The 288,358-nt window shown below is 37.1% G+C and overlaps 1 pseudogene; it reads left to right on the top strand.

The window, feature by feature from the left end:
* The first annotated feature begins 221,186 nt into the window (after positions 1 to 221,186).
* On the top strand, positions 221,187 to 222,543 carry LOC109271402 (ornithine decarboxylase-like; annotated as a pseudogene).
* Positions 222,544 to 288,358: the final 65,815 nt, after the last annotated feature.

Here is a 288,358-nt window from a genome sequence, read left to right as displayed (position 1 = left end):
TAGAACTCCGTTAAAAAGAAATAATACGGAAGCACCTGGGTGGCTCAGTCAGTTGAGCATCCAACTCGATTTCGGCTCAGGTCATGATCCCAGGATTGTGGGATCAAGCCCCACATCAGGCTCTGTGCTGAATATTGAGCCTGCTTGAGATTCTCTCTCTCTCTCTCTCTCTCTCTCTCTAATTAAAAGAGAGAGAGAGATAATAGGAACTACATGTTTCTAGGAATGTATATATGAGTAGAGACATAGGTAAAAATATCCTGTTGCTAACCATTCCTTTTCACCTCCTTACACCAACTAGCTTTACTTCCCTTTGATGGCAAAAGGAACAGGAAAATCTGTTTACATCATCAGGGTGCTAAAGTCACTCCCAGCACAATTGAACTGTCCTCTGTGAGCAGTACTTAAAAGTGGAAAAAACAAAGAAACTTGAATCTGTTTGCAATGTTGTTTTTTTTTTTTTTTTAAACAAAATCAGACAAAATAAAAACACCAACCAGCCACCTGTAGGCAGGAAAAATAAGAGCTCTATAGAATCTCACAAGCTGTCAAATACACAAGTTTAAATTCACCTATTTATAAAAAGCAAAACTCCCTTCTTTGTATTCTAGCTGTACTACCCCCCAGTATCATCCCATCTTCCTAGTTCTACAGAGATGCCTACTTCAAGGAACAAATTCTGCTTGGCAAATGGCTTCCTTATACAGCAGAATTTATGACATGTTGAGTGGTTTGGAGTTCTGGACCACCCTTATTGCCTGAGCTGCTTTATAGTTACCTTTATTACACATGTTTGAAAACCTTCTTTTGCTTCAAAAGTGATACAAATCATCCACATATTGTTTTTCTATCTTACCTGATAGACCACTTGACATTAAAATGCCCAAGTGGGTATTCAGGCTTTGAAAATATATTGTTTGTTATTTATAGGGGGTTTTCTGTTTGTTTTTTCTTTGTTTGATTGGTTAATTCCATGATCTTTTCATTGACTAATATTCTTTTGATGTAAGTTTATTTCTTAAGATAGTTGTCCGTTCATTTGAATGTGGTCATAGTAATATATTTTTGGCATCAAATGTACTACTCATCTTTTTACTACCTAAATATAGAGACAGGCAAAAGAGAAAGAACTGGAAAGAAGAAAATCGAGAACCATTCTCATGGGAATCCCAAGCCACTTAATTATTTTTATCTAGGGATATTCACTAGCTACACATAGTTCAGATGCAGATGATAGTAGAGGCTTCTAGTCTCTGAATGAGCAAGATTTTCTTCTACTTTCATATAGAAAGAGTGTAACACACTAAGACAGTTGAAAAAACAAGAATATTTAGGATCCCTAACTTTTAATTCTAGTCAACAAATTTAATTTTTGTTACAATTTTTTTTCAGTTATTTATCTTTCTCTAATACTGAATTTTGAGTGTAAAGTATTAAGTTAATATAGGCTGGGAAATTCCTGAAACTAAGTATGGTGCATTTATAGTTCTCAGATTAACTGCATGTGAGTTAATACTAATTAAGATATGCAATACTAGACACCGGGGTCTCTGCCTTCATGCACAATTCCATAGCCATCATAGACAAAATAGTGTAGTTTAAGCGTGTAAATTAGTACATATATTTCTACTAATACTAATTCTGTCATTTACCAAATATGTGATCTCACACAAGCTATTAACTTTTTCTCAGTCCCAATTTCCTCATTTGTTGTTCAGATGATGACATGAGATAATGCATATACATATATAACCAGGGTGCCTGGCACAAGTAAGTCCCCAGTTGTTGGGGTAGCCATGAAAATGTACACCCAGATTTTCTCTCACAGGATGTGTCACTGACGGACAGTCCCAGCTGCTCCTTCCAGATCCACTGAGTATGCACCAGTGTGACACTTCCAGACAGCTGCTCCAATGACTGAACACTGCAATGATGCTAATGAAGGCCATTCTCACAAAACATGGAGTTCCTTTAATGGTTGAATTTGGCTTGAGTACTCTCCAACAGCCTAGCTAAAAATCTGGAACTGTCCTGCAATTTGAGATGCCCCCCACCTAAACCTTCTTCCTGTCCTGTCTCCTTCAGAGATGTGACCTACACTGTGATCTGAAGACCCTCCTTTCCTTCACCACTCCCTCGTCTTTATTTTTCACCGCTATTTCTTTCAGTAAATATCTTGCACCCTTTCATCCTATCTTGACAGAAGCTTACCCAAAAACCTAACTTAGCACCAGTAGCTATTGTATTCTTCTCCATGTTTATCACCTTTGATTCTATGTGCTTTCATTTCAGAAAAAAAAAATGTAATCTTTTCTAAACCAAAAAATCCAACTTCTTTCTTCTTCCCTATACAGATGAACATCAGAAAATATTGGTTTTTGTGTCAGTTGTTCCATTAACTTGTTTGATCTTGAAAGAACCATTTATTTGCTAGGACTTTCTGTCTCCTCAGCTACAGAAGGGGATCATCTGATTTCTAATATCTTTGCAGATTTAAAATTCAGTTTTTCTATGATCTGTTATGGACTAGTTGCTGAAATGATACAAAGAGTCAAGTGCTGTTCCTAGGTCCCAGAAGCTCACCATCTACCAGCGAGATGTGTCAGATACACATAAATAACTAGACCACTTTTTTATTGTGTATCTTTAAATATGAGTAAATAGTCCCCTGGAGACATGGCTGGCTCTGTGTTTATTCCACTGCCCTTTGGGGAAGCAATGAGAAGGTTTCCATAAAATAACAAATGTATGACTTCTCTAAGGAACAAATACATGAACATTTGCATCATCATAGTAATTCATTGGTTGTTTGGTGGTAAAATGATAAGAAGGGCTGTCTGAGAGTGGATGAAAAACAAGAGATAAGTTTATTGTAATATTTTAGAGAAAAGAACTCTAGAGGAACACAGAAGAACTCTGTACGTGCAGTCCTTTTCCTAAGGGATGAACTCTGCTACGAAAGTTAATGATTCTCAGCTCCTGTTTGCATAAATACAAGCATCTCAGGACAATCTGTCTCATGGGAAATTTTATAAACATTTCTTTCATCTGATTTTAAATTTTTGTATTTCAAATCAATCATTCTTTACTTCTATTTTATAAAATATCATTATTATAAAAGTAAAATAAACTAAGATGAAATTTGGAAAACAAATATATAAAGAAGAAAATAGAGATCACTATATCTTACCATTTGGTAATTGTTAAACAGTCTAGTGTATTTTACTCCCAATGTTTTATTCTATGCTCACATAATCTAAAATAGACACTACTCAGTATAGTTTTGCATATTTTTTCACTTTAAATTGATATCTGTACACACTCCCTTAATCACAATGTCATCAAAATATGCCCATAGTTGCATGTTATCATTTGTGTGTGTAGTATATGTGCCAATTCCCCTATTTTTGAATAGCTAAATTGTTCCCCATTTGGGCCTTTACCAATGATACTGTGTCTTGGATGAAAATTTGCTTTCCTCCAAGTGCAGGCACACTCAGCAATCCATTCGTCAGAAACCAACCACTGTGGCCCTTTCCGGAAACACCTGTTTGCAGCAGTACTGGGAACCAGACACAAGAGCAACCACTCTACAGACTGAACAGCAGTCAGTGAGGTGTCTGGAAGAAGCTCATTCATTTTATTTATTTATTTATTTATTTATTTATTTATTTATGAAGGTATAATAAAGGCATGCAAAGAGGTCAGAGTCTCCTTGTAAAGGCAGAAACCAAAATATAAAGAGAAAGTAACTAAACTGAATCTAGGAACAGCAGTCATGAGGTAGTGAGAGAATAAAGATTCAGACAAGAGTCAGAAGCATCAATAAACAGCAACTTAACTGAGGTGACAATTTCTTAAAGGACAGTGCAATAGGCACATGCTACTTAGGATGGGGCAAGATGAAATTCCTGGGGATATTTCAACATGTCCTAAATGACTCCCTCCCCCTGCCCTTTATTCCAAATTTCATGCCACTCACACTTAGACCTGGCTGAACAAGTTTTTCTGTTTCCCTTATTTACCCTTGTAGCTTTACAACAAACCCATAACACCTGGAGCTCAACTTGCATCTGTTCATTATGAAGTAAAAGAGCCTAAGTTATATACACCACTACAATAAAACTCGAGTATATACTCTTGTCACATGTGTGATTATATCCTTAGGATGATTCTGGAAATAGAATATATTGGTCAAAGTACAATAATATTTTTAAGGATTTTGCATAATATCAAACTGCTCTCCCGAAATAATTTACTAATGTGCACTGCATGAAGAGAGGATCCCAGCTTCCCCCATCATCACTGTATATAATTTTTAAAACATTTGTCAATTTAAAAATCTAAAATAGTGTCTCAGAATATTACTGTAAATTCCTTTGATCATCAGAGAGGCTAAACCTTTTAAATGTTTATTGGCTATTTGCATTTCTTTTGTTGTGAAATATTATTTGCTATGGGTCCAGACTCAATTATTACTTATTCTTAACTAGTGATAAGATTCTTTCCCCGTGACAGAATCAACCAGATCATATTTGAAACTTCAAGTGTTTGTTCTTGAAGATTGTCATATATATGATAGATTTATTTCCCCCTCCCTTTGCTTTTATCTGAATAGTTTTGGGGATAGAGAAAAGCATGAATAAGACTGTTATCATGGATTTGATCCCCAAGTGAACTAATTAGTGTCTTTATGTTCTATGGCCACTTAATGCACTTATTTTCAGGTCAGTTCATTATAATGGTACCAGGGGAGGGAGTGAGGATGGTTTAATGCAAATCCTCCTTCACAGATAAAAGAGAAGAAGCAAAGCACTCCTAGTTGGTGTAAAGGTAAGAGTCTTAGAGCCCTGCTTGGTCTCCCCTACCTTTCCTTCCATATTTTACTCCATGGTGCCTCTGTAAAATCCTAGGTTTCCATGAAGCACAATATGAAAATCAATGGAGTTATAATATTAATGAAAGATATAATAATTTTATATATGAGTATTTGAGGCTCAGAAATATAAAGTAATCATTTCTTGGCCTTTTGGCTAAGATCAAGTGTAGAAGTATAAAGCAAGGTAGTAATGACCGCTGAATTCCCAGTATGTTATTGCTGCTTTGATCACATAGAATAGCATAGAAGAAAGTTTTTCTAAATTAAAAGGGGGAACCACATATATAAAGGATACTTAGATCACAAAAGGTAAAATTAATTTTCATAATGATCCCCTCATTCTGGTGTAGTCTGCGTAAGAAGAGAAAAGGCAGTGATAATCCACAGCCATTATTTAAACAGCCTAGTATAAAATATGAAATACAGCCACTTTCACATTTGACTACGTTCACTTATTCTGTGCTCCTTTACATCGTCGGAAAGAAGATCAAGCATTCTCAAAAGAATAGCAATTTTCCTCTGTCATTAAAATGCACCTTTATTGACTAAGTAATTTATTTAGACTGATAGAATAGCTATATACCTATGCCCAACAAACAAAATGACTCCCAAACTTAAGAGATCACGGGTTTAGAATAGGATGTGATCAAGGACTCTTTTTTAGTAAGCAGGCCAGCCCTAGGCAAAATAACAGTGTTGTCTATTCAACAACTCCCTATTCCCTTCTGTTTCTATCTCTTCTCTCCTCAAGCCCCTTTCCTCTTGAGTTTTTGAGCCCCTGCTGTGGTATACAGACAGGCTCACCATCAAGGGGCCAGGCCTAAAGACATAGTCCTTTCCTAACTTCCCACTCATGTCTAAAACATATTTTTTTCTGTGACTCCTTCTCTTGGGAATATAGGAAACAGTATTTAGTTAGCTAAACTCAACAACTGAATCCATTTCTAATAAAGACCTTGATAAAAATTATTGTATCTTCTCATCAAGATATTATTCCTTCCTTCAATCATTCATTCAATCAGCATTTGTTGATTGCCTTTCATGTTCTAGATGACACTAATGTGATGATTGCCAAAACAATAGTCTCTGCCCTCCCAGATTATACAGTCAAACAGAGGATGCAGGCAAGTAAACAGGTGGTTTTAAGATGGAATGATAAGATTAAATTTGGAAAAGTTTAGGTGTTATAGAAACATATCTACAAAACTAACATAGCACAAAACTTAAGGATTAGCAAAATCATTCTAGAATAAGTATACCTAGGAGGGATGCCTGGGTAGCTCAGTCAGTTAAGCATCCGACTCTCAGTTTCAGCTCAGGTCATGATCTCATGGTTTCATGGGTTCGAACCCTACGTTGGGCTCTGCACTGACAGTGCGGAGCCTGCTTGAAATTCTCTCTCTCCCTCTCTCTACCCCTCCCCTGCTCACACTGTTTCTGTTTCTCTCAAAATAAATAAATAAAACTTAAAAAAATATTTTAGAATAAGTATACCTAGAAAAGAAAGTTCAGAGTTGTGGTTAGGAATTCAATGTTGTTGTTGTTGTTGTTTTTAAATGTTTATTTATTTATGAGAGAGAGAGAGCATGAATGAGTCAGTTGCAGAGAGAGGGACACAGAGGATCCGAATCAGATAGATGCAGGGCTTGAACTCACAAACTGTGAGATCATGACCTGAGCCAAAGTCAGACACTTGACCAACTAAGCCACCCAGGCACCCTGATGAGTTCAAACAAAGTCTTAAAGCCAGGCCTCCCGAGTTCAAATCCAAGCCTGTCACCTATGAGTCATGTGATCTCCAACAAGGGAGTCCATGTCTTTGAGCCTCATTACCTCTCTATAAAATGAAGATAATTGTAGCCGCACTAAATTCACTGTCGCAAAGATAAAAACAAGAATACACACCACTGCTTAGAAGAAAGTGAAATGAAACAGTACACACAACTGGCATATGACATATGCAGCAGTATAAATTACTGTTATTACATTAAGGCCATAAAGATGAGGGGCACCCGGGTGGCTCGGTTGGTTAAGCGTCCAACTCTTAATCTCAGCTCAGGTCTTGATTTGGGGTTGTTACCTCAAGCCCTGCACTGAGCTCCACAATGGGAGTGGAGCCTACTTAAAAAAAGAAAAAAAAAAAAAAACCATAAAAATGAGTAGGATTTAGGTGAGCTAAGGAAAATGAGATAAGAGAGATAGACAAAGGGAAGAGCACATGTCAACCTTAGCAACAGAAAGCAGGATTTGCTGACAAATTAAAGTAGGTTAGGGTGGTAATTTCTGCTTCTAGCTGAGATGGAATAAAGAGGATTTACCTTCCCATTTTAAACAATTAAATACTGGAAAATAGATGAAACATTTTCTAGTCATTAGACAGTAGGCAGCACTGGACACTGACCCAGAGAAAGGAAAACAAGTAAGATGCAAGTCCCCACCTCACTGCTTTGAGAGACTTTCCAGATCACAATATCTGATAAGGCAAGCCAAATGGATCACGGCAGACTCCCTGAGTTGCAGAGGCAAAATATGGAATTCTGGGAGGCCAAGGTGGCTACAATTTCAGAGCAAAGTACTGTAGAACAGAAAACTACACAGACAAAACTCTGTAGACCTTCATTGTGTCCCCTGATTACTTAACTGCACATAAAAACGAGGAAACTACTGAGACTGGAGAAAGAATCATAAGATGGAAACAGATGAAACCATCACTGGAGTTCATACAGGGTAAGAAAGAGTTTCTGTCCCCAGCAGCCAGAGTGGTTAGCCCTCCTCACACACACTGTGCAGAATCCAGGAGGGTGTTGCCTCATTAGTGGGGCTAAAGGAGCCCTGGACTCCAAGCTGTCTTATCCTTCCTAGCAAAGCTCACAAACAAGTCTCAATAGGATCAACCTTAGCTGCATCCCAGAACAAAACCCGAACTATTAAAAGAATTGAAGAAATAATCCAGCAAGCAACAATATAAGACTCCGGATGTCTGGCAACCAATCAGAAATTAACAGGCAGATGAAAAGGAGCAGGAAAATATTACTCGTAAACAGGAGACAACCACTTAATAGAAACACACAAGAATTAATACATTATAAAATTAAACAGAGTTTAAAAGAGCTATCATAAACGTATGCCATACATTCCAGAACGTAGAGGACAGTGTCAGCCTAACAAGGCAAGAAATGAAAGATATTTTTTTAAAAAAAACGAATGCCTAGAGATGAAAAATACAATACTTAGAAAAAATATCAATGGATGAAAATAACAGCAGATTAGACACTACAGGAAAAAGAAAACAATGATCTTTAAAACTTAGCAATAGATATTATCCAGAATGAAACACACAGAGGAAAAGAGATGGAAGTTGCTAAGTGTAGCTTTGGCAGAGACATCAAGGGAAAGAGCAACGGAGGAGAGCTGGACAAGGAATAGAAGCCAACTCATAGAGGAAAGAATAAGCCCCATTAATGAGCTTACAGTTAAGGTGTGAGCCAAAGGGAATGTTTCACTAAGGAATTTCAGCATGGAGGGTTCTGAGCAAAGGTGTATTTGGGCAGAGGGGTTCCTCTGTGGCCCTTTACAAGTTACCATTTCAAAAAACATTCCCTAAACATTCATCAAGAGTTGCAAGAATAAGTACATTGTGGCATATTCACATAATGGAATACAGTAGGAAAAATGAAAATTCTGTAACTAAATACGGCAAAATGAGTGAATGTATCAACATAATGTTCAGCAAAAGAAGCCAGTTTCAAAAGAGCACAAATTGTGTATATACCGACCCCAAACAGGCAGATTCTGAAGTGTTTCACTTCAGAATGGGCGTACCCTTGGAGGCAGTGATAGGAAGGGTGCTCAGGGGGGCAGTTTCTGGGGTCCTGGTAATGTTACATTGCTCAACCTAACTCACCGTTATGTGGAGGAAATTGTTCATGAAAACTCATTGGCCGACACTTCTCTGATACAGGACTCTTCTGTGTGCATATTTCTCCGCATGAACCTGTTTTTGAAGGGTATCACTAAGGTTGGCTGTGAGTTGAGTCTGACGAGGAGCAGCTAGGAGTGGCAGAGGTGCAAATGGATAATTCAAAGATCAGAAAGTATTTAGACTAACGTGGCAGTACTGATGGCAGTGGTAGTGGTGCTTTGTTTTGCTTTATTTTGTTTTTCCCAGTCAGAATCTACAGCCTCCAGAAACCTGAGCTGTAGGATTTGCACTTAGGGCTCCCTCAGTCAAGTCCCTAATGCCACAGGTCAGGCAGTTCCCCGAGGCATTCTCACAGGGGCTCTGGTGGGTTCTGTTTTTATTCACTCTGTTGATAAAATTCTCAGAGCCCAGGACACAAAGAAGCTTCAAGTGCATGATAACTTCGGCAAATGCTTCATCTTATTCCTTCTCTTCCCGTTTTGCTTACAGTCGGGCATATCCTAAAGGTATGTGAACTTTCTTTTACAGAGCGTTTATTGTGTGTCATAGAGCACAGTCCCTTGATATGAGAAGAGAATAACTAACTTATTTATTAGCATTTGAAGGAAAGTTTTGACAGTTATTTGAAACTTGATTGTAAATGCTATTGAATTATGACTATTTTTCTTTCTCTTTCGAATATCAGGCTTCATCCTACATATATATATATATATATATATATATATATATATATATATATATTAGTTAAATAGTAGCAATGCAACAACTGAAATATCTCTTCTATTAGCAAGGATACACTTCTTTCCCTACATTCTGTCTCCTCACTGTACTATCCTCCTAGGATGCACTTATAATTTTTAAAATCACCAAATATGACTAATAGCCAAAAACATAAACGTGGGGGCACCTTGGTGGCTCAGTCAGCAACCGACTTTGGCTCAGGTCATGATCTCATAGTTCATGAGTTCAAGCCCCGCATCGGGCTCTATGCTGACAGCTCAGAGCCTGGAGCCCACATCAAGTTCTGTATCTCCCTCTCTCTCTGCCCCTCCTCTGCTCGTGCTCTGTCTTCATCTCTCTCTCAAAAATAAATAAACATTAAAAAACCCCAAAACATAAACATGTATATAGATATTAGACATAGATGCAAAGATGATTAAGATGGTTAAGTAGTTAGTAGATGATATAGATAGGTGTCTATATATATATGATAGATATATATCTATGATGATATAGATATATCTAGATAACATAGATAGGTATCTCTCTCTCTCTCTCTCTCTCTCTCTATATATATATATATATATATGTGATAGCATAGTCTATATATATATATATACACACATATATATACATACATATATATATACACATATATATACATACATATATATCTATACATATATATACATATATATATATATATATATATATATATATATATATATGATAGCCTAGCAAAGAATGGTATACCTATTTTTCTTCAGAAGAGTTACTCCAGAAGTCTTTTAACATAAATCTTGTGGGGCACCTGGGTGGCTCACTCGGTTAAGCATCCAACTTTGGCTCAGGTCATGATCTCATGGTTCATGAGTTTGAGCCCCCGGTAGGGCTCTGTGCTGACAGTTCAGAGCCTGGAGGCTGCTTTGGACTCTGTGTCTCCCTCTCTCTCTGCCCCTCCCCTGCTCATGCTCTCTCTCTCTGTCTCTCAAACCTAATAAACATTAACAAATATTAAAATAAAGTAAAATAAATCTTGTAACCAAATGCTCATTTTCTTTAAAATGTTTAGACTTGGGGCACCTGGGTGGCTTAGTCGGTTAAGCATCTGACTTCAGCTCAGGTCATGATCTCGCAGTTTGTGAGTTCGAGCCCCGCATCAGGCTCTGTGCTGACAGCTTAGAGCCTGGAGCCTGCTTCGGATTCTGTGTCTCCCCCCCCCCCCCCCCTCTGCCCCATCCCTGCTCATGCTCTGTATCTCTCTGTCTCCCAATAGTAAATAAATGTTTAATAAAAAATATTTAGACTTTACCCAAGTTTGCACAAACATCTCCAGTAAAAGCCTGATGCTGTGTATACATGCCAATACCAAAGTCCACAAATGAAACAAAGTTGCCAGAACTTGATCACTGGCATCCCTATATAGTTTGGAAGGTTCAAGCGCTCAAATACCTTGTTGCTAATAAATATATGTATATATGAATATACACATTATATATAAAATATGTTATATATATGGCATACACTTATATATTATATATTATATTATAATTATATATATAATATATATAATGTTTGGATTTATACCTCTTAAAAGTAATAGTAAAGGGCACAGTGTTACTTTGTTGTATGGCTGACTTGCAAAGGACAAGCACACAGGGATCACACAAGGACACACCCCTTTGCAGATGCCTATTGGCACAGGCTGTGTGAGCCATCAAAGCTTTGTCAAAAATCTGTTCTCCAGTCCTCCTTAAGAAGACTTTTTCCTAGACTGTGCATGGGAGGTAGCTTCTAGACTCACAGCTCATCTCCTATTGTATGCCACACCCATCATTCAAGGCCCAGCTGGTTTCCCTTTTCCTCTGGCTCTCAGAAGCATTCCTCAGTTTATAGATCTAAGCCCACAAATATTACTCTTTCCTTTGAATCCATAATCCCTTCAACTTTTAGAACCAGAAGAAATTAAGGTGATTTGAACCTAATAAAATGCCTAATGTAGGATAGGTATTCAATTTATGGTTAGCAAATGATTATTAAGGAAATTATCTCATTCAGTCTTTTCATGCTTTAACTGAGAACCAACTGTATTTTAATTGACTTGCTGAAGCTCACTGTGGTAAAAAAAAAAAAAAAAAAAAAAAAAAAAAAAAAGTCTTAAAAATCAGATCACTGGATTCTTAAGCCAGGGTTGTTTTAGCCTGATCATGAATCATTTCTGCCCCTAATGAGGTTTTGCCTTCCCCATTGCTTTGGTTACTTAGCATAAGTCCTAAAAGAATGTCATCAGATTTCATAATCTCATTTAATATCCCTAACAGGCTACAATTTTCCAAAGGGTGAAAGTATATCTACATATCTGTGTTATAATCAGAAAATTCATGGTTACCTTCGGGGTGTGTGTGTGTGTGTGTGTGTGTGTACACACATGTATAGTCACCATGGACAAAACTGAATTTATAGTAGGGAACACATGAACCTTCTCCCAGACAAAGACCCTTGTTTAGTTGGAGCCCAGAAAAATCTTCCTCAGGAGCCAGGAAGTTTAATGATTTTTACTCCCTCTCAAGAGGACTAGCAATAAGCAGAAGATTACCAAAGCTGATATAAAATATAAAAATGACGAATGTGCATTTACAAAGTTTGCATGACCCAAAAGTGCAAAGTTACTTTATGTGAGCCATGTTATAGGACTGGTAAGGAAAACTTGAACAAGGTACATTTAGCTTGGTCACAAAAATATATAACATCTTATAATATGTTTATGCTACATTATTAGGTGTGGTAATACCTGATTGGACATCTGGGTCTTTCCTCAATGTCTGCTATATTTTATCATATATGTTCCCTTTTTAATAGCATAGGTGTTGTGAGAAGCTTCCCTGCTACTATACCTAAATATTTATTTGCTTGGCCCAAAACACTGCCCTGCAAAGAAATATAGCCAACAGCTCCAGAATCATCAATTTTCTGGACTACTAGTATGCCATTTGCATAAGAAAAGATCATAATAAGGATGCTGTGAGGCCTAATCTCCTCACCTGCAGGTTTAGACTTCTCAGACTCTGGTAATATGGGAGACAAGAAAACAGTCTGCAACAGCACTCCGCTTGCTTCTTCTTTCTTTCTCAGAAATCAAAACAATAACAAGCCAAAATGTTATTAAAAATCCAAATCTTGGAAGGTAGTGTGAAGTTAAAAAGAGCATTTTTGCTTTGCCCCTGGGCAAGTAGAATGTGTTCCTGCTGTTACAGGGCTACCTTCGAGACTTTCCACCTGGGAATATTTGACAATCTGAGCACAATTAGAGGCCAAGAATCCATTCTTGTCCCCAGGAAGAGGGATGTTCAGCTTCTAGCTGTATTTTTAAGCATTGCACAGATCTGGAATGACAAAAGTGTACACTTGAAGAGCCTTGATCATCAAGGTGGCCCACCCTGTAAGATATCCGCCAAACTGTAAACCTGTGCATGGTATAATACTAAAAAACTGAAATAAAAGTCTCTTAACAGCAGGAAGAAATTCCCAGAAAATCTCTGTTGAGAGCCCTTGACAACTACATCCTAGGAACAAGAATGAACAATTAGCCACATCTCACTAACGTACAATTCTCAAGCCTTAACCCAGGCAGCCCATAGTTGGATAAAAGTGATCAGATTCCCATTCTAACTGCCTGGTAAAAGAAAGGGAAAATCCTCTCTGATGGACGATAACGTTATCTGGAGCTTTTTTAACACAGTAAAGGTGCAATAAAACCTCGAGGCATACAGGACTATCTGGCAGATAACCAAGATAATAATAGATAATAAAACAGATACAGTTATTGGAATTAGCAAAGAACTTTTAAAATATGATTAATTTGTTCATGAAAATAGGAAAAATGATGGGCAAAATCAGACTAAAGTTATAAAATTTCAGTTAGAATTATAACCTATAAAAAATCAAATGGACCTGTTAGAATAAAAAAAAAATAGAATATCTGACCTGAATGAAAATCCAGAACAGAAGATCGTTTGCAACAGAATTAGCAAACTAAAAGAATGATCCATAGAAAACACTTGTACTAAAACAGAACAGAATATATTAGACTTGTAGGACACATACAAATAGTATAACATGTGCTTAAAGAGTGTAATGGGAAGAAAAGAGAAAAAAACAATATTTAAAAAGTAATGGTTAAGTATTTTACAATACTGATAAAAAATCAATTTCCAGGTCCAAGAAGTTCTACAAATTCGAAAACTCAAAGAAAACCAAACCTAAACATATCACAAACCATTGAAAACTAAGTAACATCTTAAAAGCATCTAGAGTAAAGATACATTATCTTCAAAGGAACAGCAAGACTAACAGGTGTCTTCTCAACAAACACAAGGAAATCTAGAGGGTCATTAAGTAACTTCTTTAAAAATGCTGAAAGGAAATAATATGATGGTCTTTTGGGGTGAAGAGTTATTAATAACATGTTTTACTCATAAATAATATTCGAAAATGAGATGTACAACAAATATTTTGGAAAAGACATAGAAAACTTATTAGTCGGGTTCTTAGCTCCTAGCAGAGGTATGTGGAATAGACATGGGTATAATAAATACTTGTCTAAATGCAGAGTCCAAAACCTTAGGGAAGCTTGAGAGCAAAAATTAGAAAACTTAAAAAGAGGTATAGTAATGAGATGCCAAACTCATCTCAGCCCTAGAGAGGAAGCTGCAAGTATAGATGTTTCTTTTCCAAGATGAGGCAGATGTGGTCTCTCTATAAATGAATCAGGTGTTCATAAATGGTACAGTTCTCTGACTCATGTGCCAGGTCAAGTGAGCCTCTGCAGGGCATAAGTATATATGTGGTGTGTGTGTGTGCATGCGTGTGTGTGTGTGTGTGTGTGTATACATATACATAAATTCCTTTATCCTTCAGCTCCAAACTTTTCTTTTTTGCACTCTCCTGCATGATGCTAGGGCTGGGATTTTGTAAACTACACTTGGCTTTTGCCAGCTGGCTTTCTGTTAAGGTCTTCTCATGGAGATTGCAAGGCTGGCGGAGGAAGAGGAGACTCTCCATTTCTGTTTTGGTTGCTATTACTGCCAGCATTGCCTCAGCAACAGGGCTCTACTCCAGCAGTGACAGTGCTTTCCAGCTTCCAGCTCCTTCCAGCTCTCCGGAAAAAGGCTTCCTGTGCCCTCAGCAGGGGGTAGCACACCCTCCTTAAAGGTCTGAGTATCAGCTCTTCAGAGCCACTTCTTCAGGCTTCTAGGTGCCAATATGCCCAACCTCTTCACATACACACACTACAAATACACAGATGCACACAAGGGAAAGCGCCCCTTACTTAATTCACAAAAACATTTTGGTGACAATAATTTTTCGAAGTGCCTATCTGGTCACAGTAAGGCAGAACGATACTTCAGTTTCATGTGTTTTTAAATCTTTTTTTTTCAAAGTTTTTAAATGTTTATTTCTGGCAGAGAGACGGACAGAGCACAAGCAGGGGAAGAACGGAGAGATTGAGAGACACAATCCGAAGCAGGCTCCAGGCTCTGAGCTGTCAGCACAGAGCCCGACACAGAGCTAGAACCCACAAACCATGAGATCACGACCAGAGCCAAAGTCGGACGCCCAACCAACTGAGCCACCCAGGCATACCCAGCTTCATGTGTTTTTAAAACAAACAACAGTGATCTACCTACATGGTTTTGTTTTATTTTTTAATGCTTAATCATAAACAATAACTCCTCAAATAGAAAAGTAAAGGAAGTATACAAAATACCTGTTAAGGAAAAAAAATGCAAGATACAAATGTTAAGAGTTGGTCGTCATCTTTGGAAGACGGAACTATAGATAACCTTTTCTTCGTGTATTTTAAATTTTTAAAAGCCCACAATTATGAAAACAATGCCCATTTTAAACTACTTTAATTGTGTTGCTAATGTGATAGCAATCAATATTTGGGCAGCTTTAACGTCTCATGAATTCCCTACCTAGATGCACTCACTATTTTTACTGCCTTTTTCCTGATTTGTTTTTTTAGGAAACAAATGTACCTTGAGTACCAGACAGAAGCCTGATAAAAAGAGCTGCATTTGCTACTGTGCACCTGTATGTCCATACTGCTGGTTTACAGCTTGTGTCCGTCTGGTTGGTTCAATATTTTTAAGGTCATTACTTCTCAGCAGTTTGAGCCTTTGTTCCTCTCATTTCCCTGATTGGTAAAAAGCACAGATGTGATTGTCAGAAGCTTTTTGCCTAATCCCTATTAAGATGGGATGTTAGGCTTTGCTAGTAAAATATCTCCTTTATCAACTGCGATTATAAATTACTATCAGTAATAATTATCAACATTTCTATCACCTTACTAACAGAGCATTAATCATAATAAAAACTTGGAGTACTGATAAAGCATCCTCAAGGGGGTAAAAGAGAACAGTAAAATCTTGATTAATTTGGTCAGTGGCCTTTTGTTCTTTCCCCCATACCAATTTTTACCCCTCAACCCATTCAATGTACTTTTAGAAAAAGATCCGATAGGGGGCGCCAGAGTGGCTCAATTGGTTAAGCTTCAGACTCTTGCTTTGGGCTCAGGTCATGATCTCACACTTTGTGAGATCGAGCCCTGTGTCGGGCTCTGTGCTGACAGCATGGAACCTGCTTGGGATTCTCTCTCTCTCCCTCTCCCTCTCTCTCCCATGCTCGTGCTCTCTCTCTCTCAAAACGAATATATCAACTTAAAAAAAAAAAAGAAAAAGAAAAAGATCTGATAGAATCACTCACATTAAGATATGTATCACTGCTGTGACCTAAATCTTTCTCTTTTTTTCCAACAGGGTTACAAATTTCCCAACAATTAGATTTGCTAGAAATTTTGGAATTTGTGTGTATGTTGCTTTTACTGATATTTTATCATACCCTAGTTTTCAAAAGTCTCATACAATTTATGATTATTAACTAATTTATGATTAAATAAAGATATTTAGACATCATTCAGACTTCTGAGATTTTTTTGCATCTTCAGTGTCCTATCTCCACCATGATGTTCTCTGGTCCTTCTCCACCATGAGGTCTCTGTATAGGAAGAATAAATTGTATGACCTCATGGCATTGGGGGAAAGGAGGTGGTTACCTCATGTATAAAACCTGGTGACCTTCGAGGGATAACTGGTCTGATCTCTGGGCATCTTCCAGAGTGGGCTGCCATTATTGACAGATAATAGTATGTACAGTCTTGTCTCTCACTGAGCTCTCCATTTTCCACTGCTGAAGATTCCCGCCTTGTAGGCCATCTTGCCTTCTGTCCTAAAATAGCCTACCTCAGCCTCTGCTTTGGCATTATCTCCCTTTCACCACAGCTTTCCCCATGGCAAACACTCCTTACCCACATGAGAATTAGCAGAAATCTTGGAATTTTAAACTTGAACTCTCCATAGCAAGGCAATTCCAACTTCTTATCTAAGGTGAACTGTCCATTGTTGATGCTGTACAACTCCGAACAGTCACCTTCCTTCAGAGCTCCAAAGTGGGGGAAGGCTACAGCTTCTCATGTCCATAGCACATGTCACTCCTGGTCTGAATCTGCTACACGTTTGACCATCTAACGTCTTCTTCTGCCTCTTCTCTTAATCCCTCCACCCTCTGTGTGCAAGGGTTGAACTTCTTTCAATTATTTTCTCTTTCTCTTTTTTCCTAAATTCTACCTCAGGTAATATGTGAAAAAATTTGCTGTCTAGAATTCAAGTTGGCTTTTAATGTGTTGAAGAAGATAGTATAGCAAATTGTACATTGAATGTCAGAAAATGAAAATTAAATCTTTCTCTTTTCAGGGGCACCTGGGTGGCTCAGTTGATTAAGTGATTGGCTTTTGATTTCATCTCAGGTCATAATCCCAAGGTTGTGGGATCTAGACCCAGGATGAGCCCCACATTGGGCTCCATGCTAAGTGTGGTGCCTGCTTAAGATTCTCTCTTTCTCTCCCTCTACCCCTCTCCCCTGCTAGTGTTCCCTGTCTCTAAAAAATAAAAAGATAAAAACTTAAAACCTTTCTCTTTCCATTTCTGTTGTAATACCCCAAATCTAATTTCTGAAATAGAGGGCTGTCTTGACCTGACTATACATATGCTATGTGCAACAATGCAAAAGAGAAAAGCACATCAATATTTTATCAAAGTATTTCACATACACACCTAACACTTACATCTCCTTTTCTGATGACTGTAAAGATAAGGTTGGAAGGAGCACCTGGGTGGCTCAGTCGGTTAAGCATCCTACTTCAGCTCAGGTCATGATTTCGTGGTTTGTGGGTTTGAGCCCCGTGTCAGGCTCTGGAGCCTGGAGCCTGCTTTGGAATCTGTGTCTCCCTCTCTCTCTGCCCCTCCTCTACTCATGCTCTGTCTCTGTCTCTCCCTCTCAAAGATAAATAAACATTTAAAAAAAATTTTTTTTAAAAAGGTTGGATAAAGTTCCCATTTGGAAGGGAAGGTGTGAACCATTTCCTATATTTCCTAAAGTTATCTTCCAAAAGATGAATAGCACTTTCAAGGTATAGAAATATGACAGTCATGTTATATTAGGTAATCTTAAATCATGTTCCTGTTTTACATTGTTCAATGGACTTTCATGAAAACTTAAATATACCTAGATTAGGAATAAATCCAATAAATAAATTCCCTTATTTTATCCAGCTATAGGTATAAAACTTACAAGTGGGCATTTCCTAAAACTTTCTTCTGTCATCCAATAAACTGAAGTTAAATTAAGCGAGAGATAATAATTATTTTGTATTATCTGATTATCTACTCCTAGAGGGTAAGAATAAGAATTATGCTATTGATTCATTAGTGAATAATCAAGCAGTTTACTTGGCTCTTTGATGAAAAATATTGATACAAATTATGTTTATAAAGAGACAGATTAGTGCAGCTAGAATTCTTTTTGCAGTTTTGACTATCTACTCTTATGGCTCCTCTTTCCTTATTCTGCCTGGTTCTTCTATTCTTTGTTCCCTCACTAGCTATCTTTCACATTCTTTCTCCTGAGAGTTTTTCTCTCAGCTTTTTAGCGACCCAATAAACTTGTGAAAATAAGAGAAAAGTATAGCAAGCTTTAGCAATGCTAAAGGACTATACTGAGAAGTTCCAGGAAAGACTCTAAACTTGCATGATATGCCACTAAATATAATGAAATCCCAGAAGCAAACAGAATGGTTATATATAAACACAGCCATAACCTCTCCTCTTACATGTAAGTTACATTTGCGGTGTTGAAGAACTCCAGGGTGAGCTGAATGTGCAACACGTGGGGTTAGCCCTGAAGACATTAGTGAATTCTCAGGTGGTGCAGAACACCTTCAGTTTGTGTGCACTGAACTGCAGGGCAAAGATGATAGCATTTGTCTGTCTGTGTTTTTCTAAGGTGGCCCCTCAAAGTGTTATTGAGGTATCCACTGCCCCTGAGCCTTCAAGGCAAACAACTGACAAGTTTCTGAAAGTCCCAGTCCTAACAAGCTCTGGGAAGGTACTTAAAACAAAATTCACACAAAAAAAGTTGCCTTAGAAGTGACTTCTGAGTGTTTTTTGGGGAAAACACACAGGGCATTGGTAGGAGAGGTCTGAGAATTGAAATGTGATGGATGTAGAGTTTTGTAATATAACTTATCTCTATAGTACATGGGTCTGATATCTACAAGTGTACGTCCCTTGAAACAGAGACAAATACACAGCCAAGTTAATCAAAATCTGATATTGAATTGGTAGCAAGTATCTAAGTTCTGCCTCTTTCCCCTCATTCATCTCATCCACGTGTGTGTTTCAAAAATGAAGCATTGAAATGCACCCTCGGTCTAACAAGGAAAGAATAAAAAGCTAATCAGTTTAGCTATTCAAAACAGCCCTTGCTTTATGTCCCTGGTCTAGAGCTGTACTCTAATAAACTGTGCTACCGTAAGTGGCAGGAGATCAGGCAGACCTGAGTTTCTGCCCCTACTCATCCATTTACTAGATGAGCACCTCCAGCTTCAACTTTCTCTTCTTGAAACTGATTAATCTATTACCTATTTCTAAAGGCCACTGAGAGTATACAAACAAATACACACACAGTGCCTAGCATATTTTTGGCCCTCAGTAACAGAGATGTTATCATAGTTTATTTTCTCCTCTATGATTAAAAAAAATAAGCCATTAAATTTATCCTGTAGATTTTTAAATAAGTATTATTCTCTCACTCTTAATCCTGAGGGCACTCAACAGAAAAACAAAGATAAAGTGTTAAAAATATATCCAATAAGTTTGCATAATAAAATTCATCTTATTGCACATAGGACTGATGTCTGCTCTACATTTCAAGAGCTCTTCCCCCAACAAAATTCAAATCAAAATTGGGTCATATCTATTCAGTGATGCTCCGTGGATATTTAGACTACATGGTTTTGCAGCCAAAGGGCTTTGGAACTGAATTCCTAGTCATGTTCCACACAGTTAATCCCAGTGGGAAATGCAACTGCAAACTTCGCTCAGTTCAACTTAGAGTTAAAATGAGATCTGCGTGGGAGGCAGTGCAGCTTGGAACATTCACGTACAATACAGGATGCATCTTTAACGCAAGGAAAGGGCTCATTGGGAGCAGAAGGCATGAAAGCTTGAAATACCAGAACTGATGTTGGGAGCAAAGCTTCCCAGTGAAAGGAGAGCTGATTGACTTTTGCAGAAAGATACCAAGGGAAGAGTACATCCCAATTTGCCCTTGAATTGGAAAGCACGTTGACTGCTTGTACACCACTGCTAACTCTTAAATTCATTACCAGTTAGATTTTGGATTACCTTCGGAAGCATCTCTGACAGATTGTAACAATTGGATCAATCATTGTTTTATTAAACCGATATTAATTAAACATTTTCACCTTTTAGTGGGGCTTTTTAGATCCTGATTAGCCATGACAGATCATTATTTTCAGCAGAACATGGTCAAGATCCAGCAATGAGCACTGAGATGTAATCAGGCACCAATGTATGCTGGAATTAATAATTATACTAAATTGGCTGTAATGAATAATTTATGGTGTAAATTCTTATGCAATTTGCTATGGTAACATACAAGAAGATATCTGCTGTATTTTAACAAAGCATAAGTTTCCAGGAATAAAATAATGAATAAAATAATAGGGAGCCCACTTCAGGAGGAAAAGGCTTAGAGATGGATAAAGTGCAAAAAAGTAAAACATGGAATGATGCCATTGTCATTGTCATCGTTAATTAACATTCATTATTCATCCAGAGGTACAGAGCCTGCAAATGAAGCCTTTCCAGGCTGTAGAGAATTAACTCCTTGCCCTTCAAATGTTGAGACAAAATAGGCAAAGTCTGTACTTATTGTATAAGGTACTGCAGAGGATGCTGCTTGCTTTGGTTTGTTGGTTGTTTCCTGGGTGAGTAAAAACACACTCAGACTTTCATTGACTCTATTCTATCTTAACAGTAAACAAAATTAAAGAGGTGCTTTACAGGAGGAAAGTGTTGCTAAAACGGGTTGTTGCCAACTATGGGTTCTTTGAAGAAACGAGGCCTTGAACCTAGTAAGTACCCAGTAACAATCACAATGCCACCAAGTACTGATTATGTTCCTGTATCTAGCACTTTATGAATATGCTCTTTCAATACTAAAATCAATCTTATGCACGTGGTAGATGAGGAAACTTAGGCTGTAAGCAGTCGGGCTTGTTCAGTCAGTTAAAAAATTAGTAAAGCCATAGTTCCAGAGTATTATAAAGTCTACAGAGTTTGTAAAATGTTTCAGTGGCTCAATATTTTGAAAAAATTGGTTGAGTTGAATCAAAACTGCTATCTCTGGTATATGACTATTTGGTTTATAGTCTTGGATTTTAAAAATCAGATTAAAATCCACCTATATTCACTTTTTCTGTTTGTTTCTTGAATTTTGACAAGATTGATGTGATCCCTCATTTAATAAAAAGGGATGCAATTACTGTACATTTGTGGTCATTGCTACTTTAAGTACACACTCAACTAGCTTATTGGGTAGATAATCTCTCATATTAGTTTTTGTATGCATTTATTTTTAAGGTTTCCTTTTGGGTTCATTGTTCCATATCTAAGCCTAACCAGAAGAAAAAGAAAGAAATATTTCATCTTAGTGAGAAGAATTCAAATCAACGGAGTCTGCAGTTTCAGATAATGGAATCATTCATTACTAACTTTACACAAAGGCATGCTATCATCTATTTCATATAAATAACAACAAATACTAGCTTGTGGCCAGACAGTGACTTGCATTTTACATGCATTATGTCATCTAATATGTACTATACTCCTGAGAATGTATTAACTATTATTGTCTCTACTTTAATGGAAACTGGCCCTTAGAAAGACTGACACATTTGCCCAGTGTTAGCACTGAAAGTAAGTGATGAGGCTGAATATAACTTCAGGTCAATCTGTCTTCAGAATTCACAATGTTACTAATTATAGTCCCTTTCCAAACTAGTGTCAGAAGGCCCTGCCTTATCTTTGGTGACTTTCTTCACACAAACCAAACCATCTTCCCACTGGATGAGTAATGTCCTCAATTCAGAACTGCATTTATTTGACAGTTTATATCTAACTAAGAGCAATTACCTTTGGGAGCTGTTATCACTCACTTTTACCTTAGTGTGAATAGGGAGGTGAAGGCAGCATTAGGACAGGAGGGCAAATGAAAATAAAAGTAAAATGCTCTTGGTTGTGTGTGTGTGGGTGGGGGGGGGAGGTGTTTATGTGTTTCTCGGGATGAAGGATACAATGTATGTCTCAAACAAAAGTCAAGTTTCCTGCTTGCTGTTGCCCACACTCCCAATTTTCACCTTGAGATCAATCTAGGTTACAGCTGAGTGTGCAAACCCCAAGTACCCTAAGCTGAGTAGCTGTCTCCAAGACCCTAACCCTCCCCCCAACTAACTATTGCAATATCTGAGTTTCAATGCAATGACCTACCCAATCCACTGGTCATTGAAGTCCAATCAGTACTGAGCTCTCCTAGGTTTACTAATACTCTACCAGAGGACAGAAAAAAGAAGGTAAAATGAGGGTGGGAATTCTCTTCTTAGAGCTTCCCTCTTTGAAGGGAAGAGTCAGGTTGTGTTTTCATATAGGGTCTCTGTTTTCAAACTTACTTCTTTTTTCTTAAAGACTGCACGTAATGACTGTGCAGTAAGTCTCATCCGCAATGGTGATGACGACAATGGTGATAATAACCGTGCGATTCCCTGGAATACGGTGTCCTAAGAAGATGAAAGCACCGGGGCAAATTTCATACGAATAGAATCCTAAAGAAGATGCCACTCCTCACTTCTTACTCAGCTACACAAGTACATGTCCTCTTTCAAAATGAAATGTTTTCTCAAGCAGCCATAAGAAATTCCACAGAAACAAACAACAGAAAATGAAACTGTTTTTCCCCTCTTCAAATATGTTTGACTTAGCAGCACTAGGACTTTCAAAGAAGATTAGTATTACCAATAAATCACTGTGCTCACAGATGCGGAGCAAGACAGAACACAGGGCTGCCGAGGCATATATTACGACAATAGATGCCTTAGCAACAGTTTTAACTGTTCTGCAACAGATTGTGCCCTAAAGCAGTAAATACCCCGCACACAGGAGGTTATTTAGCATTTGCTTTTTCTAAGTAAATAAGTAGGGAGACAGACAGACAGATACACAGAACTTCATCACCCTCATTTTTTGTTGTTCTCAGGTTTGTGAAAAATGGAATTGGTAAAGATTAGGTAACACAAAGCTCTTAAGATTGATACAAGTCCCAAAGCCGTCATGTTCCCCTACCATTTAGAGTATACTGAACAAAAGGCATTCTTACTGAAGCTCAAGCTGGGACCATGAGCACCAGTGTCAGCGCTTGCTCAATCTGCAGAGACCTGAGAACCTGGATGTTTCTTTTCTCCTCTTGAATGTGAGCTTCCATCTATCTCATATTCTGACATTTGATGAAGTCCACCTACCAGACATGCTTCTAGTATTTCTACCCAGAAACTAAGAGAAATGTAGATAAAGTGAAACACTATACAGCCCCAGGTGGAGCCATTGCAAACTGAAATGAAAAGCCCAAGAAACCATCAAGTTGCATTAGTGGCGGTGGGATCACTCACTGATGTCCTAACTAATACATTCTTGCTACATGGTTTCTCTACATCCTGAATGCAGAGGGTGAGTACCCACTTCACTTCCTCCTGCTTAGTCCACCAGGGGTGACCTGTCTGACCTAGGAGTACAACTTCAAAAGCATTTCTTTGGCCCTCTGTACTTCTCACTAACTCCCCAAATACAGCATGCAGATTAGACCCACCAAACCAGACTGAATAAACTTAGGAGGTTTGGGAGTTTGACATTAATGGTGTTGCTGTCTCTATTATGTCTACACCCCACCCCCCAACAATATAAGAAGAATATCTCTCTTTCTGTCTCTCTCTCTCTCTTTCATTGTAAGACAAGCTAAAATACACGTGCCTCAACTTTTCAATGAAAATAATAATGGGAGCCATGTTACGGTTTTGTTGTGAAAATTAACTGATAATAACTTGAAAGAGAGATACAGTTACCACTTATTCTCTCAGGATATTTTTCCGAGAAAAGAGAGTTTATTGTACCTTCTGAAATGCCTAGAAATCTCAGCACAGGCCAGAGTCATCCTCCTTTATATTGATTCTCCTGCTCTTGCCTTTGCTTCTTCCATGGGCTTAGCCCTCTACACACCATAGCTGAGGTAATTTATGAAATTTGAATGTGAGCTAAAAGCCAAAGAAGAAAACTCAGCTCTTGTCTACTATGCTCCAGATCTTAGACCTGTTTCTGACTCAGGTAGAGGAAATATTCCCCATAACCACCATGGCTCACCAGAGGACTGCTTCAAGTCCCAGCCCAAGTGCTAGGTTTTCTAGCCTTTTCTTCTCTGTATAGTTCCTTCGAGAACCTCAGCACATGACATGTGATTACAATAAGGGAAAATCCCATGTTTCGGTGACCCTGCATCTTAGCTATTGATCTAGATGTCAATCTTTTCCACCCTTAAAATCTGTCATTATTCTGGCGGGCTGAAGATGCATGCAGCGAGATTGGCTATGGGATAAGACATCGAGGGATAAAGCTCCAAATGAAGAAATAAAGGGTCTGAGATTGAGAGAGTTTGAGAAAGGGCCTCAGTGTTCAGAATTCAGACTCATGGTTTTACTAGAAATAGGATTCACTGAGGCTTATGGCGGGGGGGGGGGGGGGTGGTCTCCTGGAGACAATGGTAACCTGTCTTTGCCTTCAGGAGAGAAGACATGTTTGTCTCAAATCAGAGTGACAGAGAGCTGTCAGAGTTGTTAGAAACAAGAACAAACCAAGAAGGTGAAGGTAAAAAAGAAATGTGGCTGGACGTGGATAAAGAGAAGGTAGAGTCTATGTCACATATTTGGGAATTCCAGCAGATTTCATAGATGGGACCATTCACTCTGGGGTACTCAAAGGATGCCGATGTATTTGGGACACATCATGAATAGGTATCAGTTTAGTTCAACATAAATTAAGTTCAAGTGGCCCCAAGGGTCCATGGTGTTTCCTCCACAGGGAAGAGACCCCTGACCACACTCCTTGAATTTCAGGACTTGTTGCTTCTAATTCATTTTGATACACAAATGAGTAGATATCAACCCGCAGCTTATTTGCTATTGATGTAGGACATGTGAAATGTTTTAAGAAAGCAAAAAGGTAAAATCCAAGTTTAGCCAATTGCTGAATACTATCCCAAGTTTGTCTCACTAAAACTGAAAAACCAACAAGTTTGAGAAAGAACTTGCTAAGTATTCACAGTAAAAATCATTGCCTTCAGATGCTGCGAATTTTAATAATTGAAACTGTCATTATGTTTGACCCATAAAGAGTAACCTTGATGGTTATTTGTTATGTATTCAGTTTTGTCTGCCTTAGCTTAAGCTTAAATATTAATGGAAAAAAGAAAACCTACAAAATCCCTCAAGCTGCACTGTAGGACTCCAACGCTTTTAGCTGGTGGCAATGAATATAAACATCATTTCTGTGCTAATTTTTAAAGACAGCAACAAACACTGAAGCAAATAATTTAAAGAATGCTGGATAGAATATCTGACAATTTGCATATGCAAAACATATTGCTTAGATTCTGGGAGTCTCCTTTCTAGGATAAACATTTTTAAGAATGTGGGAGGTAATGTATAAAACACAAGGAGGGGCTTTCTTGGTTGTGTTGGAGAAGAAAAGGTGTGGTATTAATGGTGACTGTTAAGAGTTCTCATTCAGGTTACTAGAGCCTGGCTTGCCTTAAGTGGCAATATAACATAGTGATTAAGAGTACAGTCTTCATCGACAGATTTTCCAAGCTTAAATCTCAGCTCTATGAATTACTAATGGTGTGATATTGAGCAAGTTAAAATCTCTATACCTTAACTATTCAATGAGAATGAAAATGGTAGTTACATTGCAGGTTTGTTGTAACAAATAATATAAACCTTGACAAAGTACTTGGAACATGATAAATGTTCAATCTCTGTTAGCTATGATTATAGCTTAAGAAGGTCTTAAGAAGGATGGCTGAAGGGCACTCCATTAGACATCCTTGACTCCACAAATAAAGACCTATACTTCTGGAAAAAAATTAAGTTTAAAATAGAAAATCCTTTAAAAAAATTGAAGTCACTCCAAACATTTAATAGATAGTTATTAAGCAACAAATCTGAGATTATACTATGGAATCTGTGATGTTGGTAATATTAAGGAGCTTTCAAAGCATTTGAGGATATACAGTTGACCCTTCAACAATGCAGGTGTTAGGGGCACTGACTCTCTTTCTGGTTGAAATCTACATATAGCTCTTGACTCTCTGAAAACCTAACTACTAATAGCTTATTGTTGGCTGGAAGCCCTACTGATAAGACATTAACACAGATTTTATATGCTATATGTATTATATACTGTATTCTTACAATAAAGGAAGCCAGAGAAAAGAAAATGTTACTAAGAATATCATAAGGGAGGCACCTGGCTGGCTCAGTTGGTAGAGCATGCAACTCTTGATCTTGGGGTTGTGGGTTCAAGCCCCACGTTGGGTATAGAGATAACTTTAAAAAAATAAAATCTTAAAAAAAGTCATAAGAAAGAAAATTCATTTACAGTACTGTACTGTATTTATGAAAACAATCTGCATATAAGGAGACTCTTGCAGTTCAAACCCATCTTGTTCAAGGGTCAACTGTGTAATTAAGTCATCAAACGTTTATTGAGTGGCAATTAATGGAAAATGAATATCAATTGATTTGTGGGCATTTTTCATTTAGCAATTCTTCTTAATCCTTACAGCTCAGGCTCTTTAGGTAGGTCAGATCTTGGTAAATAAGTAAATTAACAGATAATTGCAATATGATATGATCAATGAAATAATGGGGCTCTATTAAAGGCACAATGGTGATAAGAAGCAAGGAGTAACAACTTATTTCATTTTGTTATATTAGGTAAGGCTTTAGAAGAAAAGCAGAATCCTTGAAATAGTTAAGGAACTACCAGATTAATCAAAAAGCAATATGTGCGAAGACGTAACATAAAACCATCATGGTGTAATGGTGTGCCTGGATGCTAGAATATGTGGGAGCCGGGAAGGGAGAGGAGGCTGGAGGATCTTTTGAATTCAGTGTATACCATGGTCTGCTCAGGTTATGGAGCAGTAGATAATCTTCTCATAACTGCATTTTAGAAAGATTACAAAGAGGAGAACATATTCCAATTAAACTCCCAGAGCTGGACACAATACTGGATTCATTTACATAATTTGAAAAATTAAAAATGTTCCTAAACTGACTTATTAAAGGTCAAAGGCCAAAAAGCGGCAGGCAATTCAGCTATTGACAGAACTGGGACTTGATCAGGAAAGGAGAAACAGAATGAAGAAACCAAGAAATAATTTTATGCAGGAACTCTGACTTATTACTAAAAGAATCATTGTATTTCTCATCATTTGTACCTCTTTTTACTGGTATTCTTCTGCACCAATTTCCCACTCTGCCTTTATATTTGGCCTGCACAAGTAAAGATTAGTGTAACAATAATAATATCCTATTTACTGCCTACTTATTATGTTCAACTACAGATAGTTTCTACTATTTCATTTAATACTCATAACAAACCTCACAATACTTTGTTATCTTGATGTTATGGAGGAGGAGACTGAAATTTACAAAGGGCTAAGTGATTTGTCTAAGCCACATTGTTAAGGAGTGGCATGATTTGTATGGGAACTCAAGTCTTTCTGATAGCATGGCACAGCTCATGAATTCCATGCTATAAACTCTCATTTAAAGATACTCCTAGGTTAAGACTTTCATCTTGGAAAATCCATTAAGCCTTGGCAGAGAGAGTCCTATGGAGAGATTAATGCCTCTGTAATCAAATTGGACAAATAAAAAAATCCATATGAACAAAGGACAAATAGAATTTGGGGCCAACGTCTCACTGTATATCCATCTGTCTCATAACCTCTAAGTTGCACCAACTGACCCATGATTCCTGAGGTCCAGAGACTCCTGGATAAGGACCAGGAAAAACAGAAACAGAATATTCATGTTGGGAAATTAATCAGAGCCAATGGAAGACGTTGAGATTATGATGGCACCATGGTCTAAACATTTTTCAGGGTTTTTTGGTTTGGTTTGGTTATTCTAATGCTTTGTAGCTCTCTTAGCAAGCCAAATAACAAAGATTTAATCATTCTTTTATGAACACAGGACTTGCAATACTTCAAAATAAGACCTTGCATAGATTTCAGCAACTTTAGAAATACTACAAAATAAATATAATTTCAGAGAAAACAGATATTTCTCTAATTCTTCTCATATTCCTCTGCTTTAATGTATCTTGGAAGAAAAGTATTCCAGACTTGAGAACAGAGCAGAATGTCAGATAATCAAGTACATAGTAGAGAAGCACTTTCAATTATGCCTCTAAAAGGAAAAATTCCTCTTTCTTTCCTCCAGATGTATCGAGCATTTTGACTTCTAGTTTTTATTGACTGTAGTTGGTTATACGGACAAAATAAAATAGACAAATATTAAATTAACATATTTTGGCTGACGATGACTAAAGTTGGGTACTCAGGACTAGTATTTCCTTCAAATTCTGATCCTATTCTATACAATGACAGGTGTAAGCACTGTCTGAATGTTCTATGACAGTCTCATATTCACTTCATAGTTAAACCTGAAGTTGTTAAGTGTCCCTTCACAAATTATTTATTCTCCTCACTTGAGAGTTGGTATTTCCATTAATGGTTCCACCATTCCTCCAGTCACCCAAACTTATAAACTTCAAAATCTTTTTGGACAAGTTTTGTTTTGTTTTTGCTTGTTTGTTTGTTTTTCCTTCTGTGTGGCTTTTTTATTATAGACCTTTATATACCTTGTTTGTTACCCATCTTTATTTCAAACAAAAGACATGGAGCATCCATAAATCTACTTTGCAGGAAGGGAGGTTAAAAGGAATAAAAATTAATACATAAAGCTTAGTTAACTGCTTAATATACTACAAGCACTTGAAAATATTTTTTTAAAAAAATAAGTGATAAATCAAAATTTTATTTTTATGCAAATATATTTTGTAAAATAATATTTGCATGAAAATATTTTCTTTGACTTGCCATTCTACCCTAGAGTCTCAAGTGCCTAGTGGAGTATTCTATTTGGGCGGGTATATTTGCTGGCAATATTCTGGAAATACCTGAAATATCTTAATGATAGAGACAAAGACATTTTTTTTATCTAAGTTACATAAATAATTGCCTCTCTTATCCCTTTTGATTTATGGAGTGTAAATGTGAATCCTAGACTCTTCCTTTTATGTCACTCTAGGATCCAGTTACATATTCAGTCCATACCCTCAATACCCAACTTTCTCTTATTAACTTTGATGGGTCATATGGTCAACTGTGGCTTTGTTTTTATATTTATTTAAAAAAAACTAGATCTGAGAATAGATAATTTAATTGATTCTTTTACTTATAGTCATCTTGCCATAGAAAGAAGTTAGGGTGATTAAATAATTTATTGAAATTTTTAAATTATTTTGTTATTATTATTATTTTTTTAATTTGAGAGAGAGAGAGCACATGCCATAGGGGGAGAGGACCTGAGGGGAGGAGAGGGAGAGGGAGAGAGAGAGAGATTATCCCAAGCAGGCTCCACACTCAGTGCAGAAACCAACACAGGGCTCAATCCCACAACCCTGGGATCATGATCAGAGTCAAAACCAAGAATCAGATGCTCAACTGACTGAGCCACCCAGGCACCCCAAGAATTCACTGCAATCAATTTTTAAATAATTTCATGATCATATTATCTAATTTGGGTGACTTTTTACACACTGACCAAGAAAAGAAGTATAAAAATATCTAAGAAAAGGAAACTAATAGTAGATTGTAGTTACAGTGGAGCTTTACAAAGATGGGGGAAAAAATCTTATCTCACAGGTAGACAAAGCCGCTAGTTCAAGGAAGGAAAAATGGAATTTGAAGATTATTGTATTTTGTTACAACTGAAAAAAGCTTCAATGATCCCCAGAAACAACCTATCTTTCTGTGAAGTGCTCTGATTTCAAGGGGAATTCTACTCAGGATTTCATTACTGTTTCTCTGGGCAATCTTACTTAAGTCACACAATTTCTTCTTCACATGTTAATTTTGTCATCCGAAGAGAAAAACTGATAATAACTCTTTCTTAGTCACCTCAGAGAACACATTAGAGTATTAATTATATGGTTTCCTTAAGTAGTTTTTTGCTCATAGAGAAAAATCCCCCACAAAGAAGAGGACTTGAAATATTGAGTATAAATACCATATAAATGCTGCAGCATTTGAAACCACTCTAACAATAATTTAAAGAAGCAATGCCATCTACATAATGGGTCAATAGTATTTGAGAAACAAACAAACAAAAAGGTGGGGAGGGCAGAATGCTTCTTAGTTCAATTCTGTTGAAAAGTTGACTCATTTCTTCCTGTCTGTCATAGGACAAAAATGTGAAAGGCTGAGAATTACATGCAAAACTGAGAAGAATTGAATCTGAGATGTCTGATTTTGATTTGGCTAGCCCATGCTGCTGTACAAAAATAGCCCTGGGCATTAATCTGTCAGGTCCATTATTATGCCTATTTCTGAGATTTATACATTGGTTTATGGTAGCAATAGACATTTATTGAGTGCTGATCACCTGCCAAGCTTGGTGCTGTACCCCTTAGTAGCAATGGTCCCAACCCAGTGGGTTTTCAATCTAATAAGACAGGCAAGGCAATTAAGACACAGACTCAGAGGAAGAAAATGACTAATGCATGCAGAGGAGTCGGAACAGCTTTCCTTTCCTTTGCTACACCTTGTGTAGCCCACCGTGGTGTCTTTGTTCAAGGAAGCTAAAGAAGTATTTTATAGACCAAGAGGGTGCGAAGATGGATGTCAGCAGCATGCTCAGATCACCTGTTCTCTTTGGATTTTTTGACATTGATGTGAGTAGTAGATTTTCAGATGTTTTACTGGTCTAATTCAATTCCTTGTGTGAGTTATTTTCCTATCCTCTTTGTTTTCTCATATCTCATTTTATTCTCCTGCGTATATAGCCATCATTACCATCTTTCTCCACCACAATTATTTAATGTCTCCCTTTGAAATGCCTTAATGGTTGATCCCCTTCCCTCATTCTGGGTGGTGGAGCATCTTCATCAAAAAACATTGTCAAGACTCTCCATACACTTGATAATGAACTCAGTAAATTAAACAGGTATGATCCCTGGTCCCCAACTCACATAAAATGTAATACAAAAATATACTGAACCATTCACAGGATGGTCATATAGTCTTGACAGTTATCATTGAACAAATGAATTCATTAAATATTATGCTTATAAAGGTTTAAGTAAGTTCAAAGGATCTGTAAGTGAAAACAGAAATATGGATATTACATATTCTTTATAGGGTGAAAATGATAGTAATTAGATCCTGTTCTTAATTATTAGGACATATTATATTATTCTACATGATTGGTACATGAGCATATAAATTCAAGCTGCTTTATATTAAAGTATAAACTTCAGTATGAAAACTTTCTTCACTGGCTGAAGATTGTTACTAATATTTCAACCAAGGTAAACCTGTCTTTCGGTTCAAAAACAAAGATAGCTTTTATAAATGCATTTCAGTAGTGTTATTTTTTTTCATAAGGCCAAATTTATGCATTGTCATTCTTTTTTAACATTAAAGTAACCTTTTTCCAAAAGACAGCCTCTTTAACAAATGGTTCTGGGAGAACTGGACAGCAACATTCAGAAGAAAGAAACTGGACCACTTTCTTACACCATACACAAAAATAAGCTCAAAATGGATGAAAGACCTAAATGTGAGACAAAAAAAAATCAAAACCCTAGAAGAGAAAACAGGCAACAACCTCTTTGACCTCAGCTGCAGCAACTTATTACTTGACACATCTCCGAAGGCAAGGGAAATAAAAGCAAAAATGAACTATTGGGACTTCATCAAGATAAAAAGCTTCTGCACTGTAAAGGAAACAATCAACAAAACTAAAAGGCAACTGATGGAATGGGAGAAGATATCTGCAAATGACATATCAGATAAAGGGTTAGTATACAAAATCTATAAAGAATTTACCAAAGTCAACACCCAAAAAACAAATAATCCAGTGAAAAATGGGCAGAAAACATGAAGAGATACTTTTCCAAAGAAGACATCCAGACGGCCAACCAACCCATGAAAAGATGCTCGATATCGCTCATCATCAGGGAAATACAAATCAAAACCACATTGAGATACCACCTCACACCAGTCAGAGTGGCTAAGATTAACAACTCAGGAAACAACAGATGTTGGCAAGGATGTGGAGAAATGGGAACCCTCTTGCACTGTTGGTGGGAACACAAACTCCTGCAGCCACTGTGGATAAAAGTATGGAGGTTCCCCCAAAAATTCAAAATAGAATTACCCTACGACCCAGCAATAGCCCTAGTAGGAATGTATCTAAAAGATACAGGAGTGCTGATTCCTAGGGGCAAATGTACCCCAATGTTTACAGCAGCGCTATCAACAATAGCCAAATTATGGAAAGAGCCCAAATGTCCATCAACAGATGAATGGATAAAGAAGATGTTACTTATATATACAATGGAATACTGCTCGGTAATGAGAAAGAATGAAATCCTGCCATTTGCAGCAACGTGGATGGAACTGAAGGGTATTATGCTAAGTGAAATAAGTCAGTCAGAGAAAGATAGATATGCTATGTTTTCACTCATATATGGAATTTGAGCCTTAACAGATGACCATGGGGGAAGGGAAGGGGAAAGTAGTTTCAAACAGAGAGGAAGGCAAACCATAAGAGACTCTTAAATACAGAGAACAAACTAAGGGTTGATGATGGGGGTGGGGGAGAGGGAGAAGTAGGTGAAAGGCACTGAGGAGGGCATTTGTTGGGATGAGCACTGGGTGTTGTATGTAAGCGATGAATCATGGAATCTACTCCTGATATCAAGAGCACCCTGTATACACTGTATGTTAGCTAACTTGGCAATAAATTATATTTAAAAATAAATAAATGAATAAAGTAACCTTTTCCAAAATAGATAGTGATTTCTAAAAAAGTTCTCACTTGGCAACATAAAGTGTTTGCCAGCCCATATTGTTCCTTCCCTTTTCTTTTTTATTTTCATTTCAGTGTAGTTAACATACAGTGTATATTAGTTTCAGGTGTACAATATAATGATTAAACAGTTCCATATATTATCCAGTGCTTATTAAGATAAGCGTACTCTTAATACCCTACATGTATTTCACTCATCTCCCCACTCACCTCCCTCTGGTAACCATCTTATTGTTCTCTAACAGTAATTTTATTTTTAAAGAGATTATAACCATCGGCCCACACAAAGAAAACACTAATATCTCAAAACATTTCAAACCAGCAGCCAGTGTAGGAAAACATAGACTCTTGGGAGAGCAACTGAATAATCCATTAAGTTCCAGACTACTAAATGAGTTCCCAGGGATTACAGGACACTTACATTCTCTGCTATATCCCAAATATAAGATACTACACTCTGCACTACTACAGAACTGTGAAGAAAAAGTTCTTTCCCTCAAAGGACTTATAGTCAAACTGGGGGGGGGGGGGGGGATAAAACTAAACATATCAAAAATAACCTGAAGTCTACATTAATGATAAATCACTGAGACCAATGTGTAAGTACCACAACAGTAAGTACCACAACAGTGAATGAGAGGTTGTGCTTTTGGTAGTCTCCAAAGCAATCCAAAACCTTGATGGGGCTTTTCCGTTTTAAATTTAATTTAATTTTAGACCTCAGGTGCATAAACAAGAATTGGTCTTGAAATACAGTCATCATTGGTCCATGCACAGGCTGCTTCTATTTAATGGATTGAGAATTAATATGTGATAGAAAAAATCAAGGGTCTTTTGCAAGCAAGTCAAAGAGGGATTTAGGGACAAGAGTGATTTATGGCCTATTAAAGCATTTTTTAATTGCATCTCTACTTAAACTATCTTTGTTCTTGAAGGCTACTATTAGACCATATTGCTCATAAGTACCCATGGCAAGTTTGCACAGACAACCAAAAGGAAGAAACATATTTGCAAGAGACTGACACAGACAGACATATGGACAGACATACACACACACACACACACACCACTAAATTTTCGGTTATTGACAAGGTAGCTAATTACAGCTCTTCATTTATATGTGATGCTAAATCTCTCTCATGGTGTCCTTGTCCTTAACTATGTAATGCAGGGTTCTAATTTTATTCTTCTTCAGCTAGAAGTTGTTGTTCTTCAACTCACTACTCAGAAAGTGATGTGGTTTTAACTTGTAAGCATTCACTCAAGGAGAAAGCATTCTATTGTGAGAGGTAAGCAACTCAGGGACTAATGTGAGATGCACGTTTTGCTGATATTAGTTCAAGGCTGCCATGGCCTCTGGAGGCCTGTCCCACGTGGTGATAATTAACTTTTAATGTAAGCCTGGAGGGCAAAACACTTAAGAGTTATCCAGTTTTCTCCAACAGAATGAATAGGTAAATGCTAACATATGTTTATCAATAGCTGATGTACTTAGCTATTATTATAAGAAAAAAAAAGCCTCACTTGCCAACATGTTTGTTCTCCTATTTCTCTCAATCCAGTATTATAGACAATTGGGTGGTTAATCTTTAGAAATGAGTAGTGAGGTCATTGAATCTTAGAGATTAGATGGATAACAGCAAGTATGAGTCATGCCTGCTGCCACTCCCATTTCTATGTTATTTTTGGCTGCAATTACTAATTCATTACAGAAATTTTTTATTGTCTCTGCTTTAGAAGCTTTCTTCTTCTTCTTCTTCTTCTTCTTCTTCTTCTTCTTCTTCTTCTTCTTCTTCTAATTCTTCTTCTTCTTCTTCCTCCTCCTCCTCCTCTTCTGATGCTTATTTACCTTGAGAGAAATAAAGTGAATGAATAGGGGGAGGGGCAGAAAGAGAGGATCCGAGGCAGCATCCGTGCTATCAGAGCAGAGCCCAATGCAGGGCTTGATCCGTGAACCAGGAGATCATGACCTGAACCAAAATCAAGAGCCTAACACTTAATTGACTGAGCCACCAGGTTCCCCTAGAAGCCTTCTTAATAAAGCATTTAGAGTAGAAACTTATGTTCAGTGCAACATATTTGTTATGCCAGTATTAGACTATAAATTCCCTAAGTACTGGAACAATGGCTTTTTTTGCATCATTTGTTGGTTTATCCAGAAATTAACTCATCTCATTGAAGATGCTCAGTAATACTTCTTAAACAAATAAAATACAGACAATTTAAATAAGCATTTTGCCTAACCCATATACATAGATGAAATCTAATAGATTGAGAGGAGAGAGAGAGAGAAAGAGAGAAAGAGATACATACATACATACATACATACATACATACATACATACACATATTATAATTCAGGAAACTAATCTTCATATACTAAATAATGTTTTTAACAAGTTAGATGGAATTTAGGAATTCAGTCTCCTATGCAATTGCTTAGATTTTTCCTTTCTAAAGTACCTTTATATCAAAGAAAATGTAAGAGTAAACTTTGTAAAATTAAATGAGGAGAGCATTTCTATTTCATTTCCTGGTGAAACTCAGAACTGTTTGAAAATTGACTATCATCTGTGTTTTTATTTTCTACATCACACATCATTAATATGACTTAACACTGCATACATGAGTGGGGATAAATATACATTATATAGTGATGAAAATCCTTAATGTTCATGATCAAACAACCTGTAGAAGGTTCTGGACATCTAATATATGACCCACCGGAGATATTTAGCCAAATAGTATTTCACACAAATTGCTAGCATGCATGAAGTAATAAATTAACATTGAATCTACTTATAAACAATTTCCATAAGATAGCACCTATGGGACATTTAAAAATGAAAAACTGCAGGGCACCTGGATGGCTCAGTCAGTTAAGTATCCAACTCTTCGTTTCTGCTCAGGTCATGATCTCACAGTTTGTGGGTTCCAGTCCCACACCGGGCTCTGTGCTGATAGTGTGGAGCCTGCTTGGGATTTTCTCTCACCCTTTCTCTCTGCCCCTCCCCTCCTCTCTCTCAAAAATAAATTAAAAAAAATTTAATGAAAAGCTGGGTGCTGAACTCCATGTCCAATTCGACTCTCAAAATGTGCCAAGTCAAGACTACATGACTGGAAAGTCTAGAAATGTAAATGACTATACAAGAATCTTCCAGCTCTACTAGGACATTCCAGAGTGGTTAACTGTCACATTCAATGCCACTCTCACAAGTTTCTGAGGGGTCTATGTTTATTCCAAAAGAGTTATAAATATACCCTCTTCCAGAAGTCAACTACCTTTCCTCTTGGGCAAGAACTCTAAGCTCTGCTTCCTTTGGTTGAAAGGGCACAGGCATGTCATTACTTCTCTGACCTTAGAAGACAGAAGAAACCCAGAAGAATAATCAACTTTCCAGCTGAAATCTTGAAATCTGTACACAGAAAACTATTATGCATGTGTTCTTGCAATAATTTGATAGATGGTTTCTAAGAAATATTGACTTTTTTATTTCGATACGGTTACATCAAGAAATACTAGCCATGTAACATAATTTACAATCATGTGGCTGAACCCCAAATGTTGATCTTTCTATAGAGAGATAAAGTCCAGTAAGTATGTTGGGGAGAAAAATGATTGGTTAGAAGTAAAACTGACAATGAAATATAATAGTCCAAGTTATATTTCAAGTTATATTTTGCAAATAAGGACACATAAAAATCATAGAAATAATACATTTGTACCAAAAACAAAACAAAAAGTGAAAAACAGACCAGTTGACATTCTACTGGCATTTATAAGATATAATGAAAAGTAACCTCAAGTTTATACAATAATTGTGATTTTAGAAGCTAATATGATTTGCACACCCTTGGGAAAAGAAAAACTAGCATTGATGTTATCACCAAGAAAGCATTATTTATTTATTTTTTTTTTTTTTAAAAAAAAAAAGAAAGCATTATTTAGAATTAAATGAGATAGTCAAAGCCCCTAAAACACTCCCTATATTACCTTGAATGTGGCAGTAAAAGGTAAGAGTCACAATGGCTGAATTTTTACATGGAATAGCCTGCTGTAGACCACTCAGAAGGAGAGGAAACAAAACAAGAGTACATTTGAGTTTCGTATAGCTAAATTCACACACATTTGTCTAGGACTTTCTGTGCAACCAGATCTGCTTAGCTTACGGAGCCTCCCTGTAAACTGAGGAACATTAGTTAACATTGCTACCTGAAGAAACAGTGGACTGGGAAGGCAGGGTCTTGCTCTCTTGGTTGTCTATTTGAGTCTGCTTTGGATTGGTCCAATCTGGGAATTCTTCTCTTAGATTGTTTTCTTAATCCTTAAGAATGCCCAAAAGACTGTGACCCACCTATAAAAGGTACATAACAGGGACTTTTTCATGCAACATTTATGAGTTTCTCCAGATCTTCATACCCCAAATTGGACCTCTTAAAATATCAAGTTACCCAAAACTGGCATCTTCTGAATAATATGTTCCATCATTTATTCTTGCAACACAAATGTTTTCAGCATGTACAGGAAAGCAGGCACTCCATTAGATGAGGGTAAAGGATGGAGTAGTTCATAATCATTGGTATGATGAAACAAAATAATAATCCTAGCTATGACTTACTAAGTACTTACTATATGCAGGCTAAATGCTTTATAAGCATTAGATAAGCAAGAGATTTGCAGTAACACTTTAGAGGAAGGTACTACTGTCCCAATTTCACAGGTAAGGAAACTGAGACAGGAAGAGCATAATTTATGACTGAGTTTGAATTTGAGGCACTGTCCTAAATCCCACAAAGCTATTAAACATCACATGGTGTACGTACCATACTGTCTTTCTAAAAGACACGCTAATCTGAATGCCAAAACACATCTGGCTGCAAGTTTTTCAAATAATGAACTTGGGACCTGTGGCACTTCTGAGAAAATCACATCTATCAGTCAGTGTTTAGACAGGGAAGCAGAGTAACTTTCAATGCAAAGGAATAGGGGAATTATTAAAATAATTAGACCTTACATAATGGTGGGTGTTGCTGGCAGAACAAAGGTCTGGAAGGTGGAGTTACTGTTTCAGGGAAAGAGGCACTACCCAGTCCTCCTAAAACTCTCTGTTCATTTTGAGAAAGAGAAGCTCACTGAGGTCTATAGGACGTGCCTCTGGGTAGATATGTTTCTGTGGGTCTAAAGGCAACCGTCAGGTTGCAGAAAGAAAATGCTGCTGGCAGCATAGAAAAAATAGACAAGCTACAAGCCACCATGTACTTCTTCATCCATCCATCTGAGAGCAAAGACCTTCTGGAAATAATGACTCATGCTCCACTTCTGACTCCTAAATCTTGAGCAAATCCTTCCTTGGTCAATTCCTACCTGAAATCCTACCGGAAGCATAATTCCCAGCTTGACCAAGCTGGCGATAGAACAACTCAGAACAACTCAGCATGAGAACTAACAGTGTGCTGTCAGTGAGGTGAGTTCTTCAAGGTCAGGGTCAGATCCTACCTTTATTTAGAATGTTAATATATATTTTTTTCATCATGGACTTCTTGCAGTAATTTTGATTTTTTTTAATATTGGGTTAAAATATTATTTATTTACATTCCTGAATTTTGTGGTGCTCCCTTAAGTTGTATGCCTGACATGGGTGCCTTATTTGTCTCACACTGGCTCTGCCCATGCCAGTTAGTCATGATTCCCTGACAGGTGGGATGACTCCAACCTTTGTTCTTGTGCCTTTAGCATTCCAGCCTGTATTGCGATATTATATTTATGCATTACCTTTTATCACAGAACATGAAAGCATTAAGAAGTGCCCTAGGGGAACATATGCAATCTATATTACTCCTATCTGCCCTTATGTGTACTAGCAACCTGATTTTTCCTTTATATGGCAATCAATCATCCCATTCAGTAGAATATTGGATCACTAGTATGAGGTCAGGTAGTAGTCTTAGCTTCCAATGTAATGGGACCATTACTATATTCTCTCTTGGAATTCAAGACAACTAAACATGAACCCAAGATTATAAGGACAGGAAGCAAAAATTTTACTAGTGGACAATTAAATGTAACAGTGAGAGAAGCCATTTCCATTTCTATCCCTGAATCTCAAAGCCATGATTCCTACCTGTGAAAGAAAGAGTATCATATCCGTTACTGATTCATTTTGAAGGACATTTTCCCAGTTCTAAAAAATGTTGCCATCTAGCTGGTGCCATAACTGAGCCTTAATAAAAGCTATTCCACTATTTCATAAAGACATCTGTTTTAAGGTATTGGGAAACATGTTACCATGACCAGTGAATGCCATGAACAGACTTAATTGATTATAAAATCAGTTCTTGGTCAAAAGCAATGCTGTACAGAAATCTATGATAATAAATAAGTCATTCTGTCTCTCCATGAATGGAGCAGAAGCCTTGTTTTGGGGGATGGCAAATCCATAATAAGATGAAAGCACTGCCCCTATCTGATGGAAGTAGGCCAAAGTACCCTAACCACCATTAAGGAGGTGCCTATCCCTTCCTTCCAGAAAATTCTGCATCTATTATATTTTCTGACTACAAAGACCTTCAAAGGGTAATGGCTGCTGCCTTATTTACATCTCTCAAAACTAATTCCTTTGGCGAATTCTAACTGGAACTTCACAGGAAAGAGACGCCCAGAAAACACAGACCCAGTTTGACCAATTCTGCAACAGAACAATCTAGCACATCAGGAAAGATTATTTGAACAATCTTAAGGATGGTTGGGATTTAGCAAGAGAGGACATGATGATAGAACCTTCATATTGGCAAAGGTATAGAAACAGAAAAACACAGGTTGTTTGGGAAATGACAAGTGTTAAGTTTAGTTAAAACTTAAGATATTTAGAGGCGGTAGGAGCAATAGCTGAAAGTGCGAGTGTTGTTTGGTAACAACCAGAGAATTCTGAATCTCAGGCTAAGGTAACTGGATTTTATTTAGCAGCTAAAGGGTGGCAGAAGAACTTTTGAGCAGAGTAATACAACAGTGAAAGTAATATTTTACAGATGAATCCTGATATGCTAGCTTTGAATGTACGGCTTGAATTGAAGAAAACCAAGTATGGAGGGGTAAACATGCTAGGTTTATGTTATAATTGTTCAGGTTAAAGTATTAAGGGTCCAAGACAGAGAGAGCAGTCTATTTTTTTTTCCCTCTTCCATTCATGGGCAAAATCATCCAACTGATGCCTCCATCTTTTTCTTCCTAGCACATATTTTCCCTGTCATTTTCATCATTAAGTAAAATTCTAATACTTTCTTCTCATCAAAAGTTATTGTCCATAAATTATCTTAAATTAATTCCTAATATATAGATGAATAACATCCTGGTGCCTTAAGCAGAAGTGCTTCTGTTTCTTAAAGGTTTTTTGAATCACAAACACCTTTAGGAATTTAGTGAAAACTAAGAGTTTTCTCTTAAAAGGAATGAATGGTTACACTGAAATATAAAATATCACCAATAATTTTAGTGAATTTGTACCTATATGGACTCCTATACATAAATCCTTAGAGAGACCATGATCTTGAGGTCAATACCCATATGTCCCCAAAAAGGTCATTCTTTTGGCATTTAAGCATCACTGTGCAAATGAGGTGTTTTTTTTTTTTGACAGAAGAGCTTTCAAGTGCCTCTGAAATCATAGTGCATAGACACCAACTTACATTTTGCCTATGAGAAATTCCACAGAACACAGAAGTAGCTGGGCATGAAGAAAATAAGAGCTTTCTGCTTTCTTCCTTCTTTGCAGATTGAAAACACACTAGCAATTTTTCAAGAGCTCTGTTGTAGTTACCATAAAAAAACTGTACACATAGGAATAAAAATGAAGATGAATTTATTCTTCACTTCTATGTAAGTCTCAATTCTAGCCAAGCCACATGGCTGTGGAAGGAGGGAGGCATGCAGAAGAGCAGGGAAATGCTTCTTCTTTGGGAGGGAGTCCAATACGACTGCCTATTGTGCTTTGTCCATGTGATCCTAATACCAGACCCAACATGAGCAAAGAGCATGCTGTGAGCTACTGTCAGGGGTGGCATGAGAGAAGCATTGATGGTCCACCATTCCCTCTTTTGACCTCAAGTACACATTTGAGCTCTGGCTGGGCAAAGTTTGAGTACAATGCTATCATGAAGCTATATTATAGTTATAAAATAAGTTATGGAATATGTATTACTATGTAGACCAAGTTGTCTTTACTAGCACGGAACACTGTTTATAGGCAGTCAGGACCCAGCAACACAACTTTTCCTGCTTTCTGGCAACCTCTCTTTACACTATGAGGACCATTTGGTGACATTCAATTGAAATGTAAAAGAGCCACTTACTTCATGAGGGCTCAGAAAGGAGAGTGTTATGAACTGAATGCCCCCTCCCTCAAAAATTCATAGCTGAAATCAAATCCCCAACATGCTAGTATTTGGAGGTAAGGTCTTTAGGAGGTAATAAATCATGAGAGTGGAAACCCTCATGAATGAGATTAGTGCCCTTAAGAGAAGAGGCCAGACAATCAGGTTTCATTTTCTTTCCGTCATGTGAGGATACAATGAGAAGTCAGAAGTCATCGACCAGGAGAAAGACCCTCCCAGAGCCAAACCTTGCTGGAAACTTGATTTGGAACTTCCAGCCACCACAACTGTGAGATACAAATTTCTGTTGCTTATAAGCCACCTGGTCTACGGTACTTTATTATAGTAGACTGAAGCCAGACAAAGAGCAAAGAAAAATTGAATAATCTTTACTAAATGCCAAATTCACGGTCATACTATTCCAAGTATAGTCCATGAACCAGCAGAATCAGCATCACTTAGGAATTTATTAGAAATGCATAATCTTGGGCCCCACCCCAGGCATACTGAACTGCAAACCACATATTAACAAGATTCCCAGGCCATGCTGAATTAGGATACACCCTAAATTAGCTGCAACAAGACTAAAAACACAATGGCTTAAACAACACAGGGATTCATGCTTCTCTCACTGAACAGTCCAAGGGAGGGAGCAGGCTAAGGCAGATAAGGAGGCGCTGCAGCACACAAAACCCAGCTTCCAGCTCTGGATCTAAGGTATTTGCAGCTGTTTTTGCCATGTTCTGTCCAGGGGGGAGGAGAAAAGCCAACAGAAATGCAGACTCATGTCTTTCTTTTCATCGTATGAATAGAAGTGCCACAATTTATGTCCAGACCTCACTAACATGGTTACACCCACCACAATGTAAACATAAGGCAGTTTTAGGCCAATTGAGGTGTACCCCTCTAACCTCAAGAGTCCCATTGTTTTAAAAAAGTAAAATCAATATCAGTAGGTAGTCAGCAGTGTCCACCACACCTTTACAAGCCAGGCCCTTCGCTATCTGACCTTGACAAGCCTATGAAGAAGACAGTGTGAATCTCACTTTTCACGGATATTATCACTATCAGAACTAAGACAAAATATAATAGGTCTGGCCTTGTATCATCCCAGAGCAGCATAAGAGGAAATAGACTAGTCTGGTTTATACAGCTGAAGACACTATGATACTATTATTGATACTATGATATGTCTTATCTCTGAGTTCTAGGATTAAGGATATCTCCTTCACAGCTTAAAATTCTACTTTTTAAAATACGACATAAAGTTAAGAAAGTCTACCTTCCCTACAGTTTCATCATCTCTCATCCCAGTAGCCACCAGTGTTTCCAGGAAGCTGTATGATTGCCAACATGGGAGTTCTTCCCTTAATGTTTGCCTGGAACTATATCTTGATGTCTCCTGGTAAGCCATTGGTTCTTAAAACACCGAGTTCAAATTCATCATACCTAGGCACTTGTTTAAATCTTCCTTTTTGCCAGACCAATCAATTGAGCAAATGAACACCAAAATCACTCTCTCCAAACTACTGTGTGCCTGGCACCCACTAGGTGCTTTAAACACTTGATGAAGGAATGAAAGCCTGGAACCTCAGATTCTCTCTGTGACAGTGATTCTCTGTCATTAGCTTGCATCAAGATCACTTGCAAGGCATATTAAAAGGCAGTTTCTGGGGTGCCTGGTGGCTCATTCAGTTAAGCCTTGGACTCTTGATTTCAGCTTAAGTCATGATCTTGTGATCCTGGGATTGAGTCCCGTGTTGGGCTCTGCCCTGACAGGGTAGAGCCTGCTTGGGATTGCCTTTGCTCCCTCTGCCCCTGGTTTTGAGAACCATTATTGTAGTATTAAATGAAGTTCATCTTATCACCAGAAGAATATGTTAATAGATGAAACACAGAGATTGACAAAGGATGATTAGCACTGCCTTATCTTAGAAAAACCAAAGTCTATATCCTTATACAGGACACCCATATTTATCTGAATATTTTGCCATATGTCTTGGATATCTATAATTAACATGGGGATCAAATATACGTAAGGTGCATGTAGCTGGATCACACAGAGTTCCCACTAAATTATACCTATCATTATTTTCACAGTTGTTTATACAAAACAATTAGCAGTATAGATCATCTGAATTATAGTCAGCAGAAACCTTATTTCAAGGTATAACTTACACATCAACCACTCTCACTAAAAGATTCATAAGTAAATATACTTTCTTTCAGAATTATGTTCTATAAGCCATAATAATTTATTTAACCCCACTATATACATATCAGTCACTATGAAGTATAGCTTCATTATTTTATTTTATTTTTTATTTTTTTAAAGTTTATTTACTTATTTTGACAAAGAGAGAGAAAGGAGAGAGAGTGCACTCACACACCTAAGCAGGGGAGGGGCAGGAGAGATGGAGAGAGAGAAAATCCCAGGCAGGCTCCACACTGTCAGCACAGAGCCCCACATGGGCCTCGATCTCATGGACCGAACCGAGAGATCATGACCTGAGCCAAAACCAAGAGTTGGCCGCTCAACTGACTGAGCCACCCAAGCTCTCCCTCATTATTTTATTTTGAATGCGATAAAATATCTGGTCATATGTTAATTGTAAGATCTTTATCACTGAATTCCTTTTAGAGCCACCATGTCAGACAATAGAAGCCTCTCTTAATTGCAATAATCTATTTTCAGACTTCGAGTTTAAACTTTAGAATTTAAAAAGTTCTAGCTATTGAAATAAATATTTAAGTAAAATTCATGAACTATGCTTAAACAGTTTTACATGTAATTCTACTTTATAGGTGCTTTATAGGTGCTTTATAATCACTTTTTATCAGAACCTCTTAAAAACAGTTCTATAAAATAGGTCAGTAATATGTTCATAATTTTGCAAATGCAGATGTTAAGAGACCTGCCTAAGGTTATACTGCACACTGGTAGTAGTTTGCAGATCAGAGTTTTCAGACCCTGACATTCTGTTCTCTAAACACCAACCCACACCATCTCACTACACTGTAAATTACTGATTTGAAACCACACTGCTACCTTAATGAGCAGAGGGTGTTATAAAACTTTATGGATTTACTGATTCTGACCTAGTTTAGATTAATAATGCTTTATATTTTTATAACACTTTATTGTGTCCAAAGACATTTTATATAATTTGCTTCTTTCAGCCGAGCACCCACACAAGGGAGTAACCATATTCCCTGAAGAGAAACTCTGCTCAAGATAAGAGACAAGACAAAAGTCCAGTTCTCATGATTCATTCTTTCCACTTCTCTACTGATGCTTCTAGTTTATTCCAAGAACACGATGTTCAGTAATACATAGAAAATTATCCAGTGTCAAGTTAAAGAAAAACGAGTGCTAACATTTCAAGTGTATTATATCACTTACCAATTGAGTGAGTTCCTTAAATTCTCTGAGCCTTAATTTGCTCATCGCTAAAACAGTGTATAATAATGCCTCTTTCATAAGGTCATTGGGAGTACGAGCAAGGTGACATATGTGAATGAATAGTGCCCAGTACATAGTAAATGTTCAGTAAATTGAAGCAATTATCACAAAAGATGAGGACGTCGATTTCATGGGTGAAAAAGTATCAAATTGTACTACATTTAGTAAAGCTGTATAACATGGTGCATGCATATTTGAGTGAATTTGATTACTGATTCTGACCCTATTATCCCATAACCTTGGGTAAGTTATTTAACACATCTTTGTATTCAATTTCCTCACCTGTAAGAATAATATGAAGTCAGAATAACTACTCCATATGGTTTTAGGAGAATAAACATTGAATAATATGTGTAAAGCAATTGAACCATGCATGATACAGCATTTGCTTATTAAATATATTGCTTTTCTTGTTCTTCTGAATTACAGGGTGGGACACTCCATCAATGGTTACCAGCAAATTTATGGCCGTTGCCTCACTTTTTTTTTTTTAACAGCTTTGAGATACAATTAAAATACCATACAACTTATCCATTTAGGTGTACAATTTGATGGGTTTTGTTTATTCACAGAGTTGTGCAACAATCAACACAATCTAAATTTAGAATATTTTCATCTCACCTAAAGAAAACTCATTAGCATTTCCCATTCTCTTCCTCACTCCCTGCTTTCCAAGTTCAACTAATGATTAATCTACTTCCTGCTTCTATATATTTGCTTGTTATAGAAATGTATATAACTATATGAAAGTAGGCACATAACATATATGGTATTTTGTTCCTGGCTCCTTTCACTTCAGTGTTTCCAAGGTTCATCCATGTGAGTACTTCTTTTTTTTATTTCTCCCCACACAAAATTCATTGTATGGAGATTCTATATTTTCTTACCCATTCATCAGTGGATACTCAAGTGATTTATACCTTTTACATATTATAAATCATTCTGCTATAATAAGTACTTATATGTTTATAATTACAATGTTTTCTAGATGAAACAACCCTTTTATCCTTATAGAATATCGCTTTTTATCTCTAGTAACAGGTTTTTTTATTATTAATTTTCTCTCACACTGCCACAGGCACTCCAACTCTTATGGTTACTATTTGCATGGTGTATCTTTTCCCATTCTTTTACTCTCAGCTTAGTTGTATGTTTAAATCTAAGGTGTGTCTCTTGTAAACAGCATAAGATTGGATCCTGATTTTTTTTAATTAACATTTATTTTGAGGGGGAGAGAGAGAGAGAGAGCACAAGCACAGAAGGGGCAGAGAGAGAAACAGACAGAGAATCCCAAGCAGGTTCTATACTGTCAGGGCAGAGCCTGACATGTGCTCTATCTCACCAACCATGAGATCATGACCTGAGCTGCAATCAAGAGACAGACGCTTAACCGATTAAGCCACCCAGATAACTCTGGATCCTGATTTCTTTTTTTTTTTTTTAATTTTTAATGTTTTTATTATTTTGAGAGAGAGAGAGAGAGACAGAATGCGAGTGGGGGAGGGGCAGAGAGAGAGGGAAACACAGAATCTAAAGCAGGCTCCAGGCTCTGAGCTGTCAGCACAGAGCCCAAGGCGGGCCTTGAACCCACAAACCATGAGGTCATGACCTGAGCTGAAGTCGGGCGCTTAACCGACTGAGCCACCCGGGTGCCCCTGGATCCTGAATTTTTTAAATCAGTCTTATAATCTCTTCTAATTGAATTGTTTAATCCATTTATAGTTAGTGTTATTATTTATATAGTTGGATTTACCACTGCCATTTTGCTTTTATTCCTATGTGTCTGATGTCTAAAAAGACATCAAAATGTTTCTGTTTTTCTTTTACTGCTTTCTTTTACATTAAGTGAATATTTGGTAGTGTAAAATTTTAGTTACTTTAATGACCATTAATGATATTTATTTTCTGAGTTATTTTCTTGATGGCTGCTCTAGTGTTTAAAATGTTCATCTACTTACACTATCTTTACACTAACTTCATTTCAGAAAGATTTAGAAATTTTAGTTTCTCTAGTTTCCTAGTTTCTCTTCCCTCTTTTGTGCTATCATTGTTATACACACTGCATCAACATCTATGAAAAATTCAAAAGTAAATTTTTATTATTATGTACTATAGTAATGCCTTTTTAAATGTTTTAAGTTTATTTATTTATTTTGAGAGAAAGAGAGAGCATGTGAGCAGGAGAGGGGCAGAGAGAGAGAGAGAGAGAGAGACAAAGAGAGACAAAGAGAATCCCAAGCATGTTCTGTGCTGCCAACGCAGAGCCAGATCTGCGGTTTGAACTCACAAAACCATGACATCATGACTTGAGCCAAAATCAAGAGTTGGATGCTTAACCAACTAAGACAACAGGTGCCCCAATAATGTATTTTTAAAAAGCTAAAAACAGGGGTGCCTGGGTGGCTCAGTCGGTTAAGCGTCCGACGTCAGCTCAGGTCATGATCTCGCAGTCCGTAGGTTTGAGCCCCGCGCCGGGCTCTGGGCTGACAGCTCAGAGCCTGGAGCCTGCTTCCGATTCTGTGTCTCCCTCTCTCTCTGCCCCTCCCCCGTTCATGCTCTGTCTCTCTCTGTCTCAAAAATAAATAAACGTTAAAAAATAAATAAATAAATAAATAAATAAATAAATAAATAAATAGACAAACAGCTAAAAACAGAAAGTAGAGCAATAACATTTATTAAATTACCAGAAATTACCATTTCTAGTTCTCTTAATTTTAATTTATGGATACTTTTAGTGTCATTTTCTTACTACAGAAAGCTTTATTTGTTGCTACCTGCCTCTTTTGTCATGTTATTCCAAAAATAATACATTCATATATATCATAAGCCCCACATTTTATTACATTGTTTTTTAAATAAATGAAAAGAAGTAATCGAATTAGTGTACCTTTTATAATTACTACAGGGGCACCTGGGTGGCTCAGTCAGTTAAGCACCTGACTTCGGCTCAGGTCATGATCTCACCGTTTGTGAGTTCGAGACCCGCATCAGGCTCTTTGCTGACAGCTCAGAGCCTGGAGCCTGCTTTGCATTCTGTGTGTGTCTCTCTCTCTGCCCCTCCCCCACTCATGCTCTGTCTCTCTCTGTCTCTCAAAAATAAATAAATGTGTAAAGAAATGTATAATTACTACATAATAACTTTTCCAGAGCTCTTCATTTTTTTTTTATGTGGATTTATTTGAAGTACTGTGTGGTCACTTGCTTTCAGCCTGAAGAGCTTTAGTATTTCTTGCAAGATAGGTCTGCTAGAAACAAATTCTCCAGAGGGAAAAGAACAGTATATACAAATGGCAGCTACAATGTATTATCTAAAATGTCCATTTTCAACAACAACAAAAATGAGATACACAGAGAAATGGGAAAATGTGACCCATTCAGAGGAAAAATAAAAATCAGGCAATAAAAATTGCCTCTGAAAGAACCAGATGTTGGACTTACCAGCCAAAGACTTCAAAGCAGCTATTATAAATATGCTCAAAGAACTAATGGAAAAAATTTATGAAGAATTATAGAAACTTTGATGACAAAATCTTATCTAAGAAAATATTAGAAAAAAAAATTTTTTAAATGGAAATTCTGGAGTTTAAGTCCAATTACTGAAATGAAAAACTCACTTAGGAGTACAAAAGTATATTTGAGCATGCAGAAGAATATGAATAGAGATCAATGGAGATCATACAATATAAAGAACATAGAGAAGAAATAACTAAGAAATATGTACAGGACCTCCAAGAAGTGTGATTCACCATAATATACCAACAAGTATGCACTGAGAATACCAGGAGAGAAGAAAGAGAAAGAAGAAAACAATTCAAAAAAATTATAGATAAAGACTTCCCAAATTTGATTAAAAGATACATTAGTCTACATATCCAAAACCTCAGTAAACTCCAATTCAATAATTCAGTCCAATTCTGGATAAACACAGAGATCCATACTCAAACCCAGCATAGAATGCTGGAACACAATGGAAAAAAGAAAATCTTGAAAAGAGAAAAAGTGATTCATCATATATGAAGAAGACTCCCAATAACAGAACAGCCGGCTTTTATTTAGAAACAATGGTGAACAAAGGAAGTGGTAAGACATATATGAGATCCTGGGGTAGGGGTGGGAAACTAGTAACCATCTTTCAACAATCTTTCAAAAATAAAGGAGAAATAATAGAGTAAAAAGATTGATTTTTACCTAGTATGCCAGGCACTGTATTTCTTTAGTCATAACTTTTATTAATTCCATTAGAAACATATTTAGAAATAGACTCTCTCTGTTGTTGCCTATTTTGTACTTTGCTGATTTGCTATTTCAATTATATTATTTAAAAACTTACTCCTTTGTCTATTTTTTTTCAATTTTATCTGCCGATATCTGAACCAAATTAAGTAATAAGGCATATGTATTTAAATCATACCACATATGAAGACAGGATTGGGCACCATGGTTAATCAGGATCTGTAAATACATGGGGTTTACAAATGGGAACTATGTATATGTATATGTATATGTATATGTATATGATTCAATTGAAGTTGAGACAAACGCTTCTTCATATAGCTTTATATACAATTAGGGAAGACATTATAACAAACTGAACCATTTACATAGTTCATGATAGTTAATTTTGGACAGATATTTTTCTTCCTTGGCCTTTACCAAACAAAATACAGGACAAATGATTAAAGATGGACATGTGAGAGAAGTTGAATTCTAGATTACCTAGAGAAAAGAGCAAGTCCAATGAGTTTTAGAAGCCACAGAAATTCGGATGGTTCATATACAGTCCTGTCTACAAGGAGGGTGATAGAGTACGGTCCTCTCCAATTTATAAGGATAAGACTTTTCCCTTTCAATTCTTTTATGGTTATGTTATTCAAAAATGATAATAAGAAGCAGTATAGCCTATATATAACCTGGAGGATATTTGTTTTATTGCAAAAGTCCTCAACATTTCATCAGATCATGAGCTCCACATGGCAGAATATATGCCATGTTATATTCTTTGAACCTGTGCCACAATTTTTGACATAATTCCAAACATGTAGTTGGTATCTAATTTACTTTTCCTGAAATGAACATATTAACTTAAAATATAGGGTGAGAGGTATGTTTTAATTTGGAAACACTCAAATCTTAGATCATGGAATTTCAAAGCCGCTTCTCCTCACAGTCCAGAATTCCTTAAGAATGTTCCATAGAACACTTTGTACCCACTCCTTTAAAAAAAATGGGGGGGGGGGGGAGACTCTACATTCAAATAAGCCATAAAATTTAAGTATCTCTCTTAGCTATTCATGGTTTTGGCCCAAAATGTCACTGAAATGGCCTCAAATGAAGAAATCAATTGAACTGTTTTCTCCAAGCCGTTCCAAAAAAATTATTTTGATGCTGGAAACTCTTTTGCAAGGAATTCCTATTAACATTTCACATAAATTCTGTAGCATCTCCTTTAAGAAAGGCTGTCAAGCATCTATTTCTGAAATACATGGCTGTACTGTTTAATCTAGCCCTATGCAGTCCAGAAGAATCTAGAAGGGCATGAAGAATTTCTGGCTAGTGATTTGCATAAGCTTATGTTGTCAAAGCTTTCTCCTTCAAGGACACCAAATGATCACATAGTCCTGGTTTGGCTGCCCAGTGGTGGAACTCACACCACAGATTTCTGTGCTGCATTAAGCCAATTCGGTCTCTCTTCTCCTACTATAGTTAAGAAGACTTGTTGGCTTTTTTCCACATTCTGCTCCCATTCACAGATGAGCATTAGAGAGAATTTGGAAATGGAAGGCCTTTATGTCTGCTGTGAACAGGGTCAATTCAGTGTGGCAGCTGTGAGCTGGTGACATAGACTTATATTGACACAACCCACTTTTTTGCTGCAGAATCACAAAGTGAAAGCACCCGGGGCTCTTCTGCCGTTTTCAATAAGATACGAATTTTTCTCTTCCTTGTATTAAGCAGAGATCTGTCATCTTGACTTGTACACTAAATGGTCCATTCTGACTGCCTTGTTTGTGTCCAATCCCAGCCAGAATCCAGAAACATGTGTTAACATTCGGCATGTTTGGGGGCTAGTTGGAAGGGCCTGAGGCAAGACTCCCTGATGCCTGCTGGAGGCTAGTCAATAATCATTAGCCCTTCAAGTGGTGGATGCCCAACATAAACTGTATTTATTTATTTAAAAAAATCTTTACTTTAAGCCACAGGGAAAGGCATTTTAGAGAAGGCAGTTTCCCAGCAGTTACTAGATTGTAATAAAGACACAGTTATGGGGGGGGGGGGGCAGAGAGGGGGCACTGTTCTCACCAGAAAGCATGGGAAGTCATCAAAATAAATTAATTACGCTGGATACAGCAATACTACTTAGAATCTTCGCAGTTATTTTTTCATAGCCAACCTTCCGAAGTTCATCACTTGCACCAAAGTAAGATCTCTTTGCAAAGGGGAATCGCCAGTATGCAAAATAGTGCATCAAGCTCTTCTATGTAAAAAGCACTCCATTGGTTAAATTAAAAATTAAATAATAGCACTGACTTAGTGCTTTCATTCTAAAAGAGTCAAACTGAGGATATTGCAATTAATAAAAGACTATATAGAAACACAGCCAACTTTTTAAATAATGGCCATATCTAAGTTAAATAAGGTATCTTTTATACAGCACAACTTTTTTCTTTATTTCAGTAGTAGAAAATGAGAATGTTTATTACACATTGGAGCTTATTGGATAAGAAATGATGTATTTATTGGTGTTTTTTACCCCTTTTAAAATCACTCTCCAAATTCTTGCTTGAACCCTATACTACACCCTCTGTAAGACAGGTAAGCCCTTCAAATGAGCTCTGGAGAACATTCACATTCATGCATGCTTTAATTAAACAAAAACTTAGTGATTCTCTATTTGAACCCAGCTCTGTACCAGGAAAATTCTTCCTAATATTTAGAGGCTGCCACTTTCAACCAATAAAGATAACTAGGAATGTAGTTATTGGAATAATTTTTCCAAAGCGTAAATAAATATTAAGAATCTCAAATCTAGGGGGACGTGGGTGGCTCAGTTAGTTAAGTGCCTGACTCTTGATTCTGACACAGGTCATGATCTCATGTTCCGTGAGATGGAGTCCCATGTCGGGCTCTGTGCAGAGCCTGCTTGACATTCTCTGTTTCTTTCTCTTTTCTCCTTTGCTCTCTCTATCTCTCTCTCTGTTCCATCCCTCTCTATCTCTCTCTCAAAATAAATAAATAAACTTTAAAAAAAGGAATCATTTCTGTGACCATTCTTTAAAAAAAAATCTAAGCCCATTAAATTGTTGACTTTTATTTATATAATTTATGCACAATATTGCATCAACTTTAAAGCCGAAATATAAATTATTATTCATTTTTTCTGGCTTATTTTTTAGGCCTTTACTCAAATAACATTTCCACTTGAAGCTTTGCCTAAAAGGCATCCCCTATAGAACTGAGTTTCTCCTTGGACTTAAATTGAGAAGAGGCCAACAAAGGAAATAAGGCAAATACAAAATAAAAAGATCCAGAGGGGAGACCACAAGTACTCAGGATGGGGGCAGAGAGTCAGAACTGTCACTGGGCTGAAGCCAGGGTAGAGCCAAGCACCATGCAAAATAAAAGAGCCTTGGAGGAGAGCCGTAATACATCCAATCGGAATCCACGTGAAGCATCAATACGGAAGGCAGAAAGATGGAAGAGAGCCACAAAACAAGGCAGAAACAAGGATTATCTGAACAAGGGAATTGGGACCTAAAGGAATGGAGTGGGAATACCACAAATGGACTCAATGGGACTTTGGTGGGAAGCTCTCAGTTCCTTCTGGTGGTATCACTAGGTTATTAAGAATGCTGAACTGATAATCAGAAATAGAGGTAAATCACAGGCACGGAAGGCATAAAACTTGGATGTGAATATTACTTCCAATTTCCACTAATTATTATTTATACTACTTTAGACAAATTGCCTAACCTCATTCCGAATCCTAGTGTTCTTTATCTAGAAAATGGTAATCCCCCTTACCTCACTCTCTGTGATAGGATTAAAAAGCAATGTATGTAAGATGCAAAACACAGTGATTAGGATATGTAAGTATGCAGTGAATGGTTAGCTGGTTTTGTTAGCATTTTTAATTTGATACTAATAATATCATAGAAGAGCTTTTATTTCCTGTAGACATCTCCGGCAAAGTCAGAAGAAAATAATAATACTAAAGCCCATCGTCAAGTCAGAGCTGAGCATAGCTTTTCATTTCATTCACTCGCATTTTCTTTTCTCTCCCGAGTTGTGAAAATACAAAATGATGCTCAGGGTCAATGTAGTATGGACACACACATATGTAGGAAAACATAGTAGGAATCATCAGAGAATACAATGTGTGGTGTATCAGGAAGCGCTGGACCTGTATCCTAAGGTCATGATGATAAAACGAGAAACTATCCAGAATCTACAAGCCCACAATATTTGGGGGTAATTTCAATGCAATCTCCACTGTATTTAAATCACTGGTGCTGGATTCATAGTTAAACCTGACATATGAAGGCAAAATGAGACATTAAAACCCTCTGTGCTCTATTTAATTCACTTCAACTCTAGCTCATCTCTGGGCAGAAACTCTACTTTTCTTGATTGGTATTACAGATCTGACATTCTAGGTCTTCTTATTTCTTTTTTTTTTTTACCAGTGTGTTTCTTTGAAAGGTATTATAATCAGTCATGAATTAGAGTTATTTGTCTTACTTCCCTTAGCAGAGTGGTTTGCATAGAATAAACCACAATTTTGATTGGATGAGTTAATAGTTTGTAGATAGCAGGATCCATCTCTTATTCTTTTTTATATCACCCTTTATACGGAGTCTGACATATAAAAAAGTGTGAAAACTATGAATTTGAATTACATGATGATTGAATTGCTGCTGGTTTTACTTTCTGGCACTTTAACTTTTATTTGATATCAAGATTCCTATAATGAAGTCCCATATTTTCATCACTACACTGAGTTCCTCCTCCAAACATATCCGGATCTAGTATGGCCTTTCTTATTTTGGTGACAAATTCCAAGTATATCAGGAAAGTATAATTAAAAACTCTTCCTTTCATAAACTGTGACATAATTTGCAAGCCAATCAGTCTTTCTAAGTTGGAGTGAACAGCTCTTCTGCGATCCTAAAAAGTAACTTTTTTTTTTTCTGTAGCTCTTTATAAACACACCACACACTGAGACACACACACAGCATACTACCTGAACTATGGAGCAAGAAGTCATAACCCTAAATCGACCTGGGCCAATTAGAGTGCTGATAATACAGATATGTTCTGTTGATCCACTCTCTCAAGGAGTTTTTTAGGAAAAACTAAATTGCAGCACATTTATAATTCAGCGTTATTTTCTCAGATTAGAATTGTTTCCCCTTATATGTCAGAATGGGATTGCTAACAGAATAGAGTAAAGCAATCAAACCTTTCTCATGGACACCACACAGAAACCCTGCTGGGGACAAACCCAGTTGAAAACTACAGCATCAGTCTGGGGGAAAACCCCTTCACAAAACTATTTCCAGAAGCCAGGATGTGGAAAGAGAGAAAACTGTTAAAGAAAAATATTTTGCAACCACGTCAAAACATAAAGCAATGGTTCCACTTAGAGGGGTCCTCTTAGTTTGTAATAGCAATTCCAGTTCCATTATGCCAAATAAATTAGAATTAAATGGGGAGTAATAAAAGTAGAGGCACAAAGTCAAGGTTAATGTTGAAGTAGTGCCCGGAGGCCCTAAAGAGTGTGAGCATGAGGAGAGATGTTGAAGGAAAGAGGCAACAAATGCTTCCAATGTAACAGCATGGGTGTCTCATGGACAAGGATTGGAGGAAGGTGTGTAGGAGTAGAATCTTTGTTCAAACCATTCAGGTCTATGAAGCTTCTGCAGGGCTTTCAATATCCACAGGTGGACCAGAACAGGTCTCCAACTCAAGCTAGGTTCACATCTTCTGACTTTTCCCCAGGGAACTATCCTTCTACTGTCTTTGTTTGCTCCTGACTTTGGTTCTTTTTCTTTCCCTGCCACTTCTTGTCTCTTCAGGTCTACATCCAATCAGTTTTTCTCAATATGACCCAGACATTCTGTCCCAGATAGGCCACCTGCTGAAATGGCCCTCTCGCTCAACCCTCTCCTCCTCTCTGTCTTATGGACCAGATTGCTAAAAAGAGGAAGGAAGAAAGAAAGAAAGAAAGAAAGAAAGAAAGAAAGAAAGAAAGAAAGAAAGAAAGAAAGGAAGGAAGGAAAGAGAAAGAATGAAGCAGAAAAGAACTGCTCCCTGGAATATTTACCATCCAGCTGCTGAGGCTTACTTTTTGGTTTTCTCATCTTAAAGTCATTTGTGGAAACCCACTTTGTGTGGATAGTTTTCAACTTTCCTTTGATATGGGTCAGAACCCCATACTAAATAGCCAAACATTCCAAATATTCCCTCTTCCAACCATGTCCACAAAACCAAAATCAAGTAATAGTACAAATTGGAATGAACAAAGGTAATGATGGTGATGCCTTTATTCTTACCTGAAGTTATCCAATCAATACATAGTCATTTCTCTCATCTTACTTAGTTGTGCTGCCCTAGTTCCTTCATCACAACATTAAAAAGGACTCTTCCTCCTGATTCTCCACAGGAAGCCAGAGGATCAACATTACAACTCACATTTTAAACTGACTTAGTATTTCCAAGAAGCTTTATATAAACAACATTTTTAGATTTTTTCTCTTTTCTCTATTTTTTTGTAAGATTGGGCAACTTTTAGAGGTTTGGTTTCAACAATTCTAAATATCAAAATGTTTATCAAAATACTTGTTTACCATTTAATTTTAAAATTCTCTGATTATAACATTTATCTCCATTCAGTGTGATACACAATGCATTATACACAATGCATAACTGTTGGGAAAATAAGGAAGAACCACAGACTTGATAGTGTGTTATAATAGTAAGAGCCTGCATTTTAGAATTGAATACTTCTTATTTATTATTTCAGCTGATAAAGCACAAAGTCCTGATTATAAAAAGTTAATTAGGCCAGAACACGGTCAGTGAAAGAATCTGGAAACAAGGGAAATAGTAAGAGCCTGAAAATCTACACAAAGTGCATGAAAGGATGGAAGTCTTATAGACCACTGATTCCTTGTCTGGAAAGCTGAAGAGAGAGACTTATCTGAAGCTATCACATGAAATAAGTGCACAAAATTTATTCTATGGATAGGGTGAGATTTTGTGTTACTTATCAATTTATCAAAGATTAAAAAAACATAAAAAATATTAATATATACAAGCTACTGGTTGAGAGATCATGGGCCCAATGGGAAAAACATAAAACAATGCTGTTTCTGTTAAAATTCTGGAAATGTCCAGCTAGGCTGTAATTGATCCCCAGAGTAAGGGCAGGCAAAGGTGATAGTTATGCCAATGGACTCCAACAGATACTGCCAGGAAGTTGATATTAGTTCAGGTAACTTCACACTTTTCACACTGTTGATAAACTTTACCTTATGAGTCACTGTCAGTTTGTCATATTAGCTTTTCAGAATCCTTCTATTCTGAAAGTTTTATATGTGAAGAAGCAGTGCATAAGCTTTTATCCAACCACCTATGAGCCATCACTGCGACTATCCGGCTTGAAACTATAATCTTGAAGGTCAATGGTTTGTTTTCCCATCTCTTGAGATGTTAAACAGAAGACACCAAAAATGTGAACTTTAACTAACATGGAAAACTTCCTTTTTATATATTATGTTTTTAATGCTGTAATATGGGGATAATATTTCTCAGCATAAGAGCAGTTACATGGGAAAATACTTTCTCTCTAGCTTTATTTCATAATGGGCTGGGATAGGAGCTGATGACATACACTAAGCATGATTTAGTATTGACAGATTTTATTCACAAGCTAAAATGACTAATGGTGGTAGTAGTGATTTAAGCAGAAAGAACCCGCTAATCACCTAAGCAGAAGGAAACAGTGGTCTAAGCAGAAGGAAACACTGAAGCAAAGAATTCCCCCTGAAATTCTGTGAAGGCAAACTGTATTCTTAATTTGATAGGGAAAAGTAAAGAAAATGTATTGAATTACAATTCTAAGCTATTGGTAGAAACATGGTTTTTACTGTAATGTTCCAATACTAAGAAATATGCTTACCACATGATGAATAGTTACTGTCTCAAGAAACAAAGTTTCCAAAGGCAATTCAAGAGTGTGCCTAAATAAATAAAATTACAAATAGATTCAAGAGAAAAATAATAAATGTAAAAAAAAAAAAGAAAAAAACCTCTTTTCACAACTTTTAATTAGAGCAGAATGAAACTTGGCGGCTTCATCTGGGACACTTCAGAAAAGGAGGTCAGTGCCCTAGGATGAACCCAGTCCCTGACTGACAGGTCAGAGTGTTTTTGCTTAATTAAACCCATGGAGGGAAGTCCTCTTTGGGTTTATGGGAAGGATATAGTAGAAGTATAAGAATGCCTTTCCTCACTGTGCTTGTGTGAAAGGCTGCATTACATCCACTGCATGTAAGACATCCCCATTTCCACACCCCCAGGCACATGCTCTTACTAGGGGCCAAATATGGAGAGAATCTGGCAGAAGGCATTGCTTGAGTCTGTTCCTGTTACCCTGATAATTTTCTTTTTTGCAATACTTGTAAAGCATCAGTTTTAGCTTTGAGAGCACACAGCCCACCCACTGAGGCAAAGTGTTCTTTTCTTGATGAAGCATATGCCTGAATCTTGGAAAGAATGTAAGAAGAGGTGAAAAAGCTCCACAGTTAACAAAATAAAGAATTATTTAACATTGTAAGACAAAATTTAGCCTTTTGAATACTGAAAGTTAAAATCTACATCTACATGACACCCAAAGAAGGATGCTCCACAGCTTTTCACTTTTTCATTGATTCTGTCCATTCATTCATTGAGACATGCATGCAAGTAATTTTACTGTCAACCTACTAAACTCTAGGCTTGTGTTGGTCTTTAGAGAGTAAGTGGAAAAGAAAGACAAAGTCCTCGTTCACATGCATCTTATATTCATGGAAGGCCTGCCATTGAAAAATCATGTCTCATGTAAGCTTCAGGTTAGGTTAGGTTAGGTCCTATGCACAGACATTCAATCTTTAGAATCTACAGTCACTTGGGTCCATTCAATGTGAGACTTAGGGTGTAAGTTTTAGACAATGTTGATGATGAGGCCATGTGGGCTGTAGAGAATAAGAGCCAGAATGAGGAGGCCCAGCCCTCCTCTGACCTGATGAAACTCTCACCCCACTGGCTGCAGAATGCATAAAATGGTCACTGCCTGATTTACCGCCTGATTTATCCTTTGCCTTGTATCATGTGATTAAATCCATTACCCATGATTACTAAACACACATGACTGTTAACGACCGTCCTTACAAATATCACATTCTTGCTGAGTCACTTGTACTGGGGCTCCTAGATACTGACATTTTACAATCAAGAAAATGTATGGGAAACAGACAAATAAAATGAGAAGATAATTATAGATCCATCAAAGTGTTAAGAGAAGAACACAAATAGGTTAATGGCAGAGAAAGCAAAGGGAAATAGTTACTTTATAGTTTTCTTTTAATGTTTTATTTATTTATTTTGAGAGAGAGTCAGAGACAGCATGTACAGGGGAGGGGCAGAGAGAATCCCAAGCAGGCTCCATGCTGCCAGCTTGGAGCCTGACTCGGGGCTCAAACTCACGAATCACGAGACCACTGCCAGAGCTAAAATCAAGAGTTGGACACTTAACCTACTAAGCTCCAACAGCTACTTTAATTAGAGTAAACAGAATGGTGTCTCAGAAAAGGTGACATTGAAACTATGAAGGATGATAATAAGCCTGACAAGAGAAAAGCCAGTGAGATCATTCCTTTTAGAGGAAACAGCCGGTAAGAACATACCTAAAGCAATAAAGAGTGCAATGGTCCTAAGAATAGAAAGCAGGCTAGAGTAGCACGGATAAATTAAGAGAAAGTGGTGTAAGAAGATGTTGAAACATTAGGCAAGGACCAAATTATTCCAAGCTTTACAGGCTGTGCTGACATCAATCAGATGATGCTTTGGGTTTATCTGCCAGGTTCTTGTTTATAGCTAATTCAGATAGAGAACAATGGGATGAAGTTCTAAAGGATCAAATAGAGCTAAGTAATGACTTAGCAAAAATTAAGATGTGTATTAAATATTTAAATGGAAGCCAAGCCACCGATAATTATTCTCCTGAGAACTGTCCTCATTATGTGAGAATCCTATGAGGTTTTTTATTGAGCAAAAAATACAGGTTCGTGTTAAGGATTTAACAATTCAATTATAAATGAGTATAATTAAATAATGTTGGTGTTCTATCAAACTTATTAGCTAGTAATAAATTCTATAATACAATAGGAACTTAGATAAAATTAAATTGTATTTCCAATCTTAGTAATAGTATAAAACAATATACTACATTTGGCTTCTGGACATTTTTCATTCTTCATGAAATTATCTTAAAATGGAGTCCATAGGCAGAAGATGGTTTCCTCTCTGAAAACCAGCCATCAAACTTGAACATTGTTCTGTTAGACTATTAAAACAAAGAGAATATTGGAGCAAAATACAGGAGTCAACATTTGTTGGAACAAAAAACAATTAAAAGGTACCTATCAGCTAAAGGCTGTCAAACAAAGTTTGCTAGACAACTGGAAGATAGATGTCAACACTTGGGACCCAAAGTAAGGCAAAGACGAAGATTGTCATCTAGTTAAAAATGAGGAAATGTTTTGGTTTGGGTTCTTCAGTGGAAACCAGGCAGATAAACATGCATTGAATTATATTTGTGAGTCATTATTATTCTGTGAGAAGAGTTCTGGTTTTATAGGATCTCAAATAGCACTCACATCATAAACATTAGATTCATGCTTGAAGATTGACCACCTTCTTGATTATCTGTAACCCACCCTTCAGCAGAGATACTTTTCTAGCTCACTCTCCTCGTAATCAGTTAGCTGATGGTCAGGCAATGAAGATTACTATTAATATTTGCCTTAGGCAAATAATCAGAAGACATTTCTCCTTTTAGAATACTAAATATCACTCAACCATTATGAAATATAAATGATTTCTGGATTATCTCAAACCAAAAAATCGTTACAGAGCTTGACCTACCATAGGATCTTCTCATCTAAAAATAGCTTCTCAAGAGGAAGTTATTTCTTTTTTCTTTCATTTTATTGGACCACTGTATCTCTGAGATACAGTTGAAGCATTCGTAATGAGAATATGCATGGTTTAAATCTAAATCCCCTCAAAGGTACTCAACAAACACATTCTTTTTTCTAGCTGTTTAATTCCAGATGGTTGTTGTTGTTTTCTGGATATACATGCACTAAGACACACTGGACTGACTAAAAATGTGTTGAGTACAATTGCCTATATACTGAGATATCAGAGACCCAGGGATGCCTGAGCAATTCAGTCAGTGAAGCATCTGACTTTGGCTCAGGTCATGATTTTGCAGTGAGTTCAAGCTTCACGTTGAGCTCTATGCTGACAACTCAGAACCTGGAGCCTGCTTCAGATTCTGTGTCTCCCGCTTTCTCTGCCCCTCCCCTGCTCATGCTCTGTCTCTCTCTGCCTCAAAAATAAATAAAAACATTTAAAAAATAAAAAAAAAGAATTCTGGGCTCTAAAACTGAAGAAAATATATAACTCCTTTCTGACTTAAATACTTTAATTTTATAAAACTGGGTGTAGAACTACCCTACGACCCAGCAACTTCACTACTAGGCATTTATCCATGGGATACAGGTGAGCTATTTCAAAGGGACACATGCACCCCCATGTTTATAGCAGCACTATCAACAATAGCCAAAGTATGGAAAGAGCCCAAATGCCCATCGATGGATGAATGAATAAAGAAGATGTGGTATATACACAATGGAGTATTACTTGGCAATCAAAAAGAATGAAATCTTGCCATTTGCACATGGATGGAACTGGAGAGTATTATGCTAAGTGAAATTAGTCAGTGAAAGACAAAAATCATATGACTTCACTCATATGAGGACTTTAAGAGACAAACAGATGAACATGAGGGAAGGGAAACAAAAATAATATAAATACAGGGAGGGGGACAAAACAGAAGAGACTCATAAATATGGAGAACATACTGAGGGTTACTGGAGGGGTTGTGGGAGGGGGGGATGGGCTAAATGGGGAAGGGGCACTAAGGAATCTACTCCTGAAATCATTGTTGCACTATAAGCTAACTAATTTGGATGTAAATTTTGAAAAATTAAAAAAAAAAATTTAAAAACTGGGTGAGATCCTTGGTCTTGCAAAACTAGTTTTCTCTTTAGAAAATGTATAAAATTAGAAACAAGCTTCCACAAGTATTATGAGGCTCCAACAAGGTAATGTCCAACAAAGGACATTACTTTAGTAACATACTTCACTCATGTTAAGTGCTCAATGAATGGTCATATAGTAAAACAAACAAATGAATAAGTAAATATTATTCAACAGGAAAACCATGTCTACCCTGTGCTTTCTAGGTCATTCCTTTGAATCTGCAATTTTCCCATCCAAAGTACTCAAAGTACTCAACTTTTTTTCAAAAGTCTTAACACATAAAAAGTTTATTTCCATACACAATAGGCAATCAGCAAATGATACACAATCAACATATAAAGGTAGTTGGATATCTAATAGAAGACAAAATGCTTTGTTTATTCGTAATTGAGGGGAAATAATCATTACCCACAATTAAGATATAAAGTCAATCCATTTGATTAACCATGGCTTTAATTTCTTGATAGCTTATGATCTGGTCTATTGCACAGGCAGACTACAAGACTTTCTAAATTATTTTATAGGACTTTTGAGTCTTTTCTTTATTCTGTCACAAGGAAGTGTGAATTCCTCACTTCTCTTTAGGTTATGCCTACAAAAATAAGGCTAAGTGACTTCCAAAAATTATTTCTTTTCATGTGACAAGTCAGTAGATGTGAGCCCACAGCTACAGTTCTGCCCCACGATGACAACTGAGTTTGGGTCTGCTTCAGGGTCATCTTCAGGCTAAAGCAACAACCCTTAAGTGTGATGTGTCCATTCTTGTGTCCAAGGGAAAGAACCAAAAGATCTGGGAGAAAACTGCAGATGCCTGTTAAATCTTCATCTCAGATATGACCATTGAGTGAAACATATCATCTTTATACCATGTGGTCAAGTACAAAGTCAGTGAGGCACAGACCTATATTCTTCCCACACATGTTACGTGACAATGGGTAGAGATCTATAATAACTTTTTATCAGAGGAGAAAGTGATGGAACAGTGCTAAATATGCTTCATAGAAAGTTTGATTCAAACAAAGTTTCCCTACTTATAAACATACTTTGAATAAAATACAAACCAAGTGCAAATCTTCAAGAAGGCAGGTAAAATATCTGAAGACATTTTTTGAATGACTGTACATAGTAAGGACTTAATGTCTCTGTCCATGTCACTTGAAAGTGTATTTGATAGAAGAATAAATCTGTAAATCTCAGTGATTTCTTAATGGAAACACATGAAGAGAGCATTAAGCACACATGAAGATGAAGCCATAGGGCATCACCGATTCATTTTGTCTTTCTGATAAGACCTTCCCTTTATAAATAAAGGGAAATAGTTTTAGAAAAGAAGATGAAAACCAATCAAACATAAAACTATATTCAAACCCAATCAAAGAGGATAATCTCCCAGGAAGGACAGTGGATTGATATGCTGGCAAGATGAATCAAACAACATCCAAAGCGGAGAACCAACCCTGAGATTTGACAATCAATGAATCACTGGACACCTAATCAGCCAGTCTCCTTAGAACATCATGAACTAAAGGCAAATCGATAGCAGTCGATCATATTATGATCTTGCTAAAATGGTGAATGACGAGTGAAGACCAGGCAGTCGAAAACTTTCTACAATATTGCTTTGGGCAATAAAATGTAAGAAATCCAAGGAGGCAATCATGAGGTTAGAAATGCAAGAAATAAGGCCAGTCTCTGACAGTTAACATGTTTAATATAAATGGGATATCTGACCTGAAGGAAAGTGCTATGAACTATAAGCCACTCGGGTGCCTGGAGACCTGGAGGTAATACCTACCAGAGATGCCCCCAAAGAGGCATTCCAGAGTTTCTTGTGTTGGAGAAATGTCTTGTAATATTTCCTTGGCAAGTCTCAACAGGCTAACAGGAAAGTCAATCTAGAGATGGTTGAGTACCTCAAGCCCCGAGTTTCCAGCAACTAATGATATGAGAGAAGGCAGTCACCATTCCACCTCATGGATGCTGGTGAGAAACAGGGCAACATGGAATCTTTTTTACTAGGCAGAACTTTTTTTTTAATTTTTTTTTAACGTTTATTTATTTTTGAGACAGAGACAGAGCATAAACGGGGGAGGGTCAGAGAGAGAGGGAGACACAGAATCCGAAACAGGCTCCAGGCTCTGAGCGGTCAGCACAGAGCCCGACGCGGGGCTCGAACTCACGGACCGCGAGATCATGACCTGAGCCGAAGTCGGCCGCTTAACCGACTGAGCCACCCAGGCGCCCCGAACTTTTTCTTTTTTAAGTTAGGTAGTAGGGCAAGAGGTGATGAATGGATAGGTAGATAAATAGATAGATAGTTAGAGTTTTGTGCACCCTTTACCTTTTCATTCTAACTCAGTAAACAGGAGCAGTTTTGCTCCCCCAGGAAATGTTTGTCAATGTCTGGAGATATTTTTTATTCTCACAGCTGCATAGATGCTACTAGCACCTGGTGGGTAAAGGCCAAGAATATTGCTAAACATCTTACAGTGAACAGTATTATTTCCCACAACAAACAATTATTTGACTCAAAATGTAAATTGGTCTGAGACTAAGAGCCCTGATCTACCTGAAGCTTGAACTCCTCTGAGGACACTACTTACTCTGTGATGCTCTCAAGTTCTGCTTCTACCAGAAGGTCTGTTTGCTGTTCCCTTTGTATACGAAATTCTTCCCTTTTTCTTCCTCATAATCTGCTTCTTCACATCCATCAGGTTGAGGGCAGATACCACCTTCTCAAGTGAAGCCTTCTCTCATATTACAGGCCCCTCCAGTGCCTGCTTTGTTTATCAATATTTGCCACATCACATGATTTATTTTGTTTCTTACCTATCTTCCCATATTAGAATATGAACTATGTCTTTCTTTTTCTCCCACTAATATACGAGTAGCATTTACAATAATGCCAGGCACATATAATAAATTCATAGATGTTTATCAGTCCATCATGTATGGATATCTTTATCCAGACTCTTTGCAAAGGTCTTAGATGGGTACCCGGAATTCTAATACAAGTGTCTAGGAAGGGGCTCTTGGGTGGCTGAGTCGGTTAAGTGTCCAACTTCGGCTCAGGCCATGATCTCACAGCTCGTAAGTTCGAACCCCGTGTCAGGCTCTGTGCTGACATCTCAGAGCTTGGAGCCCACTTCAGATTCTGTGTCTCCCTCTCTCTCTGCCCTTTTACCGCTCATGCTGTATCTCTCTCTCTCTCTTTCAAAAATAAACATTAAAAAAAAGTGTCCAGGAAGACAGAACTAGAACGTAATGGTAAATTAATAAGCCTAAATTTAATCAACTCCTTGGATTATCTTTATCACTAGCATGGAATATAAAAGATACTCAAAGAGGAAAAAATGTGATCATAAGGCTATAGTAATTCAATATTGAGAGAGGAGGGAAGGAAGAAAGAAGGGGAGGGAGAGAGAAAGAGCATTGCTGTGTACAGCAGCTATGGATATAGTCATTTGAGAGATATGTATACCCTGCTGAGGGGTATGAATGACTCACCAGACCTCATCACAGTGGGGTTGGGAATTTATGAGTTTTAACCTCATTTTGCTTGGATTCTATTTTTACTAAAGAAGTAACCTTCTGTTCAGTAACTCAGCTTTCAGTTACTCAAATATTGGAAAAGGATTGCTTTAAAGGATAGGCAAAAATGATTTGGTCCCCAAAAAAGTGACCCAGGCAGTTAGAAAGACCTAGGAAACTTGCATATTCTAACTAAGCCACAGTTCCCCCCTCCCTTCCTGTATATACTAGTATCTACTGTATGGAGAAACCATAAGATTTGGTAGCAAGTATTTTAGTGTATATTTAGTGTATATTAGTGTATTTTTGTTTGGGTTTTGTGTTTTTGTTTTTGTTTTTGGCTATCATGATGATAAAGATAATTTACCCTTCAGTCTCTTTTTACCTTAGTCAATGTGGGTGACTTTCTCTGAATTTGACTAGCAGCGGAAGTCCTGACATGAGTGAAGTTTTAAAACTTCCAGGATGATGGAGGGCACCTGGGTGGCTCACTAGGTTGAGCGTCCAACTTCAGGTCAGGTCATGATCTCACAGTTCATGAGTTCAAGCCCCACATAAGGCTGTGCACAGCCCACTTCAGATCCTCTGTCCATCTTCTCTGTCCTCCCCCCACTGTGCTCTCTCAAAAGTAAAAAGAATAATGATAAAATTAAAACACCATTTAAAAACAATTTAAATAAAACTTCAAGGATAATGGAGATGTCACCAAGGTAGTTTTGTCTTTCAAAGCTCAACCAAAGATGGCCAGTCATTTTGCTGGTCTTGTATGGTAGACATCACCAGCACACACCAACATCTGGTTTCCCTCTCCTTCTTGTTACCCAGTAAATCACTCTTCCCATCCGTCTTGAAGTTAGGTGGGGTCACGTGACTAGTCCTAGCCAATGGTAGTGAGTGGGAACTCTGATATGTGTCACTTAGAAGGTGAAACATAGAAGAGAAACTCCACCCACTCTTTCTCTTCCCACTTCAGGTGACTGCTGAGCTGCAGGTTGAACTGGCATTACTTTCATCAGTGTGTCTCTTGAACGTATGAATGGAGTAGAATCCCCCAGTAGCATATAATTGGCATGAGTAAAACATAACTCTTGGTAAGCCTCTAAGATTTGGGGATTGTTTTCACAGTATAGACATATGTTGTCTGTATAACTTGCCTTGCCCAACTATACTAAAATAAATAGAAAAATTTAGAACCAATGCCTAGTGGAGGCTGGAGCAATTGTGACCCCTCCCTGTTGGGAAAAGGAGAGCAGAGAATGTCTGTAGGGGAGGAGAGACATGCCCACATGCACACATGCATGTTTACAATATGATTAGATGGGTTGCATATGAATGGATAACCAGAGATCTAAAGTGTGGCAGGGCAGGACTTACCATGTATGCATGTGTGTGCATGCTCTAGAAAATAAAAACTCTGAATTAAATGCATCCAGCTTTTCTAGTACTTCAATAACTCTTTATTCTATAGAGTGCTATATTCCTTGAACTATGAACTTTCAGGGGATTTACTATAGCAGGCTCTTTGAGGAGTACACTGTTGGCTTCACATAGTAGGGGTGACCCATACTTCAGCACAGTACGTGCTTAACTAAATTGTCTCTAGAAAGTCAGAGAAGGCATGAAAGCAGATAGGTGGTGACTAAAAATGCAACACATATGCAATTCACTGGCTCTGAATGAGTACATGGGGTTGTTCCCTAGGACCAAACACTTGCTTAGAGGCACCCTCACCATCATACATACCACTAAAGATAGCAGTACTCGCATATCTGTGCAATGGAGTGCAGTGAATGGGATATGATTTCATCAGGGTCCATGGATAAGAACTTTTGTCTACAGATAATCAGCCTAACCAGAAATCAAATTTAATTTCTCCTTTCTCTGGGCTAATCTAAAAATAAGGAATGAATGTGAAGAGATCCAAAAGAAAATGCTACTTAATTTTGCAAGTTAGAGAAGGCAGAAAGCAGAGAGTAAGAGAGTATTATGGCAGAGTTAAAATCTTATATTCTGTATCTCTCTCTTTCTCTCTCTCTCTCCTTTTTCACCCCCATGTTAATCTAGTTTAAAACTAAGAACTAGAAACATAAGAACACAGCATATGATTTACCATGAATCATGGCCAATGCATACAATCTTCCAACTATTGTTTAGTAATTTATATTATTGTTTCTAAAATTGAATTGTGTCACTCAAAGAATAAATCCTCCCTTGGATTCCATGACATAGAGAAAATTTTGTCTACTAGGAATGATAGTTGATATGATAACACTTGTTTTTGTAACTCCTAGTATTTTGTAGGATTTTTCAAATAGAAATAAAGAAGGTGATAATTTTTGCTAAAAATTTCAGATGCAAATATAACTTGCTCCAAGTCAATAAGCATAGTCACTTAAATGATAAACATTTGTCTAAATAGAATCTACTCTTTAAAAATCTACTCTTAAAAAGTCTTAAAACTGACTATTATCTATAAATTAACATTCCCCTTTTTTCTACCTTTTCCTCATTTTACTCCATCTTCTAAACTTAACTCCAATATAATCTACTCCTATCTATATTTTGATCATGTTCAGCTGTGATTACAGAATATCAACAATAATGGATTAAAAGGTGTACATTATTTCCTTATGCAAAAGACACAGATTTTTACAAGCTTCAGACTCAAGAAATTACTCAAACCAAAAGCAGATGTTTGCCAGAATATAAATAATAATTTACCATTTTTAAATTACTCATTTACTTCAAGCCAAGGCCTTAAATTCATTAAACTCTAATCATTACAAAAACCCTACAAGGTGGCTGCTGTGACTTCTACTTTGTAAATTAGGAAAATGAGGCTAATTTGCCCATTTATTAGCCACTGAAACATTCAATTTTTCACAATTAAAAATTGCACTTTTAATTCTTCAATTTTCATTTGTCTACTGCCATTTATTTATTTATTTATTTATTTATTTTACTTGCTACATATTTAAACTCAACTTTCCTGGTCCACAGAAAAGGTTATATCTTTATAAAGAGTTATGTTTTTTAAAACAATTTTTTAAAAGACAGCTACAGGAAAAAGTGAAAGAGTTGGCTAAATGAATTATCAGTAGAATCCACTTACAAATGGGCATTTTATCTTTTGCTTTCATTTCCTCTCCCTGCTTGTATCCCACACTCCTGTATAATTTAGAATTGTTGACAGAGATCAACATCTGTGTGTCTTAATGTATCTTCTTTTTTCTGATGTCTCTAGTCTTCCCTATAAATCTACCCCATTAAACTCTGGAATCTTTTAACAAAAGGGCAATGCCTAATTCATCTTTATTTTCTCAGTGACTAACAACATGCCTAAGCACTTAGTAGATGGTCCCTAAGGTAAGATAGGTTCCTATCTTAGGTCCCTAAGGTTCACTTAGGTAAGATAATCCATCATTTTAATACTTTTTTGTGTTGGAGATAGTTTCTCCAAGAGGGTTTCAACAACTAACTCCCCTCTTTGCTACCCAAGGTCTGAATAATATGAAAGACAAAGACACCATTATTACAGACAAGGGCAAGAATGGAGAGTGACCTTTAGTGTGAAATCCCAGTGGCCTCATAAGTGAATCCCAGAATTAAGGAAGAATTGTTCATCCTAGGGCACAGGCAAGATTGGGCCCAAGCTGACTACGTATTCCCACTCCCAACTCCAGGGGAACAAAGGGAAAGAGAGAAAAGAAAGATGGAGCAGAGCCACACAAGCCCAGCTCTTGCTCCCAATACTACCAGCCCAACAATCCTCCTCATCTCTCAAGTATAAAATGAACAGTGAGTTGGAGAGAGACTTGCAGTTACAAAGCTCTCCTTTCACAGAAAAGAAACACATCAGGAATGGAGAGATGTTCCCAAATAATATGACATGGCTTTCATCAGCACCTCAAAATTGTGTGTTACCTTGAAAGTTAAATGATAAATTGCAGGATCTACTTTATTAACTAATGTTGACAGGATGGCTCCCCAGAGAAAGAGAAAGTTACGCACAGCAAAGTAGCAGTACTTAATAGAAATGGCAGCTATAAGACAGAAGTAAGGCCATTTCCCAATCTGCATTCAAGGATACACACACACACACCCCTGGAACCAAAATTGGCTGTGTGTAGGAGGTGGAGAAAAATAAAAATGATGAGGTCCTCCTCACCACCTCCCTTGGGGGGTAACTATAGGAGTTTCCTGGAGAAGGTGCCAAAACAACTGAGCGAGTCTCAGCTGGCTGTGTCAGAAGTAGTTGGGCAGACTTCTGAGAGCTTATCCAGTAGCTTTACAGCAAGCCTTAAAATCAGAGCACCACATCTGTGTGAACAGAAAAACCTGGGAGCTGACATTACCTTTACATGGTTATTTGGAGTGCATCATTAGGGAAAGACATATTTTAAAGATCACATGGAGGTATTCTTGGATTTTAAATAAGCACTGCAGTACCGTGATTTGAAATGTCTACAGATTGTTTCAGTAGCTGCTTCATAGCCTTAAAGTCTAAATAAAGAATCCATCAGAAGCTACTCTATAATAACTAGCATTTATTTATGATGACCACTAACCTGACATTGAATCTTTAAGGTACTCTTTCAAGAATTTGAAGGAACTTAGAAAACAAAAACAGACCACAAAGAGGAAGGAAGGAAGGAAGGATGGAAGGAAGGGAGGGAGAGATGGATAGAGGGAGGATAGAGGAAGGAAGGAAGGAAGGAAGGAAGGAAGGAAGGAAGGGAGGGAGGAAACACTGGAGAGTCAGAAAATCCAATAATCTGGTAGAGGGAAGGATAGAGGGAAGGAAGGAAGGAAGGAAGGAAGGAAGGAAGGAAGGAAGGAAGGAAGGGAGGGAGGAAACACTGGAGAGTCAGAAAATCCAATAATCTGGTACCGGTTGCCTCATTAATTACCTGTGTAACCCTGGCATGTTTCCATTTCTGTAGACACCATGGTAAGGAATTAAAGCAGAAAGGACTCTCAGGGATAAACTATTCACATACTCTCATCTTATAGAAGATGTCCCCGGGACCTCAGGGGAAAGTATCTGCCCGGTGACATGCAGTGAGTCAATGGCAGAGCTAGGATTGAATCCAGATATTTTTCACTCCTAGTTTGGTTCTTTTCCTCTAAATATCTCCATGGTTCCTTTTAGCTCTAAAATTCTGTGATTATAATAACTTCCTTTATGGAACTTTGCATCCCTAAAATATGGTTAGACCATATCTTCTTACTCCTCCTTACCACTCCACTTTACAGATGTGAAGGCAGAAGCTCTGAGCGTAGGAATCATTACTACATACTAAGAAGTGCAGTTTGGTCATTCTGAGAACGAAGACACACAGCTCATAATGTTCCACTTTGCACATGCCCCAAGAGAGTTAGACTTCCTCTCAGAATAACTTACAGAGTGAGCTAACCTTGAACTGAAATCTGTATGCATTTACCCAGCCTCCTATCTGTATGCTTCTTGTCAACATAGACCAAAAAGAGAATCCAGGAGACTGTCTCTCAAAGATGAATGCATGGCTGTCTTTTAAATAGAAAAGCAAAGGCTCCAAGAAAGTTTTACAAGTGTTCATATTCTCAATGTCTGACCTAGTTCCTGACAAATAAATATTAGCAAGTGCTTAAAATATTCTTCAGAATTCCAGGGGACTTATTATCCCTATTTTATAGCACCTGTATTTTAGAATTCCTTTTCAAAGTGAGGGCAATTCCAATGTGGGTTTATTCTTATTGTAACGAACTTCTGAACTGAACTGCTAATTTCCCATACAGATGGGAATTAAGCCCCATTCTAGCACCTCAAGGAGTGTTTATAACATCTGGCGGTCCTCTACACTGGAAGAAAGGAGAGTTCTCCCTGAATTAATTAAACCCTACATATCCCTGTTAGTTCATTGGTTCTAATGAACATACATCAGTACTTAAAAGCGTCTTTTTCAATAATGATGGCTAAGTACTGCAAAGATGATTTTCTTCTGAAGCCTGAGACTGGGGCTAGGAAGTGCCTGGGCACTGACACATCGCTATTTGACAATTCCATTATCCTTCTTTTGGTTTCTGTTGACCAGGACAAAGCAGCAGATGCTAGAAATGGCCCCTCCACTCTTCACCTGTGCAAGATTGCCCTGCCTCTTCTAATCTCAGATACAGACTCCAAGGTTCTCCCTCAGCATACAGCTTCTTCACACAGGATGCTGAATTATCTAGTGTGCCTTCTTGCATCCCCTGTGGGGTCAGGGTTCCCCTCTCCACTTCCAGTTCAGCAATCCTTGTCATCTTTGTAACACTTAGCAAAAGATAACAGATTAAGCCAAGTGCAGAGATAATGAAATATAAATTAGTAGGTTTTCTAGCCTTTATCCACAGCCCTGTCAGAGTGTATTATCTGATAGATGGAGTTCAGAGCAAGTCAGTTAAATTTTCCCTTATCAGAAACTGAGTGTGAAGTGTGGTAATGTTGCTAAGTGCAGAACAAAAATCTCTCTCTTTTGCATCCCATGACTGCTCCAGGCAACATTCTTGGAAACCTCTGACTAGGAAGCAAGAGAAGACCCTGAGATATATACAGTGTGACAAGCCAGGAGGCTATGCTTCTCCGGTAACCGTCCTATGAACGGCAGTCGCCTGTGGCTGTGACATTACCACACTTTGCTCAGCTTCAGAAAGGGAAATTTAACTGACGACTGCTATGAACTGAAGCCACAGCCTAAACCAGATAATACACCCTGACAATACTGTCAGGCAAAAAAGGCTGTGTTCCCATTGATTTCAGCACATTAGAGACATATTACCCTGAGCAGTGTGTGTTCGAGGGTATATTGTGCACACTGTGGGAATATCAAAGGGAATGCACACTGATTTAGGCAGAAGCAGGCCTCCAAGAGGAGAATCTCCGAGTGGCCTGCCAGAAACATGCAGCATTTGGCAAAGTGGAGAAGGCGATGCTATTGACAGTAATTAAAACTTGGTTCTCCATCTGTATCAACTGTTACCTGCTGGGTTTATTTGAGGGAGGAAACCAGTTCAAGTACACCAAGAACAGCACTGAACTCTCCTTTCTCTTTTTCTACAGAAAGGTAGCAGATACACCATAAAACATGCAGAAGATGGGCATGTGAAAATTATTCAAATCATGCCAAAGTTGACTAAGTTTTGCACTTCCTTCAGTTTGGAGATATAAAACCCTGGAGAACGTTCTCTTTTTTTTTGCGACTATCATGTATCAGCACCTTTTACAAAACAATATTGCCACATTCCATTCGAATAAATCAACATTCCTCTTTCAGCTAATGTGACAAAATATGAACACTTCACAGTATAATGTGAAGGCAAAAGGAATTGGAAGGAAGAATTTTCTAATTTATATTTGTAAATTTACAGAAATATCTCAAAAATTTTTTAAATTTAAAGTAGCTCTTAATAGTTTGTTTGTGCCTTGTATGGATCAGAAGGTCAAATAAGGAAAAAAGGCTGCAGAAAGAATATATCATTACTTCTCATAAACTCAAAAATTAAATTCTAAAGTAATCGTGAAACTCAGACTCAAAAGATTATTTTATTAACACTTTAAGTGTTAAATGATCTCAAATTCAAATTTCCGCACCTTTCTTTAATTATATATTTTTATTTTAAAATCTTCCAAAGTACTGCTCTTAGGATCATTTATCTCTATCATAACTCTAACACTCCTAACACTTTTCACTACTGAAATCTTTTATTAATTTATATACAGTCAGGGTTTTGGACTTCTGTGGCTCACTGCTGTGTTTTGTTTTGTTTGTTTGTTTGTTTTTTACTGTAGCCTACTGACATAGGTGATAATCAACATGAATATCATCCTCAATCTTAATTATACTTAGTACTACACAATAATGAATTCTTTTACACTAAATGATCTATATGGTAAATTAATGATTCACTGTTATCATTGGTTACATGTGAATATCTAGAAACACACACACACACACCGAAAAAAGCTGCTAACTCATGATCAAAGAGGGTGATTTGTAATTCAAAAGCCTCAGTTTTGAGCCATCATTTTTTTTTTAATTACAATAATGGGTTAGTAGTTTGGGAAAGGAGAAAAAGTGGTGAAAAAAGAGATTAAAATGTGCTCAAGTCCATTCAAAACTGGTTCTCCCACCATTAGAAAATGCCAGGGGTGCCTGAAAGGCTCAGTTAGTTGAGCATCCGAATGTTGATTTCGGCTCACCCGCGTTGGATTCCACAGTGAGCACAGAGCCTGCCTGAGATTTTCTCTCTCCCTCTCCCTCTGTCCCTCCCCCAATTATGTGTCTATGTATGCGCTCGCGCTCTCGTTCTCTCTCTCTCTCTCTCTTTCGCTCTCTCTCTAAAAAAAGAATGGCATCAATAACAAGATGATCACCCTCTCCTTTGTGTCTTCTTTTCAATATTTTAAGTACCAATATATTTGAACTCATCTTGACACCTTTTATTCTGTTTTTCTATTGCTTTCCCCCCACTCTTTCTCTCTATGGTTAGACTGACAAAATGTTCTTTCTTCTTAATTGGTATAGAAATTTGATCCTCCTTTACAAGTTTTGATGGTTACCACTACCTTTTGAACAAATTCATTAAAATGTTATTAACATCAAGGTAATACCTATAAACTTCCTTTCCCCCTCCAAGAATGTCCATAGCTGCTCAATTCTGGCTCAAACACCTTCCAGATATAGATCTTGGATTTTATTTTCCAGCTTTACTTTTGATTTGGGGATAAATATGTTGGCATAGGGGAAAGGCTTACTCTTGTGTGTGTGTGTGCATGTGTGTGTATAGTTATTGCGGATTAGTAAAGTATATCCTCCAGTAATCCTGATAGAAAAAATCTGAAAATGATTAAATTCTTAAATTCATCAATATCAAAAATGTCCTTTTTTTAACCCTCAAAATTGATGCAGCTTTGACTGGGTAGAGGATTCTAGGCGTAAAATATTTTTCCTGCAGAACTTTCAAAATATTGTAGCATTTACTTTTAGTACCTCAGCTGTTCATTAATGAATCTGTTGTTAATCTCACTCTCTTTTCTTGATCCTCTATACATGACTTTTTTCTTCCAGAAGGGAGTCTTTATAATTTTCCCTCCAAATTTTTACAGTTGAGTTAATAGTTTTTTGGTTACAAATTATGCTTAAAGCATTGGGTCCAATGTTAAGTATATCTTTGGAAATCATTTATAAATTCAGTAAATGTTTATATGTACATACCATTTGCCCACCACTATAGGATATAATGTCAAACACGACAAACATAGCTCCATTCTGGTTATGCTCACAGTTAACCTGGGAATGACACACATTAAATTACTGACAGACAGTAAATCTGTAAGCTTGCATATAATTACACTTTTGATAAGGGCTACAAAGGAAAGAAAAATATGTGATGAGTGTAAAACGGTATAGGCAGGACTGGGTGGGGATCGAGGTTAAGTCAGAGAAAGCTTCCCCAAAGAAATAGTAAGTAATGCTGTGCCTGAAATGTGAGAAATTGGGAAGGTAGTTAGGTATGAGGAAGAAAAAGTGAGACCTATAACATTTAACCTTGTCCAATAGTAGTGAAATGATGTAATTATATAAAAACCTAGACAAAATCATAATTCTTAAGTAAAAATCACCATTTATTCAAGCTATTATTTAAAATATGCTTCATATGCTAAAATTCCACAAATGGTTTTATACTAAGGCCTTTTCTGTAGGACACTACCAAAAAGTTGAAAAATAGATGATCTGGTGCTTTAAACCAATATAATTACTAAATCATAACACAGCACAGTGGACTTGGTGATTTGTACTGTACAAAACAACTTCTCAAGCCATAAAGGATCTTTTGTTGATCACCTTATATGACAGCCTAGGGGACATAATAGTATTAATGTTCCTTTCCTACTTGTAAGGCTCGCAAATTTAAGGCTATGACTCACTTCTCAATAGAAAAAACACTTTTTTAAAAAAAAGACTAATGAAGAAAGAGCAAGGGAAAGACTCTTAGCTGCTCTGCAGCCTAAATTTGGGGGATCAGACTAGATAATTTTGCTAGAATCTCTTTGATTCTGTAATTCAAACTCTTGGAGCTGGGAAGTTAGAATCCATTCTGTCATGAAGTTTACTAGTGTTATTTCTTCCCTGTGCTGTGAAGTCACATTCCTAGAGGTAGAACTGTACAGCGTTGGAAAACTAGGACAGTGGGGAATATAATGAGGAATATAATGAGGTGACTCTATGGGGCTGCAAATTCCAGAATTTCCCGAGCATATCCATACACTAATCAAATGTCACAGTTTAAACAAGATTCAGTGGCAAGCCAGCACAGAGCACTAGGTCAGAGAGTCAGTTATTTCCTTTACACCATCCCTGTGACTTTCTCTGTGTAGTAGAATCAAGTAGGTCACAAAGCAGGGAATTGGTGAATTTGGCTTTCTCTGCTCCTTCACTAGACATAACCAGAGGAGTCTTGAGGCAAAAACCAATAGCAAAGTGATGACAAAAACATGTAATTGTGATAGAATTAATCTGTTATTACTGTTATTCAGCCTATATGAGCAACTCTTAGAGTTTCTAGAAAGTCATATAATTTTAAAATATTAAAGAATCATAATAATTGGTGCCCCGTTGAAAACCAGTTTTCCCTTCTCCTTTTAATAAGGAGAAAAGTGGTAGGAGCAAACCCTTCAATTTGTTCCATCTGTTATATTCATGTGACTGTGTTTCTTTATTCCTTTTTTTCCACAGATCAACAAGATAAATCTAACTGCCTCGCTGTAAAAAAGGATGAAAGAGGCTCCACTGTGAACTGAAGTTTGAGTTGAGATGCCTTATACTGGCTGGTGTTCTGAAATTAGCATGAAACAGCACCAGAGGAAACAGAGGGATTCTTCAGTGTTGTACAAAGGACCCTGTGAACTTTCCAAATGCCTGAGATCTCATTACTGACAACATTTTTTTGCCCTCCAAGTTTTCACGTGGTGACCTTATGGCTTCCATAGGAGCGCAGATGCAGATTTCCTCTCCAGTGAAATGGCACGAACAGAGTGAAAAACGCAGTCTTTAAGAAGACAAGCTGTGCGCCACCGACATAATTAGGAAAGCTGCTTCCGAGGCGAGCAGTGGACATCTAATGAGCTAGCGAGGATAAGGTAGAAAATGAGAGCGTGGCTATGTAGTGGAGGCACTGTTTGAATTTTCCTTTAGGTGGGCTGAAAAACAAAATATTAAGCCTGCTAAAGCCCTTCCAGAGTTTGGGGATTCAAAGCTCTAAGGAAGCTTACGCCACTGTAGAAAGGGAAGAGAGACAAGAGAGTGTTCTGCCTGTAGTTACTGTGTCTGATTACTACTCTTTTGACCCAAATTCACTTTAAGGAAGCATCAGCGTTAGCAGGGAAGAGTCATAGAAAATGTTTTTAATGATTTCAATCTAGAACACAGGATTTTAAGCAGGCCATGTGACATACTCTGACAAAAGTCCAAGGAAGAGTTTAAATACAACTACCTGGCTTTAAGAGTAACCATTATAAAACAAAGGACTCTTAGCCATTATATTTTAGAGCCCCTATAAAAAGGAATGAACCCTGAGTAGCTGTATGACTTTAGACAAGTTGCCAAACTTCTCTGACCCTCCAGTTTCTCATCTACATAAAGGCAAAAATAGTTGTCTCTATTTCAAAGAAATTTTCCATGAGAATTAACTAAAATAATGCATGCAAAAAACTGAAGAGTACCATCCCATAAAAATGAGTATTAGCTATTTTTGTCATTGATATCAGAAATGATGAGGATCTAAACTAACACAGTGGGAGCAGCAATAGAGGGAAACATGATGACATTTGAGAAATATTTAGGTAGTAAAATCAGGAAAATCTGGAGGCTTATTGACAATGCATGTTAACAGAGAAGACGGAATCAAGGATAATTCCCAGAATTTAACATGGACAGCTGACTGGATGAAAGATCATTAATTGAAATGGAGACTACCAAAGACACTGAAAGTTGAATGGGGACCATGATGAAGACAACTGGCTGGGAAATCCTGAGGTTCCCCCCATGGATTATTCCAGGACAGGACAACAAAGTGCTTGGTCTTAGAAGACAAAGAACTCTTAAAGGAGACAAAATCGAATTGGTACCAGAATCATGTGGAAAATCTCGAGCATTTAGTGAAATGGAAACAATGGATTAAAGAGGGTCAAAGAGAGAATGATTTAACTAAAGACAGGAAAAAAAATAATTGAGAGAAAGAGAGAGAGAGAGAGAGAGAGAGAGAACAACACGTAAGAAACCCAGAGGGCAGAAGGGGGTTTAGTGGCTAAAACCAGGGCGAGATAGAGGAAGTAATATAAAATGGGACTAAAGATGAAACCAGGAAGGCCATAATATTCTGAATTTTGCTCAAAGGCAATAAGGAGACCATTGAATAATCTCAGGCAGGGGTATGGTCTAATCAAATTTGGTCATTAGGAAGACAATTTAAAAAAAAGCTGTGGATAAAAAGCTGTGGATAATAGGTTAGAAAGGAATATGCCTGGAGTCAGATTTACCATTTTGGAGGCAATGATAGCAATGGAGTAGGAGGTAAGGGAGATAAAGATAGGACAAGATTATGGCTCTGCAGTAGTTAAGTAAATAGACCCAAGACATTTAGAAGGCTAGTAATACAGAGGAGCTAAGGATGAAGTGAAAACCTGATATAAGATTAGACATCTAGGCAGACTGTAATGAGCAAAAGAGGAGAGAATAGGCTTGTTGGGAAGATAAATAGTTCCATTTTAGGTGTGCTGTGGTTTTTAATTCCTTTTAAACATCAGATAGAAGATGTTGGCAGATGTCGTCACAGATTTCTGTCTCAGGAGAGAAAACTGTATTGGAAATATAGATCTGAGAGCCAATAGCCCATAAATTGTATTTGGAGTCACAGTAGAAAACAAGGAACTATGTAGAGTGGCAAAAGAAAGTGGCCCAGGAAAGAACTTGAAGAGTGGTAATGTGAAGAGCACAAGAGGAGGCTCCTGAAAGTAGGCTATGAAGGAATGACCATCAATGTAGGAAGAATGCCTCAATAGGTCACATCATGATGACACCAAGAAAGGAACACTTCTGGAAGAAAGTGACTGGGTGATTAGCAGGATAAAATAACTCAAAGAAGTCAAGCAATTTGAGGAATACCATGGGATCTAAAAATGAAGTCACCAGGACCCTTGGAAAGAGAAAATCAATGAAGTAGTGGAAGAATTATAGCTTGGCCTGTGTTGATTTCATATCTTCAGTTGTAAATCTGGGTGACTAGGCTAGCAACAATTTCAGATAGTGACCTCTTTTCACTAATACATCCCTGCCTAGGAGAGGTAAATTATAGCATGGGTCTTCAAAGATGAGGAAGAGAGTGATCTAAAGAAACAGGAGTATAAAGTGAAAAGACACCAAGGAAAGGGAGCAAGGTGAGAAAGTCACTTCGCAAAGATTCTGAGAGGTGTATTCTTATGTTTATGTATTGTGATCTCTGTGGATACTTGTTCCTTGAACATGAATGAGCCTTTCCTCATACTTTTAGCCACCCATCTGTTTCTACTTGGAATGATCTTCCCATTTCTCTCAGCTAAACTGTCTTAGTCTTCTCAAGCTGAAATAGATGTCCTTTCAAATAATAAAAATAGTAGCTAACTCTTCTCTTTGTTTATTATGTCAGCAAGGTTCTATGTGCTTTACAGGCATTAACTCAAGGCCATATAAGGTAGATACTGTTACTAAAATAAATGTGAACACTGTGGTATAGAGAATTTAAGAATTTAAGCTTATCAAGTGGTAGATTTGGAATTAAACCCAGAGTCTCTGGCTCTAGACTGTGTTTATAACCATAACAGATATTGTCTCTCTACAGAAATCATCATAAAGATGAAGTTATTTATCAGTTAGCAATTACACTTGACATTTCTTATTAGTTATTAAAACCAACACATTAAGTTAAGTGCTTGACCATTCTGCATTAAGAAAACTCTGGCTAACCGGATTGATTCATAAGCCTGTTTGCAGACTCGCTAGGACTGGAGCAAACTGGGAAGAATTCTTGCAACTGTGCAGAAGGGACCAAGAGTGAATGAAATTAAACCCTGTGATAACACAACCCAAGATCTCTCTCATTTGTCATGCTTGCATCGCCAATTTTTGAATGTATGCCCATGAAGACACATGATTTTTTAATGTGCATGATCAAAAAGGAGGAACCTCCTTTTTTTCTATATCCAATGAGCATATGTACACTATGACATCTTTATCCTTAAATCCCTTATTCTTAAATATGCCCAACCTCAACCCTTTGGGAAGGTGGATTTGTTGCCTGCCCTCCAGTCTCTTATTTAGTTACTTCTCAGAGTAAACTCTTCCCTGCTACTTACTGATGTCTCAGTGATTGCCTTTGCTGTGTGCTGGGCATAAACCTGGGTTCAGTTACATTATTTTCACCACATATATACATTAGATATTTTGTCACTGCAACTAAATTGTGAACTTCCTTAAAGGAAAAAAATGTAGTGAATGTTTGTTAGGTTTTGATGATCCAGCATCCAATCATTTTCTTCTGGTAAAAGGACCCAAAGTTTCCCTTAGGGAAAATATTCTACCTCATTTTCCACACATTCTCTCCACACATTTCCACTCCTGCACGACCTGACCCAAATTCTTGAAACACTGGTTGGTTTAAGAGCAGATGCCACGTTAGTCCACAGTGAATTACAGAATGTGTGGGAAGAACTTCCACAGAGTCTTACCTACTGGACTTAAACCTTGAAGGATTTGAGCTTGAAGCTTTCAAAGGAGTTACATGGAGCTTAAGAACAAGACAGAGAAGAAGGATAATCTGAGAGAAATATGGGGAAAGAAAAATAATTTTCCCTCTACACTTCTAGGTTCTTAGCAATAGCCTCTATAATAAAAGACAGGAGAAAAACAGAGGTTTCATAACACATATTCCTCCCTTATACATAGGAATGACCCAGGGAAACTGAGTGACTCCCCAAAATGGCCCAATCCACCACTTTAAATACCATCTCCAGCTAAAGACAAAAGAAGATATTTGGGGGTAGGTAACCATTTATGGGAGGTTTCTAAGTAAAGCACAGTAAAAGAGGGTAAGGTTATTAATGCAGATTTAAGTCTCTGCTTTCTCCATTGATAATAGTTTCTAGAGATTTTGAGTCAAACTTCTCTTCTTGGTATAGAGAGGGACACACAAATGGGGATTGTCCTTATAAATGTAAATGTCTCTTATAAAAGGGTAACTTCTACTCCATTTTCAGAGCATTTTTTGTGTGTACTCTTTCTTAAGGTGCTTGAGTGACTCAGTTGGCTAAGCATCTGACTCAGATTTAAGCTCATATCATGATCTCACAGTTCATGAGTTTGAAGCCCTGAGTCAGGCTCCGCACCGTCAGTGCTTGGGATTCTTTCTCTTCCTCTCTTTCTGACCCTCCCTGTATCTCTCTCCCTCTACCCACGCTCTCTCTCTCCCTCTCTCAAAATAAATAAATAAATTAACTTTAAAAACTATATATAACCAACTCAATGTCAACTATACTTCAATTATTAAATAATGAAAAAATAATAATAATGACCAACTCAAGATTATCCTTATTACAAAGGGATATATTTTGGGTGGCAAATTATGCTCCCCTTCAGAAGCAAGAAATTATAAGGAAGGATGAAAAAATGGAAAAACAAGGAAGGGTGGAAAAGATGAAAAGAGAGAAGGACAAGAAAAAGGAAAGGAAAGTAAGAATTGCAAAGGGGAAGAAAATTACTTTGCATATCTACAAAAGTTCCTGTCCGTGAGCTAGTCATTTTCATATAGGTTATCCCATTTAATATCTATAAAAAACTTGCAAGGCTATAAACAAATGGAATGACTAGGGTTCAACCTTAACCCTAACTACTTTTTTTTTGCTTTATTTACTGTTTATGCAGTTCTTATAAGGTATGAAATTAATACAATATTTTTGAGCACATTTTAAATATTCAGTGTGCAAAATGAATGTGGTGGATACTGAAAATGATGATGATGTACTGATATGATATACTCGTGGACATAGTGTTGTAAAATTTTATTCTGAAGATAAAATATCTAGTTTAGTATATTAGAAATATAGTAACTAAAGTGAGCTCTAAGGAGAAACTAAATTTTTTTAAATAGTATCTTTAATTCCTAATGATTGTTACCATATTCCATTGTCATTTAGATTATCCCTAAAAACCTAGGGAATAGATTTTTTTTAATTTTTTTTATTTTTTTTAATGTTTATTTATTTTTGAGAAAGAGTGAGACAGAGCATGAATGGGGGAGGGTCAGAGAGAGAGGGAGACACAGAATCCGAAGCAGGTTCCAGGCTCCAAGCTGTCAGCACAGAGCCCGACGCGGGGCTTGAACTCACGGACTGTGAGATCATGACCTGAGCCGAAGTTGGACGCCCAACTGACTGAGCCACCCAGGCGCCCTGGGAATAGATTTTTTTATACTAGACAAAGATTAATAAATACTAATTAGATTTATTTTACCAATTGTTTAGCTTTAGGAAAGTGAAAATTGGAGACTATGAATAAAGTAGTATACGATAAAGGGATCAACAGAAAACAGATTGATACATTGATATTATAAAAGTTTTTTTATAGAGCTCAAGCCTAACAAATTCACGTTCCCATTTATTAGCACATTTATGTTTCCAGGAGGCTGGTCAGGGTACACATTATACTTTCCATTCTAATAAAATTTATAGAAATTTATATCTAATAAAATTTATGTTTCACAAAGTTTTTTCTGTCATTCAGAAAAGGTTTTACAGATGACCCAATAGAAGAGACCATGTTCCGGTTGCCTGGGTGGCTCAGTCGGTTAAGCATCTGACTTCAGCTCAGGTCATGATCTCGAGGTTTGGGAGTTCGGGCCCCATGTGGGGTCCTGCACTGACACCTCCGATCCTGGAGCCTGCTTCAGATTCTGTGTCTTTCTCTCTCTCTCTCTCTCTCTCTGCCCCTTCCCCACTTACATTCCCTCTCTCTCTCTCTCTCAAAAATAAATAAACTAAAAAAGAGAGAGAGAAACCTTTTTCACGTTCTGAAAACCCTGTATTTCAAAGGCATGTTTAATGTAGATTCTCTGGGAATATGTGTCAAGATCAGGTCTTGGAATCTCCCTGGATGTGTAATTTGGCAAATATATTGGTAATATATTGTAATGTAGCAAATATAGTAGCAAATCCAGGAGTTCAGGCTCAACTGTGGTCCCATAAGTTCCACATTCCTAGGTACTAAAAACTAAGGCTAAATAGTTGATGTATAATGTTATAAATGACCAGTATTTCACTTGCCAGGAAAAAAAATGGTATTCATTTTATACTTCAACTTCCTATAGTGGCAGAAATGACTATAGCTGTCATCTCTTGATTTTGTCTCTCCAGGACCCCTCCCCCCTACTTTGTCTAGTACTAGAGAACTTTTTGTCTGTAGAAAGCCTACTCTGCATGGTGCAGGCAAGACTGATCCTTCTCTCACTCCAGGGGCAATGATGACACACTGACCCATCAGAAAAATCCAGTTGACCAAACACAGTGAGCCAAACTAAGCCCAACAAAATCTTCTTGATATTTTTGCCAAAGATAGTGGTCATTGGCTCACTTGCAAAGAGGATTTATGCTGAAGAAAGACACAGTGTGAGTTTTGCAGACACCCTCTGAATAGCTTGATCTAGACTAAGCTGACTCCAGCTGCACCCCTGAATTTTCCAGTTACGTGAGCCAAAACTTTGCTCACTGTAACTTGCAGTCAAAAAGTGTCCTGGCCGAAACAGGCAGAACTAGTTGAATGACAGTTAATTTTCTAAGGACTGAAGAACTTTACAAATAGGGTCTTTAACGTACCATCTCAAATATCCATGTCTTATTAATTAGAAATTATGCAATAAAAATATCTCTATGACCTACAGACTTCTCTTAAAAGGCACTGGCTAGGACATTAGTTGAAGAGACATTTTAACTTGTATAGAGATTTCCGGGTTGGAGGTTGCTACAGAAAAATTATATACGTTTTAAAAAGAAACTAAGGGGGGGCGCCTGGGTGGCTCAGTCGGTTGAGTGTCCGACTTCGGTCAGGTCACGATCTCATGGTCTGTGAGTTCAAGCCCCACGTTGGGCTCTGTGCTGACAGCTCAGAGCCTGGAACCTGCTTCGGATTCTGTGTCTCCTTCTCTCTCTGCCCCTCCTCCTCTCATGCTCTGTCTCTCTCTGTCTCAGAAATAAATAAACATTAAAAAAAAAATTTTTTAATAAATAAAAAAAATAAAAAGAAACTAAGGTTTTAATTTGCATTAAAAAATTTAAGAATTTTTATTGCTTCCAAAATAATTAAGAAATATATCTACACATTGGCAAAATTTTGCAAATTCAACTTACATTGTGGGTGCATGCAACAATGTTCTTTAATTATTTATATAACTGACCTCTGGCTTCTGTCTCTCACTCCTCCCTACTTGGCTGTCAAAATGGAGAAAAATGTGTTTCCCACTTCTGCTGTGATTTGCTTGCTCCTCCTTGAGATAACCAGCAAGGACTCACTGAAGGTTTATGTGGGGGGTTTTGATTGTTGTTGTTGTTTTTTTAACTTTTCCTTCAAATTAAACATGAAGAGCATCAAGAGATCTTTTAAAACTCTCTTAGGTTACATCTCATCTTACTTTACATTATAATGAAGTCTATAGAATCCATATCAAAGTCTATAGAAGTCCATATCAAAACAATTCAAGCAATGTGGATAAGGCAAATGATTTTAGAGGTTCACTATTGCTTTCAGGAGGATTTCTAAATTCCTTAGTCTTTAAATTAGGTTTGGCCATCTAAGGTATTGGACCATTGGAAATGTTTCAATGTCAACTGAATTAAATAATCATGAACTGAGTCTTATTTATGTGCTAAAACAGAATCTAGGATTAGAAACTAATTGAAATACAGTCCCTAAATACAAAAAGTCCCAAATACAAAAAGGATCTAGTGTGGAAGGAATGTAGACACGCAAACCACAATTTACAATACAGGGTGGTAGGAATTTTAACAGGAATGTGCACAGCAGAAATCAGAAGATGGTCAACTCTCTTTACAAGAATTAGGGAAAGATAACCTTGGGTTGATCTTTAGACTGAGGAGAAATTCAGTAGGGTGAGAGCATTCCTAGCAGGGAAAGAATATGTCAGAGGCTTAAAGTCATGACCTAGCATAATTTGTTTTGAGTTGCAAACAGTTGGTATTGCCACAAAGTGATGCTCCTTGAGAACTAACTAGAGACAAGACTGGAGAGAAAGTCAGAGTCCAGGTAAGAAAGAATCCTTACATTATGTAGTATTTGGGGACTTTATTCTTAGGAAATGGAGAAATGAGACTAATAGTCAAGGTTAAATAAACATGGAAGGCTGTTTTTTTCTTTCCAGCATGGATTGTTCTATTGAAATTTAGAAACATACTACTTATTCCCAATGATAACATTGATTCAAGCTTATAGTTCATCTGTACAATAACATGCTATAGGCAAAATTACAACTCATTATATAAATCAAACTCACAAATGTGTACATGATAATATGATGAGTTAAAAGAGAAAGTTTTAACACATTTTGCATTGAATCCTAGTTCTGTTCCAGTGTTCCTTTAGGTGGTAATATTTTTGAGGTGATACTGAAAGGATTTTTTTTTACTTTTTTCTCCAATTTCTTAACTTAAAAACATGAGCAGGCACTATTCTTCATAGAGCAAAGAATTTTCATTTTTGCAAAACATTTAGAAGCTAGATTCTGCCCTCAAATACTTTGATCAGTGGTGTAGAAAGATAGCTATCACAGCCATTAAAAGGTACACTACAAAATATTAAGTGATTCATGAGTGGTATACAAAATAGGCTAATTTGGTGTCACCACTAGTATGTCGAGAAAAGCCAGAAATCTGGGAGTTATTTTCAACTCTTTCTCTCCATCTCTCTCCCTTCCACATTCAAACATCTACTAAGTCCAGCCAGTTACATCTACAAAATGTTTATCGTTTAGTCATCTGTTCTCTTTATCACCATGACTGCCATCTAGCTTAAGTATTCACTACCTCATCACAGAAATAACACCTTCTGCTCCCCTTCCAACAGTCTTGTCCTGATCAAAGTCATCCTTCACATACTTGACAAAATGAATGGCATACAACACAAGACTGACCACTGCACTCCCCTGTTTAAAGTCCTGTGTGGTCACACTATCCACAGCATAGAGTCTGAACTGTTAGCACCAGAAACAAGACAGTTCATGCCTTGGTCTCTGAATTCTTCTCTAGATTCATGTTCACCAATCTCTGCTGATACCACATGTGTCAGTAGACCCTTTCTGCTGGTAACTTCCAATCACACCAGGTTATTTCTTACCTCTGTGTCTTTGATCCCATTATCACCTATGCCCAGCCTAACTCAAGCTGGGCTTTGTGCCTCTCCTTGTTTTTTATTAAAATATCCTGTCTCCGGCTCTACTGCTATAGCAATAGGCGCATTTCAGCACCTAGCACAAAACCTGGCTCCCAGTAAGTTCTCAAAGTATTCAAAAAATAAATGAATAGATGGAATTAACACACTGGATTAGCTTATATAAGTATGGGCAGATAGTAAACCCTTCACTCATACAGTGAGACTTCAGTTGTTGCTAAAGATTGGTGAAAAGACAGACAGGCAAAGAAAGATAATTCCAAATAAGATGGGTGAGATGTAGTTTTTACTAAAGCCTCCAGGTTGAAAGGCACAGACATGTTCAGAGGAGTCTCCCTATAACTGGAGTTGAAGAATTTATTCAGATGGAAAATTTGGGTTGGAGCCCTATAGAGTTAACACTAAAGAGTAACACACTAAATTAATTTTGAGTCCCTAATGGGATGTGGCCAAAATAAAATAAAATAATAAAAGCTACTATATCTTGATAGTTCCAAAATAGAGAGCAGTGGAAATACAATGAGCAAAATGTTTATATACCTTTTCAGAAAAAGCTTAGACTGGAGTTGAAATAACGAAAATAGGAAGAAAATGTTATAGATGACATTAAGAAATAATTTGTAGAATTTGCTGGCTAATTAAATACAAGGAGCTCAGGAGAAGAAGCATAGAGGATGATTTGAAAAGTTTAAAACTGGGAAAGAAAATGCTACTATTTTTATTTTTTTTTTAATTTTTTTTTCAACGTTTTTTATTTATTTTTGGGACAGAGAGAGACAGAGCATGAACGGGGGAGGGGCAGAGAGAGAGGGAGACACAGAATCAGAAACAGGCTCCAGGCTCCAAGCCATCAGCCCAGAGCCTGACGCGGGGCTCGAACTCACAGACCGCGAGATCGTGACCTGGCTGAAGTCGGACGCTTAACCGACTGTGCCACCCAGGCGCCCCGATGCTACTATTTTTAAAGAAGAGGGACCTCTAAACGTAAACCAATATTAGGGAGTCAATAGAGAGGTTTAGTTTTTTCCCATGTTAAAATTAAGGTGACTGTGAAATATCCAAGTGGAAATAGTAGTAAGCTGCTAGAAATATGTACCTAGACCTTTAAGAGCAGGCCAGGATTGATGGTACTAAGTTAAAAAAATTACATACATAAAAGCAAAATAAGATACTTCACACCCATGGGGATGACTACAGTAAAAGAGAGAAAAACTATATATTGGTGAAGATGTGTTCAAACTGGATCTCTACTGAACTGCTGTGGGAATGTAAAATGGAGCAGCCACTTGGAAAACAGTTGGGAGTTTTCTTCAAAAGCAAAACAAAAACTTACCATTCCACATGTAGAAAGCTATCCAAGAAAAATGAAAACATATTCCCACACAAAGATTTGAATGCTCATAGCTGAATTATTCACAGTAAGCCAAAACTGGAAAACCCAAAATGTCCATCGACTGGCTAGTAGATAAACAAATGGGACACCTGTATAATGAAATACTACTCAATAAGAGAAAGAAACAAACAATCCGTACATGGATGAACCTCAAAAACATTATTCAAAGTGAATGAAGCAAACACAAAGGGCTCCCTGATTGCCTGATCCCATTTATACAAAATGCCCAAAACAGGTAAGTTTATACAAATACAAAGCAGGTCAGTTTTTGCCTTGAACTGTGGGTAGGAGCAGGAATTAACCACAGATGGGCAAGAGAGCACTTTTTGGGGTGATGGAAATGTACTAAAACTTGATTGTGGCAATGATTGCACAATTCTATAAATTTACTAAAAATCACTGAATTGTACATTTACAATGAATGAATGTTAGGGTGTATAAATTATATTTCAATAAAGTTGTTAAAGGTCATATTCTTGAAAATGGTGCCTGAAGTCCAAGAGCTTGCTGTCATCTCAAGAGTAGAGGGAAGAGTTCAGAACCAAGAGCTACATTTGGGGGGATTTTCATTTGAAAAATAGGAAGAAGATGACCTAATGATGAAAATGAAAAGTAGACTGAGAAGTAAGGAGAGAAAAAGGACTATGGAGTTTAAAAATCTATGGGAGAAAGTTATTTTAAGAAGAAAGTTCTGTCCAAAAACATTAAATACTACAGAGAGATCAAGTAGCATGGGAACTAAGGAAAACACATTGGATTTGGCAGTTAAAATCTAATTGGTGAAGTTTGATTCAAGAAGCTAGAAAAATAAAGATAAAAGCAAAAAAACTTAATTAGGAAAAGAAAAATGTACAGTGATAAATAAATTCAAGAGCTTGTTCTTAGAAAAGACCAACAACATAAATTGATTTTAAAGTAAAAGATCCAAGTTCATAAACAAAAGAAGAAAAAGAATATTCAACAAACCCAGAGAAACAACTGAAAATTCTCTGGTTGTTCCAATAAAATATAAAACTAACATGCTAAATGAAATTTAAAATATCAAAACCACAGTTAAATTTCCAGAAAAAATACAAATTTTCAAAGCTGACTTAACATATAATTTCAAAATCATGAATACACAATTATTATGTAAGACAAGAAAGCCATTTTTCAACTGCCTCCAGAAACAAAATGGGCCAAGACCATTTCTCCAGAATATTCCACCAATTCCAGAATTCAGATATTGTGTGACCTTGAGACATTTACTTAACTTCTCCAAGCATCAGTTGATATAACTTAGTAATGAATTACTGACAGAAATTAAAGTTCATCTCAAGCCATCTTTAAGAGACTTGTGTTGAAATTTGCAATTGGCTGGCTTCATTTGTGGGGAGATGAAGACTAACAATAAACTAGGCTTTGTTTTTTTATAAAATATACTCTATCAAAAAGATGCTTTCTGAAAATTACAGTTCCAGTATTTACTAGTTGTATAACTATATGCAAGTTACTTAATTTCTTTGAGGTACAGTTTCTTTAAATGCAAAATGAGAATAATAAGACCTTCCTTAAGACATTGTTGTTAGACACATTGTTGATACATACACACAAACACACACAAACACCTTGTAGAGTGCCTAGCTTATAGCAGGCATTCAAGAAATGGTATTAAATCACATTTTGTACCTTCTAAATTTATCCACATAGTTATTATGCAAATATTGTTAGCTGTGTTTGCTTATTTAGAATAAAATAGACATAAAATACACTTGTACTTCACAATAGAAATGTCCCTGACAGCCTATTTACAAAATAATTGTTTACAAACTTCGTTTATCAATTTGTCATGTATGTTAAATAACCTTGCCATTCATATGAATAAATCTGAGCAAAAGTTACATCCTAATGAGTAAAGAGACACTCTGTCTGCAAATTATTCTTACATATTTCAGGGATAAAAGTGTGTGTGTGTATGTTTGCATTTGGGGAACCTCAGTAAAGTATATTTAGGAATTCTTTGCAATTTTTCTGCGACTCTAAAAATATCTTTTAAAAACTTAGTCCCTATATACCTATTACATAAAAACTAAATGTTTCCTATCTTGGTATTCCTTAAAGAAAAATGGTACATGTCTTCTAAGCATCAAAGGAGTCAGGTACAGAAATATTTGAATTTAGGGTAAGAAGGTCCAACATTGACTAAACTATTGGTTTTGTGGCCAGTAACCAGAGGTTCCTTAAGGTACTGGGGAAATTAACCTTCCGCCTCTCTATGAGAGTCCTTGCAGAAATTCTACAGCTCACCTGTCTTGTGGGTCAGATGTACTGTGGGTCAAATTCCCTATGGTGGAATAGAGGTTTCTGAGAATACACCAAAGGAAACCTTTGTGTGTGTGTGTGTGTGTCTTCATATATCCTAAAATGCCCACTTATACATTTACCCTTAGATCTTGAATGGGAAATGCAAAACACTGCTGGAAATTAAATCTGGTGAGAAAGCCCTCTACCTTGATTCTTTTTCTTTCCTCTCCCTTCATCTCTTGCTCTCTTTAGGTTATTTGCGTGCAGTCTAGATCCTACCATCCCATTGTATTACTCTTTATGCCATTTTCACGGTTTTTAGTGAGCCAGTTGGTTTCTGTTTCTCTTTCCACAGAAGCAAACTAAGTTTGAAAATCAAATCAGAATTAATAAGGATTAGAAGTCAACGTTATCAAATACAAAATGAAAGAGAGGGAAAAGTAGATGAAATTTAACAGTATTTATAAATAGGAAGGAGTGGGAAAATAGCAGAGAAATGAGAAAGACAGATAAATTATGTCTGTCTCACCACATCCATCCCTCTTCCATATGTTGTATATCACCTCCAGCAATTCACCACACTCCAGTTCCAAGACAGCGGGAGGCAAAGGATTTCCTTAGAGACCACGGCTCAGCACTGCTTCTCACCTCTTTTTCGCAGGCCCACACTCAGAAAAACAAAAACACTCAACAATAACCAAAAGTTCACATTGGACTTCTTGTTTCTCCTCCAAGCCTGGTTTCTAGGCAGATTTTTTTGTAGCCTATGGAAATGTTTTAGCGTTAATTTGGCCATGGTTTCTTTCACACTTCCTTACTAAAGTACTAAAAAAGGGAATTCACAGAAATTCATGGAGTGCCATCAGCGATATTTTCACACGTGTTAAAGAAATGAATATGATAATAGATTTCAGACTAAGTTCTTCAACTTATTTAGTTCACGAGGTGTGATAAATTAGTCATAGTCCAAGTGTGTATAGCAAACAAAAAAAAATTGAATTTTTACCATGTAGGTCTCAAATTTGAATCATATAATTGACCCTGTAGCCATGTAAACCTCCCTATTTTTTCCATATGCAATTCTATCTTCAACTTCCAGCTCCAACACCTATTTTATTGTGGCTACTTAAGATATGCATATGTTCAATTTCATGGCATTAGAATCTGAAGCAGGCCCAGGCTCTGAGCTGTCAGCACAGAGCCCGGAGCTGGGCTTGAACCCACGAGCCGTAAGATCATAACCTGAGCTGAAGTCAGATGCCTAACAGACTGAGCCACCCAGGCGCCCTGAGAACATATACTTTCAAAGGACACAGGTCAAACCAAATAATTTGATCTAAATGTGCAGGTCTAATATGTACTGGAAAACACATTTATGCTATTTATAGTTAATAAAACTTATATTCTGTGTCTCCCTCTCTCTCTGCCCCTCCCCCACTCACACTGTCTCTCTCTCTCTCTCTCTCTCTCAAACATTAAAAAAATTATATAGATATAGATGATATAGATATAGATACATATACAGACACATACATGTATATGTATATGTGTGTATATGCATATATATATGTGTGTGTGTGTATATATATATATACACATACATATATATATGTGTGTGTGTGTATATATATATATATATATATATATATATATATATATGTGTGTGTGTATATATATATATATATTCTCCTCTCTGGAGTATAAGTCTGAGGGCAAGCCTGCCATAGAATTAGTCTTCTGAGCGGGTCAATCTCAAAAGGACATTATGTGCCAAGAACAACTGAAATTATATTTAAATAAAAAGAACAGGGGTGCCTGGGTGGCTCAGTAAGTTAAGCATCCAACTCTTGAATTCGGCTCTTGTCATGATCTCATGGTTCATAAGTTTGAGTCCTGCATCAGGCTCCACGCTGTCAGTCTGCTTAGGGTTCCCTCTCTCCCTCTCTTTCTGTCCCTCCCCTGCTTACTCTCTCTTTCTCGCAAAATAAATAAACTTAAAAAAAAATCATAATAAAATAAAAACTATTTTAATAAAATAATAATAAATATAAATTAAATAAATAAATAAATAATAAAATAAAATAAACTGAACTTATTGAATGTAATCAGAGGCTTTCAAAAAATAAATACATTTCTTTAAAGATCAAGGAATCCTACTCATGCAAGATGGACATATTTATCACCTCAAAGTGCCATGCAAGATAAATACCACAGATTGGGTGGCTAGAGCAACAGAAATTCATTTTCTCAGAGTTCTGGAAGCTGGAAGTCCAAGATCAGGGTGCCAACACAGACGGGTTCTGGTGAGCATTGTCTTTCTAGCTTTCAGATAGCACTTCTCACTGTGTCCTCACATATGAGCAGAAAGAAAGAGCAAGCATTCTGATATCTCTTCTTATAAGGGCACTAGTCCTACCACAAGAGCCCACTCTCATGACCTCATCTAAACCTAATTTCCCAAAGGTCACATCTACAAATATCATTACAATGGAGGTTAGGGTCTCAACGTATAAATTTGGGGGGACACAACTCAGCCCATAACAATAAGCAGAATTAACCATGCCTTGGCAGCCCCATTATAATCCCGACACATCCTGTACTCAGTGGAATGTGGAAACCCATGTCTCTTTTACACTTTGCTGCTGCTGGGCCCCTTACTCTCATCCACTATTTTGGCAGTGAACTAGAGTTAATAGTATAGACCATTATAATAATCGGTATTCATTGTTTTGTATCTGATCCATTACTCCAGGATTTTCATACCATTGGGGTTAGGGGGCCTTCCTAGATTTGTGTTATCTTCCCACCTAATAAACTTGCTTTACACGTGGCCATCTGATTAAATAACTAAAATGATAAATACAAAAGGGAAGAGAGGAGAATGTTAGGGTATGGCCATGAAACTTGCCTTATGTGTTATATAAACCCATCATCCATATCATTTGGTTCTGTCATTTAATAAGTCCGCCTAGTTGTAATCATGTACATTTTATGTTTTATCTAATCTATAAGAAAATTGTTAGGTATTTTGTAAAATACTTTCAAAATACCAAGTACACTATGTTGACATCATTTTTTGGACTCCTCATTCCAGTAACCCTGATAAAATTGTGACATGAGATAGACGGGCACATTTTGCTCTTAGTAAATTAATGTTGATTCCATTGTTCAGTATTCCTTCTAACTGTGTGAATTTTTCCTCAGTTAACTCTAGTCTGCACTGGCATGTAGTTCACCTTGACTTTCTACAACATTTAGGCTTCAGTGAAGGATTCTATACTGGAAATGTAGTTCATATTTTCTTTTTCTGTATTTAGATTTAACTCATTGTGTTTATTTCCATGATATGTTTTTACAGGTAACTTCTGCATTGCTTGAAACTAGGTTTAGCACATAAGAAGCTCTTCCAAAAGTGCTTATTATATGAATGACTGAGGGGCGCCTGGGTGGCTCAGTCAGTTAAGCATCTGACTCTTGATCTCAGCTCAGGTCATGATCCCAAGGTCATAGGACTGAGCCCTGCAGTGGGGTCTATGCCGAATGTGGAGCCTGCTTAATATTCTCCCTCGTTCTCTCCCTCTGCCCCCTCCCCCACTCATACTCTCTCTCTCTCTCTCTCTCAAAAAATAAAATAAAGTTAGAGTCATTTCATTTAAAAAAAATGAATGACTAAATAGCATTCCCTCATGGGGCAGCTATGGGAAGTTAGTCGTTATGGGAAAAGCAAATGGCAAAGGCATTTTGAGTAAGTTATAGGAATTCAGAAAGCAGAGTAAAATGAGAATTGGGGACACAGCACAGACAAACTAAAAAACATATAGGAAGAAACAAGGGGAATATTCAGAAGAGCATAGAGGAAGACAGATGACACTGGTTCAGTTATAATTTGGGAATCATTAAAGGGTTGGTGGAAAGTGGCCAAGGGCAGCTTGACCCAACATGGGCCACTATGGCATGAACATTATTTTTAGTTAAAAGTAATCAAAACTCATCAGATGCAAGAAAAGCTCTCTTCCTGGTCCTCAACTGCCTAAACTTGGAAAGGAGAGCCTATACCAGGAAGAGAACCATTAACAGACTCCCCTTTACCTAAGAAACTTAACTTCACAATAGGGTGAAACCTTTGTTTTTCAAAACATTTCCTTTCACCCTCTACTAATGGCCTTCCTCTTCTTTGTATCCTTAGACCCTACTCCTCTTCTCACCTCTCATAAGCTTCATGTTAGCTCATTGTCTTTAAAATTTCATCATGTCTGTGTGGATTCTCCATATGTACACTATTAAATTTGATTTTCTCCTGTTAATCTGTCTCATGTCAATCTGATTCTAAGTCTAGCTAGAAGGACCTTGAAGGGCAGAGGAAGGTCTTCCTCCCCTACAGAAGCAAAAAAGACCAAGGGTACAAATTAAATAGGGTATAGAAAGTCTGTTAAGGGAAAGACAAACAAGTGGCAAAATAATTTTTTAACATTCCAGAAAGCAAATACAAAAGAGATATAATATCATGGTGAATTATGTCAGTAGTTGTCTGATAATGGGGCACTTGGGTGGTTCAGTCAATTAAGCATCTGAGTCTTGGTTTCAGCTCGGGTCATGATCTCATGGTTTGTGGGATAAAGCCCCACATGGGGTTCTGTGGTGACAGTCCAGAGTCTGCTTGAGATTCTCTCTCCCTCTCTCTCTCTGCCCCTCCCCCACACGTGTGCACGTGCTCCCTTTCTCTCTCATTGTCTCTCAAATAAATAAACTTAAGAAAAAAAAAGCACTGTCTGATGAGGTTATTATTCTGAGCAAATTTAAAACCATAGGATGACAAGGGTCAAGGGTGACAAGGGTGATGTAATTTCACCCATAACTTGACACCTACCCTTTACTTCAGCTACAGTATTTCTATTTGCTTGTCTTTTTAAACTTATTTTTTTCCCATTTAAGGTTTTGTGAGAAAACAAATTCTGCAAACAGAAATGTCTGTAAGCCATTGATTTATGTAAGTGCATAACCCAATTACATTCTATTCAAAAGTGATACCATAAACAAAAATTCAGGATTTTAAATTTTAAAAGTAAAGAAATTATGCTTAAAGCACATATGCTATATAGAACAAACTACAAATCCAAGTGGATAATATCTTTCCTCTGTCTAGGCTTCACTGGATGTTACTATTATGAATGCCATGGAATTCACTCATTACATGAAACATTTTTAAGGATTTGTTCATGTGAGACAACAGGCTTCCATAGAGTTACCCCAAACTGAAAGTTATCCCACTGTCTGGGCTTAACTTGTCATTTAACCTTTCAGTAAAAAGACTTTAACCCAACTAGCTAATGTCTAAGGACTTTCTCGATTTCCTGGTTTTTTCTAGTTACCACTGGTTTCTTTTTCCTGTGTCATTCAAAAGTTTAGTTTCACTTTATCTTGTTCCTCTTCTGCATTACTTCAAATCACAGACAACGTTCTCCTGGTTTCTCTCATTTCTCCAAAATATGCCTAATACAAGACTGTACCTGTACAGCCTAATTTACTGAAGGTTTTTGGCAACAAGTGCGATAATTACATAAGCAATATTTTAAAAATCTTAAAATTGGTTATCAGACACCATTCTACATTCTACTGGGCATTTCCTCCCATGAGTAATTTCTCATTAATCATGGCCAACTTTGAATATAACTTTCTACATCCTGCTCCTATCTCTACCAGACAGCCTCCAACTTAACTGTTCTGGTTCATTTCTTGTGCAGAGCAATTCAGCTCTCCATTCCACCACCCCAAATAATGTTTCACTCACATTTGCATACTCAGAAATTCATGAAGATGATTTGCTAAACAAAAGGTTGTTGACTTTACATTTCTACCATTTAACAGTAAAGCACCTGAGGGCTCTTTGAAATTGTTTTTCAAATTCTTGGGAAATTTCCCACCAGCAAGATTTTACATGTCCTGAGTTTTATATTATTTTTCCAGCAAATCAACTATGACAACCACAGACACATGCGAAACACAAAAACAAACAACAAAAACAAACCCCCGATATCACAGTTGTTCCCTAATCACCAAAAACCCATTTTACTAATAAGCTTTATTAATGGTTCAGCCATATCATCAATCTGATGAGAATACATAAAGCACAGTTTCAAAAATAACTCTTCTATTACCTGATAGAGTTCACTTTTGATCACTTTCCTGAAGGTAGGGGTTTGGGGAACCCACCTTTGGAAGTGGGGGAAATCCACCAGCTTAATTTCTAGTCACCAAAGAAACATGATTCACTCTTCCCTCTGTGGGCTTTGTTGCCACTTGGATTTATGGTGAAAATATTTCCTGGGTCTCTAGATTTCTGCCTGAGACTGAAGTTGCACAGACGGCCATTTACATTTCTTTAGAAGACTTTTTAAATCTGTAGCTCTAACAACTGCTTTTGAGCAAAGGGAAATTAGGTAACTTTGAAGATCAAAGTCTTGCATTTTGTGTTTCTTCCTTACCATTGCTATACTATGTGTGACTGACACAGCCTGAAGATACAGCATGATATGCCATATGTGTTTAGGGGTGGGGAACAAATCAACCTGAAGGAACTGAGAGTCACCTTCAATATACCAATTTGTGTACAACTATTGATTTTCTTTCTCCTTTTCTTCAAGAGCCAGAAGGTGGCATCTGACTACTTATTTTAATATTTGAGTTTATTTCATTAAAATATATTATGCTTAAATAAAGGACTTAAACTTAGTTTTATTATTAACTATAAGATTAACTACAGCAAATTAACTCTCTGGGGGAAAAAATAAATAAACCAAAGCAAAAAATATGGAAAGGCAATAAGGCCATCTATAATCACATCCAAAGAGTAGATCAGAATTGTCTTCAAATGATTGTGGCCTAAATATTTTATACAGATTTTAACAGTGATTTTTGAACTGTTTAAACAGTGGTAAAACTATTAAAATGAGAGGTTTAAACAGATATACATTATCTTCCAAATTACTTTAACTTAGGTTTAAATTTCAGAGATCTAGTTAGACTTTAGATCTAGAAATGGAGAGAAAAGCAAGAAAATGACTCTTCAACCTGGAAGACCCAGTATCTTTTCTTTCCCTCTTCACCTATGATTTTGTTCACTGAGACTTATTGGTTACAATATTAGTAAAACTGAGGAATGAAGAACAAAATATAAAGCACAGATAAATGTTATTAAAGATAGCGTTCCTCTCTTTATAACTTCATTGCACGTCTATATATTTTTTCATTCACTGAAAAAATAATTTTTGTTACTATTCTGTACAAACTCTGTGTTAAGCATGTTGGATATAAAGAAGAACAAGCCTTGGTTCCTGTCCTCAAGTCACCCACAACATAGCCTGGAAGCTGGCACAAAGAGATCATCAAAATGCAGTATGGTGAGGGCGATGACAGACGAATGCAAAACTGTGACAAAAGCTCAGAGTGAGGCATTTTCTGAGGATCACTGTAAGAGCAAGTAGAAGAGTCCAGTAAGACTTCCTAAAGAAGGGTGCCTGAATGGACTCTCCTAACATTAGCAGGAATTCTGCAAAGGCAGTTTGGTTAAGAGAGTGTAATGGCATTCTAGACAAGGGACAATAGGGGAAAGAGTGGGGGTGAAGATGGCAGGTGCCAAATTACAGGGTTGCTTATATGCTACATTAAAGAGTTTGATATTTACCTGTCAGAGTTAGTTCTCCACTGAAGGATTATACACCAATAGGTGGCATGGTCAAATGTGAGTTTTTAAGAGATCACTCTGGTGGCAGGATGAAGAATGAATCACAGCAGGATACGCCTGGAGAGTGGCAGATGAGGTAAAAATCTACTGCATGAGAGGATGAGGGTTAACCCAAAGAGCATTATAAGGACAAAGAGAACAGAACCTATCCCAGAGCTGTTTAGGTGGGGAAATTGGCAAGATTCCATGTAAGAAGGGTGGTATGGCATCCAAGAAGGGTGGGGTCAGTAGCAACTTCCTGATTTCTTGTGTGGCTGCTGGATAGAAAGTAATACTATCAAATAAGATAGAGAGTATAGGAGGAAGGAAAAGTTATAAGAGGAAACAATTTAGAAATACTGAGATTGAAGTGCCCATAAGGCATCCAGGTAGAGGTATCTAGTTTGTAAATGAATAGGAAACCGTAGAAGTTCAGATTAGCACCATCAATTTGGCAGTCTTTAGTCAAGTTTATGGATGTGAGAATGGCCAATATCTCTCAGACAGATCATGACCAGGAAATCTAGGGCTGTAGGAAAACCCACGGCAAATTCCAAACTTTAGGATGAGGGCAGAAGGAGTTCCCAGGACAGAAACCAAGAAGCCAAAGTCCATTTTTCAAAATGATCCATATGACTGAAATAGCATGTTTACTGATAACCCTAATAGCCTGCATTTTCCTCTAAAAATGGCACTGCGGATGGCAGATATTTAAGTGCTGAGGGTGTAGACACCACAAATTGGAACTTTTAGTTCTCTTGGAATATTTCTCTGCCTGAATTTTTATTTCTAAATGTAAATTCTAACGAAGGGTTGCTGATAGTCTTCTTTCAGATAAAGGTTTCCTCTTCAAACATTTACATATTTTTCTCGTTTGAAACACTTAGTAAAAAGAATTTCTTGAAGAGTGGCAGTGAAGAATTGGAAGGAGAACTTTGAGAGCTTGACTGCAATAGAGCAAAATAAGACAACAGGTTTATTACCAGATGAAGAAAAATAATAAACAAGTTGCTCCCTGCTTTATTAGTCAGGGGTTAGCTATGTATAAAAGACCATATTGCAAAATTCTACACACAAAGACAAGCTGAACAGTTTTCCTTTGGAAAATCAATTATATGTTTCTAGTACTTTTTCCCCCCACAGTTAAATCTCTGTTCCTGTCCTTGTCATTTCACATTTGATATTCCAAAACCCATTCCTCACCACCTGTCTTAGCTCTCTTTTCAATCTGTCCAAAATCTTCTAGTTCAATCATGTTTAAAATCTCTTCTTTAACCAGAGTACTTTCTTCCATAAGATTACTTTTCAATGTAATCATTATGTCTAAATCAACATTTCCTGTGAGCCCTTGGGGGACATTCTAGTAATATCTTCTTAGCCTCAAAATAAGTACCTGTACCTAAGAACATATATTTTTAATTGTAACAAATGGCAATATATTATGCTATGCACAATTAAAAGAAACAAAAAGAGTAACACCTTTTATGTCCATGGTTGCTAAAATTTTAAGGCCTTTTATCTTGTTTATTTTATTACCTTCTATCCTTTGATAGATGTTATTTTCCTTTTAAGATGGAAGAAACAAAGACCCAGAGAGTTTAGACATCTTATACAAACTTACTCAAGGTCAAAATGAACACCTGAACTCGGTTTTCCCAACCACTTTCCCCATGCTTTCACTACTAAAGTAAAATAATATGCTTAATACTCCCTAGTATTAATGCCAGTAAAAAAAGGAGGGGGGCAATATTACTGGTGCCTACCATACATCTGTCAGGTAACTAAGTTACACAATTATCCCTCTTACCCTTCTCAACAACTCATCTTTTCTTTGTAACGAGGACACAGACAGTATAAGAGCCAGTAATATTACTTATTATGTAAGTAATAAAGTAGTATAAATTATTACACAAGGAATAGATAAATCATTTGAAACGATGTTTCTGACCCCAAAGTCTGTGCTTTTTCCACTTAAGTGCACTATCTCACACGTAAAAAGCTTCCAGTCCATCTCTATCTCTTACATCTCCACAGTAGACTTTCGTTGAGTGGCTGTTATGCTACCTATATATTCCAGGCAAGGTGACAGTGTTACTGAAAGAAGAAAAGTGCCAGCAGCCCTGACGTTGAGAAGCTCCCAGTCTGGGAGGGAACACAGACAAGCGAACACAGCAAAAAAGTAGAGATTTTTCCTTTGTGACAAGGAGGGAGGGGAGGGAATGAAAGCAGTTTTGTCCAGAAGAATGTAAGATAAAACAAAAATGTAAAAAGCTGGTAATTGTTCAGGAACAAAACTCTGAAGCCAGTGATTCCCAAATTTCATTTTGTGATATTTGAGGATATTTTACTATAAACATGGGTAACCTATACTTCTCAAAGAAAATAAGGACAAATTTTAATCTACGTAACAAACCATCAGTGGCAGAGGGATATTAAGCATAAAAGTAAATAAATAGTAATAATATCTCTTCCTTAATATGGTCAGGAAGCATTGTACTTCAAGGGATGAAACACAGCATGGTGAAAATTCTGAATGCACACCTGATAAGATCTATCTGCCTGTTTAGAAAATGTTCATTGATGATAGCAGCAAAAAGAAAGTTTTGTGTGCTTGGAAATGAACACTGAAATGTTAAATAAACTGCAAACAGAAAGCAGAATTGTGTTGTGTTTAAAATATCTACTAGCCCTCATTTTAACCAGCATAAAAAATTACACAGCTTATATATCATTTTCCCCTACTATTGACCCTCCTGCTGCTAAATTATTTCCGTCTATCTAAGGGGCAAGAGTTTTACATAAACAGAATTCCATGAAAGTTATCCTATTATTCTTACCGAATTCAATTATCAATAACTGTTTATTAAGGACCTACTATGAGCCAGGCACTTAATAGAAGTTTCCTTGAAAAATGGGCAAGATCTTGGAAACAACGACATCCCTGAACACAGAAACTATGTCCCATTCATTGTGCATTACTTTATTACACATTAAATAAAGTCACATTTGTAATAGGTTTCAGTGAGTATTTATCAAGTGTGGATTTAGGGAGTCTTTTTCTTGGTAAATTCAAAATCCATTTGAAACATATGGGTTCATTATTTCAATCCAAATTCATCTTTTTCAAGTTTAAATGAATTGGTTTTGAAACATGAATTTAGAAAGGCAAAAAGACTAATCAAAGAGGCTCCTAAGACTTCTCGCCCCTGGAGAAACATATGGATGTTATTTAAAATCAATTCGGAAAAAAGACAGGTTGAAATTTCTTATTTAAATCAAAGCTTGTCTTTGCAGCATTACATCCTGCATGATTATTAGAAGATGAGTATCAGACAGAGTTCACTTTAGCAATCAACACAAACTGACTCTGGCTAATGTAAGCAAGTAAAAGGATTTTTAAAAAGGTGTTGGGGAGCTCCCAGATTTGAATTACAGTAATCTCCCCTTATGCATGGGGGATATGTTCTGAGATCCCCCCACCAATGGATGCCTGAGACTGAAGATAGAACCGAACTCTGTATGTACTACCTTTTTCCTATACATACAAACCTACAATAAAGTTTAACTTAAACATTAGACACAGTAAGAGATAATGACAATAATGAATAATAAAAATAGAACAGTTGTAACATATACTCAATAAAAGTTATGTGAATATAGTCTCTCTCTCTCTGAAAATGTCTTATTGTCCTGTACTCACCCTGCTTCTTGTAATGATGTGAGGTAATAAAATACCTACGCAATGAGATGAAGTACAGGATGCAGGCATTGCGACACAGCGTTAGGCTCCTATTGACCTTCTGACAATACTTCAGAAGGAAGACCAACTGCCCAGACTGCCTGGACCGTAGGTAACTGAAGCCATGCAAACCCAAACTGCAGATAAGGAAGACTGGAGAAGACCGAGAACCAAGCAGCAGCAACACAGCCAGAACTGTTAACCTTAACAATAAAACTGCCAGGCATGTTACCAGCAAAAATGGATTTATTTGGGAAGACCAAACGACTGCAATACAGGAAATGCAAGTAAAGGCAAAACAATAGGCAAGTTCAGGAACAAATGAAAGGGAGGCTTCCTTTAAAAAGAAGGAATCCGAGTGGCTGCTTTAAACAGGACTAAACAGGGAGTCCAAAGTATAGTGGTTTTTCGATGGCTGAGTTGTGATAGGCTCTTATTGGTTGGGCTGTTGTCATGGGAAGAGAAAAACTTTCTTCTTCCTGCTGGGATGGTAAAGTAGTAGCTAAAGTATCTAAAGTAAAGTAAGTAAAGTAAAGTAGCTAAAGTAAAGTTTCTGTGGTCTTTAATTGACAAGTGGTGGGGTGAGAGAGCTCCCCCTGCTGGCCTCCTGGCTGCATTTTAAATGAGGTTTCCTTTGGTTAATTTTCACAAAACTACAACCAAAATCCAACCAGAGAACGTCTGCAAAGAGGAACCCTGTTGCTATCACCACTAATTTCTCAACCCTACATCTCACTGTCCCACATTGTTGACAGTGGATACTGTGTGTCACCACTTTCCCCTGGCACATCCAAGGACTTTCTACTGCTCTCCCTCCCTGGCATCATTTGCTTTTGATTTAAGTTCCAGAGTGAGTGGTCTGATTACTGAGTGGTCTAATTGATCTAGTAGCCAAGATCACAACATATTACACTCAAAAAATGGAAGAAGACTCAGATGCTGTACAGAAAGTTTTAAAGATAAATATCAGCAACAAGATGATTTTAACATTTGACGCTGAGAAAATTGCCCTACATTCTTCACTGCTTATTCTGATTTTGTCCAATTTTTCCGTTTATATTTTCTTTCATAAGTCTATAAGGTGCCTTCTCTTACAGAATTTAAAGTCACATCCCCATCCCTTAAGACTTGAATATATCTGTATTAGATATGATCAGATTCATCTGCATTAGATAGAAAGCCTTTAAAACAGCACTGGATTAAACAAAATAGATTTTCTATCCCTCAAAAAATGATTTTGGAAATCAACTACCCAGAATTGTTATGATGGCGTATTAATTATAATGAGATCAAGATCTTCTTCTTCCATTACACCATCAAGGTCACCTCCTAGTCCAAAATAGCTGCCAGAACTCCAACCATCACATCTGTGTTATAAGCCAAAAAAGTGAAAAAGTAGATGGGTGAAAATGATATTTGCCTCTTCCCCAGTAAGGAACTCTCTTAGAAGTCACACACAAAACTTTTGCTTACATCTCATTGCCCATAACTTAGTCACTGGTTTATACCTAGCTGCTAGAAAACTTGAGGAGCAATGTCCTCAGACTAAAACTTGAGATTGTGATACTACTGAAGATGGGATGAGTAACTGATGCGGAGAGAGGGTGTATATACAATTGTCTCAAGCAATTCATTTTTACTGTACTCCCAATATCCCATATGTGGTGCTTTTGGGATGCACACAATTATTTAAAAGTAGGCCTTTCTGGGGAGCCTGGGTGGCTCAGGTGGTTAAGTGTTCGACTTCGGCTCAGGTCATGATCTCGCACTTCGTTAGTTTGAGCCCCGCATCAGAGTCTGTGCTGACAGCTCAGAGCCTGGAGCCTCCTTCGGTTTCTGTCTGTCTCTGCCCCTCTCCCCACTTGTACTCAATCTCTCTCTCTCTCTCTCTCTCTCAAAAATAAATAAAATGTTTAAAAAATATTTGAAGGTAGGCCTTTCTACTACATATTCATTGTTTGCCTCCCCAGGTGCTATTTCCTACTCTTTGAAAACAACTAGATTGTTTTAGGGAATTTTTGTTCCTTCAGTCGCAGCCATATGGTTAACTGTACTCGACCCTCCATTCCAGTGCTCAGCGTAGCCCATCACCTGGTCCTAATATTTCAGCCCATAACTGATATCTTATCGGTACTAATTTCACTGAATAAAAAACAAGAAGTTTGGTGGTAGAGGTTTCTGGAAGAAAAATCAGCCAGGTGATAAGTAATTTGTGTTTATGTACAATATGCCAACTATCATTCTAGGCACTTCGAATATAGCAGGGCGTGGATTCAGGTGCAGACAACAGAAACTATTCTAGACAGTTTAAGCAGAAAGGCATTACATAGAGGGTGCTTACAAAATCATTGGAGGAGCTGAAGAAGCCAAACCAAGTCTCAGTCTTTAGAAATGATTCTCAGAAAATTCACCAGAAAAGAACCGGCCTAACATAGTTACTTACCTTGTTACCAGAAAGCTGGGTAAGCAGAAAGCTACTCGTTCAATTGCTAACTCCAGTATCATTTCCAGGCTGTTGGCCCCAAGATCACATCACCTCAACTAAAATTCAAACCCCATTTCCTGTTTCTTGACACTCCTGAGACAAAAACTGAATTCTGGAAACTCTAACAACATTGATGAAGAAAGAGCAAACAAACAAAATCTCCACAATTGTGCTTACCTACAGAACTAGATGAAGCAAAAAGTGGAGACTGGCTTCTTCCTACCTTGCAAATCTTACATCAGTGGCTCTGTTGGCAGAAATGTATCATCTGAAATGGGGTCTAGAAACTGTCTTAAACTTCCCAGTCTCAAAAACAAAGGAAAGTATATTACACACGAATGGGAATGGAGTTTTTGCATCCAGTATGCTAGAGCTGTCACACACAGCCAACAAGATAGATGGAATCTCTATCTTGCACAATAGTTGAGTAAGTGAAGAGCTTATGCCCTCATAAGGAGCCTCCCCTCTCCTTTGAGTGTTAAATGAACAAACAAGACGGCCATTAGACTGAGGTGGCCCTAATACCCTAGGAGCCTATGTAAAAAAACTAAAATCTAAAGCCATAAATTTCAAGGCTATGAAATTGAAACTCTAAGGACAACCAATCATAAATAACCAACTAGGCATTAAGCTATAGCCAATCAATAACTTCCTTATTTCACTCCCACCTTTTCTTTATAAAAGTGTCTCCCTGGGCTCTCACCTGTTCAGCACTCCTGACCACTTCTGGTTTGGTGCTGCCTAATGCAAATTAATTTTTCCTCAAATAAACTCTTAAAATTTTTAATACGTGTCAGTTCATGCTTTTAACAGGCAGTCGCAACCAGCATGGGTCTAAATTCTGGATAGCGTCGTGAGTATAGGGGAGGATCTAACTTCTCTTAGCCATTTAACTATCTTAACACTGGATGGAAGACAACCTAAAAATGTCACTGATCAATGAAGAAGAGTAGAGCCAAGGAACTCATTGAGAAATACATAACTGAAGCTCTAATGATATCAGGAACCTCTAGATTAAGCAACAGCTTTTGTTTTCCTTGAACTTCTCTGTGAGCTAACAGAATCCTCAGCTCTTTGTTTTTGGATAAGCCATTTTGATTTGTATTTTCCACCTTTTGGAAATGATTCTTAATCATATAGAGTTGAGAACCAGGAATGGGGTATCAAAAGAGAATTTTAACAGACAGCATTGGCTAAATTGAAGTAGGGAAAAAAAGTAATGAAGATCCTGTTACCTAGAGCTAAGAAACTGGCACCCTTTGCTATATGAAAACTGGCAGCTGTTGGAGCTTTATGCTCAGACCATGTATCTACTGAGGCTGAAGCACTGAAGGATTCAGTAGGAAATATTCAAGATACGAGTGTGTTGGCTGCTTATGACCTTTTTTTTTTTTTTGCCATCATATATTAACAATTTACTATGCACCAGGCATTTTTCTAACAGTTTACTTCTATTAGCTCATTTAACACTCATAAAAACTGAAGACACTGTAACCAGATTCAAGGAGTTTTCCTCTTGGGGTGCATTAAATAGAACGCAACCTAAGAAACTACTGAAAGCAACAAACTTTCATTACTTGTTACAAGTAAGGAGACAGGGAGATCGCTCTCAAAACACTGTCTCCCCTTGGAGTTGGTAAAGAAGGCTTTTATTCAGCGTATTGGTGTTGGGGACCAGGAACTTGCATACACATTAAGGAACTTATACACATTCTATTACTTTGGTAATAGATACTTTGGTTCAATTGTGCATGCCTAGCATGTCAACATGCTAGGGCATATACCGTATATTCAAAAAAAATCATGGAAAACCCTGACTTTAGTATTATAATGAGCTAAAGGTAACTTCGGATGAACTTGGGGGGCTTGTATGCAGATCCTCAGCTCTGAACCAGCTCAAACTGGCTCAAAAAAAGGGGCTACCAAGTGAAACACCTAGCCAGGGGTATCAGGTGAAACACCTAGAAGGCTTTAGGGTGGGAATTTTTGGTTGTGCAAAACAAAACATAGACTTTCCCTGTCCCTTCCCCTTCTTACCTTCTGCTGATAGCTTTTAGCCCTCTGATATGAGCAACTTCCCGTTACATCCTACTAACAACACAGCTACAATTATTATCTCCATTTTATTGATGAAAAGACCAAAGCACTCTTCTGTAAGTATCTATAGAAAAGACAATAATGTGGTCCAGAAAAAAAAAAAAAAAAGATTCACAGATCTCTCAGTGGTTGTTTTGGTCTGCTCGAAGCAATCAAAATTGACTGGAAGTTTACTTTGCAACTGGTAGAAAAAACTGAATTATCAGCCCAAGCTAAAATCAGTTGCAATAAAAATCATAGGGAAGAGATATTAGCATGTGATAAGATTGGGGCCTTAAACAAATCCTAATGCCTAGGCACCTCCCAAGAAAACTCTTGTTCATTTCTAAATACAAAAGGGACCATCCCCTTTCATTGCAAAGATGCAGATAAATGACCGCCCCCCCACCCCCCAACTATCAACCTATTGCTCTGAATTGCTCCCAAAAAGAGAACAGGGAAAGGGCATTAAACCAACACCTATTTCTGGTGAATAAACTGATGCCAGGTTATATGCTCAAAGACCATTATCTAATAACATTTCTGGTTTTGTTCACTATCCTTTGATGTTTAATAAAAGGAGTTTAAAGTCTGCTTAAAATTCAATTAAAGTATTAAGGAAATAGTTTGAAGACAAACCTGCAACCAATTAGTGAGAAATTAAGGATGTTGATGGCTGTACCCCCAAGGGGTGCTGTGTGAAGCTCTAAAGGTAAATACCACTCAAACGCCTACACAAGAGGTGATCACAGTGACAATGGATGAGAGAGATTCTTCCGGGGAGGAGCCAAGATGGCAGAACAGCATGCAAGTTTTCTGTGTGTCTCAAGTCCATGAAATACAGCCAGACCAACACTAAACCATCCTGCACACCTAGAAAACTGATCTGAGGATTAACACAACAATCTGCACAACCTGAACCACAGAATTCAGCAGGTACGTGGCATGGAGAGGTAAACTTGGGGAGACACAAGCCGCGGAGGGCAGGGAGCCGCTTTTGTGTGCAGAGAGAGGACAGAGACGGGGAGAATACGGGAAAAGCATCCCTCCCCAAAAGCAGCTGGAGAGAAAGTGGAAAATTGGAAACAGCCACAGGAACTGAACTAAGGAGAAAGGAGAAAGGAGAGGGTTTAAATTCCATTAAGACTGTAAACAAGGGGAGCACATAGTCTGAAAGTCTGCAGCTCAATACCTGGCAGTGCTCTGGTGGGAAGGGTGAATCCCCAGGAGCAGAGTGGGGTCTGGGAGGTTCTTGGGGCACATGGGAGAAGCCGTTCCACTGCTGGAAGGGCATTTTGTAGAGACTGTGAGGCCACCTGGGCCTAGCAGACCCCAGAGAACAGCCACATTCACTGGTGCTGGAACAAGGTCATTGGGAGTGAAGCCTGGTGCCAGATGTGTGGTGTGATTTTCCATAATCCCTGAAACGCTGCTGCTACACTGTCTCGCAAACTTTTTCTGGGGCGGGCTGGCACCGGCTGCAGTCTAGGGGCACCGGCAGCAGCAGGGCCCAGCAAGCGTCCCTGGGTGCAGCCGACATTCGGCCCATCGCTCGGTGAGACCCTCCACAGAGGGGCGGAACAGATCAAAGCCGCAGTCCCTCAGAAGTAAGGAGCCAGGGAACGCAGCTGCATCTGAAACAAAACTCGGGAGGGAAGTGCTGCGGGGGGGCTTGGTCACAGACAGTAGAAGCGGGGAGCGGATGGAAGCCAAAGACGAAGGATGGGTGTGTGATTGCTGATTGGGAAGAACAGAGTTCTGATACTAGAGACTGGGTACCTGGGTAACGCCATTTTCACCACTCCCACGCATGCACATACACACCAACAAGCACCAAAACAATCCACCCCAGTAGGCTAGCAGCACCATCTAGTGGAGAACAGAGCCATTACACTAAGCCCCACCCAACTGGGCCAACCTTGCTCTTCAAGAACACAAGTCTCACTGCCAGCTTAGTTTATGGACTATAAAGTGCTTCATAGTTTGACTTCTAGGGGAAAAGGAAGTAATTTCAGTCATATTTCAGTGTGTTAGCCGGTATATCTATTCAATTTTCTTTCTTTCTTCCTTTTTTTTCTTTTTTGTTTCTTTTATTTTTTTTTTTTAATACAGAAAGGGAAAAAATTCACTTTTATTTTCTATATGAAATAAAATATTTTTAAATTTTTTCTACTATATTTTTTACTTTTGTGTAATTTTTTTCAAACTCTATTTTACTTCCATCATTTCATTTTGGCTTACTTTAGTATATTCATTTTCTCAAATTTTCAAACAATTTCCTTCTTTTTTCCCCCTTTTTTTCTATAATCTATCAAGCCACTTTAACATCCAGACCAAAACACACCTAGGATCTAGCATCATTTATTCGATTTTGTGTGTGTGTGTGTTTATTTTTTTAATTTTAATATTTTTTATTTTTAATTTTTTTATTTTAATTTTTTCTACCTCAATAATTCCTTTTCTCCCTTCGAAATGATGAAACAAAGGAATTCACCCAAAAGAAAGAGCAGGAAGAAACAACAGCCAGGGACTTCACCAACACAGATACAAGCAAGATGTCTGAACCAGAGTTGAGAATCATGATAATAAGAAGACTAGCTGGAGTCTAAAATAAATTACAATCCCTTTCTGTGGAGATACAAGAAGTAAAAGCTAGTCAGGATGAAATAAAAAATGCTATAACTGAGCTGCAATCTCAAATAGATGCCATGGTGGCAAGGATGGATGAGGCAGAACAGAGAATCAGCAATATAGAGGACAAACTTATGGAGAATACTGAAGCAGAAAAAAGGAGAGAGATTAAGGCAAAAAAGCACAATTTAAGAATTAGAGAAATCAGTGACTCATTAAAAAGGAACAATATCAGAATCATATGGGTCCCAGAAGAGGAAGAGAGAGAAATAGGGATAGAAGGGTTATGTGAGCAAATTATAGCAGAAAACTTTCCTAACCTCGGGAAAGATGCAGACATCAAAATCCAGGAAGCACAGAGGACTCACATTAGATTCAACAAAAACCACCATCAGCAAGGCGTATCATAGTCAAATTCACAAAATACTCATTCAAGGAGAGAATCATGAAAGCAGCAAGAGAAAAAAAGTCCTTAACCTACAAGGGAAGACACATCAGGTTTGCAGCAGACCTATCCACAGAAACTTGGCAGGCCAAAAAGTAGTAGCAGGATTTATTCAATGTGCTGAATCAGAAAAATATGCAGCCAAGAATTCTTTATCCAGCAAGGCTGTCATTCAAAATAGAAGGACAAATAAATGTTTCCCAGGCAAACAAAAATTAAAGTAATTTGTGACCTCTAAACAAGCCCTTCAAGAAATATTAAGGGGGACTCTCTGAGGGGAGAAAAGATGAAAAAATACATACATACATACATACCAAAAGCAACAAAGATTAGAAAGGACAAGAGAACACCACCAGAAACCCCAACTCTACAAGCAACATAATGGCAATAAATTCATATCTTTCAGAACTCACTCTAAACATCAATGGACTCAATGCTCCTATCAAAACACATAAGATAACTGAATGGATAGGAAACCAAGATCCATCTATATGCTGTTTACAAGAGATCCACTTTAGACCTAAAGACACCTTCAGATTGGAAGTAAGGGGATGGAGAACCAGGTATCATGCTAATAGTCAACAAAAGAAAGCCAGAGTAGTCATACTTATATCAGACAATTTAGACTTTAAAATAAAGACTGTATCAAGAGATGAGCAAGGGCATTATATCATAATTAAGAGGTCTACCCACCAAAAAGACCTAACAATTTTAAACATTTATGTGCCAAATGTGGCAGCACCCAAATATATAAATCACTTGATCACAAATATAAAGAAACTCATTGATAGTAATACCATAATAGTAGGTAACTTCAACCCCCCACTCACAGCAATGGACAGATCAACTAATCAAAAAATCAACAAGGAAACAATGGCTTTGAATGATACACAGGACCAGATGGATTTAACAGATATATTCAGAACATTTTATCCTAAAGCAGCAGAATATACACTCTTCCCCAGCGCACATGAAACGTTCTCCAGAATAGACCATATACTGGGACACAAATCTACCCTCAGCAAGTACAAAAACATTGGAATCATACCGTGCATATTTTCAGACCACAATGCTATGAAACTCAAAATCAACCACAAGAAAAAATTTGGAAAGGTAACAAATACTTGGAGACTAAAGAACATCCTACTAAAGAATGAATGGGCCAAATAAGAAGTGAAAGAGGAAACTAAAAAGTATATGGAAGCCAATGAAAATGATAATACCACAACCCAAAACCTCTGGGATGCAGCAAAGGTGGTCATAAGAGGAAAGTATATAGCAATTCAGGCCTTCCTAAAGAAGGAAGAAAGATCTCAGATACACAACCTAACCTTACACCTTAAAGAGCTGGAAAAAGAGCAGCAAATAAAACCCAAAACCAGCAGAAGACCAGAAATAAAGATTAGAGCAGAAATCAATGCTATCAAAACCAAAAAACCAGTAGAACAGATCAATGAAACCAGAAGCTGGTTCTTTGAAAACATTAACAAAATTGATAAACCACTAACCAGTTTGATCAAAAAGAAAAACGAAAGGACCCAAATAAATAAAATCAAGAATGAAAGAGGAGAGATCACAACCAACACAGCAGAAATAAAAACAATAATAAGAGAATATTACGAGCAATTATATGCAATAAAATGGGCAATCTGGAAAAAAATAGACAAATTCCTAGAAACATATACAGTACCAAAACTGAAACAGGAAGAAATAGAAAATTTGAACAGACCCATTACCAGTAAAGAAATTGAATTAGTAATCAGAAATCTCCCAAAAAACAAGAGTCTAGGGCCAGATGGCTTTCCAGGCGAATTCTACCAAACATTTAAGGTAGAGTTGACACCTATTCTCTTGAAGCTGTTCCAAAAACTAGAAATAGAATGAAAACTTCCATACTCTTTCTGTGAAGCCAGCATTACCTTGATTCCAAAACCAGACATAGACCCCACTAAAAAGGAGAACTATAGACCAATTTCCCTGATGAATACGGATGCAAAAATCCTCAACAAGATATCACCCAGCCGTATCCAATAATACATTTAAAAAAATTATTCACCATGACCAAGTGGGATTTATACCTGGGATGCAGGGCTGGTTCATATCTGTAAAACAATCAACGTGATTCATCACATCAATAAAAGAAAGGACAAGAACCACGTGATCTTCTCAATAGATGCAGAAAAGCATTTGACAAAATACAGCATCCTTTCTTGATAAAAAACCTCAAGAAAGTAGGGATGGAAGGACCAGACCTCAAGATCATAAAAGCCATACATGAAAGACACAACACAAATATCATCCTCAATGGGGAAAAACTGAGAGCTTTCCTCCTAAGGTCAGGAACAAGACAGGGATGTCCCCTCTCATCACTGTTATTCAACATAGTATTGTAAGTCTTAACCTCAGCAATCAGACAACACAAAGAAATAAAAGGCATCCAAATTGGCCAGGAGGAAGTCAAACCTTCACTCATTGCAGGTGACATGATACTCTATAGGGAAAACCCAAAAGAGTCCACCAAAAAACTGCTAGAACTGACCCATGAATTCAGCAAAGTCACAGGATATAAAATCAATGCACAGAAATCGGTTGCATTTCTATACACCAACAATGAAGCAACAGAAAGAGAAATCAAGGAATCAATCCCATTTATAATTGCACCAAAAGCCATAAAATACTTAGGAATAAATCTAACCAAAGAGGTGAAAAACCTATACACTGAAAACTATAGAACGCTTATGAAAGAAATTGAAGAAGACACAAAAAAAATGGAAAGATCCCATGCTCCTGGATAGGAAGAACAAATATTGTTAAAATGTCAATACTCCCCAAATCAATCTACATATTCAGTACAATCCCTATCAAAATAACACCAGGATTCTTCACAGAGCTAGAACAAACAATCCTAAAATTTGTATGGAACCAGAAAGACCCCGAATAGCCAAAGCAATCTTGAAAAAAAATCAAGGGCCGCCTGGGTGGCTCAGTCGGTTGAGCGACAGACTTCGGCTCAGGTCATGGTCTCATGGTTTGTGAGTTCAAGCCCCGTGTCTGGCTCTGTGCTGACAGCTCAAAGCCTGGAGCCTGCTTCTGATTCTGTGTCTCCCTCTCTGTCTTCCCCTCCCCCACTCATGCTCTGTCTCTCTCTGTCTCAGAAATAAATAAACATTTAAAAAAAATTAAGAAATCAAAGCAGTAGGCAGTACAATCCCGGATTTCAAGCTGTATTACAAAGCTGTAATCATCAAGACAGTATGGTACTGGCACAAAAACAGACATTCAGATCAATAGAACAGAATAGAGAACCCAGAAATGGACCCACAAACTCATAGTCAACTAATCTTTGACAAAGCAGGAAAGAATATCCAAAGGAATAAAGACAGTCCCTTCAGCAAATGGTGTTGGGAAAACTGGACAGCAACATGCAGGAAAATGAACCTAGACCATTTCCTTACACCATACACAAAAATAAACTCAAAATGGATGAAAGGCCTAAACATAAGACAGGAAGCCATCAAAATCCTTTAGGAGAAAGCAGGCGAAAACCTCTTTGACCTCGGTTGCAACAACTTCTTACTCAACACGTCTCCAGAGGCAAGGGAAACAAAAGCAAAAATGAACTATTGGGACCTCATCAAAATAAAAAGCTTCTGCAAAGCGAAGGAAACCATCAACAAAACTAAAAGGCAACTGACAGAATGGGAGAAGATATTTGCAAACGACATATCAGATAAAGGGTTAGTATCCAAAATCTATAAAGAACTTCTCAAACTCAACACCCAAAAAACAAATAATCCAGTGAAGAAATGGTCAAAAGACATGAATAGATACCTCTCCAAAGAAGACATCCAGATGGCCAACAGACACATGGAAAAAATGCTCAACATCACTCATCATCAGGCAAATACAAATAAAAGCCACAATGAGATACCACCTCACACCTGCCAGAAGGGCTAACATTAACAATTCAGGCAACAACAGATGTTGGCGAGGATTCGGAGAAAGAGGATCTCTTTAGCACTGCTGGTGGGAATGCAAACTGGTGCAGCCACTCTGGGAACCAGTATGGAAGTTCCTCAAAAACTAAAAATAGAACTACCCTATGACCCAGCAATTGCACTACTAGGTACTTATCCAAGGATACAGGTGTGCTGTTTCAAAGGGACATATGCATGCCCATGTTTATAGCAGCACTATCAACAATAGCCAAAGAATGGAAAGAGCCCAAATGCCCATCCATGGGCGAATGGGTAAAGAAGATGTGGTATATATATATATACAATGCAGTATTACTTGGCAATCAAAAAGAAGGAAATCTTGCCATTTGCAACCACATGGATGGAACTGGAGGGTATTATGCTAAGCAAAATTAGTCAGTCAGAGAAAGACAAATATCCTATGACTTCACTCATATGAGGACTTTAAGGGACAAAAGAGATTAACATAAGGGAAGGAAAGCAAAAATAATATAAAAACAGGGAGGGAGAAAAAACATAAGAGACTCTTAAATATGGAGAACAAACAGAGGGTTGCTGGTTGCACTATATGCTAACTAATTTGGATGTAAATTTAAAAATATATAAAATTAAAAAGAGAGAGAGAGAGAGATACTTCTTGGCGGGTTTAGAAGCACCAGAGAGCTCATTGAGAATTTACTCCCAGGTCAAGGAGTTTATGCTGTGCAGGCCTAGCAAGAAACATGCATGTTACGGACCATGATTAATATACATATTTTTATGCATTATCCTCCATTTTATATTGATTGCATTGTAAGAAGTTAAGCTTCCAAGCTAAATTTGGTCAGATCATCACACTACAGAAAGTTAGATTTGAACAAAGTCGAGAATATGGCCCACTACTAGAGTAGCAGTCAAGAAACTACAGTGTGTGTACCAGATCTGCCCACACCTTCTCCCACTGCTTGCATTATAAATAAAATTGTACTGAAACAGCCACACTCATTTGTTTATGAATTATCTACAGCTGCACTACAACAGCTCACACAGCTAGGTAATTGTCACAGTGTTATTACCTGCAAATGTATTTAAGATCTGGCATAAATTTATATATACATGTTTGCCTACCACTAACCTAGAGAACCCTAGTTTTGGATCTGGATGGTAAGACGTGACTTTTTTGGAAGTAGTACAACCACACACACCTTTAATGATTCCCTAGAAGGACTCACAAAACCCAGAACTAATGTTTATTACAGTAAAAGGAAACAAAGCAAGATCAGCAAAGGAGACAAGACCTTTGAATGGAGCCTGTCAGGAGCTAGGTACAGGTTTCTTTTTTTCTTTTTTTCTTCCTTTTTTAAGTTTATTTATTTATTTATTTTTGAGAAAGAGAGAGAGAGAAAGAGTGTGCGGGCACAAGTGGGGGAGGGGCAGAGAAAGAAATTATCCCAAGCAGGCTGCACGCTGTCAGCTCAGAGCTCCATATGGAGCTTGATCTCATGAACTGTGAGGTCATGACCTGAGCTGAAATCAAGAGTCGGACGCTTAACCAGATGGAGCCACCCATGCACCCCTACACACAGGTTTCCAAAGCCCTCCTTCAAGGAATCACACAGGGTACACTGTTCCTCCAAGAAAGAATGTGGCACAAGCCAAGTATTTCTGACCAAGGAGGCCCTCTTGACTAAGAGAACAGGACTTTTATCGGGACTGGGTATGTAGGCTCACTTCCCTGCCATGATTTCTGAAACGAAGAGCCCTAGAAGGAAACCAGTATCCACCAGATGTCTGCACACGCTGTCTTAACAAGTTGCTAAAGCATGGCTGGGTGCCCCAGATGTACAAAACGGCCTCACTCATTAGTAACAGAGGGAGAACCCCCGAGGGTGGTCCCCAGGAGTTGGCCGAGAGCCAGGCACACAGCAGGCCCTCCAGAAGACAGGCTAGTGCTGAACCACCAAGCCCACTCAGGGATGCAGGTCTGGATGGTCTCCCTGGAGGGCAGGTGGATCAAGCACATCTGACATAGGCCTCGGCATCCCTTCACGGGAAGAGGAATGTATATGGATGTGGGGTAGTCAACTGACAACCAGCAGATGCCAGCCTCCCCAGCATTTTTCCTCTAAACCAAACCTGAATTTCTTTCAGAGAACCACTTCTCAGCCAGAATTTACCTGTGGGATAGACCGACCTTCAGTTTCTGGGTCAGACCCTAATAGTGTATCCCACTCATGTGGCCATTCAAAGGCTGTCATGTGATCACATTTATTGCAAGAAGAGCCTTTTATAGGAAAGTTCTAGTTGGGTTTCTACTCTTCTGTGGGAATTATTTTTTCAAATACCCTCTTTTCTGTGTTGTTTAGTCTGGGATTGTATAACTTGGATGCTTTTCAGTCACTTTTGCTGCTGTTAATACAATTTGTATGATATCCAAATTCAAAAGAAGATAACAGCAAAACTGAGTAATGCAGAGAAAGAGAGCTGGAAACTACCCCTACCCCTTATGACCCTAAATCAAGCAGCTCCTCTGATGCTGGTATGCCTCTGGGTTTTCTATTAGCTTTGCCAAAAAACAAAAACAAAACCTGTATTTCTGTTTAAGCTGATCTGAGCTCTGTCACTGACAATAAACACTTTTGACTGATACAGTATTATCATTCTGGTTGTACAAGTAGGAAAGTTATTCATAGAAAAGCCAAATAATTGGTCTACAGTAGTAGCTAGAAGAAATGGCAGAGCCAAGATTCAAGAACAGTTCTCCTTGTGACCAATATCGATACATTTTCCTCCCAGTTCATGTAGCCGTCTGACTAGAAGTTTCTTGGTGAACTCATCCCGCATCCTCCCACCAGCATGCACATGAGCTGTACCACACATTCACGTACTACATGGGATTTGTTGTGGCATCTCTGGGTTTGTGGCTGTCGATCCCCACAAACTGGGAATATACGAGCCTTTATGTGAAAACAGAGTAGGGACCAAACTGGCCAGTCCTTTCGTTTTGTGTTCTCCTCCTCCTTAACCACTTCATACACTATATTCCATTTTTCGTAAATCATATATGGAGGGAAACAGTTATCTTTATTATTCCGAGATTCCTGAGGAACTCCAGATCTTAGGTTCAAAAGTTACATCCAAATAGAAAGAGTTGCCTTTAGCTTCTAGTAGAAACCATCTCAAATGATTTTACTAGGCTTGTCTATAATTGTATTTATCAAATATTCATGCTTATGTATAATCTCAATTACATTCATACAGCAAAAAAACCACTACGTATGTCCCCAGAAAGAAAAAGGTGAAGTATAACTGTGGGGGAAAAATCTTTTCAAATATTCTCTCATTGTGAGCCTATTACAAGTGCAAAAAGATTAAAGATACAGTATAAAGGTGTATATCTAAATGACTACAAATAACTGTTTAACTGGAGCTGCCTAGGGTACATCAGTAGCCCCTAAATGATCAAAGGCTATTGCTGCAGGCAAGGTCCGAAACCACCTGCTTATATAAAGAACTTTAGATGACAGGACTGATACTATGCATGTATATTGATACTTCTTGAAACAACGATTAAAAAAAAATTATCTGTCTAAAACTGACAGAAGGCAAACAGATTGAGAGTTAAGTTTGTAATTCTGCCACCAACTCATCCTTAGCCTTGTGTAGAGATGTGACAATTTCTTAGGATATTTCAAAAATGTCCTATCCTGGTACTGTTATTTACAGGAAAAAGAAAATGCAGGTGATACTGGAACTTAAATGGGCATCCTTTCACTTACCCTGTACAACCCTAAGCAAACTTGCGAAATCGGATAGCTTTATCTTATCTCCCATGTCCGCCTTAAGTAATATCTTGTATGAAAAGGGCCATAAACTGGCTATACTATTACTGCACATTTTTTTATGCAAGGAAATTTGTATCTGTATAGAGGGAAATTTGTGTTACAGCAGACTTAATAACCCACATATATTTGTATAGATAGAAACATATAACTTTTGTTTTAATGATATATTAGTAAATATAATATACAATTATGTATTACATATATAAAAATACAAATATTATATATTTTGTATAATATATAATTGTAACAAAAGTTATATAAAACAATTCTTACTCGCACATTATGTAATGCACTGTGAACTTTTTTATTCCATTCTATCATTTTTCATCTTTTTAAAAAATGTTTATTTATTTTTGAGAGAGAGAGAGAGAGAGAGAGAGAACAAGTGGGGGAGGGGCAGAGAGAGGGAGAGAGAGTGAATCCCAAGCAGGGTCTGGGCTGTCAATTCAAAGTCCATCGCAGGGCTCGATCTCACAAACCATGAGATCATGACGCGAGCTGAAATACGGAGTTGGCCGCTTAACTGACTGAGCCACCCAGGCGCCCCTCCTTTTGCATCTTTTTCAAATGCAGGTCGCAACTTGACATTAAATTGTTTTCAAATCTGCTAATAAGTTATGACTCACAAATTAAAAAGCAATAATTTATAGTAAAGGATACATATCCATCAATGTCCCAAATTCCTAATTCTCTTATTTATATGGCAACAAACATAAGAACCCATTGAAAGGGTTGCTTAATAAAATATCAGACATCAATGAGGACACAGGAATGCTTACTTGAAAATTTGGGAGATTCTTCCACGATAGTTTTGTCTTCTTGTCAAGCTCACAGTAAGACCATCTATTGCAGCCTCCTTTACAGGTGGTATGGCCAGGATAGAAATAATATATGCCACTTCCAAACCTGCTCATAAGTCTTCTCATGCACAGTCCCTATCCTCCACCCTCTGACATGAGGCAGATAAGCAAAGTGGTCTTGAAAGACAGAAGTTGAAATGGCAAAACCACAAGATGGAAGGAGCCTGGAGACCTTAATCACTGCTCAGGAAAGACCTGTCCGTCAACCATAGACATCAGTGTTGGACTTCATATGAGACCAAGAAACTTTATTGGATTAAACCCCAAAGATCTGGGGTTTGTCTAGGGTTTGTAGAGTTCACTATACTGTTCCTGACACATACTCTATAATTTTAGAAAGTACGAAGAATAACCTTCTAATGGGACACAACAGAAGGTCTTCACCTTCAAAAGTAACTACATGCTATGAAGCATCCACAACACAAGAAGGAAGAGGCACCTGTGTCTTCATCAGAAATAATGCTGTCTATACCCAGATTTCCTCTTAAATCAACTCTTCTAAGTCTACTTTTCAGTTTTTCTTTTTTTAAAGTTTGTTCATTTATTTTGAGAGAGACCGAGAGAGACCACACATGAGCAGGGGAGGGGCAGAGAGAGAGGGAGAGAGAATCCCAAGTAGGCTCTGCATTGACACAACTCACAAACTGAAATCATGACCTGAGCTGAGATCAAGTCGGATGCTTAACTGACTGAGCCACGCAGGCAGGCGCCCCAGTTTTTCTTTTTTTTTTGGGGGTGGGGTGGGGAATGTTAGTTTATTTATTTTGAGAGAAAGAGACAGCATGAGCAGGGGAGGGGAAGAAAGAGAGGGAGAGAGAGAATCCCAAGCAGGCTTCACACTGTCAGTGCAGAGCCTGATGAGGGGCTCCATCTCAAAAATCATGAGATCATGACCTGAGCCAAAATCAAGAGTTGGACGCTTAACCAACTGAGCCACCCAGGCACCCCTAAAATAATGCAGACTATACCCAGATTCCTTCCTATATCAAGTCTTCTAAGTCTACTTTTCAGGTTTTTTTCATGGTCTTCTCATTTCCACAACTTTACTATACACTCTTATATAAACTCCTCAGATACCTTTATCCTAATCCCAGACTTTCTTCCATATTCCAAATCCAAACTCCTTAAAATACATCAGCAATGATAAACACATTTAGACACAAATGAGGTAACAAAAGTAAGTAAAAGGAGGATAGTCCACTTGCAGCATAGGTCACATATATGCCAAAATCAGATATATATTCATCTAATACATGATGGTGCTCTCTCACTCTCGCTCTCTCTCTTTCTCTCTCCCCCACTCTCTCCCTCTCATCTTCCCTTCCTTTCCAGATCTAATCTCACATACTCATTAAGCAGCCTCCTCTTTCATTTGAATTTCTTTCTTTTCTTTGTGGGAAGAGAGTATGTTTCCAAACCCATTAGTGGGTTTGGCTGTCATGAGTCAGTTTGCCCAGTGCCTGACTTTCTTGGACAAATATATCCCTGAAAACCCAAGTCTGTAGTACAGAGAGACCAGATGTGTAGGACAAGGTAACATTTTCACACCCTATACCACTCTTACACAACCAGCTGTGCAGTACATGGGAGGTTATCAAAGCCTCAATTGACAGAATGATTATCCAAATACCTCTCAAAGTCCAAGGACACATCTCACAGCTGTATTGGCCATGGGGATAATTTGTCTAATAAAGAAGTGCAGTGGAACTTTCTTTTCAAGGGTCTCTGTGCAAAGTCATAGTATTATTAAAAATAGGAAATCACTGTCATACAGAAAATCCCAAAGACTTAAAAGAAATTTTAAAAATAGCAAATGTGAGTTGGGCATTTAGACTTACAAAAAAAAATATGTTCTCTCATGTATATTTTATCTTCATCTCGTATTTCATAGGAATTTTTATTGGCAGAAGTAAATACATTGGATGAGGGCGAGACTCATATGTATCTAATCCACTCATATTTACAGCAAATTCCAACAAAAGTCTGAATCTTTAAGAAATGCAAAGCTATGGTTAATTTAACTTCTACTTAATTCCACATTAATGAGAAATTTTGTTTTGTTTGAGCACTTGTCAAAAATGTTCCTAACACAGTTCAATTTTCAATGGAAGGAAGTAAGAACAGAATAGACAGAACAGATTACTTCTCAAATGACTGAGGATTTTGCATACTCTGGACTTAAAATGTTAATATTTCGCCCTATTTGACTTGGACTTGTTATTTTTTTAGGAAATAAAACATCACAGGGTTAGTTGAAGCAGCTTTTGTCTCCTCAGATATAATTCATAGTTGGAAGAGCATGTGTCTCCTGGCAAAACATGTCTTTATATCCTATGATGTTCTTGGTAACCATAAATCATGTAACTTTTTGTGTCTTCTAAAGTTACAAAAATGATACTTGGGGTTTTTTATTTATCTGACAATCTGTTTTTAAATATGTGTTTCATCTGTTTATTTCTTATGATTTTTGATGGATTTGGATTTATACTTAACCATTTTATGCTTTCTCTTTTCTATAATTTCTTTGCCTATGTTTCTTTCCTGCCTTGTATGAGATGAAACAAATTTTTATTGCCCTTTTTTCCTTCTGTTGATTTAGAACATATATTTAATATTTCTATTCTTAATTGGTATAACTGACTTAAAGTTAACCAGCATCACTACCAAGGTCCAGTGTTCTCTATTTGTTTTCCTTCTTACAGGAATACATTTTTTTTTTAGTACTTCTTTTGCCGAGATTCAATACACAGTAAATTGTCTTTGTTCGTCTTTGATAAATATTTTACTTCTGTCCTAAATAATAGCTTTGAAGGGTAAAAATTTCCACACTATATGTTACTTTCTCTTTGTATTTTAAATATACTATTCTTTCATGTTCTGGTTATTAGCTTTGTAAGAGAGAAATGTACATTTAGCTGAAGATTTTTTTGTAGGTGAGTCATCTTTTCTATTGGCCCTTATAATTTCTGCTGTACTTGGTATTTCAGTGTTTTTCAAATTTCTAGTGATGTATGCAATGGTCTTTGAATACACTGCTTTAGACTGGATGTATTCTTTGTCCTGGGATCTGGATTCGCAGTAATTCATGGAAATTCTCAAATATTATCTCTTAGCATTGCCCCCCCCCCCCCCCATTTTCTATGTTCATCTTCTGGAAAATCTATTGGACATTTGTAGGAATTTGTTACCCTACCCACTGTTACATAATGTCTTTCTCATATATCCCATTTATTAATCTTTTTTCCCTACAATCCCAAGGACTTCCTTAAATCTGGTTTTCAGGACACTAATAGACTTCAGATTAATCTATCTATCTTGCATATTGCCTTTCTGGATTTTTTTTAATCTGCCAGTTCTTTGTTTATAGTGTTCTCTTATTTCATTGTGGCTTATGTGTGTGGCTTATATGTTCTTTATATGCCTTATCATTTTAAACACACAACATACATTTTTCTAGGGTTTCACCTTCTTAATCTTGAGAAAAATATAACTCTTGTTTAGTAAGGACACTTACTTTTTCTCCTGTGGAATATTTCCTAATGTATTTGATAATCTTTTGGTATGAGATAATCTGCAATCAAGTTTTGTTGTTGTTGTTGTTTGTTTGTTTTCTTTCATTTTTGCTGTTGTTGTCTTTGTTGGGGGTGGGAAGTACTGCTTGGTCTGATTAGGAAAAGTGTTCCCTACAGAGACATTCTGCATTTACTTTCACCAAATGTCCAGGAACACCACCAGAAGATGGCTAGTTTTTATGTTAATTTCTCAGCTTGGATTTCAATACGCCTTTGTATTATTAAGCTATACGTTCTTTCGCTGTTTTGGTTTTCCCCTTGTGGGAGATTTTTTTCCCAATCATACTCCCAAACAGGAACAAGCTTGAGAAAGGTAGAATTTTCTAGTCTCCATTTCACAGAGCATTTTCCAGTTTGTACAATTTGGTGTCATCTCATGACTTGGCACAGGCCCTGAGCCATAGCATCTACAATAGCTTCCGTGGCCCTAGCTGCAGCTATTAAAGCCAATTTCCTGCCATTACACGCATCCCTAAACTTTTACTCAGCTGTTAAGCATCAACTTGCATTTTTACTGCTATGGCTTTGAGATTTTGGTTGTTGTCTTTTCTCTTTGGTAGGTAGGAATTTTCCTTCTGTTCTTTTAAATTTGCAGGGAAATTAATGTTTTGGTCATATATATATATATATATATATATATATGACCAAAAAAATGATAATTTGGACTTAATCAAAATTTGAACCTTCTGTTCATCCAAAGACAGTATTAAGAAAATGAAAATTAAACAACAAGCTGGGAGAAAATATACTCACTGCATATCTCTAAGAGCTTATATTCAGAACATATAAAAATCTCCTGCAAAATACTAACTTTTAAAAATTACAATATAAATACATATATATATTAATGTTTATTTATTTTTGAGAGAGACAAAGAGAGAATGAGAGAGAGAGAGAGAGAGAGAGACATCATGAGTGGGGGAGGGGCAGAGAGAGAGGGAGACACATAAACTGAGGCAGGCTCCAGGCTCTGAGCTGTCAGCATGGAGCCCAACACAGGGCTAGAACCCACAAACTGCAAGACCATGACCCGAGTCAAAGTTGGACACTTAACCAACTTAGCCACTGAGGCACCCCTGTTTTGGTTATATTTTTACACAGCATTTCTATGTGCTTGTAGTTGAATGTAGCTCTATATGAATAGAGGCTATCATGATGCTAAAAGAAGTTTGTCTTCTTTTTCCAATTAGTGAAGTATCATAGAAAGTTTTCGCTAATAAAGGTTTCTGGTTTAGTGAATTACACATAATTTGGAATTTTATTCTCATAAATACATAGAGGTAAAAATAGATCTAGTAGATTGACATACTGAATTTTGTGGGCTAACTAACCATAACAGAAAAAAAAATGATAATTTGGACATAATCAAAATTTGAACCTTCTGTTCATCCAAAGACAGTATTAAGAAAATGAAAATTAAACAACAAGCTGGGAGAAAATATACTCACTGCATATCTCTAAGAGCTTATATTCAGAACATATAAAAATCTCCTGCAAAATACTTTTAAAAATTACAATATAAATGAGCAAAAGTCAAGACTACGTACTTCACAAAAGAAAATATGTGAATGGCTATTAAGCACAAAAAGGACTCAACATCATTATTCCTTAGAGAAATGAAAATATTAAATCCACAACCAAATACCACTTCATAGCTACTGGGTTGGCTAAAACTCAAAAATCGATACCATCACCAAATGTTGGTGAGAATGGAAGGTAACAGAAAGTCTCCAAAACTCTGGGTGGGAGTGTGAATGTTATAACCACTTTGGAAATGGCTCATATTTTCTCATATTAACTGTATACCTCATGACTGAGTAATCCCACTCTTAAGTATTTGACCAACAGAAATGAAAACATACCCACCAAAGGATGAATACAAGAGTGTTCCTTACAGCTTTATTTCTAATAGTAAATATATGTAAACAACTTAAATGTTCAGCAACAGGAGAATGGATAAACAAATTGGGTTATATTTATACAGTGCAATACCATTCAGCTCATAAAAATGAGTAAACTATTGATACACACAATAATGTGCATGACTGAAAATATCATGTTGAAAGAAAATGAACGCAATAGAGATGAATCATATGAAGTTAGAAAACAGGCAAAACTAATTTATAATGATTTAAAAAAACACAACAAAGGTTACCTCTACAGGTGGGATGGTAGAAACTGTGAGAGACCACTAGAGGATTTACTGGATAAGGAAAATGTTCTACACCTGACAGGAAAGTTGGGTTATGTTAGAATACATATCTGATAAACCATATTAAGTTGTTCACTTAAAATACTGTTTGTGAATTCTAGCTAAGGTAAAAAACAAACAAACAAATAAACAAAAACACTAAACCAATGGGTAATAAAATATTAAGTGCAGATATTTTAAAATATTATCAACAAGAATAAACAAAAAATGTTTTACTCTGAAATTGTTTTTCTGGTTCTACCCTGGCCGGTCTGAATGCTTTTTGGAAGCTTTATCTAGGTTGGAATTTCTGTATTGTTTATTATGTCTTCTAAAAGACAGCATAAAACTTTCTCACTATTCTCATGAATAGTTAATTAAAGAAGTAACCCTAAAAGAATTACATAACCACACAGCTATTTCACTCTTCTCAGTAAATGCCATTAAATAAAATGTTTACGTTGCTAATGCTTCGGGCTTCAACTTAGTGGCTGAAACCAAGACGTTTTCACCATCAACTATAAAGATTATGAAGGTGAACTAAGAGGCAATTCTGTTGCCGATGTGTAAGGCAGAACCAAACACAGCTTGTCCATCTGTAGCTCCCAAGTCTCTGTACCGCCGTCAGGAAGAACAGTGTGGGGTTTGTCAATAAATTCAGCACACTTGACATGGATAGTTAGGACACACAGGGAGTGGGGATTTACAGCATGCTGCCATTTTTACACAAAGAGTTTCTCGTATCCCTCCAAAGTCAATGGGAGAGTAATAGGAGCATGCTCCCTGAGGAAGTGGTTCTTTTGCACACTGTCATAGCAGATGGAGCAGGAGTTTCAACTACTTCACCTCTAAAAACTGAGTGAGGAGTCTTTGAGAGGCCTTACCGCATGCAAGAGAGAGTGATGGGTAAGGAAAAGAACCAAGAAAAGAGAAGAGAGCAGACAGGTCATAAGACTTGGTGATGTCATGATCTCCAGTTAAATCAAAGATTTTGAAAACTTTCCTTAAAAACTTGAGAACTATTGGAGTGTCTGGGTGACTCAGTTGGTTACGCATCTGACTCAGGTCATGATCTCACAGTTCAGTTCGTGAAATCGAGCCCCATGCCGGCTCAGTGCTGACAGCACAGAACCTGCTAGAGATTTCCTCTCTCTCTCTCTCTCTCTCTTTCTCTCTCTCTCTCTCCTTCCTCCCTCCCTCTCTCTCATTCTCTCTTTCCCTCTCCCTCTCTCTCTCTCTCTCAAAAATAAATAACTTTTAAAAAACCTTGGTTATTCTCTCTAATGCAAAGGAAAAGTGACCATCTTGTTTTGACTTGGTTTGATTTGTTTTTACAGCCTCCCATTACATAAAATACAAGGAAAATAAGGTAGTAATAATAGTCTACCCTCCTCTGTCCTAATAATAGAGTTTGGCAGTCTGAGTTCATTTCTAATTCAAAAGACAGAGATGCAAAATAAACATAGTTATGTGCTCGCTTTGTCTTCCTGGGGTTACATTACCTCTTTTCCTCATTTTTCCTATTGCCACCTCAGGGTAAGTGACCTTGGATTCTCACCTGAATTTCTGAAAATGCCTCCTAATTTGTCTTTCTGCTTCTACTTTTGTGCCTTTTGATACATTCACCATCCAGTTTTCAGCAGTATCTCATTAAAACACACATTAGAGGGCACCTGGGTGGCTCAGCCAGTTATGCATCTGATTTGTGGTTTTGGTCTTGTAATTCATGAGTTTGAGACCCACGTCAGGATCCATGCTGACAGTCTGGAACCTGCTTGGGATTATCTCTCTCTCCCTCTCTCCCTGCTGCTCACTCCCCTGCTCCTGCGCTCGCTCGCTCGCTCTCTCTCTCTCTCAAAATAAATAAGTAAAGTAAAACACACACACACACACACACACACACACACACACACACACATATTGTATGGTGTAACTTGCCGTAGGAACACCTCTTAGAGCTTTCTGATTGCTCCAGACCCCTTTCTAAGCCCATAACAATTTAGCAGGCACTATTCTGCATATCTCCCTTGTAAATAGAATGGTAAGTCTTGGAGGTATTAGGTTTAGATGGGTATCCCTTGATATCAGAGAGGCAATCCCTATCTAAGGTATATAGGAGTGACCAATTCTAGCCAATCAGCATAAGATGAAGTCTGCTGTCGGGCTTCCGGGAAATCTTATCCCCCCCGAATTGAAGAAGGAAGAGAAGCTGGAGGAGAAGAATGAAATGGGGTGGGGGGAGCAAAAAGGAGTCAAACAGAAAATTCTTCTCCGTGACTGTTTGCTATTTCTTGCTTCTGAAATAAACTGTTTAAATATATTGCACAGAAAGACACTGAAGCCATCCTGCAACCATGAAGTTAAAGTGAAAAGAATTGCAGAAATACACTTAATGCTCTGATACTGAGTTGCTTGGAAAAACAAAATATAAACAACAACAACAAAAACCCTTCATAATCATGATTCTTGTCTCTCTCTCCATCACATTAAATTGAATCCCGAATCATGAGGCATCTTTTATTCACCATGAATACGTGAATTTCTTTCCCATCTTTTGTCAGGGCTATTATCAGGCTGCAACATAAAATTGTACAAGGTGTATATTGAAACTATAAGAGGCTTAACTTGTTTCGCCTATTTGTCTATTTATTATAGTAATTATCTAGCAACGTCTTGAGGAAGGGACACCATTTTCTACATCACACAAAAAACCATTTGGGGTACAGCTGCCTTGGGACTTTCTATTCCCTCTGATGGAAAGAAACACTTCCCTTGAAGTATATTTGACTAGTTCTTTTTTATCCTTCAGCTTTCCATGGAGACATCAGTTCATTAGAGAGGTTGTCCCTGGGAAGTCTATGTAAAATCATACTCCATCACTCTCTAACATAGCTTAGTGATGTTTCCTCAGAACCCTTATCAATATCTGAAATTACTTTGTTTAGTAGATCTTTTTCTACTACTCGTAAAAGCTCTAAGAAAATAACTAAATCTGTCTTTTTACTGTTAGATCACAAGCACCTAGCCCAATACCTGGCATAAAAAGGGAACTCAACATTTGTTGAATGCCTGGATGGAATACAGAAGGAAAGCAGCAAGGCAGGAGGACAAGGACAGGAAGGCAGGCAGAGAGGGAGGAAAGAAGAAAGGGTTTTCCTGAACTGAGGCATGCCAGTAATTTGTAATTACCAACTGTGAATTAAAATCAAGTCAGAGAACGTCTGGGTGGCTCAGTCAAGCGTCCAACTCTTGATTTTGTCTCAGATCACGATCTCACAGGGGTTAGATCAAACACGGTGTCAGGCTCTGCACTGGGCATGGAGCCTACTTGGGATTCTCTCTCCCTCTTCCTCTGGCTCTCCCGTGCTCACACTCTCTCCCTCTCTCTCTCTCTGTCTCTCTCTCCCTCTCTCGAAATTAAATAAATAAATAAATAAATAAATAAATAAATAAATAAATAAATAATCAAGTCAGAATGAGCAGCTCTGGCTCTGGGGGCGCCTGAGTGGCTCAGTCAGTTAAGCGGCTGACTTCGGCTCAGGTCACGATCTCGCGGTCTGTGAGTTCGAGCTCCGCGTCAGGCTCTGTGCTGACAGCTCAGAGCCTGGAGCCTGCTTCCGATTCTGTGTCTCCCTCTCTCTCTGCCCCTCCCCTGCTCATGCTCTGTCTCTCTCTGTCTCAAAAATAAATAAAAACATTTAAAAAAAAACTGAAAAAAAAAAAGAATGAGCAGCTCTCTGGTGGTCATGATTAATTAATCATATCAATTATATGACTCATATATATAATTGTAACATAATTACAGTATATACATTTTATATAATTATATGTTACTATCTATAATATGTAACATTATTAAGTAATTATAATGTAAATTAATATATACATTATTCTATGTGAAGGTGAAAATGAGAGAATATATCCTGCTCAATATACCATGAGAGAACATATGAGTAGAAAGTCTGCTTATGTCTACATAAAGGGATCCTCCAACTAGTGCTCCCTAGAAAAATGCACTCTGGCAGTGTCTCACGGGGAAGAAATAATAATTTCAGGAAGGGCTCAGAGCACAGAGTTAGTTACTACCAAAAGCAAATCAGCGCAAGTTAAGTGTTGTTTAAATTTAACAAGAAAGTAAAAAGGGGAAAGATGGGTGGGACCAAATTAGCAGCAGAACAAATTAAGGGTTATATTCAAAGAGCAAATGAGCTGGATCCCATTGGACAACTGCAGCAGCCAAAATTTATTGTCCAATGATACAAATAGGCAGCGCTTACCTTATCCCAGCCTATGAACCTGAACGTTTTGTTTCTCTTTCTCATAATTTTGACCCACAGCATTCTTGATCTTGGCTTCTCACCACTGCAGGCCTCTTGACGTTGACATCTGACAAGCTTTGTCAGTGTCATCTTGTGCTCTGATGATGATAGAAAAAGACCTGATGGGGTCTGCATCTGTGAGCTTTGTGACAACCAACGAACTATGTATGTGTCATTGGTCTTGTCTCAGTTTTTCTTACTTCTAAAAGATACACATGAAGATATTCTCTCTAAATTCCATTTCTAATCTTTCCAAAGATAAGGATGTCATGTTTGGTGGGCAATTCCAACAATCAACAGATTTATTTCCCTAAAGAAAATTATGTGCCACTTATGGCAAATAGCAAGGACTGACTTGTATATGTAGTTTTTGGAATCACAAGGCAAATACTTTCCTTTAAAATTCCTTTTTGGGGTGCCTGGGTGGCTCAGTCAGTTAAGCATCCGACTTTGGCTCCGGTCATGATCTCACGGTCCGTGAGTTTGAGCCCCGCGTCAGGCTCTGTACTGACAGCTTGGAGCCTGGAGCCTGCTTCGGATTCTGTGTCTCCCTCTCTCTCTGACCCTCCCCGTTCATGCTCTGTCTCTCTCTGTCTAAAAAATAAATAAACATTAAAAAAATTTTTTTAAATTAAAAAAATAAAAAATAAAATTCCTTTTTTAATTACATAGAAAGTGGGCATGAAATATCTTTATTAGAGTTGATTTCAGTGTATGATTGAACCTAAAAATGAGGTTGCTTCAGAGAACTCAAAAGATTCAGAGATTGTCTACTCTTCTAAATTAAATTTGCTCCATAAAAATGTGCTTTTTATTCTCGCCTCTGCATCTACCCCATTAATTTATTCTGTTGATTCTATTCACAAAATATGCACAGAATCTATCACTACAGCTGCCCCCTTCCTGGTCCAGGCCGTCAGCTCTCAGCAGGTCCACGGCCACCACAGCCAACTGACCTCCTCGCTCTCACTCCTTGCTGCAGAAAATAACAGTAGCAAAAGTGAATTTGTAAGTGTGCCATCCTGTTGAGTAAAATCCTTCACAACTTCCCTCTGTCCTTCAAAGACAAATAGAATGTCTGCATGACCTTGCCCTTCACCACCTCTGCAGCCTCCTCTTCACCTCACTCATCAATTCTTTTCCCGTTCCAGAGAGGAAACACCTCCAACTCTGACCCTTTGAGGAGGACATAAGACTCAGCTCTGAGGTCTTCAAAACTCCTCCCCCATGCCATCTCCAATGACCCAATGCTTTTTCGACCCTCTACCTTTAGGACAGATTTAAGATTCAGAGGGGATTTAAGACCACCTGCATGGAGGATGTCTCAAAACTCCCTTTGATCCAGCACATATCACTTTAGTGTCTAAACTAAAACTGCCACTTCAGCATCTCATCACTAAACTTCCAGATACATCAGCTCTTTCTTTTATCAGCTGGGAATAATAGTGTCTGCCCTTTAGTATCATCATAGGTACTGAGAGAGAGACAGACAGACAGACAGAGTGCATGTGTGTGTGTGTGTGCACGCGCGGTGTATGTGCGGGTGTATATGTGCGTTTACATCAAACATAATGCCTAGCACAAAGTAAACACTCATTGATTGTGTATGTGGTCCTGGGAATATAATGATATATCATTGCCCTTGTTACATTTTTAACTACTGTCAGATCCAAGTTCAGCCCTCCTCTCCTCATCTGTGTCTGAGTGAGGCCAATCATTCAGTGTACCTAAAGGAAAGGAAAGAAAATAGGCTAAGGAAGAGATCATGAGTAAAGAAATTTTCAAAGCAGACTGTTTAAATGACTTTTCTTTTTTCTTTTTTGTTCTATTTTTTTGAAAAACAAGTTTCAAAAATATTCCTAAAATTGGTATATGCTTTATCTTTTCTTCCTGGTCTACTACTCAGCTTTAGGTTGTGGGTTTTGTTTTGTTTTGTTTTCATCAGAGTATTGGAAAAAAAGAAACCTGAAACATTGTTGCCATTTGAGAAATATTAGTTCTCTCAAAAGAGATCTGTACATCTAAGTATACACAATTATCCTCTCCAAAAAGAAAAAAAAAAAGACACCAACTATTTTGCCCAATTCTCAAAGCAATTATGAATTCACTTGAATTTATCCCTTGATCAGTCCCTTGTATGATATTGAAAATACATTCCACTCTGAATTAATTCCTTCAGCCAATATTTATTGTTTATTTGTCAGTAGACTATTTGGTCCTCAAGGGACCAACACTTTCTACCCTGTTTTCTCATCCTCACCTTCCTGATATCATGAAGCACAATAGGGAGGTCTGCCTAATGGACATTCAAAAACATTTTGATTTAACACTGCAAACAGAGATGTGAAAAAAAAGTCCAATAAAATCTACCTCTTTTTTTTTACCTGCTTTTGGTATATTTCATGACATAATACCTTCCATTTTTAGAATATTTTAATTTTTTAAATTCATATATATCAAGAAATTAAATTTACTTTTAAAAAATTGAGATACTTTCTTTTGTTAAGTGTCTAAATAATTTTTGAAATAATTCAGAGGCAAAAAGGAATAAATATAATCTTATAAGAGCATTTTTATATAAAAAATAGATGCTAGTACACATAATTAATTATAAAAGTATCTATCGCTCCATTTCCTTTTTGTATCCCACTTAAAGACTTTTTTTTTTCAAGTTTTTTTTAAATTCTGGTTAGTTAACATACAGTGTAACATTAGTTTCAGGTGTAGAATCTAGTGATACATCACTTACATAAAACACCCAGGGCTCATCATAACAAGTGCCCTTAATACCCATAAACCATTTAATCCTTCTCTCCACCCACCTCCCCTACAGTAACCCTCAGGTTTTCAATTTAAAGTCTTCTACCTAAATACATATCATGTAATAATTTAATCACTTCTCTAGAAAAAAAGAAAAATATTTCAGGCTAATGTCATCACTAATAAAACATTGCCCATCCTACAGGTGAATCTTGAGTTAATAAAGGTAAACTTCTCAGGTATTAATTTTCCCAAAGTTAATAAGGATAATTTTTTTCTAGTTTATTAAAGACCGGACCTAACACACAGGTACTACAGTCTTTTTTTTTTTTTTTAACATGTATTCATGTTTGAGAGTGAGAGACACAAAGGGTGAGCAGGAGAGGGGCAGAGAGAGAGGGAGACACAGAATCTGAAGTAGGCTCCAGGCTCTAAGCTGTCAGCACAGAGCCCGAAGTCGGGCTGGAACTCACAGACCGCAAGATCATGACCTGAGCTGAAGTTGGACGTTTAACCAACTGAGCCACCCAGGTGCCCCCACAGGTGTTACTATCTTAACATAGTCCATCCAAAATAAAATATCAAATATCATCACATTGAAGACTCCCTGACCCTATGACCAGATGTTAGTTCAAAATTCATACTATGTTGTACCTCTACTCTATTGCTTAATCCATTTCCTTGAAGTACAATTATGGAATTATCTTGCCTTCCTCTTCCCCACCTTCCACCCCTACTGTAACTCACAAGGCAGGAATTTATGTCTTCTAATTTTTATATTACCCTTCCCAAAGTCTTAAATTATGCACTTAAACCAGTAGATTCTTAGTAACTTTCATTGAATTGAAATGTATGCAAGCCATGCATTTTTCAACACACCTGCAAAACTACATATTTTTATAAAATTGGTCATGAAAATTATCTTGTGCTCAAGTAAATGGGAACATTTTTTTTAAATCTAGTATCCATTCTAAAAGTCAGGAGTTAATAGGTAGTACTGGCTACCACTGACAGTTTTTCATCCATCATTTGTGTCCCCTTTTCTTTCAAGAGGCATCTGTACCTACCACATCCCTTTGAGATGGGATGATGTGAGACAAAAGCAAATGCCTATTGTCAATACCTCAAACTCCAAACACCACCTATGGTGTTTGACTGACATGACATATGCCTTTAACAAGAGCTGTCTTACAGAGACTACAGGAAGGAGACAGGCAGGCAGACTTCAGACAGCTGCTTAAAGTGACTGGCATTCTTCTTTTGACAGTTTCATTTGACTCTAGCTCAAGTCAACTTATCTTCCTACTCCAAGTAGGTTTCTAATTTACAAGTGCCTAGCATCTTAGGAAAAGAAGGGAGAGGAAAAGAAACATTAGCAGGGCTTAGGAAAGCAGAGTAGTTGAGTGCTTCAGTTTTGTCTAGAAGCAACACTGAGAGCTTGCATTTTCACTTTGGATCCATATAGGAGAGGTGGAGTTTTTGATGCCCATGTGAGGTTGACTGCTGTTGTTTTTGTCTAAGATCCATTTCCCATTTTCTTTTAATAATAGCACCTTTGTTTTCCTTTGAATAAATGACCCTCCCCCAACCTCACCCTGTCTCTGGGAGTGAACACATAACCCTCTTGTAGCCTATCAGTTTATTCCATTCTCCACCAGTAAGGAAGCATCCATCTGAAAGTAAGGGGAAACCAACTGAAAGTGATAAATTAGAGTTAAAAAACCAATTCCAGGTTATTACAGTAGCTTCACAATTCCAACCTCGGGCTGGATGTCCTTAAGATTGTTAGCTTTTGCCTCATAGTCCTATGACTGCACCTATAAGCAATAAATGGGGGAAGAGTATATGCCAGGGTGAAATGAGAAACACAGCCTTGACTCATCTCTCCTTTTATCAGGGAGAGAACCCTTTCCCAGAAATCCCCCAGAATACCACTTCCATCTCAATAGCTACAACTGGGTCATGTGGCCATCTTTAGTTGCAATAAAGAATAGAAATTCAAATATATGGCTTATTCAGCTTTAATAGTAGGAGGGACGTGAAGAGCTCAAGAGAAACACTTTGGGGGTACCATCTGATGTTCTCTGCAATCTTCCTTCAGCCAGGGTGATTATGTCAAGGATGGATGTAGAAGCCAAGACAGGCCAATGGAACTATGATATGAGTTCTCTTAACTGATCTGTATTTAATCAACTTTCTGCTTTAACTAATACTCTTCATGCCTTCAATAAAACATAGTGAACTCACAACCATACACACCAAATGTGGTCTGTCTAGTTTAACAATTTATTATCAAGAGCCATCAATGTTTCTTCTCAAATTTATTGTAATCATAAAATGTAATCATTAAATATTGAATACACTAATGAAACATAAGGGGGGAAAAAGGTATGTGTTATTTTTATGAGAAGTTGAATGCTTTTGAAAGGAAAACTAGATCAAAGAAACTCCTATAGAATTGCAAACAGGTGAGACACCATCATCAAGTGATGGGGGAAATTATAAAAATCCATAAAGTTTCTGTGATCCAGCTGTGTCACATGTTTATGCTTCACTTTAAATATATTTACATTAAAATCATAGATGTTTCATTAAAAGATTTATGAAAAAATGAAAACATGGAGCTCTCATCAGGAACTGAAAACAAAACATACTGCATTCAATAATTATAAGCAAACAGATACCATATATTAATTTCTTATTGTTGAAAATAATTATCACAACTCAGCAACTTAAAACAACACAAATTCATTCTCTCTTGGTTCTAGAGGTTAAAAGTCTAAATCAGGGTGTGGTCTTCAGTTGGCAGGATTTTATTTCTTTTACCACCTTCAGAGGAGGAATCTGTTTCCTTGCCTTTTCAGTTTCTAGAAGTCATCTACATTCCTTGGCTTATGGCCCCTTCCTCACATCACTCAACTACTTCCTGGTTCTATTCTTTCTTCCCTCTTATAAGGACTGTTGCGATTACACTTGTTGCAATTACACTTGACCCACCTTAATAATCTAGGGTAACCCCCCATCTTAAGGTCTTTAACTTCATCACATATGCAAACTCCCTTTTACCACATATGATAACATAATTCACAAGTTCTGGGAATTGAGATATGGAAATCTTTTGGAGGGCCATTATTTAGTGTGTAACATTATCTTCTTTATTTACGCCAGTTTGGATTAATTTTCCATATATCTCAACCAAAATATTGCTGGATAATGCATATAAGCTTAAGTGGATGAATCAGGAGGCATCAAGAATAAGGACTTATGAAAATATAGTAAGGACAAGGAAAAGAAGAACAAAAGAACATATAAGACATGAATAATGGAAAGGTGTAATCTATTTAAAAAGGGTATGATCATGGAAGAAAACATAGATAAATATCACTGAGTAAAAAAGGATTCCCATCAGGAATTGGAGATAATGGGTAAAAGGAGAGAGAGAAGAGAAAAGAGTTTCAGCATACTATAAAGAAAAAAAAAGTGAAACAATAAATTAACTGTATTTAAGTCAATAAAGGTCTTATTTTAAGAAGTAAAGATGCATTTTTAGTGTAACTTTTTAAGTGTTTATTTATTTTGAGAGAGAGAGAAAGCGTGAGTGGGGGAGAAGCAGAGAAGGGAGGGGACAGAGAGAATTCCAAGCAGGCTCCACACTGTCAGCACAGAGTCTAACTCAGGGCTTGATCTCGAATAAACTGTGAGATCATGACCTGAGCCAAAATCAAGTCAGATGCTTAACTGACTGAGCCACCCAGGTGTCCCTGGAGGGACATTCTAAAGCTACAGTCATAACCAAGTGCAATATTGCAGTAAAAATGGGCCTTATTGAAGTCAGATTTTCTCTTTCCACAAACTACATATTTCTCTCCTTTGTTCTGCAAGGAGAATAATGATCCTGGTTAAGTCAAAGAAGTTTCAAACTTAGGGAGAGGTCCTTAGTTGGCAGAAAGTTCCTCACCAAATAATTGAAGACCACACAAGGAGATAAGTTCCAACTTAACTGATGGATACAAATTTCATTTATTAATTAGTAGCTATTTATCATCTAACATATGAAGACTATCAGGGGGAAGAGTTACCTTCTCCCTTCCTTCTAGGAGTTAGAGGCAATCTGAGAGCTAAAACAGCAGATCTGGAGAATTTTACTCCTCCTCCTCAGAGCAGGTAATACATTAACACACATTAGTTGAACGCACAGACAGAAGTTCTTCCATATCTCCCACGTCCGTTGTACTATGTGTTCAGAAATCACTTTGAGACAAAAAAAATGATGAGAGGAAGAATTACTTCAAAAAAAAAAAAAAACGAAAAACAATTCATGTACTAGGACTTGAGTAAGACACAGGGCACTAACCTCACTCGCATGCTGACCATTTAACTTACTAGTGCTCTTAATACAGTAAGGATGTATCTCTTGCTCATGTCACGGCTCCAGGCAGTTTTTTGGGAATGGAACTCTTTTCCATGCAATCATCCCTCCATGTCTCTGCTATCTTGCAGGATTCCAGCTTCCTCACAGGTCCTCTGCATCTGGCCAGCAGCCAGGAAAGTGTGAAGGATGGTGTCAGAAGATTTAGCAGTCTAGCCTGGCCTGGTCATGGCACACCAGCAGTTCCTCCCACATGCCAATCACCAGAACATGGTGAACCCATGGTCACCCAGACCTCAGTGCAATAGGTAAAAGAGCAGTCCACTTTCACAGTCCCTTCCTGGTTGAGAGAGACTCGTGCTGAGTCTGGATTAATCCTACACAGAAGCACCAAAGCACCACACCCTTTTCTTCTAAGTACATCCTACCTATATAACTGCCTGTGGAGCACAGAGCCTTGGTACAAAATGAGAATGGTGTTTTCATGACAGTCAAGCTCCATCTGTTCTGAAACAGAGAGACATAATTTCTTATTCCTAACCCAATGCCACTCACAAATCCTTAAATAAAGAATATAAAAGCCTATATGATGGGAGAGGCAAAATGACCTTTAAATCCTTTGGTTGATGAGATCACTCCAGGTAAAATCACTAACAGCAATGACAAAACCCAAGTTACTTTCTGTATGAACTTATGAATAACCTCTGCTTTTGTTCATTCTTTCAGGGATGCCACCCCCCAGGCATGATGCTAGGCTCTAGAATACAATGGTAAACAAGACTATTGCAGGCTCCGCAACAGAGCTTAAGGTCTAGTGTGAAAGACAGACGAAAAATGCAAAAAGTAATAATAATAAGTAATAATAGGGACAAGTTTGACAATTTCATATGCTTCCTTTTTGACCTTGGTCATCTCACTCACTCTTAAAAATTCCAATTAGCATAAGCAGTCAAGTCCACATCAATTTTCCCATATATTTCATTCCTGGTCATGGCATTGTCAATTCCATCTGCTTGCTAAATGATTAGATATGTATGTGCATATTCTGTCAATAACAGAATAACTATCAAAAATGGATCCAGTCATTTCCCCAGACAAATTGAGGATTCTCATGCCATTTCTCGCATCTCAGTTAATTACATTAACTCCCTTCTAGATCTGTATACCTATAAGTTTATGGCTGTTAACTCTCTTAAAGCTATCCCTTGATCATTTCTCAAATGTGTGTTATTCCCCATGAAGACCAAACAAAACTAAACAAAAGAAGTTAATCCCAAATTTATTCCCTGTCCTTGGAAACTAATTTGAAAATGTTTTTCTTGCTAATCAGAGAACTTGCTGCATTTTCTTTGCACATGGTGGAAAGCAAAGTAATATTAGTTTACATAGGTTTGTCGTGTTGGAACCATAATACCCCTATGTCCTTTTGCAGGGATTATTTAATACACACACACACACACACACACACACACACGTACACATGCACACATGAATATATCCCACATTTTACTCAAGTATTTATTATCCTCTTCTGTTTGGGCACCATATCTAAATCTGACCTTATATCTTAACTTTGAAGAACTGAAAAGTAAGAATACATGAAAGTCAAAGCAAGTAGTTGGCTGATATATGTTTTAAAATCCATTTTATTATTGCTTTCTTAAAGTTGTCAAAGTACAATCTTGAACTTAGCAGGCATAGTAGTTATCAGGCAAAGGAGTTGGCATATCTTCCATTCTTGTTCAGATGCTAGCTTGCTATAATTTTCTGAAATCCACAGGGGATGTTTTGGAGAGAAGCTGTGAGACAGCTAATCAGAAAAAGATATTCTAATGTTTAGTTATATTACAGTGTAGCAGAGGCTCCTGGGGGATATGGCAGAAGCCCCATTGGTTGATTCATTTTAACAGAGTTGAATAAAGCAGGGAAAACAACTATCAGAGGAAATCTCACACTGGTAATTCTTGAAATGAGCTCAAACATGTGTTTCCTAATTTCTGTGATGCTCTATATTTTTAAGAATTCACCTTTATTTTACTTTCTCTCCCTTTCTTATTTGCTTTAGTTTTATATTCCATATCCACCAGCATCTGAGACTTATTTCATTTCTACTATGAGCACTGAAACATGACAAAGGGAACAGGGACATTCAGAAGACACCAGTTAAATAATTCAAGTTAAATTCCTTAATTATCCCTATTTGCTTTCTAGGTGTAAATAAATGCCATGTATATATTGGGCATTGCTTTTGGAACATTACAAACCAGAAAGGTTGCCGTAGCAACCTCAGCTACCAATAACCTTCATGAGAAATGAATTCCCAATGGGCATGGAGTCCTTGGCAGTTTACACAGCACTTTTAAGCTATAAATGCACTTGTTATTTATTACAATGATGTAATTAAGTGGGACTGCTAATATTACCCTTATTTCCAAATGACAAAACTTTAACTAAAAGAGGTTAAAGACTTGTCCATATTCATGTTAACAGGAAAGTGGCAGGCTCAGAACTCAAAGCCATGTCTCATGATCATAAGAATCATATATTTTTCAGAGTCAGTATAATTATTGGAAATAATAACATACTATATTTACAGTAAATCATTTTTAAATTTTGGACTCTAGAATGAGCTGGCTGGACATTCTCCTATTGTTAAGGTAAATGTCAGGTGTGGAGCCCATGAGTTTGGGAGTACAAGCTCTGATTTGGAGTACAAGTGATGGCTCTGATTTGAGCAATTAGCCATGGTGATCACACTGACAGATAATCCGTTCAGATTCAGTGATCCAAGCCTTGGATCACCTTGTCAATTTACTCTAGTTCAGTCTCTGAGAAAAGGAAAAAGCAACTTCCCCTTCAATACGGAGGCATGAAATGACGAAATATTACTGGAAGAATGAATATGTAAGGGAAGATAATTGTTCCACATACAAATTAAGAATCATGGTTCACAGTATAATCAATCAATCAATACCTGTAAATCAGTGGTTCTCAACTGGGTGTTGTTTTGTCCCTCCTCCCACCCAGGGGACATTTGGCAATGTCTGGAGACATTTTTGGCTGTCACAACTGGAGGATGCTACCTGCATCAGATAAGTAGACGCCAAGGATGCTGTTAAGTATCTCACGATACACAGGACAGCTCCCACAACAAAGAATTATTTGAACTAAAATGCCTATAGTGGGGCTGTTAAGATATCTTGCCATATATAATGCAAATAGATTCTGATGCATTTATTTATCCTATAAAAATGATTCTTGGGGCACCTGGGTGGTTCAGTTAAGTGTCCAGCTCTTGATTTCAGCTCAGGTCATGATCTCACATTCATGAGATCAAGCCCCACGATGGTCTCCACACTGGGTGTAGAGCCCCGCTTAAGATTCTTTCTCTCTCGAGCCAAAGCATAAGAGACTCTTAAAAACTGAGAACAAACTGAGGGTTGATGGGGGGTGGGAGGGAGGGGAGGGTGAGTGATGGGTATTGAGGAGGGCACCTTTTGGGATGAGCACTGGGTGTTGTATGGAAACCAATCTGACAATAAATTTCATATATTGAAAAATAAAAAAAATAAAAATAAATAAAAAGATTCTTTCTCTCTCTCCCTCTGCCTCTCTCCTTTGTTTGCTCTCTCTCAAAAAAAGTGAGCCTTGCAATTGGTTTTTCTAAAATTTCTAAAATTTACGATTAAACACTTTTTTTTATTTTTTAAGATTTTACTAAGTATTACGTGGCCATGAGAGAAAAATTAGAAAATAAGAGTAAAGAAAAAAAATCAACCTTAAATCCCACATCCTAGTGGTCAATACTATTAACTTTCTGGTTTTGTCTTATAGACTTTATCTCACACAAATATTCACATATTTACTGACACTCTGGGACAAATATACAATCATGTTATACTTTCCTATAATTTACCAATATATTATGAATAATTCCCTATGTCAGGAAATCATGATTTATCTCATTATTTTTAATGACAGACTAGTATTCGATTTAGGAATGTAACAAATTATATTAACTAACTTTTATCAGATATTTAGATTAGGTCCATTTTTCTTGTTATAAACAACATTGTCATTAATATCCTTATACACAAATTTTGCTGTGTATGTCTGTTTATTTTTAGCATATGGTAGAAAATGATTTTTAGGTCAAGGTCAATCACAGATTTCTGTGATTTTATTTGAGATACTTCTCTAAAATTTATAATACAAAGGTTACACAGATTCACAAATTCATAATTAAGTCCAGTGTAAACCCACTTAATGACATGTGAAAAAATCATTCCTTCAATTTCTGTGCCAAAAAAAACAGATTTCATGATGGTCATATATATATTGATGAATGTTCTAAATTCACATTCTTCAGCCATACATAATCACCAATTTGTGGAGGTAAATAAAGAGGTTGCTAAATTGCCATAATCCTCAATTTGTGGTCAATAAAGTAAAGAAGGCTGACTTCTGTATAGGTGTCCATTTAGATACTTTTATAAAAGGAGAGACATGCGTGAAATTAGGAATTCAGTAGAACTCATAGCAGAAATTAAACAGACAGAATATAATCATCTCAAAGCCCTAGAAAATATTGAGAATTGTGCTGCATTCCCTATTGTTTATAGGATGGGGTTATGAGATTTTTTTAATTATAAAAGGGAAATATATCCCTTCCTATGCTGGAAGATAGAGGAACACCCAGACCACTGGCATCTGGATTATACATAAAAACATTTTCAAAGAGAGGAAAAGAATACAAGGAAATTATCCAGGCTCATGAGTTACTTTGTGTATTCCAAGACCAGAGGGAAAATGCCACTGTGGCAGGAAGCAAAAATGTTCTGCTATCCCCCCCCCCCCCACCACATACAATTTGATGCTTTTTTTGTTGAGTATTAGAAAAATATTTATGAAATGCAATTTAATACATTTGCTAAAAATTAACACAAAGATGGATTTTCAGCTAATTAACGTACTCTCAAAAAAAGGCAGTGGGGAAATGCTTGTTAATGTTTAAGCCATAAGATACACAAAAATGCAGGCAATATTTCATCGTGACACCCAGGAGACCCATGTGTGACACAATATAGAGTCTATGTGTATCTCACTCTCCACAGGAACTAATTCTGAAGCACCAGAATGCTGCGAATTGGCTGTAAAACAATGTTGAAGAAACTCAACATAGAACAGAAGGCACACTTTCCTTAGGAAGAATGCTGATAAAATTTTAATGAACTAACATGTTGTCATGGGGATTTGTTGCTATTCATTAATTCATTGTGCTGTTCCTCTATAGTTTTGCTGAAGTTGAGTGACAAATTGTCAAGTCGCTGTTCTGGTGGTTTACACTGCCTCATTGATACCCTAAATTCAGGGGGTAAATTCTCTCAGAGACTTACCCCATTGCACGTGGGGTAACACGTTTTTTAGCGTCATGTACACTCAACTGTATTTCAAATGAAACTCCATCTCTAGGGTGGGCCTTTGACTCTGCAGAACAGTGAAAATAATCACAGAATGACTGACAGTGCTGGTCACAGATGGAGACTACCATAGGAGCCAGGGCTAGGGAAGGCTCTACCACACAAAATCGTCAACTGGCCGCCTATGAATTAGGGTAAAAGTCTCAGAAGAAAAGAATAATTCAATCATAAAATCATAGAGAGCCAGCGTTTGGAGGCTGTTCAGTCTGTTTCATTTTGCAAATGAGAAACTGAGGAGGCCCACAGAGATAAAGCCTGGCCAAGGATGTGAATGGCAAAGCAAGGATTAGAAACTAAGTATTTTGACTTATATCAATTTTCCTATCATGCTGCCTCCCTGGGTTTCTTCTCTTGTTCTTTTCACTCCCAATAGCTTTCATATTTTCTCCTTGAAATTACTTTTAAAGGCACAATAATGTGAAATAATATCCCTGGGGTATAGGAACACAGACAGAGGTGGTCTACCATTAAGTTTTCGTACTGTTTTTTAATGCACACAAATTCTATGCTATAAATGATCCATATTTGTGTTAATAGAATTTTCTAAGTCTTTGAGTAAAGGATGTTCACAGAAGATTTGGAAAAGTTGTGCAATATTTTATACACCTCCGGGCTGCATACCTACTCTGTAATAATCAGGTGAGGATAGTAGGCCAAAAGCAGGCAGAGCAAAGATTCTGATGTGAGGAATGTCTGTGTCCTCATCATGGTCATTATTAAACAATATTGATATGATGTGATTACTGCTTCTGTGTCTTGGTGGAGGCCAGCTGAAAGAAACCACACCATTCTGTGAGGGCAGTGACATTGAGAAGCAGCCAGAGAGGAAGAAAAAACAAAACCCAGCCTGGCACCAAATATTCATTTGGTATTTGCAGACAGCCAAAGATCAGTGGATGGAGAGTTTCGGTTTTCTTTTTTTTTTTTTTTTTTAATGCTGTTCTTCTCCCCCACTGCCAATTGTTTGAGGATATTAGTTTTATGTAACTGTGTTAACTTCCCACTTTTGCAAGACACTGAGAGGACTCAAATTTATAATATGCAAGGTTTTTCTTTTGAATTTAAAAACTCACTATCAAACTTCACTAACATCATTTTTTATTCTAAATCCTTGTTACTCAATGTACCTATTGGACCATAAGCATCACCTGAGATCTGCCAGAAATACAGAATCTCAGGACCTAGCCTAGACTTACGGAATCTGCCTTTTAGTAAGATCCCCAAATGACTCATTAAAGTTGAAGCAGCTCTGGACTACGTTACATAATACCAATGTAGCATCCTTACACGTGGAGCTAATAAGACATAGAACACATAACACAAAGACACTTACTAGGATCTCTCTTCTCTGCTGCTCCCAGCAGGCAAGAATAATTGCTACTATATTACATTGTACTTTTCTAAAAAAAAAAAAAAGTTTGTATTGCTACAAAGAAAAGCTTTTTTAACCAGGTATTATGTACCTAATGAAAATATTTGCTATTCTTGACTTCCTCACAAGAAATGCAATGCTTGTTAAATCTGAATACATTTTTATTTGCTAATGGCTGTATTCCAGTAATAGCAGCAGCTGACATTCACTGGAGGCTCTCTATGTGCCAGGCACTGCATGAAGGAGATGATGCACATTTCCTAATTGAATCCTCTCCACAACTCAAAGAGGTGGGCAATCATTTGGGCAATCCTTCACTTTACAGAAGGAGAAATTAAAGCACAGAGTCTGTCTGAGAATATAGTATATTTTACATGAAGTAACAGTGGAATCTGAACCCACAAACGTGGAATCTGCCATCCACCATATTAGTTTTTGATTAAGCCACTAGCACAGAGAAATAATACCTAGATTAAAACATAAATATTTCTGAGGCGCCTGGGTGGCTCAGTGGGTTAAGCATCGCATGACTCCTGGACTTCAGCTGGGGTCATGATATGGTTTATGAGTTGGAGCTCAGCATCAGGTTCTGTGCTGACAGAGCCTACTTTGGATTCTGTCTCCCTCTCTCTCTGCCCCTCCCTCACTTGCTCTCTATCTCTCCCAAAATAAATAAAAATAAACTTTTAAAAAACATTTTTTTAATGTTTATTTATTTTTGAGAGAGAGCAAGAGAGCATGAGAAGGGGAGGGACAGACAGAAAGGAAGACACAGAATCTGAAGCAGGTTCCAGGTTCCGAGTGGTCAGCATAGAGCCCCATATGGAGCTTGAACTGATGAACCCTTAGATCATGACCTGGGCCAAAGTTTCCTGTTAACTCACTGAGCCACCCAGATGCCCCTAAATAAAAATAAACTTTAAAAAAATATAAATATTTCTTCTAATGTCCCCAATGCTATTCTTCAGCCATGACATGTTTCTGTTTTATCAGAAAACCTAACAAATAACTAATAATTACTAATCAACTACACCTGCAGTAGCCTAAAAAGAAGAAATTAACAATATATTAAGGAGCTATGGAAATTTCTAATGCTAATTATTCACTTTATTTTTTTAATTTCTTTAAAGATTATATTTTTTTGCTTGCTTATTTATTTATTTATTTATGTATTTATTTATAATATGAAATTCATTGTCAAATTGGTTTCCATACAACACCCAGCGCTCATCCCAACAGGTGCCCTCCTCATTTCATTTTTAAGTAGTCTCTCCACCCAGAAGGTGGCTCAAACTCACAATGGGAAATCAAAAGCCACATGCTCCACCCACTGAGCCAGCCAAGAGCCTCTTTCTTTTTTTTAAGAGCTAATCATTAACTTTAAATAAGATTTGAAGTCCTCCCAGATGATCAAACTTATTGATACTCCTTGACTTATAATTTTACCTGAAACAAACCCATCCTAAAATGAAAATCAGAAATAAGTCTAAACTAAATCAGAAATAAGAGTTATCCCTTGCAATCACTTTATATCATTTCCAATTTAACTAATATGAAACTCAACATTAGAGACTTACTTAAGTGAATTATGCTATATTCATATATTAAAATATAACAGTGTCAAAATTTTATTTTCAAATATTTTTTTTTATAATATGGGAACATATGCATTAAATAAAAAAAAGTTGGGTACAACTTTATCGATATAATGTGATCTTTTTTCTGATATATATATTCTAAACGAATATACATATGAATGTCTACATTATGTTTGTGTTTTTCTTTCTTCTTTATTTTTGGGAACTGTCCAAAATAAGGATGATTTTATAAGTAACTTTATAATTTTCAAACCAGGAAAAATAAGTTCTGTAGTCATTAAATCCCAAGAGCCAGTATGAATATTTATTGGAATTTCACAAAATGTATTTAAATTTCAAACTTTTTGCATTTTATGAAGCAGGAATTTTGACTCATTCAATATTTTCCTAAGTAAAGACATACAGGTAAAAAGTCTCATTTGGATACAGCAATAAAACATGTATTTGAAAATTGATCCCAGGCTCGCGTTGGTTAATCATGGTCTGCCACTTAGTTTATGTACGCATAATATTTGAATTGATATATACACAGATATTTGAACTGATACATGCATAAAACACAGACTGCAAACTAGAGCAGAATCAAAAGCCATGTAGACTTTGGCTGATGTCACTCAAGAGTTCCACCGGGCCCTATTCAAGAGCAGTTACAGATTTACAGCCTCATTATCATTTTCTCATTTTAAGATAGATACCATTGTCACTTAAAAGTCCCTTCTATTTCTTTTTTTAAACTATTAATGATCAAGAATTGTTCAAAAATACGTTTCCCTTTGAAATTCTTGGATTTGTATGCATTTTTGTGATACATAAGGCACAATTTCACACCCCATATTTATGTTCATTTCCATATTAATGGCACTCCGAGTAACTTTCAAAATTATTTCCATGAGCACACACATAATCCCCAGGCGCATATTTTTTTTCCTAAAGACCTTACAGTAAACATGAAGCAGGTGAGAAAACAAAACTCACTAACAATCAAATTAAGTTCAGGTGATCTAGCCATTTTCTATATAGAATTATGTTCCAGAACCGTATGCTAGGAAAACTTATACAAGCAGCCAAATCCTTGCTTTTTAAATTTAGACACAAAAGAATGTCCAAAGCAATGGATGACATTTCATCATGTGATTCTCATAATTAATTTGTTACGAGCTCCCACAAATAAAATAAATGTTGAATGATACAGACTTCTGTTGTCAAAAGCATCCCTCTCTCATTCCTGCCTCTCTGGCTCCTGACATTATTTCTTGGTTATTGGTTGACAGTTCAGTGCCTTGAGTGTTGCTCTCGCTGTAGGGTTAGCAGGATAATTGACAAACCATAGGGATCGGATCCCTGGATTAGGATGACCGGACTGTCAAAACAACCATGACATACTCTCACATCAGCTTCGACTGCAAGTCAAGGCTGTGAGGGAAACACTCACCCTGGCAGGGCCAGATGGGAAGTGTTTAGTTTATAACATTTCCCACTGCAAAGTATACTTCAGCAAGGAACAGGAACAATGTAATATCATTTTTAAAACAGAATTTACAAAAAGATATAATTCAACGAAAAAATCCACCAAAGTCACAGTTAATTCAAGCATTAATGTGAAATAAACATTCCAGAGGCTTATTTCACTTATATGATGTATCCTTCGGATTATATAAAATGTCTTTAGCTTTTATTAGAAGAATGACATGTATTTGGGAAAACTCTATCTGTACTGATAGAATGTATTTATGAAACATTATGTATGTATGTATTATGTATGCACAAAATCAAAGGGGAGTGTGGTGAAAATCCGGTTTTATGCTGTATGTATAATTTTGTCTAAAAACTATCTTGTAAACTTTAAATCAAACTGATGCATGCATGTAATTCATATTAATAAGTAGTACACCACAAGTTATGATATCAATTAGGGGTTATATAATGTTTCATCTTAAGGGGCACAGTTAAAAAAAATGTTTCAAAAACTCTAACTAAATTTGCCACTTTAAACATTGTCTCTAGACTTTCAGAATCCTATCATAGATCTTTGAAATGACAGCTCAAGTGACATCTATTTATAATGCAGACATATTCTCTGTATGAAAACATAGATTGCAAAACCGTTAAGGGGAAATTAAAATGCAAATACAAAAAAGGGTTATTTACTTAGTTCTGTGCCAGCTAACACATGGGACATGGACACCTAGGATTAGAAAGATCCAATTATTTTTAAAATATAAAACTTAAAGAACTTATTCATGCACCACTTGGGTCTTGGAATATGATCAAAATAGTTTTGGAATAGTTAATCAGTATTTTTCCATCAGAGTCAAATTTTTCAAAACATTAAAAAGAAAAAGCAAGAAGTATGAGTGAATATTATTTACCGACAGACACTTCAGTTTAACAAATACTGAAACGTTCAAAAACAAGGATTGGAATAAGATGACATTAAACTATCCATTTTTATCTTGTAAAACTGAGATTTTTTTTGAAAGGATCATTAACATTTGTGAATAAGGGAAAAAACATGAAATTTTATTAGTCCCAACCAAGCCGGTTTTATGCTTCCAGTACTATGCATCAAAATATCATTCTGGAACAAACTGAAGCATCCTCACATTTTTATGCATATTTCACTTGCTTAAGAAAAAGAAATGGAGCCTAGAGTTGGAAGTAATATGGCAAATAGGATGTTCTGAAGGATACAGCAAATTTTCAAAAATGTGTAACTGATAAATGCAATCTTAAAAACTACAAGCAATGCAAAGCACTGTTTCACATGGGAGAGTAACCCATAGGTTCCTGCACCTCCAAGTGATCTTGTGCAGTGTGAGTTAAAAGAGGAAATGAATGTAAATTAATCTTCATGCTGTTACCATGAATTAGGCAGGGCAGGCATTAACACCATTGTTTTGAGGCAAGGAAATGTGAGGTTAAATGACACCGGTATGTGGCAGAGCTAGGACATGAACCCAGTTTGTGTAACATACTTAGCTCCTTTTCCTAATACATAATAAAGAGGTGCCCCCCCCCAACAGAAACAGAGAAACACAATTCTTTTCTTATTGCCATTTTTCCTATGTAGGCATGGCTTTTGTTCCATATATGAACTGTATTAAGACACTTCCAATAAATTATCGAAGAGCCAAATTCTCTCTCTTCTACTTCAAAGAGAGGCATAAACCAATTTATTTGGTGACAGTAATAGTAAATTTAAAGAATATCCCAACAGTTACTTTGAGTTGTGATCTTTGTCATGTAGGTAAGAAAGCAACCAATGTACAACTTCACTGTGCCATCTACTGCTTCCTCATTTTAGAGATGAGCACTAGACGTTCACAACTTGTTCAAGATGATCCCAAGGTCACATAATTATAACAGAAAAAAGCTATGAGGAGTCTTTCTGTTAAATCAGCCTGCTTGTCCATGAAATTCACAACATTTTTATCATTATCACATTATCATTATAATATTGTCTATGATGGGGTTCCAAATGTTTAAAGTGTTGGATCAATAAAAGTCCTAAACCTTGATTAAGGTATTCTTCATCCCTAGGCAACACTAATATACATATATATATAGTTTTTAAGATTGCATTTATCAGTTACACATTTTTGAAAATTTGCTGTATCCTTCAGAACATCCTATTTGCCATATTACTTCCAACTCTAGGCTCCATTTCTTTTTCTTACATATATATATATATATATATATATATATATATATATATATATATATATAGTAAGATTTATTTATTTAGAGAGAGAGAGAAAGAGAGGGAGGGAGGGAGAGACAGTGCAACCACGGGGAAGGGCAGAGAGAGAAGAAAAGTCCCATGCAGGCTCGGTGCTGTCAGCACAAAGCCCCATGCAGGGCTCAAACTCATGAACACTGAGATCATGACTTGAGCCAAAATCAAGAGTTGGAAGTTTAATCAAATGAGCCACACAGGTGCCCCGCAACACTGTATTTTAATCACTTAAGAACAATTAAGCAGTTATTCAGCTTTTTACATTCTTCAGTACCTACCTATGGTTAAGAGTTCACACCTATGTTACTTCTAGTGCGTGCCCAACACACACATATTCAGTAGGGTTACTTTACATTCTTTCCTTTAGTTAATCATATGGCTGAGAATTTTTTTTATTACACTATGAAAATTGTCTTAATTAGTAGGATATTCCAAAATCAAAATTCAGTAGCCACCAACAAATATAAAAATTGAAGTTATTACAACAAGGTATAAAATTCATGATCATACAGTGGTTTTTTTTGCTCGGGCAAGTAACCGATTTCATTGGAAGAGGGAGTTTTGATATGTGTGGATACAGTAAATGAAATTGTTGTTCACACTGACTAAAATTCTTTCCAGTTAAGTAAAAAGAAAATGTACAAAACTAATTCAAATGAACATACCATGAATACGCACTAATACAGAAAATAAAGTAAGAATTTTGATAGCTTGAACAACAAAAAGGAAATTATTTTCCTTTGCTATTGAAAAACTCTTTTAAGGAGCACCTGGGTGGCTCAGTCAGTTAAGTATCCAACTCTTGATCTCGGCTCAGGTCATGATCTCAAAGTTCATGGGATCAAGCCCCACATTGGGCTACGCACTAACAGCATGGAGCCTGCTTGGAATTCTCTCTCTACCCCTCCCCCACTCATGCTCATGCTCTCTCTCAAAATAAATAATAAACATAAAAAAAGAAAACTCTCTTCAGCTATTTATATAGTTCTGAACTTGATCTCTGCCACAATAGTTTCAGAGGGCAAAAAGATTGGGAAGAGGAAGAAACCCGAGGAAGGAAATTATAAAGCAGTTAAGGTACCAAGATGTTGATAAAAAGAGGAAAAAACAAAAGATAAATTACATATTTAAATCTAGAAAAGTACCCTAAAGATGAAAATCAATCTCTTAATTTAAAGCAACTGTTAAATCCCTTAACAAAAAGTCCACAGAGGGGCGCCTGGGTGGCTGAGTCAGTTAAGCATCTGACTCTTGATCTCAGCTCAGTTCTTGATCTCAGGGTTGTGAGTTCAAGCCCCACATTGGGCTCTGTGCATAGCATGAAGCCTACTTTAAAAAAAAAAAAGGGGCGCCTGGGTGGCGCAGTCGGTTAAGCGTCCGACTTCAGCCAGGTCACGATCTCGCGGTCCGTGAGTTCGAGCCCCACGTCAGGCTCTGGGCTGATGGCTCGGAGCCTGGAGCCTGTTTACGATTCTGTGTCTCCCTCTCTCTCTGCCCCTCCCCCGTTCATGCTCTGTCTCTCTCTGTCCCAAAAATAAATAAACAAACGTTGAAAAAAAAAAAATTTAAAAAAAAATAAAAAAATTAAAAAAAATAAAAAAAAATAAAAAATAAAAAGTCCACAGAGATTGAAGGACTTCTATACAATGAGAATTTGTAACAATATAATTTTAAGCTGGCAAGAACCAGGTATCTAGATTCATTTCTCACCACCACCACCACTACCCCCAACCCAGAGAAGAGTAGAAAAGAGCAGTGGAAAAATACAACTCCAGCATGGTGGAAAATGTGGACTGTTCAGAAAAGATTATGAGAATGGCCCACATCCTCTCTCTCCAGCTCTTCATCCCTATTTCCTGTTCCTTCCTGTTCCTCCAGTGAAGTACTGCAGAGGGGGAAGAGTGAATGGAAGGGGCAGAGGAATGGCGGGGGGAGAAAATGGTGTCTAAGGATGGAGTCTGAACACCACAGGGACCCATTGGCTTCATGTAGTCCTAGGCAGAACCTACACACTGTAAATTTATACACTGCATACACATAAATACATACAGTTGACCTTCGAACAACACAAGGGTTAGGGGCACCAATTCCCCCACCACCAGTAGAAAAAGCTGCATATAATTTTGGACTCACACAAAACTTTACTACTAAAAGCCTAACTACTAAGTCTTACCAATAACATAAACAGTTGATTACCACATACATATTTTGTTATATACTGTATTCTTACAATAAAAATAAGCTAGAGAAAAAATACAAGAAAATCATGGGGCACCAGGATGGCTCAGTCAGTTGAGTGTCCAACTCTTGATTTTGGTTCAGGTCATGATCTCATGGGTTAGTGAGTTCAAGCCCTGCATCAGGCTCTATACTGACAGTGCAGAGCCTGCTTGGAATTCTCTCTCTCTACTTCTCTCTCTTCCCCTCCCTACTCTCTCTCTCTCAGAATAAATAAACTTTTTTTTAAAAAAGAAAATCATAAGGAAGAGAAAATATATTTACAGTACTGTATTTATAGAAAAATCTGTGTAACAGTGGACCCATGCAGTTCAAACCCATATTAATAGTTCCAGAGTCAACTATATAGATAGATAGATATCTATATCTACACATTCATGTGTATAAACATAAATGTACATACACACATATCCTTTTTAGGAACACACACACACATACACACATCCATCCCTTTTAGAGAAAATTATTTACTCAGATGCTATTATTATCATTTAAGGATATTATCCCTTGGGTGTAAAACAAATATTATGTTACCAAAGCAGGTATACATACAAAACATTTAGAATATCTCAAGTTGTTTTTTTATGTGTATTTTTAAAAGAGTCCTAGGCAAAAAATTCAAATAATCTTCAACTTTTACAGCCTGGGAACCAATATAGAGTCAGAAAGTTAGCACTAAAATGCCTGAGGGGGCAAACAGTTGTTTAATGAGGACAAATGGAATAAAATTAAAATGCAGCCTAATAAAATAACTTCTAAATGTAACGTTAGCTCAGTCATGTGGCTCAAATATTTTTGCTCAAAGGTACATAAATGTAATCTTGGTAAAATAAAAATATAAAATGAAAGAAAAGAAGAAAAACAGTAAAGAATCCCTAGCCATCAATTATAGAAATAAGGGAATAGAAAAATATAAATAAGATTATAACAAAAAGATTATTATTGTAATATCTCCCCAACCTAATGAAAGTTTGTCATGCAAAATCATGATGTTTAAGATCCCAAAGATGTCTGGGTATAAGCCTCACACGGAAAAAATACAACTCTCATTTGTGAAGTGAGCTTCAATGTAGAAATCTTTTTAATGGTTCATTGGCTTCAAGGCTGATTAGAATTCTCTAAACCAAAGCCCTACAATTATTGTTTGGTATTAATTAGTTGAGATATGCACAAAGCTAAGCCCCAGTAGTCTTTAAATGTCACTGAGTGTCCGAGAAAGCCAAGAATATCTTACCATCTTAAGATGGTAAGATTATTATTATTATTCAGTTATTATTCAGATATTATTTGGATATTCAGTTCAGTCCAAACTGGCCTCTGGAATACCAAAGAAAAGCCCAGAAAAGCCAAAGAATTCAAAAGACCCTGGTCACACACATCAATCAGCATTTAGGCATATTAGGTATTTTTTTTATTTTGTTTAATGTTTATTCATTTTTGAGAGACAGAGAGAGACAGAGTATGAGCAGGGGAGGGGCAGAGAGAGAGGGAGACACAGAACATGAAGAGGGCTCCAGGCTCCAAGCTGTCAGCACAGAGCCTGATGCAGGGCTCGAACCTACAAACAGCAAGATGATGACCTGAGCCGAAGTCGCCCAATCGACTGAACCACCCAGGTGCCCCTATTTGTATATTTTTAAATCATATTATATAACCACTCCTAAGAAAATACTTGCTAATAGTTTTGTAAAAGAGCCATTGCAATTTGGGACATTTAATTGAAGGGCTAAGCCCAGCCTCTCTGTCATAGTCAGTTGGTGAGACCGTCTAGAGGAAAGCCTATGCCTTCCCCTACTCAGTACACACATTTGCCAGGGTCTTGCAGCCTGCATTTAGAACACTTCATGAGGTCAAGAAAGATGTGCGATTGTTCTACACGCCCATGTCATAGTCCAGTGGTGGTACCATGGGTCTGACAGCACAGTCCTGGGAAAGTATCCAGATATCTCCCACACCTACCAGGCATGGCCTCTCCTTCTGCCAGCAGCTACTACTCATTAATGTCACAGCTATTTCCTGACCACAAATGGCACACTCATAGCCCATTTCTCTGAGATGTATGTGTCAACCCAGCTTTGAACAGTTTCTTATCACCCTAAACTCCAAGTGGCCACCAATCTTAATGAACTTAGAGTCTGTATATTCACATGCGTGGTTTTCAAAAAATATTTTTGACAAATAAACAAATCAAGTTGTAAAAATCCCTATAGGATAGCTACTGTACAAAAACACATAAATAAAGAAAAATTAAAAACCAAAGAAAGAGAGAGGAATGGAACCAGGGAAGGTTCACAGGAAAATTTCAAATTATAATGTTTCTTTTCTTAAAAAAAAAAAAAAAATCAAACATCTCCTTCCAGGAAGATAGAGTAGACATACACATTCCTCCTACTAAGTACAACTAAAACCTCTCTACATTACATATATTAAAATAAAAAAGAAGGGGTGCCTAGGTGGCTCCCAGTTGAGCATCTGACTTCAGCTCAGGTCATGATCTCATGGTCTGCGAGTTCAAGCCCCATGTCAGGCTCGGTGCTGACAGCTCAGAGCCTGGAGCCTGCTTCAAATTCTGTGTCTCCCTCTCTCTCTGCCCCTCCCCTAGGCACGCTCTGTCTCTCTCTCTCAAAAATAAATAAACATTAAATTTTTTTAAAAAATAAAATAAAATAAAATAAAATAAAATAAAATAAAATAAATGAAAAAGAAGACTCTGAAAGATGGGAAGATTAAGACTACTTAGGGACTTCAGAACCCCCAAAAGGACAAGGTGATGAGACCTGTTTTCTTTTTATCTCTTATATCCCAGACTTAGAGCCAAAGATGCTGATACTTGAAAATTGCCAAAGGATGCAGATCAAAAAAACAAAACAAAACAAAACAAAAGCAGTCTCTCTCTAGCCAAAGGAGCAGGAAGAAGGAAGCCTATCAGAACAGAAAACTTTTAGACATCAACCACATTAAATACCACAGGAAAAAAAAAAAAAAAAAAAAAAAAAAACAACCCTGTGGCCCCACTTACACCAAGGCGAGCAAAGGACAAGTGGAGAATGTAGACTTTTACCCTCACCAGGCTATCTGAGGTATACCAAAGCTCCCCTCAGCACACACACATACTACCCCAATAAGGTGATGTCACAGAAGACTGAGCAGGGAGCTGGGACTTCCATCCACACTGAGCCAGTAAGGAGACACCCCCCTCAATTTTAGTGGAGACCAAGTGGGCATCCCAGACTTCCACTCTCATCCAATATTAATCAGACACTCCATTCTGCATGGCTGAGTGGCGTCAGGGGCCTAGTAAAGAGTCAAGATTTTCACCACCACCCAGCAGTAATGAGCCAACCCTCTGTGATATCAGCAGGGCTGTGTGATGAGTAATATGTATAAGAGGCATTCCTATCTTTGTCAGTCAGGATGGTTATCAGTAGAGGGCCAGTAAGGCAAACAGAAACTCAGCCTACCCAGGAACACTGAGGAGCCCTCCCCTGGTCCCTCTCCCTCTGGGTCAAAGGAAGCCTAGTCGAGAAACTGAAGGTCCATTCTTAAATATCAATACCATGGCAGGACCCTCTGTCATTCCCCTGCCAGAGCAGTGTGACTGGGAGGTAGCTAAAACAAAAGGTTGAATTAAGATCCAGAGTCTTATAATATTCTAACTGTCCACGTGTCAAATAAAAGTTATTCATCATACCAAGAACCAAGAAGATCTCAACTTAAATGTAAAAAGATAATCAATAGATGCCAAAATCAAGATGAAGGAGGTATAAGATATATTTGATAAAGATTTAAAACAACCATCAAGAAAAGGCTTGGACAAGCCACTATGAACATGTGTGGAACAAAAATTACAAAGTCTCAAGTTAAAAAGAGAGAGAAGGGAAAGATAGAAGAACCAAACGGAAATATTAGAACTGAAAAATACAACAGCTGGAATTTTAGAAAACAACTCAATGGATGGACTTAATAGCAGCATTGAAGGGACAGAGAAAAGAATCAGTGATCTTGAAGATAAAACAGAAAAATAAAAAATAAACCAATCTGAACAACAAAGAAAATATACTTTAAAAAAAGCAGAGCTTCATGCACTCGTGGGAGTATAATAAAAGATCTAACATCTGTGTCATTGGAGTCCAAAGAGGGCAGGTAAAGAAGTACTCAGAGAAATAATGGCTGTAAATTTCCAAAATTTGGCAAAAGACATAAAGTTACAGATTCAACTAAGCAAACCCCAAATGGGATCAGCCCAAAGAAATCCACACCAAAACACATCACAATCAAACTTCTCAAAACTAAGGGCAAAGAAAATATCTTAAAAGCAGTGAGAGAGAAATAACACCTTAATTTGGGGGGGGGGGGGAACAATTTGAACAACAGTAGATTTTTCATCTGACATCACAGAGGCCAGAAACAAGTGTATATTTTTCAAGTACTGAAAGAAAAAACAACAACTGTGAACTCAAAATTTTATATTTAGAGAAAATATCTGTCAGGAATGAAGGTGAAACCAATACTTGAGCCCCAACATATCAACAACTATATTAAATGTAAATTGCCTGAGTATCCCCACTAAAAGACAGAGACTGGCAGAATGGACTAAAAGCATCAGCCAATTCTATGTGTACACAAAAAGGTAAGTTGAAAGTAAAAGACAGGGAAAAGATAAATTATGCAAACACTAATCAAAGCAAAACAGGAATGGCATATTACTAATGAAAGAAGTCAAGCTGAGAAAGTTATATGCTATGATTCCAACTAACATTCTGGAAAAGGCAAAACAAGGGAGACAGTGAGAACATCAGGGGTTGCCAGGGGTTTGGGAGAGGGGAGAGATGAATAGGTGGAACACAAAGGAATTGGAGGACCATGAAAGTACTCTCATACCATAATGATAGATACGTGTCCAAACCTGTTACACAGTTGACCAAACCAACAGCGAACCGTAAGGTAAACTACAGACTGGGTGCTTATGATACGTCAGTGCAGCCTCATCCGTGGTAACAAGCATACCGCTCTGGGGGGGGATGTGGATGATACGGGAGGCTCTGTGCGTGCAGAGCACAGCATATACGGGAAATCTCTGTACTTTAAGTTTTGCTGTCTGTGAATTCTAAACTGCTCTAAAAATAATTACGTTTCAAAAAGAAGGATACGGAAAGGCAAAGGAAACTTAATGGTAACAGAATTTTGAAAAAAAGAAGAATAGAGGCGCCTGGGTGGCTTGGTCGGTTAAGCGTCCAACTTCGGCTCAGGTCATGATCTCACGGTCCGTGAGTTCGAGCCCCGTGTCAGGCTCTGTGCTGACCGCTCAAAGCCTGGAAACTGTTTCAGATTCTGTGTCTCCCTCTCTCTCTGCCCCTCCCCTGTTCATGCTCTGTCTCTCTCTGTCTCAAAAATAAATAAACGTTAAAAAAAAAAAAGAAAGAAAAGAAAAAAGAAGAATAAAGAGGAATCAAACTACCTGACTTCAAGACTTCCTGTATAGCTGCTCTAATCAAAACTATGATACTGGTGAAGGGACAGGCACACTGTTCAATGGAACAGAATGGAGAATGCAGAGACAGGGCCACACAAATGCGCCCAGCTGAGGTTTGACAAAGGTGCAAAAGCAATGCAATAGGAAGAATATCTCTCTCAACAAACAGTGCTGGAGAAACTGAACATTCGGGGGGGGGGGGGGGGGGAGAAAAAGAAAAGGAGAATGTCTACCTAAATATCACATCTTACATAAAAAATAGTTTCAAATGGATCACAGACTTAAAGGTAAGATTAAAATTATTAACTTTTAGGGGCGCCTCGGTGGCTCAGTCGGTTAAGCCTCCGACTTCGGCTCAGGTCATGATCTCGTGGTTCATGAGTCCAAGCCCTGTGTCAGGCTCTGTGCTGACAGCTCAGAGACTGGAGCCTGCTTTGGATTCTGTGTCTCTGTCTCTCTCTGCTCCTCCCCCACTTGTGCTCTGTCTCTATCAAAAATAAATAAAATGCAAAAAATTATTAACTCTTAGGGGAAACTATAGAAGAAAGTCATTGACATCCACAGATAGGCAAAGATTTCTTAGACTTGATACCAAAAGCACAATCCATAAAAGAAAACTACTGATAAATAAACTGGATTTCATCAAAACTTTAAACTTTGTTCTGTGAAAGACCATTTTAAGAAGATGAAAGGACTGACACAAATCACATAGAAAAGATTTGCAAATCACATAGCCAACAAAGGACTCTATATATATAAAAATAAAAATACAATTAGAAAATGGGCAAAAGATATGAACAGACATTTCACAGAAGATCTGAAGACATTTGTTTTCATTAGCCATTAGGGAAATGCAAATTTAAAACATATGGAATATTACTACACACCCATCAGAATGTCTAAAATAAAAAATAGTGACAATACCAAATGCTGGTGAGGATAGAAATAAACCAGCTCCATAACAAATTGCTGGTGGAAGTTAAAATGATACAGCTACTCTGGAAAACACTGTGGCAGTTTCTTTCAAATATACACGTGCATGTATGTGCGACTCTATAGAACCCAGGAATTATACTCCTGGGCATTTACTCCAAAGACGTGAAAAGTTACCTTCACACAAAAAGCTGTTCACAAATGTTCAACGTAGGTTTATGACTAATAGCCAAAAAACCAGAACCAACTCAGATGTCCTTCAGTGGAGGAAATTCAAACAAACTGTGATACCTCCATCCCACGGAATACTTTTCAACAATAAAAAAGAATGAGTTATTGAAACACACAATAACTTGGATGAATAGCTAGAGAAAAAGCTAATCCCAAAGGCTGCATACTGTAGGAGTCCATCTGTAGAATATTCTTGAAATGACAAAATTGTAGCCAAAGAGATACATTAGTGGTCACCAGGGGTTAAAGACGAGGAGGGGAATTGGTGAGGGTAAAGCAGGTGTGACCATAATAAAAACCAACATGATAGATCCTCATGATAATAGAAATGTTTTGTTTCTTGACTGTAGAAATGTCAATACACTATTTGTGATATTGTACTATATAGTTTTGCAGGATATTACCATAGGGGAAAAATGGGCAAAGGGTACATGGATGTCTCTCTATTATTTCTCCCAAGTGCATGTGAATCTATAATTATCTCAGGGCGCCTGGGTGGTTCAGATGGTTAGGTGTCCAACTTCAGCTCAGGTCATGATCTCACAGTTTATGGATTTGAGCCTCTCATCGGGCTCACTGCTGTTTAGCACAGAGCCCACTTCAGATCCTCTGTCCCTCCCCAGCTCACACTCTCTTTCTTTGTCTCTCAAAAACTAATAAACATTTTTTTTAATTTAATAAAAATATATAATCATCTCAAAATGAGTTTACTTTAAAGATATGAAGCAAATTATGAGATAGTTTGACATAATTTTATTTTTTAATGTTAGATTTATGCCATTTCTCAATGATTTTCACCTTGTGTAACTCATAAAGATACATATATATTTTTCAATTGTGTATCACTCTTGTACTTTAATTAAGTGAGATAATAAACTCTCAAAAGCTTTTTGAAGCATAAAATCCCACTTAAACATGAGTCTTTCCCAAATGGCATATACTTTAGATATATCATCTCACTGTATAATCAAAAGCCAAATGATACAGTACTTCTCTTCACATCCACTGTGTAAATGAGGAAGACAGGAGTTGGAAAAATTGGTGTCATTGATAAATTCTTTATAATTAGTTAATAAACAAACTTGGAGCAGAACCCCACTTTTATAGAATCTGTATTTAGAGTTGCCATCAGCAGAGTAGAATGAGAATAGGATACTTTGCTGATGGGGATGTAAAATGGTATAGCCCCTTTGGAAACCACTTTGGCAATTTCTTAAAAACAAAAACAAAAAACTAAGGAAACTACCAAAGAACTGGAGAGTAAATGTGAAAGAGTTGACAAAGCAGATAAGAGCCATTCTGTGTCTGGTGGAGATATGAAAAAAATAGAAGAAAGCTAAGGCAAGAGGTCAGTCATGAGCATCTGTAAGGGAAATGGATGTTGGGGATGTGAAAGCATCCAAGTAGATCTAAGGAAAATCTGAAGCCGTGAATAATGTACCCTTCCTGAACATGGCATACAGAAGGCAGCAAACATCTTTGAGAAGGCAGGAAGGAGGCATGATGCTACAGTCAACATGGCAGCAGGTGGTAACTTACAAATAAGTGAGGTAGTTCCTTAGGTGGTTGCTCAGAGCCTTGCAGAATCTTGAGACTCCAGAGTGATGTAGAAGAAGTAGCCTAAAGAGGGGCATGGAGGCTCTCGGAGAATCAGAGTCCTAAAACACGTCCTGGATCAAGATGGATCACAAGCTAGCTCTCAGAAACCTTACAACCAGAGATTAAGACAGTGGCCACGTGCTTTAGTAACAAAGGTTGGAGCAATGTCCAAGAGAAGTGAGTGACATCAGCCACCTACCACTGAATACCAGTTCCAGAAGTCCAGAGACAAGACCAAACCAACCATTCCAAACTGGCAGCACCATACCTGAGGCCAAAGAAGAGAGCGAAGATGTACATAGGTGCATGCCGATGGAATGATGGTGAATTAACATTTCCCTGCACCAGACACCATTCTGGGGAGGAGGACCAGAAAGGAAGTTTCCCTTAGAGAAGAAAAACCCTCAGTATGTGTTAGCTTTGAACTGACTGAGGGGTTACTCAAATGAATCTAAATATTTACCCGAAAGATACTGTTTTAAGTAAAAAAAAAAAAAAAGTAAAGTCATTTTTGTTTGTAAAAAGTAACTTTTCATCCCCCATGAGGTGCATGGGTCTCCAAAGCAAAACAACAAATCCAAAAAACAAACCAACATTATTTCCAAAACATTTTGTGAGATACTTTGCTGAGCCAAGGATCAGCTATACATATTTGTGATACACGGTTTCTCCCCTTGTGATATGTTTCAAGTGACAACCCTGCATGACATTAAAGTTTTAGGAGGAGAATCAAAACAAGGCAAAAGCTGTTTGATGTTCTCTGAGGACGGCAAGTCCTAATTGCAAGTAGCACCATGCTACAAGTGGGAAGGGACGTAGACTTAATCTCTTCCTCACACTTGTCCGGGTAAGCCATCTTGGATTTTTTAAAAGTAAAGAAAATAACATAACCTAACAAAATAATTTTTACTATCACCTAATTTATAGATATCACTCTTTATTTTTTAAAAAAAAAAAATTTTTAATGTTTATTTATTTTTGAGACAGAGAGAGACAGAACATGAACGGGGGAGGGGCAGAGAGAGAGGGAGACACAGAATGGGAAGCAGGCTCCAGGCTCTGAGCCATCAGCCCAGAGCCCGACGTGGGGCTCGAACTCACGGACCGTGAGATCGTGTCCTGAGCTGAAGTCGGATGCTTAACCGACTGAGCCACCCAGGCACCCCTAGATATCACTCTTTAAAAGAATCCCTTCCTAGTCCTTGGAACGCTAAGGAGTTTCTCCACCTGTATGTTTGTTTACATTTTGGATACACACAAAAGCCTCAGGGGGCATATAGGAAAACCGGCCAGAGTGATCTATCTTCCCTGACTCAGATCTGACTCAGGCAAATGACTTTTTTTTTTTAAGATTATTTATTTATTTTGAGAGATAGAGAGAGCAAGCAGGGGAGGGGCAGAGAGTGTGTGTGTGTGAGAGAGAATCCCCAATGTAGGACTCAAACTCACAAACTGTGACATCATGACCTGAGCCAAAATCAAGAGCCGGCCACTTAACTCACTGAGCCACCCAGGTACCCCAAGCAAATGACATTTGACAGCAGTAATTATTGTAACCATTTCCCTTTAAGTAACACAGTTTAACAAAGCCTATTTGCCATGAACATTTGGATGCAGATACTTAGATATAAGGTATCTAAAGATGGAAATACAACTTTTTAGACCACAAATTCTGTGTCCAACAGATAATTCTGCCCCACCCCCTCATCTTCGTATACCCCTCACCCACCAATAACTCCAGAATGTATTTGCAATTCTCAAAACTTCCTTCTAAGATCTAGACTGATCTCCTTATTTGATACTTCGGCTCAGATGACTCTCAAGCATCTTAAGTTTAAAATGTTCAGAATTGAATTCTTCCCTCTTTCTCCACAAAATGACCTCCAGTGTTCTCTATCTCTGACTATCCAGGTGCTCATCCCAGAAACCCAGGAGCCATACTTGACACTTTCCTCCCCTTCGCATACTCCTATGCATTATCAAGTTACAGCCATTTCATTCTCAGATTAGATCTTAAATCTGCCCAGTTCTCTCCACTTCCACTATCACCATCCTGGTGTAGGTCACCATCAAACTGGACTCATACTACCCTCATATCAGGTCTGCCTCATACCATTCCTGTCTACCTCCAATCCATTCTCCATACTATGAAAGTAATCTCTTAAATATACTATCACTCTCCTACTCAAACTCCTAAATGGATTCTCACTGATCTAACCTCCTTTCCTTTACCTTTGAGACCTTTCATGATCTGGCCCTATTACTTCTTTACCATCTTGTTCCTCATTCACTCTCACCTACTTCACCAGACATGCTGGCCTTCTTTAAGTCCCCCAAAGGTCCTAGAGTGTTCCCTCTCAGGACCTGTGCAGAGACTTTTTTTCACCTAATTCTTTATCAACTTCCATGTTGCAGTCTAAACTCTCCTTTATAAAGAGGGTCTCCCCTGACCCTCCTTTCTAAATAAGTGGTCCATTGTACTCTCTTAATGCTAATCTTTTTTTTTCCTTTATAGCAAGAATTCCTCAGTGTGTAATTACTTGCTTCTGTGCTTATTAAAGTCTCTCCTGCTAGCTGTAAGTTCCGTAAGAGTAGGGACACTATTTTGTATACTATTGCAATTCTAGAAATCTAGCACAAAGAAGTTTCTCAGTAAATATCTAATGAATAAATGAATGAATTAATAATAAATTCAGGAGTTGTTTGTCACCTGAGAGATGAATAGCAACCTGAGTTTAAAAGGATAAATTAAATAATCAAGTAAATAGACAAAAAGTTTTCTACCTGTTGGAGATCATCAAGAGGATGTAACTGTCAGTTGGCTCAGGAACTGGATCCAGGTGTGGAGCTTCCTCACACACCTCCCTTGTCCTTAAAACGTGTGTTCCTCTTGCCTCCCCACAACCCACCTGGAGAAGCTGCCACAAGGGTAGAGCCTTGAGGTAGTAATGTTTCGTTGAGATTTTCGGGACAGTACACATGACTGAACCCAGTTAAGTTTCCTTGTTGTTGGTTCCAAACCTCCTCCAGAAGCTTCCCGAGAATAATCTCAAACTGGCCATGTTGCCCAGAAGGCAGGGAGACAAAGAAGAAAGAGAAAAGATAATTTATAAACAGAGGACAGGGAGACACAGAAGAAAGAGAAAACAGGGTGCCTGGGTGGCTCAGTCAGTTAAGTGTCCAACTGCAGCTCAGGTCATGATCTCACGGTTTGTGAGTTTGAGCCCTGTCCCCGTCTCTCTCTCAAAAATAAATTTTAAAAAAAGAAATAAACAAGAGAACTTACAAATGAGGCTTGTCTTGAGCCACCACGAGAGGAGTAGATCTCCACACCTTTCCACCAGAATCATAAATGTTTAAACAGAGGCTTTAATTTTTTTTTAGTGTTTATTTGTTTTTGAGAGAGAGAGAGAGAGAGAGAAGCAGACAGAAGGTCTGAAGCAGGCTCTGTGCTGACAGCAGAGTCCGATGTGGGGCTCAAACTAACAAATCCTGAGACCATGACCTGAGCCGAAGTCAGTTGATTACCTACTGAGCCACCCAGGTGCCCCTAAACAGAGGCTTTAACTGGGCTCAGCCACATATACCACCCAGATGTCTCAACATCACATCACGATCTCAAGACTATGTCTTGGGGCAGCTTCTGGGAGTGGGAAAGGCAAATGAAGTGCACATTCTAAGGATGGGGAGAGGTAGTAAAAGAGCCTCTGATCACTCAGGTCGAGCTCTGGGGTCATCTGGTGGTCACGTTCTCTCAATGACCTCCTCCAACACTTAACCTCTTAAAACTACCAATCTAAAGTGGTCTGCCTTTTTCTTCAGTTTCCCCCGTCCTTGTGTACAGGGGACAATTTGTGAACAAACTGCACTGAAATTAAGGAAACCAATACATATATCCAGCTCCTATAAAACCTAACTGAAACTGGGGGCACGTGGCTGGCTCAGTCGGTTAAGTACTCGACTTCGGCTTAGGTCATGATCTCACAGCTTGTGGGTTCAAGCCCCGTGTCAGACTCTGTGCTGACAGCTTGGAGCCTGGAGCCTGCTTCAGATTCTGTGTGTGTGTATCTCTCTCTCTCTTTCTCTCTCTGTCTCTCTCTCTCTCTCACTCTGCCCTCCCCTGCTAGCACTCTGTCTCTCTCTCAAGAATAAATAAATATTTTTAAAAACCTTTTTAAAAACCTAGCTGAAACTCAATCAGTGATGTTTATAAATGAATAAAAGACCAATGACCCATTTACAAGATGTCCAAATATATGCATGTTTGAGGAAACTGATTTCCATGATCAGTGCAAATTTGGTTAATCTGGTAACACATGTTAACATATTGGTAGTCAAGTATGTTATATGTCAATGTTGAGTATGTATATTGCTTTTGTTACAGCTTATAAAACATGTAAAAAATAAATTTCAAATCAGTCTTCCACAGAGTCCCTTATAGGGATCCCATAGAATAAAAGGTGAAATTCATGCTCAGATACCAACATGTTTCTCTAGAGGTAAAAATAGTTGTGATAAAACTTCCTGTCATAAATTACTGGCAGTACGCTATTGGAGAGAAGAGTTAAAACATTGGTGAGTATAATAAATCTTACGTCAACATTTATATTTCACTATGGTGGATATTGATAGTAAAGCTGTGCTAAAAAGTAAAATCATTTTTAAAACTGAACCAATTAGAAAGCAATAGATCATTTCCTTAAAAAAGAAGACTGTATTCTCATTCATAGAAATGTTTTCATTAGTAGAAAAAGAATCAACATTTTAGTGCGCAAAATGATGATAATTTTGCCCTAATCCCACTATTTAGCCAATTTAAATCTCCTCTGATTAAAGATAATTCCAGCATTTTAAAGATCAAAGCTTCTCTGCTGGTTGATTAGTTTCTAGGTCCTAATTTTACACTCTTAGTCAAACCATACAGTCTTAAAAAAAAAAAAAATCTAAATTTGAAAAAGCAGGAATATTACCTCTCCCAACAAAAAGAAAATAATTGTCCTTACATGAGATCACTCTTCCAGAAAGTGATAAATGCCAGTCAAAGTACACATCAATTATCCCCCTCCATTCTCTGTAGCTGAAACTCCCCACTTTTCTTGGCCAGGAACCCTTATATTGAACACAAAGCTATAAAAGTGATGCTATTTCCATGAAAGCCTCTCCAAACCCCAGAATATGTAATAAATATCCATCCTTCTATCACCCCACATTTCAAAATATATAATTATAATTCATGAGCTATTATTTCAAAATAGTCCTTCAAAATCCTTAATTCTTTAAATGAGAAAACAGATTACTTCCTTTAAATAACAATTATTTTTTCTTATCCTTAACTAACAGAAACTGAAGTTCAAAGAGTTTAGCAAATTGTGCAGAACTCTTTAACCTAGATTGTTATTTGGCTCTAAAAAGCCATGCTTTATTTTACTCTATTACTAGATGCCTCCTAAAATATTACCTGACCCTTCTTTTCCCAAGTACAAAGACACAGCCTCCTCTAATTGTCCATATAAAACCTATATACCTTCTTTAACTGAGTCAACTTCTTTATTACAGTCTTTACAATTCCTTTACAGAATTAGTCAAACATACAGTTAACACCTAGATATGCATAGTCTACTGAGATCGGTGGCATCTGTTCACAAAGGGCAAAATCCATGTTACTAACCTTGCACAGCATCCACGACAAAGAGATTGGTGCTTATCAAGCTCTTTTTGATGTGATTGACAATTCTAGGACCTCCTAGAAGATTTAAGAAAGACAGCATTTGGTGCTTCCACAAATTCTGACATGTGAGGGGATTCACGGACTCCAAACCAATTCTGAAACTCCATGATACCAATTCAATTTCTTACGATGTGAATATTCTCAAGTTTCCTTCTTTTTTCTTTACAGTGAAAGTTTTAGGAAGTTTATATGAATTAATAAAAATCCTGAGCTCTATGAAGCCAATCTAGCTTTGAACATGCTTTTATTGATCTTTCAGGTAAATCTACTGTGAATGTTATGAGCCAAACCCAGATCACCAACTTCAAACAGAATTGGAGTTACCTGTAGAGAGTTATGCTGGCAGACAGGCTTTTACTAAAGCCAGCAGAGCAGAGGTGAGGATAAAAAAAAAAAAAAAAAAAAAAAAAAAAAAAAAAAAAAAAAAAAAAGTTGCTTAATTAACATTTTAGATATGTTGTAGGTTGAGTGATTTAAGGCAGCTTATTAAATTCTCCCTGATGCATCCTAGAGGATATCAGTTTTCTTTCTTTTCTATATTAGAGATGTAATCAATTTGTTTCTAATATCTAAACACATTAGCATAGGGAAGGTTTTTAATAAGCTGGGATTCTTTTTAGATTCATTCTGATCAGTCAGTTATCTTGCTTGAAGATACCAATTTTACTAGGGCCAATGCAATGGGAAAATATTTTCTCAACTCTCACTTCTTGGAAATAGCATTTCTCTAACACTAAAGGAAATATTTTCATTCCCAATTTTGCATGTGGATAAAAGAAACAATAACATGATTACTCATCCCTACCATCTCCAAAATTCATACTCATATCTATTTGGTACATGTTTCCATATATCAAAATGGATTCAACTCATAAGTCTTGGGACTCTAGAGGCATAACCCTGTCATATGGCCTTTTTCTTTGGCCTACACCTAATTTTGAATCTGTACCCATCAAATAAGCCATGAAGTTCCTTGTAAGATCCATATGAAGAAAACTTTGACAACCATGCTAGGTCACAACACCCCAGTGAAAATCTCAGCCCAGCGATATACATCAGCATGGTTAAGCACAGAGCCTTAAATACAGAGTACCTGGATATGGAACCTGTCTCCACTGCAAATTGGAGTATAACTTGGGCAATTGCCTTTATCCCCCTCTGTCTGAGTTTCCTCATTCGGTAAAATGCAGATTACGATAGTAACAATTTCATAGTTGTTTTGTTTTTTCTTGAAGAAAAAGAACAGCCACATCCAGGTCCTGAAGAGAAAAACTCCTTATTAACTCTGCCGCTAACATTTGTGCCTGTCAACTCAACCAAATGAATGGCCGGGAAGATTTTTGCTATCTCATTACAAGCTAAATTCTAGCCGCTCAATATAAAAATAGACAGAGTATCAATAAAATTCATATTTTCAAAAGATTTAAACATTATCATAGCAAGCCTTGCTGCTTCTACTTTTACTCCCTCTCCATATTTTTATAGAACATATCCTACACCTTGTGCCACTTCTTCTGTAGTTACTTTCATGTTTCTCTAAAAGAGAAAAACTCTGCTCAAAATGGAAACCATATATCCACGAAAGCATGATAATACCTAAAAAAAAATGGCTTAATAACTTCAAATATCCCATGAATGCTCAAAAGTTGCATCATATTATAAATATTTTTTAATCACTTGTTGGTTTGAAGCGGGATCCAAATAAGGCCCACATATGGCAATTAAATATTAATCTATTAAGCCTCCTTTAATCTATGATTTTCTTTCTCCATCTCATTTATATTCTATTTGTTGACAAAATTAGGTACTCATTTTGTAGATTTTTCTACAATCCAGATTTTTCTGAGTGCATCCTGTGAAGCTTTTCTTGTGTTTGTTTTTAAATATGTTCCCCTGATTTCTGTATTTCTTGTGAATTTGTAGTTGAACCTAAACACTTAGATTTAGGAGTGATATCTTTGGGTATTTCCTAGTAGCTGGTATGTTGCTCCATTGGGGGCTTGTACCAACTAGTTGTCTCTCTTCTTATGATGGATGTTAACTACCATTAATGTGCAGTACACAGATCCATTAATTCATTAGGAGTTATAAAACACTGATATTTTAGTTCTATTTCTTCATTTATTAGATAATAAACTTCTATAAAGGTAATGTCCCCTTATCTACCATTTACTTGTGCAGTAGTACAGTTGTATGTATATAAAAGGCAAAATAAATGCTCTATTCTATCCTTTGTTTTATTACCTTTCAAATTAGTCCATCCTTTAATGATGACTGTTTCTTCATTAATATATACTAAAAACTCATAGATTGAAACATATTTGATGTACTTAATTCTATCGAAGTTATTACCCTTATTTATACTCAAATTGTCCCCTGTTTGGCCAGAGGAAACCTTTCAAGTTGTCTCTTGAGTCTTTTTACACAAAGCTAGTAGTCTTTGACAGTTCCCTTTGGTATCCACTGCAATAAAATATCGAGGTTCATCTTGTACATTTCTACTTCAGACCTAGAATCACCCGTATCTCTAAAGAGTTCTTGTTTCTTTCAATAGGAAAAAGTATAGCTGACAGAATACTCTACCATATTTTCTCTCCCTTTCCCTATCTGTGCTGCTATGTTTGTATATATATACATGTTTGTATGTGTATACATATGTATATATCTGTATGTGTGTGTATACATATATCTATACCATTTAAAAGCTGAAAAATTATGGATGGCACTTTATCCTTAAATATTTTAGCACACATCTCCTAAAGAACCAAAAGTCACTTTGACCTAAGAAAATTGTTATTCTCTGATAACATTTAATATTTAGTCCATATTTTAATTTCTCCAATTCTCCAAATTTTAATTTTGTAACTGTTTTCTTTTGAGCAGAACCAGGATCCAGTCTAGATTTTCACACTGCATTTTATTATATCTGTTTAGTCTCTTATAATCTACAATAGCCTCACTCTTTTTGGTTTGTTTTCATGCTTTCAAGACATAAGATAGTTCTCCTGTAGAATGTTCCACCTTTTGGATTTTGGGGTTGCTTAATCATGGCATTCCATTTCTTTCAAATATTGACTCTTCAAAAAAATTCTCACCTTGAGAAATTTCAGTTAGCCATATACCTAAAACCTTTCCTGGAGCAATATTGATTTTCTCTGTGTAGAAAGTACATTTGAATTATAGGAATGTTGTACTTTATTGATATAGTATTATTTTCTCTTTTTATCAGGTGTAAGGTGTTCTAAAATCCATGATTCCTGAATATATACTAGATTATCATAAGAAACTTCATGGGAAAAAGAATATTCTACTTGACCATTTAGATAGGAGTTTACCCTTGTGAATGTCTACCCCTTATCTATGATCAGTGACAAAATTCTTGGTAGATATTACAAAGAAGGAGGTACAGTAGAAGTCCAGCAACCAGACTCTCCTCTATTATCAAACTGTCTCTAATATTTTAACATATATAATGATTATTTTTGGTTAAATATGCCTTCCTTCCCAGGAAACTCTCCCTAGTGGGTCTCTGAGCTTCCTTCCCTCCTTATATTATGAAAAAGAGAAAGAACCTGATTTTAAGTTGCTCAGATATTTGCATTTTTTTCATGATCCCTTGAGCATGTTTTCCCAATCATTCCTGATAAGAATTACTCAAGAAGCTGCTTAAATTTACAGATTACTGGCATCCACCTCAAGGGAGGGACCCAGAAAGGAATATTTTGAACAAATTTCCTAGGTGATGCCTATAGGCAAGTCTGGGAAATATGTCCCTTGTGTGTATCTGCTAAAGAAAAAAAAAAAACCCTCTGGTATAACACAGGGGTTCTAATCCCAAGTTCTTAAATCATATCACCTGAGTTCATAGCTCAACTACACTCCTTACCAGCAGAGACAATGAATGAGTTAGCCTCTGGGCCTCTGTTCTGACTCCATATAATGATGAAAAGAATACTGCCTACCTGATAGGTGAAAATCAAGCATTATAGTCATATTAAGTACATAGTGCGACAATCTCAATAAATGTTCATCATTAATTATTATTAATAACATTGCATTATAGGTATATGAGATCTGAAAGTTAAAATTTTTATGCATGAATTTTTCATGCTTTAATAGTATATACACTAAAGAAACTTGGATTTCAGGAAAACTCTTTTTCTCCTATTTAAGATTTTAAAACAGTTTAGCCTCCTTTTTCTCTCTTAAAGGAAAACATTGAGAGGGCCGCTCTGGTTCCAGTTGCCAAACTATCTTCCTAGGAGAAGACCCGACTATAGTTTTGCTTGGGTTTAGCATTTATAACATTAGTCATAATTTGCCTCAAGAGCTGCATTCCTTTCTAAAATGGCATACCCTTTGCCCACGTGACTGGTCACATTTTGATGGTATTTTACCCCGTTAAAAATATATATCTATCCCATGATAGAGAAAATCATCTCTAAAGATATGAAGAACAAGATCTGCCACAGAAACAGTGAGGATCTACAAAAAACCCTAAGGAAAAAAGGATTGGCTCCCACGAGCCACTTCTCCAAAAGTAAGGAAACTTCAAGAACACCACAAAAGTACACAGTGAATGGAGTATGATCAACCAGAACATGGCAATATCAAAAGGTCATTTTATTCTTCTATTAGAACTGTTATAGTTCATCCTCCCCATTTAATTTGTATATTTTAGATCAGAAAGAAAGGATACTGTTATCTCTTGCCTTCATCATAATGTGACTATTACAGACTATTTCACTTATAATCAGATGAATAGAGAAATTTTTCTAAAACTTAAATTTTATTTTTCATGGATCTCTTGGAATTTAGCCTCAGAGGCCTCAAAGTACATATGTATTACCAGGGGATCTTGTTAAAATGTAAATTCTTATCTTGTTGGTCTGGAGTGGAGCCCTCTTAGGCTGCTCTGGGGATAGCACATGAAAACTGACCTTTAAAGAGTGGTTATCTTTCCATGATGGACAGACTATAGATAAACAAAACCAAGTTTGACCCTTGACAATTACTTCACTTCTACCAAGAATAGGAGTCCATCTGGGGGGAGGGAACTCAGAATGTAGCTAAGTTTATTTTGCTTTGTTTTTTAGGGGTAATCTACTGAGAATGCACAGGAAATCTCTACTCCTTGGCATAGGACTAGAGCATCTTACTGCTTATCTCAAATCATGAGTGGAAAGAGACATGAGAGATGAGCATTCAGACTTTGCCCACGAGTCTATATGGGATCTGTCTGCAATCTCATACAGTGTAGAACTTGAAACCTTGAGCTGAGACACAGAAATAAAACCCATTCAGAATTGGGCAATTGTCTTGGCAGGCAAAAGGAACTTGCATAATTACATAAATGATTCTGTACAACCAGAGCAATCTAAAAGGAACTTTAAACTGTTCAAAAAGCTAAAGGAAGGAATAAAATCCAGAAAACAGGTAATTAAGAAAAAATACTTGGGCACCTGGGTGGCTCAGTTGGTTAAGCGTCCGGCTTCGGCTCAGGTCATGATCTCATGATCTGTGAGTTCAAGCTACGTGTCAGGCTCTGTGCTGACAGCTCAGAGCCTGGAGCCTGCTTCAGATTCTGTGTCTCCCTCTCTCTCTGCCCCTCCCCCATTCATGCTCTGTCTCTCTCTCTCTCTCTCTCTCAAAAATGAATAAACATTAAAAAATATTAAAAGAAAAGAAAAAAGACTGATATTTAAGAATCAAATAACAACTCAAGAAATGAAAAAATGCAGTAGAAATGAAAAGGTAGCATTTTTGTCTTTGTAAAATGGAAGTTGCTAGAGTAGCTTTACATTTGATAGGAATGATCCAGAGACAGGAAGAGACTAGTTATGCAGCGGACAGGAAAAGCTGAGCATGCAGAACCCTGAAGTATATAAAAGCAGATGGACTGCAGAACAAAGAGGAAAGACCTATCTTTGAAAGGAAAAGCTTCCCTAATGTAAGGAACAAGAGAGAGGAATGAGGAAATGTGTGAGGACACATGAGGTTTGTGGATTCTGTGGTAGAAAATAAAGGGGTTCCCACTGAATGGCTTCCTTTTTCCCAGAAAGTATGGCACACAGTTTGTGATAAGAATGAACAGAAGAGATGTGTGATGACCAAGGAGACTAAAGAAGGAATAAAATAGTATGCGCAGCAAGTAAGAAATACAACATTCTGGATAAACAGTAGGATTACAGGAAATTGTTGAATGATCCTGTGAGGTTTCTGAAAATAAGCTAATATAAAATGAATGTTATCAGCTCAAATGTATGAGTCTCTCTAGGAATTTTCTGTTTTCTTGAGGCACGGAGAAGGTAAATGTTTGGTTCAATTCAGGTTGGAATTCACTGGTGAGCACCAACGAAGGGAAAATTAAAATTAGAGGTGAAAAAATGTTCAAGGTAGTGAATATCATGAGGGAGCAACATTTCAGCTGGACAAAGAGACAAGTGAAGAGAGGAAGGTGTGAAAAGAAGACTGGTGGAATCAGTGGGACTGGTGGATCCATGAGGTTATAGGATATTGGCAGTAGTGGACAGTAAATCAAAATGGCTGGAAGGATAAGAGGCAGAAGAAAGTAGGGGGATTGAAATCAGTATTCAGAGATGGGGTGCTGCTGGTGCCAACAAAGTCCAATCTCAGTGGCCCAGGCCAGTGGGTTGGATTGTTCATCTCTTGGATATTGAAGCCAATGAGAATGATCAGGAACTAGAAGAGGAGAGGACTGAGCCAAGAACACAAATGAAATGAATGACCAGGGAGCTAGTAGATGACACCACTGAAGAAGGCAAGGCCATTAGCAAACTATTACCAATTAAACCTCAAATTAAAAAAAAAAAGTATCAAAGGAGTAGAAATGGACAAAGAAGGAAGAAGAAACAAGTAGTGAGGATGATGTTTTTCCAAACTCTTAGCCTTCTGATGTACTTAGGATGTGAAAGAAAAACCAATCTCCATGTGAGAGGTGGCAAAGAAACAGAATCTTCAGAAGAAAGGCAAGATGAAGGGAATGTTCCAAGGAATTCATGATGAAGTGGATTTTTTTTTTTGTTTTTAAATCATATCTCAGGAAATCCAGAAGGCAAAGTGGAAAGGATTAGTAGGAATGAGTGAAATATTCATTCCATTTGGAAGATGTAAAGAGCATTTTGCGAACGAGTTAAGACATTAAGAATTACTTAAGAATAATGCTGCTCCAGGTGTGAAGCATCAGTCCATGAACTGCAGAATAGTGAGGCATAGATAGAAAGAAACAAAGGGCCAGGGTTTCTAGGGCAGTGTGGGACATTCAAGAATCTCTAAAAAACAGATATCTAGGTGAAAGGTAAGAAAGTGTTTCAATATTTTAAAAACAAACACTGTTACTGGGCACATATATTTTTACTGATTGATTTATTTTTATGAGTTTTTCCTTTTTTAAAAATTTCTGAATGAATGGAACAAAATCCAAACTATTTACAGAATTTCCTAAAATTGACACAACATTAAGGACCAATAGCATCAATGCCAGAGTTACTGTTATTAGCCAGAAAGACCAATTCTAAAAGCAAATAACAGCCCAACTCCTCATACCTCAGTAGTTAGAAGCAGATTCTTCTTGAACTAAAATGGTGGGAGGGTAAAAAATGGTAGGAGAGGATCGTTGTACAATCCAAGTCACCATGTTGAACAAACATTGATTCCTTTTATGAAGGCTGCTTCACTTCTCATTGAATGTCCCAGAGAAGCTATCTCATGTAGGTCAATGATTCTGATACTTTACAGACAGGAAAGTTCCAGAAATTTTTAAGGATAAATTCTGAAATACCTATGAGTAAATAGAGCTGAATACATTTTTTAATCTACAGTTTCACTGTCTTAGTCAAAACAGGATTTTTAAGTGATCATTTTAAATTAATTTTTTATTAGGAACTTTAACAACTTTGAAAGTGGAATAAATGCTTATTTTCTACTAATAAAAGTGAATTTTGACAAAAGAAAAAAAAGTAAGCATGCCATATATTAACTATATCATTGGGTGACATATTGTTTTGTCTTATCGTTTGTATTCTCAAATTGTCTATAATATACATGACTTACCATAAAAAAATCAAAAATTTCATTATTAAAAGGAATAGAAGATGATTCTCATTTTCCCTCTTTACAGACTTGTTTACTCCTATCTTTAAGCTCACATGCAGGGATTAAATCTATGTTCTCTTCAGTGCCTAGTAATGTTGGATCTAATTAAATTTTAGCTCATTTAAAAAACAAAAACAAAAACTGTGGTCTTTAATGATCTCTTTTCTTTGCTAGGAATGAAGTAATCAGTCTTCTATAGCTATGCATAGGTAAACACAAAAAAATGTCTCTTCAAATGTGACATTAAATTATTACAACAAAAAAATTTAAGTATAATTTTAAGCCCACTCTCATATCTCACCAAATATGTATCTCACCAAAGATACAAAATATTTATCTTCCCTTTATCTGTACTGCTCAGTAAAATCCTGTTTGCTGGTGGTATGTGTGTGCGTATGCATGTATGTGTGTGTGTGTGTGTGTGTGTGTGTGTGTGTTTTGCTCACATATTTCATGCTCATAAATGTACCAATGGATCAAAAATTTTTAAACCTCTTCAGTAGATAGAGAGCATGATTTTTGTTTTATGATACAAGGGGAAAGTCCTTAGGGGAAAATGTTAAGAGAATACTTTTGGCAAAAGATTAACATAGAACAATTCATTTTAAGCCAAGTTAGATTTGAACATCTTTCAAACTTTTAACATAGTATTTTAAATAAAACAAAGCTATTTTTACCTTTAGCAGGTTATTTAATGTTTTTTTTTACTTCAGTTTCTTCATCAATAAAATGGGAATAACAAAAATAGTCTTACCTACTATTCCAGTATTCATGAAGGAGTGTTAGGACAATAAAAGATAGATACCAAAACTCTTTGGGAAAAAAAAATAGTATTTATCATTATCATCATTTATAAAACTGGGAAGGAACTTTTCCAGTCCCCAATTTTAGATGAAAAGTCTGAGATGTTAGAAGTGAAATGACTTGCTTAACTTCAGATGACTCCCGGCAATTCTAGGTCAACTTTTAAAAGAGCTAATGGGGGTGCCTGGGTGGCTAGTCAGTTAAATGCCAGACTCTTGGTTTCTGTTCAGGTCATGATTTCACAGTTGTGGGTTCAAGCCCCATGTGAGACTCTGTGCTGATGGTGTGGAGCCTGGTGGGGATTCTCTCTTCCTCTCTCTGCCCCTCCCCTGCTCGTGCATTCTCTCTCTCTCAAAATAAATAAATAAACTTAAAAAGAATTTTTTTTAAAGAGTTAATGAAAACCAAAGCTCTTTTTAAAATAAAATCATTTGGAGCACCTGGGTGGCTCGGTCAGTTGAGTGTCTGACTCTTGAATTTGGCTCAGGTCATGATTCCAGGGTCATGGGATCAAGGCTCGTGTGGGGTTCTGTGCTGAGCCTGGAGCCTGATTAAGATTCTATCTCTCCCTCCCTCTCTCTCTCTTTCCTTCTGTCCCTCTCTCTCCCCTGCTTGTATGCTCTCTCTCTCTCTAAAAATAAAAATAAAATAAACTTAAAATTAAGTAAATAAATAAATAATAAAATTTAAATCATTCGTGAAATATACTAAGGGGATGTGCTAACATACATTCATGTGCTCACACTTGTAAACACCAAATTCAAAAGCTGTGTGATGATAACTTCATAATAATAAGGGAAAGTTATCTTTTATTAGAATTCTATAGCAGCCAATGGATCAATCAAATGTGAAAAATCAATACAGATACCTTTAATATGTAAGGACTCAGAAAATGCTTTCCATTCAACATTTCCTAATAAGGCATCTCTTAATAAGAGAAATGAGAGTATGATAAAAATGTAATGATACTCTGAAATATAATAATATATACTATTATATTCAAACACATATATTCAAATATAATAATAGAATAAAAAACTAGGCATATAGAAACTCTAAGGGAAAAAAGGCTGAATGAAAAAGAAAATATATTCATGGCACAATTTTTGCTTTTGTAGTCATCATTAAGAAACAGATAAGAATAAACATTGTTGGATTGTCAAATCAGACTCTCAAGGAACAAGGAGATCTTATCTAGTATTAAATGTAGTGTTAATTGAAAGAATATAGATAACTGTAAGACACAGAGGTGCATGGAGAAGTCTGGAACCACCAAAAAGTTTTCCCAGTTCCTTCCCAACAATGTTAGGACATGTCCTGGCCCAGATTTAACATATAAGATCTCAGAGTAATGCATCACTTACTCAAAGGGAGCCCTTTCCATCATAAAATGACTCCTTCTTATACTCTGATCATGACACATCCAACATTAACATTTTCCAATAAGTCATGAGTCATAAATCTATAAATTCTAACTTTCCCTTCAGAATGGGTTACTTCTCCCTTTCTCCCCTCTGACCCCCTCCACTTTTCCCTTCTCCATCACTGTGTCCCCAGAGTAGGAAGGATAGCATACAAACCCAATGCTAACCTATTTCCTCTGCACTAGTCATAATAATATAAACAATATCATTGATTTTTCAACTTTTAGAAACAACCTATAACAAATCATAAGATACTTAATTTTGGTTTATGAATACAATTTAACATAATCAACCTTGACATATAAGAATAAAGTAGACAAAAGTTTGGGTTAGAATGGTAGATGAAAGAGGAAGGAAATGTTTACAAGTGCTACTATCTTTACCTTCAAAGTAGAGAACCAAGGAATACTGTCTATAATTTACCAAATAAGAAATGAAGATGTAAGCATATTACTTAAAATTACAAAGACAATGAGTAAAGGAACTAAAATTTTAACATAATTATATTGAGTGAGAGGTATGCCATTACTGTTAAGTGAGTTAAGACTCAACATATGTCTAAAATTAATAATCTACAGCTCATAGACACAATAGTGTTTTGCAATATGGATATATACCTGTGGGAAGACAAAGGAATTGAAAAGGTGTCCACTTTTCCGAAGGCCACTATGGAGCAAGAACCTTATGCTTTTCCTTATAAGTTACACCCTATATGATCTTTTGTAACCATGTGTGGGAATTATTTTTGTACTACTTTGATAACTTTTTTTTAATTACTAAAATAAAGACACAAATATTCCAGTCTGGTAACATTGGGATCTACATTGGTGCTAGAGCATTAAAAAGGAGGTGTACTTGATTAAGGCTAGTTCCAAGATCACAGATTTTTGCATCACAGATTCAGTCAGGAAAATTTCCCCAAAGACAAGGTGAACATCGGGGTTAAAAGCTAAGACTCTACAGCCCCACTATCCCTTCCTACACTGTGACTCTTCCTGGATCAGAAATGACTATTGTCTATTGTCTTGCAATGTTCATTCCCCATTCCATTAAGAAGAGTGCTATTGAGTTTTATAAAGGAACATGCCCCTTAGCTACAGAGAATTCCCAACACCCCTTGCAACTAAGTGTGGCCATGTGATTTTGTTCTGTCAGGGAGATATGAACAGAATTAATGTTTGTCCCTTCCAGGTTGTACCCTTTAAAGAAATGAACTTCCTTTGTCTTCTCTATGTTCCCTGGATCCAGGGATGGAAGCCATGTTTTTAGAAGGACAATGACTCTACCAGGCTTAGACTACCTAACTCTGTTATGTGAGAGAGAAATACACTTCTAAATTGTTTAATGTAAGCTACTGTATTTTTGTATCTCCCTTATAGCAGCTTAGATTGTATGCTAACTAATGCCTTTCACCTTCACTGCAGGCCTTATATTCCATTCAGTTTGTGTAGATTTTTCTCTCCTGAGTTACTCTGTCTAGTGTCAAGTTCTACTTGCCTATTGACAGACCCACATATAATTCTATCAGTATCCACAGATATACTTGTTTCAAATACATGTATTGTTATGTAGGTTTCCAATTCAATTTTGGTCAAATACTTCCCCTGATTTCCATATTTATGTTAAAAGCATCATGCCTTTAATAAATCACTTTTATTTGAAAACTTTCAAAAACTTTAAAAGCTTAACACTTTTTCAAACTGAATTGCATGGCCCACCCATGTAATGTATAAAGTATCCCTTGTTTTTACTTGATTTTCTTTCTTTTTCCAGTTCAATAAGCTAGACAAAAAATTATAAGAGGCTTAGTTTCTTAAAAGAGTACATGGACCTCAATTTGGATTTTCCAGTAAGTGTCTAACTTGTCGCTTCCCCTTGATCTTTAATATTGGGATTCTGGCTTTTCTGAGTACACCTGTGTTGAACTACCACTTGATGTGCATTCATTCTCACCTCAGTTTCATTGGTACAGGCTTCTAATCCATTTTTGTACTGCAATTGTTGTCCTTGGTTGCAGAAATGCTGTCTATCAACTGACTTTTCCTTCATAGCTTATCTAATTTTCTTATTGATTAAATAAAACTAGAGAATTTCTGAATCGAGACTTCTCTTAAATATGCAGATCTAATGTCCTTTGTAAGTCTTGTAGCATTTGCCAAGTTATCTATTAAAATACTTTTCATTTAGGGGTGCCTGGGTGGCTCAGTCGGTTAAGCACCCAACTTCAGCTCAGGTCATGATATCACCGTTTGTGAGTTCAAGCCCTGTATTGGGCTCTGTGCTGACAGCTCAGAGCCTGGAGCCTGCTTCAGATTCTTTGTCTCCCTCTCTCTCTCTCCTGCTTGTGCAGGATTCTGTCCCTCTCCTGTTTGTGATGCTCTCACTCTCTATCTCCCTAACAGAAATAATAAATGAATAAACTTTAAAAATATATATACTAAAAAACTAAAACAAAATACTTTTCATTGAAAGGTGTGGAATACCAAAGTAAAAAATACTCATACCAATATAAGAGTGGGTATTTATTACCAACTCATATAACAAAAATATTGACAGTTTCAGGATTGATTCAGTGACTCCATATGTTATCAAGTACCCAGGATCGTCTATCCATCTGCTCTGCTACACTCAAGAAGTCAATGATCTCTCCTCTTGGTTGCAGAAAGTATGCAGCTGTTCTAAGTATTACATCCTTACACAAGGTATGTACAAAACCAATCAGGGAAGACAAAGGCTCCCATTCATATACCTTACCTTTTTCCCTTTATCGAGGAGGAATATTCTTCCAGAAAACTCCAGCATAATTTCCTTCATGCATCACAGACAAGTTCTAGCTCACGTGGTCTTTCTTAGCTGGAAGAAAATTCAGAAAGTCAGTATCTGGTATTTTCTAGCTCTCTCCCTAGTTGTTGTGTTTGGCCAGTGGGAGAAAACAGAGGAGATGGCTCTGGAGTAGGTAACCATCAGTGTAAGCTACTATATAGTAAAAAAATAAATGGTGCAAAAAGGAAATTCAGGATGGTTCCAAAAAACAAGAGCTTTCTTAGGAACTTCTTTCCAACTTGTCTCAGGACCCTTACTATATGAATTGAAGAAATGGATTTTTTTTCTCACTAATAAAGTTGTAAAACAGAACATATAGTTTCATTGTATTATTTTCTGTAACCAATTAGAGAAAATTAATAGATTAATCTGAATGCATGGCTTCAGTTTTTGATAACATTTTATTATAAATTCCATATAGATCAGGAACATGATTATTTAAGGGATGTTAAAGATAGAACTATATTATTTTGCTTTTGTTTTTGTTTTTTGCTATGCACCATAACTCCTCTCATATTGAAAATTCTATTAAAATGCAATTTGCTATATGTAGCTTTTAGAATCCCATGAGTCTCTGTTAAAGAAATTAATCACCAATTCTATGCAAATCCAAAGGCAATAAATCACAATGTTACATAAGCATAGCACTTTTTTCCTCCCTTCCTATCACACTCTAAGTTGAAACAACAGCACAAAGTTTTTTTCAGCCACTAGTATACTGAAAACAAAAAGAAAACAGCTAGTTGAAGGAGAAAACATTTGTTGATCCATCTATCTGCAAATGCCAACCCAGGATAGTGCCTAATTTCAAAAGTTCTGTTACATTTCCTTGCATTGGTACTTACTTTGTAGTTAGAAAGAGATATAAAATAAAGGGGAAAGTGACACACAAAAAAAGAATTATGAAAAGAAATTCTAGTTTATAAAGTATTATGTCCATCATCTGGAACTTAATGCTCTGAGGAAAAGCTGCTGTCAGACTCCAGCATGACCAGATTACAGGGAGGGTAAAGTTTAAGAGCGCAGGCTGAAGAAAATGCAGCCTTCTCCCTTACTGCAGTCACAGAAGCTGGAATTGCCGCTCTTGAGAACGTCATGTCCACATGAAAACGACACCAGCAAACCTTCATCCCAACAGCAGCTGGTAGGCAGCAGGGCTTGAATTCCTGATAGACCACAAAAAGCTACTGATCCTTGCGGAAAACTCTGAGACGCATTCTAATTCAACTCATCGAGCTTAAATTTTAAGCATTTTTTTTTCCCTCTGAGCAGCAGGAACAGATGAACTCTCAAGAAATAAAGATCTCATTTTCATGGAAATCATCTCCCAAGAACGAGAGAAAAAAATAAAGAAAATGTATGAGGTAGGCTTGGGATTGCTGTAAAAGACAACAGGTGTCAGGGTTTTCCATAAGGACTTAACTATTCCTCGAGGTATATTTTAATGACTTTCGAACAGTTGACATAGTTTATTTTCCCTTTGGAGTAAACGGGATTCTGGTAACCAAGTGCAATATAATCAGCTTAGAAAAACAAAGTTTAGCAACATAACTACCAAACGTGCAAGACTACTCCATGCCTAAGGTTAAAATGTCAACAGGACTTATGGACACTGGGCAAGGACAAAGCCTAACTGGTATGTGGTTCCTAGTAATGGGCCTGACTTTCTTTCTAAGTACTCTTGTGATACACCCATACTTCTGATCAGATAATAAAAATGTAATAAAACTTCAGAGGGCCTCAATCTATGACTCACCAGAAGCACTGGAGAGCTCTTCAAAATGTACACACTAGGACCCCAACCCCAGGATTATTGATTCAGAAGGTCTGAGTGCAGCCCCAGGCAACTGTATTTAAAATGCTGCAAGGGGATCTGCTGGGCACCAAAGGTTGCAAATCACTGAAATACCCACTAACTTAACACAGAGCTGCCAGAAGTATTTATATTCCGATCTCAAATATGGGATTGATAGGAAAGTTTGATATAAAACAGGAGACATTCATGAGCTTATTAAAAGCTTATTGTTCTGTCTCTTCCAGCCCCCAGCTCCATTAATCTGCAAGCTTCACAGAGACAGAGATTATGTTCACCTTTGCACTCCCAACAACAAATCTGGTTGCTGGTACATGCTAAGCATTCTGCAAATGCTTGTGGAACAAATAATGAATCTTGCATGCAATGAATTCCCATATATTCTTCTTAGCATTTTCAAGGAAATGACGGATATGTGAATTTGCGGTACCAAATATTCAACCCCTCATTTTTACTGAAAAAGGAAAGCAACAAAAATAGAAGCTTTAACACTAGAACAATGACAATGTTTCAACATTTTATGATCACAAATTTGGGGGCAGCTTAATGAAGGGGTCCCATAAAGAATGTTTCCAGGGGCGCCTGGGTGGCTCAGTCAGTTAAGCATCTGACTTTGGCTCAGGTCATGATCTCATGGTTTGTAAGTTTGAGCCCTGAGTCGGGCTCTGTGCTGATAGTGTGGAGCCTGGAGCCTACTTCAGATTCTGTGTCTCCCTCTCTCTCTGCCCCTCCCCAGCTCACATTCTCTCTCCCTCCCTCTCTCTCTCTCTCTCTCTCTCTCTCTCTCTCTGTCTCTCAAAATAATAAACACTAAAAAACAAAATTTAAAAAAAAAGAATGTTTCCAGACCAGAAAGGCCTCAGTGAACTGTTCACAAGGATAAATATGTTGCATTTCTTTCTTTCTTTCTTTCTTTTTTTCTTTCTTTCTTTCTTTCTTTCAGTTTTTTAGTTTACATCCAAGTTAGTTAGCATATAGTGCAACAATGATTTCAGTAGATTCCTTAATGCCCCTGACCCATTTAGCCCATCCCCCCCCCACAACCCATCCAAGTAACCCTCTGTTTGTTCTCCATATTTAAGAGTCTCTTATGTTTTTCCCCTTCCCTGTGTTTATATTATCTTTGCTTCCCTTCCCTTATGTTCATCTGTTTTGTATCTTAAAGTCCTCATATGAGTGGAGTCATATGATATTTATCTTTCTCCGACTAATTTCGCTTAGCATAATACCCTTTAGTTCCATCCATGTAGTTGCAAACGGCAAGATTTCATTTTTTTTTTGATTGCCGATACATATATTTAGACATACTCTATTAGGGTGCAGCATCTGTAGCTTAGAAAGGTGGATGTATTCACTTGTATCTTGTTAACAGTGATGAGCATCACTTTTGCCTTCTATAACCAGGAAGTTATGTAAGTACAGCTCTGGAGGCTTCCTAAAATCTTCTGGGCCTGTTTCTTTTCACACTCCCCTTAGCTATGTACCTCTACAGATTTGTTAGACTTCTCTGAAGAATTTGCTAGGATATATAGTAGCTTGAATATTTTTGTGCATGTCAACAAACTAGATCTATGTATATCATCAGCTACATTCACCTCCTTGAGAATCTGAGGAATTGTATAGGCTCTGTGATGGGGGAAAAATGAACTTAGAAGAAAAAGCTCCTGTCCAATTCTAGAAGTTCACTGTCATCCTGAAGTCCATCCACAAATCTTCTAAGGATGATTGAAACCATGGTGAGAAACCATGCAAATGAGTGAGTAAAACTTGGCAACCTATCTTTGACAAATGCTACATTAAACACAGACACATGTTTTAAATACATATACACAGGTCATTGCCACCCTTATTTCTAAATCATCTCTCTCTAATCATTCCAAACAAAATGCCAATTTCCACAATTAAAACTTCAGACTCTCTCCTCATCCATACTTTTTGACTTCCTTCCTTCCCACATGACCTAAAACAAGGAGAAGCTTGGCACCTCATTCACCAGGTTACCAACCCATGTACATTAATTTACTAACGCATCCTACACAACTGCCGGAAGACTCAGTCATACAGCATTAACTAATCACAGCGACCACTCTTAGGATTACACTCCACAACAAGAACACTTCCCTGCATCTGTATACAGCACTAGGTTATTCACTGCATAGACAAATTAAGAAGAAAAAGGGGGCTTCCAGGATTGCATTTCTTCCATCTCCAATTTCATTTTCAATATTTGTGTTTGTGTGATTGACAATAATTTACTTTTTTAACATCAGCACGCAATTGTTCAGGTACTGAGTGGCACCTCAGCTTTACAGGTATCCTTTCTCCTTCAGAAGGTAATTGTATCAGCCAAGCAGTCAGTGGAGCTCAGCATTGTGGAGAATCTCGTGGGGGCTGCACCTCCAATGTGCAGATAAAAGGCATTGAAAAAGCGGATACCACCATTTAAGCTCAGTGTGAGCCCATTAAACTCATCCAGTTTATGAGGTTCATTCCTGCAGTGACTAAAAAATAAAATATGCATTTTTTAGGAGGATAATAAACTTTTTCAAGTTCCCAGGGCAACATTTATTGCACTGGAACAGTCATTTTACAAAATGGCACTTTAATGACCCCAAAAGTTTCGCACACAGGAAAAAACTTTAACGTATTCTCCCTATGGTCTGGAAGATAAAACACCATATCAATGAAAATCTCTGGACAAATTCTAATGTGTGTAAATGTGACTAAAAGTTAGGGCTATATTACAGATTGCTTTATGAGACAGTTAAGTGAAGTTTAATTAGCCATTACTAACTTTACCATGATACACATAACATCATACACACACACACACACACACACACACACACACACACACACACAGATTCTCCAATATTTCTGAATACTACAAATATATTAAAAAGGTATTGTTATGTTTTTATTTTTTTTTATTTTATAATTTATTTATTTATTTTTTAACTTACATCCAAGTTAGTCAGCATATAGTACAACAATGATTTCAGCAGAAGATTCCTTAATGCCCCTTAACCATTTAGCCCACCGCCCCCTGACACAACCCCTCCAGCAACCCTCTGTTTGTTCTCTATATTTAAGAGTCTTTTCTGTTTTGTCCCCCTCCCTGTTTTTATATTATTTTTGCTTCCCTTCCCTTATGTTCATCTGTTTTGTATCTTAAAGTCCTCATATGAGTGAAGTCATATATGTGTCTTTGACTAATTTTGCTTAGCATAATACACTCTAGTTCCATCCACATAGTTGCAAATGGCAAGATTTCATTCGTAAAAAGTATATTTTTATTTTTATTTTTTTTTAATTTTTTTTAACATTTATTTATTTTTGAGACAGAGAGAGACAGAGTATGAACGGGGGAGGGTCAGAGAGAGGGAGACACAGAATCTGAAACAGGCTCCAGGCTCTGAGCTGTCAGCACAGAGCCCGATGCGGGGCTTGAACTCACTGACCGTGATATCATGACCTGAGCCGAAGTCGGCCGGTTAACCGACTGAGCCACCCAGGCACCCCTGAGTGCCCCTGTATATTTTTAAATACACAGAGCTAATGAAGAATAGAAACCAGCATTTTATTTTAAATGCTATTGATTCATTTTTAAACAAACCTGGTTCATTTTAGAACATATGGAAAAGTTACATTTTTTAATGGCTCAAACCATCCTATAATATGGGTGTGGCATAGCACATTTAACTAGTTTACTCCCACTAATAGATCAGTAGATTATTTTTAGTATTTGGCTACTGCAAAAAATATTAATGAAGTTTTCTTGATTATCCTTGAACATGCACTTTTAGACATAAGTACAGGTATACCCATAAGATAAATTCTCTGATGTGGAGCTGTTAGGTCAAGTGATTTTAATCTTGACTTTAAGGTCTATTTTGAAATTTCTCTTGAGATAGGATATAGCAATTTATACCTCCAGCAATAATGCATGAGAGTACCTATTTCTTCACTCCTTATATTCAGTATATTATCAAACATTTTGGTGTCTATCAGTAGATCAAGTGAAAACATGATATTTTGACAGAGATTTAATTAATCTTACTCTCATTAAATATGAGCTTGAGTGCCTTTTGCTTTATATATATTTTTTCATTGACTTAGAAAGATTTTATATATTAAAGCAGAGCTTTCAAATATGTTACAATATTCCTCTACTCTGCAATTTGTATTTTAACTTTTTTCATTTATTTTTTGAACAGGAAGAAGTTATGGTTTCTGTATTTTAATTTACATTCTCTTTTTTTATAAGACCTCTGGGTTTTTGGTCTTGACTAGAAAGGTATTTTCATTTGAGATGAATATTAAAACCAAAACCAAAACTAAAACACCTCTCTTGTATTTCTGAAGGTGAGGATGTCTTTATATCTATATAAACAGTGTCTCTATAGCAAAATGTTAAATTTACTTTAATCATTAGTATTCTGTGAGTACTCTTCACAGAGATGGTAGAGGTTGATAAAAACAAATGATAACTTTTTAATATAATTCTTCATAAGACTGAGTCCAAATTAAAATTTTACAATGGAATCACAGATTCATTGTCCCAAGACCCAATGACAAATATCATGTTCATTTCCCATTATTGATGGGAAGTCTTCGGAGATGTTTTAATCAAGAAATACTGATAAGAGCAGAAGTTTTACATCTAAATCCACAGAAATGAATATTCTTTCTGGAGTTTTGGTAACAAACTCTCTAATTACCAACTGAACAATAAAAGTACATTCAAGTATCTGAATTAATTCATTCAACAAAATTTTATCGAGCAGATACTGTGTACCAGGCTTCTTGCCAGGCACTTAGGATACACAAATTAATAAAAACAGCAAGATTCCTACCATCATGAGATTGGGAATACTAATGTAAATGTCTGTTCACTAACTGGAGCTCTGAAAATCACTTCCATGAAGAAACATGAAGGTAAGACCATGATACTTTCAAGTAATTCAAAACACAATTTCTCTTCTCCAAGGAGAATCTTTTATATCTCTAAACTTCTAAATTCCTCATAGATTTCTTTACAGGCCACATCTGTGATGGAACTTAGAGCGTCCATAGATTCAAAGTACATGATATATGTTGAGAAGAGTGAGTCTTTTTAGGTCTTTCCTAACTGAAGATTTTGAGAACTGTTCAGAACATTTGGAAGCTGGTAATCAGCATTTTACTCCTGTTTTTACAATATTAAAGCAACTTGCATGTGAAACAGCAATAAGAGATAAATGTGTGGTAATGCTCTTAGCACAGTGCTGGACACACAGAACTACTCTGTCCATACTAAGAGATTATTCAGTTGAGCACAGGAAATAAAGCCATATTTCCCATTCAATCTCCAGACAGAATTCTTTGATCAAATGACCCACCTCTCTAGAGAACAGCTTCTTACAGCCCTATTTGGGCCCTGGTATGGATTTGCAAATTAACTGGAAAGACCATTAGAAAACATTTCTGTTTAAAGTGCTAAATGGACTGCAACTTTCAAAACTACCCGGCCTGCCAAATTGTGATTTAAAGTGAAATTGGCATGAGCAGACATTTCCACATCAGCCTGTAGCACATCTGGTCCAGACCAAACAAACAGAAGATTTATTCTGTCAGGGAGATCATTTAGCATTCCTTTTCATGCTTCAGAAGGAGCCTGTACCTGTCACTCACCAAAGCGCTCGGCTTTTGGTGGCTAGGCTCTGTTGCTCTCCCGGACTAGCCTTGATCTAACACTTCTAAGGAGGCTCATGTGCACCGCTCCACCTGGGAGCCCAGTACCCATGCCAAGTTCATTTCCATAGTCTTATAGAAACCTCCTGGAGGATTTCAAACATCTGCTCATAAGTAAAGAAACATTGTCTTGAGCTCTAACAATAATATAAAGGGCAACTGAACCTTCTTTTGCAAATAAAGCAGAGCTGATAAATGATCTTATTTCACAGGACTGGGGGCAAGTTTCTTTGTGTCTTTCTGAATTCAAATCCTTAAAATGAATGTCGTCAATCACGGGAAAAATTTAATGTGTCCAGAGCTTTTTAACATTAACTTAAGAGGTATAGAGTCAAGACTCTATATAAACAGAACCAAAAAGCAAACAAACAAACAAACAAAACTACATTATTTGGCTGACCTTAAATGAACATATTTATAAAAGCTGTGTCATTATTCCTAAAACGTATTGTTATTCTCTCTCTGTCTCTCTGGCTGTAGCCTGGGAGCCAAGTCTAACACTCTTGCTGTGTGAGCCACATAGCCACTTTCTTCTCTGGAATGTTAATCTGCCTCTGTTGGGAATCAGCAACCCCAGGAGGATCACTTCCTGGCTTGTCTCATCAGAAATACTATTCTTTTTTTTCCCCAACCCTGGAGTACTGTGAATACTCAGAAGGGATAGATGTACCACCATTGAGATTCCCCTGATTTCCTTATGATGCTAGCTTATGTGAATATGAAAGATTTGGTTTCAACCTAAACAAAAACTGGAAAAGGAAGAGGCAAATATTTTGCTGGTGTGCACGTTCTTTCTGATTTCTAGTTAAAATGTACCTCTGTTTCCTCTTCTGAGAAATGCATAGGTTAGGCAAAATGTCTCCCAATGTTCGTCCAGTCGTGACATAATTATTATGAATTCCTTGTGGTTCTTTTGTCCCTGAGGAACTCATTTAATTCATAAACACCATTACATTGCTTTCATACTGACAAGTGATCTAGGTCTAGGCAAACATAGGGCAAGTTTATCACATAAGCACAGAAAAGGTATTTGCCTTACCTAAAAATGTAACAAAAGGAAATATTTTGAAAAATCTGGGGGCTTCCAAGGCAATTTTAAAAGTGTACATCAGACAAAACACATCATTTATACAAATATTTTCATCCTGTTGGTTTGTTACAGTACGAAGATAGTATGAAGAATGAATTACATCTATACTTGCTTCATGTCTGTCCCTCCTATCGAGGCGTTAATAAACATGACACCATAAGTACTGCATTGTTAATACTCAGCTTGGTCTATGGAGCTTAGAAAATGCTCTTCTCAAATTCACACAGAACATTCTTAAATAGGTTACATTCTAGATATTGCATTTGTCAATGAAAAATGTATTATCTATACCAAAATCCAGTTTCTTTGGAAGAAAACAACAAAATTAGTGTTCCATAACAACAAAACTAGTTTCGACCAATCTGGAAATATATTCTGTTATAGAATGCTAATAATTTCTCAGTATATCTGAACATTTTATCCACTTGGAAATTGTCAAGTGGGGGGAAAATGTATATGATATTCAGTACTTACATACTTCACTTTGGTTAGATTTATTTATATTCTTATTCTTATATTCTTACTTGAAGATATAAAATTAACATTGAGGTGTTTGTACATTTTCACCACAGTAAGTTATAGGGAACAAAGGTTTTATCCTTCCATGGAAAACCTGGAGAACTTCAAAATAAGAGATGATCTTTTTTATTAAAAATAGCTATTATCATGAATAATAAGCATCTAAAGGGACCTGGCTTATGCATAAAATGAATTAGAAAGTTACTTCCTTTTTCCAGTTTTTATTGTTTTACAGGTTGCATTTGGAGACAAAGAAAGGAAGCTCAAAGTAGACAAGAAGTAACTTCAGGTCAATAGGACAATGGGACTGGTTAATAGGTTGAAGAGAAAAAAATAAATCTACTTACAAAATATAAAAATTCAATTCATATAAAAAATCACAGGTGACTAATAAACTGTGGTTCAATGAGATCATCCAATGTCTTTTGAATGTTGGCACTGTCTAACCAGATACAACTAATCAATCAAAGAACAAAGGAAAAGTAACCAATCTTGGTCATCAAACTAATGAGCTATGTATATAGCAGAAAAAAGTAGCAAAGACAACATTGGTCAGAATATGTGATAAATTCAATTTCATTGAACAAGAACTCTCAGAATGGAGCACTTAGAAACTTGTAGGAACATACTTGAGACTTATTGTTATTATTTTGAGTTTACAGTTCTAAATTTTTAACATATTCCATTTGCATCTAATTATCACATAACTGATCATTTTTCATAGATCTCATATTTACAAATGTGCCTACTTGCTAAAATGTATTTGTAACCCCAAAATCAATCGGTTCTCACAACTGCATTCATGGTCGTTTGCAAACATGGCACAGTGACAGCAATTTTGAATCTTCTGACTCACCCAGCCTGCTTTCTTGTTTTAGCACTCAGACTGCAAACAAGTGTCCTGTTCATAGTATATTTACTGCCACATTTTTTTTTTTGCATTTTTGTGCTTGTTGGGGGGATTTCACTGTTTAAAATGGCCCTCAACCATAGCACTGAAGAGTTATCTGGTGTTCCTAAGCACAAGGAGCCTGTGATACTCCCCATGGATGAAACATATGTATTAGAGGAGCTTCATTCAGACATGAGTTATAGTACCATTGGCCACATTCCATGTCAATAAATCAACAATAGATATTACATAAAATGTCTTTAAACAGAATCACATAAAATAAAGTTAGGTATTGATTAGTTCACCAAATGTGAGCAGAGGCTCACAGGAACCTAACCCTGTTATTTCCCCTAGGAGCAATGGTTCAGTATTTGCTAATTCAGTGTTTGTAGTGACTTATAGAACATAATTACTGCTAATAATGAGAATATGTATACACACACACATATATATATGTATATTATATTTGTGGGGGGGGGGGTGTAGGTTTTGCCTTTAAAATAAAACAAGATCCAGAAGCTATCACAATTGAAAACCTCTTAAAATGTCTACTAACTGAGAAAATATTGTAGGGGAAAAGCAAAAATAACATTGGGTTTTAATTGTGTATAATATTTTTAGCCATTGAAATTTCCATAAGGAATTTTAGCACATGCAGTTAATTTGCATGAGAGGCAGCTGGAGCATATTGGCTCTTTCAAAGCCACTATGATTTATCAGCTCAATAATGCATGAGCTTAGACAAAGTTATACAACCGTCTGTATTTTTAACAAGGTGATGGAGTAAGAAATTTGCTAAAACAGCCATTCCAGACCCAGGTGACTAAAAGGAGGTTAGATCATTTACACAAACTGGAACACAATTTTATCAGTCCTGTTCTATTTTGGGTCTCAGACTTTTTTTTTCCAAACAAAATATTTTTTTTTGGAACAAGTGCCAGACTGACAGACAGACAGTCTGAGACACTGAAGTCAAGGATTCGTATAGGCTATTAGTATAATTTGGAAAGAGTCAATTAAAATCTCCACGAAAGTGAGCTCTGGAATTAGATTCATCCTGTATAGGCAGCATCTGAGGAAGAATAAACAATTTATTTCTGTTTATTCAGTAAAATGTATGACATTTATTAATTAAAACTTAAATCTCACTAGGCAAAAATAGCTTATTGGAAATGTCTCCTTTTTAGAGTCGAGTTTATGTCTCATGTTAAGGTTTGAGGCCCATGTTGCCAAATGCCACTAAGAAGCTATTGTTGTAGTAGAGGTGTTCATTAGAAAACCTCCCATAGGGACTCTGAGGTCAATGGCAGCAGTGTGGAAAATCTAGAGAAAATTACGAATTCAAACTGTAAATGAAAAATTATTCGATAGGACAACATATAATGACCATTGGTATAAAAAAGAGAGATGAACTATTTGAAGATTCCAAGTTTTTAACCTAGGCGACTAGCTGTATTTGTTTTAGAGCTGCTGTAAAACTTGGAATTTATCCGTTAGAACTCATTTTAGGCACTCACATCTAGACTATAAACTTTAGTTTATAGTGGCTCAGCCGGTTAATCATCTGACTTTGGCTCAGGTTATGATCTCACCATGTGTGAGTTTGAGCCCCACGTCAGGCTCTGTGCTGACAGCTCAGAGCCTGGAGCCTCTTTCAGATTCTGTGTCTCCAACTCTCTCTGCCCCTCACCCACTCATACTCTGTCTATCTCTCTCTCAAATATAAAATAAAGACATTAAGAAAATTATAGACTATAAACTTTAATATGTAATATGCTGATTTTATAAGACAGCAATTCTCTACTCTAGATACTCCCACCCTTTTTTCCCTGTTAATATATATATATATATATATATATATATATAGGAAAAAGGAAAATAAGAGATAAATTTTATGAGAAATACTAGCACCCAGTCATCTTATCTGCTAGAACATCTTGAGTTAGCAGGTTGAAACAAGAAATCGGTCCTACCGCCTCACCAAGTATGTTGACACAGGGCTAAGAATTACAGCAGGTCTCTCACCATAAAAGGTCACTGAAGTTTAAGAATAAATCAAGCTTCCAGTTATAAAGTTACCATGTTTCATTTAGGTTAATCTTACTTCAAATACCAAGTCAGGAGACTGAAAGGGAAACCAGATATTTATTACATTGCAGCCCTAAGACTAACTGGAGAAAACTTCCTCCTTAGGAAGGCAGCCACACTGTCAGAGCTGAGAGTTAGTAAGACATATTAACTATGACCTTGCAACGATAACCCCTCATATTATAGATGGGAAACTTCAGACCCAAAGTTGTAAACTGAATCAGGGCAGGAATGAAAATAGGAACAAGTCCTCTAAGTCACACATTCTCAAAATTGAATGACCTCTTTCAGTGATCAACCATTCTCTAGACCAGCAGCTCTCAAACTTTTCTGTGCATCAGAATTACCTGGAAGGCTTATTAAAACACAGACTGCTGGCTCCACCCCCAGAACTTCTCATCCCATAGGCCTGGGATGGGACCAGAGAACTGTTATTTTGACAAGCTCCCTGGTGATGAAGACACTGCTGGACTGGGGGACACACCCTGCTCTATAGACCTTCTAGTCTAATAAATCTTCCCACTCCAACAAATCCCCTTTCAGGGGGAAAAAGTGGACCCTCCCCTGAAATACCAGTACAATGATCCAAAAAGAGCATTTGATCTGAGATACTGGGATAGTAGGGGCCTATAATCACACAGCTAGAACAATTCTACCTATTCAGAAACTAAAGTATTCTTCACTAGACAGGTATGATATGGCTATGCTGAAATGATTGCTGAGCTGGAGATCATTTGCTTCCCATCCCAGTGTGAAAATTTCCTGGCCTTTGAGCAAAGTGGATCATTAGGATTTGTCTTAATGCAACTAAAGGTTACATTATGCAGCTTTTTCCCTCCCCAAATTGAAATAATAATATAACAATTATAGTGTGACAATATCGAGTATCTAAAGTCTAGGTACAGAATTTAGCAAACAGATATATACACAGAAAACATCATCAATAGATAATAGAGAAGAGGGAGTAAAATAGGGGGAACTGAATTCCACTGGAATAGAATACAAATACAAAAAACAACTGTACAACCACTATGTACAAAGCACTGTACAAAGAGGAAAGATGCTGAGAAAGGCCTAGCCCTACTCTCAAAAACTTTGAAGTAATTGACATTTGAAAGATATTAAATAGATGCTGAACATAATATTATGTATATTATATATATTTATGTGTATGTATACACACATTACACTGGGCAAATTTAAACAAGTCTCTCAGAATGAATATTGAAAGACTTTTTAACAAATACAACATTTCCAGAAAGAAACAACAGTGACAAATCTAATGCACTGTAATCATGATGAATTTGAATCATAGATATCACAGAGCACCAAAGGAGGATCAGTATCTCTGCATAAAACACAACAAAAATAGATTAGAAACTGTTGCAGACTTTATTGACTGTTTTGAACATTCTAGTTTTTATCTACTTATATACCTACATCATCAGAAACTTGATATTTGGTCATTAATACTTAGAACCATACAATTGTCTGTTTACAGATCCCAAACTTCACAGTTAATAATCAAATACAATCATCAACCTTTACATTTTACTTTATTTTATTTTTTTTATTAGAGAAAGTGGGAGAGAGAGAGAGCAGGGAAGAAGAGCAGAGGGAGAGAAAAAGAGAGGGAGAATCCCAAGCAAGCTCCATGCTCAGTGTGGAGCCTGACATGGGGCTTGATCCCACAACCCTGGGATCATGACCTGAGCTGAAATCAAAAGTCCAACGCTCAACTGACTGAGCCACCCAGGCGCCCCCTATGTTTTATTTTAAAACATATTTATGGAATCATATAAGAAGCATATAGAATCCAATTTTTAATCCACTCTTTAACAATTAAGTTAAAACACAATGATCCAGTTGGTTAAAATGACATCAAAGAATCTGACATCGTATGCCTTTCATTTAATGGAAGTGCACTGTGAGTGCAATGGTGTCTCCTGACATACATACGTGGATCTGTTGATAATACTATAGAAACAGACATAATTTCTTCCTGAGGTTGGAATCTGCCAGGGCCTTCTCTGCCTGTCATGTGGAAGAACTGTGATGTTGAATATATTTGTAAGAGCAAGAAAGCAATTCAGCATATACAGAAAAAAAAAATTGCAAGCCAACTGTCAAAAGGAAAAACATGCCTTATGCACCAGTCACTAAAGGACCTATCAGTGTAACAAAAACGGTATCATCTATGAATGACAACAGTTTTAAATGTAGGATAAAATGGAATTTTGTACAAATGTACTGCAAGGAATTCTCTGAGTGCCAAAAAACAAAAACAAAAAAAAGCAAATTGAAAGGAAGGAAGGGTCTATCTAATAAGGGTTGCTTGTGTCAACAGAGATCTTGGTGAATACCTCAGCACTCACTTCTCCAGAAATAATTCCCTAATCAGCATGTCTGAGCTGTCCTTTTTCCAGAGCTAGTCCTGTATCTTCAGCTGGATTTCACTGAAATTTTTACCCAGCCTCAAACTCAAAGCAAAAGTATTCCTTATGTTTCCCTTACCTAAACTGTCCATGACTTATAAGCATTAGTAATCCTGAGTCACCTGGGTTGAAACACAGTGGCAGATAAATGACAACGGATATCTCTTAACCATGTATTGTTTTCTTTTACAATAGTTTGAAAAGAGAATCCTTGATCACTGTGGTATACTAGCTGAGTTCCTTGGCATGGAATTCAGGGGCTCTTCCAATGATCTAATACCAACATACCTTCCTCCCCTCTCCTTGTATTCTACAGAAAATTTGTGCTCTGGCCAAAATATCTTTTCACTGTCTTCCTTAATTCCATGAACCTTTCCTTGTTTATGGCATGACCCCTTGCCCGTAACGTCTATCTTCACTCTATTCTGAGAATTTCCTTGTTCAATAACATAAAACCCTGCAGGTAAAACAAAAGAAATCCAAATGAAAGACTCCTAGTGACTGAAGTCATGAAGAGCTCATTGGTGACTTTTGCCAGACCCGTTTTAGTAGCATTTCAGAAGGAAGAGCTAGAAGGCAGGTTGAGAAGTGAGTGGAAGACTGGCATGTAAAGATGGCAAGTACAGCTCAGAAACATAATGAGGGACAGGAGGGAGGAAAAGGGGGTAGCAAGTAGACAAGAGCATAGGTTGCAGAAGGATATCTTTTCTTTTTCAAAATTGAAAACAATTGAGCATATTTAAAGGCTGACTCAAAAGGAGCAATATAGGAGAAACTGGAGACACAGGAATAAGGTCATAGATGGACCAAACACCTGAAAAGGTATGAACGGATTAGAGTTAGAACATTCATGAGGGGGTCAGTCTCAGGAATATACACATTTTCCATTATTTCATATGATGAAGACAAGATAAATATAGGTAAATATAACTGTCAGGGGCAGTGGGGGGGGGGCAGGTGGAAGAACGGGAGAGTCTGTTTAGGGGAATATCTAACTAGTAGATAAATATGTTCTGGAGACCTAATACACAGTATAGTGATTATAGAAAACAAAACTGTATTAAAAACATCAAACTTGCTAAGAGACTAGATCTTAACTGTTCCCAACACTAGAAGGAATGTTAATTATATGATGGTATAGAGATACTGCTAACACAACAATGGCAATCAGACTACAATATAAATGTAGCAAGTCAATATGTTGTACACCTTAAACTTACACAGTGTTGTATGTCAAATATAACTCTAAAAAATAATTAATTACTGTAAGTTGAAGACGTTAAGAAACTCCCCTACATGGTTATTTTTACTGTTGTTGATGCATTTTTTGTTAGTGGTGGTGGTGGTGTGGTTTTGTTTCTTTAGCAGTGTTGAAAGCAAAAAGAAGGCAGAGGGATCCGTGCCCTTTGGAGAACAGGGAAGATTTCAAAATTTAGCTGTGGGAAATTAGTGAGGCAGTGCTTCAAGAACCTATAGAGAACTTCTTAGGCAGTGACAAGGGCCCAACAGATATTGGAGACCATGTATTTATATTTGAAGGTTATTCTCCAGCAATACTCAGAAAACTTAGCACTCCATCCAAACAGAGAAGCTGGAGAGGTGGTCAGTAGGATCCATCTAGGAATGGATTTTTAGAATGATAAAAGAGAACGGAGTTGAGAAATTTGGTAAGCATTAGAAGCAATGATCCTAAGTCAAAAATAAAATAATACAAGACTGCAGAGAGTTGATCAAACAAACAAAAACTTAAGATATTAACCACATAAAATATAAGGTGTAATGTGACGAAAGAATTGAGACAGCTGGAAATATATGGCATGTCATCAGAGAATTGGAAGTCTATAATACGTTTTCAGAAATAAGAGTTCCAAGTCCTAAAAAGGTCCAGTCTCTGAGTTACTATTGCCAAATCTTATTCTATCCTCACTTTTTAAGAAGGACTCACTATTTGGTTGTTGTTTCTCTGAAAACTTCCTCCTAATACATCTGGGCCCCTCATAAAATATGGAATAAGATAGGTATTTACCACATTCTTTCCACTGTTGGATCCTACACAAAACCTGGATGCCTCCTTCAAAATCTGAGGGAGAATCTCATTCTTTCACAAAGCATGGGCATTACACATAGTCAGAGAAAAAACAGGTTACTGGTTTCCAGTCCTCACATACCATTAATTTTCTTTTAATGTCTCAAAACCTGCTCTCCTGAGGCTCTTCTTAAAGGACAGCACCTCCTTTGTCTCTTCACTGAGTCACTCCCCAATTTCACTGACAACTCTGATGCCAAATTTACTCTACCCTAAAATTGAATATCTGGATGATATCCTGAGTGTTTAGTGTCCATATGGATGCTTCTACCTACATATTAGGTAGATCCTCAGTTATTTCTAAGACCAACAAGTCCTGTGGATCAAACAAAGGTGAGTATATTAAACTTACTGTAGTATGGGAAAACACTACTTTGGTGGAGTCCTAAATGCTTCCAAAAAGAAGGAAGAAATTAAAGGGTGTTTGTAAAATTTGGGGATCTAGGGTCAAATGATTGAAGATGGATCTTTCAAGAGGTCTTAGCTTAGACTCGACAAAGTTCGTGACATAATAGGAAGGGTCTTGAAGCAAGTCTTGATGAGCTGATTGTTGTCCTTATAAATGTGCTCTCAGTCCAGGTAAGAAATCTAATGTCCTGTTTAGATAGCTATTTTCCCAGGTAAGCACAATGTCTACCGAGATAAATTGGTATACAGAGAATATTCTGAAGCAGAGTGAAGTTATTTATCGGTATGCAGTCTGATCTTTCTGGCTACAAATTTTTAAGTGCAAACAGTTATGTTGACACAGAGGATCTCAGTTTACAGAGATGACCAAAAGGGGAAAAGATCCTGCTTGAATGATTTCCTCAGGACAAAATTATTCCTTGTGAGGAGTAAGAAATTATAGCATCAGATCTAACACATTATTTAGATCTTGAACATGAGTTTGTAATTGGATCTCAAACTAAAGTCAGTTCTCTAGAAATTAAAGGACAACAGACTTGATATAATTCTTCTAAATGACCCAAGACCATCAGCTCTTAGTTATTCTTGCAGACAAACATCTCCCCTATGGAAGGAAACCATTTCCAAGGTGAAGTTCTCATAAAAGCTCTTCTTCCTGTCCATCACAACTCCCTGGCAACTTGGACTCTGTAGCTCTAATACAGGAAGATTTCTCAGCAAATCTGCCTTCCTTCTTTTGATTCTTTTCTTTTTTTTTTTTTTTTTTTTTTTTTTTTTTGAAAGTTGGCATGAATCTGTTCTCTAACCAGCCCTTCCCTGGAGCCATTTCTCTTACTCTTTCTTTTCTCCTTCCTCAGTTGGTATGAGATGTTTGCCTCCTCCTTTACACTCAACGGCCACATTCTAAAAGTATTTCATCCTCTTGGCTTTCATAATGGAAATGTTAAATTTTCCATGGAGGACGTGCCCTGGGGGGGAGTTTTGCTCACACCCTAGAATGGATGTCAGTTAATATTTAGACACAATTAATTAATGGTAAACCCTAAGGCAAACTTTGCTGTTAGGAAAATCAGACCATATCCCCAATTGAATGAAAGGCTGCTTTCCTGACCAAGTCAGCAGATGTTCTATTATCAACAAAGACTGACATCACAAGGTGGTGGATGGGGACATAGATTAATTAAGAATACTTAAAATGTATGGCTGAAATAGCATCAGAGTTTCTTAAGCTAAGTTGCTGAAGTTTCCCTATCTCCTGAATTTCTCTTCTGCTACATTTCTCCTCCTTTCTACCACATCCCAGGTTTCAATTCAAGAAGCTATCAGGTTTCAAGATTTCTAAAAAGCTCTTTGAGTCACAGTGAGGTCTTCTCAGACCTTTTTCATATAATTCAGCCTACATTGATTTGAAGTTTTTATTGCCACCATATACACTGAGAACTTTTTAAGATACTCATGTTCATATTTTCACCTCAGTATGTACACAAGGCTGGATATGGTTGAATATAATGATTGAAGGGCTTATCTTGACATTGTAAATATCATGAAAATATACATGATGTAGAATATACTATTCACAAGGTAGTAAATACTAGAATTTACTCAATCCAAGAATTTGTAATTCTTCTTCATTTTAGATCAAGTCCATGAAATGTGTTTGTCTTCTGATAACTTATTCAATATTTTGTGAATGCCTCTTGTGTACTAGCAACTTTGCAAGAAGAAAAAATAAATTCAGAAAGGACCCACTGGTAGGAAAATATGCAGAGTGTGTTGGGAAGGGAACACACTTCTTCCCCCTCCAGATATGGAAGGAGCCCACATCTAGCCTAATCCACACTTTTCTTTCATTCATGTCCAGCTTGAGAAGACAAACTGGACATGGATGGCTATCCCCATTCCTAGTCCCTTTACCTTATAAGTTTTGGGATCTGCTGGAAGTTCTCTCACATTGTGCCACACCTAGGAGAGTTGGCACATGGCAGGATTTGCTTTTTCTAGGGTGTTTTTTACTAAGAAGTTAATTGTCTAGTTTTTGAGTTCAGTATCAGGGGCCCCATATGCTACTGCCCATTTTGAGCTTTATCAAAATAAATACACTTTATATCCCACTCACTTTATTGTTTGATCTTAATTGGTTCATAACTCAAGGGAGAAGAGGGGTACAATTTAATTGATCAACACTTAGACCTCAATAAAGTAGGGAAGTAACTATGTAAAGATTTAAGTTTCAAAGAACTAAGAGAAATACAGAAAGGAAAGCAAATAACTCTAACTGGAACACCAGCAGTTGCAGAAAGAGAAAATCAAGGAAGATTTCTTTAGATTATAAACTCAAGGATGACAGGGGTCTTGTCTGTTTGGGCTCATACTCTCTTCCCAGAATATAGCCATAGAGAATGAATTAATGAGAAAGGTCAAGACTTCCATGATTAGGATTAGGAATATGGGATGGACAAGAAGAGAGACATGGGAATCTCTCAGCAGAGGAGGAAAAACTGATAAGTGGGCAGGGATAAGAAATATACATTTCTCTAAGACTGAATATACCAAAATGTTCTCTTAATCAAAATTTGCCATCAGAATGAAAGCATAGAGTGTCTTTAATATAGAAAATGTACTTACCTTGTTATAGTATTTTTTTTCCTCACAGCAGCCTACTAGGACATCTTTGTTATTTACACATTTAAGTAAGATAACTGATAAAGAATAAGACTATCTGTATACTGTAGAATAAGAAGTTAAAGATTTATTTATTCTGATTTTTTATAATACATTCTGAATGTGGCTGAAATCCTTAAGCAGCCTTCCTACCACTCAACCAATTGCTTTAATGAACTATGAACTTTCAGTCTACAATATTTGTATTGATGTAACCACTAAGAGGTATGATTAGAAGCAGGTTTGATGCCAAACTTTGTAGCTGTGTTATTAAAGATACAGGCATACTCCATTTTATTGCACTTTACTGCACTTCACAGATACTGGGTTGGGGGGGGGGGGTTGTTTTTTGGTTTTTTTGTTTTGTTTTGTTTTGTTTACAAATTGAAGGTTTATGGAGGCAATCCTGCCTCCAGCAAGTCTATCAACACCATTTTTCCAACAGCATTTGGTAAGTTTGTGTCTCTGTGTCACATTTCAGTAATTCTTGTAGCATTTCAAACTTCGTCATTATTATTATATGTTATAGTGATCTTTGATCAGTGATAACTCACTGAAAGCTAATATGATGACTGGCGTCTTTTAACAATATTTTTAAATTAAGGTATGTACTTTGTTTTTAAAACATAACACTATTGCACACTATTTTTTTAAGGAAGTAAAAGAAGATAGGGACTATGGGGTATTGGACTGTATTTAAATTGTTTTATGTTTATTTGTTTTTGAGAGAGAGAGACAGAGATAGAGACAGCATGAGCGGAAGAGGGGCAGAGACAGAGGGAAACAAGAATCCGACGCAGAGCTTGAACACATGAACCTTGAGATCATGACCTGAGCTGAAGTCAGACACTAAGCCACCCAGTTTCCCCAAGACATAACATTATTGCATACTTTAACAGATGACAGTAAGGTATAAACATAACTTTTGCATGCACTCAGAAACCCAAACAATGCATGTGACTCACTTCATTGTGATACTTCCTCTCCTGTGGTGGTCTGTAACCAAACCCACAGTATCTCCAGGATATGCTTGTATTGGGTATACTAAATTACAGTTCTTTCCAGAGGCACTTCCTCATCTGTCTTCATTTCAAAATGTGGTGTCTATCTCTCCTGCCCCAATTCCTCTTAATTTTACAGTCAGCAAACCACTCAGCTGAGGAACTGCCCACTGAGAATCCTACCAAGTTAGGGTACAGCATGGCACCCCTTGAGATAACAGCAAGCCCTGTTTTGTTCTATAGAGTTACAGGCAACAAGGCTTTGAAATTAGGATCAACAAAAACTTTGTTTGTTACCCTTTTTTAAAAAAAATTGTTTTCTTGTTTTGTGTGTGTGTGTATGTTTTTAAAGAATAAGAAATGAACTCTCTGAAGAACAAAGGAAGCAGCAACTCCAGATGTATTTTAAGCCTAAGGAAAGTTAGAAGCCAGAAGAGAATATGAGTGGCAGGACATATACAGTCGACCTTTAAAGGTTTGATTTCTGTTTTAAGTTCTGCAAACGCCCCCGGCTTTCCCCCACATAAAATAAAAAAACCTGACTTATGTTCAAATGTGGCCTTCGCCCTTCACCCTAACACCAAACACCACGAGGAAAAAAAATTAGGGGTGGGAAGGCAACATGTCTATAAAGATATGAATATCCATCCCCCGTACCAGCTGAATCAAAGATGAAGCTCTGAGATTTGAGCCTGGTGGAGAATCACGATGTAGTACGATGATTCTTAAGCATGGGGGTCACACTCAGAAAGTGCTTTGCAGCAGTGCTGGCGAAGAACCTGAAACCCATCTCCTCTTCTGACCATCCTTCCCGAATCACCTACCAAGAGCCTGCATTTGACCCTGGATGCAAGTCCCCGCAAGGCAAAATCACTTTGATCTGTGATCTTTGTTTCATCTGAAGTTTACATCCTGGGATCATTAACACTCTGGCTATGTCCACGCCAGCATTATTAAGCAATGCAGAATTGAAGAAGTTATCTGGCGAATCAGCCCCACTCCCCCTCCCAAAAAAAAAAAAAAAAAAAAAAAAAAAACTCCATGAGACAAATCTACTTTAGCCTAAAATATTTAGAAAATGAAGAAAAAATGACCTTGCTATTAGCTGAAAAGTATACATAATTGATTCAATTTTCTATTTTACTTTGGAATGGACTGAGTTTTATTCTCTGCTCAGTTACAATTTAGTTCATTACTATTAAAGACCATTAAGAGGATGGTTCAGAACAATTTCTGCCAAGTTCAGTATTATTTTTTTGCTAATGGTCATTGTGGTGAGAATGGTTTAAGAAAGTAGGAATGAGTGTGGATTCTCGCTTACAATTCAAAATCCTGATATAAAATATTTTGAAGCCTATTAAAATTATGAAATTCAAACAGTCCCATGGGTTTGTATGCTTAATAGTTACCTTTTTTTTAATCAAGGAGGAAGACAACACATCAGGAAAAAAATTGTAAAAGCCTGTATAGGCAATGCACAAATCAAGTAACACAAATGGCTGATAAGTGTTCAACTCACCACTGAGATTTAAAATATTAAATTAAAATGAGATACAGTAGCAAAACTTACCAGATTGGCAGAGACAAAAAATAAAGAAAAAAGAACATACCAAGGCTTCTCCACTTTCACATGCAACTCGCAATTCAAGGTGAAAACACCTACAACCTTTCTGAAAGCCAATCAGTAAGCTACAGTGGAAGTTTCAACAATGTGCACATCCTTATTCCCTACAATAGCACTTCCAAGGTTTATTCCCAATGAAGTATGAAGGATGGATACAAGCTTCCATCCTTAGCTTCAGGGAATAAACATTATATCCAAAAATAAGAATTGGTTAAGTAATTTGTGTTAAACTCACATAATAAAACACCATGCAACCCTGAAAAATAATGCCTCTATGTTTTAGGTAAAAGTAAATTTAATGATATGGAAAAAAGGTATTTATCACATAACATACTGAATACAAAGCCATTTTACAAATTAATGCATAAAAATAATCTCTGCTGTGTTTTTTGAAAAGGTATATATCGCCAAAATGTTACCAGGGGTTGCTTTGGTTGTAGAATTTTACATATTTTTAGTTTTTGATAACTAAAAGGCACATAATATAATTTCTTCTTAATTTACATTGAACAGTTCACAAGGAAGTAAAGATGCACAGGTCATCTACAGCAGCGAGCAGAGAACTAAAATCATGAGCTCCATATCACTAAGTAAACCAAGATTATTTGGTTAAAAGCTATATGAACATAACCCCAAATAACTTAAGAAAAATACAAAATGAAGGCATTCTCTGTTAGCTGCCTATTTTGGTCTTCAAGATATAATTTACAAAATTTTACACTTCTTATTGGAATGCTTTAGTCAAAATATGACTGACAGGGAGTTCAGCTTAATTGTTCAGGAACAAGAGCTCAAGTCTCCTCACATGAGTATTGGATTTCAATGCCATCCTACACTGGATAGTTCTTCAGTAATCATTTCTAAACATTAATGGAATTCCATTTACTTTCCTAAGTAAAAGATGTCATATAAATTCATAAAGATGATAATGACATGCTGTTATAAAAGAAAAACATGTTTTTATTTATAATTCTCTTTCCCAGTGGTATTTTCTGTACTCTAAACAGAAGTGGAGGTTTTGCCTGAATTATCAGGATATTGCCACACTTCCGATCTTTGTTTTGCTAGGAAATATCTGACATATGGGGCTTGCCCAAGGTTGTTTAAAAATGAAAAAAATGCCATGAGGGGAATACAGACATTCTGACTAATTCAAATGTACCTCTCATTATTTATTCATTCATTCATTCATCCACCCATGCCAACCCAGTTGAGTTTGTACAATCCATTTCTCCCCTACTGGGATCTTCTCTTCTTCTTCTGACCACATTTCACAGACCTGCTTCAATACAGATAGCTGTCTTCCACTCTCTTCCTTCCTCAAAGTTGACATGTCTTTAATTTCATAAGATCAGATCTTTAGTCTTTTAATAAACAGATTTTAAATCATACACTAACTCCCTATAGTTGACAATGCCCACCTGAAATGATTGTTAAGGATTCTGAAGAACAGAGCAAAAGGATTCTGACTGTATCCCAATTAACTTGGAAACACTCTCATGACTGATTAGTAATGTCTGCCATTCATAAAATTGAGGGGAGGGACAGAGAGAAATAGTTTTCATTTTCAAGGAGTACATTTCTAGTTTGATCCTTCACTCCCCTCTGTCTCTTCCTTACTGTTGGGGACACAGCTACCCTGCAATAGACTTGCCCCATCAGCGTCTTGGACCTGAAACATTCACCTATGTGGAAGCTTGGTGAGAGCTGTCATGGAGCCCCATATTCTTCTTCCTAATTAGGAGAAACTTTTCCTCTGTTCTGGGTACTCAACCCAGTACAACTCAGTACAATCCATTACAACCCAATACAACTCAATACACATGAATGTCCTTGTACTACATAAGCTTGTGGGCCATAAAGAACCCGGCCAGTCCAACCAGTCCATCTGCCTCCAGAGGAAGAGAACCGGGTCTTTGCCAGCAACATCAGAGTGTTATGTACAGTCCACTACCTTGAGTGGCCATCAGAGAGACCTTTTAGCCATATTACAGACACTGATCTTGCTGCATTTCTTCATTCTCTGAGTAGCCTACTCTTCTGACCAGTGCCTTGTGTGTTGAGTTCTCTGCAGGGATCTGAAGCCTACATGAGGCAGTGGGTAGAGAGGTCTGTGGGCTCCTACTGCTAACGGTTGGCTGTGTTCTGATCTTTGCTGTCTTCCAGTGGTGGGGGAGTCCTCACTTGGGGTTGGTACTTGGGTCTTCTGGCTCAGCACCTACCATAACTAATTATCAATATTTCTTTCTTTTTTTTTTTAATCTACTGTAAAGCCTGTCCTGGCATCTTTCAATATGACAAAACCACCCCTTTCTAATATTCTACCATATTTCAGTTCTCTCCTTAAGTCTTAATCCCTCCATTCCATTATATATGGAGCATTAACTAAGTGCCCAACTCAGTGGCTGGAACTCCAAGAAAAATCACTGAGACCTGAACTGGACAGTGAAGAGCCTATAGCCAACCACACGTCACTCCAACACTCATAGCAAGCCTTTACTTGGATTTATATAGAAAGTGATGCCTTTTAAGACTGCCTGGGTGGTTCAGTCAGTTAAGCATCCAACTTTGGTTCAGATCAAGATCTCACAGTTCATGAGTTTGAGCCCCACATCTGGCTCTTTGCCCACAGCTTGGAGCCTGGAGCCTGCTTCAGATTCTGAGTCTCCCTCTCTCTCTGCCCCTCTCCTGCTTGTGCTCTCTCTTTCTCTCTCTCTGCCTCTCTCTCTCTCTCTCTTTCTCAAAAATAAATAAACATTAAAAAATAAAAATAAAAAAGTGATACTCTTCAGGCTAATTGTATCTCTAGTTCATACTGAGGAAAACAATACTTCCTAAACATTTAATGGGTAATGAATGACAATGTGTCCCATGTTTTTTCTCTTCCTTTTTCTTTTTACCTTCCCCTCCCTGCCTCCCTCACTATATCTGAAATGTAGCTTAAATAATAATATCAAGCAGAAAGTCCAGCCCAGGAAGCTAACTAAACTCCTGTCCTAAAGTACTTGAATACAACTAAACACAAAACAGGAGTTAAATGCCACTGAAGACCATCAACCATATGAACGGAGTAAGATTTTAAGCAATTGCATAATATTGCCTCGAGCAACAAACCTTACCTAATCATATGAGTCCACACTACTTCAGCACAAATATAAACATTGCGAGACAAAGCCACATTCAGCCTTGAACCGAAAGCAGCAAGATGTGTGCTGAAAAATATTCATCTAATGTAAAAGGAAAGGGCTAATAGCACTAAGTTACATGAGGAAACTATCTACCCAAAGCTTTCTTTGCAAATAAAACAAAACAGAGCTAATGTGCTGCAAACAATTAATTCTATTCCCCATGAAGGAAAAAAGTCTAAATTTTGCATTTACCATTAGGGAAAAAATTTAAATATTGATTAATATGTTAGGTATAAGTGCTAATAGGCATTAGGCTCTTAGAACAATGCCTGTATATGGTGGGCACCATATGCTTTGGCTATTATTATTATTATTATTATAGTACCCCTATTATTAATTCAGAAGTCCCTATGACTCCTCCATCAACTGGACCCAAATCTATGTACGTCAGAAATAATTTTTTTGCTGTGACACTGAGCATCTCACTTTGCCTCTCCAGATCTCATTTGTACTCCTCTTTAGAATGGGAAGCCTGTGCTCCGTGACTAAGCCACCCTACATAGACTACCTGCTCCTCCTGTGGGGAGGGACAATTGAGTAAAGGCATATGAAAAGGCTACAGATGCCCATGCTTCACAAGTACACAGGATTGTAAAGTGAAGGGGAGAAGACTTCTGCCTTCATGGTAAAACAAACAAACAAAACCCCTCTCCCTAAAACAAAAATAGTCACTTTCCAATTATTTTAGTGCCAGATTTCCCATGTTGTTTATGACCGTGAGTTCTGTTCTAAAAGGTCACCGCACTAAGTCCACCAGAAATAAACACCTTATTGTAAGGGAGTCTCTAAGATAAATTTTCAGTACTCTGAAATGAGTCAAGAGAAATGGGGGGGGAGGGGTACCAACTACATACATTCTTCTAGAAAAGCCAGTTAAAGTCTGAATCGTGGGGAGATGCCTGCAATGGAGTACCCTAAACAGCCTGGAAAAGATGGGCACTGGACAGAGAGCGATGGTAGCAGTGAGGGAATTACTGCCCACCTGCAGTTTTATTTACTTAGCCATTCTATGAAACTTAACCTATCTGGTAATTTTAATTCCTGACGGAAGTCCTCAAGGATAGCATGCCCTGGTTTGGCTCAGTTAGTCTGTTTACTTGTTTTGTCTCAGTAAAATTACTAATACCCTCTTTCTCTCAAGTAACCCAGTTTGGATCATCAGTCATATGTTGATCCTGAATATGAGCAGTATTAAAAAAAAAATGTGGATGATGTCACTATTGTTCTTTCTCTTCAACTAGGAAGTATCCAATGCTCCCATTTGTAGCCTCCATCCTCCCTACCGTTTCTGATGACTTATTCCCTTACAAATATAGAAGGAAAGCAAAAATAGCTTTGTAACAAGGTAACTTCCTATAAAAGTTAGAAAAAAGAAATTCAAGATTGTTCTACATTTACTTGGACTATGATGTCATATGCCTGTAAAAATATAAAGTGAGGGGCGCCTGGGTGGCTCAGTTGGTTAAGCAATCAACTTTGGCTTAGATCATGATCTCACGGTTTGTGGGTTCGAGCCCTGCATCTGGCTCTGTGCTGACAGTTCAGAGCCTGGACCCTGCTTCAGATTCTGTGTTTCCCTGTCCCTGACCCTCCCCTACCCCCACCCCCACTCACTCTCTGGCTCTCTCACTCTCTCTCTCTCTCAAAAATAAATAAACATTAAAAAAAAAAAAACTAAAGTGAACACAAGTGAATCTGTAAGCCACTGAACCCAAAGCCAGGGCTTCCATGCACACTGTCATTCCACATTCAACAACTGAAAGAGCGACAATTTCCTCTATGTAGGACCATGTTCCTTCAGTTCCTGATAATCTCTTTCAATACATGAAAGACTTTGTCACCTACTTTGTCACACATATGCTTGAGTTCCAATTGTAATGAACTGTTTAAATTACAAAAAGGGCATTTCTACATAGAACCAAGATCCAGAGGCTTCCTATTTGTGACTGCCAAATTGATTCTGCAAATATTGTGGTTAAATGCATCATATTCATGTAAAACTTACCAATCATTGATATTTGCTTTTATGATTTTAGGACTGTAAGGATAGTGTGCATATGTCCAACATGTCAGGTTGTTAAAATTATTTAAAATTCCAGGGGCACCTCAGTGGCTCAGGTGGTTGAGTATCCAACCTCAGCTCAGGTCATGATCTCATGGTTTGTGAGTTTGAGCCCCAAGTGGGGCTTTGCACTGACAGCACCAAAGCCTCCTTCGGCTCCTCTATTTCCCTCTCTCTGTGCCCCTCTCCGGCTCATATGCTCTCTCTCTCTCTCTCAAAAATAAATAAACATATAAAAATAAAAATAAATAAAATTATGTGCCTCTTTTTTACCAAATCTTTGTTAGTATTACTAGATACTGAAATTCCTCCCAATGGACTTTGTAACAAGGAAGGAATTAGTAAACCCTTGAAGGTGCCTAGATAAAAAGGAATATGAAAGAAAATCCACATTTATTGCACTGTACTATCTACCAAGTACACTGAGTTAAATGTTTGCCTTTTGCTTATCTTGTTAATTCTTGTGAGAGTCTGGCAAGATAATCCTCCATTTTACAAATGAGGAAACTGAGCTCCAGAGAGCAAATTGTCTAGGATTCCACAAATACTGGACAGTAAATCTGAAGCTCCAACTAAAACCTGTTAGTTCAAAAGCCTGTGCCTTTCTGCTGCTCTCTGATGCTGCTCAAATTTGGGGATTTCATAAGGCATTTCCACAGAATGACTGTCCCAAGGAACAAAACTAGGATTCCAGTCTGGGACTATCTCCTGCTAGTATTTTTAAATCTTTACCTGTGTACTGTTTTCTCTTATAAAGAGGAGATAACAAATGTGATAAATTTTTGAGAATTTTTCAAAAATTATATAAATGCAGGGAATTATTTCTTTTGTTAAAGTGAAGAGGAAGTAGGTAGGCATGTCTACACTCCATTTAACCCACAGTCTGCTTCTTGCTTCATATATAAAGTCTCTGGGGGCCCAAGTAGTGGGAAAGGCTCCTGTTACCAAATTCAATAGTGAGTCTGTCTGCTTTTTTTGGCTATCCTTTCAGCTACCAATTCATCAAACTTCACAGGTTTGCATATAATCTCAATACCAAATGGACCCAAAGAATCTGGATATTTCATCATGAAAACAAATGTAGAGTGGGAGAAGAGGAGCAAGAGGAGAAACCTTTATGTAGACAGAATGAATTTGAATAGGATCTTAATAACAAGGCTAAAATAACAAAAACAATAGCAAAATGCCAATTTGAAAGGCAAGTACTTGTACAGTTAATACTTCTCTTCCCAAAACAAATGGACAGTCTTCTGGAGCACCTGGGTGGCTCAGTCGATTGAGCATCCGACTCTTGATTTCAGCTCCAGTCATGATCCCAGGGTTGTAGGATTGAGCCCCACATCAGGCTCCATGCTGAATGTGGAACCTGCTTAAGATTCTCTCTCTGTCCCTCTGAACCTCTTCCCTGCTAGCACTCTCTCTAAAATAAAATTTTAACAAACAAAAGAAACCAAATGGACACCTCAAATACTTGCATTGTGTCTTTCTCATGTTGAGAAGGACTCAACATCACTTCTTGGTATTCCTGAAAAAAATACATGATCTGAATCTAATCGTTAGGAAATACTAACAAACCCAAAATGAAAGGTAATCTCTACTCTTCCAAATTATTGAGGATTGGCCTGTAGTCTTCTAAAATATTAATGTCATAAAAGACAAGAGAGATTTGTCTTTTCTGATGAAAGACAAACTGCCTCCCCACCCCCACCTCAGCCAACAAACAAGAATATAAAGAAGCAATATGGACACTTTTGGATTCTGGGACTGAAATTTTTCTTTTGCTATAAAGACACTGTGGCATGAAATTTGAACGATCTTTATAGATCAGATATGTATAGATGTACATTAATGTTAATTTCTTGATCTATTATACTGTGGTATGTCAGAAGATATTCTTGCTTTTAGAAAATACACTAAACCATTTGGAAGTAAAAGGACACTGATTCTTCAACTTACTCACAAATTTTTCAGGCACGTGCACACACACATACACACACATAGAAAAAGATACACCTAAAAAAGAAGAAAGGAATAGAGATAAAGAACAAGCCAAAGATGGGGCACAGGTAGCTCAGTTGGTGAAGTGTGTGACTCTTGATTTTGATTCAACTCATGATACCAGGATCATGGGATTGATCCTTGCATTGGGCTCCAAGCATGGAGCCTGGTTAAGAGTCTCTGCCCCTCCCTCACTCGTTCTTTTCTCTCTCTCTCTCTCTTTCTCTCTCTCTCAAAAAAAAAAAAAAGAACAAGACAAAGAGAATGAGAAAGTAAATATGATAAAATATTAGCCATATTTAGAGACTGTAGGTGAACTATACATGGAAAGTCTTTGTACTACTTTTGCAAATTTTCTGTGTATCTGAAATTATTTCAAAATCAAAAGTTAGAGGAAAAAGTCAAAAAAATCCCTCATTCATGAGACTCATATCTCCTGACCAAGATGAAGCTTTTCCCCTCTCCCTACAGCACCCAGCCCTCGACCAGGCACATTAAGCATTCTGTATAACATACTGGCTGGCACAGAGAAGGATCTAAGTGCACATAACTTAACCCAAAATTGAAGCCTACAGATTAGATTCCACTCATAAACACGCTTCATTGTCTTCCTCCATGTTCTGACATCTGCAATTTTCAGCAGATAACAAATCTGGAGATTTCACTTGAAAAAAAAAAATCACACTTGAGGGCTTCTTCTCTTTAAAGATCAGAAAATCGAGCAACATTGGGCTCACGTGAACTGAGAGCAGCTTCCCTCTTTAGCTCATATGGATGCCATTTCTCCACAGGCCTCACCGCTTGTTAATTTCTCCCAAACTAAGATCTGGTGTGAATGGCTGTTGATCCTGCTCTTGCACAATTATCTGCCTGTCTTTGTCTAAAGTGAGCAATAGAAGAGAGGCTGATAGCACTTTGCTCTCAGGCCCCTGTGGGCATTTGAGTTTGAGACTCTTGACTTACCCCATTGTGAGGGTCCGGACTTAGTTTTAAGGCCAGCAACATACTTTGGCTCCAACTAAGCCCCCTCTCATCACTGAGAATTAGAGTTAATTCCCTGTTTGAACAAGCTTGAGGGAACCTTCAATACATCAATATCTACTAGTGATTGAGCAGATGCTGACAAGGAAGACACTACAGGAAAGAATCATTAGATAGATTTCTTTCTTATTTTCTCTGACAGAGCTAGGAGTCAAATAATAAGGTAATGGGAAACAAGGCTTGGCAAGAAGTGGAAAGGTGGAAGAGGTTTATCACCTGGAATCCATGCAAAATGCGAGTCCTAACAGTTTCCGTAATTAGCTTCTTCCTTCTGTGGGTAAAAAAGATAAGAGAAAACAAGTTTCAGAACAATCTCTCTTCCCCAATAATAGCAAACGGTGTAGCAGTTAACTGTATGCCAGATTCTATTTCTTTATACGGTACATGCAGTCTTTACAACAATGCTGTGAGGTGGGTTATTATCATCATCCCATTTTATGGACAAGAAAACTGAGAAGAACATGAATTCACCCATAGTCACACAGGTACATTATGAAGTCAGGATTCTATTCCCAGAGATGACTCTCTTAATCACTACACTTCTTTTGTAAAAATGGCTCTGATTAACTATTTGCAGTGAATTCTGTTAAGGTTCAGATCCTCATGCCCACCACTACTAATGCTTTTAATGAACTTGCATACTACCAGCTGAGGAGAAACAAAACAGTCACTTTCTATTAAGAATTGAAACCATGACCTAAATGTGTGACAGTTGGTTTTAAGTAACTCTGGGCTGAGGAGACATTTGACCATTGAGGCTCCTAGGAGTACATCTAGGATGGTGTGTCCTAACTTTGGCCTGGGGCCCTCTGTGTGGTTCTCTGAGGCCCAAACTTCCAGAGTAGCCCTCTGGCCATATTTCTGCAGGTTATAGCTAGGTCTTTCCATCTGAATCTGCTTTCAGAAATGATAAACAACAGTTGACTACGGATGCTTTGCAGAATTAGAAGCAATGACCTAGCTAGCAGCTTAGACATACAGGTGGCCTTGTAGACATTTAACAATCTTCACTCCAACAGGTACCCAGTACAGGCTCACCATGTACCATTTGCTTTGCAGGAAGCAGCTGTTCAGCAGAAAATAAATGTGTTCTTGCTTCCTTAGGAATCTCTCTCCTTTCACAGAGCAGTGCTCACAGAGCAAAAGGTCAGGAAATTAAAAGACTGCCCAGGGCCTCAGAAGCTCAACCCACTTTGCTCATCCCTCCTTCCTCTGAAACTCTACCCTCTGGATTCCCAAGGTCTGTTTTATTTCATGCCTTTTTGCCACTTTGCTGATTTTCTTCAGTGTATTGGGCCGACTTCATGGTCACCAGGTGTCCTCTGTCCTCCCATCAACGGACACTTAAATGAGCAGATGGTGCAAATGGGCTGGCAGTAATGTGATGCCTGAGCAGGTGGACTGAGAAAGGGAAAGAAAGCAGCTTCAAGGAAAAGGACAGATTGGTTTGGTGTTTGTACCGCTTAGAATCAGCTAAGTGCAGAGAGAGGTGAGAGGCAGCTCTTTTTTTAATGTGGAAGTAAGATCATTTTGTTTAAAAGGAAGAAATGGATATAAGAATACAGGGTTCTCATGCTTCTATGTGGGGGAACAATTGGCGCAACTTACAAAAGGAGCTTTCTGAGATTTTCAAGGTCTTGTTGGTCAAAATGACTTGTCTTTGAAGTTGACTGGGTAAGAACACCTTTCTCCTCATTCGTTTATTCATCCCATAATGCACTCTATGCCAAGGGCTCTATTAGGGCTTGTAGGACAGTCCCCACCATCCCTGTGCTCAAAATAATAGTGTTTCAACTAGAAGAAGCCATAAGAGCCTTAAGCCCAGGGGTTCTTAAACTGCAACATTTATAGAAATCACCTGGGAGCTATTTTGAATGTGCATTCTGATTCCCAAGGTCTACAGGGAGGCCTGAGAGTCTAAGTTCTAACCAGCTTCCAGTGACGCTAATGATGTCGGTCCATGGACCACACTTTGAGTAGGGAGGTCTAATCTACTCTGTTGTAGTACAGCTCAGCACAGGAAGCTCCAACTATTAGAGATGTGTCAAGGATCACAAAGCCAGTTAGTGACAAAGCTAGGCTTGCAAACCCAGGCTGGACCTTATTCCACAATGATACATGGCTTCAGCAGCAAGGGGGGATCCAGTGCTTTGGCTCTTCAGTGGCCTCCCTCTCATAAAAATGAGTTGATAATAACTATACTCACCATCTGTTGTCAGGGTTAGTGAGGTAAAATCATTTAGGCGATTCAAACAAAAGATTATCTTTACCAATTATCCTTTGTAGTCTGAATCCAAACCACAGAAATCCTGACAATCTTTCTATTGCCAGATGCTCAATCTATCTGCAAATTTTCATTGAAGCACAACTTGTTTGCAAAATGTAAAATTAGAAGTGACAGACAGATCTATTTTTATAAATCTTAGTCTGTCTATTTTGAGGCTTTGCATTTTAAAAGAAGAATTGAGGCCAGCTGTTGAACTTGACTGAAATATCTAATGATGCTACTCTATTTCCTTGTAGTTTATAAGATATAGCCATTTTCCCCCAGTATTAAAAATATGCACTGTGATGTAGGGCACCTATGTAATCATTTCAGTCCTACAGGGGACATGTTTTAGCCTGGTGTTTGTTAGATTAAGGCTAAGAAAGTGGCTGTGGTTGGGTAATTCGTGATTTCCTAGAAACAGAGTACCGGCTTAAATTTACTTTCCATGTGACTTTAAATAAAACACTGTACTGTCTAGACTTAAGTTTTTTCATGTGTTAAATAGAGATAAAATGGCTTATTTCCTTGTTCACCCAACTATTAAATTTGAATGTCTTGTAGTTAAAAATAATGCCTTGCACTTAAAAACAAGCATCACAACAGGAAATTTAGACTTCAAAGAGAGCCTTAACCATATATGGAACTTTACTTCAATTTGTGTAGAATCAATGTCTCAATCAACTGATATTCACTAAGCTGTTCCTACATGCGAAGTAATGCAATCAAAATAGGGGTCTTAATGTTTCATGGGCCTTGGTCTCCAACTAAAACAAGTTCCAGAACATTCTTATTTAAGATATAATTAGAATCATAACTAAATGATGAAACACTAAGACATCCAAGTCATTTATAATGCCAGTAGACATAAAATTTCCAGTGGAATTCAACAAGAAAAAGGTGGACACTGAGAGTGAAGTTCTGATAGCCACCATACATGGTCTATTAACAGAACTGGAGGGCACTCAAACAGAAATGTGCCCCATCTTCCTGGCTTTTTGTCACGGTCAGTAATCAGACATTCTTCTGAAGCTAAATGGTCTTAATTTGTATAATGGCTTCTCTTTTGTTTATTTGTTTAAACCCTGCTAATTGATTGCTTCAAACTACGTCTTCTCTTTTGATCATTGATTCCATTCTTTAGCCAATGTAGGTCTTTTTATATTTATTGGGGGTTTTTTAAGTTTATTTATTTATTTTCAGAGAGAGAACATGCAAGCAGGGGAGGGGCAGAGAGAGAGAAACCCAAGGAGGTTCCTCACTGTCAGCGCAGAGCCTGATTCAAGGCTTGAACTCAGAAACCATGAGATCATGACCTGAGCCAAAATCAAGAGTTAGATGCTTAACCAAATGAGCCACCCAGGCACCCCCAACGTAGGCCCTTTTTAATAGGAACCCACTTCATCTCCTCCTCACCTTTCCCAAAGCTCCTTGACCTGACTTCCAAATAGGTATGTAAAACTTATAGGTAAACTGCAGTTTTCCAGTCAGAAAGCCTAGTTTCCTTCCAGCCTTCCATGATAATAATAGGTAGCAAAATTGGGAGGAGACTAACAAAAAGCACATTACATGTGCATGTCAATTTAAAATGTTCAAATGTGTCTCAAGAAGAAATATGGCATATCTAATTCTTACAGTAACCCATGTGGAAGGCAATAATTCTTCCTCCCATTCTAGAGATGATGTAACATCTAATGCACAACTGGCCTGAGGTCTCATAGTCTGAACCTCAACTTTGTCTAAATTTTCTGATCTTCCTGCTATATCACATTCTAAGTCCCTCATTTTCCTCTCCTTCCTGCATTCTTCCTTATTCTCCTTCTCTTCCTTCTTATCTTCTTTATTATCTTCCTAAGATTAAGAAGAGACTTTTTGATTCACCTTACCATCTTTCCTGGCAGGTCTCAGCCCCAAGGTTTAGAGGAGGCTAAGGTTCTTTCTAGATTTAGCATCATCAATCCCTGAGACTGTCGAGAGCAAGAGATTTATTTAAAGATATTTTAGGCTTTGGGATGACCCTCAAAAATAGGTGGTCAGAGTTGATCCTGAAGAGAGAGAGGGATAGCCAACTGCGTTATTTTCTTTCCTGCATTTTTCCTATCAAATCCTACTCAAAATTCTTTTCTGTATTTGATATATTTTTAAAAACCCTCGGTCTTTTCTTGTCCACGTAAAGAACTTCAATCCAACTTTTCTCTCTTTCTTAGCTTCTTTATAGATACAGAAATACAAAGCGTATCATCTAGTGAAGACCTGAGTGGTCTTACTGATTACCATAGCAACTCCTCCCCCATCCAAAGTAGCAAAGTACCTGAATATAGTAAGTGATCACTTAATGTTGTTTAAAGAATGGATAATTATAATACAAGAAGATTAGAGTTCATATAAAATAGAGTTCAGTATCCATCTACAGTAATTCTGTACCAAATTTATCATTTGGGTGTAAAGTAGTGGTTCCTTGGGGCACCTGGGTGGCTCAGTCGGTTAAGCGGCCGACTTCGGCTCAGGTCATGATCTCACAGTCCGTGGGTTCGAGCCCCGCGTCAGGCTCTGTGCTGAAAGCTCAGAGCCTGGAGCCTGTTTCAGATTCTGTGTCTCCCTCTCTCTGACCCTCCCCCATTCATGCTCTGTCTCTCTCTGTCTCAAAAATAAATAAATGTTAAAAAAAAAATTTTAAGTAGTTGTTCCTATAACTAGGGGTGTTTTTGTACACATCCACACACACACACATCAAAGACATTTGGCAATGTCAGGAGACAAGTTAGTTTTCACAATTAAGGGAAAGTTGTTATGGGCATCCAATGAGTAGAGGCCAGAGATTCGTCTAAACATCCTAAGAACAACTCCGCTACACACACACAGAGCAAAAGACTATTCAGTGCAAAAACAAAAACAAAAAAAATCCACAACGCAATATTGAGGAACCCTAATACAAAGATATTTAAGTAAAGGGTCCCTAGAAAGACTTCAGTCATCTTGACTTCAATCCTGAAAGTGTGTGTTCTGTGCTTAGTACTCAAGCACACTGCACTGAGCCCAGAGTTACTGACTGATGCTCTCCAGACAGCACAGGTTCCCTCTTATGCCCCCAAGAATCTCACAATCACAATGTGACAGATGCAACAGATTGTGTTATGAGCCCATGAGATAAGGTACCTGCCAGACCTGCCACATCTTCTGAGGCAGTGTGGTGCATTCAGAAGAGGGCATTCTATGACAAAGCTGGGTTGGAATCCCCATGCTGCAACTTTGTTAGCTGAACGGATTTGAGTAAATCACTGAAAGTCTCTGAGCCACAGTTTTGATAAAACAGGGATAACTCCAAGATTCCAAGGTTGCTATGAGTGTACAAAAGAAAACGATAAAGTGCCTGGACACTTTATCCATATTTGAAAACAAAAATGGTGCATATTTGAAAACAAAAATAAGGCAGCTAGTAGCATTTTCTCTGGCTCTGATTTTACAAACTTCACTGTTTTAGACCCATCGGTACTTGTATTCATGCCACAGTAAGGACTACCTTTCTAAAAATGTATACAGATTTAGTCCAACTCACTGTAGTTGATTTTATTATTACCCAAAGTATTTACTATCCCTCCTCAAGAGAGGATTATATATCCCACCTCACTGACATCATTGGAAAGTGGTACGTAAGTGGGATGAAAACCACTTCCAAGGTTCTGCCATGTTGTATCCTCTCTGTCACAAAGATGGGCCACGTCCCAGAGAAAGTCAGTTCCTTCCACTTAATATTTTAATGAAGTCAATAGGGAGCCATAGTTAATCCACAAGACATGCACTGACAGTAAGAAATAAGCTTTTGCTAAGTATCTAAGGTTTAGGGGTTGTTTTTCCCATGTTAATTTCACTAGGTTGAATGAAATTGCCACCAATTGCTCAACCAGAAATATAAAACTCCCTTCTAGCCTAGGAAATCTGGCACCATGTAGGTGACAGTTTACTGGGAGGCTAAATGCTAAAAAGGACAGGGTGTAAAGTCTTCTCAGCCTAGAGTCCATGAAAAGCTCCATGACTTGGAATAGAACCAATTCCTTGGTACTGAAAGCATTGACTATTAAAGCCAGAATCAGAACACGGCATGTGGACTTGTCCTTCATTTTTTTGCTCAAAAATTTGGTTTTTAGCCTTCTTCAAATTTACCTGGCCCTTGGGAAGTCCTTGCTTATCTTAAATGGGCTTCACTTTATGGAGTAATTCAGAAAGTTGCCAATGACCAAAATCAATTTATTATACATAACCACGTGTGCATAATGTGTCTTCTTTCAATTACCTGTTAGTACATAATTCTCTCAACAACCTGATTATTAGCTTCTCCTCCAAACTTCACTTATTTCTAGAAGAGTTGTAATTGCTTAACAGCTTCTTCTAAGGACTCATGATTGCCTCTCAGGAAATGTCACTACATGGTGAGAAAGTCCACAACATGGTGAGAAAAAAATAAGTTTGTAGATGCCCTTTTTCCCTTCTCTATTGAAAAAAAAAAGAAAGAAAGAAAGAAAGAAAAAATCATTTTCCTCTCTGCCAACTGATTATGCAGACACGTTGTTTGAAAGCTTGCATAATTTACATTAGCATGCTTAAGATCTCAGGTGACTATGCCTTTGAGGCCAGCATGCTAACCCCAGTGGGCCGATTTGATATTCTTCCCAATATCTGACCCTTTTTTCCTTGTTAATTACAGGCAGACTTCCCTGGTCTGGCCCTGGATCTGCACCTGTTTCCCATCTTTGAGCAGCTGCTAATTAGGTTGAAAATGGTGGGGCTGGGCAGTGCAGGCCACACATGCCTCATCAGGCTATTGATCAGGCTGGCATACCACACGGGCAGTAATGGAGGCTGTACAACCCAATTCCAAAATAAAAGCCATTCTTGGAGTTGCATGTTTGAATCTGAGCATACTCCAGGCTCTACACCAAATATAAAACATGTGAAAAGAAGAGACCTTTTAGTTTCAAAATAAAGTTTTTCTTTGAAATGCCAAGTAGGCCCCTAACTACTATTTGCTTCTCATTCGATTCTTTTAATTTGGAGTAAGAAAAACTAAAAAAACTTCTTTTAGGAACAAGATATGTATATTTATATGGAAATAATTTAAAAGATATATGAATACGAATTATATGTTTGACAAAATCCTTATTCTACATCCCCATTTGGCCTTGTGCATAACACAGTTACGTGGAGCTTCGCACTTCATCGTGATTTAGGGCTTCGGTAACTATGAACATGTAAAACACTGATTACCAAAGGGACATTACAGCTCTCTATGGGTAGTTTTAGAAATGGGTAGGGGTGTTTTGGGGTTGTCATAATGATTAAGGGGTGCTACTGGCAGTTAGTGTGTGGATACCATGTATTCACACAACGATAATTTGTCCAACATCTGTTACAAACCACAAATAATGGACCAGGTTAAAATCACTTTACAAATATCTGTATCTAGAACCTAAGTCCATTTCATATATAAATATAAAACTTTTGCAACTTTAATATACTGAATTTTAGTATCTTAAATTTTCCAAGAATGCAAATCCAGGGAAGATTAAGCTTTATTTGGTTTGAAATTTTCCTAGAGTTATTCAGTGTTTTGAAGAGCACATCACTATTCTGATATTTCAGTTACCAATAAGTCACATCATAACATTTCTTTATTTGTAGATTCTGTATTCACAATTCTATGTACAGCTGTATCACCTGACTACCTCACCGTATCATCTAGTGTAGTCAAGCCTAAGCATTTACATACTGAAAAAATATACATTATTTTTATATACTATTCCTTGGATATTACAGTTAGATGATTATATTGATTTTTTAATTACATTGATTTTTTTAAATTTATATTATCTGTAATTTTCACTCAAGGACAGTAAAGAGAAGATTACAAACGATTTATCATGAAAAGGGAAGGTTGGGTCTATTAGAACAAGAGTCACTGTCCTCAGATAATAGGCCTGGGTACAGTTTCCAGATGAAACATGCTTTTGCTATTGACTTTGTATCTTTGGTGGCTAGTATATGATAGATAGCCAATGATTTGTTTCTTAAAATTCTGTTTTTTACTTTCCCTCCTGCCATTATCACACATTCTACTATTGTCTATGACCCACGCACATTGCCCAGCAAAGTGGCCCCAACACAGCCGCCCAAAGTTCTAAATGCAGAGAAGCCTCCAATATCCCAGAAATGAGTCACAGTGTCCTTCTAACTTAGGATAAACCTCATGCTCACTCTGTGTAAACATTTTAGAGGCCAATAAGATGCAATACTCATCTAAAGTGCTATAAAGGTCTATTAATCTTGACCTTTCCTGAGTTCTCCTATCATATGACTCTAAATGACTAGTTCTTCACTTTGTTCTTTCAAGAAATAAAGAGACTTTATAGAAAGCCATGACATTCACCCTTGTTTGCTCCATTTCCTATATCTTAACAGTTGGGAAAATTGTAAAATTAGACACAGGAAACTTTCTAAAGCACAGTACATCAGCTTTCAAAGGGCTTTGGTTATATACTCAAAGACACATGTTGACTATTTCTCCCTCTTATAAACTGAATTATACCTTAATTCAATTACATTTCCTATAAAAGCACTCCCATTAATAACCTCTATTAAAGTATTAAAATGGTATCTCTAATAATTCTCCTTTCATATTCATTATCTTGAATGATCTGATAATTATGGACATGATATGTTTGAATCAGTACATAAACTACCTAGAGTTATTAAAGATGAAAGTTACTAAAGGCCCCATGACACTCTCATGAAGACCAGTAGAAGACTGGTTCTTAACTAAATTAGCTAGCATATTAGGACACACAGGAAAATGCAGCTCAACCTTGTCACAAAGATCCAGCTTATCTGCTCTGCCTTCTGAGTGGGAGCCTCCTCTTTGGTTCTATGTAGTGATTCCCCTAGAGTCACCTCACATAGTGCCCATAGGAGAAGAAAACGTCCTTTCCAAGGGCCCTCAACTTCTTGAATTGTGTGCCCATGTATGAACTGACTGATCATTTTGTAGTCAGGGAGATGGGCTCTGCTGATTGCCTTATTCCAATCAGAATGCATCCTTAGAGCAAAGTGTGGTTTATTACCACTTAATCTCACTGTCAAGAGTAAAAGAAATGCAGTTTCCCAGAGGAAATTTTTACCAAATAAAGGTTCTATGGATGCTGACTGGCAAAACCAACAGATGTTCATTGTGAAGACTTTCCCCTAATTAGATTGATGATTGTTGTTTCATGTTTTAATAAAACCTTGAAAACATCAAAAAAGTATGTAACAGACTCTACAAAAGCAAATTTCTACATTTCTACATTTCAAAAAAAAAAAAGCTCTAATTTTTTTTTTTGCAGTTTAAATGTGTATCAAATTCAAAGCATTTCTTCATGTTTGACTTCTTAGCAGAAGATAAATAATGATGATTCATGATATTTTTTCTTTACATATACTAGAATGAATTATCTTTGTGTACCATACGCCACATTTTTTGCCTATTTTTTAAATATCCCTATGAAATCAAATCATATTGAGTATCTCAGAGTATCTCTTCTTTAGAATTTGAATGAAAATTCTTGTTGCAAAGCCACATTTGGAAAAAGTTGTTCTTTATAAAATGGATTAGCTAAAAATTTGCATACCCTAAATATTAACAAATAATTTGAAAAATTCACGCTTATAAAACATATAAAGACCTACTGTTTATCTTTCTCTATAGGGAAGAGTGAGTTTTGCAAATCTGTGGTTGAATCTCTTCTCACTATTCCTTTTCTAGTTCTACTTGAATTTATAATAGGTAGGCACAGACAACATAGTCATAAATACTTGTAATTTCTTCCAGTGGTCTTAGCTTCATGCTGTCTTCTTCACTGTCCTTAATTTCTTACTGTTTGGAAGACACAGCTCCAGGTCTTGTCTCTCCAATCAGCGAAATAGCCCTCTGCCTAGCAACTCACACCAAACATGTTTATGGGGAAGAGGTATCATGTAACTTCATAGCTTTGGAGTCCCTGATGCAGCCTGGTTAAATCACCTGTTAGGTTACCTAATGGTGCCATTATCTACTTAGTCAGGTATTACAAGAACTGTGTGAGTTTCCTATGTGCTCTCTACTTCCTCATCCTAGATATATGTTCATTCTTTAACTCTGACTACTCAACTTTATGTCTCTTACATCTCCATTTCTGCTACCACACCGTGGGACAAGAACCTCCTAACTGTCCTCTTGTAGACAGGCTTCACTTCTAGAAATACCACTACAAAATGCCTTCCACACTTTGTCTAGAGTTAAAGCTGTAAAATACAAATTTGAGTATAATAATCCACCATATTAATCCCTTCCAGAGCATGACAAAGCTGGAGGATAAAGCTCAACAGCTCCTGACCATTTTCATGTCCCACCAGTGCTGATTCCTTTCCCTTTCCAAGGAGAAAAACATTGTAAATCGTAGCATTTTAGAAATACACACAGTTCCTCCCAGAAAGCCACTATCTGTCATACCTTTTGGTCTTTGTTGTTTCTTCCGTCTGCAGTGCCCTCAACCTTACCATCTTACCGCTCCTTCATTATGCGATTCAAGGTGACCAAATGGGAACAGCTTTCCTTGATTCCTCCAGGCAGATTCCAGAATTTTTTCTTTGTATGTTTTCATGCTGCACCAGTTATGAGATTGTGCTGTGTTTCTTACTTTGTTTATCCATTTTTAAATTAAACTATACAATTGGAGGTAAATCCTGTCTTTTTTTCTTTCTCTCTTCTTGTCAAATGAATTTTCAGAAAACAGCAGTGCACATGCAATGTAAACACTTAATAAAAGCTGCTGGGATGGAGCAATGTGGGGAAAGATGGATATTGCACTAATACATATCCTTCTACGTAGCTTACTCTACAAGTCATCCCTATAAGCTGACCTCCTGTCAACTACCTCATCTTGTTTTTACCTTTCCCTATTGCATACAACCTCTATATAGTCAGGAAGGCTGAAGTTCACCTTATTACTAACTTACGTTATGCTACTTCATGTTACTTAGCTTTATGTTATAGCTTATGGTGATCTTCCAGCCTATGACAGTGCCCACTGTCCCTAACTGTGTCCCCACATTTAAAATAATAACAGTATTCAAGCCCCAGACTAAGTGCTACCTCTTGTATAAAGTCGTCCACCAGCCATCAAACCCTCTGCAGTGGTTGTCTTTTAGAAGTGATCAACCCCAAAAGAACAGGTCAATGATATCAATAATTAAATCACACAAGTAAGAAAATTCTTAGGTCAAGATTTCTTTTTATATCTCCCTGATGCAGGTTAGTTTACTGCAAAAATATTCTTTCTTCTCAAATACCACATAACTTTCTGCATGATGCTACTGCATGTATCTATTGTAGCATAATGACCATTTTATATATGTATTCTTTTTCCCTCCTGTATGAACCCTAAATCGGCAGCCCCCAGAAATCAGAAACGATGCTTCTTTATATTGTCAGGGTGTTACACAGTACCTAATGCACAGTAAACTGTTAATGAATGCATGCACTCACCACTCTTTATATGGTAATATGGTCTGTTAAACAGGGATTGTTTTCCTAATTTGTCCTAGTAGCACTAATACCTAGCATAGAGCCTTCCATACAGTGAGTTGAATGAATTAATTGTTGAATGAATGGGAAAATTACTTATATACCAATAAGTAGTTAGTCATAACTGTTTCCCATGTTTTTGTGATCTGCAGACCTATCGCATTCAGTCAGAATGTTAAAACTACACTAATACTAGTATAAATACCAACAGCTTCTACACATATATGCACATAGAGAGAGAGATGGTACATGAAATGGTGAGCACAGACAGGATGATTCTAGGAGAGTAACAAAACCTGATCAGGCACACTACTGCAAATTCAACTTTGCATGCTTTACAAAACAGAAAGAGATCACAATCTACTAAGTACAGCAACTCCACCTGCCATTCCAAAAGAAATATACCCTCCTTTAGTCTCAGTCCCCATATTCCTATCCTATGATAGATGTCTTGCTTTGTTAAAAAGGATGCTCATCTTTAAGGTTATGTACGTTTCATACAGCATGGCCCTTAAGGGCAAACCACTACTTTGTCTGAGCCTCAGTAGGAACTGGAGTTTCAATGTTGAAGGAAAAGATAATATATGCTATATTGTTTTCCAGTGTGGCACCTTCTTAGGAGATTTTCACGGGTAACTAAGAAGCAGTTTTTGTCTGAATGCTGCAGAATATGTTATTCCATTGATTAGAGTAAGAAGCACGGGGCTCCAAGCACAGAACTATGAAATGCGTTGAGAAAGAGAAGCCATTGGAGACAGGAAAAATAGCCAGAGGATTAAGAGGAGAATCAACAAATGTCAGTGTCACAAAAGCTAAAAAGTGAAGAATTTCTAAGGAAATAAGTGATTAACAACTTTCAAATTCAGCAGAGATCTAGTGAGGATATTAAGATCACCAAATCTTATTCAAAGCAAAGTTCTGATTAGCCTTGTTAATGGTAGTATAAGTAAAACCACAGAGTATTTTTTTTTCTTCAGTGATGGGCATATGAGACATATATAATATATAATATAATAATACATACATGAGGGGCGCCTGGGTGGCTCAGTCGGTTAAGCGTCCGACTTCAGCTCAGGTCATGACCTCGCGGTTCGTGAGTTCAAGCCCCGCGTCGGGCTCTGTGCTGACAGCTCAGAGCCTGGAGCCTGTTTCAGATTCTGTGCCTCCCTCTCTCTCTCTCTGACCCTCCCCCATTCATGCTCTGTCTCTCTCTGTCTCAAAAATAAATAAATGTTAAAAAAATACATACATGAAAGAGTATTTCTGTAAATATCCTACTTTGTCAATTAATAAAAATAGAATAATTTCTGTCTGGAAAAAAAGATTCTGTTTTGAATTCCTCAAGGTAGGAGTGAGATCAGCCCAAACAGACATAAGGCAGTTTCAGGGATATATAGAAGACAATAGACATGAGATGACTCAAGAACTGGGAAGTAAAACTATAGCAAGAAATAGCAGCTTCCCCGACACATAACTAGGTACTGAGAAAATTCATGTAGAGTTCATGGTGAAAGGGAACCTAGAACTTAGAGGGTTGGAAGTAAAAATGTCTTTTAAAAACATTCTGCACAATCATGCCTGGAGTCTATAAAATGAGTTTGGATTGCTAAAAAGTAAGTCCATGATCAGACCAGGAGGCAACATCCTTATAAAGAATTTGCCCAACTATTAGAAGTCACTCTTGGATATACTCGACTCACAGGAACAAAGGAAACAAGAAAAAAAAAAAAAAAAACAGTGAAGGAGAAAGTTGAACTCAAACAGTGTTGCTTTCTCATCCTCTGTCTTGAGGAAATTGGTGCCGGAAGTTGAAAGTGCCCTGAAGGCGGCTTTAACTTACCTGACCAGTCCTCACCCCAGGGATCGCCTCAGGTCCTGCTGACCTAGGCAACTGTTTGAGGGTCAACCTTCCATGCAACTCAAATGTTCTTGAAGAAGCCCTCCTGTGTATTCAAGTGGACAGCAATTGTTTTCCTCTCTCTCAGCTTGCTTTTCTCTCACAGTTGTTTGTTCTTTAATGGTCATGACTCGGTTTGTGCTGCTGGCAAAGATAGGTCCTCCAGAGGGTGAATTAAGGTAAGACTATGGTATTTGGTCCTTCCCTCCTGGGGCAGTAACAAGTGCCTCTCTGTTTGTCATTTTCATGGTGATACTCTGCCAGGCTCTAGCATTATAGGCTGTTGAACTGACCCTGTATATTCATGGAAATCAGAATTCCAATTAATAGGACAGTTGTTATTTTTCTAAGAGTCAATAGTACTGCAGATATTGGGCTCAGTTTGGTTGGTTGGTTAGCAGGGAAGTAGAATGGAAGAGAAATGGGGAAAAAAGAGGATTTGGAAAAGAGGATTTGCATGGGAGAATCTGTTTCAGAAACCCCAATCCCTGAAATGCAGACTGACTTCGTGCGTGTTTCCACAACACTAAGCACTGTGACCTGAATTATTTTTTTAATATATATTGGAGGAGAAGGCAACATTTATATGCCTAATATAGTAATAGGCACTCCTGGATGAGTTTATTTTTGTATAATAAAAAAATGATATAGGGTCCACAAAAATCTTTAAAATGTCAACATTATATAAAATGTAAAATCCATAATGCAATCTGCTTCAGATTAGCTGGAAAAACAATACAGCCTATTTGAACAGCTAGGCTTCATTTCCCGTATGCATCAGTTATGCTGGCTCTGTTCCGAGGGAACAACAGGTAAGTGCCCTCAGCCTCTATGGTGCGACCCTCTGCCAGAGCTCAGGGGCCACCTGGGTCTGGCATTCCCCCCAGAGAGGGAGCAAGGTGGTGGGCTGGGGTGGGGGGAGCTGTCCTTTGCACTAGGGGCCATGAGCCAGCCCAGGGCACCTGTGTGCTCTAAGACAGCAAATTCTGTGTTTATTAGAACATCACCACTGCTGCACCAAGAGCACACGCATCTTCGGGGGGACTTGGAATTCCCGAGAATGGCCTTTGAGAAATGCTGACAATAATTTCTTTAAATTCCATCTCTTAGTTTTCCATGGAAACATCAAGAAACCATGAACAACTCTAGTAATGCAGTTTGACTGCCATTTCCTCCATGAAGGCCTTACTGCCAAGGACATGTTGGACCAAAAAATTAATGAAGTTTTGTCTTCCAATGATAAGGATGCCTTCTATGTCGCAGACCTGGGAGACTTTCCAAAGAAACATCAGAGATGCTTAAGAGCTCATCCTTGGATCACCCCCTTTTATGCAGTCAAATGCAATGATAATAGAACCATAGTGAAGACGCTCCTTGCCATAGGGACAGGATTTGATTGAGCCAGCAAGACTGAAGTACAATTGGTACAGAGTCTCCAGGTACCTCTAGAGAGGATTACCTATGCAAATGCAAACAAGTGTCTCAGATTAAGTATTCTATCAATAATGGGAGTCCAGAAGATGATAGTGAAGTCAAATTGAGGGAAGGTGCCAGGGCACATCCAAAGGCAACGTTAGTGTTGCAGATTGCCACTGATGATTCCAAAGCAGTCTGTTGCCTCAGTGTTAAATCTGATGCCACACTCAAAACCAGCAGGCTCCTTTTGGGGCAAAAGAGCTCCACATTGATGTCATCGGTGTCAGCTTCCATATGGAAGTGGCTGTACTGATCCTGAGACCTTCATGCAGACCATCTCTGATACCCGCTGTGTCTTTGACATGGGAGCTGAGGTTGGTTTCAACATGTTTCTGCTTGACATCGGTGGTGGCTTTCCTGGATCTGAAGATGTAAAGCTTAAATTTGAAGACATCACCAGTGTTATCAACCCAGCACTGAACAAGTATTTGCCGTCAGACTCAGGAGTGAGAATCATAGCTGAGCCCAGCAGACGTTATGTTTCATCAGCTTTCATGATCACGGTTAATATCATTGCCAAAAAACTCATATTAAAGGAATAGACATGCTCTGATGATGAGATGAGTCGAGTGAACAAATCTCTATGTATTACATGAATGATGGGGTATATGGATCATTTAATTGCATTCTTTATGATCATGCACGCATGAAGCCCCTTATGCAGAGAGACCCAAACCAGATGAGATGAGAAGTATTATTGAACCAGTGACTGGGGACCGACATGTAACAGCCTTGATGGCATTGTTGAGCACTGTCACTTGCCCAAGATGCATGCAGGCAAGTGGATGCTTTTTGAAAACACAGGTGCTTACACTGTTGCTGCTGCTTCTACTTTCAGTGGGTTCCAGAGGCCAACTATCTATGTGATGTTGACACCAACATGGCAACTGATACAACCATGACTTTCCACTAGAAGTACAAGAGCAGGATATCAGCACTCTACCTGTGTCCTGTGTTTGGGAGAGAGGGATGGAGCATTCTCCTGTTGCCTGTGCTTTACTTAGCATTAACAAGTACGTGCCACTCCTGTAACTGTTAGATGCAAGTTTAGCTTGAATTATGAGATTTGGGGGAACTGTTGAACTTAATCACTGCTATTTTTTCGATGTCTTTGTAAGTAGGGTTGGCATAGATGCAGCAATAGTGAACTCTAGGAGATGGAGTCACTTAAGTGTGTTCCTATGGAAACCATTTGGATATTTGTTTCATCTGGATTTTTATTCACTTGTCGAACATGCTACTAAAGAGTGCCTCCCAGCAGCTGAGCAAGCGTTTGTAGCTTGTACATTGGCAGAATGGGCCAAAAGCTTAATGTTTTGACCTGTTTTAAAAATAAAGTACCTTGGGGAGCCTGAGTGGCTCAGTTGGTTAAGTGTCTGACTTGATTTTGATTCAGGTCATGATCTCACAGGTTGTCAGAGCACAACCTGCTTAGGATTCTCTCTCTCTCTCTCTCTCTCTCTCTCTCTCTCCCCCTTCCCCACTCACTTTTGCTTGCTCTCTCTCTCTCAAAAATAAACATTTTTTTAAATAAAACAATAAAGTATCTTGAAATTAAAAAAACTTAAAACAACAAATATATTCATGTACTCTTGCCTCCAAGTGTGAGATAAATACAAGCTATCACTTCTGCTAAAAAAGAAAATAAAATATATTTCCAAATGAGTGAAGGCATAGTGAGATCTTTAATGACACATCAGGTGACCACATGCCCCAGTGTGTCTGGGACAGCCTCAACTTATCCTTGTTCCCCAGCATAATTATACATAGAACTCCTTCCATTCTCTAATGTATTGTAGTTTGGACAATAAATTACACACATGTCCTATAAAATAAGCCTTCTTTAAATGACTGTAGACATCAAAACTTCCCACAAAAGTACAATTTTGGCCCATTATCTTTACTCTTATATAGTTTCCATGAATACATAAAATTCAATAAGATCTAACTTTATCCTCTCTCAGTTTAAGTCCTTATGAAGTTTTTATAGATTTAAATTATAACCATTTCACTTTTAAAAAACAGAAAAGACACAGTCGATGTGGAGAAATCAGGACACTTGTACATGATGGTGGGGATGAAAAAAAAATGGTGGCACTGCTTTGGAAAATAGTCTGGCAATTCTTCAAGTAATTAAACAAACTTACTGCATGACCTAGTAATCCCATACCTAGGCACCTAGCCAAAAGAAATAAAAACATATTTCCACAAAAAAAAATAGCATCATATTCATAATTGCCAAAAGGAAACAATTCATCTACTGATAAGTAGATAAACAGAATGTGGTATATCCATACCAGCCATAAGAAGGAACAAAGTACTGATTGATATGTGCTGAAACATGGATAACCTTAAAAACATTATGCTAGGGGCACCTGGGTGGCTCAGTCGGTTAGGCATCCGGCTTCAGCTCAGGTCATGATCTCGCGATCCGTGAGTTCAAGCCCCGCGTCGGGCTCTGTGCTGACAGCTCAGAGCCTGGAGCCTGTTTCAGATTCTGTGTCTCCCTCTCTCTCTGACCCTCCCCCGTTCATGCTGTGTCTCTCCCTGTCTCAAAAATAAATAAACGTTAAAAAATTTTTTTTTTTTAAATAAAAAAAAAAAACATTATGCTAAATGAAAGAAACTAGTCTCAGAAGATCTGTTCTAGCATTCCATTCACATGAGATATCTAGAAAAGGCAAACCTAGAAAAGAAAGAAGATTAATGGCTACTTAGTGGTGGGGGTGTGATGGGAGATAGGGGAGTGGTAGATAAAGGGTTTGGGGGTTTTTTTTGAGGTAATGAAATGTTCTGAAGTTGTACAGTTTGCACACAACTGTGAATATAATAAAAGGCATTGAACATTACACTTTAATGGGGAATTGTATAGTACTTAAATGATATAACAATAAAGCTGTTAAAAAGAAAAAGAATAAAAAATAGTACTATACGGAATGGCAACCACTCATCACTAATAATAACAACCAATATTTATGGAGAATTCACTCCCTGGCAGACATTGTGTCTACTGTTTTATATTATCCACAAACCTTCACAAAAGATCTATGACATTCTGGAATTATACCCATTTTAAATATAAAACATTCTTTTTTAATTTTTTTAATGTTTATTTATTTTTGAGAGAGAGAGAGACAGAGACCGAGTGAATGAGGGGCAGAGAGAGAGGGAGACATAGAATCTGTGCTGTCAGCACACAGCCTAACATAGGGCTCGAATCCATGAACCATGAGATCATGACCTGAGCCGAAGTCAGATGTTTCACCAACTGAGCCACTCAGGCACTCCAGAATACAAAATGTTAAGTAAATTGCCCATGGTCACAAGAGTCCTGGAAGATGACAACGAGTTTCCAAACCTTCAAAGCCTAAGCTTTTAGCCACACCCTGAACTGCCAACCATTCAAGCAAACTAAATGATACCACAGTGTGAGTAGCTTATCAGATTCAGTTCCCTCTGGACAGAGAAACATTCCAACTTCAGAGAAGTAGAGGACAGTTGGAGATGTGTAACTCCAAAGGTACACCTTAGTTCCGTCCTGCTTACCTACAGCCAGCCTTGTGATTACACCCTATGACATTACTGAACTTTGCCTCAGCTTGGAGCGTGCTTTTGAGCAGCAAGTACATGGAAATCACACCTTGTTTCCACATGTCAGAAAGAACTTAGAGCAGCAATGAGTGCAAAACCCAAATTGAGCTCTTGGACTTACTTCTCTGTTGCCATGGTCCTTCCATTACCAACTTAATCATCTTGCTTTTCTTGTTTGAGCTCCCTCTCATTTTCTCTTCCACTGGCCACCTGTTTCGGTTACATAGAAAACATTACAGTTTAGGTCTTCACTCTTGGCCTGGTCTTTGTATCCAGGATATATACATATATTTGGAAATATTTAGAGTATTTATTTGAAACAAATTTAAAAAAATGAATTAATACCTTCGGCCAACTTAAATGAAAATTAACAATGAAGCAAAAGATAAAGTACATAAATGACAAAATGGGTGGGTCTTTTCCTTAAATGACTTGAAAGAACTTAATCAAGACATTTATATTTACATAGTGTTAAAAGCTGGCTCTTTGTTCTTTGAGGAATAATAATGTATGCACATGATAAAAATTAAATCATGCAGGACAGATGATTTTTCAACAGTTAAAGCATCACTGATAGGTCAAAGGGTGTAAATAGGAATCTGAGAGAAGCAATGACACCTAACTCTGCGTGTCAGACTATTCCAGCACAGACCTCAATCCCTTTTGGAATTATTTCTCATATAAGATTCAATAAATGACAGGTTCAGGAACAAATGGAGAATCCAATGACTCTTTGTCTACCAGGAATCATTAACCAGCCAGAACATACTGGTACTCACTCTCCAAGAAGAATGTTTGTGTGTGTGAGTATGTATGAGTTGAAAAGAAAGTAAAGAGAAATAGAATCTTCTGATTCATTACCTGAATACTTTCACTGAACAGCCATATAAGGGCCTTTAAGATCCAAAGGATATAATAGTGCTTTGGATCTATCAGTGCCGTTCAACTATGCATATGGTGCTTCCTCCACCATGGAAAACTGATTAGCAGTTTCCTAAAATGTTCAACATAAATTTACCATACAACCCAATAATTCCACTCCTAGGTATCTAATGAAGAGAAATTAATACATTTGTGTGCATAAATACCTGTATTTATTGTCACGGCTGCATCATTTATAATAGCCAAAAAATGTAAACAACCTAAATGCTCATCCACTGGTGACTGGATAAACAGAATTGGTATATCCATACAGTGGAATATTATTCATCCATGAAAGGGAATGAAGAACTTATGTGCCTTGCAACATGGATGAACCTTGAAGACACGATGCTAAATGAAATAAACTAGTCACAAAAATACAATATATTGTATGATTCACTTATATAAAATGTCCAGAAAAGACAAAATCTGCAAAGACAGAAAACAGATTAGTGGCTGCCTAGGATGAGAGGCAAGAATAGCAAATAACAGCAAATAGCCATTAGTTGTTTTTGTTTGTTGGTTGGTTGGTTTGTATGTTTTTAGGGGAATGGGATTGCTCTAATATTAGATTGTGGTTATGAGTATAACAACTCTATGAATTTATTTTTGTATGTTTTTAGGGGAATGGAATTGCTCTAATATTAGATTGTGGTCATGAGTATTTACAACTCTATAAATATATTTTAAAAAATCACTGAATTGTACACATAAGAGAATTGAATTATATGATATGTAAATAATACCCCAATAAAGCTGTTAAAAATCAGTCAATATACCCTATCACATTAAGAAAATAAAAGAAGAAATCAATACATTCAGAGAAAGTAGATGACAAAATTCAGTATCGGATGAATAATTTTAAAATTAACTTTCAAAATCTGTCTCCCTAAGAGCCAGATTCCATGCAACCAAAAGGATGGTACATCAATTAAGAAAGAATAAGTTATTCTCTGCTAACAGAAAACCCCAAAATTTCAGTGGCTTAAGACAGCAAAAGTTTATTTCTCTCTCAGACTAAAAGGCCAACAGATGTCATCAGTAGGGATTGGGGGATAGAAGAGGACTATATTAACCTTGGTGCTTAAAAGCCAACTCTAATGGAAGAGTCATCTTAATACATATTTCCAATATTTCAAGAGAAGTATAAGAAAACATGGGATATCATGCCCTGCCTCATGGCTTCTTCTTGGAAGTGAAACACTTCACTTCTCACATCTCATTGGCCAGAGTAAGGCACATGACCATAGTCAAAATAGTCTAGAGAAATGCAAATCTACCATACATTCAGCAGGAGGAAAAATAATATATTTATAAACAGCCCTCATAATTACTATAATGAGATAAACCTGAATCTTTCCATTAAGTTACCTACATCTGAGTGGAGTGCAAGCTAGCTCAGAACCCACTAACAAAGAACATGGTAGGTTAAGAAAAGCAGATATGTTGGGCTGGGGGACACATGATCAGTATTTATATTTAACAAGTTGATACTTTAACAGGAAATCTGGAAAGCATGGTGAAGCCCTAGATATTAAAGATTTAAAGCAATATTTTAAGATAGACTTACATCTTAGGACTTAAGAGTTATGCTTCAGTAGCTGTGAAGACTTTAATGGAAAAAAATTCTACAATATTAATAGGCAGGATATTGCTAGAGTAATAGTGTGCCTTTGCCCAGGCTGAGGCCTGGTCAGATAAAAAATAGGACTATAAAAATAGCAGTGGAGTCCAGAACTTGGTTTAAACATTAAAATCATTCAGTAAATGTTGAATTTTATTACAGCTGTCTCTATATCACTTGAAAAGGTCATATGAATTCATATCTTTATTTTCTTAACTATTTGATAATGGTGATCTACCCACCCCAAGTACTACCTATAAAAAAAATGGAAAGTATGGGAAGAGGAGCCAAGATGGCGGAACAGCATGAAAGTTTTTTTTTTTGTATCTTGCATCCATGAAATACAGCCAGATCAGAACTAAACCATCCTGGACATCTAGAAAACTGATTTGAGGATTAACACAACACTCTGCACAACCTGAACCACAGAACTCAGCAGGTACGCAGTGCAGAGAGGTGAACTGGGGGACAGAGAAGCCATGGAGGGCATGCAGCTGTTTTTGCTTGAGGAGAGAGGATGGAGATGGGGGGAGAGTACCAGAAAAGCGCCCCCAAACAAAAGAAGCTGGAGAGAAAGTGGAAAGGTAGAAACAGCTGCAAGTACTGAACTAAAAAGGAAGAAAGGAGAAAGGAGAGGGTTTAAATTCCACTAAGACTCTAAATAGGGGGAGTGCAAAGTCTGAAACTCCGCAGTTGGATACCCGGTGCTACTCTGGTGGGAAGGGTGAATCACCAGGAGCAGAGTGAGGTCTGGGGGTCCTCAGGCCACAGGGGAGAGGCGGCTCCCCTGCTGGAAGGACATTTGGTAGAGGCTGTGCAGCCCCACCACAAACAAAGGTGCTAGCAGACCCAAGAGAACAACCACATTCGCTGGTGTGGGAACAACATTGTTAAGGGTGAAACCTGGTGCCAGATGTGTGTTGAGATTTTCCATAATCCCTGAAACACTGCTGCTACATGATTGCGTGAACATTTTCTGGGGCAGGTTGGCACCCAGACACAGTCTCTGGGCATTGGCAACAGCACAGTCCTATGAATGTTCCTGGCTGTGGCTGGCACCCAGCCATTGCTCAGTGAGACCCTCCCCTAGAAGGTCTGGGCAGGTCAAACGTGTAGTCCCTCAGAAGGGACGGGTCAGGAAACACAGGTGCATCTGAGATAAAACACAGCAGGGAGGCACCACCTGGCAACTTGAAGGCTTGGTCATGGACAGTGTAAAAGCAGGGAGTGGACAGAAGCCAGACATAAAGGACAGGTGCATGATTGCTGATCAGGGAGAATACAGTTCTAACACTAGAGACTGGGTAGCTGGGTGACACCATTTTCACCCCTCCCACGCATGGGTGTACACACCTACAAGCGCGACAACAATCCACCCAGTAAGCTAAGCAGTGCCATCTACTGGAGAACAGAACCATTACACTAAGCCCCGCCCAACTAGGCCAAACTGGCTCTTCAAGAACACCACAAGTCTCTCTGCCTGCTTAGTTTAGAGACTATAAAGTGCTTTGTAGTTTGACTTGTAGGGGAAAATGATGTAATTTCAATTATATTTCAGTCTGTTCACTCACTGGTCCATCTATTCAATTTTCTTTTTTCTCTTTTTCGTGTCTTTTCTTTTTCTTGAATACAGAAAGAGAAAAAAATTTATTTTTATTTGAAATTTCTATTAAAATATTTTTATTTAATTTTTTCTACTGTATTTTTTATTTTTTTGTAAATTTTTAAAATTCTATTTTATTTCCTTAATTTCATTTTATTCTATTTTATTCATTTTTTCAAATTTTCAAACAGTTTCCTTTTATTTTTGTCCTTTTTTCTCTAATCTGTCAAGCTCCATTCAACAACCAGACCAAAACACACCTAGAATCTAACATCATTTATTTGATTCTTTTGTGTGTGTGTGTGTGTGTGTGTGTGTTGTTTAGTTTTTCAATTTTACTTTTTTTTACTTTATTAATTCCTTTCTTCCTTCAAAACCATGAAACAAAAGAATTCACCCCAAAAGAAAGAGCAGGAAGAAATAACAGGAAATGACTTAATCATCACAGATACAATCAAGATGTCTGAACCAGAATTTAGAATCATGATAATAAGAATACTAGCTGAAGTCGAAAATAGATTAGAATCCCTCTCTGCGGAGACAAAAGAAGCAAAAACTAGTCAGGATGAAATAAAAAATGCTATAACTGAGCTGCATTCTAAAATGGATGCCACAGTGGCAGCGATGGAAGAGGCACAGCAGTGAATCAGTGATATAGAGGACAAACTTAAGGAGAATAATGAAGCAGAAAAAAAAAGGGAGACGAAGGCAAAAGAGCACAATTTAAGAATTAGAGAAATCAGTGACTCATTAAAAAGGAACAACATCACAATCATAGGGGTCCCAGAAGATTAAGAGAGAGAAAAAGGGGTAGAAGCATTATGTGAGCAAATCATAGCAGAAAACTTTCCTAACCTGGGGAAAGACACAGACATCAAAATCCGAGAAGCACAGAGGGATCCCATTAGATTCAACAAAAAACAACCATTAGCAAAGCATATCATAGTCAAATTCATAAAATACCCAGGCAAGGAGAGAATCATGAAAGCAGTAAGGGAAAAAAGTCCTTAACCTACAAGGGAAGGCAGATCAAGTTTGCAGCAGACCTATCCACAGAAACTTTACAGGCCAGAAAGGAGAGGCAGGATATATTCAACATGCTGAATCAGAAAAATATGCAGCCAAGAATTCTTTATCCAGCAAGGCTGTCATTCAAAATAGGATATAAAAATTTCCCAGACAAACAAAAACTAAAGGAGTTCATGACCACTAAACCAGCCCTGCAGAAATTTTAAGGAGGACTCTCTGAGGGGAGAAAAGATGGGGGGAAAAAAAAGACCAAAAGCAACAAGGACTAGAAAGGACCAGAGAACACCACCAGAAATTTCAACTCTACAAAAGAGATAATGGCAATAAATTCATATCTTTCAGTACTGACTCTAAAGGTCAGCAGACTAAGTGCTCCAAGCAAAAGACATAGGGTAACAGAATGGATAAGAAAGCAAGATGCATCTATATGCTCTTTACAAGAGACCCACTTTAGACCTAAAAACACCTTCAGATTGAAAGTAAGGAATGGAGAACCATCTATCATGCTAATGGTCAACAAAAGAAAGCTGGAGTAGCCATACTTATATCAGACAATCTAGACTTTATAATAAAGACTGTAACAAGAGATTAACAAGGGCATTATATCATAATTAAGGAGTCTATCCACCAAGAAGACCTGACAATTGTAAACATTTATGCTCCAAATGTGAGAGCATACAAATATATAAATCAATTGATCACAAACATAAAGAAACTCATTGATACTAATACCATAATAGGAGGGGACTTCAACACCCCACTTACAGCAATGCACAGATCATCAAAACAGAAAATCAACAAGGAAACAATGGTTTTGAATAACACACTGTACTGAATGAACTTAACAGATACATTCAGAACATTTTATCCTAAAGCAGAGGAATATACATTCTTCTCGAGTGCACAAGGAATGTTCTCTAGAATAGATCACATACTGGGTCACAAATCAGTCCTCAACAAGTACAAAAAGCTCAAGATCATACCATGCATATTTTCAAACCTAATTTGCTGTGAAACTCAAAATCAACCACAAGAAAAATTTGGAAAGGTAACAAATACTTGGAGATTAAAGAACATCCTACTAAAGAATGAATAGGCTAACCAAGAAGTTAAACAGGAAAATTAAAAAGTACATGGAAGCCAATGAAAATGATAACACCACAGACCAAAACCTCTGGGATGCAGCAAAGGCGGTCATAAGAGGAAAGTATATAGCACTCCAGGCCTTCCTAAGGAAGTAAGAAAGGTCTCAGATACACAACCTAATCTTACACCTTAAAGAGCTGAAAAAAGAACAGCAAATAAAACCCAAAACCAGCCAGAAGACTGGAAATAATAAAGATTAGAGCACAAATCAATGCAATCAAAACCAAAAAACAAAACAAACAAAAAAAAAAACAGTAGAACAGATCAATGAAACCAGAAGTGGGTTCTTTGAAAGCATTAACAAAATTGATAAACCAACTAGCCACTTTGATCAAAAAGAAAAAGAAAGGGACACAAATAAATAAAATCAAGAATTAAAGAAGAGAGATCACAACCAACACAGCAGAGATAAAAACAATAATAAGAGAATATTATGAGCAATTATATGCCAATAAAATGGGAAATCTGGAAGAAATAGACACATTCTTTAGAAACATAAACTACCAAAACTGAAACAGAAAATTTGAACAGACCCATAACCAGTAAAGAAATCCATTAGTAATCAAAAATCTCCCAAAAAACAAGAGTCCAGGGCCAGATGGCTCTCCAGGGGAATTCTACCAAACATTTAAGGAAGAGTTAAAATCTATTCTCTTGGAAGATGTTCCAAAAAATAGAAACAAAAGGAAAACCTCCAAACTCTTTCTATGAAGCCAGCATTACCTTGATTCCAAAACCAAAGGTTTTGGAAAGGAGAACTAAAAAGGAGAACTATAGACCATCTTCCCTGATGAACATGGATGCAAAAATCCTCAACAAGATATTAGCCAACTGGATCCAATAATACATTAAAAAAATTATTCACCACGATCAATTGGGATTTATACCTGGGATGCAGGGCTCATTCAATATCTGTAAAACAATCAATGTGATTCATTACATCAATAAAAGAAAGGACAAGAACCACATGATCTTCTCAATAGATGCAGAGAAAGCATTTGACAAAATACAACATCCTTTCTTGATAAAAAAAACCTCGAGAAAGTAGGGATGGAAGGACCATACCTCGAGATCATAAAAGCCATATATGAAAGGCCAATGCTAATATCATCTCAATGGGGAAAAACTGAGAGCTTTCCCCCTAAGGTCAGGAACAAGACAGGGATGTCTACTCTTGCCATTATTATTCAACATAGTATTGGAAGTCTTAACCTCAGCAATCAGGCAACACAAAGAAATAAAAGGCATCCAAATTGGCCAGGGGAGGTCAAACTTTCACTCTTCACAGATGACATGATACTCTATATGGAAAACCCAAAAGATTCCACCAAAAAACTGCTAGAAGTGACTCATGAATTTAGCAAAGTTGCAGGATATAAAATCAATGCACAGAAATCCGTTGCATTTCTCTTCACCAACAATGAAGCAACAGAAAGAGAAATCAAGGAATCGATCCCATTTACAACTGCACCAAAAACCATAAAATATTTCATAATAAATCTAACCGAAGAGGTGAAAAACCGATACACTGAAAACTATAGAAAGCTTATGAAACAAGTTGAAGAAGACACACACACACACAAAAACAATAATGGAAAAAGATTCTATATCCTGATAGAACAAATATTGTTGAAATGTTGATACTACCCAAAGCAATCTACATATTCAATGCCATTCCTATCAAAATAACATCAGGATTCTTCACAGAGCTAGAACAAACAATCCTAAAATTTGTATGGAACCAGAAAGACCCTGAATAGCCAAAGCAATCTTGAAAAAGAAAATCAAAGCAGGAGGCATCACAATCCCAGACTTCAAGTTGTATTACAAAACTGTAATCATCAAGACAGTATGGTACTGGCACAAGAACAGACACTCAGATCAATGGAACAGAATAGAGAACCCAGAAATGGACCCACAAACGTATGGCCAACCAATCTTTGACAAAGCAGGAAAGAATATCCAATGGAACAAAGACAGTCTCTCCAGCAAGTGGTGCTGGAAAACTGGACAGCAACATGCAGAAAAATGAACCTGGACCACTTCTTATACCATACACAAAAATAAACTCAAAATGGGTGAAATGTAAGACAGGAAGCCATCAAAATCCTTGAGGAGAAAGCAGGCAAAACCTCTTTGATCTTGGCCGCAGCAAATTCTTACTCAACATGTCTCAGGAAGCAAGGGAAACAAAAGCAAAAATGAACTATTGGGACCTCATCAAAATAAAAACTTCTGCAAAGTGAAGGAAACAATCAGCAAAACTAAAAGGCAACCGACAGAATGGGAGAAGATATTTGCAAATGACATATCAGATAAAGGGTTAGTATCCAAACCCTATCAAACTCAACACCAAAAAACAAATAATCCAGTGAAGAAATGGGCAAAAGACGTGAATAGACACTTTTCCAAAAAGACATCCAGATGGCCAACCGACACATGAAAAAACACTCAACATCCCTCATCATCAGGGAACAACAAATCAAAACCACAATGAGATACCACCTTACACCTGTCAGAATGGCTAATGTTAACAATTCAGGCAACAACAATGTTGGTGAGGATGCGGAGAAAGAGGATCTCTTTTGCACTGCTGTTAGGAACACAGACTGGTGCAGCCACTCTGGAAAACAGTATGGAGATTCTTCGCAAAATTAAAAATAGAACTACCCTATGACCCAGCAGTTGCACTATGAGGTATTTATCAAAGGGATATAGGTATGCTGTTCTGAAGGGGCACATGCACCCCCATGTTTATAGCAGCACTATCAACAATAGCCGAAGTATGGAAAGAGCCCAAATGTCCATTGATGGATGAATGGATAAAAAAGATGTGATACAGACACACACACACACACACACACACACACACACACACAATGGAGTATTACTCAGCAATCAAAAAGAAGGAAATCTTGCCATTTGCAACTACGTGGATGGAACTAGAGGGTATTATGCTAAACAAAATTAGTCAGAGAAAGACAAATATATGACTTTACTCATATGAGGACTTTAAGATACAAAACAGATGAACATAAGGGAAGCAAAAATAATGTAAAAACAGGAAGGGGGACAAAACATTAGAGACTCTTAAATATGGAGAACAAACAGAGGGTTACTTGGATGGGTTGTGGGGGGAATGAGCTAAATGGCTAAAGGGCATTAAGGAATCTACTCCTCAAATCATTGTTGCACTATATGCTAACTTGGATGTAAATTTAAAAAAATAATTAAATTTTTTAAAAAAGTAGGTTTCTTTACCATACAGGGAAATGACTATGAAATTAAAAGACAAAGAAATTTAGGGCACCTGGTTGGGTCAGTTAAGCATCCAACTCTTGACTTTGGCTCTGGTCATGATCTCACGGTTCGTGAGTTCCACCCCATATCGGGCTCTGCACTGCCAGTGGGGAATCTGCTTGGAATTCTCTGTCTCCTCTCTCTTTTCACCTCCCCCACTCATTCATTCTCTCTCTCTCTCTCTCTCTCTCTCTCTCTCTCTCTCTCTTTCTCTCTCTCTCTCTCAAAAATAAATAAACTTTAAAAAAAGACAAAGAAATTTAATACTAAGTATAAGTCAGAATATAGAACAGCCCTCTTCCCCATAACAATGATGAAATGTGGGCTGGAATATAAACTTCCTGAAGTAATAGGTAGAATAAAATGAACATAGAGCACAAAGTGACATCAAACTGTCATATTCTTTGGAACTTGATTGGCAATGGCTTACTCTGTTCATTCATGTCAAGCAGTAATTTCAACATAAGGTGATAGTTTGAAAATTATCAGTCAGATTATCATAGATGCCTCCAGAATCCTCATTACTTTTTTGTGACTGGTTAGTGGTTTGACAGGTTTTAATTTTGTTTCACACACCCTTTTCCCAAATAGCACAATGCATATTATTGTGGTGTCTTTACCTTAGAGTTCTTTAACGGTACCACATACATTCTGAAAGTTTCTCTTACACATTTAAATTAGAGTATATTTAAGGGGGAAAAAAAAGGATAAGTGTGATTTTAAAGTCATTTGGCAAACTGATTCTGTCAAGAAAGCTTAGTTTCATTCTGTTTGCTGCAACAGCTTTTTTTTTTTTCATAACTCCACTCTTCTTGTTCTTGTAATACATTTGGGAGGCCTGTCAAGGCCTATCCACTCTCTAAATAGCTTTGCAGATTAAATTTTTAACTCTCTTCTCTTCATGCAGATGTATATTTCTGACAAAGAATTGCCCTGAGATGTCAGCTTCCATATTTCTCACTGGAGAGAAGGCATATAGGTGCAAGCATAGATCCTCAGTTCTCAAACTCATTGGGAAACACATCCACACATGTGAAGGCTCCTTCCCAACACCATGCATTTGTGTCTGCATTGTTCACCCCTTTCAGATTTCCTGCTCTGATTTTATAAACCTCCCTTTCCTTCAAGGGGTCTTGAAGATATATATGTAAGAGACTCAAACAAGAAAATAAAACCATTTTTATTTTTGTAAATTGATAACCTTAATAATAAGTATATGCCGAGGTGCTAAGAGAGTTCAAAAGAACAGCATATTGACAAAACTGGGCTATATGGGGATGGCTTTCTTTTGCAGATGGTGCCTGAGATGGGTACTTCAAAGTACTGCATACTTCATAGATCAAAAATGAGTGTGTAGGAGACAAAGAAAGAGAGAGAGAGTCAATTTCAAGCTAAGGAAACAACAGAGGTAAAATCATGAATTTGTGGAAACATCATGGTCTGTACAAAGATCTTTACGGGGCACCTGCGTGGCTCAGCTGGTTAATCATCTGACTCTTGATTTCAGCTCAGGTCATGATCCCAGAGTCATGGGATCAAGCTCCACATCGGGCTCCATGCTGGTTGTGGAGACTGCTTGGGATTCTCTCTCTCTCCTTCTGCCCCTCTCCCCCACTTGTGCGCTCTCACTCTCTCAAATAAAAACAATACTATATTGAATATTAGAAGCATGCTAAGAGTAGATTTCAGGGAGCTCTCATCACAAAAAAAAAAAGGGTAACTACAGCAGATGACATGTTAATTAGCTTGAGTATAGTAATCATTTTACTGTGTATATGTAGATCAAATCACATTGTCCACCTTAACTATATACAATATTTTAAATAATGAATTAATTACTTCCATGAAACTAGATGAGGAAAAATACATGATTAATAATAAACACATAAAATTTGAGTTCAAAGATAATATGGGCCAAAATATGTGGTTTGTATTTAGAAACTTTCATTTTAATATAAGTATTATATATGCTCTATGCTGCTATAATGTGTAAGTTACATGAAGACACAAATAAAACATGGTAAAAGAAACCGAAGAGTCTACATTCTTGAAACTACAACAGTGAACCAGGGCAGAGAGGGAGCTGAAGTAAGACTTATTTGGGGGCAGAAATATGACAAAAAAATTGAGAAAACAGTGCTCCTGTGGCTGAGTTATGGAAATTCTTCCTGATGCTATGACATAATGAAGAAAATTGCATACAAATTAATCATGCAACTAAAAGTCTTTCAGGAGCTCCTGGGTGGCCCAGTCCATTAAGCATCCAACTCTTGATTTTGGCTCAGGTCATGACCTAACAGTTTGTGGGATCAAGCCCCACGTAGGGCTCTGTGCTGACAGCATGGAGCCTGCTTGGGATTCTCTTTCCCTCTCTCTACCCCTCCCCTACTCTCTCTCTTCTCTCAAAATAAATACACTTTCTAAAAAATAAAAAAATAAAAACAAACAAATAAAACTCTCAAATTCCTCTTTGCCCCCAAATATGAAGCTTGCAAGAGGGCACAAAATTCACTCCTTCTCTTTCTCCCAATGATGTCATCTGAAACATAATAATAGTAGTAACAAAAATAATCAGCAATACTAGCTAACATCCATTTGGAAACTACTATCCATAGTAGTTTTTCAACTGTTTGAATCTGAATCTGAATCTGACCACAAAGTTTCTAAATAAAAAGACCCATAAGTGCAGGGTAACTGACTTGTCATGGAATGAACATTGAACAATGGGAGACAGGAAAGCAGTTAAAATTACCCCCTCCTTTTCTTTCTCCCAGGGAACTAACAACAACACAATTTGTATATTTAATCCTAGCTGATCACTTTCGCAGTTTTTGTTTGTTATTAAATGTTTGTTTACTTATCTTGAGACATAGAGCAGCTAAAACAGGGAGAGGGAGAGAGAGAGGGAGAGAGGGAGAGGGAGAGAGAGAGAGAGAGAGAGAGAGAATTCCAATCAGGCTCCATGCTCAGTGCAGACCCCGACCTGGGGCTGGATCTCAAGACTGGGAGATCACAACCTGAGATGATATTAAGAGTCAAACACTCAATCAACTGAGACACCCAGGCACCCCGTAATCCTAGCTGATCACTTTGTATTGCACCATTTTGATGCATCACATCTTCTCTTGCTCACTTTCCTTTTTTCTTCCTCTTTCCACCATAGGTTGGCACCTCTCACATGGATTATCCTTTAAATGCTTGCTTCAGTTGCTGTGTTCTGGAGGACCAATGTTAAAAAGCAAGGTGATCTAATTTGTATTTTAGAAAGATCACACTGTAATTACTGACTTGGAAGTGGAAGAAAATTGGAAAGGATAGTTAGGAATTGATTGCAGTAATACAGGTAATAATTGATGAGTTCTTTGAACTATCTGGTGGTAGAAGCAAGAGAGAAAAGAAAGATTAAATTCAAAAGCTAAATTCATAGCATTTGGTAATAGATGAGACACAAAGGATGAGGGATGAATAAATTAAGGAGTTTTCTAGTCTGAAAATTGGGAGAAAGGCAGTTGAGTATTGTAGGATATAGTCATAATTTTTTAAATGCTATTTTTAAATAAGTAGTACATGCAAATAGTTCCAAATTGAAGTTCTAGAAGGGCATATAGTAAAAATTCTTCTCACTCCTAACCTCAAATCATTTGTTCCTTAGAGACAACTGTTGCCTGCTTTTATATATTCTATCAGAGATATATGCACATAAATAGATGTATATATACTTTTTATACTGAGGGTACCTTAGTCTATACACTGAGAGGACTACACAGAGTTTGATTTACTTAACAATGTATCAGTACTTAAAAATATTCCACTGTACCAATACACCAGATTTATGTAACCAGTCCCTCCATTTATAGTCATTTAAGTTATTTCCAATCTTTTATTATTCTCTGTTAATTTATAATGTATAATCCAGTTTACAAGGGATATACATGCATCAAAAAGAATTCAAGCAATGAAGAGAAGAGAAAAACTAATTCTCCCGAAGTCCCAGCACCCAGAGTCAACATAATACAGTTTTTTAGTAAATAATCTTTTGGACATCTTTCTGCACAGACACAGTAAGATATATGTTATGGTAAACATTTCTACCTCCTAGCCTAATCGTGAGGAAAGCATTCAAATTAAAGGAAAACAATTCGGGCCTTGGTCTATAATAGGGATGCTTTGCATTCTAACCCAAGGCAGGATGGTAGTAAGCTTCTTTTTAACATCATGATCCAATTTTCAATAAATAGAATCAAAGGTCTGAAACATAGATAGATGAATTTTTCATGTAATTCACATTAGGGAGATTAGGGGGGAAATTTTCCTTGCAACTTTGCTTACCTGATGCTCTAAGCTGAACCCACATTTTTCTGGTTCTCATATCCTCCTATTTCCTGGATTTTGTTGGAACACATCCACGAGTAGTTGCCTAGGACAGAGAACATTGAAAGCAAATTTACTTACTGTTGACGGTCAGAAAATATTCTTTCCTCATATTAAAAAATGGTTTGATATGGCATTTGTCTGATTTTAGATTTTAAGGTTACAAATCATTTTCCTTGAAACTTGGAAGGTTTTGTCTCATTAACTTTTAGCTTCCTGGCTTATTTTGGAAAATCTGTGTCTGTGTGATTCGTGTTTCTTCATAGAGAACATATTTTGATGTTATTTTGGGTAGGTGTATGGAACTGTTTGCAGCAAGTGCAGAGAGCGGGAAATACAGAATCCACAGCAGGCTCCAGGCTCTGAGATGTCAGCACAGAGCCCAATGTAGGGCTCAAACTCCCGAATCAGGTAATGAATTTTAAAGGGTAATCATTCACGTCTCATTTATTTCTTCTCCTGTTTGCCTTCTCGCAGTCTTTTTGTTTTACTTCCTAACAAATTTCTCCTACCTTATATTATCACTTCTCTCTGAATTTTTTATTTCAGGAATTGTTTTTTGATTTTTTTCTTACTTATCCCTTCTTGGTCTTTTTTAAAATTATGATTCAATAAATACTTTTACAAACATCTTATACTAGAACTTCATTACATCTGGGCTACTCTAATATATGTTTTTCCCCACCTCAGTGCCCCTCTTTCATGTTGAGGAGTTGCCTCAAATGCTTGATGATTCTTGATTGAATATATTCGTAATTACAAAGCACTAAGCCTCTGATTGGGAGCTTTGTGTTCCTGTATTATTGACTTTGCATTTGGATCTAGGATCATCAGAATGCCAGCCAATTTGATAGGGGAGTACAAAAATACAGAATGTGAAGTCCTTTTCTCTGAGGCCATTCACTTTCTTCAATAGAAGAAACCTTCAATCTCCTACCTGTGATTTCCGGCCTGGGAGGGAGCAGAATTATGACTGTATTACATATATATATTTTGATTGAGGGAGGGGCTGGCTGTGAGTCAGCTGTCCCACATATAAATTTCAACAAGTCCTGTTTTTATCCACATTTCTCAACTTGCACTCTGGTTTCTCTTAGATCTAAGCCTCTGTAAGATTCTTTTTTTTTTTTTTTTTTTTTTTTTATTTTTTAATATATGAAATTTACTGTCAAATTGGTTTCCATACAACACCCAGTGCTCATCCCAAAAGGTGCCCTCCTCAATACCCATCACTCACCCTGCCCTCCCTCCCACCCTACCCTCCCTCCCACCCCCCATCAACCCTCAGTTTGTTCTCAGTTTTTAACAGTCTCTTAGCCTCTGTAAGATTCTAAGAGGCAAGTTGGCTCCTTTGCCCATATTCTCCTTTATGAAGATCAAAGCTACATCTTTCTTTCCCCTACTACATGAATTACCATGCTATCTGCTTTTCATCTTCCAGAATTGCTGAAACCTCTTGATGCCTGAAGGATACTCTCTTCTTCAACTTTTATCTAGTATTACCTAACTTTACATGCTATTATCTATCTCTATAGATTTACATGTGTTTATTTCTTTAGCATTTCAGAGAGGTCTTTAGAGGAAGAAGAGATAAACATGTTCTATCTCTCGTCTTCCAGTGAGGCCTCTATTTTCTTTCTAAACTTAAGTTCAGAGCTAGTATCACTAATTTTCTAGATCCCTGTTGATCTAAAATCCCTTAGATGGCTAACCCAGATCTCTAGGCACCACCCTTACTAACTGATTTGGAATGACTGCATTAGTGCTAAAGTGAATATTCATTTTTTTAACACACACTCCCACATTTATTCTAATACAGTGGTCCTCGAACACCCTGAGGAAAACTGTCCTAGATAAACTGAATTTGACAAAAGATTTTTTAGAAAGTTGAGTGAACAGAGGTGTGGGCTTCCAAATGACTGAGAGGTTTTCAACTGTTTCCCAATTTGGTACCTACATCTACTCTATTGATATACAGATTAACTGTGGTTTGTAACATGCCTGCTTTTATTAAGACTCCCTTTATGGGCCTAATATATAGCCTTTTAAAAAAAGTTTCATAGACATGTTAAAAAGTTGTGTTTTCTATATGACAGAGAATTTAACACACTTATTAGATTAATGATATTAATTCTATTAATTAAATTATTAAAATACCTATAGTGTAATTTATAATTTGTGTCCCAGATTTATCAAGAAAACAAGAGTGTATTAATATTTACACCATCATCACTATACATTCAATTCTTTTTAGAATATCAGAACAGTTTCACATATTTTCCTGCTTTGTAATTTGAAACATGTAAGTTCATTACATTTGATGTAATTTTTCTTCAGCCATACTTTTCATCATTACTTTTAATGTGGTTGGGTTTTTCCTCCTACATTTTAAGCTTTTAACCTGAACTCAACTTATAATAACTTTACTGATTAGTAACTGGTTTCTTCCTATTTTTTACTTTTCTACTTGTAAACTGAGATTTTTTTTTTTGTTTTTAATACAATTTCATATTCTTTTTCTTTTAAAACTATGTTTATCCCAAGACATATATCATATACTTCATATGATATATAACATATACATGTTCTATAATTTTTTTATTATGTTTTCAGTCTTATAATTATCATTTTATTTCTATTGTAACTAGTTTATTTTTCCTATCTTTGGCAATAGGTCTTTATTCTTTAATTTCTCTTTCAATAATTTCATAATATAGCTTATGTTGTTCATTTGTTTTTTAAGTTGTTAGTTTTTAACTTAAAATTATATTTCATTATTTTTTTCACAATTTAACCAGAAAATTAAAATTGTGTCTGTTAATTTCTCAATATGAGAGATATAAATATTAGCTCACTTTTTCCATGAAGAGTTATATTTTGCTTGGCTTGGTTAAATATTTGGATGATGCATATAAACCTAGATACTTAGGTTTGTGTCGTGGTATGTATCTAAATTGATTTTTGGTATAAATATTGTTCCTAGGAATCCTAGAAAGCTCAACCAGCTTGACTGCATAAGCTTAACTAGCACTATGCATCGCTCTATTATCAAGGGAATCATAAAAATGATGCATGCATCCATCTAAAATTTAGTTTAACTTGTATTAATAGTTATTCATCCTCCATCAAACTTGGAGGTAGGGCCAAGATCTCTTCTTTGAGTATAGATCTCCTGATTGAAGTTACTATTTTTAAAGCAAAAACCATACCCATAAAGTATTATCCAGTATTTTTAGTTTGGATTTCTTTAGAATTGAGCGTCTTGATCACATCTGCTAAGCAATGTACAGAATTGAGAATGTTTACCTTTTTTCTATCATATTCACAAGAGAGTTCAAAATCTTGTACTGAAATTTATTTTATCAAGTATTCTTTAAGTATTCAACAGTTGTCACAGAGACAAATATTTAGCATAGATCTTATTGGTTGATATAATTATAGTGAAAAATACAAATTTGGGAAAACAGAACTCATGTGTGGTAACCATACATCTCAATTGATAGAAACAGAAATGCAAGGCTATTAGCCTGAAGGCCATTAGCTGCCAGCACCAGCCAGTTTTACTGTAAGAATGAAGAACCAATTAAAGTAGAGGCCAATAAATATATTGAGTTTCCTATTACTAGCATATATCTAAAATCCAAGGGTATAAATAGATCACAAAATGAGCAAAAGTGTAACATGAAGCAGGAAGCTAAAAAAAATAATAAAAAAAAAAAAAAAGGAAAATTGACCAGAAAAGGACAAAAGAAGCTATTAAATTGAAGGCTTCACGCAAGCTTACTTAAGCCATCGAATGCATGGATACATTTTATTATTACTGTTTGTTGTTTGTTCTTGTCTCCCAACAGCTTGAGTTGCTATGTAAGACAAAGCAGCACATCACAGAAACATTATTAAAAGCTATTATTTGTAAACAGAGCAATTTATTTTTTAAACAGGCCAAGACTTAATGAAATATTATTCACATGTCCAAAAAACTGTGCTAAAATTTTTGCTAAAGCATCCTCTTCCACATTCCTTGCAGTTTTGGTGTGGAGGGGGGTATAAAACCCCTCACCAAGAGATCCTACTTAACTTAATGATTGTGGGTAAAATTTCAATAACATGTAAAACTGTCAGGTTGAACAAAATACATTCCATTTTTGTATAATGAATTATTTGAAATCAAAAAACCTTTATTTGGTAAATACATCACCAAATTCATCAAAACAGAATTTCATATTGGCCCTACAAATGAAAATGGAATTTTCTCTAGATTTCTAAAGTTCCCATATACCATATATCCTTAAAGGGAAAAAAATGGTATTGGTTACCATTATAGAAACTAAATAAACTAAATAAAATACATGACTTATTGTCTTAACCAATGGGATAATATTTCCTGATGTTTACTGCTATTAATAGTATTAAGTCAATATTACTATTCTCTGCTGGGTCACAGACAGAGCTGTGGAGATGTATTAAGTATCACATGGTCACTATCCTGAGGCCGTTAAGAGTCTAATAAGAACAAAAAGGCAAACGTTAATGAGAAGTTAACAAACAACCCAAAATAATATGGGAAAAATACCAAGTGTGCCATCTAGGAAATGTAGTGTCAAATAACTTATCATTCCTACATCCTTACTCATCGAAAATGTAAAATACAATTATGCCTATAAAACATCAATCTACATTCTGTTAATTATTTTACAGCTTAATCAACTTCTTAGTGATTGCGGGGTTTGGTTTTGTTTTGTTTTAGTGTTTTGCACTTTACCTATGTGACTGCTGAAATCATTTATGCCACCTCTGTGTTAAGCATAGATCAGTTTATGAAGATAGCTATGTAAAAACATATGTACACTTCACCATGCTTGGTAGTTTTGCAATTTATAGCCCTTGTAAACTAAGCATCCAAATGATATCTTGATATCCTTTATAATAATAAACAAAACACAGTAACAATTGACATTTTTCCTGGATTAATTTGTTCGTTCCGTGATCTATAGCTCACTCTTATCTGTTCCATGTCAGAACCCTTTGTTCTACAAGATTCCTTTTCTTGCAGTATTGATCCTTATTGATCTTAACCTAGTACAATAGTGAATAATTAAATATTTCCTCAAAGAAACAAGTCTTTCCTTCTTTTCAATATGACCTTCACCCGATGTTCAAATAGTTCCAACGTTACTGAGGAATCTTTTTGGTGCAAACTTGACCTCTGTTGTCCTACTTTGAAAATGCACTTGATTTCTAACAAGAGCTTTTAGAAATGTAACAGTGCTGATTTGTTAGATAATGAAATCCAAATTGTTCTAGAAAAAGGTGCAATTATACAGCATGTAATACACAAATAAATTGACTTAATGTTACATTATAATGAAAACTGTGCAAAATCCTCTACACAAGCACAATAAAATAATAAAAAGTAATAGAACAGGTAATAGATGTAAAATAAATGCTAAAAAAGTAGTTCAAATCATTTTCATACCAGTCAAAAGATACTGAGGAGGGCGCATCCAATCACAATAAAACACCAGAATGAAACACTTCTAAATAGTAATATAAATTTTTGTGGACACTTCATGTCCCATGATGTGGAATTGACATATAGTTTGATTTTCTTTTTCCTAATGTAAGCCACAGTTTTACAGTCCTAGTGAAAACATTTTATTGCTGGGGATGTATTAGACATGGTTCATTTCCTTTCTCAGTATGGCTTTAATTTTCCACATCCATGGCTTGACACAGACCCAAACACCAGAAGATGGTTGTCTGCTATAAACTGTTTGGTTTTCTTTGATTGCTTTACAATTTAATCTATAGTTCATTCCATTAACCCTTTCCATTTTAATGCTGCCAAGTCTCCCAGCTCCTTAATATAAAGATAAACTTCCCCCAAACATTTATGTGTATTCCGGTTTCTCATGCCCAGAGAATTACGTGCTGTGGTGAGGGGGGGCAAAAAAAAAAAAAAAAAAGGAAATGTTTCTTTCCTAGTTAACTTTTTCGAGGCTTTGGGTAATTGCTGCAAAATAATTGATATTTTACAATGGCGGAGGGGTTCCCTTTTGCTTCATAATACATTCGTCATTATTCATTCACTGGGTTCAGTTCTATTCCTACTGATGTGCTGAGCCAAGAAAGTGCCACTGTCATTCTAACTTTCTCCTCAAATCCCTGATCTTCAGAGGGTGTGGGGTGGACAGCGGGGAGGGGAATCCTTTCCCTGGCTGCAGTGTTGTCACATCCGATATCCTGTTCCTTCCGGCAGAGAAAGTGTATCTGGGAGGGTCACCGGATCAGCCTGTGCCTCCGGGCGGCTCGCCTCAAGTACAAAAGACTCGACTCAACTCACGTTAGTCTTCTAGGTGGCCTATCGGCGGTGACGGACTGCCAGCTCGGGCTGTGGGCGAGCAGTGATGACTGCCTTGAAATGCTAAGTGCTTAATTAAGGACCTTTCATATCAGTTATTGAGGCCTCTGTCTCCCATAGCCCTGGGCATTGTACTTTACCAAGGGCTCCCTGGAGCCAGAGCCAACTTTACTGCAGTGACAAGTGGAGAAAGAGAGAGAGAAACAAGTGGTTTCAACCCTCTCAGAGCCTTCCCCAAATCTAAATACAATCCGACAGCTGACTAGTCATACTTGGCCGCCTCCTAAAAATATACTTTTTCATGTTCACGGAAATACTGCAAACTTGTGTCTCACTTGCAGTGATGGACCCCAGAATCCTAGGACAAGAGCAATCTCATTTCCCGTGGCCGCGAAGCAAGCGCTAGGCAAAAGCCTTTCTTTTTCCCCTTGCTCTCACCAAGGCAACCAGCTGCACCCCATGGAGGTCATATTTTTAAAAGATGATGTTTCTGCCTGATGCCTTTCCCATTTTCAGGAGCCCTGATATTATTTTTAAAATCCATCTTAAATAGTGTACGATGGGGAACAATTCTGCTTGTAGCTTGTGACCATTTTATACTCTTTTAGAGTAAAACTCTTAAGTTAACTACTTGAAAGGACTTCTATATATCTCCATTGCCAAATATTTTTGAAGTTACTAAATAATGAGAGATAAGTAAAAAAAAGAGCTCCAGCTGATGGTGGTATTATCTTGATTAATAGCAATTTGGCTGATCACTGACAGATGAAATGCAATGTGTTTTAAAGCAAAATACAAGAGGAATACAGACTGCCTGCACCTAAATGACAAAGTAAAAATAGAGTCTTCATTCATTTACAAAAAAAAAAAAAAAAAGGCTACTATTGCCCAGCACATGTGATAGAACACAAACTATGTATTTTAAAATTAAAACAGAAGAACCATTAGCAAATGATTTTGACTATGACTAGAAATGAACAAATCCTGGCAAAGAGAGAATCTATGAAACAATCATGGTTGATATTGAACTGCAGTGTGGATGCAACATAGCTAAAATTTTTAAGACAAAAGACTGTTTGGAGACCACTTTCTCTACTCTCCGTGTAGAGCCATTTTTTGGTGACAGAATGTTTCCACATCAAATGCTAGCTACCACTATCTCTTCCTAATACACCTGGGGATCATTTACTAATTTCTTATCCTCTCAGTGAGAAATGTTTATATTATCACATGTATATATATTATAGTTATATTTATGCACATATAAATAGATGCATATTAATATCTAGAAGACAATGCTAGATTTCCATTATGTTTTCTGAGACAAAGTAGTCCATGAACAAAGCTCATGAAATTGAGCCTCTGGAGACAGTTGGAATTTCAATGTTGATGTTCTCTCCTGGTTCTCAATGATCAGGTTAACAGCAGAAATGGGATGGAGGGCCATAACATTATCTCTTAATTTGTTTCTAGGGTGACTAGGAGAGGGCACTTTGGTGATTTACATTTACAAATCAGAAATGAGTTTTAACTCATAAGAGTAAGATATCAGCCTTCAGCAATGTACACACCCATTAAAATTCAGTATTCCCACCTCAGAATACTGAAAAGAAATTGTCCACTTCAGAAGCTACTTTTACCTAAAATTACACCTCAGCATTTAAATCTTAGTCACTGCCCTCTACACATGTCCACGTTGAAGGGATTAGTCATAACATTTTTGGTTAACAGAAATGGTCTGTGCAAGTTAGAGCAGTATATTCATGCAAATAAAATATTCACCCCACACCCATCTTTCCATATTAGAAGTCCAGAGAATGAAATTGCTGAAGCAATTACCTTAAACCTTAGCTCATAGAACCATCTATATAGTGTAACATCTACAGAAAGGGGCAAGCAGGAAATTCCTTCCTGGAAAAAAAAATACCATACAAAATATTACAATACACTTATTTGTAGCAATTTACTTTAATAGTAAGATTTTATATTCATGTAGAATCTGCTCCACATCTATATTTTATTCTGTGGCTCTGCTAGTAACCGTAGGAAATCCTGAATCAGGGCTTAACCCTATCTACCCTTCTGATTTAATACAACCAACCAACGTAGATTTCACTGAAGGACTACTGAGAGAATCAAATTTCATAAAATTTGAAAATCTGTAAGCCACACACAATAAACTATTACCTTCTCTTCCTCTTTTACTTCTAATAGAGAAAAGAATTAAATAATCTAAGTTCTCCTAAATTTGATTCCATATATTAGAGAGATGAGTAGCTATCTCAAGAAATTCAAGCAACATAGGGAATATATCTCAATGGTTTGATCATGAAAGGGGAATATTTTAGAATTTGAAAAGTCCAGCATTATTTTATCTTCTTATTGTCTGTTGTTAGAATTCAACAGATAATAGTTCAACTTTCTAAACTCTTCGGTTAAGTTTAAGGAAATGGGAGATATGAGACTGAAGAGTAAATGTAGCTGGGTTAGCCACGACTTCACTTTATAGCAAAGAACAAAAATATTGGCCTAGTGTCCCAATAAAATAACAGGTGGCTGCATCTGAACCTCGTCATGCAGATACTACCTAAGCCACTCATCTGAATATTTTATCAAATACCTTCCTGAGAGCCACACAGAACCCAATTTGGGGGATAGGGAGGGTTGGGAAGGATACTGATACCACAGGAGATAGATATAGACAAGATTTGATTAAAGAAACTAGGTATTTGGATAGGGGTGTGGTAGTGAAAAAATGATAGACCTTTCTAAGAAAAGTGTAGATTTTTATCATTTAAAGTTGTTTTCAAGAATCTAGATTTTTTTTTCTTTTTTTCTTTTCTTTTTTTTTTTTTTTAGCATTAACATCTGACATCTGTATGCTTGCATCAGCCTTGGAAACACTCAGCATCTTCACTCACATATCTGTGAAATAAGGCTCACACCACAATCTGACATTAGAATTTAATTATAACTGAAGATTAATTGCAGAAAATGTCATAAGAGAATTTTAATGCTTATCTCAAAGTCAAATGGGTACAAATAAGTCAGAAATACGTGTGATTTTAAAACACTGAATTATTAAATCAAGAATAACTACAAAATAAAATAAAATTCTCAAAATCCAAACCATATGATTTTTTTTCCATCTTCAGTTCACTTGTACTTCAATTTACAGAATGGCACAACTTGTTTTTTCATATGCGAATACACAAATACTAAATATAGCTATGTATATTTTATTGCACATTATTTTATTTGCATATTAAATGTTTACCCTTAAGTTAAATTATTTGCATGGAATTTAACCTGATCCCCTAAAATCTGTATCTATCTAGTTGGAAGAAGAAATATAATACTTTGAATCATTATTCATTTGCATTTAATGAGCTTTTAAATCACTTAAAGGGAAATCCAAAAATGTCAAATACTTATAATACTACTCATAAAACTTAATTTGGCAGATAATTTTCTGAGCTGTTTCAATACACAGAAAAAGCAGGAGTATCCTTGTTTTTTTGTTTTTTCTGTTGTTTTGTTTGCAAAGAAAATTTGAATCCATTAAATGAAACAAACTCAAGAATGGATGGAATCGTACTTTTGAATCAGGTCAAATTCTGGCGTATAAAGGGAATTCTGGGGTGTGATTAAATTCCAGAGGAAAAGAAAGCCAGAGAGGGAAAGAGAAAGAGTGAGAAAGAGAGATCACTAAAAAGATTATTGATAATTCAAAGGCCCAGCGTCTGCACTCACGCAGCAGTGTGATACTGACAATTATTAACTACAAAACTGTGGCCGCAGCGGAAGGGTAAATAAGCTATCACCATGGAGCTGAGTGGTGGGATGGCGTTCCACTGGAATGTATTTTCCGGCAGCAGGCGCTACCTGATGACAGCTACAATCAAGAGTGGCTGCAGGCAGCTGCCTTGCTCCAGGCCACATTCAATTATGTCGGACTGCATTAGTCCCTGGCGAAGCTGTCACCTTCTAGCCTGTGAAGTGATAGCGTGAAGAGGCTCCTGAAGTCTCTCCAGTCCCTTGCTTCAGGTTTTAGTGGGGAGGAAGGGAAACAATGTAGAGAAAAAAAAAAAGACCATTAGTACTCTGACTGCTTGCAGTATTCATTTTGCTCTCAGAGTAGAGGGGGAAAAAATAGCTTAGGTGAGCTGGATTCAAGAAGTTGTCTGGTGTTGGGATAATTGCAGGGTTATTTTTTTTTTCCACTCCAACAAGTAGCTCTTTTTCAGGACTAGTGCCAGGAGAGTGTCCTATTTTCAGGATGTGAGAGTCACTGTGTGGCTCACCCTCCTCAGGAGATAGCATTGCACTGGAATATATTTTCTAATATGTGATATCCCCCAAGGATTCTCTAGCAGTCAAGATATTTTGCAGAGTCTGATCTGCAAGTGTGGAATATTTGATTTCTTTTCTAAGCTTTCTAGAACTTTAGCTTGGATGGATTTTGAGATTTCTTTCCTAAGGGATCACTTGACTTTCAGAGCTAAAGAGAAAAAACTCAGGTTATTCTGGGAAGTTATTTGGGGACATAATGTATTTTTGATGATCCACCTGCCCAGAACAGTTTGTAATCTTTACCACGCTACAACCAATGTCTGAAGGAGGGTTAAGATTAGAGATCTTCAAGGGTAAGTCAGTAATTTCACTTTTACACAGAGATATAAATTCTCAAATTGAGTTGAGTGGGGTTATTGGGACCCATGATAGTTCATGAAAATGTCTTATCAAGTACCAGTACTTAATGAAATTAGCAGGGGGACAGGAGTTACTTACAGAAGGCACTAAATACATTCCAAGGAGAATGGTATAAAAATGTGATGTCTATTCTAGGAGAAACATAACGTGTAAAACATTGAAAATCAGTTCTAGAATATACAGGACCCTTTCCGATGACTCACTGGGTAATACTAGACAAGTCACTTAATCCCTGTTTTTGAGTTTTCATGTTGGAAAAAACAGGTACAAAGATGTCTCCAGATAGAGATTATGAAAGAATAGATGTTACATGCTTTTTACCACTTCCAAATAAATTTACCAAAAATACATAAATTCTGAATTTTCCAGAGTATTTTGCTAATTTAAAATTCTCTTCTTCATCTGAAACGTTTAAAATATTTTTCATTACATATTGGTAACTTTGGGGATTTTGTGGCATCAGTATAGCAAATGGTTATCTAGTGATTATTTAATGAATGCCCAGCAGCACCATGGTCATAAATGGACAAACCTCTTACAGTTGAAATCTACAAATTGTTATTTTTTTTAAGTTTATTAATTTATTTTGAGAAAGAGGCGGGGAGAGAATTCCAAGCAGGCTCCGTGCTGTCAGTGCAGAGCCCAACACGGGGCTCAAACTCATAAACTGTGAGATCATGACCTGAGCTGAAACCAAGAGTCAGACGCCTAACCGACTGATCCACTCAGGCACCCCCAAGTGGTATTTTTTAGACTAGGGATGGGTTGCGTGGCTCAGATTAAATTGGGCTGAGGAGCTGCCTTAGCTTTGTGAAGCGGCGGGCTCTGACTTCTTAGTGACTCGAAAAAGTAAACAACTGAAATAGCAAAAGCTGCGGGGCTCAGATGCCATCATGTCCCCAGCATGCTATGAGGTCCTAAAGACAAAACCCTCACTCCCCCCCAGCGATGGCATGACAGACGGTCTCCGTGAGTCTTCCTCCTGCTTACAGTCGTCCACACTTGGAAGGAATCAGTAATACACCACCCTTCCTTCTCGTCCTACTTCTCAAGGTTTATAAGAAACATGATTGAAAATCTGAAAACCAAACTCCCCCCAAAAAGAAAAAAGCCTTTTTTGGTGGTGGCAGTAGCAGTAGTAGTAGCATGTAGATCTTTGGAAGCGTTTTTAAGTTTTGCACTTCCTATCTGCTTCTCTGTGGTTTCATTCCACTGCATGGCCCTGGAGTTTTATTAGTGGTCTAGTTATATGCAGGCTACACTGATCATTTAAAGTAAAAACATACAGCCCAGCCCCTCTGTGAAAAGAACACCAGCTGGGGCGCCTAGATGGCTCAGTCTGTTAAGCATCCAACTCGATTTCTGCTCAGGTCATGATCTCACTGTTCCTGAGATCAAGCCCTGCATCGGGCTCTGTGCTGGCAGCATGGAGCCTGCTTGGGATGCTCTCTCTCCCTCTCTCTCTGCCTCTCCTCCATGCTCTCTCTTTTTTTCTCTCTCTCTCTCTCAAAATAAATAAATAAACATTAAAAAGAAAGAAAGAGGGGCGCCTGGGTGGCTCAGTCGGTTAAGTGTCCGACTTTGGCTCAGGTCATGATCTCAGGGTTCATGGGTTCGAGCCCCACATGATGCTCTGTGCTGACAGCTCAGAGCCTGGAGCCTGCTTCGGATTCTGTGTCTCCCTCTCTCTCTATTCCTCCCCTGCTCTCACTTTGTCTCTCTCTCACTCTCTCAAAAATAAGTAAAGATTAAAAAAAAATTAAAGAAAGAAAGAAAGAAAGAAAGAAAGAAAGAAAGAAAGAAAGAAAGAAAAAGAAAGGAAGGAAGGAAGGAAGGAAGGAAGGAAGGAAGGAAGGAAGGAAGGAAGGAAGAAACACCAGATGATACCTAAGGCATTAAGAACACACATTCAGGGGCACCTGGGTGACTTGGTCAGTTTAAGCATCCAACTTCGGGTCAGGTCATGATCTCTCAGTTCATGAGGGTTTGTGAGTTCAAGCCCCACAATGGGCTCTGTGCAGACAGCTCACCCTGGAACCTGCTTTGGATTCCGTGCCTCCCTCTCTTTCTCTCTGTCCCTCCCCCACTCATGCTCTGTCTCTCTCTCAAAAATAAACATTAAAAACATTTTAAAGAACACATGTTCATGCTGATCCATCTTTCATAGAATCCTGGTGGATAACCCACACTTCTAGATATAGATACACCTCACAGTTAGGATACACGTTCCTCTGCCTTGTTGCTAAAGTGGCCTTGTATGGCCTAACTTTTCCTGTTTTCTGATGATTCAGGCCTAGAATATGGCTTCACAGTTCATAGTTCTAAGGATATTAATGTGGAAAGGTTGAGCATGGAACAGATTGCACAGTTGCACACAGGAGTAAATGCACCATAGGCTCAAAACCATTATCACTCCTCCCGTAATCACAGCCAGAACGGAAATCCCGGAGGGAATCTCATACTGGAAACAGAATGCCTTTATTTATTTATTTTCGTATCATGGCATAATTTCCCAGCTGCTGGAAAAAGCCTTAGTGTGCCCCTTTATCTCAGAAAAATAAAACTGATGCCATCGTTAATAGAACGAGGCTTCACTGTGTCTCCAAAGTAACAAGGACTCTAAAACGTGCTGTTCTCCTAAAGGAAAAATATCTCATGGCTAAAATAAAACCATATTGATTCTCTGAAATCTTTCTCTTTTAAAAGAGTCAAACAGTAAAAAAATAAACAACTGGGAAATAATATTTTCACCTTTTGAAACAAATTCCTGTGATTTAAATACAAAGAATTCTGTTTTATTTCTTGTATCCTGGTGGTGAGGATAAATGATGTAGCCTTTAGACCCCTACTTTAGCAAACATTTACGTATATAAACAGAGGTGAACCCAGCTGAGGTGAAAGACAGTGCTGCATGTGGACTGGAAGAGAGAAGAACCATGTGGAAGATCCCACTGTACAAAGTAAGTTGTATTAAGGCAAAGAGAGGAAAACAGAGTGGTGGGGAGAGGCAGGAGGACCAGGCTGTCTAGACTAGAAAAGCCATGGTCAGAAAAGTTAAACCTGGCCATATTTTAAGAGTTATGAGGAGAGGAGATGCAAATGATACTTACAGGTGGTTAACAGAAACCACTGGATCCCCTGACATTCACTGAAAACACTTTGCTCTCTGAATTACTTGGTCCATTTTCTCTTTTGTATATCTAGGAGAATTTACTAACAGGCACTTTGGAAATGAGAATGAAGTGAAGAATATAATTTACAAAACATACCTGACAATGCATCATGACAGTAATTTCTCAAATAAGGATGGGCATATATTATATATATGTATATATGTATATGTACTTATGTATACATACTTACTGGCTACACATATATATATACATATATATCCAAAGGTATATATCCAGATAGCATGCACACAAATCATTTTTCATATTAATGAAGATCTCTGAACCTCCCCCAAAAAAGATTCTTGTAAATACTTTGTTTTGTAGAGTTTTCAAAACAATTTTCAAAAAAATTGATGCCTTAAAGGAAAATTAAAGAACATATTAAAATACCTACACAAGGCAGATTCTTGAACATAGATGGCATGCCAAACTTTCATGACTAACAACATTGTGCTTTTAAATTTTAAATGTTGTTTTGAAAATTGCTTTTTACACACGCAATGGCATTTCATGTGCATAAAATATGTGGTAATCACAAAGTAGCCAAAAGTTCAGGACAGTCATTTTTAGGGTCACAAGCATTCATGTTCCCCGAGTTTCTTCAGATGTATATGAAGAGAAGTATGGATTGAATATTGATATATATCTGAGGTAAAGTATTAAGCTTCAGCAGAGCACACAGAGATCAAAACCTCCTTGTTCGCCCAGATGAGCAGCAGTCAAATGTTTTCATCATTGGATTTTGTGAACAGAGACCCTTGATTAATCACATAAAGGCTCCTATAGTTTTAGCAAGTGGATGAAGAAAGAAGCCAAGTTGATCAGAGCAATGTACACTTTCCAGGAAATTTCAAAAGACATGCTTAATAGAAGCTCCTTGAACCGAAAAGAAAATTATATGTACGTATATATATACCTTTTGACAAAAGTAAACATATAGAATGGAATTTTCAAAAATAAACCAGGTATCAAAGTTTCATATGATATTTTGCTTTGTCTTTTTTCTTTTAAGATGATATAACACTAGGATATAAACAAAAGGTGATTTATCTATCTCCTTTTCAACTTGGCAAGAACAAGGCTGTAATGTGCTATTACATCAGAATGGTTTTACCTAGTATGTGAAGCAGGAAAATAAACTCTAGTGATCAATATTTCTCAGTGACAGTCCATAACTGCCTTTTCTGAATATCACTTGTTCTCTTTAGATTCCAAATAAGAGCCGCCATCTACTTAGAAATATACCCACATACAGGGCTGCAATCCCCTATCCCAAACATGGGGCCAGATGTATTTTATGATTCAGAATTTCACAAAAGTTTAAAAGTAATATACTATACATTATGTAGAACCATCAGTGGGGCCTAGGGCTGGATCCTCATGAACACATTAACATTTCCATAGTGAAATTTGTGAATATTCATAATAACTAGGATGAATAAAGTTTTTAAATAGCCTCCTCAGTTTAGGTCAATCTTTTATGCCAAATTAATTTCTTACAACTTAGGGTTTCCAGAGGCTTTTGGATTTCAGAATTGAAGATGGGAAATATGAAAATGTTTTTAGAAATTTCTTACTATTTTTAAGTTATTACTTATAAAATTTACTTATTACTTATAAAAATGAACAAAAGATTTGAAAAATTCTAAAAGCTATTCTCACTAAAATACTATTTAATGTTTTTAAAAGTATTACTTGGGGCGCCTGGGTGGCTCAGTCGGTTGAGCCTCCGACTTCGGCTCAGGTCATGATCTCATGGTTCGTGAGTTCGAGCCCCGCGTCGGGCTCTGTGCTGACAGCTCAGAGCCTGGGGCCTGCTTCCGATTCTGTGTCTCCCTCTCTCTCTGACCCTCCCCCGTTCATGGTCTGTCTGTCTCTGTATCAAAGATAAATAAACATTAAAAAAAAATTAAAAAAAAAAAGTATTACTTATGGGATTCAGAATTTGTTCAAGATTCACTACATCTCTAATTATTTAATATGTTCCACATAAATATTTTCCATATTTCTATTAAAATATTTTAAGGGGCATCTGGGTGGCTCAGTTGGTTAAGCATCCAACTCTTGATTTCAGCTTTGGTCATGATCTTGTGGTTCGTGAGACTCAGGCTCATGTCCACTCCCAGCTCTCAGTGCAGAGCCTGCTTGGGATTCTCTCTCTCCCTCTCTCTGCTCCTCCCACACTCATGCACTTTCTCTTTCTCTCTCTCTCTCTCTCTCTCTCTCTCTCTCAAAATAAATAAATTAAAAAAAAAAAACTTCTAAAAATATGAAGAGTCTACACACAACCTGAAACTTTAAATATTTTTGATAGAATAAAATGTGGAGCCCCAGGGATATGAAAGGACATTAAGTATTAAGATTGAGAAACACAAATTTTATTAACTTATTTGGTTTCATCCAAAGGTTTTTTTTTTTTTAAGATAGCAATTTTCTATTCTTAACCTAGAACATCCCAAAAATGTGAGCCTTGCATGTTAGTCTAACTTGAGATATTAGAAAATTTGTTCCTGTAGGGATTATATTTCACTTAGGAAAGAAATAGCAAAATGTGGCTTTTTTGCTGATTAAATTTAAGTCATACAATTAGAATCCCTATCCATGATTACCATATATATCCCAATAATTAGGCAAGTCCCAAATATTCCATTCTGGATTTTTTTAGCATACCCACATGAATTGAAGAGAAAGAGAGAAGAGAAAAAGAAATGAGAAAAGTGAAGGAAGGAAAGGGTAAATGACAGAAGGAGAAAGCAGAACAGACAGACTGATTTTCCTCTGAGGCATTGGTTCTTTGGCACCTTGACCCTAACTCTTCAAGGATCAAAGTGAAGAATGGTGTCCCCTATGGATGCACTATTTGTAAAAACCCAGGAAAGCTCAAAAAGGGTCTCTAAAGAATCAGGCTTGGAAACAATGCCCATATCCATGAAATGAAATGGAACCTAAAATAGACACTTAGGAATCAAAGCCACACTAATAAAAGCAGCCGGATGCCCAGAAGCAAGGGCCATCTATGGGGAAATGTAGACTGAGACAGTTGGGTGCTCTTAGACCCAACTTGAGAATCTAAAGCTGGGATCTCAAATAAGATCCAGAGTTAAAATAAGGCACAAACATAATCCATGTAGGCTGAATACTGGTACAGAAACAGGATCCTCAGACATGCCCTTCTCTTATAGAAAGAGAAAACCAGTAGCCCAGGCTCACAGAGAGCCCTTATCTGGGCAGCAGGTTGCTTGGCCTTTATCCAGTTAAAAAGCCACTTGCAGAGCCATAGAGCTGGCAAGAACTCACACCAAGTGTATAGTCACATATATCCTTATGCCTTGCAGTGGTTTATAGCACACAATACACAGGACATCAGAATAACAATAAGTGAATATGACAACCTGAGTTCAGAAACATAACAGTAGCCCCCCACGTAAGTATTAATTACACACTCAGCATGAAAACATAGCCAGATAGAGGGCCTTCTTGCCGTTTTCATAAAAACACTGTCAGTAGGTCTCCATCCCACCTCTCCTTGTCTTCACATCCCTGTCTTGTGCCCCAGAATGACTGTACATAGGAAAAGAGTGAGAAAGGAAGAGAAAAAGAAAGGAAATAAAAAAGAAAGGACAGAAACTCCCTCAGAGGCATCAGTTATGCGTATCAGCTTTGTCATAAAGATTGCTCATACGAACTGTCAAATGTTATGTTTGCTCTGATTCCTTAACTCCCAATGTCTTTAAAAAGCAAAATAATAATAGTAAAACTATAGTACAGTTTATTCTTGGTCACAGAGTTAATCAGTTCCTACGGTGCAGGAGTATCATGGGCTGTAGACTGAAGATGTTTTTCATTGGATATTTTCATTTTTGCCTTTGGCAAAAATTCCACCAGTAGTAATAAATAATTCCATACCCCTAAGTGGGTATTATTATTATTTTCAAGTGTAAACCACAGTGGCTCCTAGCCTGTCAGCTCTCCCAGAGTGGCAGATGCTGTGTGCATACCTGTTGACAATTCTGTGGGCAGAAACAGCCCATCATTCCCCCTTCCAACCTTCTGCTCTTTCATCCTAATGGTGTCCCTTGAAAACACAGCCAGGGAAGGGAAGAGGGACAGACTGAGGCAAAGGTGCAAATAGACAGTGTGGATTTTGCCTGCAGGGTTAGAGTATACACCTACTTCTCAGATGTTGTGTTTCACAGGCAGCTGACTTGTTATATGCCAGGGGAATGAATGAAAATGCAAACCCACCATTATTTTAAAGGACAAGCATACTGTCTTGCACATAGTAGGTACTAAAAATTGCTGAATAAATAAAAAAATTAAAGGAGGGTTAACATTGATTTTGCTTTACTTTTTTAAAATCTGTGGGCCTCCATTTCTCCATTTTACTATCTTCCTAAGGTCTTTTGACAATCATACATCTCCCATCCCCTGGTGTCTCCTATCTTCACTATAATGCTCCCTGATTGGCCCCAATGCAATAATCCACCTATGCTCGGGTATAATTTTCTTTTTACGCCAGATTTTTAAAAAAATGTTTGTTTATTTTTGAGAGAGAACACAAGTGGGGTAGGGACAGAGAGAGTGGGACAGAGGATCTGAAGCAAGCTCTCAGCTGACAGCAGTGAGCCCAATGCAGGGCTCAAACTCACCAACCATGAGATCTAGAGCTGGGCTGAAATCAGATGCTCAACTGACTGAGCCACCCAGGCACCCCTTATTTTCAGACTCTTATCTCTTTTCCTCTATCAAAATGTGCTCTTCCAGCCAATCAAATGTCCTATGATAACCAGTCCTAATTACTTAATCGGATGACAAAATATTTTTAAATGTGTTACCCACCCAGCAATTGGATTACTCCTTGTCTGTATCCGTATCCTAAACTCAGCTATGAAATTTGTGAAACAATGGAAATTCCCAACATAAACTGGCTGGAAACTAGTGAACAGAAGACTTATTTGCAAGTGCTGCTGAAATTGCATTATACACTCTTTGCCATCCCCAGTTGTATAGAGCTGGCCATCTTTATTAGGCTCAAATAATGAACCCATATTATTTTTGAAATAATATCATCTATACTAATTAACAAAAAGAAGGGAAAATTAAAATGAGAGAAAGGGGGCATAAAACATATCTAAAGAAAACTGTTTTAGAGTAAGTTTATAATATGGAAAAAATATATATATTTCCGGTATTCGTAAGGGAATCACAGACCACTCCCCCATAAACTAATAAGATTCCTTCAAACACTTTGTTACTGTTAATCAGGCATTTTACCTAAACGTTGGAAAACAACTCCCCAAAATGTAATTTTCAGCCTACTTTTGAAAACTAAACAAGTCAAAAAAAAAAAAAAAAAACTAAACAAGTCAAGTCAAAGACTCACAAGTGAATTAATGGTTTAATATCGGTAACAATACTGCCCATAGTTTTATGGGAAGTTTCGTGGCTAAGAGAAAACACGAGACTTTGACTAAAGAAAAGTAATTTTTATTCCCATCTTTGCTACCAAGTAGTTGTTCAACCCTTAAAACCGAGTAGAATTAAAAAAAAAAAAAAGACCATGTTTAATGAATAAATAGATAAAGGGGTGGGTGAATGGCCATGGACTGGTCACTTTAATCACTGTGAATCTGTAAAATGAGGGAGTTGAACATGAAGTCTCTATAGTTTCTAATACTGAAATTCTGTAATTCACCCATCTCTCCTCAAGGAAGCCAGTAGGTATGTTCTGAAATAGAGATGGAGGAAAGCAGTTGGCCACAGGGAATTGGATCAAAGAAGTATCTTTGCACCCTTCCCTTACCCTCCCTTCTTTAGGCTGGAGGGAGGGGATTAAAGGTGTATGGATATCATGACAGTTCTCCATGATGGTGGCACTGCCCCAGGCACCAAACCCCATCACCCCTCTTCCCATCCATTACACACCTGAGATCACAGAACTGCAAAGCAGAGGAGGAAAAAGCACCTGTAATTCGGCACCAGTGAGCTGAGTACTCTAAATAACCATTTCCAAAAACAGTTACAGTCCATCCGTATAAAGCTTAATGGCTTGCATAATGGGGGCATCAGCCCTTACTTTACTGAGTATTAGAATTCATAAAAACAGAATGAAGAAGTTGCTAAGAAATATAACAAAAGTTTCCTTGCAGTATAAGGGAATGTGCAAGTTCCCTCACATACCAAGGCATCATGAAAGGCAACCGTGTTTGGAAAGAGATTTCATAAACTCTAAAGTGCTACACAAATGTACATTAGATCTGAGGCATTTCTCCACCTTCTCTCTACTCACAGAATCTTTTTTTTTTCCCAAATCAAACAAGAAAATGATCAATACCATAGTTTGGGCAGCAAAATAATTTTGAAGAAAGGAGGACAGAAATGTGAATTTCACTGGTTCAGCTCACCACGAGCTATGTGACCCTGGGCAGTCATCTAACTACCCTAGTCTTCAGGTTCCATTTGTTTAGGCATTTGGGCTAAATAATTTCTAAGAATGTATTCCAGATCAAATGTTCTAATGACTCTGACATATAGCACATGATGGTTATTCTCTTCAGAGCTATTTTGAAGTGACAATGAAATTTACATGGCTAGGAAACTTAGACATTGATCTTCTAAAACATACTTCTGACATTTGTAAAAAATACTGGCAATCTACCAAAAACAAGGCAAAAGAAATACCAATCCATAACATTTTAATGTGTCAGAGTAGAACGCAGATCTTCAAGCAAGGAGTAACCAGTTTCCTTCAGAAAATCTACGCTAAGTCAGAGAAAAGATTGGATAGAAATACTAAAAATGGTAGCATACCATGAAGCCAAGCCAAACTACGTATTCTAAGGGACAAAGAGGATATTTTGAATGAATAGAAATAACATAAAATTTGCTAATATTTATCAAGCACACATATTCTACCTGGCATTATGACAAAAATTGGAGATGGTTTTGTTTTATTTAATCCAATAGAAAATTTACACTTTACAAACTTTTTGAGAAATAAACTGAAAAAATGTATTTTTTTTTTTAATGCTATAAGTTTAGGAAGCATCGAAATTAGGAAGAGATGTTGATTTGAGCTCTTTCTGGATAGGCCTTTTCTCACTGATGTCAAATGGGATGTGCTCTTGATTCTCAAGATGTGACATCAAGATATGACAGTGCCTCTGTCATGTTAGCATTGTTAGCTGTTAGGGGAGTTTTGTAAGTGACCACGACTTAAGAGAAATAATAGTAATAAAAGACAGCATCACATCAATAGTTACATGAAAGTTTATAAAGCTTGGAAATTTTTGGCCTTTAATGAAGATTAATTACAAACAAATGACACATTTTTCGACTGCCTTTTTAAAAAATGTTCTCGGCCATGAAGTAAAGTTAAGACCATGTCTATGCCTTGAGTAAATTCAAATTGACAACTAGGGAATAATCCTCAGCTTTCAGTTGCTTATGTAATGATTACAGTCACTAAGGAAAAACCACATGGATGAAACTCTTTTAAGATCTCAGCTTTCAGCCATCGTAATACAAACATATCAAATTCTACCTACATTTAACTAAGAATTTTTGGGTTTTTTGGCTAAAATTTAACTGCAGCATATTAATATTAAAATTTTAAAACTATAGGTAATGGAAGCATTTTAAAGACCTAAAGATTCCTTCCATAGAACATATTCACTGCTTCCCTGAAAACTTTGCATACTATTCCTGTCCAGGTATGAGGAAACAGGAGAGTGAGTCTTTTTCACCTCTAAGAGAAAAGAAAAAGTTAAAATCGGGTTCGATCTTGCTTCTTGTTTTACTAGTGCCCCCTCTAGTGGAATTTTCACAGCAACGCAGACCAGAAAAAGAGGTGGGGGGATTTCAGCCACCAAGCACATATTTTGTTTGCTTTTTTACATTTCCTTTTTAGAAACATTCTAAACAAAATGATGTGAAATAAACAAACATAATAGTGCATAATAGACGTACAATAGTTTCACCAGCAATTGTAACTAAACAAGAGAGTGATAAAAATCTGTGCTATATTCAGAACGGAAAACGTTTTCAGATGCAATGTGGCAGACAGACCATGAAAACATATTTTGCCAGAATTCACTGTCATTCATTTTGTGACTTGACTTTTTTCCCTTCATCAGCCTATTTGGCCATTAGCCTAAAACTTTGCTACTTCCTTCTCATTTACTTCAAAACTTATCTTTCCTCTCTGGGTTATTTGCCATCATTCCTATTTTATAACACCATTAGGTGGATAATACCCTTAGTCTCAACATTTACAATTCCTTTTCTGTCTGTAAACTGCCTTGATGCCTGAGAACCAAGACATATAAGCTAATGCTTTTTACAATTCCAGAGCACTCTTGTTCTAATCGTTTTCTCGAATCATTTTTTTCTCCCATGCTAATTTTATGTTTGTACCAAGTAGGGGGGAAAAAAAAAGGAGAAAAACTACCCCCACCCCAAATGACCATTCTCAACTCGGCCACATAGGATTCTTCCTGGAGAAGTCTTAAGCTTGGTAGATGCATCTTGTTCTACAGGGATCTCTGTCAACTTCTCTTTTTATGCATTTAATGTGCTTCCCCGGTGATAGCCTAAGGGTGCTTTCACTAAACAATTAATGTAAGGCATCTCCTGGGAACCTAATGGGTATTTAGCAGTAAGTTCACTTCCAGTGAATTGTATAATGTGATATTTTGACAATGCATATAGAGAAGGTGCAGAGAGGTGAACTTTTCTCCAAAAAGGTAATAAAACTACTTTCCCAACTTCTCACCTTTTTGCTATTGTTTGGGGACAAAGGAGAACCAAGCTGTAATTTAGGATATTGTCATATGTGCCTGCCTTTGCCATTTTGGCATAATACCACAATACTGTTCACTTTTACCGATGTAATGTACAAGTCTCAATCTATTAGTGAAAGTAAAATTTGCTGTGACATTTTGATTCCGAAGCCGCAAGCAATGAAAGGTGTAGCACTGCACAGGATATTTGTATTATGTTAATAAAAAATGATACTACCATATGATCCTAATACGGAGCAGAGAACACTGATTAGTATTTTCCTGACCAAAGTTACAGTCCAGTGTTAAAGTGGTTGAACACTAATGTTTTAGATTTAATCACCCCATCATCTTAATAAACATTCTTTTAAAATGTTGCTTGAGTTGTCTTTTGCTAACCTCGATAACTAAAACAATAAGATGGGTACCTAGCTTTTTTTCCCTCCTTAAGATTTCCTAAAAATAAAGATCATTTGTATCTGAAGAAGGTTTTATCAGAACAGTACATTTTCCTATCTCAGAATATGTCCTTTATCTAGAGTAAAATTATAAGCAGAAGTAAACAAACTAAAATTATAACATATTTTGAAATAAATAGTGGATTTTGTACTGTCTATAGTAAAGTGAGAATTTCTATTATCATTTCAACTTTACAGCACATTTCAAAAGGCATTTCCTTATAAGTTTGCATCCTGCTTGCCTGAAGCGCACATATAACATATAAAGCTAGGACTATCTACATGCGTGTATATGAGACACATAACATTTATATAGAGGGTTCAAATGTTTGCTTTTAACGAATCTGGTTACTTGCAAAGTTAATAGAAAGCAGCCATCATTCCAAACTCTAATCATTTGAATCCACATCACATAAATCATCTTCAATTTTGCTTGCTATTCCAATGAAGTTTGCACTCACACTTTTATTTCATACCATTATCTTCTGTTTCTTGTCAGAACAATACTGGATGAAAAACCTGTGACAGAGTATACAGCATGCCAAGAACAACCTTCCCACACCCCAAGGAAGGAGAAATTACTGTTGTATTATTGTTAGCATTACTGTTCCTGTATTTTTATGTCCATAGTGATCTATGAACATTTTTGTGGCATCTTCAAGAAAATGAGTTCCAAATCTGCAAATTATCTTCTCTAAATCAGAATTCACATGCTCTTAGTGACTATCCTGAAAACCTATTATTTCCCAATGAGACCCAAATGTGGGCAGTAACAATTACAAATCAATTGCCATAAAAACATTTTATCATTTTTGCCCACCTCTTCCATCTCCTTGGGGCTCTCAACCGCTATTTTCCTACGTACTGCAGTCTCCGTGCTCCTGTCTGTGAAGCTTATTAAGCGGGTGTGCCTGTTTGAATTATCATTGAACTTGTGTAGCAAACTCATATGTTGTGAAAAGAATTGCATAAACAGCTGCGTCAATCTATTAAGCATAGCGATTGCATTATGAGGTCAATAAAAGATTGTAGGCAAGATATCTGGAAAGTAATTACTTCTCTTTAATGAATATATAGCCTAGTAATTTCTGAGTGCTGTAGGCATAACAGTGCTATATGTTTTATAGTTTATAAATAAATAGTTATTACCTTACACAAAGAGTAGAAATACATCCTTTGAAGAAAAGTTAATTTGTTGCAAAGAGGCACATTTTGCTTAAACTACTTACATATAATGGATTATCAAGTAATTCCAATATGCTGTAATTGAGAATTACCTCTCCCAACGTGGAATATTCAATTGCATTTGGTATATCTCAGAGAAAACTGTATTTTCACCTCAGCTATTCTCTACATTAAAAGCATGATTTATAGCATATATTTTATGTAGGGAATAATGGCAATACAAAGTCAACCTTATGCTATGAATAACTTAGAATTATTTTCTTCAGTTTAAATATATTTACATGCAAATTACATGATATAATTATTCCCACATCACAGTCTGGCTTGCCTTTTTTTTTTTCTAGAGGCCCATTTCTCAAGATTTAACCTCCACATTTATTGTGAATTGCCAATTCAAGTATGCATACTTTGCAGGCACGGTGTCTCCCTCTTCCCTAAGCCGTATTCAGACTAGAACGTCATAATATCATTTAAATATTAGGAGACGGGTTCTTCGAATTATTAATTTCCCATTTTACCAAATAAAACTGTAATAACCCCCCTTGGCATTTCTATGGAAAAACTAAATGTAAAGAGTCTGAAGGGCATTTTGCAAGTATACAGAGACCTCTCTGCTTCCATTAATCCTTGAGATACTAAGTAAGAATCACAGAGGAAGATCATGTTGTTTTTTTTTTCAGTAACAGATACTGTGACAGACCAGCAGCAATTGCTAATGCTCCATTGTGAGTACCACCTGTTTATTTCTAAGAAGCTCTAGTCTCTTTTAAAGATTCCACACACCAGTTGAGAAAATCTCTAATGTTCAGCAGTTGGAATTAAGTCCTTCTGAGAATTCTGAAACCATAAAGACTCGCCTAGCTCTTTAAAATTAACTTTCAATTTCTCTCTCTTAACTTTTCATATTTTCTCCATGCAATTGAAAAAAAAATACCCATCCATGTTTGAAGATGTCACTAAGTAAAGAATTACGTATTTCACCTAATTCCCAGAACTGAACATTTCACAGGCCACAAAACAGATTAAAAATTAGCCAACAATGTCACTGGGGACATCCACATCTGCTGCAAAGCTGACCAGCAATTCTGAGACACCAATGCAAGGGACCCCGATGTTGTGAATTGCCACGCTTGCTGCAGGATAGGACAGGAAGGGAAGCAGGAGGAGATGAATCTAAGTAACTAAGCATTAGTTTCCCTATGTGTAAAAATTTTCCAGAGAGGAGTCACAGGTCCTTTCAATCTTAATTTTCTATTCTTCCAACTTATGGAGAACAACACTAGCAGAGGAATGTGATGCCAGCAAGTAAATGTCAATATTTATTAAGTGCCTGACCATGTCCCTGGTTCTGTTTTAAGGGTGTTCCATTACCAGCTCATTATTGTTCTATGAGGCAGGCGCTATTAAAACCCCACTTTAGCATTGAGGAAACTGTGGCACCAAGGGGTAGGAAGCACAGAACTAGAAAGTGCCAAAACCAGGATATATAATCATCCTTGTTTGGAGTGGATGCTTGCCTCTCCACAAGTGATAATGGAGAACTGGTACCATGGGAGATTAACACAAGCCAGGAGGAGAAGCATCAGCCTAGTAAGCAGTTGGTCCCACAAACTGACAGAAATAGGTTTTGAGGACGTACTGAAGGGCCATTAAACAATTGTTCACTTGCCTTCATCTTGAGTTTTCCCCTGTGATACCATTTATAGATATCAACCGCACCTAAAAATATTGAACAATAGCTACACAAAACTGGCATGACTTATTTTTTATAGATAAACAGATTTTTAACTAGCTAATCGATTACACATCCTGCCACTTAAAAAAAACAGTTTGGGGTGCCTGGGTGCCTCAGTAGTTAAGTGTGCAACTTCAGCTCAGGTCATGACCTCACATTTCGTGGTTCGAGCCCTGCGTTGGGCTCTGGATCAGATCAGAGCCAGGAGCCTACTTCAGATTCTGTGTCTCCCACTCTCTCTTGCCCCTTCCCTGCTCGCACTCTGTCTCTCTCTCAAAAAAAATAAATAGACATTTAAAAAAATTAATTTAACCAAGATTGTGCAAGTATCCTTCCATTAAGCATCAAAAATGAAACATATCTGAGGGCTTATAGTGAAAGAAGAATAATCTAGGAGTTTAAAGTCATAAATTCTGCTCCTAGGTCCATCTGATAATTAGTTTGACAGCTTATCTAAATCTCAGCAAATGGTAGGTCTAAGTTTTCTCATTTATAAAATGAATGGTTGATTCTAGTTTCTAATCCACCTCTAATATTTCATAATTATTTTTTAAGCTCCATGATTATCATAACAGAACAAGACTGTTAAGCCAGACCCACACACAATTTAACCATTCGGGCTCCCATTTGGAAAAGCTGGATCATTGGGCTGCCTCAGGTGCACCTTGGTATATTTAGTTTAACATTCAGGTCTAAAATATTTATTGAGCACCTACTCTGTACACAGACAAATAAACTATAGCTCCTGCTCTGGAAGAGCTCACACTCTAGTATGGCTTAATATGTTAGTTATATACAAAGACGCTGTTGCTCTCTTAGAAATACAATACTTTGATGATTCCATCACTGGCAATAATATCAATCAAATTTTTAGTTTGCACACAAGAACTTCAGGGAGAGCTTGTTAAAAAATGTGAGACTGATTCACAAGCCCTAGGATCCAATACTTCAGGTGATTCTGAAGCAAATGGTCTAAGTTTAAGAAACACTAACCCAAACCCTGTCGTAAGTGTGTTTAATGGGACCTATGCACAACAGGGGTCATCCTCACAATAGTATTCATAGCTTAAGAAAATCCAATTTGTAACTACAATTCTACTTGACAAGTCTAAAAATTAAGAGTCTATTAAAGCCATTTCCAAATCACTCGGAAGGGACAGCAAAACCAAGCCCTCCTCAATCAATGTAAGCAAGCTAAAAGATGGCAGAAGATTAAACACAAAAAACAGCCAGTCCAAGGAAAACAATAAAAGAAGTGGACCTGGAATATAAAGGATGTTAAATCAACAATAAAAGAGAACTTCACTAGGTTTGAACAAGTGGAGGCAGAGCAAGAAATCAAATTTCAAATATCTCCCCAAGTTCTAGAATTTGACAAATAGCACAATTTTTATGATAAAGGTTAAATCTCCATGAATACTTAGCAAGTTAATAAACCACTATTCTGTGAAATGGTGCAGGGAATCTCTCTTCTGATTTGGCCTTCAGAAATAGAATAGCTTTTTTGGCAAATCTTTAGTCAGGCCAAAACATACGAGATTTTAGGAGCCTGAGAGCATTTAATAGTATCAGCTGACTACACGAAGGACTAAAGAAATAGGACACAACTACAGATATACCTATAGACACAGTATGTTCTGTATTGTACCTCTTTCACAACCACTACTAACCCATGGGGTCTAACAATAACTACTATTAATAGCATTCCCACAGAAATTACTAAAACTACTGCACTTACCATTTCTATTACTTCTACTACTATTATTCATATAATGACTACTTGTCTACTCAAAACCACTTTTAAATATATCACTTTTTGTGATTTGCATCTCTCCCTTTGAGGCGATAAAGCAGATACCATCATCTTTAATTTACAAATTAAAAAAAAAGGAGTCTCAGATATTAAGAAACATACTATCAGTTAGTTTGTAAGTAATAGAAAATTGCCAAGGAAAATGGGAAAAATAAAATACATTCCTAAAAGAAGGAAGAAGATCTGCACATGACTGAGGTATGGAAAACCTTCGTCAGGAATAGGACTAGTTCTCCATACCTAGAGTTTCAGAGGTGAGCTGAAGTTTTTTATAATACTTTCAAAAGTTAGGAATACTTCTTTTCTCTAGGCCTAATCAGCCTTCAAATCTTTTGGTGACATAGAAGTAAAAATTGAGATCTCTAAAAATCAAAGGCTGCTTGTCAAAGCATTCACAAGCCTTGTATTATATATCAAATGCATGCAATATCAAAGAAAATCCAGATGTTAGGATATTCAGCACTGCCTCAAGCCCTCTTCCCCCTTTTCTAAAACCCAAACATTCCTAAACTCAGGAAGAAGCTCTCCTTAGGGATTGGGGCAGATGACCTAGGTGTGGCCCTAGCTTCCAGCCCAACTCCTAACAAACAAAGGTTCTACTAACCTTTTAGTTTTAATATTTTTTCAAGGGAACAAACTGTGGGCTTCTAGTAGAATCCAATAACTTCCTTTCACCTTATATGGAATGGAAAGTACTGATTTCCCCCCTAATCTATCCATGGATGTGTAATGTTAAAAAGAGAAAGCAGTTAGGATTCCTAAACAAATTATGTTTAAGAAAAGTATTTGAAAATGTTATTCATGACCCCTCTGTGTGAATACACAGTCTTGCTTTTAGGAAAGAGCAGAGGACATATGGCATTCTCTGCTTAAGAATAATGACCATAATCCTTTAGCCACATCTATTCCCAAGAGAAGGAAATTGCGACAGGAAGGTATGAGGTACTCAGGCTTCATTTGAACATTTTCCCAAGGATTTCATGATAGGACACTGTAGAGCAATCTGTATATGAGTCAATATCAAAGCAGAAGCCTTCTGATATACCATGGATGCAAGTTATTTGGGCATGTGTCTTCTTTATAATGAATACTAAGTTTAACGAAAGGAAGGATCTTCAACACTCATAACCCTGTGCCTGTAGGAAAAGAGAGTTGTAAGTCTCCATTTCTTCTTTATCATTCATAATGTAGAGGTGGCGACTGCTTTAAGCAGTTGTAATATCAATTTCTAGATGAACTGAATATTCCCCATACTTTAAAATTATAGAATAAAGATCATTACCTATGGGAAGAACTAAACGTAACATGCATTTATTCCAACTTCTTCCATTTATAGATAATAAAACTGAAGCCGGAAGAAGAATATGCTAATCAATAACACTGCTTCACTCTTTAAGTCTCTTTTGTAGAAAATAAGATTGATATATGTGAAAATATTCAAATATTTAATACAAAGACAAATTTCTAAATTTTCAACCTCATACTTGTAAATCACAAACAAGACATGAGATAGCAGTTAAGATTCAGCTTTGTCTACAATATGTTTTCTTATGGCATATTTTACTTTAATATTATTCCAGACCTCAGTAGAGATCACTTCTATCTTTGGACTCATTGCACTCAAAATTTACATCCCAGCTGAGCACATAAAATATGAGGGTAAGGTGCTCAGGCTCTGTGGGCAGACAGTCTTGTTCCAAATCCTGGTTCTATCATTTACTGACTGAGTGAACTTTGGGATAATAATGGCAAAATATTTGCTGGATACTTTTAATGATGTATGTACTAAGATTAGAAAATCATATAATGCTGTAAAAGAATACCTTAAATTTATATACACCTTCACATGTAAGGTATTTTGCATCCAGAACGTTTTACAGAGATGATCTAATTTGTCATGCTGCCATCTAGTGAGACAGAATAGTGTCATATTAACCAAATCCCATTTTAATAAGATTAGTTTCTATTCCATATAGAATTAAATATATCAGACATCAAATCATGATCAAAGATATAAATGTGGAAACTGCCCTTTTAGCATGATTAAGACACAAAATAAATGTCTATCATTTCCTTCAATGCTAGTTTAATAAAAGTTCTGTGCATTATGTTCCAAATATAGTAAATCAAGTTTAAAGAAAAAAAAAAGGAGTTTTAAGGAGTTTTCTAAGTTTTTGCACCAAGATTGTGAGAACCTAGACTAAGAGCCAGATCCCTTTCCTTTATCTTTTGCGCAATCTCTTCAAGACAATACTATGGCCTTTTAAGTTATTACCTTTAAGTTACGTGTCCCTGGTGGGGGTCCTTTGGAAGGAGAGAATAAAGCAATGCCAGTTATCAGGCCGCTTTTAAATACTGTAATATATACTATAACCTCCAAGCATAATAAAGATTTCTCTGTCTTTATAATAATTGCTATATGAGAGTCACTTGAAACACAAAAGTGTATTGCTTTGTACTGTTGGCTTTTGAGCTCATAAGTTTATGAAAATTTCCTTTGTGGAAGAAGAAGCCCTTCTATGAATCATTCACTTCTTAAGCAAGTCCAAGAAAGGGAGAAGATCTAAACAATTTTGACACCGCTCAAACTCGTTATTTTAAAACAATGCAATCCTTTTTAGCATCTAAAAGATGAATATGGCCTCTGAGATATGTGTGATGTTTGTTTTTTCAGGCTGCCAATACCCATATTGAATAGTAAGTTCAATAAGAAGTACATATACATATTCTGGTTTTTTCTTCCTTCCTCTGCAGGATGAAGTAGATCCATAAAACTTTGTACCACACGGCCATTGCTTACTAAATTCCATTCTCCCATGTAAAATAAACTCTGCTGTTAGAATACAGATTATGTCTGGAAATGTAAAAAGCAAATGACAGTACCTCAGCAGCCCTCTGCCACTCATAACCCCTCCTGATCTTTAGCATGCAGTGGGTATGGTGGTAGACATTACTGGGCTGGTATTTCATCCCATGAAACAGGTCCTGTCAAAGACCAGATGTAAAGTAATACTTCATCAGTGTGGATATTCAGCCAGGAATCAGAATCCCTGAATTATGTGATAGGCAAGAGCAAGTCAGGTAGTAGAATCATCAGCAGATCGGTCAAGAAAATGCAGAGACACATTTGAATGTGCCAATCACACAGTACAAGTCCAAGGGATAGAGTCAAACCAGAAATCACAAGGGATATAACGAGGATCAATGAGATGGCTCTGATAAATATTCTCCTACAAGTTTGTATTGTAGTTACCTTTTATTGGCCTATGTATGATGTATAACAGATTTCTTCTCACATGCATATTTAGAGGCACAGAACCCAGTTTTGAACAAATGGATAGAGGAAGGGCAATATATGAGAGTATTTATGCACATTATTAATGAACTATGCCTATGGGAGACAGAAGAAGAGTAGCTATGCCAATGTCTAGACAATGGTTGGCACCTATCTCCAAAAGGGGATCAAGGGGGCCTTGGCATTTCCCTCAACTTGACTGAACTGTACACAGACTTCTTCCTGACTGTAGGCCTCTGACATCCCTTTTCTTAGAGCATTTCTTTTAGAAAATTTGTAACTATAAATTCTTCCTCTGCCCCTTGAGATATAAATCTTTCAAAGCACCTCTTGACAGTTTAATAACCCAGGAATGTCTTTCTAAAGGAACTGGGAGTCATCCCTTTGAGATGCAATATCAAGGAAGATGGTGTCCCTATCTTCCAGTTTCTGTGGGAAAACAAGATGCTAACTTCAGTGACTGCCTTGCCCTCAAGTTGTTAAACACCTCCTGTCATAAGATATGAGAAAGTTCTCTTTTGCTTGGGTAAAGTTAATTAGCACACTCAGATGTCCCACCAGTGCCTCCAATCCCAGCTCTCCAGCCCTTTGTTTCATTGAAGTTGAGCTCTGACTTTGTTTTTCACTGACTACAAGAAATACTTTATTTATTTTATATAACAATATTACCATATCACTGACTATATTCCTTATGCTTTTATTCCTGTGACTTATTCATTCCCTAACTGGAAGCCTGTATCTCCCACTCCCCTTTATACCCTCCTCCCTTCCCCTCTAGCAACCATCAGTTTGTTCTCTGTGCTTAAAGGTTTGATTCTTCCTCATTTATTTTCAATTTTACAAGCTTTAACTTTTGTTAAAGTTTTTTTGTTGTTGTTTTCTCTCCCCTGTTACAATAGCCTTAAATAATGTCTTTCTTGACTGTTTCACTTTTTCCTGTGCAATTTTTGCTTTGCATTGGGCAACTGGAAAATATATTCTTCTAATCCATCTTTATGGGAAGATGGAGTAGATATAATCTTCCCACTATGTACAACTATTCCTTTTGCTGGATACAATTAAAACCAGTAGATAATATATAGAAAACAAACCGAAGAAGACTATGAAAGGTGGCAAAAAGAAGGTAGACCAGCTTGGCACTTCAGGTGCCAAGAAACAACAGGATAGTGGCTTCCCTAGGTTTTGTGTTTGCCTCATATCCCAGACTCAAAGTGGAAGGAGTCAGCAACCTAAATGCCAAGAGTCACAGACAACATAAACCCTAAGAAAAAGCTCTTTCTCTTTCCAAAAAAACAAAGAGGAGAGCAGCTTAGCAAGAAAGAAAAGTCTTAGATAATAATCAATCTGCTCCAGCCAAACACCAGAGAAAAAAATTGTAGCCCAGCCCCACCCACCCAGGCCAGCAAAGGCTAAGCTGGGAGCCTATACTTCCACCCTTCCTGGGCAATAACAAGAAACTTCAAACTCTCATGTTCTCATCCCCAGTCACCACCAGGGTGGCATCAGAGAAGGCCAAGTAGGCAGCCAGGAAATTTCATCCTGACTTGATAAATAGTCTTCCTCATTAAACCCCATCCCTGCGGTGGCAGTGGAAACCACATAGAAAGCCCAGATTTCTACCCACGTCCAGCAGCAATGAGGGGCGCCACCCCCTCCATACTGGGTTGATGTCAGAGGAGGCCTAAAGGAAAGTTGGGATTTCAACCACCCCCAGAGGGCCATTTCATATATTATTTTAGCAGAGGCCATGTGGGGAGCAGTAATGAGACACTTCTAACACTGTCAGTCACAGAAGTTGTCTTTCAGGGCTATTGGAAAGCCAGAATTCATACCCCTTATTCAGCAGTAACAATAGAGTTCCCTCTTCCTCAGGTGTCAATGGAACATGGACATCTACCTCCACCTTACAGTAATAAGGTAGTGCTCTCCACACTTCCCCTGCCAGAGTAGTGTCAGAGGAAAACAGCTAAAATAGAAGGCTTATATGAGATCAGTCTCATAACATAATATCCAAAATTTGTGTGTTAGCCTCATATCCCAGTTTTGAAACCTGAATACAGATTTCAATAGAAAATCACTTATCTTACAAATAACCAGGAATATTTTAACTTGTATTAAAAAAAAGACAATCATTGGGGCACGTGGGTGGCTCAGTCAGTTGAACGTCCAACTTCGGTTCAGGTAATGATCTCATAGCTTGTGAGTTCAAGCCTTGCACTGGGCTTTGTGCTAACAGCTCAGAGCCTGGAGCCTGTTTCGGATTCTGTGTCTCCCTCTCTCTCTGCCCTCCCCTGCTCATCCTCTCTCTCTCTCTCTCAAAAGTAAATAAACATTTTTTTTAATTTTTATTTTTAAAAAATAGACATCATATCAAAATGATAGAGATGTTAGAATTATCTAACAAGGAACTGAAAACAGCTATCTTGAAAATGTTTCAACAAGCAATTGTACACATGGCTGAAGCAGATGAAAAACCACAAATTCTCAGGAAAAAGTCTCAGCAAAAAATGGAAGCTATAAAAGGAATCAAATAAAAGTTCTACAACCAAAAACTAACAAATAAAATTTAAAAACAGATCACCTCAGTAGTACTATAAAGGGGACACAGTAATATCAGTTAACTGCAAGAAAAACAAAAAACAACAACAAAAAAAACACAAAAAACAAAGAAACAAAAACAAAAACAAACAAACAAAAAAAAAAAAAAAAACAGGAGAAATTACCCAATCAGAACCAGAAAAAGAAAATAAACTAGCAAAAGATAAATGGAGCCTCAGGGACCAACAGGACTATAAAATATATATGTAGCAATTGTGTCCTTAGAGGCATGAAGGGGAGTAGAATAAAAGGTGAACTAAAAAATAGTACTCAAAGAAACAGTAGTTGAAAGCTTCTAAAAATACAGAAAAAGAAATAAACCCACAAGATTCAAGTAATTGATGAATCATAAACAAAATAAACTTAATAATATCTACACTTAAGACACATCAGAGCCAAACTTCTGGAAACTAAGGGAAAAAATCTTAAAAACAGTGAAAGAGTGGGAAAAAAAACAGTGAAAGAAATAACATCTTCATTATAAGGGGGAAAATAATTTGAATGGCAGCTGATCTCTCATGAGAAACCAGAGAAACCAGAAAGAAATGGGACATGTCAAGTACTTGGGGAAAAAAAGAATCAATTCAGAATTCTATATTGAGTAAGAATATCCATTAGAAGTAAAGGAGAAGTCAAAATATTCTCAAATAAAGGAAAACTGAGAATTTCTCTTTAGCATAGCTACCTTAAAAGCACGGCTAGGCAAAGTTCTCTAAACAAAAGGAAAATGATAAAATGAGCAATCTTGGAACATCAGGAAGGTAGAAAAACACATGGTAAGCAAAAAATTGTGGGCAAACACAATAGACTTTCCTTCTCCTGTTGAGTATTCTAAATCATGTTTGAGGACTAAAGATAAATTATAATATTGATGTGATTCTAAACGTGTGATGAGCAAAGGCCTAAGACAAGTATGAGTGAGACAGGTTTCAGAAAGGTATGTAAAGAAAGGTAAAATTTCTACACTCCATGCAGACTGGCAAAATTATGACACCAATAGTCTGTGATCAGTTGTATTTATTTAATTTAATACCTATCACAATCACTAATAAAGTCATATAAAGAGATATTCAAGAAATCAGAATAGATATATCAAAATGGAATTCTTACAAGTGTCTGTGTTGGGGCGCCTGGGTGGCTCAGTCGGTTGAGAGTCCAACTTTGGCTCAGGTCATGATCTCGTGGTTTGTGGGTTCGAGCCCCTTATCGGGCTCTGTGCTGACGGCTCAGAGCCTAGGCCTGCTTCAGATTCTGTGTCTCCTTCTCTCTCTGCCCCTCCCCCCAACTTGTGCTCTGTCTCTCTCTGTCTCTCAAAAATAAATAAATGCAAAAAAAAAAAGAAAATTTCTTAAAAACTGTCCATGTTACCTACAGGATTGGCAAGGAAGAGAGAAAAAAAATATACAGAAAAAACAAACAGAAAACACAAAATAACATGGCGGATGTAAGCCCTAACATGTTAATACCTACATCAATTATAAATGTTCCAAATATACCAAGTCAAAGCAAGGTGTGGTGAAGTGGATTAAAAAACAAATACCAAATACATGCTGACTACAAGAAAGTCATTTAAATTACAATGATATAGGCAGGTTGAAAGTAAAAAGCTGGAAAAAGATATTTCATTAAAACATTAAAGAAACCAGAAGTGGCTATATTAATATCAGATTTTTCAAAAATGACTTCAGTGGAAAAGAAACTACGAGAGACTGAAGGACATTACAAAATGAAAATTCAGTCAATCTACTAAGAAGACATAGTAATCCTTAATATGTATACACCAAACAATAAAGCAGAAGAATATTTGAGACAAGAACTAATAGAGCTAGCTAAAAGGAGAAATAGTGAAATCCACAATTACACTTGGAAATTTCAATTCCTCTCTCTCAACAATTAATAGAAAATTAGACCAAATGAAACCCAGAAAAGATATAAGAGAAATTAATAACATAATACACCAACAGAATCTACTTCAAATTTATTAACTATTCCACAAATGTGTATAATACACATTATTTTCTTGTGTCCATGGAACATATAACAAGATAGACTATATTCTAGGATATCACATAAAACTCATCAAATTTAAAAGAATTAAAATCACACAGACACTTTTCTCTCACCACATGGATCAAAACTAGAAATCAGTAACAGAAAGATAACAGGAATACTCCAAACATATGGAAACTTAAAAATACACTCCTAAAATCAAATCAGTAACCAAAAATCTCCCAAAAAAGAAAAGCCCAGGACCATGATTTCATGGGTGAATTATACCAACCATTTAAAAAATTGATGCAATCCTTCTCAAACTCTTGCAAAAATTGAAGAGAGGGGAACACTTCCAAACACATTTTACGAGGCCAGCATCATCCTGATATGAAAGCCAAAAAAGAGCACTACAAGAAAAAATATATATATTACAAGGCAATATCCCTGATGAGCACAGATCATCAAAAATCTCAACAAAATACTAGCAAACTGAATTCAACATCACATTAAGTGGATTATACACAATGATCAAGTGGGATTTATCCCTGGAATGCAAGGATGTTTCAATACACATAAATCAATAAATATGATACACACATTAACAGAATGAAGAATTAAAGATGCAGAAAATGGATTTAACAAAATTCAACATCCTTTCATGATAAAAACCTCTCAACAAATTAGGAATGTAACAAATATGCCAAAAGATAACAAAGACCACCTATGACAAGCCAATATCTAACATTATACTCAATGGTGAAAAACTGAAATATTTTTCTCTAAGATCAGGAACAAGACAAGGATGCCCATTCTCACTTCTATTCAACACAGTACTGGAAGTCATAGCCAAAGCAATTAGGCAAGCAAAAGAAACTAAAGGCATCCAAATTGGAAAGGAAGAAATTACACTGTCTCTGTTTGTAGATGACATGCTCTTATATATAAAAGCCCTAAAGAGTCTACAAAAATAACTGTTAGAGCTAATGAATGAATTTAGTGAAGTAGTAGGGTACAAAATCACCATACAAAAATCAGATGCATTTCTATAAATTAACAAAAAAGCTATCTGAAAAAGAAATTAAGAAAACAGTCTCATTTATAGTAGCATCAAAAGCAGTAAAATATTTAGGAATAAGTGTAACTGAAAACTGTAAGGCATTGATGAAAGAGACTGAAAACAAATAAATGGGAAGATATCTTGTGTTTATAAATTGGAAACAGATGTACTATTCAAATGTTCTACTGATTCAATGTACTCCCTATCAAAATTCTAATGACATTTTTCACAGAAATAGAAAAAACAATTCTAAAGTTCATATGGAACCACAAAAGACTCCAAATAGCCAAAGCAACCTTGAGAAATAACAAAGATGGAGGCACTGTACTTCCTGATTTCAAACTTAATTACAGAACCATAGTAATCAAAACAGTTTGGTACTGGCACAAAAACAGATACATAGACCAATGGAACAGAGTAGAGAAACCAGAAATAAACATATATGGTTTTCTAACCTTTGACAAAGGTGCCAAGAATATACAATAGGGAAAAGATAGTCTCTTCAATAAATGGTATTGGAAAAACTAGATATCCACATGCAAAAGAAAAGTGGACTTATATACCATACACAAAAATTAACTCAAAATGGATTAAAGACTTAAATGTAAGACCTGAAACTGTAAAACTCCTAGAAGAAAACATAGGGGAAAGCTCCTTGACATTGGTCTTGGTAATAATTGTGGGGACATGACACCAAAAGCACAAGCAACAAAGGCAAAAATAAATAAATAGGACAACAAACTAAAAAGCTTCTGTACAGCAAAGGAAACAGTCAACAAATAAAAAGGTAACCTGTGGAACAAGAAAAGTATTTGCAAATCATATATCTGATAAGGGGTTAATACCGAAAAATATGCAGTGAACTCACACAACTCAATAGCAAAGAAAACAAATAATCTGATTTAAAAGTGGCAAAGGACCTGAATATATATTTTTATCAAAGAAGACATATAATGGCCAAGAAGTTTATGAAAAGGTGCTCAACATCACTAATCATCATGGAAATGCAAATCAAAAACACACCTCACACCTGTTAAGATGACTGTCATCAAAAAGACAATAGATAAGAAGTGTTGGCAAGGATGTGAAGAAAAGGGAATCCTGGGACATCACTGGTGTGAATGTAAACTATTAACATTCATTATGGAGAACAGTATAAAGTTTCCTAAAAAAATTAATAATAGAACTACCAAATGAGCCAGCAATCCCACTTCTGCGTATATATCCAAAGGAAATGAAATTGGTATTTTGAAGAAATGTCTGTACTCTCACATCCACTGCAGCATTATTCATAATAGCCAAGATATGGAAACAATCTAGTTTATTTCTCTAAGTGTCTGTAGACAAATGAATAGATTAAAAATGTGATTAAGACAGATATGGATATATAATGAAATATTATTCAGCCACAAAAATAAGGGAATCCTGCCATTTGCAACAAGTTAGACGAACCTGGAGGACATTATGCTAAGTAAAATAAGCCAGACACAGAATGACAAACATGTTATGATCTCACTTATATGTGGAATCTAAACAAGTCAAACCTGTAACACCAGAGAGCAGAACAGTGGTTGCCAGGGCTTCTGGATAGTGGAAATGAAGAGATGTTAGTCAAATGGTACAAACTTCCAGTTATAAAATGAATAAGTTCTGAGGTTTTAATGTATAGCATGGAGATTGTAGTTAATAATACTGTATCATGGGGGTGCCTGGGTGGCTCAGTTTGTTAAGCGTCTGACTTCAGCTCAAGTCATGATCTCATGGCTCATGAGCTGGAGCCCCACATCAGGCTCTGTGCTGACAGCTCAGAGCCTGGAGTCTGCTTTGGATTCAGTGTCTCCCTCTCTCTCTGCCCCTTCCCCACTCATACTCTATTTGCCTGTCTCTCAAAAATGAATAAATGTTTAAAAAATAATAATAATACTGTATCATGTACTTGATGCTAACAGTGTTAGTTCTTACCACACATACAAATGATAAATATGTGAGTTGATGAATGTGTTAATTACATTGATTGTGCTAATTGTTTCACAATGTGTATTAGTTCATCAAATTGTATACCTTTAAAAAAATCACATTATAAAACATAAATATATGTAATTTTATTTGTCAAGTATACCTCAGTAAAGCTAGGGGGAAAAAAACACACACCCCTAAATAATCTATGGGTCAAAGAGGAAGATACAAGGAAAATTTTAAAATACATTGAACTAAATGAAAATATAAATACAACATATCAAACTTTCTGAGACACAGCTAAAGCAGCACTAAGAGGGGAATTTATAGCACTAAATGTACGTATTACAAAGGAGAAAAAGTCTCAAGTCAATAATGTAAGTTCCTATCTCAAGAATCTAGAAAAAGAGCAAACAAACCAAAAACAAGGAAAAGAAAAAAATGATAAAAAGCAGAAATAAGAGAACTTAAAAAGAGAAAAACAATAGGGGCACCTGGGTGTCTCAGTCGGTTAAACCTCCAACTTTGGCTCAGATCATGATCTTGTGGTCTGCTCTCTGAGTTCAAGCCCTGCATCAGGCTCTTGCTTACAGCTCAGAGCCTGGAGCCTGTTTCAAATTCTGTGTCACCCTCTCTCTCTGCCCCTCCCCTATTCAGACTCTGTCTCTCTCTCCAAAAAATAAATAAACATTTGTAAATATTTTTTAAACAAACACATGACAATATATAGAAAACAATAGGTAAAATCAATTAAACAAAGAGTTTGTTCATTGAAAAAAATCAATAAAATGGACAACTCTCTAGCAAGACTGACAAATTTTAAATGGGACACAAAAATTTCCAACATCAGGAATATCACTACAGACCCTGCAGACAACAAAATGATACAATGAAGAACTTTATACACACACATTTGAACTCTACACAACTTACCTTAAATAAGCAATTTCTCAAAAAACACCAAGTACCACAACTCACCAAATTTCACGTAAATAATATGAATAGCCCTGTAACTATGAAGAAAATCAAACCGTAATTTAAAAGCTTCCCAAAAAATAAATCTTCCCAGCCAGATGTTTTTTTGGAAAAATCTACCAAATATTTAAAGAATTAACACGAATTCTACATAGCTTCTTCCCAAGAAAAGGAACATGTCCTAATTCATTTTATAAAGCTAGTATTATCCTAAAGTCAAAACCTAATTCATTTTATAAAGCAAGTATTATCCTAAAGTCAAAACCAGTATTATCCTATATTAAAACAATAAAAAAAATTATAGACCAAGATCTCTCAGAAACAGAGACACAAAACTCTTTCACAATATATTAACAAATAATATATAAAAAGAATTATACACCATGGCCACATGGGGGGTTATTCCATGGATGGGATATTTGTTTAATATTAAAAAATTAATCACTATAACCCATCATATTAACAGATTAAAGAAGAAAAATCACATGACAATGTAATTGATGTAGAAAGTAACTGATAAAACAAAACATCCATTTATGATTTTTAAAATGCTGAAAATAGAAATAGAGGGACTTGCACAACTTGATATTTTTAAATCCTATAGTTGAAATTATACTTAACAGTAAAGACTGAATATATTTCCCCTAAGTTTGGGAACATAGCAAAGATGTCAGCTTTCATCACTCTTCTTCACATGGTGCTGGAAGTTCTAACTAGCACAGTAAGGCAAGAAAAGGCATACAGATTGGAAAGGAAGAAATACAACTGCCCTTATTTGCAGATGAGATGATTGTGTACATAGACTATCCCAAGGACTCTACAGAAATACTCTTAATGTGTTTAAGAGAAAGAACATGCAAGCAGGGGAAGGGGGAGAGAGAGACTTGTAAGCAGGCTCCACACCCAACATGAAGCCCAACCTAACACAAGGCTCCATCTCAAGACCCTGAAATCATGACCTGAGCAGAAATCAAGAGTCTGATGCTTAACTGACTGAGCCACCCAGGCACCCCTACTCCTAGAACTAGTAAGTGAAGTTAGCAAAATCACAGGACAAAAGATAAATATACAAAAAAAAAATTCTATTTCTACATACTACCAGTAAATACATAGACACCAATATTAAAAACACAATACCATTCATTATGAATAAAACATGAAATATTGACCTATAAACCTAACAAAACAAGTTCAGGACTTGTATGCTGAAAAATACAAAATGCCACTGAGAGAAACCAAAGAGGGTCTAAAGAAATACAAAGACATATTGCGTTCATGGATTGGTAGACTCAGTGCTGAAAGACATAAATTCTCCAAAAAACAACATACAGGTTTAATAAAATTCTTATCAAAATTTCAGCAAGTAATTTTTTAGATGTAGATAAAAATATTTACAGTTTCTATGGAAAGGCAGAAGAACTAGCATAGCCAAAAGAATTTTGAAAAAAAGGAGAATTAAGTGAGAGACACAGCATACTGAATGTTAAGCCATTACATAGCTATAGTAATCAAAACTGTATGGTTTTGGCAGAGGAATAGACACATACATGGAACAGAACACAGAACTCAGATGGAGACTCATACACATGTGGCCAAATAATTTTAACAAAAGAGAAAAAAAACAATTTAGTGGAGGAAAGACAGTCTTTTCAACAAATGGTACTGAAGCAAAAGCATAGCCATGGGCAAAAACCAAACCTCAACCTAACCATCATATCTTATATAAAAAATTAACTCAAAATGGATCACAGACTTAAATTTCAAATATAAAATAACAAAACTTTTCAAAAGAAACATAGAAGAAAATCTTCTGCATCTAGGAATGGGTAAAAGTTTTTAGATTTAAAGCACAATCCATTAGTGGAAAAACTAATAAATTGAACTTCACCAAAATTAAAACCTTTTGCTCTGTAATAGACTCTATTAAGAGTATGAAAAGAAGGACTATAGGCTGGGAGAAAATATTTGCAAATCATATATTCGATAAAGGACTTGTGTTGAGAATAAATAAAAGAACTTTCCAAATTCAACTTTATGAGGAAAAACAACCCAATTTAAAAATGGGCGAATATTTACACAGACATGTCACTAGAAGGTGGTAAATAAGCACATGAAAATACCCAACAAAATCAGTTATGAAAGTCAAATCAAAATCACAGTGACATACTATCACACACACCCATTAGAAGAGCAAAAATAAAGCAAAGAGATAAAGGAACTGGAATTCTCATACACTTCTGGTGAGGATGGAAAATGGTACAATCGCTTTGGAAAACAATATGATAGTTTCTTTAAAATTTCAATATACACTTACCATATAATCCAGCCATTCCACTTCATTTATTTACCCAAGAGAAATGAGATCATTTATCCATACAAAAACCTGCATACAAACGCTTATTACACTTTTATTTGAGTTGTCAAAAACAATCCAAATGCTCACCAACAGGTGGATGGATAAACCAATATACCCATCTAGTTGAACAATGAAAAGGAACGAACCACTTGATATACCTAACATCCTGGATAAATCTCATAATAGTTATTTTGAGTGATGGAAATAACACAGGGCATACTGTATGATTTCATTTATGTAAATTACTAGAAAATGCAAACTAATCTACAGTGACAGAAAGTAAATCAGTGGTTTCCTGGGGATAAGAGGGTAGAGGAGGAACAAGAAGCAGAGATCACAAAGGGGCATAAAGAAACTTTGGGGACTGATATGTAGGTCCATTTTCTTGATTCTGGTGGTAGTTTCAGCGCATATATATATATATATATATATATACACACAAACACACACACACACACACACACATAGGTATAATTTGATAAATTTGATATATATATATACACATATATATGATATATATATATATATATATCATATATATATATATGGTGGTAGTTATCATATGTATATATGGTAGGTACATTTTCTTGATTCTGGTGGTAGTTTCATAGCATATATATATACACACACACACACACACACACACACACACACATAGATATAATTTGATAAATTTGATATATATATATCATACACATATATATATATGGTGGTAATTGTATAATTTGATAAATTTGATACATATATCAAATATATATACAATTTAAATATGTACTATTTAATGTACCTTAAATCAATTATTCCTCAATAAAACTGTTTTAAAAACCCATTTTTCTGGGGGGTGCCTGGGTGGCTCAGTCAGTTAAACGTCTGACCTCACATCATAATCTGACGGTTTGTGAGTTTGAGCCCTGCGTCGGGCTCTGTGCTGACAGCTCAGAGCCTAGAGCCTGCTTTGGATTCTGTGTCTCCCTCTCTCTGCCCCTCCCCTGCTCAGCTCTCTCTCTCTCTCTCTCTCTCAAAACTAAATAAACATTAAAAAAAATTTTAAGTCCATTTTTCTGCCTTCTGCTTAGGATATAGAAACATACAGTGTCATCCCTACCTTCACACAAAAAATCCAAATAGTCTGCAAAGTCAAAACTTCTGCATGCCATTAGAGAGATGGAGTTGCAGAGAAACCAACTAATCAGAAATCTAAGGAAAGATAGGAGCCTCCAAGGAGAGACACAATGCAAGCACTTGTTTGCCCAGGGTAGAGGCTGGAAAATTTGTAACAAATTGCTGGAAGAAAACTATAACAGTATAGTGTGAGGATAGAGAACCCCAGACCTAATGAAAATCTGCAAACATTCATGTGCTTATAAGAAAGATTAAAGACATAGTAAAAGAGCTGAGAAAGCCTCCCTGACAGCGAATCACTTTAGGAAAAGAACAGAAAAAAACTGCTAGAAAAGTCCTGTCCATATCTTTCTCTCCATCTCTCCAGCAGAAGAAAAGCCTTAAAGGACTAGGGGAAAAGTAACAAACTCTGTTGCCCTCAGGCCAAGGATAACCTTGGATCTTTGGGAACAAAGTAGAAAAACTTCCTCTACTCCTGACTATGGGTAGGAAAATATCCTGAACCCACTCCCTTAGAGTCCAGAGAAGGAGAAGAGCAGGAAAACCAAGAAAACCCTATACTATAGAGCCAGACACATATCTCATGGCTCAGACTAAGGCTAAACTAGAGCAGAGATGCTCCCTCATCCACTACTACAAGGCTCACTTGTCAAATACCAAGTGAGAGCAACGGACTGCTGGGAAAGTGACAAGAGTGTGGAAAGAGACTTCTCAGGCACAGGCATGAGGAGAAGAAAAGAGTTAAAGTTGAAGATGGAGCAGACACTGAAAAGACGTTCTGGAAAACCAGCCCCCACTATAAATACAAGTTAATGCTAAGAGGAATTGAGGGCAATCATAGCAGCAATAAAACCCAAATCCAGCTGAAACCCTAACTAGATTGGCTCAACATCCCTCACATTGAAGTCCTAGCAAAAGAAAAGGCATGCTCATTTCCAGGCATGAGATCTACTTACATGAGTCTCTACTGCTTTACATAAGATGTCCTGCTTTTCACCAAACATTACAAAATTCCAAAGAAACAAAGAAACATACCTCCAAGAGACCAAGCAATCACACATCTAGTTATGAACTAGATGTTGGGCTAAAGAATTTTAAATAACTGTAATCATTACATTAAAGGCTCTACTGTAAATAGTGGATGCCGCGCAGGGACAGTTGGGGAATTTCGGAAAATTATAATGGCAACTATAAGAACGAACATGATATTATGTGAAAGTAGATTGCAAGTATTTAAATATGTATATTGTAGGGACACCTGGGTGGTTCAGTCAGTTACACATTTGATGTTGAGGTCAGCTGAACCTGCTTGGGAATTCTCTCTCTCAACCTCTCTCTCTGCCTCCACCTTGCTCATGCTCATGCTCTCACTCTCTCTCCCTATCTCAAAATAAATAAATAAATAAATAAATAAATAAATAAACAAACAAACAAAGAAACAAAAATTAAAAATAAATAAATATGTACATTGTAAACTCCATGAAAGACCCAACAAAACTTGAAAAATCAGTGAGACAACAATAATAAGCCAAGAATGGAGATAAAATGGAATAAAAAATATCAATCCAAGAGAAAGACAAAAAGAGGAATAAACAAAGAAAATTAGCTAGCAATATCCAGTAATCAATTAATATCCATAATTATTTTTGATATAAACAGTCTAAATGCATCAAGTAAAAGAAAACGGTGCTGTCACCTTGGATGAAAGAGTATGTCTCGGGGCACATGGGTGGCTCAGTCAGTTAAGTGGCCGACTTCGGCTCAGGTCATGATCTCGTGGTCCGTGAGTTCAAGCCCCGCGTCGGGCTCTGTGCTGACAGCTCAGAGCCTGGAGCCTGTTTCAGATTCTGTGTCTCCCTCTATCTCTGACCCTCCCCTGTTCATGCTCTCTCTCTGTCTCAAAAATAAATAAATGTTAAAAAAAGTTTAAAAAAAAAAAGAGTATGTCTCAATATGTGATACCTGTAATAAACCCATTTTAAACATAAATACATAGATAAGGTTAAAAGAGATAGAATGAAAAAAGAGATACTCTGGAAATACTAATCAAAATTAAACTTAAGAAGATATATTTCTTTCAGACAACATAGACTTCAGAACAAACATAATCATGAAGAGAAGTACCTTGTGAAAGGAGTCAATTCACCAAAAAGACATAAAAATCCTAAGGTGCCTGCCAATACAGCTTAAAATTTTTTTTTAAGTTTGTAATTTTTTAATTTGTTTTTTACTTTAGAGAGAGAGAGAGAGCATGAGCAGGGGAGAGGCAAAGAGGGAGAAAACCCTAAGCAGGCTCTATGCTCAGCACAGAGCCCATCACAAGGCTCCAATTAAGAGTTGGACACTAAACTGACTGAGCTACCCAGACACCCCTAGAGCTTCAAGTTTTTAGTAAAAACTCACAGTTTATGACTGCTCAGTCAGTTAAGCATCTGACTCTTGATTTCAGCTCATCTCATGACCTCACAATTCGTGAGTTTGAGCCCCATGTCAGGCTCAGTGCTGACAGTGCAGTCTGCTTGGGATTCTCTGTCTCCCTCTCGCACTGCCCCTCCCCCTCCTCTCTCTCTCAAAATAAATAAATAAACATTAAAAAAGAAAACCATAGAACTAAAGAAGGAGACTAGTAAGTCTATAATTTTACATGGGCACTCTATCATTCCTCTTTCACTAATCAATAGAACAAGTAGACAGAAAATCAATATGAATATAGAGGAACTGAATATTCCTATCAATAAACTTGACCTAATTGACATGTATGGAACACTCTATCTAATAACGGCAGAATACACATTCTTTTTAAGAGCACAAGGAACATTCACTAAGATCAAGAATATTCTGAACTGTAAAGCAAACTTCAACAAATTAAAAAGTATTAAAATCATACAAAGAGTATTTTCTAGCCATGACAGAACTAAATCATTAATCAAAACCAGAAATATTAATACATAATCCCCATATGTTTGGAAATTAACACATTTCTAAATGTATCATAGGTTAAAGAGGAAGACACAAGATAATTCAGAATATACTTTGAATTGAATAAAAATAAAAACAGCATATCAAAATGAGACGCATTAAAGCAATGCATAGAGAGAAATTTATAGCATGAAATGCTTATATTATTAAAAACAAAGAGGTCGCAAACCAATGACTTAAGCTTCCACGTTCATAAACCAGGAGAAAAAAAAGAAAAAACTAAACCCAAAGCAAGCATAAAAAAAAGGAAATAATAAAGAGAAAATAATGAGACCAGATAAATAATAGAGAAGAATCAATGAAACCAAAAGCTAAATACTTTAAGAAGATCTAAAACATCTTTTTAACCTCCAGTTGAAGAGATAGTCTTATTAACCTCCAGTCTGATTTCTAAGAAACAAAACAGGAAAAATGCAAATCACCAAAATCAGGTAAAAAAAGAAGGGACATCACTTAAGACCCTCTACATATTAAATGGATAATAAAGGTGTTTTAGTTTTCAATCCCTGGCATAATAAATCACCACAAATGTAATGACCCAAGCAATACTCATTTATTATCTCACAGTTTTGGAAGTCAGAAGTTCATTTTTTTTAAGTTTATTAGTTTATTTATTTTGAGAGAGAAAGAGAGCACACCAAGGTGGGAGGGGCAGAGAGGGAGGGAGAAAGAGAGAATCTCAAGCAGGCTCTGTGCTGTCAGCCCAAAGTCCCTGACAAGGGGCTCAAACCCAGGAACCATGAGATCATGACTGGAGCTGAAATCAAGAGTCAGATGCTTACCCAACTGATCCACTCAGTCACCCTGTAGGTCAAAAGTTCAGATGGGCTCAACTGGGTTATCTTCTTAAAGTTCCAGAAGGCTGAAATCAAGGAAGTTGACTAGACATGGCTCTTATCTGAAGGCTCTGGGAAGGAACTTTCTGTCTGCCCATTCAAGTTATGGCCAGAATTCAGTTCTTTGAGATTAGGTCCCTGATTCCTTGCTGGCTATCATTGGGAGTTTTTCACAGCTCCTAGAGACCACCCACATTTCTTCCCACAGGAGCCTCCATCACCCGACCCTACCCCTGCCATCTTCAAACCAGCAATGAGTCAGAGTTCTTCTGATGCTTCAAATATCCCTTATTTCATCTTCTGCTACCAGCCAATGAAAACTGTTCTGCTTTTATTTATTTATTTATTTTTTTTTTTTTTTTTAAACTGTTCTGCTTTTAAATGGTGCACCTATTTAGGACACCCAGTCCCACCCAGATACTCTATCTTAATATCACTGATTAATAACTTTAACTATATCTGCAAACCCCTTTTGCCATGTAATGTAACATAATCATGGGAATGATGCTCATCATATTCACAGGGAAAGAAATTATATAAAGGGAAAAGTCTTTCAGGGTCAATCAGGGTCTTAGAATTCTGCATACCACAAGTGAATATCATGAACAATTATATGCCTAGGAACTTTGACAACTTAGATAAATTGAATAAATTCCATAAAAGACATAAAGTGCTAAAAATCATCAATAATTAAATAGATAACCTGAATATTCCTGTATCTATTAAAGAAACAGAATTTATAGTTTAAAAACAAAAAAAGACAAAAAAAAAAAAATACCACTCCAGGCCCAGACTACTTTATTGACATATTCTACTAAACTTTTGAGGAAAAAATAATAGCATTCCTCACAAGAGCTTTCAGACTTCAATCAGGAGGAAACACTCCAGTTCATTTTTTGACACCAGTATTACCCTCATACCAATACAGACAAAAACATTAGGACAAAAGAAAACTACAGACTGGTATCTCTAATAAACACAGATTGAAAAACCCTCAACAAAATAGTGGCAAACTGAATCCTGCAGTATAGAAAAAGGGTAATATATCCTGACCAACAGATGCTATGCTGAGAAAAAGCTAGATTCATCAAGGCCGGTTCAAAAGTTTAAAAGAAATCAATCAATGTAATTTACCTACTACCCAACTAATGATGAAAACCTACAAGATCACTGCAACAGATGCAAAGAGCATTTGACAAAATCCAACATCCATGACTGACAAAAACTCTTAGCAAACTAGGAACAGAAAGGAAATTTCTTAATCAGATAAAGGTCATCTACAAAGTACTTACAACCAACATCAATACTTAATAGTTAAGACCTAACACTTTTCCCTAAGACCAGAAACAAGGCAAGGACATCTACTCTCACCACCCATACTGATAATTGGACTGAATATCCTAGAAAGGCAAAAACCTGCAAAATAAATAAAAGCCTACAGATTGAAAAGATTAAAAACTTTTTTACAGATTTACAGATTAAATTTACAGATTAAACACTGTATTCTCAAATGACATGTTAATCTACATAGAGAATCCTATGCAATCCACCAATCTATTAAAACTAATAAGTGGGTTTAACAAAGTTACAGGATACAATATCAATATACAAAAATCAGTCATATTTCTATCCACTAGCAAAGAAAAATTAGAAATCGTATTTTTTTTATTTTTTAATGTTTATTTATTTTTGAGAGAAAGAAAGAGACTGTGAGCAGGGGAGAGACAGAGAGAGAGGAAGACACAGAATCCAAAGCAGAATCCAGACCCTGAGCTGTCAGCACAGAGCATGACGGGGGCGTGAACTCATGTCCACAAGATCATGACCTGAGCCGAAGTTGGACACTTAACCTACTGAGCCACCTAGATGCCCTTGGAA

This window comes from Panthera pardus, unplaced genomic scaffold (assembly GCF_024362965.1).
Source record: "Panthera pardus isolate Hobbes unplaced genomic scaffold, ASM2436296v1 HiC_scaffold_17, whole genome shotgun sequence".
Classification (NCBI taxonomy): domain Eukaryota; kingdom Metazoa; phylum Chordata; class Mammalia; order Carnivora; family Felidae; genus Panthera; species Panthera pardus.
This window is presented reverse-complemented; position numbering and strand designations above follow the sequence as displayed.